This window comes from Malaclemys terrapin, chromosome 2, assembly GCF_027887155.1.
Source record: "Malaclemys terrapin pileata isolate rMalTer1 chromosome 2, rMalTer1.hap1, whole genome shotgun sequence".
NCBI lineage: Eukaryota > Metazoa > Chordata > Testudines > Emydidae > Malaclemys > Malaclemys terrapin.
This window is the reverse complement of record NC_071506.1, coordinates 242,234,357-242,522,714: the sequence shown is the minus strand read 5'-3', so window position 1 is coordinate 242,522,714 and position 288,358 is coordinate 242,234,357. Positions and strand designations below refer to the sequence as shown.

Here is a 288,358-nt window from a genome sequence, read left to right as displayed (position 1 = left end):
AATTCCCAGTAGGAGTAGACATGACAAAAACATTTTAGAAGAGATATAAATCCTCATGCTTTATGGCATAAACCAACCACTAACTGACTGAACACTAGAAAGAAATTTCCTCTACGGGAAAAGTAATCCATAATTGCCTATTATAAGATTTCTTACATGTAGTGCTGGCCTCTGTCAAAGAAGAATACTGAACTAGGTGGACCACTGGCCTGATCTGTTATAGCAAGTCCTGTGCTCCTATGTTTGATGGGAGACTAAGCTTTCATTGCACTTTTACATACCATGACCCAGAAGTCAGGGTTTGGCCAAACGGTGTTTAGCATACGTCTCTATGGATGGGGTGGGGAAGAGTGCATCTAAACCAAATTTGTTCATTCCCCCTCCTAGGGCTTGTGGAAGCAGAGAAAAGAACTGACAGAAGGGAACTGTAATGCATGACGTTTGTTAGCAAGAGTCAGGCTAACTGTAACCCTGATAACGCGAGATTTGTAGAAGCGAGGATTGTGTGAGGCGGGTGAGAAAGAGCTGTGTAAGAAGTTATGATGACCTCAGCATAGATAAAGTGTAGAAGACCTTGGGTAGATAAGGTATAGAAAATAATTGTATGTTGGCAAGAGTCAAAACAACTGAGGAAATGAGATATCAAGATGGCCTATGTATAAACAAAAATGCTGCTGTCCCTCATTATTTTTGTAATGAAAGGTATAAATGCTTGCTGTAATTAGTTATCAGGGAGAGACCTGTTTACCTCTCTCCCTCTGCACATGTGAGAGTTAATAAAACATCTGACTTGCTATACCTAAACAAATAGTGAGAACTCAGTTTTTCTCCGACAATTTGGGGGCTCGTCCGGGATGGCAACGCCCGCAGAGGCACCGGCAGCTGCTACGGATCGTTCCCCTTCGAACCCCATGGCGCCACAATAGAGGTAGGAGACCTTTTGAAATCTCTATTGGGGTGTCGGAGGAGGACTGTCCGTGGGGCCGTCTGCCCCTGTTGGGCTCACGCCATCCGAACTTATTGACTGTGCAGCAAGGTCAGATGCTGAGCGGCGTAATAGGGGAATTGTTTGCCGCCCCCTGTATGCATATGCTAGGTGCATAAGGTTTGCACCTGTGTTGAGGGGTTGTTACCGCCTCAAGAGGGGTTTTTACCGCCTCAAGTGATGCATCGAGGTACTTGGGAATAGTACCTGGAGGTACTCAGGAGTAGTACCTGGTATAAGGCCTTGGTGTGTGTGTGGTCTGTGTGTGTGTGTACACCAGTGTGAATTGAGTGTTACCGGAAGACACCCAGAGTACTCTGCGAAGTCTTTTGGCTCGTGACCAGAACTACTCTAATGCAAGCCCGGTAACTAGAGGATCTTTTAGGAGATCCGACCCACGGTGGGCTAACTCGTCCTGGCATCGTCCGGCGAGGAGGCTACCTGGGTCTAGGAGTGTGTGAACCCATCTTCCCTCCCCTTTTCCTCTCCGTGTGAGCCACTGACAGTCTGATCATCTCACTGGATGCAACAGAGTAAGCGGCGCCGTCTCTCTGAGACTAGCCGACGCTCTTTGCTGAAGGGAGGTGTAGGAGGGTCGTGGCCATCCTCGTTAGTCTCTCCTGTGTGAATACCCTGTAGGGAGAGATCCTTAGTTTATGTGCCGCTAGCGCGGACAGGGCATCCTCCTCCCTGTGTGTGTGATTGGAAAATGGGTGGGGGACAGTCTAAGGATTCCCTCTCACCCACTAAGGGTACCCCAGCTTATTTCATGTACGTACATTATGGTACTAAAACCTGCAGGTATTTAGAGAATTGGAATCATTACACGCGTGAAAATTCATCTAAACAATGCCCACTAGAAGGTACCTTCAATCTAGATAAGATCATACATCTCAGAGGAGCTTTTAATCACAAAAAAGCCTCTGACACAAATGGGAGCAATTTGTCTATTGAGGAAAGGAACGGGTTAATTTGAAATTCAGCTTGGTCCAGAGATAAAGAGAAAGTTAATCTGCGTTCAAGGTCAAGAATCAATGCAGACCAGACTAAGTATAAAGAAAAACTGCTTTCGGCCCCAGCTGACTGTGAAAAAATATAGACATAGTCAAACCAAAGGCAATACAAGTTAAAGTGCTGAGATTACATTTGCAAAGCTTAACTGTCCAGTGAGATCCAACAGTCTGCCTTTGCGACCCTGGAGCTGGCGTGGTTTGGGGAAGCTGAAGAAGCCACAGGCAGTCGGCCTGGACTGGAATCACTGAAAAGACGCCCCAGGAGACCTCAGGGTGTAAAAGAACTGCCCTCCCAAGAGAGGAAGCAAGTTGGAGATTGCACAGCACCTTCTCTGAACGTTATACACAGACGTGGCCAGTCTGGACGTACGTGTGTGAGTATGAAAGTGTGTCTACTCTCAGCCGCAGTAAGTCTGAGAACCGGAGAGGGATTTAGCATTCCTCTTTCCACCCCGGCTGACCGGGAAGGGTGTCAGGTGGATCTACCCCAGTCGTAGCAGGACTGGGCAACAGAGAAGTTGGAGAAAAGGGAAGAGTTGTGTACTTGATAACTAGAATTGAGCAATTAAGAGCATAGATCATGAACCAGGCAGCAACTCAAACCTACGCCCAGGGCAAGTTGCAAGCCTTGAGACAGGACTTCCAGGCAGAAAAGGAAGCACTGGCTAAGCAAGTACCGGTCCTTCAGGGACTTGTCAGAATTTAACCATTTGTGTTTGCATATGCTGTAAGAGCAGTGTGTTTGCCACAAGAGAAATTGAATAGTTAAATGCCAATGGGCAATGCGTTTTGCCCAAGTGGCAAGCCTCACGGGGGAGGACTTGGGTAGCCTTGTGAGTAAGAAGATAAAGAGAAGAGACCAGGAAGGGTGGGGGCTAGTTAAGAAGCCCACCCTCCTATCTAAATTGGTAGTGAAAAAGCTGGTGCCCATGGAAGGGACGGTTCAGCGAGAAAAGCAGGATCGGGCCCAAGCGGGCAGGCAATAGATAGAGAGATTGGAGAACAGGTTGGAAACTTTGAGGGCATAGTGGAAGGAAAGGAATAAGTAATTATAAGCATGGGGATTTCAAATCCCCAGGATAATAATTGAAATGGTAAAATGTGTGTAAGACAGAGTCTTTGTACCAAGGTGCAAGGCTCTCCTTTCTTCTGCAGAATAAAGCAACTCTTCCTTATCCCTGTCTGGCTGTTATTGGCTCTCAGCTAGGTGGACCCGATATTTTGGTGACAGTTAATGGCGACTCCGGTTAATGAATTTCTGTCTTATACATTTAGGTGTTAGGTGTGTGGATGGAACTGAGCCTCTCATTCGTAATTCCTCAGAGTGGAAGCCATCGCGTGCAATGAAGCTCTGAGGTTGAATTGGGATCCTTCTGTCCCGTCCCCTGTAGCGGTCAGTATTAGTAGAAATTCCTGTAATAGGATCCTATTAGGCCATAATTCCCTCTGTTCTCTGTGTAATTCTCTGTTAGAGTGTCAGCAGGCAGATGGGTGGGTCTCTGGTAAAACTGTCTAAGGATAGCCCTTTGGATTATATGTTAAGTAAATGGCCTTTACCCGGTGTTCAGGAAAGAATAAAGATTTGAATTTGTTTTTGGGTAACAAAATAGCAGATAAAAGATCTGGTAAAAAGAGAGAGAAGGACAGTGCCCCTGGCTCTGTGTGGTCGAACTGTCACTTTACTAGGGGTGCATGGAGATTTTGTAAGCACAAAAGAAACAGTTACACCTTGTGTAGAAATTGATGTGGCTAGTGTTGTGGAAATTGAATTGTGGATAGGATGTGCATTTTCCCCAGAACATGTGCAGTGTATATTGTAGCAGAGGTAAAAGAAATGCAAACCTACCAATATAGGTTGTGTCGTCTCTTTCAGATCACTGGGTGTTTGAAAGCAGGAGTTAGAAGTAAAAGGCAATCAAAAGTCTGGGAAAGTTAATTGTGACTTTTTACATAAGAATTTTTAAGCTGTGGATAGCTTTGGATCTGGAAGCAAGCCAGAAAGCATCTGTATTAATGCAATTTTCTAACTAATAAGGTAGAAGCCACTGAAACCTGGGCTGCCTATGAAACAAATACAAAGAAATATGGGGTAATTCCTCTGTTTTGTCTAAAATCAACAAGAGTATGTGTGTATATAAAGGAAATATTTTAAGCAATGACTGACTACCCAGAAGGGGTAGACCTCTGTTCTTTTGTCTTTCAGATCATCAGAGAAAACGGATGCCAGCTGAACAGCATTCAATGTACCATGCATTTACTGGTACAATAGGAATTATTTTTGTGTTCTTTGTCCTGTCTTGTGGTGTTTGTCTTGTGGCCAGAATTGTTGGGTTTAATATTTTCATAAGACAGTCTAGTTCAAAATTAAATAGAAGGGTTAAATCAAAAAAAAGCAGATACTTGTTTTATTCAACTTGGAATACAAAAAGTGTTTGGATAAATCAGGAAAATGTGATATACTAAAGTGTAATACAGTTGCTTAAGTAAGAGAAAAAAAACTTCATTGGCCAGATTTTTTTTTTTTTTTTTTTAATTGAAAAAAATTGTTGTTAAAATTTGCATATCAACAGTCTTTGGAAGCAAGGACATGGAAGGTTAACCCACTCCCCATATTGCCCATGGGATCCTTCTGGCTACCTCAGATTTCTAGCCAGAGGGCTGGGGAGGGAGGAAAGCTATTGGACACCTGAGGTTGTACTGAGTGGACTCCTCAAAAGTGGGTGTGCTTGTCCTGGTTTGTTGGTCCAAAGCTCTGTAATAAAGTTATTTTACTGGAAGGGTGTACATGGCATACATTGAATAATAAGACTAATGTACTGTATAATGGCAATGTGTATGTGTTCATTGTTGGGAAAAGGTGTATAAGTGAAGAGTGGAAGTTTCCTTTGTAGGTTAAAAGAAGCCAAGAAGGGGAGAAGGAAAAAGAACAGAATGAGTTAACTGAGAAAAAATAGCTAGCAAGCTCAGTCCAAAGATAAGATGCTGGCACCATCCAAGGACACTGCCCACAGCTAAGACTTGGCTGATAGCCAAGAAAAGGGGGGCCTGAATGTGCCCAAGCAACTATGAGATCTGAAAAACACTGCCAGGCATTAATGAAATGTGTTAGGTTTCTTTTCTCACAGATAAAAGAAGTGCTACCCAAAGACCCTAGCAGCCCTGCCATTCATTGAAACAAGGAGACTGAGTCTACGTAAAGTCTATCAACGAAAGACTGCTTTGGCTCCACACTGGAAAGGCCCTTTCCAAGTCCTGTTAACCACCACCACCACTGTGAAGTGCCAAGGACTACCTGCCTGGACCCATGCTTCTCACTGTAAAAAGACCCCTCCACCTCGGGAGGACTCTCCGACTGATGATAAGCCTATTTCTCCTTCTAGCTCTGCTGTGTCTTCTGGACAGCAGGAAAAAGAAAGAAAGAAAAAAAAAGACAAGGTGAAGTGCTAGTAACCTCTCCCTTGTCCACTGACAGACCTACTGTGCCTCTGGATTTTTCTAGAAGAAGCAAAACCATTACAGGGTGATGTGCTAGTAACCTCTCCCCTGTATGATGCTAAACCACACTGTTTCAGGAAAAGAGAAGAAGGAACACTTGCTTCATTGAAACCACAAAGTCCAGGGATTCCTGACTACAAGAGACATTAAGAACTGACCCTGGTGAAGAAACAAAGAATTATACACTGGCAGGAAGAAACTTGTGGGACCCATGCTTGGGAATGTGGTATAGTACTACACCAAAAAGAAATGTATTAGGATATCAATGAACTGTGATTAACACTACACTAGGGACTGTTAAATTTTCATTACCCTTATCCAGTTTCCAGATTACCTCTACATACCCAAATTGCTCACAGGGGGCTGCCATTAGATTAGCACAACAGAGGGCTTGGGTTATTTCTTCTAGAAAGAAGAGAGACTTGACCGGATCCCTGTGGGATGGGGCCAATAATGCAGTAGCAGTCTGGAATATTTTTAAGAACCAGGAACATGATGAGAAATTGGGCCAACTAGAGAAGGCCATAGGCCTTGTTTCTGGAGCACAACTAACCCAGGTACAGGCTGGAGTTGGTGAGTTACATGTTATTTCTGCCCTTAGTTCAATGACCCAGAAGTTGCTGACAGAGATGGTATTGAATATCACTGAGGCTGGGAAGGCATTGCAGTGGGATCTAGCATGCTCAGAGATTCAGGATTTCTTGAATGACCAGCTAATGGCCATTCGGAATGATCTAGAGCACCAGGCTTGGCCCACTGCCCTTACAGACACGTTAGGAGTACCATCTGATCTGTGGCCATGGAGACATACTTGGAAACTTTCTGGGTGGAAGTGTGGACGTTCTCAGTGCTCCTTCCAAGCATATGGACCGGTTCAGGGGGTGTGGGCTCCCACATACCGAATCCTGCCGGGTCCATGGGGAGGATGCATGTGGGATTGGGTAATTCACCGAGACATCTGGGAAATTAGACCTCCTGGTATGCCCAATCGATTTTTAGTCAGTGCTCCTGGGATTACATCTGACATTTGGGTGGGGTTAGGGAGACAATGGACATTTTGGCCGTTACAACCCCCACAGCTTCAGTGTATCCGTAAACTGAAGCCAGGAGAAGTTGTTACTCTTCATGACTACATTTGCTGGGAGGGTAGGGGACAAGGAACTACCCTGACAGGACACTTATTTTTTTAAGCTAATGATAGCTGTGTGTATGTTAAAGCCACTACATTGCAAGACATACATTTTAATCTCACTACCACTGCAGGCAATCATATCATTTATTGGCCTGCAGATAGAGTTTTTCAAGTAGCCCTTAGGTTCCAGATACCCTTTAATTGGACTAGCTTACTATCTGATAGATTTCAAAATTTGCTTTCATTGTTACCTGAGATTCAGAAAATCTCTGAGGTACAAGGGCAAATTCACATGCTTCAAAATGTATATCAAGTAGAAAAGTATGCCTTTCACACTGCTTATAGAGTAGCTACCTTATGTACTAAATATGATGTATTGTGCTTTATGACAAAGGCTGTACAACAACCCCATTATAGTATTGCTATGGGAATGTTATTGCTTGTATTGTTATTAGTTAGCTTAGGATTATGTTATTGTTGTTGTAAAAGACGTAATAATAGTAATACCTTTCATGTTCATGCTAATCATGCATTGTCATTGCATCCAATCAAAACCCCTAAGGTTGAAGCATCTGATTTAGAATCAGAAGTCCAGGACTTGATGCAAATAGAGATTTGAGAATGTTTGTTGTACTAGAAGTACAAAAGGGGGGGTTGTGGAAGCAGAGAAAAGAACTGACAGAAGGGAACTGTAATGCATGACGTTTGTTAGCAAGAGTCAGGCTAACTGTAACCCTGATAACGCGAGATTTGTAGAAGCGAGGATTGTGTGAGGCGGGTGAGAAAGAGCTGTGTAAGAAGTTATGATGACCTCAGCATAGATAAAGTGTAGAAGACCTTGGGTAGTTAAGGTATAGAAAATAATTGTATGTTGGCAAGAGTCAAAACAACTGAGGAAATGAGATATCAAGATGGCCTATGTATAAACAAAAATGCTGCTGTCCCTCATTATTTTTGTAATGAAAGGTATAAATGCTTGCTGTAATTAGTTATCAGGGAGAGACCTGTTTACCTCTCTCCCTCTGCACATGTGAGAGTTAATAAAACATCTGACTTGCTATACCTAAACAAATAGTGAGAACTCAGTTTTTCTCCGACAGGCTGATGGAGAGAGCAAAAATGGTTGCTTTATCTCAGTGAGAATGTTCTCCAAGGATACATGGATTCCCCCTTAAACTGAGGTGGCCTATGTCAGAAGACTTCCTAAATAATCTGCCCTAGTGCCTTTTAAAACAAGTATAATAATTCTGAATTACCCTTCCTGATGCTTGGTCCTCTGAGATACTTACCTGAGATGGTCCGCAACATGTAACAATGAATGTGTGATCAAGTTGTCATCCTAGGTATCTTTTAAAGTACTAACCCAAGATTTCAGATACTTGGTTACAGAAGGATTTTAGTCAAGAAACTTTAACCATCTAAGCTTTCAAATCACAATCTATGGAGTCATGATTAATAGTATTAGAAGTAGAATATATATATATATATATATATATATATATATATATATATATATATATATATATATATATATACATATACACACACACACACACACACTCACTCACTCTTCCCTTTGTAAAAGAATAAAGGGATGGTAATCTTGAGTGCAATGGGAAACCACAAGGAAATTAAGTTGTGGGGTTTTCTAATCTTTTCTATGTATATGAAAAAGGGATCTAAATTTAAGACTGACACAGGAACTGTCATTTCATCTTATTTTCGAGAAAACAACCTAGGAGCCAGGAGGAAAACTGAGTCTAGGGAATCTATTCAGAAACCAGGATGGCAGGGAAAGAACTTGCTGCCCCTGAGGAAAAGCAGAGCCAAACTGCAGAAACCACATCTCAAGGAACTTTCTCAAAAGTGATCTTGGGTGTAGTCTGGTGGTCTACACAAGTGAGGTAGTGCAGAGAATCAGGAAATGTATGAAACAGATTAAGACAATAAACTAGAGACCTACAAAGGAGAGCAGAGACCAGGGAGTCAATAAGGCATGCTCTGTTATTTTTAAGAGTCCCAGGAAAGATTTATATACAAGAGTAAATACTTTAGTATAATATTTTTTTAAAATTACACACAGTTGCTATGTAAAAATTTACAATTGTGCTTACTTATGCATACTGAGCCAAATTTAGCACACTTACATATTGTGCCACTAAGGTCAGTGAAGCTGCACCAACTTGCACCTGGGCTAGATTTGTACCACTGCTCTTTGATGGGTATCAATTCTTTGTTTAAAGTAATTTGTGGTTCAGTAAAGTATTAATATTAGAAACACATAAGCCAGTATTCTGATCTTTCCTGTAGTACAACCAAGCACCTACCTCCACTCTGGGTATTGAATATTATGCAAGCGCACTTTCATCAGCCTGCTACAGTTGTCTGATTAGGACATAGAGGCTCCTACCTCAATACTCCCATTTTTTCCCTCAATCTGCCAATCTCTCCTCATAACTCGTGCAATCCTCTCACTTCCTCCCGCTTTGCCCAGGCCTGTTCCACCATTGATGCTGGCCTCAACACTCCATTTGTCCATTTATCTCACAAGTGTTTAAAGTGTCTTTCTCCATCCTATATCGGGATGCCCTCACTACTCTGCTCCACTAAGGTGCTACTTTCTCATTCAAATCACTCCTGAGAACTCACTTCTTCCACAATGCCTACACTAAATGAGACAATAATATTCACTATTTTTCATCTTTACCTAACTTTTTATAGACATGAAAAAGAAAGCCTATGGGGCCGCCAAGATGTACAAATCCATTAAAATAAGTACATGCATTATCAAATTCTTACCCATATACCTCCTCATCCCCATTGTTTATCCTTTAATTCATGTTATGTCTACAATGTGGTTTGTAAGCTCTTTGGAATGTGGGTCATGTCTTTTGTAAAGCACTTTTGGGTGCTATAAAATATCAGCACTGTCACTCCTCCCACCTTCAGCACTACCCTATCCATACTGACCTCAGAGCCAGAGCTAAAGATTCCTTCTTTCCCTGGGAAGCTGCCCAGATTTCACAACTTTATTACATCTGTCAGCAGTGAACTTCAAGAAGATAAAATAATAGTGAGGGAATCTTTGTATAGCTATGAGCTAACTCCAGCTGGTGGCAATTCTCCTCCTGTCCTGTGTTTCTTCCAAGTGAAACAACATTTTTCAAACAAATAATTTTCAAGGCGTATATGGCATACACCAAAATAAATGTTTCAGGGCAGTAAAGCCTCAAGCAATTTTATGTCCTTTTAAAAAGTGCCAAATTTAGTTTTACCATCCTTTTGGGCTTTGCTGTGAAATAGCACACAACAGGACCATTGTTAGGCTCTCAGTTGGTCTCCTTCCATCATCTCAAAAAGGAGCATTAATCATTAACATCTTTAAAAGATACCATACACATAGGATTTCCATTATTGGGTCTCAGTTTTGCAGCATGAGACATTTGGAATTCCCCTACCTCTCAGATTTTCAGCCTTCTGAGGCATTGGCAGTGGAACATGAGCCCTTTCCCCATGTTCCATTCCAGCTGCCAATACCTCGCTTCCATCTAGAACCTTCTTAATCATTTTCTTTATGACAATGATCAATAGAGGGGTTCTCCATGGGAGCTGGGCACTGGCATTTTCTGTTGCTGCTACAGCTCTTTCTAGGCTGTTGTCCTACCTCAGGAAGCTCTTTCATAGACTTTATTGGGGGCTCTCCCTCTTCAGTAGTTCCAGTTAATGAGTTCACAAATGGTGCTGAGCTGTAGGTCTTAGGTTTCAGTTGTGGCTTCCTTCAACACTTTAGTTGTTTTCTGATTTAAGGCAGCTGCTCCCTAGTTTGTCTGCCTGTGAAAGTTGAGAATGGTTGTTCTTACAAGCATTCTGTCTGCAACTTCTTAAAAAACTGGCTTTGTCCTCACCCCATTAGTCTGTCTACAAGGGTGGAGAATGGTTGCTTTGTCTAATAGTCAGGCTAGGCTTGCATTGCTGTTTTTAATGGATTTGGGGCACCTATACATGATGCATGCATGTATGCGTGCACTTTCTCAGGGAATCATCTGTGCTGAAGGCTCTCTCTACCAGTGTCTCACTACACAATACTCATGGAGCCTTCTGGCTGGTTGAGTCCTATGTCCCAGGAAGGCATCATGCTAGCAGAGGGGAGTGGGAGTCCTTTGGGTAGTGCTTCCTCAAGTCCCCAAAAGGGATGCTCTGTTGAATGCTTGAGTTGGCCTAGGCACTGAACTGCTCTGCTCAAAGTCAGTACCTTGCTTATGATCCAACATCAAACTTTGCCTCGTGCAAAGTTTCCTGGAATAGTGCAAGCTCAGCACATTGGCAGCATCATATTCCTAGGTGCAGAGACAATCAAGAGTTTCTACGATCTTCAGGATCTCCACTAAACACACAGTCATCTGATGGCAGCCAGTATCTCTACAGCACGATGCACGAAGGGGAGTGGGCATGGTTCCTGAGCTCAGTCCACTCTAATGTCAAAAGCATAATGTAACCTAGAACCCTTGCTGGAAAGAGCAACATTTATAAAAGACACCTTCTTCATCATGGAGTATAGAGTGGTCCTGTATAACTCTTTCAAAATCTATACTACAAGTGGTCCAGAACAAACTGAGTAAACCTATAAACTGCTCAAGTATGGTTTCTATCTTGCAAGTGGTTGACAGGACCAATCTGGTCAAGTTGAGATTCTAGTTGCAAATGTTCACTTAGAAGATACCTTGGCTTGCCTTTCTGCAGCGTGAAAGATCTCTACCAACTGACAGGTTTCTAGAAGGTGCGGTTCCAGAGGAACAGTGTTTGATGTGGAAGGTTTCCAGCTCCCTGATTCTAAGACAAAGTTATGGCCATATCATATAAACAGGCTTACGTACATCCTTCCTAACTGTAATTCTGCTTCTTTCATAATATCAGCATGCAGGATTCCTATGCACTCACCTTCTTTTAGAGTTTGGGATTCTGTTCTAAGACAGTATGTTGAGGTCAAGCTTTTCTGTTATTTCAGTCCTCAGGATGGCTGGCATCTTCTGACTTTGGGAAAAATTACATTTGAGATTTGTGCTGGGGTTTTGTTTTATTTATTTTATTTTTTAAGGAAAGTTCTTGCTTCCTGCATATTCAGGAACTTCCTGAGAAGGTTCTAAATTGAGAGGAAGCAGTGACAGCTGGAAGGGAGCATAAAGAAGAGCTTTCATTCTGCTCTCAAGTGTTTCAGTGGGCCAAAAAACCTAAGAGTTTGTATAATTCCTATCGGTCTTGCACAAGGAAGTTGAGGCCCAAGAGTTGGAATCCTGCAAGTATAGTATCTTCAAAGAAGCAGAATTACAGGTTAACTTTCCCTTATTCCGCAAAAAGTTAATACAGTCACAGTACAACAAAGCTTTTCATTAATCATTTCACATACTATTGTTTTCAAAATTTTTACAGGGTTGAGAAGGTCAAGCTCATGACTGGTGCAATAACACTGATGGTCTCACCATGGATAAATGTGACACACATTCTTCTGCATCTCACAAATGAAGGTGCGCACTTCACAGATCCAGTAATTAGTAACAATATATTATAACACGAATTATTTCCCAAAGGCTTCCATCCAGTGATTCTCGGATAACTTTAAACAAAAGTGGCTTTTGGCCATTGTAGTTACTGAGTGCCAGTTATTTTTCCATTTAACAACTATTACCTCTTTGCTTTGCCTTCATAAAGTTTCTATTTTAATATACACATTAATAAAAAAAAACCAAGGCTTTATGTTTTACCCCCTTTATCACTAAAATGGAAAGAAAACACAATATTTAATGGAAGTTCTAGACCATAGATGAGCTATATGCGAACCTATCATTTTTGTAAATCTCTTTCATTGACGTATACCTACTTGTAACTAAGCCCCTTTCAAACTGTCTTCCTTTATTGTCCTAATGATTTATTATTTTAATTCACTCTTATTGGCAAAAAGGAAATAACTGCTGTTTTATTCTACCATGTTTCATTCAAATTTTTGTTCTCAGTAAATGTATTACAATTCTTCCATTGGCAGTCAAAGAAATTCCATACAAAAGCAGCATTTACTTTAACTTATATCTGAGCCAAGAAATACATACACAGTTTGACATTTTGGAGTATCTGTTTTCCAGCATTAATCTGAAGTTGTTATTAGAGCCATTAAAATTATTTTACACCATTTTAAAAGCATAGCCTATACTAACTTATCTTGATAAATGATACAACATGTTAACAGTAAAGAAAAACAAATGCATGGCATAAAAGCTACTGAAATTGCCCAGATATTTACACCCTGCCCTGTTGATCTTTAAGAACTCCATTTTCTAAATCCCATCACTGAAAATAACACCAGCAGGAATAAAGTTACATCATCTGGTGACTTTTCGCGTGTGCCCTCCTAAGGCAATATCAGATTGTACAGCAAAGAGAGATTACCTTTGATTTTAAAGACAGATCATTCTGTTTATTTCAGAGGAATGATGATGCATTTTGCTGCATATGGCTTATCACCTGTCCCTGTAAATAAGGAGCTAAGGGCTAAAAATTCCCTTATGCCATAGAGTTCTGACTTCCTGTGACAGGGTGCTGGGCTAGGACTCCTGAGCCAGCCCTTTGCCACACCAGCTCTAATTAAGGGAGTTAGATTGGAGCTTCCTAAAGAAACCTGCGCCTGATTGGCAAAGGGGAAACAGCTGCCAGCCTAATTAGCCTGGGGCTGCATAAAAGCCTCAGGGGAAGGAAGCTAAAAAGGGGAAGCCAAAGAGTAGTAACCCTTTGTTCTTGGTTACAGAGACTGAGAAGTCCCTAAGGCTGAAACCTCCAAGCTCTATGTGGTGGGAATTGCACCGTTGACTGCTGAGCCAGAAGGTCTCAGAGTGATTTTTAGAGCAGAGCAGAGGTAGGACCAACGGGGCCCTGCTAGGCTCCCCAATCTAAACTAGGGCTACCTTCCAATCATAACTGTTTTGATCCAAAAATGTCAAAACCAAAACAAGACTAAAGCATTCTGTCAAACCCAGCAGCAATCCAATCCTATATTTTTTTAATACTGAAATCCTCCTGTTGAGCTCAAAAGGATTAGGCCCAAAAGTTTTTCTGTTCCTATGATGGGGTATACAAACTCCACACTGGACCTGAAGGGATTAAAAGGCAATACTGGGTCCTGGCAGCTCCCACACTCTAGGCTTGCAGAGCAGGCTTCAATTGGAGGAGCATTAAATAAAGGGGAACTAAGAAATCCAGGTAAACAGTTGTGGACAGACTGCAAGAGAGAAGAAGCCAGACAGAAGATTGAGCCTGTGAGGGGACCATGGAGTGGGTAAGAGACCCCCCAGGTAATGCATTCTCTAGCCACCACCACTTTCCCATTCTGAGAACTTGTAGGTCCAGCAGGGCCCTGCTTCTTTGGATTCTTTCTTTGCTGAGTTACTAGCTGGTTGGACTATAGGGGCCATGCCCCAAACTGAAGGGACCTATTGGTAGGAAGTAGCCTAGCAAAGCAAACTGGGACTTGCTGCAGGGAGGACCATGCCAGTGCTGCTTTTCACCAGGACTCTGGACTGGGACCCAGTAGAGAGGAATGGCCCAGGTCTGGGGCCTGAGGCCCAGAAGCAGATGGAAAGTAAAAGATTCCCTGCTTAAGATCAGGAACAGGCACCTCTTCCACCCAGACAGAGGAGCAAGAGGCTGAAAGTTAGGTGTACTAACCACTAGTCCACTCAGTACTCCAAGTCCCCTATCCTAGGTGGTGGAGAATGTGGGTAGCAGAGTCCTAGTCCTGAAAGTAGGACAAAAAGAGAGACCGACCGACCGGGGGGGGGCAAAAATGGATTTTGAGACATTGCTGGCCTGGGTCTTGGAAAACCAACAATAGCAGGCAGCCGAACAACAGCACCAGCAAAACCAACTGCTCCAGCAGCTCGCCATTCAGCCTCCAAACAGCAGTAACAGCAGCCGATTAAAGAAATGATGGTACAGCAGCAGTGGCTCATCCAGCAGATGACGGTGCTCCTACAGCCGCCTATGGCAGCAGCAAGTCTCACCAATGGAAAGGGAAGTGCCACCCAATGCCATCAAAGCTGGTGAAACTGACAAAGATGGGGCCCATGAACAACCCAGAGGCATTCCTCGTCATGTTTGAGAAAGTCACCACTAGGGTTCAATGGTCAGTGGAAAGCTCTGCCACCCTACTAGCCCTCTACTTGAGGGCCCTGACCCAGGCCACGTACCAGGGCCTCGTGGTGCCTGCTTAGGATTACACCCAAGTCAAGGCAGCTGTCCTGGACACCCTGAACATATCTCCCATAACCCACCAGCAGTGGTTCTGCTTTTAGGAATTCCTGCTTGGGGCTCAGCCCAAGGCGGTCACCTAGAATTTGAAAGAACATTGCTGGAAGTGGCTGTAGGCAGAGGGCTGCAGTGGGGTTCAGGTGACGGAGAATGTTGTCATGGAGCACTTCATGCAGATCCTCCCCGTGGGTGTGAATGCGTGGTGAGGTACTGTCTCAAAATGCTTGCAGAAGCCGTTGGGCTAGCAAAGAACTAGCTGACGGCCCTTGGGTCCAAAGCAGAAACACTAAAGACCAGCCCAGCAAGCCCCAGGGACCACATACTACCAACCCCCAAATCCAGCTAATGGGGTCCCGGGGAACTGGGAGGGTACAATGACCACTCATCAGTGCCTAACCAGGGCAGTAAGGTCCACCACTGCCCTTCAATGGCGATGTACTGGCAGGTGAGACCGGACTTGGTACAAAAACAATGACCCAACCTTGGGTCAGATTTATGACCAGATTGCCCATGTGTACAGCATAGTACTAGACCCCCACTCTTGAAATGGTGGCCCCATTTTGAGCTGGTTGAGGAAAGACATACCAGGCCATGAAAGATTCCAAGGGGGGGGGGGGGGAAGAGTGGGAATCCATCTGGTAGTTCCAAAGGGGGTATTCCAAATGGCCCATCCAATACCATGCATAGGGCACTTGGGGAGAGAAAAGACACTCGACAGAGTGACTATATGGTTCTACTGGCCGGGCATCCACTTAAAGTTGCATTCATCCCCCAGTGCCAGTGGACAGGTCAGAAAAACATCCCAAAGGCCTTTCTAGTACCACTGCCCATTATAGGAGTGTCCTTTGAAAAGAATAGCCAGGGAGCTGGTGGGCACATTAGAAAAGTCTGCAGCCAGAAAAAAAATACATCCTGGTGATCCTAGATTATGCCACCTGATACCCCGAAGCATCCTTCTCTGACCAACTGCAGCTGTCATCATCAGTGAGCTCCACAAGGTTTTTTCCTGCCTGGGGATCCCCAAGGAGATGCTAAGGGATCAGGAAACCAACTTTACCTCACAATTAATTAAAGAGCTTTGTGGCCTGCTACAGGTCAAGTCTTTGAAAATGTCTGTATATCATCCTCAAACCAACAGATTGGTGGAATGCTTCAACAAGACATTAAAGAACATGTTGACAAAGTTTGTAGTCACTGATCACCCAACACTGGGACAGCCTGCTCCCACCTCTCCTCTTCACCATCCATAAGGTGCCCCAGGCATCCACAGGCTTCTCCTGTTCAAGCTATTGTATGGGAGACTGTCACTGTCTGTGTTCCCTCTAAGCTGCGGAGTAGGGCGGCCACCCAGGAGTGAGTCAAGGGCCATGCACTTGATTAGCAGAGCCATGCACATCCGCCAGCATGTGTTCAGGTGCCCCTCCCTTCCCCCCCACCCTGCTGCTTTGCAGCCATGTTGCTCCTGCAGCTGCTCCCGGGACCCTCCTGCTGGCTGTGCAGAGCAGAGGGGGTGCTGATGTCAGGGCGTCTCCTTCCCCCTGCCCCTGTATCCCATCTCCAGAGAACAGGGGAGAGGGGATAGGGCTCAGGACTTGAGCAGGAGAGAGCTGCTGTAGTCTGAATGAGCCTTCTGGGTGAGTGAGTGAGTTATTAAAGAGACTTCCCCAGCAGCCCACTCTCTCTCTCTCTCTCTCTCTCTCTCTCACACACACACACACACACACACACACACACAGAGTCAGTCTCCCCATCACCATGTATCCCATCTCCACAGAACGGGAGAGTTTTCGGTTAATGCTCTAAAGAAACAGCGCATGGTGTGTCTCAGAAAATTCCCCAGCAGCCAGCACACACACTGTCTCTGTGTCACACACACACCGCATTTCCCACTCACCTCCCAACACATACTTTTGTTGTTACTTCTTGGTACTTCCTGCAAAGCACATATATTCACTGTAATTTTATTCTTTAAAAGTATGTTATTTTTGCTTTGACTGGTCTGTGCATTTCATAATTTTTATTTCTCTCACACTTAAAATTTAATTCTTTGAGTAGTGAGTTTTAAAATGCCTAACCTGTCCTGGCTGGAGTATCTAGGTTTTTTGTTTCTACTGGTGGCACACATTCACACATTACCTTATAATGTATTCCACACACGGGGCAAGAGGCCAGAAGTCAGATGTGCCAACCACTAGGACACCTGGCCCTCCGAGCACCCTATCACAGTTCCTAAGAAGGGAGGAATAATTGTAGAAACATAGCAGAAAAATAAATAAGCTTTGTTAATTTAACCAGAAGTAATCTTAATGTTCAGAACTCTGGGTTGTCACCTTCTTACCATTCTGACATCCACTCCTATGCATGCCAGATTGGCATTCTAGTAAACATTCTCCTGACATGACTCTGCATCAGCACTTTATCTTCAGACAGAAATGCCTAGAAGACACAGATCTGAGTGCAATCTCTACTGAAAATCTAATTAGTAAGTAATGCTTCTCTTGTAAACATTTAAATTTATACTCAAATAAAATGTACATTTCCCAGGACCCTGAGAATTCAAGATCAAATTTAAGTGCCAAAACCTGCAAATACAAGCAGGTACCTACTGAATTTTTTCTTAGACTTCAGAATGAGGATCCAGGTTCTTTGACTTCACCCTCTTCCTGCAAAGGAGGGAGTGAAAAAAATAGACACTTACTTACACCTAGTTAAAGCAAGAGGACTAGATGCGTGATCAAAGGGTAAGAAACATATGTAAACATATATAAATCCTTAGATCATGTAATTAGGTGGGGAAAATGTGTCATTATAAACTTGAAATAAACAGAATTACCTGTTCTTAAGATCAAAATCAGTTTCTATTATGCTTCAAGGAATAATGTCACGTTAGTTTTCTGCATTTAGGAGCTACCTCCTTAAAGTATCTACGATTTGCAAATGCCAAGTACATTTGTCCTCATCTGAGAGACTTCTGTAGCATTTAATGACTCATCTGTCATCAAGTCATTAGGCTGTGGACAATACTTTGATGTCACATCCCTTTACTAACTGTTGTAAAGGAAGCTGCCCTTCTAAGTATGCCTGTTAGATTGAAGCCAACACTTCATATTATTAGATTTTATAGGCTTACAGAGACATGCTTCTATCATAAAGACTACATTTATACCAATCCTTATCAACAGACCTTTCAATGTATTTATCAAGGACACAGGCTCCTAGATCTTACTTATCTGTGATAAGATGAAGCAATGTAAAGAAATAATAGAATACCCCAGTCCAACAACTGGCTCCTGCAATGGGGCAATGGGGTTTCAAATGGATGCAATGGTTACCAGGGGTCGGCAACCTTTCAGAAGTGGTGTGCCGAGTCTTCATTTATTCACTCTAATTTAAGGTTTTGCGTGCTAGTAATACATTTTAACATTTTTAGAAGGTCTCTTTCTATAAGTCAATAGTTTAGTTATATATTATAGATGTAAAGTAAATAAGGTTTTTAAAATGTTTAAAAAGCTTTATTTAAAATTAAATTAAAATGCAGAACCTCCTGGACTGGTGGCCAGGACCCATACAGTGTGAGTGCCACTGAAAATCAGCTTGTGTGTCGCCTTCGGCACACGTGCCATAGGTTGCCTACCCCTGGGTTAGCCTGTGCTAAGCCAGTTCCAGAATCGAGGGTATGAATGATCCCTTGCTTTTGTATGGAAGAAAGGGCAAATAGTATACCTGACTTATCTTCTCTGTACCATTCATTATTCTGCATACCTCTATTATCTCCTCCAACTGGTGTACACTCTAAACCAGTCTCACTCTTTTCAATATCTGTGATCCACTACCATCACAACTGGTAAGCAACACACCAAACGGTTCTCCTGGTCACCCTATAGCACCCTGCTAGTGATAGCTGAGAATTTACTTATCCTAAATAAGCAGTGCTAAGTGACCATAAATGATTTTGAAATAAGTTTCAGAATAACAAAACAGGACCCTTTTTCAAGTTTTTTAATTTCAAAATCTGACCCTGTATTCTCACAGAATGGATTCTGTCCTCTTGATTAATCGCTGTGCACTATGTAATTTTTCCAATTTAGCTTCAAATCTCTTTTTACTTAAAGAAAGGATGCCAATTCCATTGGTTCTGAGGTCATAACTAGTTTTTTCCAGTTCCTTGACTTTGCTTCTTATAGTACTGATACTTATATCCAGAATGCGAGACATTTCAACTATTTGTTTAATGTGAACCTTTGCTTGCAAGAGGCAATCTATTTTATCACTGAGGTTCTTGGATGAAAGAAAGAGCACACTTGGATAGCTAATGAAAAATCTATCCACCTCTCTTTCAGTGCACCCAAGAGATAACAGCTTCCCTTTAGCATTTGTAAAGTTTTTTTTTATATATTCATTAGATAAGTCCAAAATGTCAGCTCCACCACCATGTAGCAGAGCTAGTAATTCCTCATTGCTCAGATGGAAAGATGATTGCAGGAACTCAAAGTTTGCGTTCACTTGCTTGCTGCTCCGCAGGAGGATGAAGACATTTTTAGAAATGATGTGCTTCACAAAATCATTTGGGTTTTCACCACCTAAAGATAAACAGATCTCATGCAGGAGGTCAGTCATCTGCTTATTCAGCTCCACTCTGTTAGAAAACACCCGAGGTGCTCTGGTCAACATATTGCAAAGGTGTTTAGAGGTTAGCCCAAGAGAACAGAAAAATGTAATATTTTTCTCCATATTGATGTTATTACTGGAACGAAAGAAGGACTCAGGAGAACGTCCCAGAATATTTACAATTTCCAAATCAGTCATCAAAATACTTCTCCAAAGTTCCCAACGTTTTTCGAGAGACTCATAGGAACGCGTGATGGCCCGTGGATAACGTGAGATGATGCTGGCAATGACTTCATTAGTAGCCCCTTTGCTTTGCAGAAACCTTTTGAGGTCCTCTTCATTTGTGATCTGCTTCTTCAGAATTCCAGGTTGTCGCCTTCTCACCATTTTGACATCCACTCCCATGCATGCCAGATTGTTTACTAGAATGCCATTCTCCTGGCATGAGTCTGCATTAGCACTCTCTGTCTTCAGATAGAAGTGCCTAGAAGACACAGGTCTGAGCACAATCTCTGTTGAAAATCTAATCAGCCAGAAACAATTCATATTGTAAAGACTTGAGTTTTTCGTGTGCAACAGTCCCCTGGCTGCCATAGGGATCAGCTTCTGCAAATATCTTTGTAGTACTGTATGTCCACTGTTTAGCATCTGAGGGGGGAGGCGAGGGGGAGAAAAAACAGTCATTATGCACAGCTACTGGACACTAAATGAAGAATATGGATGTTTATTTTTAAATAGTTAGAGCTTAAAAAAAATAAAAAATAACCTGCCCAAGTAGGAATATCTAATTATTTAGTTAAAAGATCTAGCTAAAAAAACCCTATAAATTAGCAAATTCAATAAATTGTTTAAAATTCATTTATTTAAAATTCTGGTGGCAGGTGAACAGAAGTGTACAGGATTACTACCATGAAACTAGAATAAAATGTTCAGTTACATTAAAGGAGTAAGTTTCAGGCTTCCATCTCTTAAGAGGCACGGTACAGACAGCCCAGGTGGGAAGCTAGGGTAGCTTTAAACCAGCTTTGCACGCTCCCGATTCTGGACTGCTCTGATGGCTGAAGTGTTCCTCAGGAAGCCCTGGAGGTCTGTCTACATTATGGTAGACTCCCCGAGCAGTAGTGCTGCCCAGAATTTCCCATATGCCTCACTCCAAACATTCCTCTTCCAGCCGCAGCCATTTCCCCAGCACAACCCCTACATATGGGCTTGAGAAGGGTCCTAGGAGGACAGCCTACAGCTCTCTTCCCCCAGCTCTTGTTCCAAAGGAGCTCTCCCCCAGCTGGACCTGGGGCTTTTAGGCCCCTTTATACTACTCTGGTCCCTTTATTCAGCATAGAGCAATTGGTGCAGGAGTAAGAATCTCACCCAAGGGGAGGACTCGGCAAGAAAAGTTTGCATAAGACGGACATCTCACCACATCCAACCCTGTCTCCTTTCATAGTTGCTAACATTTGAAACGGTTTCTCAAGGAATAGTTCTCCACAAAGAGTTGGGAAGTTGAAAATCACAAATCCCCCAAGAACTGAAGTTTGTGTGTGTATTCTGGTCAATTTCATGTTGAGTTCTGGGTAAGTTGGTTGTATTTTTTCCTTTTCATCCTTGCTTCTTCTATTTCCCTACCCTCTAAGCTGTTTCTTCCATATAACACACTACACCACTATCCTGAGCCACAAAGCCCCTCATCTGATTCAGCATATTACAGCCAAGAAGATATCAGGCATTGCAAGGCCCGACTTTGATGCTGACACTTGGGTTTATAAATATAACTCTCTTGTAACCAATCAATTGTCTGTACACAGTCTAAGTACAGTAACAAGTTTTAATGCCATCTGATCAAAAATGGAAGTTAAAAAAGATGAACAAGTTTTTTGTGTCCCCTTCACAAAAAGGGGACTTACAATATAGGTCATTTCTTGGAACCTTTGCAGAAGGCTGGTCATTTAAAATCCCCAGCTGTTAGGTCTTCCAATACAGTCAAACTAAGCCAAGCAAGTCAGAAAATTATGTCAGTCTCTTAGTGCCACAAATTCATGTCAGAAATCCTCAACAAGTGACACAAACACCCCACTGAAGTGAATAGAATCTTTCTCCTATTCATCAGAATTGGGAGTTTTAAATGTTGATATAAACACAATATGAAAAGGTAGTTTCAAAAGTTAAAAATCTCAGGTGCTGCAAAACATTTTTCAAAATAGCAGAATGGACTCCGGCCCCGTTAGGGATTAATTCCTGGCAAATTTCCAGAGTTTTAAAAATCAAAACCATTTTTACATAAAAAAAATAGTTAAACTGTTGGCATGTGCCAGACTCTTATTGTGTAATAAATAAGGATGAGCGGCACTTGTAGCTTCTATGGGTTTATTTACAATAAGGGAGGGGGAGAGTTAGGAGCTCCCAGACACTTCTGGCTGCCAAGAGGGAACCCTGATGGGCTCCCTCTCAAGTGTTATTACAAGGGTTAGGGCTCCTGAGACAGGAAGGAGCAAGTATTTCAAATGCTGAAAAGAAAAATTCTTCAGCAGCCGTGGTGCAATGGGGAACATCACCAGAGGCCCCGAGAGTACGGAAAGGATCAAGCACTCCTACCAACAACATCCTGCATCAACAATGGGAGAAGGGAAGGATAGACGCCATTGTGCCACCCAGAGATAGAAGGGGAGCAGACAGCTGTGTCCTCCAAAAATAATGGTGGGGAGGGACTGAATAAGGAGCATGCAACCTCTCTGTAATTCTGCATTAATGAACAGAGGGGTCAGGAGGGGCACAGATGGGCATGCCCCACACTGTAACTGTAATACTGTAGACATTATGCCTCACCCCTGACACAGAACAAGCAAAAAACCTCCCTTCAAAAAACAAAATAAGAAGTGCCAGCCACTGCAAAGGAATAGGAGAAAGTGAAGGTGGACATGGAGAGCCATGTCTGGTTTCACATGGGCTAGAAACCAGCCACGCAGACCTTCATCTCCCCACTTCCCTTGCTGAAGGCAGGTTGGATATGGAAGAAACAGCTTAGAGGGTGGGGAAATAGAAATTTCATCCATCAATTTCTTCCCTCTTAGAAGGCATCAAGATGGTTTTAATTCAAACTGCCATAAGAGGTGGTTTTTACATCTGAATCTAATACAGTTAAACATACAAAAATGAACGTAGACTGCCTGACTCACCTTTAATAGTAGTGGCCCAGCCTTAACACCTTGAGTGTGTGCAAACAACCTCTTGGTATTTTTCAGTACCTGGATCGCACATATATAAATCCTTTTCCATTCACTGCAGGAGGAAGAAAAAAATGTAAATCAAACTGCCAGACAATGTTATGCAGATTAACAATCCAAGCCAATTCTTAGAATAACAGTAAATATGAAAAAAGAACAGAAGTACTTGTGGCACCTTGGAGACTAACAAATTTATTAGAGCATAAGCTTTCGTGGACTACAGCCCACTTCTTCGGATGCATATAGAGTGGAATAAATATTGAGGAGAGATTTTATATATATATATATATATATATATATATATATATATACACACACACATATATATACACATATATACACACACACACACACACACACCCCCGCATGAACAGGTGGGAGTTGTCTTACCAACTCTGAGAGGCCAATTAAGTAAAAGAAAAAAAATTTTGAAGTGATAATCAAGATATATCAAACTGTCTGTACTGGGCTATCTTGATTATCACTTCAAAAGTTTTTCTCTCTTACTTAATTGGCCTCTCAGAGTTGGTAAGACAACTCCCACCTGTTCATGCTCTCTGTATGTGTGTGTATATATATCTCCTCAATATTTATTCCACTCTAGATGCATCCAAAGAAGTGGGCTGTAGTCCACGAAAGCTTATGCTCTAATAAATATGTTAGTCTCTAAGGTGCCACAAGTACTCCTGTTCTTTTTGCGGATACAGACTAACACGGCTGCTACTCTGAAACCTGTAAATATGAAGTCAGTAGCTCAAGCAGTAGCGGCTTGTGAGCCTCTGCTACATGGAGCAAGATCATCACATTATAGTCTGGACCCAACCAAGGGGCAATGAATTGTTTTGTTGCCTGTGGAGTAGCCCAGCAGCCAGATTCAGAGAAAATGATTAGAGGATTAGAAAACGTGCTTTATAGTGACAGATTCAAAAACTCAATCTATTTGTCTTAACAAAGAAAAGGTTAAGGGGTGACGATTACAGTTCAAAAGTATCTACATAGGGAACAAGTATTTAATAATGGGCTCTTCAGTCTAGCTGCAAAAGGTATATGATCCAATAGCTGGAAGTTGAAACTAGACACATTCAGACCTGGGCTGCCCAGAGGGGCGGGTAAGTGGGGCAATTTGCCCCGGGCCCCACAGGGGCCCCCACAAGAATATAGTATTCTATAATATTGCAGCTTTTTTTTAATGGAAGGGGCTCCCAAAATTGCTTTGCCCCAGGCCCCCTGAATCCTCTGGGTGGCCCTGATTCAGACTGGAAATAAGGTGTAAATTTTTAATGGTGAGAGTCATTAACCATTGGAACAATTTACCAAGGGTCAAGGTGCATTCTCCATCACTGACAATTTTTAAATCAAAGCTTGGATGTTTCTTTCTAAACGATCTGCTCTAGGAATTATTTTGAGGAAGTTCTATGGCCTATGTTATATAAAAGGTCAGACTAGATTATCACAATGGTCCCTTCTCATCATGTATATTACATGGGGATGTAATGGCTCTGTGGAGCATGCTACCTTCTAGTGTGCTGGAAGCTGTGGTACAAGATTGTTTTACTCCTTATTACTCCCTTGTGCTAACACACAGGACACACTACAATATGGCTCATAATAATCAATTTTTTAAGAAACCCACAGTAATACATAGTAAGTCTACACTAATAACAGAATACAGCTTTAAGAACCTGACCCAAAGTCTGTTGAACTCAAAAGGAGTTTTTCCATTGACTTTAATGGGCCTGAGATCAGGCCCTACATTTCTACCAACATGTGGAACACAAGTGCCACTTTGAATCTGGGTCCGCTATAAAATGGTTTCTTGGTCATTTGGACAATAGTATAATAGCCAAACCCCAGAGTTCCTTAGCTAAATACTGATAATAATCTTTCTGTTCTATCCAGAACTTTTCCATTAAAAATTCATTAGAGGCTCTGGCACTTCTATATTGCAATATTATTCTAGGCGCTGAATTCAGATCAGATTCAGGACCGTAACTACTGATTACATTTCTTGTTTGAAAAAGAAAAGTCATCTTGGAAGGAAAGTGATACGGATGCCCTCTTATGGAATAACTTTATTAGTCACACTCTCCACACCCCAGCAAGAAAGGGGTAATAATAAACATCAAGTAAAAGTTTCAGACTACTACATATAGTCCTAATTGTTTCAGCAATTATACTGTAAGGAAAAATAAATATCCTTTTCTAGCCTGTATTTTTCAACACAGCGACAATCCACCAACCCCAGAACATATAGCACATAGTGTTTCCCAAGCAGTGAACTATCAAAAGATGATTTTCAGAGAAAGATTTTGCAATTACAAATCAGACCACATGTGTATCAAAATCCAATATGCTGGCCCCAGAGAATATCTGACACTTAAGAGGAAGGCAACTCCAACCTATCCTCATCCACATCACCTGGCTAATTATGGGAGGGAATACCTTCCTCATCCATGCTCTGATCAGCTGATGCAATGTAACAAGATTTGACAATCCATATCTTGGTCTAAGTACAATCATTTTTACTGCTTATGAAGTTATCTTATCTCTTTTCAAAGTCCAATTATAATATTTGACTCAATGACATATTGCACTAAGGATTCCACTAGCCTCTAGACAAACTAACTTCCTGTTGAACAAAGTACATTCCTGTCTGGGCCATCAGCAGGGTTCAAACCCTGGATCTAAAGGGCTAAGAGAGTAAGCCTCTATAGCTTGAGAAAAACTCCAATAGCTGGAAACTGTAGTGGGCTCCTAATCTTCCTCTACCACCCATTAGCAGAAGACTAAAAGATTCACAATCCCTTAGTGCGGGTTACGAAAGCAAGTATCAGTCCCGATAAACTGAGTTCCAAAACCTCAATGCTTTTAGTTAAAATAAAAGCAGTCCTTAACCATTTTATCCCTATTGGGATTCAGGTCAGCTAGTCCCAAGAGTTCAATGGGACATACCAGCTAACCATTCTAATTACATAATTTCATTGCAGACTGCTTTTCTTCTGGTTACACTTCATAATCTGTTCACTACTAGCAATAATCTGATAAATGCTACAGTAACACTCGATGAAAGGGAATTGCATGAATAACTGATCTAACAGTCTCACACTCACCAGGGCATATTGGAGCCTTCTTCAACAGACCAGCATACACTAGAAAACCAATAGCAAGAAAAAACAGTCAAGAAGGATGAAAACTATCTTAAGAAGTGGAATATTCTCTCATTGGTACAGGTGTGTAACTTCTGTGTAGAGATGCATAGCTCCCGAATCGCCAGTCCACAGGCGCGGCAAACTGCTCCCATGGCTACGAGGCAGGAGTGACCTTCAATCCAGCGTTTGTGTTTGGGAAACTTATTTGGCTGATTTGATTGTACCCTCGCAGCTGGTGTTCACGCGCTCAAGAGATGGGTTCGTTATCTTATGTGCATGTATACTGCCTGGCTCTTCTATGCGCAAGAATGTAACCACTAAGAAGAGTTGTAAACAAAGTAAGGAGAGAAATAAAAACCCCAGGAAAAGTTTTCCTGGGAGGCTTTTTGCAAGAGGCTTGTAAAGCTCTCTAGCTACCACAGACCTGGCGTTCTGTTTCCTTTCCTGCGTCGTCACCACAGCTGGTGACCCCGACGTGATACCCCTCTACTCACCGGCTGGATACGCCGAGCGCGCCCGCGGCTGTTTGCCGCCCCTTATTCGTGAGTATGGGGGGGAAACTTTCCAGTGCCCAGAAGGAGCACGCAAGAGAGTTACAAGAGATTATACGACAGCGATCATGTGTCGCTGTCCCGGTCGCTCATATTGAGGACCTCCTAAGGGAAATAGATCGCCAGTGCCCCTGGTATCCAGACTGCGGGTCATTGCAGCTTTTTGATTGGATACAGATTGGGATCACCTTGTATAGTAAACCCCGTGCCCCAGTTCAGTGCCTGCTGCTCTGGCAGCGTTGTAAGGAGGCACTGGAGGGGATCGGCCCCAACAGCCCCAAGCCGGTCCCCCTTTTGCCCCCAGGTGATGGGCCACCCCCCTCCTGCCCACAGCTGACCCTCCCTGCGCCGCCGCCCGTGGCGGCGCCCCCCTGCCTACCGGTCGGGCAGGGGGGCGCTGTCGCCGCGGCGGTGCGGCAAGCGCGTGAGGCCGGTCTCTTGACCGATGAGGAATCCAAGTGTGGGTTCGAGGCGTTTCCCGTCTCTTGGCGGGATAATGGAAATGGGGGGCAGATAGTGGACTGGGAGGCTCTCCCCTACTCAGTTCTGCGCGAGCTCCGCAAGGCAGTTCGTGAGACCGGGGTGCGGTCCACTTTCACCCTGGGGATCTTGGAAGGTGTGTCAAACGGTTACTTCTTGCTCCCCCAAGATTGGAAAGACATGTGTCGCATGGTGCTGTCTCCCGCGCAATACGTTGTGTGGGATAGCGAGTACCAGCGAGAGGCGCTTGCAGCAGCAGCGCAAGGTGGGGGGGCTTATCTTGCTGAGCAGTTATATGGCACAGGGCAGTTTTCGAGCATCCCCGAGCAGGCGGCGGGCACGCCCCGGATAGCTTTTCCCATCATTGGCCAGTGTGTCCGTCGCGCGTTCCGCAGGGTCCCCGCTGCAGGCGAGTCCTCTAAGTCCTTTGCGGTTACTCGGCAGGGTGCCACCGAACCATTCCACCAGTTTATTGACCGCCTCCAAGAGGCAGTCCAGAGGCAGATTGATAACCCGCAAGCCCAGACTGAACTAATGATAAAATTGGCTTACGAAAATGCCAATGCAGACTGCCGCCGTGCCATGCAGGCAGTGGTCGGGCGCCCCGGGTATACCCTGGCAGAATTGCTGCAGGCGTGTGCTGACGTAGGCACTCAGACCCATCAGATGGCCCTGCTGGCAGCTGCCCTGCACAAGGGGCAGAAGCCTCAGGGGAACTGCTTTAACTGCCAGAAGCCCGGACATTTTTGGCGGGAGTGTCGGGCCCCTGCGGGGGGCATGTGTAAAAACAAACCCAAGCCCCGGACAGACCAGAGGCCCCGCACGCTGTGTCCGAAATGCAAAAAGGGCTACCATTGGGCTGCGCAGTGTCGCTTGGCCGGGGGTGACAGCCGGGTCTTGGCTGCTAACCGAGACAACCCCCCGGGAAACTAGTAGGCGGGCCTGCGACCAGCCCGAGACCCAAGGCCGCGCCCCTCTCCGTGCACGACGCCCCCGCCGCCACAAGGGGCAGTGCGGGGATTGACCTTGTTAATCAGGAAAATATGGATATCACTCTCCCCGGGGAGGTCCTCCTCATGCCGTCCCAGATTCAGGGCCCGCTGCCGGAGGGCATGGTGGGCCTTGTCCTACCCCGCTCATCCGCCAGCAAGCAGGGCCTGTTTGTGGTGCCTGGGGTGGTGGATTCGGACTATGGTGGAATTATCCATGTTCAACTGTGGAGTCATCTCCCGAAACGGCTGTTTCAGGGAGATGCCTGGGCGCAACTCATACTTGTGCCCTACTCCCTTCCGGCAGGGGGAAGAAACGTTCCCCGAACCGGAGGCTTCGGGTCCACTGACCAGCGCACTATTCACCCACAAGTGGCAGCAGTTGTTAAAGACATTGGAGCACCCCAACCCAAACGCATTTACTGCCTCAACGATCAGCCGTTCGAGGGTGTTATCGACTCTGGGGCAGACATTACCATCATTGCCGCTGCGCAGTGGCCCGCCCATTGGCCCACAGAGCAGGCTCCGGCAGTTTGGGGTGTGGGCGGGGCACAGGACTCACAACGAAGTGCCCGATGGTTGGAGGTTAGGGCGCCCCAAGGCATCCGCCGCGCCCGTATCCGGCCTATCATTCTCCCCGTCCACCTCAACCTGTGGGGCCGTGATTTATTGACACAGTTCACTGCCACCATCCATATCAATGATTAGGCATACGGCCCTCCCCCTCCGTTGGCTCACTGACGAACCCGTATGGGTTGCGCAGTGGCCGCTTCCTTTAGAAAAGCTGGAGGCCCTCCAGCACTTGGTTAATGACCAGCTGAAGGCAGGACGTTTGGAGGAGTCCACTAGCCCCTTTAATACCCCCGTGTTTGTGATTAAAAAGAAATCTGGCAAGTGGCGCCTCCTGCAGGACCTTCGCGCCATTAACAAAATTATACAGCCTATGGGTCCCCTGCAGTGTGGTACCCCTAATCCCAACCTTATTCCCTGTGATTACCGGTTATTTGTAATAGATTTAAAGGATTGTTTTTTTACCATCCCCTTGCACCCTGAGGACCGGGTGCACTTTGCCTTCACTGTTCCGGTTTTGAATCACTCCCAGCCCACTCCACGCTATCAGTGGAATGTGCTCCCTCAAGGCATGTTGAATAGCCCCACCTTGTGTCAGCATTTTGTTGCGCAGGCCCTACGGCCCTTCCGCGCAGCACACCCAGATGCCTTAATTTACCACTACATGGATGACATCCTGGTGGCTCACCCCGTCCTCCCTGATGACTGGCTGGACGAACTGCGCCACCAGCTTGCGGCGTGTGGCCTGGTTGTGGCACCGGACAAGATCCAGCGTCAGCCACCCTTTTTGTATTTTGGTCACCGCATGCTCCAGTCATATGCCCGTCCAGTTTGTCCCGAGTTGGTATTGCCCAACCCTCTTACGTTTGTACAGCTTCAACAGTTATTGGGGTCCCTTAATTGGATTCGTCCTTTTTGCCCTCTGACTACCTCCATGCTGTCCCCTCTTTTTTCTGGCCTTCGGCAGGGCCGTCTCCCCGGAGATATCATTCCCGTTTCCCAGGAACAGTGCCAAGCGGTCACCCTCATTAACCAGACCCTGGCCCAGGTGTGGGTCGACCGCCGAGAAAGGGAACAGCCCCTTTTTGCCATTTTGCTTCCCACACTCTCACAACCGACAGCTGTCCTCGCCCAGGAGGGGGCGGCAGCGCGTCTTCGTTTAATTGAATGGATTTATTTGACCCATTCCCCTCCGCATACTATTCAGACACTCCCTCAACAGGCCGCAGAGCTGATTTTTAAAGTGCGAGAACGGTCCCGTACCCTCTTGGGTTGGGACCCCGTTGCCATTATTGTCCCCATCCCGGCTAAAGACTGGGAACGCACTGTCTCTTGCAGTGCCACCCTCCAATTGTCTCTTGCTGACTATGTTGGGGAAGTTAAATATCACATTCCCCCTGACCCCCGTCTTTCATTCCTACAACAACGTTGCCTTCACCTCCGGCCGTCCTTGTCAACCGTCCCCATTAAGGATGCACTTACCCTTTTTACGGACGGCGGCCCAACACGAGGTGCGGTCAGCTGGCAGGTGCAAGGCACTTGGCAAGTCCGCTTTACCCTGCCTCAGCGCTCCCCACAGCGCGCAGAGTTGGCTGCTGTCATCCTGGCCTGCCGATGCTTCCAGGATGACCCTTTTAATTTGATTACTGACAGTCTTTATGTTACTAATGTTCTTAAGTCTCTTCCAGGTTCCTATGTGTCGCCCTCCTGTGATGACAATTTGTTGGCCCTTTTTCTTACCCTGCAACAGCTCCTTTCCTCCCGCTCTAGCCCACTGTTTGTGGCACACATTCGCAGTCACACCACACTACCGGGCCTATTAACAGAAGGCAACACGGTGGCCGACCAGGCGGTCAAATCGGTGGCCTCAATTTTTTCCTCCCCAATCAAAAGCCACGCCTTTTTTCATCAATCCGCCAAGGCCCTTGCCAAGCAGTTCACTCTCCCATTGTATCAGGCGCAGGCCATTGTTCGCCAGTGTGACCTTTGCGCTTCTCTCTCCAATAGCCCGGAGGTAGGGGTTAACCCTCGTGGAACCTCGGCCAACCAGCTCTGGCAAATGGATGTTACACATTTCCCTCCCTTTGCCCCCTGGCAGTATCTTCACGTGTGTGTAGATACCTTTTCCCATTATGTGTGGGTCACCCCTCAGAAGGGTGAGGCCTCTCGTCATGTTATTAATCACATGATTCGCGCTATGGCAATCATGGGTCACCCATCCCATCTTAAGACCGACAACGGCCCCGCCTACTGTAGCTCGGCCTTTGCCTCCTTCTGTACCACGTGGGACATTGTCCACACGTTTGGTATCCCGTATAACCCCACAGGCCAGGCCATTGTGGAACGAGCCAATCGTGCGCTCAAACAAGCCCTGGTCCGCCAAAAACAGAAAGGGGGGATTCCCGTAGGCCTTCCTCCCCGCCAGGAATGGCTGGCTGCAGTGCTTTTTACCCTGAATCATTTGAATTTGACTGACAACTACTCTGCAGCAGAATGTCATTTTCGCAGCTACCAGGCCTTGCCCCGCCCCTTTGTTAAATATCGCAAGGCCCCAGACCCTCAGTGGCATGGCCCAGTGCCCCTTATAACGTGGGGACGAGGGCATGCTGCCGTTTCTCTTCCTACAGGTCCGCCCGTGGCACGGCGATGGCCTGGCACCAGGGACTATCGAACCCCATTCCACAGTTCAACCTACATCTGCAGGATCCCGAGCGTCCTCGCCAGCGCCCCCCGCGGGGGCCCCCGCAGCGCATAACCTGGGGACAGGTTAAAGCCCTTTCATTGCAGGCCGAGCAGCTGCGAGTGCAGCAGCAGCTAGAACCTACCGCAGAAAATTACCTTGTGACATTGTTAGCTTGCCTTAATGCTAATTCACTCCTTATTTTGTGTGTATTGGGGAGTTTCCTGTTGGCCCCTAGCTGCCAAGGCGAACCCCAGATGGAGCAGCGGCTGCAGTTTAACACCTGGGTCCACCTGGCAGAAGTATTAAATCAATCTGATTTCTGCCTGGCCGTTGCCCCGGAAATGCAAGGTCTGTTAAGTACCTGCCTTGTTCCTGTCTGTAAACCACCCAGCAACATCTGGGGTGTGAGACAGTGAAAGAAATGTGCTGTTTTAAGCTTGCTGATAATAGTTTTGTATGCAATAGCAAATTGATATGCTGAAATGCTATGCTTAAGTCATCCGCCAAGACGTTTTTCTTCCTTGGTAGGATTATATTTAGTTATAGCCACCCTTAGAGTGGATGAAGACCCTTTTATAGTATGGGGTCCTAGTTTTGATGTTTGACGTTTTACTTTGCTGCTTTGTTTAATGTATACCCAATCTAGTGGCATTGTGTATGCTACCCTGCGAGAGTGTTTTGTTTAAACACCGCATTTATAAAATAAAACAGGGGGAGATGTAGAGATGCATAGCTCCCGAATCGCCAGTCCACAGGCGCGGCAAACTGCTCCCATGGCTACGAGGCAGGAGTGACCTTCAATCCAGCGTTTGTGTTTGGGAAACTTATTTGGCTGATTTGATTGTACCCTCGCAGCTGGTGTTCACGCGCTCAAGAGATGGGTTCGTTATCTTATGTGCATGTATACTGCCTGGCTCTTCTATGCGCAAGAATGTAACCACTAAGAAGAGTTGTAAACAAAGTAAGGAGAGAAATAAAAACCCCAGGAAAAGTTTTCCTGGGAGGCTTTTTGCAAGAGGCTTGTAAAGCTCTCTAGCTACCACAGACCTGGCGTTCTGTTTCCTTTCCTGCGTCGTCACCACACTTCTGTTCTCCCCACCCAGGAGTAACACATATGCCTGAAGAGCAGAATAAACACCCTAAAAATTCCACTGAACAAATCCCTATTACTTAAATTTGTGGTGCTTCTTCACTGGAGGTTTTCAAAAGGAAGTAGGATAACCATCTGTCTTGGATGGTTTAGACCAGTGATGGGCAACCTGCAGCCCACAGGCTGCACACAATCCGTCAGGGTAATCCGCTGGCAGGCTGCAAGACAGTTTGTTTACACTGACCATCCACAGGCATGACCACCCACAGCTCCCAGTAGCCGCAGTTCGCCGTTCCTGCATACAAACACATTTGCTCCAATCCCTCAGACAGAGACAAACACCTACAGGATCTCTATCAAGCGTTCTTAAAATGTCAATACCCACCTGAAGGGTACCCAGAAGTCACCTACTACAGGACAGCCCCAACAAAGAAAGTAACAGAACGCCACTAGCCATCAGCTACAACCCCCAACTAAAACCTCTCCAGCGCATCATCAAGGATCTACAACCTATTTTGAAGGATGATCCCTCACTCTCACAGACCTTGGGAGACAGGCCAGTCTTCACTTACAGACAGCCCCCCAACCTGAAGCAAATACTCACCAGCAACTACACACCACACAACAGAAACACTAACGCAGGAACCAATCCCTGCAACAAACCCCGTTGCCAACTCTGTCCACATATCTATTCAAGGGACACCATCATAGGACCTAACCACGTTAGCCACACCATCAGGGACTCGTTCACCTGCATGCCATCATGTGCCAGCAATGCCCCTCTGCCATGTACATTGGCCAAACTGGACAGTCTCTACGCAAAAGAATAAATGGACATAAATCAGACATCCAGAATGCAACATTCAAAAACCAGTAGGAGAGCACTTCAATTTCCCTGGACATTCAATAACAGACTTAAACGTGGCCATTCTTCAACAAAAAAAAAAATTCAAAAACAGACTTCAATGAGAAACTGCAGAACTGGAATTAATTTGCAAATTTGACACCATCAAATTAGGCCTGAATAAAGACTGGGAGTGGCTGGGTCACTACAAAAAGTAATTTCCCCTCTGTTGATATTCACCCCTTCTTGTCAGCTGTTGGGAATGGGCTACATCCACCCTGATTGAATTGGCCTCGTTAGCAGTGACCCCCAACTTGGTAAGGCAACTCCCATCTTTTCATGTGCTGTATATTTATACCTGCCTACTGTATTTTTCACTCCATACATCTGATGAAGTGGGTTTTAGCCCACGAAAGCTTATGCCCAAATAAATTTGTTAGTCTCTAAGGTGCCACAAGGATTCCTCGTTGTTTTTGCTGATACAGACTAACACAGCTACCCCTCTGAAACCTAAAATTTAATAGTAATTAAGACAAGGTTTATTTTACAAGGGATGCGCAATCACAATATCACTTTATAATTTAGTAAAATTTTATTAGTAATAACTTACTAGTCTTTAATAGTTACAGTGCAATCGCACTCAGATGTCCCGGTTTGCACCAGAGATCCATTGTGCTGTGTGACAAAGAGGCAGTCCCCATCCTGAAGAATTTGCAATCTAAGGTCCCGAACCTGCAAACAGCTGCTAACAAATGCTCTTTTTATAGATTATGCCTTTTTAAAATATTTTCTGTCCCTAAAAATATCCATTTGTCTGCACTGACTCATATGACAAGAGAAAAAGAACCTTCCTCCAAAATAGCAAAGGACATATGATTGCATAGCTCATTTCTATTTCTATTATTCTAAGCAATAATCTCTCCAGACCTCCCTGACCTAAGCATCCACTGGCGGTTGCCAAATTTGGTTGGACGAATTCCTGGAGATTTAATCACATGACATAATCTTTAATTAAAGATTACTCTTTAATTCCCGGAGACTCCAGAACAATCCTGGAGGGTTTGCAACCCTAATTTGGGGATTTTTATTTCACATTGCTCAGACATGAGACCTTTGCCAATACACAGAAACACTAGTCAAATTTCAAGCAAAAATTCAGACTAATGAATACAGTTTAATATCTTCAGAAACCCCACTATAAGACAAAATAAATATACTGCTCTAAACCCTCTTGGTTGCATTTTACACAGCAGAATCAGTCCTTATGTTGCACGCAGATAATCCTATCACTTTACTCGGATTCGAAGACCACTTTGACTTCCCTTTAGTCTTGCTAACTCTTCCTATTGGGCAAAGCAAATCTTTTTCCTGTTAAATCAAGCCCCAAAACCTTGCTGCTTTCATAAGAGTAATTTTCAAGCATTTAATCGGCACATTCTAGCTAACCCCTTTTAATTAAATCATTTCACTGCTCCGTTCTTCCTTAAATTTCTTGTTTCACTTTGCAATTTGCATTCTGCTAATAGTAAGGTGAAACGCGCTATAGCCGAGATGTGATTTATGTTTTCCATCCAGTAAGATTGAACGTAAAATGACTCTTACCTGAGTAACCCGTGCAATAAGACTGTAAAACGTGTAATTTACCATCACGTTGCCCTCTGGAGTCTTCCTCATCCTACGTTAAAGTTGAAAGCTAACAAGGAGAAAGCAGTCAAAACTAGTAAAGAAGAAAACTTGATATTAGAAAGCATTTGGTTTTCGTTTTAGTGCTGCCACCTAGCAGATTCCTGTTTTCACTCATTTTAGTTAAAGTGAACTGCTGCACCAGGAGATGGCAGTATAAAATAGCATAACCATGCAATTTGTGCAGCGGTATTTTGTGCTATATTTAAGATTTGGGGGAGGGGTGTCCACAATGTTTTTGTAGAGTATGTAGGAAAGAAGAGTTGGCTACTAACAACCTTCCCAAAGATGACAGGTGTCTGAAGCCTCTCCAGGAGGATATGGAATATGGAGCAGAGACATTGCCATTGGCCTTCATATAGCACCATCACATTTCTTCCCCCAAAAGTCTCATTAAATGGATGAGTGAGGATTCTAACATGTCTGTTATAGAAGGTTGTCACCTGTCCAGGTTTTCCCAGGATTGTCCTTTTTTGAGGTAGCTGCCCTAGGAAATCTGTAAGGGTGCTCAGTACACGCTGCCAGCTGTCCAGTCGTATGGGCTTGGGTGGGATCATCCCGGATGGCAACCCTATGCATTGTCGTCAACACATTCACATTGGGTGCCAAATGTATTTTTTTAAACAAATTCAACAAAGAGAAGGATTTTAATTTTTATATTATTTAATTTTATCATAAAGTTAGGTCCAATGTGTCAATTCTTTATCAGGGCAGTAAGGACCAGTAATGCATTAGGGCTAATCCTGACCTCAATGCCCAGCCAGATAACTAACCTGGGTATAAATGGGCAGGTGTCTGTAGCTGCTGTTTCAGCCTCAGGACTGCAGTAGCCTCAGTGGTCATATGGGGATAATGACTGATGAATACCAATGCTGCTTGGCCCTGACCCACCCACCTCTTTTAATAAATAACTAAATTAATGGAGATATCCTATCTCCTAGAACTGGAAGGGACCAAGGTCATCAAGTCCAGCCCACTGCCTTCACTAACAGGACCAAGTACTGATTTTGCCCCAGATCCCTAAGTGGGCCCCCTCAAGGATTGAACTCACAACCCTGGTTTAACAGGCCAATGCTCAAACCACTGAGCTATCCCTACCCATCACTGTATAGCTGTTGGACACTAGCAGTGGAGGGAGCGCCCATGAAGCTCCACAGCGTGCAGGGGATGTGCACCACATTTACAGGCTCTACACACACACACCCCTGCAGATGACCCTTTGGGAATGATTTGTACCTGAGGAGGTGTGGCATGATTTGCCCCTAAGTACCAAAGCTAAGCCATGTACACTTAACCATACCTACCAGTTCTTATGGGACTAATAGAGATGGCATGTCAAGCCTTATCCTTTAAACGTAATAATTTAATACCGGAAAAAAACAGAGTCTCCTCCCCCTCACCAGTGATGCACTGCTTTAGGACTAATTCTCATAATGAAAGCAACTCAATTCTCTGACATATTTGGGGACATTCTAACACATGAGAGTCTCCTCCATTTTAGCACCTACAGAATTTACTAAAGGAGTCACAGTTCTAAGAATTCTGGAGATCACTGCCATAGTATCAATTCTGGATCATGCCATTTCTCTCCTCACCGCTGCCATATTTCAGGGCAGGCAACCCAGGCGACCGCCTGGGGTGCTGGCCTTAGGAGGTGTCGAGCTCAGGGTGCTGTTTTTGTTGTTAGCAACAGAAAGGAAAGTAAAATGTTTGAAGCAAAATGTTTCAGCTATTCCAGATGTGGATTCATTTTTCATTAACCTCCTAGACCTTTGTAGAATCTCGTGGAATCTTTAAATGGTATTCAGAAGTTTAACAAATGAAGACACTCCTAGCCTGGGGTTCCATTTGGTTTAGGGCCAGCCCTGCTTCTCACATTCTGCTGTGGACATTTTAATCTGCCATGAAGCATGGCCTGCATACATTTGGAGGGAGGCAGAGGGCACTGGCGGGTATTTATTCTGGCAAACTGGTACATTCCCCCAAACTGTTAGGAAACGTAGATATTGTGATAAAGGTTTCATACTGTAACTGAGGTTTTATATTCCATTTAAAACAAATAATGATCATTGAGATAAAATACAAAAGGAGGCAAACTTACACCTACCCATACAATAAGTATAAAAGAATCTTATTCTGAATATTTAAAGGAAGTTGGGACAATGGTATACACTTCAGACATACAGTAAGATGTAAGTGTACTATAATATTTTATATATACCAACTGATCTGTGATACAAGTAGAATTTTTGTACATAACTGAATTAGGAAATGTCAGTCAGGTGCTCCAGGATCACTTAATTAATTATCTGCATAAGTTGCAGGCTTACTTAAATTACTTCCCTGATATATTATACTTCAGAATAAATTATTCATCGTACCAAACTTGCTACACTGCAGGGGGTCTTAATCTTCTTTTCAGCTACAGAATTCATATCAAAGAAGTGACCAGCTCAGCAAACCTAAAATATTTGTCTCTTTAATTAAAAGATGAGGAATAATAATCAAATATGTCCAAAAAGAGATGTGTAGAGTTTACAATCTGTCAAACTATAAGCTGTACAACTCCAGGATCCAGAAAACAACAACACTCTACTTCAGTGGGTATGTATTACTGCACTATTACAAGAAATCTGTGCATCATTCCATTTGTCTGAGTTAGTGATTAATATCTTTACAACAGGAGATAAATATGTTGAGTGTTCAGAATATAAGTAAAGTGCTTATGTATATGTTTTTGCAGATGTATATTTGATGCATGGAGCGAGCATGCTTGTATACCTATATGTATGATTTTGTGAACACGTGTATATATAGCATGTGAATGTGCAGATGCGGTTATCTTTGTATAGCTCTGCATGTGGTGTGTATATGTTCTGATGCAATTTGAACACTATAAAAAGGTCTCAGCAAAATGTATTTAGATGTACAGAGTATTAATATTTAATAATGAATAAAAGTAGACATACAATGGAGAGACCTATACAATGTTTTCATTGTGTATACATCACATGAACTTGGCTAATGTACAAGGCCTACAATTAACATATAAAAATCCACACTTTATTTTAGCTGACTTTCTAAAAGTTGTTTCTTTCCTCAGTGCCCATATTGCTTCTTATGTTGCTTTTTAAATTAATTATAAATAAGAAGTGGATAAACACAAAGCTATGATTACATCCACATCAGACCTTGAGCAACCTCTATAATAGTTACCTAGGCCCTGATCCTCAAAGATATTTAGGGTCCTAACTTCCATTGATTTCAAGTTAGGGGCCTAAATAGCTTTGTGGACCTGATCCTAACCCCAGTTTGTAACTTATTCCTTTCAACATGATTCTTAAGAAAAGGTTCTGCTCTATCATTTCTTTAAATCCCCAAACACTGCTCCATGTCCCATCCACTCAGCTTCCCCACCTGCACCTTTACCACCAACCATCCACTTATCTATTCTGCAATTGCATTTTGTTACTGCTTGCCTTTGAAGGGGACCCCAGAATACTGTGCAGCAATTTCGCATAACAGAAACTCTATTTCAGTAAAGATTGGGGGTGTCCAGAGAAGATGTTTACACTATTACCTAAAACACATCACTGCTGCAACCATGGTGACAGAGCAGCCTACAGCATACTGAGATACTCCAGTACAAAGCAAAACTCACCTCAGCTGCAGAGCAGATAGTAATGGATACCTAGGGACGCTGGAGCAGAACTGTTGTAGCAGACTGTGGCAGGAGCTGAGGTGAGGTATTCATCAAGTTAACCCTTCATTCTTTCTATCTCTTCTTATCAAAGTGGAGATGAGTAATTACTTTCTTATAGGCACTATGACAGCTAAATACTGGCAGCCCTATCATGCTCTCATTGAAATGTAATTATAAAATTCTCACTGGTGTCAGTGGAAGCAGAAGCAGGCATTGATCAAATAATGCCTTCTTGTAGCGCATTGGACTCACCCCTGTGGCGCCTCCTGATGGATGTCCTCTGGGAATTAGCTCAATATCCAGCCCAGAGCGCCCTCTGCAGGCCGGTGATCCACTACCGCTTGGCCCCCGTGTCCCTCCCGGACCCGGTGCCCTGTTATCTGGCAGTAACCCCTGGCAGTAACCCCTTTCTCTCAGGGCCTCCCCTCCCCGGGAAACCCCCACCCACTAACCCCACCTCACCTCAGTATAAGGCTACTGCCAGTCATCGTCTAGCCCCCACGCCCTGCAGACTGCAGTATCAGCCTAGTCATCACTGGCAAGGTTGGGTTTGGACCTGTTGCCTTTGCCTACTCCTGGGCTGCCCTCTGCAACCCCCAGTACCTATTTGCCTTTTGCTAGGCCACAGCCTGGGGCTTTCCAGGCTTGAGCTCTCCGGCTCCTCTGCCTTTCCCTAACCCTGCTCCACTCAGGTACCCTGTCTCAAGCTCCCTGCAGCCAGGCCTGTCTCCCTCTACAAACAGAGAGAGACTGTTTGGGCTTCTGGCTCACAGCCTCTTATAGGGACCAGCTGGGCCTGATTGGGGCGTGGCCCCAGCTGTTACTGCCTTCCCCAATCAGCCCAGGCTTTCCTTCCCAGCCTCAGCCCTCTCCCAGGGCTGGCTTTAACCCTTTTTGGGCCGGAGCGGGTGACCACCCTGCTACACATGGATACAGTAATTCTCAAATGTAGGTACCTCTTTTCTTTTCATATCATTTCACAGAGTTAATTCACAATTCTATTCACAATCTATTCTCCTGTCAGGTAGGTCTGTACAGCAGATCCCAGGGCCACAGCAGAAGGGTTGGACTGCAAGCATCAGCGGCAGTCTGTCCTCCATGTAATACTGAACAAATACAGCCATTTGCAAGTGAAATCTTACATTTTCAACTCTCTTTAATCCCAAATGGCAGGATCATTATACTGGGTGGCAGGAAAAAGTTCTGATCCCTACTTTGCAGAGAGGAGGTTGTCCTTATAAAGCAGAAAGAACAGGAGTACTTGTGGCACCTTAGAGACTAACAGATTTATTAGAGCATAAGCTTTCGTGGACTACAGCCCACTTCTTCGGATGCATCTTATAAAGCAGTGGGCTCTAAGACTCTAATGAGGTTCATCTAGCTTTCCACTTCAATATGAATTTACCTTTTGATACAGCCCAATTATAGTTGGATAGCCTCATTACTATTGAGTAGTACTGTATAGTATTAGGCTATCTATTTATCCAAAAACTTTATCCCCGGTCACAGTAGTATCTGAGCTCCTTGGCTTTAGGCTTAAGTGATGTATGCATCTGCTTAGGCCTCTAAAGTTCCAGAACTTCTGCACCCCATTCACGCATCTGATTTGCCAGCATGAGCCCCATCTGGTTCTAGTTACCCAGCTGACTCTGACTTCACCAGGTTGTGGCAGAGGCAAAATTCCCTAAAGAGCCTCTCCAGGTCCCTAGCTGGAAAGTGGTGCTTCATTTCTATCTTCTACCTTCCCCATTCCTTAAGGGGGCATTATCAGAGGAACCAGGCAAAGTCTCACAACTAAGGCCTAGTCTTCACTTACCGGCTGGTCCGGCGGCACGCCATCGATGTTCTGGGATCGATTTATCGCGTCTGGTTAAGACGCGATAAATCGATCCCGGATCGATCCCGGAAGTGCTCACAGTCGGCACCGGTACTCCAGCTCGCCGAGAGGAGTACGCGGCGTCGACGGGGGGAGACTTCCTGCCGCGTCTGGACCGCGGTAAGTTCGGACTAAGGTACTTCGAATTCAGCTACGTTATTAACGTAGCTGAATTTGCGTACCTTAGTCCAATTTGGGGACTTAGTGGGGACCAGGCCTTAGTGAATGGGAAAATAAGGGAGGCAAAAGGAGGCAGTTCAGAGAGAGGGTTTAATTGTTCTACAAACGTGGAATGATTTTGACATAAGTGGAGAAGAACCAGAATAGAACCTACGCTGTTGCTTTGGACAGAGCCTCTCAACACCTAGAGACATCCTTGCTATTCAAAGTTAATTCAGTGCAGACAGTAGTTATAAACATTAATTTCCAAATGTAAACAATTATATTGCATGCAGAGTTGAGCCCAAACAAAAACTCCATTCCGTCATATTTTGAGGAATTTCAGATCCAGATCTTAATGTTGGCCCATTTATAATTGTATTTATGCTAATGTTTGAAATGAAAACTTACTTGTTTATGGTATGTGAGCTTTATGGAGACTAGAAAATGAACCAAGATGTTTAAATATTTATGGTTTTTGGGCTGGCCCTTAATCAAGTAGCATCTTAGGTGAGCCAGTATTGGTCACCCTCTCAAAATAGATTATTGGAGATAAAATATCACCTATAGCTCAAACCCTCAAACCTTAAGTGGCTAACCAAGTTGCACCCCAAAGCCATCTGGCCATATATGAATTTGGTGAATGGGAATTTTATATAACTAAAAAGAGCTACAATCTCTGTAGATTCCTTGGAATTTAATAAAATGCTCTCCTACAACCCCATTTTAGCATTGGCTTCCAAGGTGTAGGGAAAAGGGGGAATTATAAGTGCTATTCCTTTAAAAAATATTTTGTCCAATTGTCATTGCGAGTGTGCACACAATTTGTGGGCCTAATTTTCATCTCACGCTCGTATCAATAGGAGTTACTCCACTGGAGTTACACAGGTGTATAATTGGTGTAAGCAGGAGGAAAATTAGACCCATTAGCTCTTATTAAGTGACTTCATGGGTGAATGATGATGGGACTTTGGGGGCCTCTATCTTCTAAATTGGATATTCTGATTGAGAAATTACTGTCACAGTCTAATATATGTGTGAAATCTTATTGACACCTAGCAGTGACACTTGAAACTGTCAGCCGAGGAGGAATGCTGTTTGGCATAGAGAAAATGACTTGCTTCTCCCCTAGGGTATGATTCAGAGCCCAGTGAAGTCCATGAAAAAATATTCAATTTTCCTACAGTCTTTGGATCAGAGAGGTTTTGTTTGTTTTTACTGATTTCAGATTATACCTTTACTTTGTATAAAGAAATCTTTTCTTGATTTAGTTTTTTATTCCATTGTCCCCTTGTGACAATCAGGGTCCAGTACCCCTCCCCAGGGGAGAACAGGGAGTTTGAACCCCAAAGAATAAGCAGATTAAATGCTCTAAATTTAATGATCATGATGAGATATGTATATAGACTGTGCCCATTTTTTACAGACTCAGACTGTATAAAAGAATATTTAACTGACTTTGAAAGAATATTCCAGGTCATTGGCATCCCTAGCTTATTTTCTTACATTTATTAGCTGCCATAACATATCTTTCCCACAGATTAAAGTTCAGAAAAATTCTATTGAAATTTATAGTCTTTCCATACATCAGCTGCTAGGAAAGGATATTGCAAAGATATTTGTAATTCCCTTCCTTATTGACTAAACTTCAGGACACAATTCAGTGTGTTTATAATGTGAATTTGAATATCTATATAAACATTAGCAGATCACTTTGAACTTTTCTAGAAAATTGAATTCCCCTAGTAATGACGAGAAAACCTTTTCAGGTTTAGTTTAGCAAGGATGTACAATTGGGCTGGAAGATTTGTGGCAAGAGTCCTGGTCAGTAATACCATGCAAATTGCCTTTTTCTTGCCATTTGAGTCGTGCTGGTTCTGGTCTTGAGTAGAAAATTAAAGTGAAAAGAAACACAAACTCCAAAACAAAAAATGTATCCCTTTGATTCAAATCCATATACTTTGCAGTTCAAATCCTCTGTTCTCCTCTGGGGGTGTCTGGACCCTAATTGTCACAGTAGAAATTCCTGAGTTCTAATCCTACTTCTTTTACTGACTCCGTATTTTTTTCCCGTACTGAACTATCCCTAAAAATACCCCACTCTTGCTATAGCTTCTCCAGTGGGTGGCAAAAGGCAAATGCTAATGTAGACTGTTTTCTACCAACATTTTTACCAGTACATCTCTACCTTGATATAATGCTGTCCTCGGGAGCCAAAAAATCTTACTGCGTTATAGGTGAAACTGTGTTATATTGAACTTGCTTTGATCCACTGGAGTGCGCAAGCTCCCCCCCCCCCCCCCGAGCACTGCTTTACCACTTTATATCCAAATTTGTGTTATATCAGGTGGCGTTATATCAAGGTAGCAGTGTATTTTGTTTACTCATGCTCAGAGCAGGTCTGGATGATATGGTGGTAAAGATGTTGGGCCCATATCCACAAAGAGATGTAGGTGCTACTGGTATCCACAAACCCCCTGTTCAGGTGGTGCCTAAATTCATTAAATGCCTACATTTTTCACTATAAATGTTCCCTCGGTGCCTATATTTCTGCTTCTGGGTATAAGCATTACTGCCTAAGGTAGGGTTCTAGACTATCTCATGCCCAGCACATGCCTCAAACCAGGTGAAGATAGGCAGGGCAACGCCTATCTTGCATGCTGGGTCTGATTTAGTAGGAATGGTCAGAGCACACTTAACTCCACACCAAATGGAGGCAACATTCCTTATAACCTTTAGATCAGTGGTTACTCCCCCAGGATGTGGGAGACCCTGATTCAATTCCCCATTCTGCCTGATGAGGAGATGGGATTTGAACAGGGGTTTCCCACCTCTCAGGTGAGAGCCCTATCTACTTAGGACACATCCCTCTCCTCAGCATCTGCAGTTGGCTAGTTTAAGCAGGTCCCATCCCCGCATGTTAGTTTTTGTGGATGCCATTCTCAAGCAGCTATCTCTCTCATGCAAAGTATAGAGAGCCTAGGAACTAACCCAAGGTTTGTGGCTTCTACTTAGGCATCATACGGTATGTCTACACTGCAATAAAACACCTCTGGCTGGCCCATGTCAGCTGACTTAGGCTTATGGGGTTCAGGCTGTGGGGCTATAACATTTCAGTGTAGCTGTTCAGGTATGGGATGGAGCCTGGGCTCTGGGACCCCATGAAGGAGGAAGGTATGAGAAGCCAGGGTGTGAATCCCTACACTGCAATGTTCTAGCCCTGCAGCCCAAGCATTGTGAGCCTGAGTCATCTGATTTGGGCCAGCCATGGGTGTTTTATTGCAGTGTAGATATACCCACGATGCTTAAAAGTTAGGCATTGTAATGCCTAAGATCCTTTGTGAATCTGGGCCCAGATGGCCAATCTACACTAGGACACCCATCACTGCTGGTGCCGGTGGTGCTGCTCCAGTGCTAGACTAATAATGGAAATGTTTTTTTTTAAATTGACAATGCAGGCAAGATTTCACTGACTTCCATGGGAACTGGATTGGGGTCAAAGAAGATGTATTGTTCATTGTACTCATCCTTATTGCACAGGTATCTGGAGTGATTGTTTACAGCTTAGTTAAAACATGCAGAACTTAAATATAACATTTAAAAAACACAAACATTTCTTGGCAATGAATGTTATTAAAAGGGATCAGGATTGAAAATGGAACGATTTGACAGAGGTTTTAGATATTACCTTTAATCAATATGAGTTTCATGAATGCTGTCTTTAAATGGTTCCCTTAGTAGTCAGTATAAACTATTTCATTGATATGCACATCAGTGCACTCTACAACCTCTCTTTGTACTCTTAAGCAATAGAATCTCATTAGATGCTAGTGCATACAATGATGAATTTCCTGAAGTGGTAATTGATAGTCAAAGTGGCAGAGACAATATACAGCTGTTTCTTTAGAAGATATAGTTGTGCAAATCAGTTGCATTATTGGATGTTATTAGCGATCTATTGAAGCTAAGAACATTCTTGTAAGGAATATAGAAATCAGACATAGTCTGGGAATATGATTAAATTAAAAATCCTTTCTGTAAGACATTTTCTATGGAAATAGTTTGACGTGTGTATGTGTATGAGAGAGAGAGAGATCTTGCCTGCTTTTTTTTTTTTTTTTTGGTACATGTGATTTTCAATTCTAAAATAAATTACGGAATGGCTTCTCCCTCAAAAATATTCCTTATAACACTGAAATATGATTCTTCAAGTATTTGATAACAAATTAAATTAAAATATAGAAAATAGTGTTCTTCCTGATGCAGTAAAATATCAGCAATTTTAACATTAAAATATTTGTAAACATCCTGTTTGGTGATAAACAATGTATCCTACTGCCAAATTTGGGAACTGAACATTCTTTTAAAATTATATCTTTTATTTCAAATTCAAAAATGTAAATAAGCTTTAATGAAAATGTGTATGAATACAAACTGATAGGAAATATATTTGTGTTCATATAGAACCGTTGCATGTTAATCTGACTAGGCTTGCATTATGTTTAAGAAAATGTATATTTTAAGACACACAAATGCATACGTTTTGTAAGAAATGTTTGTGTTAATGAATATCTAACCCATTTTCCTGCTTCAACAAAAGTAAAACTGAGAGACTGGACAACAGAAAGGAAAAGCATGCCATATGCATATTCAGAGCCCCAATGTAATACAAATGTATTATTAGCTATCACAGCATACTGCTTAATCTTGAATGACTAGGTACTGATGTGCCCCTGACATTTCACTAATACATGACAATTAAACATCATGATCCTTAACCAAACAAAAGCTATTAAAACTTCTGATGCATGAAATATACACGTTATGAAATGCAGACATGGGGCATAATCTTACAAAATACTGTGCATCACCCTCCCGTGGTACATAATGCACAAACATCTTGCAGACTTGATTTTTATGATTTCCAGGACAAAAACGCATAGGACATGCAGACAGTTTGCGATGTAATGTGCTCTGATCATTGGATCAACTTCAGGAATAGGTAATAAGGCAAGGAAACATTCCTCTTTTTAAAGAAAACATTTAGAAACACAATGTTGCACACATGAATATTGTAGCAGCATTCAGTTTGCAAGTGTTTAGCCTTAATAAAAAATTTACTTATTATTTCAAATTTTTAAAATTACAACTATAGACACCCTCCAGTGTCATCCTACTGGGGGAAGGACAGCGTGTCATAGGATGAGCGACTGGGGAGGGCTAGGTGTCTGTTAGGGGAGTAGGGGTGTATATCGCCCCCGGTAAATATGGGGGGGCAGGGATCTAGGGACTGGCGGGGGGGATTTCCAATAAGGCCAGTCTGTGACTGGGGAGGGGGCAGGGGTCTCGGGGGAAGTGGGTGGATCCGCCCGCAGATTGGGGGGGAATGGGCAGGTATCTCGGGGGTGGGTGGATCCCCCCAGATGGAGGGGGAGGGGCTCAAAAAGGGGGAGGCGGATCCCCCGATCAGTGCCGGGGGAGTGGGGAGCAGGGTCGTGGCTCCTATTGCCCGGCGGCCTGCGGGTGGGCGGGGCTCTCGGCCAGGTGCGGAGCAGCGGGGCTCGGCGAGGAGGCGGTGGCGGCGGCGGCGCGGACGTCACTTTTCCCGGCCGCGCGTGTTTACGTGGAGCTGAAGATGGCGGCGCCGGTGGATCAGCCACGGAAGCTCCTGTCGCTGTAGCGGGGCCGGCTGGCGGCGGTGGTAACGCTCTGCTCTCTGCGCGCAGGGGCCATGGAGGACGAGGAGAGACAGAAGAAACTGGAGGCCGGGAAAGCCAAGGTAGGAGGAGAGGCTGGCGGAGGGGAGAGGAGCACGGTGGGGAGGGGGAAGGACGGGGGAGGCCGAGGGGACGGGCCGGGGGAAGCTGGCGGGGAGGCCGAGGGGAGCTGTGGGGGAGAGGATGGGGGGAGCTGGGGGAGGGGTTAGGGGAGAGGATGGGGGAATGGGGGAAGCTATGGAGGGGAACCAAATCCTCTGTTGAGTAGCCTGGGATGAGCACACCCCAAGGTGTAGGAATAACTCTGCTTTTCACCAGTATCCAGTGTGTTGTGTCCCTGATAATGGGGTGTGCAATCATCATGGGGTATTTGTAGGAGCTGGGATAGTCTCCTTTATAGCAACAACAACAACAAGGAGTCTGGTGGCACCTTAAAGACTAACAGATTTATTTGGGCATAAGCTTTCGTGAGTAAAAACGTAGCCTCCAGAGCAGGTTTTCTTTCTCTCTATCTGTATGATTGGCTTGTGACAGCTGTTGGTGGACGGCCATGACGTGCAAGTGCCACAGGTGCCAGTAGTTACACATTGAAAGTTAATGGTATTTCTGTGAGTGAAACTCTTTGTGTGCTGGTGTCTTTTGTGAATGTGTATAGCTTTAATGGTCAGGGAAAAATACTTTAAAGTTGCTTCAGTTTAGCAAAAGGAGACTTGGTGGTGAGGAAAATGCAGTTTGCAACATACTGTTAACCTGATGCACAACTTGCTCTTTGCATTTTTAAAAAGTAATAACCATTTTTCATTTTGAAGGACATCTTGTCTTCAGTGAGCTAATAATACTATAAAGTAACCTTACAATGCAGTGTGTTTGCCTTAGTTCCCAAACTATTCCCATAATCAGCTGTTTATTGATAACTTAAATGTATTTAAACAAATCACCTTCAGAATATATCTGTAAAAGAGTACATTGGCTCAACTATAATGACCTTATTCCTAGAGTAAGGGAAGCTCACAAATGATCAGTGAGAGAAGACTCAAGTGTTATCCAACCCTTACAATAAAACATGATAAAGCAAAAATTAGGTTTAGTAAGCCATGGCAGTTGGTCTCAATTTGTCCATCTAATTGGGCAATTTACCACCAAATATTAGAATTCATAGAACATAAATTGTCAGTTCACATTGGAAAAGATAATTTAGCAAGATCACATTGTGTGTGCAGTGGAAGAACAAAGTAAATCTGTAACTACACAATAATGTCCATCTCTGGCTTGCTTGCAGAGTCTCTTCACTGAAATTGGGGTTGGAAATTCAATTGTGCAAAGCTGAATAGGCTAAGATATGTTATCCAGAAAAGTGTTCAGTGCCTCTATTTGGTTGTTGTGACTTGTATCTTGTAAATATCATTTCTATTGGAGTAGCGACCAAAAGCCTCCGGCAGGAACAGTGTTCCATTATGCTAGGTACTGCCCTGAAGAATTTACAGTCTAAAAGGAAATTAATGAAGGGATAGGGCAAGACGTCAGGATGATGGCAAGTTGATTTTTATATATATATACATATATATACACACATAAATATAAAATCCAGTTTTGTGGAGGGTTGGCAGAGAAGACCGCTTGAGATTGGGGAGAGGAAGGGGTTTTTGGAGCAAGAGTGGGGTTTGAGTGTAGGGACAGGTAACTGGGGGGTGGGGAGTGGAATGGATAGATGAGGGTGAGAAGCATAATGGGCAGGAGAGAGCCTGGGCAGCTGAGAGATTCACTGAATCTTCACCCAATTGCAATACACCTGGGGGGGGAGGGGGGATCTAGAATCCAAGTATCAAATTGAATGGATGATATTGTCAGGAGGCTCTGAAGCCCCTTAGGTCTACAAGTCCATTAGGATTCTACCCAGTTTTAATCCTGAAGATCTTTATCAAGTAGGAGAAATCCTGTACAACTAGATATTTCCCATAGATTTCTTTGCTATACGCTAGCTTAGCAATGTAATAGCATATTTTGCCAAATCTTAACATTGTGAAAATGGTTAACCTAAATGTGTAACTGGAAAAGTATCAGTGAGTAGTATTAAACTATAAGAATGCCATATCTTGGAATAAATGCTCCCCAATACAGAGTGTATGTAAATGTTATAGCCACCTTTCCATTGCTGAGGTATCAAAACAGTTTTATGGCTTTGTGCTAGTTCTGCAGTGGGCATTGTATGCCAGCATTACGTGATAAGCAAACAAAGATGTTTTGGTATGGCATGGCAGTGTACACTGTAAATTGATGTATTAAACTGTTCTTTTTGAAACATGGGGAAAAAACTTTCAATTTAAAAATGAATAAAATTTATAATTCTACTTAAACTTCTCAAGTAGTCATTTTAAACAACAGTAAGTAAAGAACAAGCACTGGCAAGTTATACTAATATTAGCTGCTAAACATGGATATCTTGTACAATTCCATACTATACGTATATCTAAAAATTGTATTTAAGAATCCCAGCTCACAATGTGGACATTAAGCACTTTTTTTATACTATCATATGTAGAAATGAAGTATATTACGGGGTGGGGAACAACTAAGGACACTGCCAAATGTGTACCTTTCTTTTTGTAGCTTCAATTTTTTTATTTAAAAATTGATGCTGTGCACACAGGAAAGAATTTGCTCTTGTGATAATAATTCAGTGAACATTTATTCTGTATTATTCATGCTGAACGCTTTTGTAAGTACGTTTTCAGAGGTGTTAAAATACCTTTCCACTTTAACCTCTTTGCTTGTATCTGACAAGTTTCCTGCTCCCCTTCCTTCTCTCCTTAGAAGAATTACCAGGAGTGCTGTGATACATAGCCTGCTGTATACCAGGAATTTAGAGGGAAGCATGTTATGCACTTCAAATGCTAGGCTTTACAGGCTCTTGTTCTTGGTTGGTTCCCAGTGGACACTTGCACGCATCTGGTAAATAAAGGCAGATTCTTTATTAGGATTGGCAGAAAAGAAGGGATGCAAAGACTCTACACTGAAACCTAAGTGGTTTGGTACAGAAGAAAGGTACAGAAAATTTCCAGGCTATTTCCCTAAGGGGCAATCATATAGGAAGTTGCAAGGCTAGTATCGGAGTCCTTATGTCTAGTTCCAAAGGTTCTTCAAAGTTACCTTCTTTGGGAGGGAAATCTTCTTAGCCTTTGGTTGCATGGGCTGCTGTTGGCTCGAACATTGATGCTTGTGGCATCTCCTAGTGCAGTGGTTCTCAAAGTCATTTAATCATGTCCCCTTCTTTGTGTCGATAGTAGTTTACACTCCCAGCTTTCCAGCCAGCAGCTCATGCTCTCCGGTCACCTGTTTCTGAAGGCAGAGCAGAGGATGCTGACCGGGTGCTGTCCTCTAAAGGCAGCACAGTTGCCAGCAGCAGCACAGAAGTACCGGTGGTATGGTATTGTATTGCCACCCTTACTTCTCTGCTGCTGGTGGCAGCGGTGCTGCCTTCAGAGATTGGTGGCTGGAGAGCAGCAGCTATGCCAGGCACCCAGCTCTGAATGTGTGCAGTAAATTCCTCCCCCTCCCCCAAAGCTTATCATGCCCCCCAGAATACATTCTGCACCCCTCATGAGGGCGCACCCTGTTTAAGAACCTCTATTCTGGTGTTTGCATTAGAGAAGCCCCTCATGTTGCCTCCTTGCTGAATTTGCGAGCTGTAGCTTCTGCTTCTCAAGGCAACAATCTACAAGGCCTTCTGGCATCTCTAGGTGGTTCTTCTCACATCATATTCTCTGCACTTCTGCAGTTGGCCCAGATCCCAGGAACACTGGACAAACTGCTCTTTCCCGTGTGCCAAGTCTGCCAGTTGCAATATTTACTCCTCAGTGGCTGCCTGCATCTGCTGCCTCTTTGAGTTCTCCCTTTTTCAAATGTGCACTTTCCCCAGCTCTAGATGAGATTCTGCTGCTGGGTTCCTCTCTCCAGGTTCTATCTTTGGCCAGTTTTAAAGCAGCTGCATATTTATCTGGCTGCTCTCATATGCTCCCTTACTCTCCCCACCCCTTTATTCTTTATCCGCATGTCCCAAGGATTCTACTTCGTTGTCTTGATCACTCTGGATCACACAGTATCATCTATTTAGCTAGCTGTCTATTAGTCCTTGCCCCTACTATGGTGAGTTGTTTCCAATCCTTTCCATCAAGGTGATGGGATGCTAATAATTAACTGGGTGGGGAGAAGTGTTTCAGACAGTTTTTGTTGTAACTTTCCAGTGTTTTGTTTTGAAATACATGTCAAGGACATCCAGAGTTTTGGATGGGTGCCTTTTGTGTAGTTTTTAACATCTAATTCAAAATAAATTCACCCTTTTATGCTATGAATTCATAACCATCAAGACCTACTATAATATTATTGTCAGAGTAACACTAATATTTTATTTAAAAAAAAAAAAAAAAAAACCAACAACCCCCTAATACTCTACAAAGAAATGTAATCTTTGCAATCACTCAACATCTGAACTAGTGGTTTACAATGTCAGGAAACCTCTCAATGGAATTATATCTTTCTACATGCAAGAGTAAGGACATGGAACATGAGTGTGGTAATGACTGAAGTGGGAACTAAAGACTGATGGACAGGGAAGCCCAGCAGCCCCCTTCTGATGTGGGGTGGACTGTGCTTTTTTCTTATGGCATTCCCCTTGATTCTCTTCTGTGACTATTATTTTAGATCTGTCCTTTCCTTGACTTCATTCCAGGAGTGTTAGTGTAACTTGCACCTTCTTCTAGTCCTCTCTGGATGAAAGTTAAAATGGTAGTCTTCCTGTAAGTGCTTACTTAAAGACTTGGTATCTTACACCCCTTAAAACATCACAGCTGAATTGTACATGCTGTTATGTATTTAAATTTTTGTAAATTAAGTGGTGAGGTGTGTGTAAGAGGATTTTTAGTTGCTTTTCTTGATACTTATGGCTCTCTTCAGACCTGAAGGGTGCAAAGTGAATGTAATTCTATAGCAACCTTCCTGCTATATATTTGCTCATCAGCCTTTATCATTGTAGGTGAATGAAATTGTTTAAATGCTCTAAAGACATAACTCCTTTAATTGAAAAATGTATAAAGTTTCACAGATACTTCTGTCAGTATGAAGTTTTATAACACTGTTCATCTTACAGTAATGAAACTTTGGACATAAACTACCTCCCAGTGTGTTTGATCATGCTCTTGTCTTCTGTTATATTTAGGAGGAGGGATGAAGGGCAGTGGCAGCATGCTGTCTAGCTTGTTAAGTCATATTTATACTGAATTTTGCTTAGAAAATCTTTATTCCAGCTTTGGCATTGTTAATTCTGGATTCTCGGGGCTTTTAGGTATTGTCTATATCTTCTTTTTGTATCAAGAATGCCCTCTGTGTTATTCATTGCCATGGTTGTCCGTGTCTTCTGTATGTTCACAGTGCATACTTGGTCCCTTGCTTGAAAGCATGTTGTCCACGGAGATATACTCCCTAAACTGCCTGAAGATATTGTGGAAAGAAGCTGCTTGGTTTATTTAGTAGATGTTTAAACACAGAACAAGGAACTTGCTCTGATTATTACCTGGTATAAATCAAAGACATGCAAGTGGCAAAGGTTACAATGTTAGGTCCATTGTTGTGGAGAGCTAATGATACTTAAAATGGCTAAGTAGTCTATAGGTCTATCTGATGCCTTCAGAAATTCAACTGTACCAGAAAATATCTTCAACAGTTTGGTTTGTGAATATTTGTTTGTGCCTATTTCTAGTGGCTGAGCATGAAGGTGGAATGTATCCAGACGGATGTTGCCTGGTATCCCGAGACTTATGTAGTTTTGTTTCCTTACAAATTACTGATGCACAAGATAAATTTTACTTCTGTCATCTGATCTTATTGTGTTGAGAAATTATGATTTCTTAGAATGACGTTACAGGTTGTTCCAGTTTTTTTTAAATCATTGACTTGACAGAAGCATGAAAGGATTTCATTCCACAATTCATCAGGTCAGTGTTTTAAATCTAACATAAAGAATTTAGTTTGAAATTGTTTAACTAGTAAATCCTTTAAATATTATTTTCTCTTTAGGGTAACTGCTGAAACTTCTTGCAATTTATTAAGGATGTGGTGAGTAGCATCCTCTCTCTTTCTTAAAACTAAATTTTGTGTGTCATTTAAAAGCTGACCTTACTGACGTATGTTGTTTTGCTTTCAGGTGCAGATTGCTCATTTTGTTTCCAACTGCTTTCAGTAACTTGAACAAAAACATTTATGAAGCAGAATTATAAAAACATTTTCTTGCCAGTGTGCATCTTGAGTCAGTTTTTTAACACAAATTTTATGTAACAAAAGGCATTGCTTGTGGTAAGCATTATGTTACTGCTCTCACACTTTATGGTTTTTAAAAAAAACCCTCCTAGCTAGGGTGAGAAGTTTACTGTGGGTTACCACTACATCTGGGGTGTGTGTGTGTGTGAGAGAGAGAGAGAGAGAAACTGGAGGGGAGATTTCTGATAATGCACTGGAGTATGGTGGAGAAGAGAGTGGATGAGCATAGGTTCAACAGGACTGAGAAAAGCAAACTGCTCAGTAGATTAGGTGACTGGGGCCCAGAGGGGAAGCTGTGAGGAAGCAATGGAGGAAGAGAATGGGGTTGGAGACAGTTCTCTTGAAGGGACTTGTTCCTGCTTCCTTTCTTTTCAATGTCCAGATAGCTCCTGGGCTCCCTTTTCTTGTGCTGCGAAATTGTTTCCTTTCCCTGGTCCATCAGAACTCCTGTTCTTTGTTCATCCTCTTCTTCCTCAAATGGCTCCTGCCGGTACTTTCTCTCTTGTTCATCCCCAATCTAAATAGGTGGGAAGGCATGTAGAATTGAGTTCTGGGTTGTGTATGTGTGTTTTTATGAATGTGTGGAGGTGGTAATTTACTTTGAATGGGGGTGTGTGAGAACAGACTTTGCCTAGGGAAGGAGATTGCAAATGTGTGAGTATCGACTGTTCCTTTGTGGGGATAACATCTTTTTTTTTTTTTTAATAGAAGAGGGGGGAGAGAGGGGATACAGCATAGCTGAGGGTGGAGAGGAACAAAGGAGGGAGAGGAACAACGAAATGAAACATGCAGCAAAACTTATTTTCTTCAGAAAAAGAACAAAATGAATGTCTGATTTTAGCATTAAAATTAACTATGTGTACATGTTTGAGACAAGACATGCAAACATGGTAATTGCTGCCAGAATGAAGTGCCAGCTTGACTGAGCGATCAGGAGGAGGAGAAGTGATCCATGAGATCTTTGCCTCAACATCCATGCTACTAAAAATTGAATAAATAAAAAACCCTGGAACTTCTATGCTAAGCCATTATACATTGTTATTTATTTTATTTTTTATTATTAAAGCTTCACTGTTTCCTCCTTGATACAGGATTGTTTCCACATAATGGTCTTCAAGTCTCTCCTTCCAAAATGAAAGTCTAACTTTCTTTATTTGATACTTCAGGATGTGCTCCTTCAAGTGGCTTTCAGACATGATTTGGTGTCCAAGAGAAATTGCAATTCTTTTGAAGTCCTGGATTGCCACACTTCTCACTGGAATCCTTCTTCCCTCTCATAGTTGAACTATTTTTTCTCTTACTGATTTGCTTTTTACTGCTGGGTTTCAGAAGTCTCAGTGTTGCTTCATTATTTGTGGCTTGGCTGTTTCTGGTGTTACTGTACCTGCTGCCTTCAGTTTTCTCTACGTTAACTTGTGACTCCTTACTTCCTTGGGTTTAGTGTTGCTGCAAGGCAGAAAGTTTCCTCTAATCTTGGAGGATGCAGCTATATACTATCTACCATGGCAGTCTGCTAGAAGTTGTTGTTGTTAAAGGGATATAGGCTGTTTTTGTAAGCCTCGTCAAAGACAGGCACTTCCAGATTTTGTGCAGGTCATTTGAATAACTGTTTATAGATGGTGCCAGTCATTTCAAATGTTAAATAACAATTTTTATCTTACAAGCTATAAGATAAAAACAATAGAGGTAAAATTGTATGTGAAACTTCCTTAGATGACTAAGCCCTGGCCTACACTACAAGTTTAGGTTGAATTTAGCAGCCTTAGATGGATTTAACCCTGCACCCATTCGCACCATTCACAAATTTTGTCAATTTAAAGGGCTCTTAAACAATTTCTGTACTCCTCCCCAGTGAGAGGATTAGTGCTGAAATCGACCCTGCTGGGTCAAATTTGGGGTAGTGTGGACGCAATTCGACGGTATTGGCCTCCAGGAGCTATCCCAGAGTGCTCCATTGTGACCGCTCTAAACAGCACTCTCAACTCAGATGCACTGGCCAGGAAAAGCACCGCGAACTTTTGAATTTCATTTCCTGTTTGGCCAGTGTGGCGAGCCGATAAGCATCGGCGAACATGCAGAGCTCATCAGCACAGGTGACCATGGAGTCCCAGAATTGGAAAAGAGCTCCAGCATGGACCGAACGGGAGGTACTGGAACTGATCGCTGTATGGGGAGATGAATCTGTGCTATCAGAACTCGTTCCAAAAGACGAATGCCAGAATATTTGAAAAAAATCTCCAAGGGCATGAAGGACAGAGGCTATAACAGGGACCCGCAGCAGTGCCATGTGAAACTTAAGGAGCTCAGGCAAGCCTACCAAAGAACCAGAGAGGCAAACAGCCCCTCCGGGTCAGAGCCCCAGACATGCCGTTTCTATGATGAGCTGCATGCCATTCTAGGGGGTGCCTCTACAACTACTCCACCCCTGTGCGTGGACTCCGTCAGTGGATTCTCACACAACAGGGATGCAGATTTTGGGGACGAGGAAGATAGTGCACAGCAAGCAAGCAGAGAAACCGTTTTCTCCGACAGCCAGGAACTGTTTTTCATCCTGGATCTAGTACCCTCGCAACCCACCCAAGGTGGGCTCCCAGACCTTGAAGGCGGAGAAGGGACCTCTGGTGAGTGTACCTTTTGTAAATATAATACATGGTTTATAAGCAAACGTGTTTAATGATTAATTTGCCTTGAAGACTTGGGATGCAGTTGTGGCCAATACAGCTACTGGAAAAATCTGTTAACATGTATGGAGATGGAGCAGAAATCCTCCAGGGACATCTCAGTGAAGCTCTCCTGGATGTACTCCCAGGGTCACCTGGTTGAAATAGGGGACATTCAGAGGTAGCTGTTCCTGCTGGGTTGTTTGCCTGTGGCTTAACAGAAATCATCCCCGCTGTTAGCCACGTGGTGGGGGGAGGGGTGAAGCAATCATCCCAGAGAATTGGGTATGGGTGGGGGGGTTTAGTTGGGTTTGTGCTGCATGTTAACCCGAAAACTGCAGCCCCTCCTTTTAAATGGCCAACCCAATGGGTGCTTGGTATGGGAAATGAGGGCGCTGCTGTTTGAAACCAGCCCCACATGTTATGAAGGTTAAAGAATCCAAAAGACTGTGGCTTACCATGTCTGCCTGCAAGCCGAATTCTGTTGCCTGCTGGTCCTGTGTGTGTGATCTCTCACACCAAACCGGCAGGCCCTCAATATAAGAGGCAAAATGTGACCTTGTAAAGAACATTACATAGCACATGTGCTTTAACAGCTTGGTTCACCATGAAAGAGTCTACCCATTGTTCTCTAAAATGTGTCTTTTTAAATACTATTCTCCCCCCCCCCCCCCCCAAAATGTTTCAATGGTCCCTATATCATCTCTGTCCCAGAGGCTAGCGAAGATTAGAAGGCGAAAAAAACACACTTGTGGCGAAATGTTCTCTGAGCTCATGCAGTCCTCCCACACTGAAAGAGCTGAGCAGAATGCCTGGAGGCAGACGCTGTCAGAGTGCAGGAAAGCACAAAATTTACGTGAGGACAGGTGGTGGGAGCAAGAGGAGAGATGGTGGGATCAAGATGATCGGTGGCATCAGCGTGATGAGAGAAGGCACGAAGCAATGCTTAGGCTACTGGAGAATCAAACTGATATTCTCCGGTGTACTGTTGAGGTGCAGGAAAGGCAGCAGGAGCACAGACCACCGCTGCAGCCCCTGTGTAACCAACTGCCCTCCTTCTCAAGTTCCATAGCCTCCTCACCCACACGCCCAAGAACGCGCTGGGGGAGCCTCCAGCCACCCAACCATTCCACCCCAGAGGACTGCCCAAGCAACAGAAAGCTGGCATTCAAGAAGTTTTGAAGTGCAGTGTGGCCTTGTCTTTCCCTCCTCTTCTCCTCCGCCACCCACACGGTGCTTTCCTCCTCCCCCACCCCTCCTGGGCTACCTTGGCAGTTATTGCCCCATTTGTGTGACAAATGAATAAAGAATGCATGAATTTGAAACAACAATGACTTTATTGTATCTGCAAGCGGAGATCAAAGGCGGGAGGGGAGGGCGGCTGGCTTACAGGGAAGTAGAGTGAACCTAGCGGCTGGGTTTTCATCAAGGAGAAACAAACAGAACTTTCACACCGTAGCCTGGCCAGTGATAAAACTGGTTTTCAAAGCTTCTCTGATGCGCAGCGTGCTCTGCTGTGCTCTTCTAACCACCCTGGTTTGTGGCTGCGCATAATCAGCAGCCAGGCAATCTGCCTCAACCTCCCACCCCACCATAAACGCCTCCTCCTTACTCTCACAGATATTGTGGAGCACACAGCAAGCAGTAATAACGATGGGAATATTGGTTTCGCTGAGGTCTAACCAAGTCAGTAAACTGTGCCAGCGCACTTTTAAATGTCCAAATGCACATTTTACCACCATTCTGCTCTTGCTCAGCCTATAGTTGAACAGCTCCTGACTACTGTCCAGGATGCCTGTGTACAGCTTCATGAGCCATGGCATTAAGGTGTAGGCTGCATCCCCAAGGATAACTATAGGCATTTCAAAATCCCCAACGGTTATTTTCTGGTCTGGAAAGTAAGTCCCTTGCTGCAGCTGTTCAGACAGACCAGAGTTCCTAAAGATGCGAGCATCATGTACCTTTCTCGGCCATCCCCCATAGATGTTGGTGAAATATCCCTTGTGATCTACCAGTGCTTGCAGCACATTGAAAAGTACCCCTTGCTGTTTATGTACTGGCTACCTTGGTGCTCCGGTCCCAAGATAGGGATATGCATTCCGTCTATCGCCCCATCACAGTTAGGGAATCCCATTGCTGAAAAGCCATCCACTATAGCCTGCACGTTTCCCAGAGTCACTACCCTTGATAGCAGCAGCTCAGTGATCGCATTGGCTACTTGGATCACAGCAGCTCCCACAGTAGATTTGCCCACTCCAAATTGATTCCCGACTGACCAGTAGCTGTCTGGTGTTGCAAGCTTCCAGAGGGCTATTGCCACTTGCTTGTGAACCATGAGGGCTGCTCTCATCTTGGTATTCTTGCGCTTCAGGGTGGGGGAAAGCAAGACACAAAGTTTCATGAAAGTGCCCTTATGCATGTGAAAGTTTCGCAGCCATGGGGAATCATCCCAGACCTGCAACACTATGCGGTCCCACCAGTCTGTGCTTGTTTCCCGGGCCCAGAATTGGCGTTCCACGGCATGAACTTGCCCCATTAGCACCATGATGTCCAAATTGCCGGGGCCCGTGCTGTGAGAGAACTGTGTCCATGTCCTCATCACTCTCATCACCGCGCTGCCATCACCTCCTCCCCTACTTTTGAAGTTTCTGGTGCTGCGTATGCTGCAGGATAATGCGTGTGGTGTTTACAGTGCTCGTAACTGCCACGGTGATCTGAGCAGGCTCCATGCTTGCTGTGGTATGTCGTCTGCGGGGGGAAAAAAGGCGCGAAACCATTGTCTGCCATTGCTCTCACGGAGGAAGGGGCGACTCACAACATGGCTTACAGGGAATTAAAATCAACAAAGGGGGTGGGTTTGCATCAAGGAGAAACACACACAACTGTCACACCGAAGCCTGGCCAGTCATGAAACTGGTTTTCAAAGCCTCTGTGATGGGCAGCGCGCCTTGTTGTGCTCTTCTAATCTAATCGCAAACAGTGTAGTTAGCAAACAGCGCCAGTGAGCTTTTAAATGTCCAAAGGCACATTCTACCACCATTCTGTACTTGTTCAGCCTATAGTTGAACTGCTCCTTACTACTGTCCAGGCTTCATGTGCCATGGGAGCAAGGGGTAGGCTGGGGTAGGTGCGACCCTGCGGTGCTGCTGGCTGGGAGAGCAGCCTGAGGCAGAAGCCTCCAGCTGGAATGATATTCCAGGCAGGACTGAATCTCCATTAGACTAAACTTAAAGAAGAGAATGACCTGGAGTCATACCCATTTTTGTCTAGGCACCCCTGACCGACCTAACCAAGGTCGGCCAGGAGCACCCATGTCTGCCCAGGTGCCCCCGACCGACCTCACCGAGGTCAGTCAGGAGCACCCACGAGATGACGATTGTTAACAGTCGTATTGTACTGTCTGCTACCAGCAAGACAAGGAGATGCTGCTGTGTAGCACTGCAGTACTGCGTCTGCCAGCAGCACCCAGGAGACGTACGGTGAAAGTGAGCTGAGCGGGCTCTATGTTTGCCATGGTATGTCGTCTGCACGGGTAACCCAGGAAAAAAGGCGAGAAACGGTTGTTTGCCGTTGCTTTCATGGGGGGCCTGACGACACGTACCCAGAACCACCCGGGACAATGTTTTTGCCCCATCAGGTATTGGGAGCTCAACCCAGAATTCCAATGGGCGGCGGAGACTGTGGGAACTGTGGGATAGCTACCCACAGTGCAACGCTCCTAAAGTCGATGCTAGCCTCGGTACTGTGGATGCACTCCGCTGACTTAATGCGCTTAGTGGGTACACACAATCGACTGTATCAAATCGATTTCTAAAAAATCAACTTCTATAAAATCGACCTCATTTCGTAGTGTAGACATACCCTAAGACTATCACCTAGGAGATGACATTAATTTTGTTACATTCTCATAAAAATTACAAACCGTGTACAGTAGTGTGCTCCTCCCAATTGGGAACATTTATTTTATGAATAAGGGGAAAAAATTAAAGGTGTTCTCCCAAGATTCCCAAAAAGGGCAGAAATAAGCCAACAAATTGTCCTAAGAAGCACTCCAAAAGTAATAGAAACAGACATTTAAAAATGCAACTTTTATCTCTTTGCTATTTCTTCAAACCATAAAGGAGAGATTTACAGGGAAGGCTATAGATGGAAAATTACTTTGGAGAAATCCAGGAGCCATGAGTTTTGACAAATCAAGTGAAGAGGCACTTGTTATAACTGCCTTTCCTTCTTTCTCCAGTCTGTTCTCAAACTACCTGTTTTTTTAGTGATCTCCTTGTGATGACGGGACTGTAGCGACCATCTATATTTAAGATAGCATAGCTTTCCATTGTAGATATTTTTATATTGCCACATAATTTCCAATTTACCTGTATAGGTAGAAATATTTTGAGCTTTCAAATTAGTGTGAATAAATATAAATTCTATACAAAAATTCTCACTTAATAAAGGAAGAATTGTACAGTGTTTTCAATAAAGTGCAACCAGTACTTTAGGGAAAGTAGTGCTTGACCTTTGACAGTTTGAGGATAGGTCACATGAGAAATACAAAATATAGTTTTTTTTTACAGGCAACATTAACTATCAAAACATTACTCTTAAATGCCCGTACAGAGATCTATTGCTGCAGAACAGTACCTGAGATCCTATAGTAATTAATATTTGGAAAAATTGGAATTTGAGAAATAATGTAAACCTGTAAGGAAAATAAGAGGACAGTGGAAAAGAGAAAATCAGAAAAAGGCTATTGAAATGGTTCCAACATTAGTTATCAGTATCCTTTCAACTCCAAATTGTTACTAATATATAATTGTTAGAAACCTTCAACTAATGAAGGGAGCAACTATCATAAATTCCTTTCCCATCTCCGTTTACTGCTTGATCATCTGCTGTTGTTTGATCGTTAATGGACATCCAGAGGTCACAGTCTACTTTCACTGATCCGTCTTAATATTCATCAAGGAATTCTCATAACTGGGATTGGCTAATGGGTCACTTTGTTATTGCAGAGATATGCTGAGAAAGGAACAACTTTAAAATAAATACTATCATTTGAGCACATTTGATGGTTTACTACATACAAAGCCAAAGCGCATAAGCGAGCAGCAGCTCTCAACTGTTGTCTTTGAGGTATTTGCTGGTGGTTTTTCAGAGAACTGCCCTGTCTCATGGTGCTGATTTCTAGCCTCTGGAAGAGGCTGGTAACCTGTACATTATAAAGATGTTGGCCATGTGTAAAAGCATGTAGAAACAAAGACTAATTGTCTCCATTAGGAACTACTGCTACAGGCAAAGGGAGAAAGAAAATAAGAGGGTATCCTCAAGGACTACAGCCAACAGCAAGACACGAGCTGCCAGTGGACTGAAGTGGTCATTTGAATAGGGAACAGGGAACGAGATAGCAAGCTCAAGAGAGCAGGGGGAGAGAAGAACCAGACTATCTGTAGGGGAAGGGGAGGATCAGCCACCAGGGAAGCATGTGCAGGGACAGAGGGAAGGAGCAGGTGCATGAGAAGAACAGAATAGATGTAAGGAGAGAATAAAAAGAGCAAAGAGTGATGTCACAAATAGCAAATGATATGAAGAAAACTTCTGTAAATAACTGAGTAATGAGTCATGGTGATTTGATCTATTTGAAGGGAGCAGGGTTAATACTCAATGTAATTTCACTAATCTGCAGTTTTGTGCATACAGCACTTCAAAATGCATCATTTACAGTATTGCTAGCTCATGATTTTATCATGACTTGTGATATTTGGTGTGTTTTCCTTAAAGCCCCAACTCCTAGAGTCAATTACATGAGAATCTCAGCTTTCATTTTGAAGAAAGAGTACACTTCTAGTCTTCATAGTTGCAAAGCAAATCTTGAAAACCTGAAGCAACTTCCTTAAAGGCTCAGCAACTAGAGCCAAAACATTCCCCAAAGATTTGTTGTTTTTAAAAATCTCGTGATTAAAAAAAAAAAGTTTCTGCCTCATGATTTTTGAATACTTGGCATTGGCAATACTGAGCATGTTAGTTTGAGATTTTAAAATATTTTCTGATCTTGTTTGGATTATGAGGGAAATGATCAGACAGAGAAGACCTTGCTGCTCATTAAACCAAACTAGTATTTTGTTTTTAATTTATTTTGCTAGGTTATAAACTAGCAAGAAAGACAAAAGTTCTTCACTCAGCCCTGGTCTATTTTTTCCATGAGCTGATTATCCTGCATTGTGTGTTCCTCCCTAATTGTGCCTCCTGAGTATGACTATATAGCAACAAAGGAAAAGCACATGATCATTCTCCCAAGACAATTTGTTTGTTACTCTCCAAAGTAAAGAATAGACATAGTCTTTTAGATTATGTGGAATTTCTCTGGAAGAGATGTACTGCTTAGATAACAGATTCCAAACCAAAGGGGAAAGCCTTTCTTTCTGAGGTCAACTTCAGTCGGATGCATTATGTAGCTAGGGTTTTAAGAATATTTTATATTGTGTACAGAGATCATTCATCTACTAAGACTTTGTGAGGAACTATTTTTTTTCCTAGATTTTCTTCAACAACTGCAATATATTCCAGGATCTAAATTTCCTATACTGGGGGGAAAAGACCTACTACACTGGAATTTCCTTAGCAACTTCCATTAACCCACTCTTCTAAGTCAGAGATTCACCAGGACAGCCAAACTTATCTGACTCCAGCACTTAATAATGTATCCCTTTTGACTGTTAAATTGAGTACTTCCAGCCTTGATACATCTTCTCCTTGGAAATTCCATTATAACTTTGTAACATTTTACCCATACAAGGTATTGGTCATTGGTAATTACACATCAGCAAAGAGATACAGGTGATGATATTGGTGGAAGCTAAATCCTGTCTCATTCATATTGAAGTTGTGCTAAACATTTTTCACATTATTCCCAAATTCATTTTGATTTTTCCATGTCCAAAACAAAAGTACAGAATCTCTTATCTAGGACTTAAATCTACAGACAAGAGCTATGCCATATATCAATTTTCCCAACATGCAAAACTTTTTCTTTTGGAAAGTTTTTTTTTTTTAAATAACATTTGTTTGTTTTATTTTTAAAAATTATTTTTACATTTCATGACACATCAGTACTATTAGTGCACAATGTCATTTCAGTTATGACATATAGCCTATTGTTTGTAGTGTTGGTCCCAGGATATTAGAGAGACCAGGGGACTGAAGTAATATCTTTTATTGGACCAACTGCATTTGGTGGAAGAGAGAACCTTTCAAGCTTCAGAAATCTTTAGCAGACCTCAAGAAGAGCTCCGTGTAGCTCAAAAGCATCTCTTTCACCAACCATAGTTGGTCCAATTAAAGATATGACTTCACCCACCTTGACATTGTAATAGTCAAAATATTTTTCTTTTACTTTTTAAAAAAAACACTAAGGAGAGCTGCTACATTGTGCTGCCCTTCATGTCTGTTTAAAATAATGGAACAAACTGATTTGAAATATTCTGTTCTAAGTCAAACTCATAGAGGTTGTCACAGCTTGGGTCAAGTGCCTCCTTGTAGTTACTCGCTAGCTTGCTGTGAGAAAATCCAGCCACTGATTTGCATATGTTTTTAAACCTCTGCGTATGAACAAAGTCAACTCATGGTCCTGATCATGGGGTCCCTAGGCCCCACTCTGCCTGTAGACCCTCTTTCTAGCCCCCATCCTGAGAGTTTAGACCACGTCATTGTCACCTGCCCACTCTCTGCAGCAGTGCTGACTCCTCTGACTCCCTGTAGCTTAAGCATATCTTTCTGCAGAATACCACTAATGGCATGAGCCTTCTGAGTAACAGTTTAACTCCCTCAGAGGGCATGCGTGGAAATAAATACTTAGGTTGTGAAGGATTCAAATAGATCATTGCTCTTTACTTAATCACATAAGATATACACAGATAGTACAGATGACATAATGAACATCCTGGACACAATGCTCCTCACTCCAACTCACCCTTCCCTTGGAAGTCCTTAGGGACCCTCTGTATTCAGGTAGGCAGAAGGAACCATTACGTGGTTGTGGCAACTTCTCTTATCTTGAGCTGGTAAAAATGACTGAAAACACCAAATAGATCAGGTCCTGCCCTTTTTATAACTGTCCAGTCCTGTCAGGTGACTCCTGGATCAGCCTCAACAGGTGATTGCAGACCCCCTGCCTGATGATTTCCTTGGCAGGCAACCCAAGACTATCCCAAGTTAACAACCCTCATTTGTCAGCTCAGCATCACTATGCCTTGACATTTCAGTCTAGCATGGAGGCAGTCAAACCACAGAGAAGCCACTTTCAAAATGCAGTTTGCAGATAGACACAGAGAGTTCATAATCTCCCACAGAATTAATAAATGATAGCAAATTCCCCAAATTCTTGCACATTTCATCATATTATGACAATGACATATCATCTACTACTACTGATGTCATGAAATCTAAAAAATATAAAATTTTAAAATTTCAAAGTTCTTTGAAATTTTCTGATTTGTTTTTCAGAATTTCCATTTTGTAGGAAATTTCACAATGTATTTTATTCCAATTTGAAACAAAAGTAAATGTCAAAATTTCTTGCAAAATGAAAATTCTGTGTTTCAACCAGTTTTAGATGTAAGTTGGACACTGACAAATTGAGGCCATTCAGTAACTTTATGAAAGATATGTGTCTAAATCCCCCAATCTATTTGACTATCTGAGCCATAGTCTTTGTGAAATGATTGTCCTTTAGTAACTGGGCAGAAATTAACAAATCACTTTTACTGACCATCACAGACTGATTATGTGATAACGACTTTCTTTCACTGCTTACCTGAACTGGAGTCAACTAGTGACTTAGGGCTTGCCTATACTGCGAGGTCGACAAAACTTTTGTCTTTCACGGGTACTTAAAAAAGCCTCTCTCACCCCACCCCCCCGCATGAAAGGCGAAAAGTTTGGCCGATGCAAGTGGCAGTGTGAACACAGCTTTGTCGGTAGGAGCGCTCTTCTGCTGACAAAGTGACTACCGCTCACGGGGCTGGAAGTATTTTGTCGGCAAAAGTATCAACAAAATACCTATAGAGAGCGTTCACACGCGCTGACTTTTAGCGACAAGGCTGTATTGACACAGCCTTGTCGCTAAAAGCTGCATAGGGTAGACAAGCCCCTTGAGCTGAAAAGCTCTATATACAATTGTCAATCACTTAAAATATCCAGATCTATAGTAATTTGTTTTTAAATTTATGTCACTTATTGAGTTGGGGAAACTGGCAATCCTGTATTGATTATTAGCAATGTCCATATTTAGGTATACTGCATATAACTCTTCTCTAGTTTGTTGGTTCTGTGATGGATGACTTTCTATTGCAGATTTCTCAGTTCATTTTCAAAATGTCAAAAATGAACAGTTATCCAGGACTTATTTGCATGTCTACCAGGGCCGGCTCCAGGCACCAGCTTGTCAAGCAGGTGCTTGGGGCGGCCGCTCCGGAGAGGGGTGGCACGTCCAGGTATTCGGCAGCAATTCGGCGGACGGTCCCTCACTCCGCCTTGGAGCAAAGGACCTCCCGCCGAATTGCTGCCGCAGATCGCAATCGCGGCTTTTTTTTTTTTTTTTGGCTGTTTGGGGCAGCCAAAATCCTGGAGCCAGTCCTGATGTCTGCCATATAATTTTCAAGTTATCTGTGGCTCTCAACATATTTTTAGTCTATCCAACTTCTGCTCTAGTAAATATCTATGAAGTAAGTAAGTTTTCTTAAAAGGACATTGTGCAGGCTGAAAAGCCCAGAATATATTCTACTGTAAATTGTTTTAATTGCTAATTTGCGATTAAAAATGTACTAGAAAAATAATCTGTTTTCTTACATTAGAAATAAAAATGTATCAAATGTACAAGATAAGTAAATACATCAGAGTCAAGTCACTATAAGTAGGTGGTAGATAAATAAATAGTTTAGTTAACCTAATAAAACATTTTATTTTTCATTTAAGTAACAGCCAGATATTGAAAATTTGTCCTCCAAAATATTTAGTAGCAGGATCCTTGAAATTGCTCTTAAAAACTTGCCCACTTAAGGGGATGCCAGGACCTGTACATCAATAAACTGAGATCAAAGGTGTAGTTCCAGTTCAGGCCTACCATTCTTGGGAGTGTCCCTTTAAATCATTCAGTCTGTGTGCAAAGTTTATGACATTGGAAGTTATTTATTACAGTAATTAAAGCAGTCTAACCTACTGGACTCAAATGTTTTCTTATATATGTATGAAGTTTTGGCTGTATGTGATCCCTTTCTCAGAATTGTCTAATGTATGACTTTTCAAAAATAACATTAGTTTTAGCATTTAAACTTAGTCTTTTTTAGAGTAAGTAGATGCATAATTTACTCAGCGTAGAACTGCATCCTTTAAGAAATGCCTAAAGTTAGCAAGTAATGTAGTGTTGCTGTATTATGAAATCATGGTTGTGTCATAATTTCTAGTTTTTCAATTTCACAGTTTTTCAACATGGGTTCTTCAAATCTTTATCCACATTGGTCCCATTTATGGTGCATATACATCTCATGCACCTGAAATTGGAATCTTTTGAACAGCAGTGTCTGCTGGGGCTGTGCCTGCACCTTGCATGTTCTCTCCCACTGAGGGCTTGGTAGGGTGGAGCAGCCCTGACTGCCTCTGTTCCCTCTGACCCCCTATACCAGTGAGACACATCTTGGTAGTGTTTGCTAGCTACCCTGTTGTATCTAATATATCCATTATCAATACTGGGTACTACTATCATTTGGCTTGTCCATAGCCTGGAAAGTCTTCACAAAATGCTAGACAGTAGTGGCAGCCCTTCTGAGATGGGAAGGAAAACATGTACACCTGCACTTGGAAATCCCGTTAGGAAGTGTTCAGTGCAATATCGCCAGTCCTCACCTAATTCCATTCCTTAGGACTGAGGATAAATTACTAATCATCATCTCTTACTCCTACTACATAGAATTGGTTCAGACTTCCTACTTATGTCCATACTACTGCTGATTTCTCTCTGTAATCTGACAGATGTGCTTTCACAGAACCAGGGACAAATTCTTCATTCAAACCCACTATCTTTACATCTGATGTCCTGGAAGTTGGCTGGCTAAGCTCTACAGACAGGGATTGCGCTATGGAGATTTGAGAAATCTTTATATAGAGCAGGAAACCCTCTACAAAATCAGATTACAAATCAAGGTGGAATCCCAACTCAAGCTGTCGGCCTCACCATTAGTTCTATCAGGATCCACATGCCACCCTCCAGTACAAGTTTATACAGTGTTGCATCCCAGTTTCAAAATTTCTAAAAGGACTGGATCACACCTGTTCCCTGGTTCATGAACTTCCTCCTTTCTTGGACTTTAATGCAGTTCTTATCTAAATATCTTCTTCACTGTCTGACTCTCAGGACTGCCTTCCTGTGGCTTTTATCTTAGCCAAGAGAGTTACTGAGATTCAAGCACTAATACCACATCTCCCTAAGACTGTCTTCCACGGGGATGTGGGGGGTGCTGAGACCCCAACCTCAGTTTCATACCAAAGTGGTGTCCAATTTTCATATAAACCAAACCATCAACTTCCCTGTTTTCTTCCCCAAACCCCACTTAGATGCAGTGGAAACTAAGCTCCATTCTTTATCTCCAGAGCCCTTCTTTATTATTTAGACAAGGCAAAGCCATTCAGAAAATCACCGTGTTTATATGTGACATTAAGGAAAACTGACTGGTCAGGCCATCTCTTCCCAGAGATTATCCAACTGCACTACAAAATGTTACCAACTAGCAGATGTACCCCTTCCCTCTATAGCAGGGCCCATTCAGCTAGAGTCCAGGCAATCTCTTCAACATGCCTAAAAATATTCCTGTTTCGGAGATCTGCAGGGCAGCCATTTAGAGCTCAGCCTGTACCTTTACCAAACATTGCATCCTGGACTTTGCAGCTAGATCAGATGCCAAATTTGGGAGACAGTTGCTTATTTAGTTAGCTGAACTTCTCAGACCCTCCTATTAATCTGGGAACTACTAGCTAGTCACCATAAACGGATTCACCCAGATAAAGACTTGAAGAAGAAAGAAAGGTTACTTACCTTCCAGTTATCATCATTTTGATCTTGTGGATTCCATGACCTGTTCCTTTGGAATCAGTCTCTGCTGGAATTCTGGATTAGTGATGGAACTGAGAAGTGGTTGGGGCTACTCTGCCCTATTTGCTGTGGAGTGGGAGTACACTACTGATGAAAAGATTCCATTTGTGTGTAGGATCCATACAGAAAAAACATCTAAAAACAAAAACACACACACACACACACACACAGAAAAATTACTATAAAGTAACTATTATTTTTTATAACCTCTTTTGAATACTATCTTAATTCTGTTTTAGTATAAATGAAGAGAACAATTTGTTCTTTCACATTGTGAGCCAAACGTTTTTTAAAAAATCACTTAAGATGTCATTCAGAGTGAGTAATTAATAGTCAACTCTTTCAGGCTTGCGTGTAACCAGCTATATAGTATCCTTTTTTCTACCTAGACCCTGATCCTGCACAGGCAGACAAACCCTTGTCCCCACATAGAACTCCATAGATTTCAGTGCATTGACAGGGACCAGGGCCTTATTCAGCACTCCCAACTTAGACAAAACTCCCACTGATTTTAATGGCTTCAGTTGGAATTTTGTCTAAATAAGGAATGTAGGATAGGCCCAATAGAGAAATGCTATTTCTAACTTTTTGCTAAGCTAGTAACTGCTGTCAGACTAAAGCAGAGCAGTCTATATTACAAATTATCAAGAAAATGGGATGTGTCTGTGTGCACTCATGTTAAGTGTTTTAAAAGAGGTTTTCTTAAAAAAGAAAACAAAACGGGGAAGGGAGAGGGGTTTTGCTCCTCTGTTAATGAGGACTTATTTGGTTCGCTCTGAGAGCATAATTTGGCAAACATGGCCAAGTTACTCTGTTCTCCTGCTTTCTCTTTTTTTCTGTTCATGCAACTGCATGTTTCTTGCTGCCTCTTCAGATTCAAAGTTCTGCTGCTGCTGTTACTGTTAAATACATTCTTTGCATTGTCAACAAAACAGTGAAATTAATTGTACATAAAGTGCTGCCAAATGTGCAGTGTAAACAAAGATGTAAGGAAAATAATTAGATGGTAAATAGTCTGTCACAGTAATCTTATGGGTTGCTTGTAACAGTTGGGAGTATCCCTTTATTTAGTTTTAGAGAAAGGGATCTATATTCCCCATTGATAGAGGGTATTTATACACATAGTTCTATTAAAAATAATTGTAATTACTTGGATAAATAACTCCTCTGTACTCCAGATGAGACACTAGTTCCATAAAGATGGTCTTGCATGTTAATAATTCTAAGGCAGATGGCCTCCCTTGTTAAACAGGCCACAAATGGTAAATTGTAAAGCAATAATAGGCCATTCAAACTACCATCATACAATATTTCATCACTTTATCATCAGCCATCAACATTATACAGACAAACACTGTTTAAACTCTTTAGAGTCTGTGGGCTCAATCCTGCAAACAGTTCTGCTAGTGAGTAATTTGATTCATGTAAGTAGATCCACTGAAGTTAAATTAGTCATGCATAACTTTTTGCAGGATCGGGACCTACGTGATATGCCTTATGAAGGTTTGCCATATATAACATTGTAGGTTAATGCATTTGGTACATAAATGTATTGAGAAGAGCTTGACACATAAGAGATTAAGTGTATTTAGTTCACTTTGCATATGGACCCAAGTAAAGACTAGAAAAATGATAGAATATGTATTTTCAGTAGAGGGTGAAATAAGTATTTTGCAGAGTCTTCCTCCCTCCCCCCAAATATCTTAGCAGCAACTACTGATTTTCATCAGCATTGCTTTTCTAAGGTTCCTTGTCTAATCCTATTTTAATTTTAGGCAAATACTGTGTATGGTCATTTTGGAAGGTAATACATGGCTATTCTTAAGCTTGGTGTTGAGTTTTTTCTTGGTCACTCAGAATACACTGCTATTTACATAACGATTTTTTTCACATGCACTGAATCTTAGGTTTGTTGTAACATCGTTATTGATTTAAAAACTGCAAATAGGAAATTAGTGGTGGTCATTTGTGCAGTTTTGCTACATTCTGAATTTAGAATGTTCTAATAAAGCAAAATGGAAATAAATATGTGACATGCTTCAGATTGTTAAACATCAGAGATGCATATTTTTACTGATATCATATGAAATTAAGCCAATCGGCTGTAATTACTCCTGCTAGAATAACATTTTCTAAATAATAGCTTTTAGAGTGAGAGTAATATTCTCAGCCATTACTTTATATTGCCATTCTAAAACACCGTCATTTAAAAACTATTTAATCTATGTGACAGGGGCTCTGAGTCAGGAGTTGACTCAGTACCCTGTCACTCAAATCCCCACCAGTGTAAGTTAATTGGGACCTAAATAGAGGATCAGTTAACAAGTGGGGCAATAACTGAAGGACTAATTAGAGAAAGAAGCAACCCTAGAGGCTGGCAGTAGATAAATGTGTGTGGTGGGAAAGAGTCTGAAGGAAGGCAGATCTGGTTGCTGCTGCTGGTACTGCTTCTTTCTCCCCCAGAAGTAGAAGGGGGAGCTGATTGGGACCTGTAAATATGTAAATAGTACTGCAAGCAATGGCCTGCTAGAATAGTATAATAAAGCACAGTGGTGGTGAAGGTGGCATGTAGTCAGGTATGCATCCGAAGAAGTGGGTTGTAGCCCACGAAAGCTTATGCTCTAATAAATTTGTTAGTCTCTAAGGTGCCACAAGTACTCCTGTTCTTTTTGAGGATACAGACTAACACGGCTGCTACCCTGAAACGTGTAGTCAGGGGTGGCTCTAGGCACCAGCAAAGCAAGCAGGTGCTTGGGGCAGCCCATTTGCAGGGGGGCAGCCCATTTGCAGGGGCGGCAACCGGCAGGGAGCCAGCATGGAAGCTGAGAACCAACAGGGACCCCTGGGAGCTGTAGTTCCTTGGATAGCTCCCTGCCTATAGAGCCAGCCCTGGAGCAGGGAAAGAACTACATTCCCCAGCATTCCCTTGGCTGCTACAACAGGAAAGGGAGGGGGAGGGAGTGAGGTAGCTGAGCCATGCTGCAGCTTGCTGTGAATGGAGAGCTCACTGCTAGAACGGGGTGGCACTGTGAACAGGGAATAAGTATGCCCAAGGAGTAGAAGGCTTTGCCCCAGATATCCCCTTCAGAAGACATCCCCAGCCTGGATTAGGGATACTGGTGTGACCTCACCTTGCAGCCCCCAAAGAAAGAATTGGGTGGACTAAATGGACAGTGCCCCTCTCTAGCTGAAGCCTAGCAAGGGAGGTACGTGGATCCCACTAGAATTTAAAATGAAAAGTAAGGGAGGGGAGGCTCTGGACCTGGGCAGCTTTAAATACAGTACCAGGCATGTAGGAGGATTTCCACTTCTGAGCCATGGAAGCAGAAATTGACTTTTCCTTTCCAGATATAGCTAATAATCAGAAAGGGAGTCTAGCACCTGCCTTCCAGATTTGAACACCTCAAAATTCAGGAGTGCTCAAGCTCAATTTGGGCAGCTGTTACTTCATTTCTCCCAAATCAAATATACTGATCCACTGTAACTTGCTGTAGAAAAAGTAGGATAAAATTGAGCAAGAAATGCTTCCCAGTGGTTATTATGACTGGAATTGCTATTTTCAACAGCCATTGCCATTTTTTTTTTTTTTTTTTTAGTTTTATTTGTTTAAAAGGAAGATAGTGATATTGCATTGGCAAATTCCCCATAGAAAGAAAAAGTGGAACAAAAGAATAATAAAGGCATCTCAACTTTTCCTTATTTAGAGAGGAGTCTTATAATATGCATCCAGATATCCTCCAATCACACAAGCTGAAAATTATTCCACTTTACTGCAGTTCTGTAACCATATGGGAACCAATCCTGTCTGTGTTCTGTGCGCATATAAAATTCCTGCTGAATGACCCGTCCTGGGAGCGAATTACCAGTGACCCAGGGCTGGGGCGGAAGGAGGGTGCAGTTGGCAGGGGAGAGTCCAGAGTTGGGGCGGCAGAGGGTGCGGGTGGGGAGGGGGGAGAGCCCAGGGCTGGGGTTGGGAGCAGCCAAACATTTTTTTGCTTTGGGTGGCAAAAAACCTAGAGCCAGCCCTGCGTGTAGTGAGTGTGGTCTATACCTAAGATGAGAGAGACTCGCAGGGTACCACCCCGTGACAATCTAAAAAACCCTACTTTTAAAAAAATAACAGGTTCCAAAGTCAAGCACATGAAAGTTAGGAAAGTTTGTGCATATGCATTGTGAAACAGTATTTAATTACATGATTTAATAATATTCATTGCACACAATAGATGGTGCTCAGGACATGAGACAGCTGTTCGTTATTTTTATCCTCATTTTTCAATTAGTTCCCTGCCTTATTTATTGTACACACTGTCCAAAGCCTCCAATAAATACAGAATTATTCATTTCCTCAGAGTCTTTTCTAGGGCACTCATCAACATAAAATGTGAGTGCCTCACAAACATTAATCAATTTATGTACACATTGAAATAAGAGTATTACCCCCATTATGCAGATGGGGGAAAAGAGATAAAGAATCTTGTCTGAAACCACAGGCAGAGTGATGATTAGAACTCAGAATATCCTGAGACTCAACTCTGCGTTCATTCCTCCAGGGGTACTGAGCATTCACAGCTCCCACTGATGTCTTTTGCTGTTGTGAGTGCTCAGTACTTTTGCATATCAGGCCTCTAGGTATCTCCTAGAAAATGAGGAACACAGAGTGAGGGGAATACCTGCCAAAATTGTGGTTTTAGAGGCTTTATCAGTGCACATAGGACAACTATGATAGAGATAGGGATAGAACTGAGTTCTCCTTTGTGGTATTCACCTGCCTTAAGCAGGAGACCATCATTTCTTTTCCTGCAACTCCCTGCCTCGTTCTCTGCACACCTTCCAACTTTTAGAGTAAGTGAGACAAGGATCCTACGAACAGCCTCATTCACTACTCAGCTCTACTTCATTCCTTGGGTTCTGTACGCCGAGTGCACTTAATGAGGCAGGGGTCTTTTGGAAAAAATGGTATGCGGTTATACAACTAAAGAATGTTTCATAATGCATATACACATGGGGCAGAATTAAATTTCCACAGGCAACCTTTATTCTGGTATTTGTTAATTTTGAGTGCTTGACTTTACATCTAAGATCATGCTACAGGGGTTTTGCTATGTAATATTGCAGGGCTTTTTAAAAGGAAAAAATAAAACAAATTATTTTATGTGTAAATTGAACTACAGGACATTAGGTGCTAACACGAGAGGGCTATAATCCTGCAGGAAAATGGGCTGTTGGGGCCATGTGCTGGCTCTCAGGATGGTTGCGGGGATCCCAGCCTGCCTATCTCTCTCCCCTCCTTCCCCAGGAGTGGGCGGGCATACGTCACCAGGACATGTGCTGGGTCCATGGAGAGGATTTTTTTGTGGGGAGCTCAGTCTGGCTGTCTCTTCCTTGACCTCTTCTCCCTCCATGTTTGTCTTCTCAGTGCAGTGTGTGCTGTTGTATTGATGGTGGTGTGGGCCCAGCTTTACGTTAAAATAGTCATGTTCAGTTCTTATTTTGGCAAGTTGCCAACATTTTGCTGAAAACACAAGGAATAGAATGGAAATGATTTTCAAAAAGTTTATATCTCAACCAAACCTTTGTGGAATTTCATGGGATAAAGAAAAGACACTTCTCTAATCCCAAGGTTTTCTCCATGTCCAATTTCAAGGGTCTGCTTTAAACTAGGCAACCTAGATCCTCCATTTATTTGTATGAATGATTTTATGTGGAAATTTGATTTCTTTCTTTTAACATTTTGTGTTCTTGAAATTAATAAACAGTCTCCAGTTTGTTTTTCTTCACCTAATACAAAAGAATTTACAGATGTCCAATATATCGTGGAAATTTTACTTTAACTGAGTAAAAATATTTGGATAATCTTTTAGAAAACAGGTGAAATAAAATAACGTTCCTTAACGCATTAAGAAATATTTCCCAATATCATTTTTTCACAGAAGCAAAATTATACACGAAGTAAAGTCAAATTAAAATAAGAATAATATGCCAGTGTATATCCTGGTTACTATGTGGAAATTCAGTACTGTGGTGATATATGGCATGTGTAAAAATGACTATACATTTGGGAAGCCTAGTGTGAAAGCAAACTAGAAAAGGGCAATTCCTTATATTAAAGGGAATTTACAATTGTATTCTTAGAAAACAGAAGCTTGTATAAATTGTATTTTGTATGTAATACTGAAAGAGACAGTGATCAAGGATTAGTTTAGATGGTGCCCCAGATTCTACACACCCCTCAATACAGGTCTGTAACTTTGGGTAGCACCAAAGAAAGAAGAATGATGATGTGGAAGCTGCAGTAATGTCTTGATTTGGCTTTTTATGGTAATGAACTGAGACCCGTGTGTCCTTACGGACAGTGGAGAAATTATGCATTAAGCACTTGTCCTAGAGCCCACTGACGTCAATGGACAGACTCCCGTTTACTTCTTTGGGCTCTGGATCAGATCCTTAACCTTCCTGACTCAAGAAGGTACATAAACACGTGCCTAACTTTAAAGACCGGAGTAGTGTTATTGAAATCAATGGGACTACTCGCATTCTTAGGTGTGTGCTTAAGTACCTTGTGAATCAGAGCCTAAGTACCTATTCCTAGGATTACCATATTTCAGCAAGCAAAAAAGAGGATGGGAGGAGCCCTGCCCCCGCCCCTGCCCCAGCCCCGTCCTGCCCTAGCCCCGCCCCTGCCCCTCCCACTTCCCCCCTCAGAACCCCCAACCCTCCCCCGCTCCTTGTCCCCTGACTGCCCCCTCCTGGGACCCCTGCTCCTAACTGCCCTCCAGAACCCCACCCCCTACCTAAGCCTCCCTGTTCCTTGTCCCCTAACTGCCCCCTCCTAAGACCCCCCCAAATGCTCCTCAGGACCCTACCCCCTACCTGTACCCTGACTGCTCAAAACCTTATCCACACCCCCACCCCCAGAAAGCCCCCCCAAACTCCCGACCCCCCCTGTTTCTTGACTGCCCCCTCCAGAACCTCCCTGCCCCTTCTCCGACCCCCTGACCCCTTGTTGTTGGAGCCGTTCGTCCCGGCACGCTGGGCAGCAGTGGGGGAGGAGCTCCAGACTGCTGGAGGCGATCTGCGAATGCAGAGAGGGAGGGAGTGATCTCTGCTGCAGGGGAGAGGAGGAAGGGCTCTCTCTGGCTGTCAGAGACCCATGTAAGTGGCACTATCCAGCTGGGTGACCTGTTAGCCGCGCGCGCTCTGCATGGGGGGGTGGGAAGTCCGGACATTTACAAATTCCCCCCGGACGCTATTTTTAGCTCAAAAAGCCGGACGTGTCCGGGGGAATCCGGACGAATGGTAACCCTACCTATTCCAGAGATGCAGTGAGCATCCTCCTTTCCCAGTGATGCCCATGGGATTTGCTGGTGCTGAGCATCTCCAGGATAGGACCTATAAAATGAGGTTAAACCTATTTTGGCCAGCTTCATAGCAGAAAAAATGAAAATGTTGGTGTTCAGGCACAGTTATTTTGTATATTAAACCAAACTTTCTTGTAGACGTTTTGCTTAATGGTAATACCTAAATCAAACTCCCATTTCTTTTGGTCTCTATATGCAGATTATTGATTGTTGGAAATGTTTGTATAGTTTGAGGCAATATGAGAAGCATGCCATTTTCTTTATTACAGCTTTAAATTTTCTGTAGTTGCTGTTTTAAGATTAGATTTAGAAAAACAATCTTGTAAAATTGTCAACTCTCAGACAATAATTTTTAAACGCTCCAGAGTCCAGACAATTTACAAGAAAAAAAAAGGGCAGTGTACAAGAAATGGGTCTCAGCATTTGTGTTTTGTTACCAGTAATTTGAGTGACAAGCATTCTGGGAAGATCCTTGCAACTGTTGCTGCACTTGCATACGTTCACATTTTTATAATTGGCTCCTAAGTGGCAAACACAGATGGCTGCAGACTGTGGCTTTTGTATGTTTCTGAATAAACTAAAACATGTTTACACAGTAATTTAAACTTCATTATCTAAACATCAAATGTTAACTATTCTGAAAGGCTTTCAATTATAGCTGCTAGGTCTGTAGTCTGATATATTATTTTGCAAAATAGAAATAAAGAGATTAGCACTAGTGTTAATCTGAAGGTTTCATGACCATTATATTTCAAAATAATAATTGTAGGAGTATACATGTTTAAGCAAAACCTTCAAGTACATCACTGTGCACTTATTTTTAGATAATTTAAAAAAATCTGTGCATGGGTTAATTTGCAATTTTATTACCATTAATTTAGTGTCACTTTCTGGAATTGTAACCTTTTAAACAGAGCCTGATTTCCTTCCACTAAAATTAATCAAACTGGAACAGATTGAGGCCTTTAATTTGCTGATAATGTTGTGGTGCTTCTTTAAATAGCTTTTGTAAACACTGGTTTCAACATGAATCCTCTCCTTATATATCCTATTGTTGTATATACAGTGTTGTGTGAATTTGTGTGTGCATGGTATTTGCAGATAAATAAGAGGATGGGTCCCTGCCTGTGCTGCTGGCCTTAGAGTCTAATTAGCCACTGAACTGGCCTGCTACAAAAGAAAATAAGCAGTGACTCCGGTGCCTATATTAACACAGCTTTCTGTCTGAGAAATACTTTCAATTAAATACAGTAATCAATTGTGTAATCTTTAAGTGTTAATACTTAAATAGTATTTTAATCTGGCATTATAGGTTTTTCAAGTACATAGTATATGATGGACTTTGTTTAGATGTGTAAAAATTAATAAATTTGTAGGCTGACTTGCATGTAACATTTTGTATGAAAGATGCATTTAAATTGTTAAGTAGAAAAAGAAGCTGTGAACTGGTGAATCAGCAGCTAACTATGGCGAGACCATCGGGGAGCAAGCAGTTAAATTCTTCTCTATTTGTTTTTAAGTGTGGTACAGATAAGTTTCCTGAGTAAATAATTAGAGTTGTGGGAAAATGTTTGCATATAAAGCAAAATGGACAAAATGTGCCGTGTTACTGTATTAGCTGAAGGCTGAAAATGGTGTGTGGACAGGTTTAATTTTAATGAACAGACATTAACTGTTTTGCAGTACCTTGTGCTCATTTGTGTGTTCTCTCTGCTGCATTTTGATCTTTCTCCATGCAGGTTCTGCTTTGGTAGGTGTTTGCTCTGTCAGATCTACTGCCCTATTTGTCCTCCATGATTGATTACTAGTGATCACAAAGTAGCCTCTTTGGCTATGTGGGACTTCTCTGACCTGACTTTAGAATCTCTTTAAAGAAGCCCTGCTAGTTCTTGGTTGAAGATTCAAGACAGAGGTGGCAAACTACAGCCGCGGGGGTGCCGGGGAGCCATCAGGGAACAGGAGGGTTGGATGGGGCAGAACTCGCAGGGGGGGGGGGTCGCGTTAGGGGTGAGAAGCAGGGGTCGGATAGGGGGCGGGTGCTGGGCCACGCCTGGCTGTTTGGGGAGGCCTCCCCTAATCAGCCCTCCACACAATTTCGGAAACCCAATGTGGCCCTCAGGCCAAAAAGTTTGCCTGCCCCTGTTCAACAGCATGGCTTAAATCCAGGAAATTCAAAGTAAAATAATTTAGTGGAAAATGTTTTCAGTGTTCCTAGCAAGAGTTAGCTCAGTTCTGTTTTCCACTATGTGAATCCTCATATCTTGAGCAATCTGCTAAAGACTTTAGCAATATGCTAAAGACAAGTGCTAGAAGAGTAGCAGGGTTTTTTTTTTCAAGATATACAGCAATATAAATCCATGTATCTGAAGATAAAACTGAGTCCTTAGGGACTTTCAGCTAGATAAGTACACTATCTAATGTACTGTGATTATAGTGTGAGGAAAAACGGTACTACTTTTCCCCTGAGTTGGCTATGAAGGGCTTACTCCATTCTTTGGGGCGTCCAGATAATTAATTTTTTTCACTCTTGCCCAATGCAAAAAAATAATATGGAAGAAATATAATTATATTTCTGTCCTTTGTGAAATGAGGATAGCACTTCACTACCTCACATGGGATTTGAGGGGGTGAATTACTATTATTAATGTTTGTAAAGAACTTTAGAAACATAAAATGTAATATAAGTGGTAAGCATTAGCTATGGAAAAATATTTGTTTATCTCATTGTACAAAGAAGTTTTATTTCCCTCCTTACCCAACCACTATTAGATTTCATTATATTTTTGATATAGAATCTTCATATGAGAGCAAGGCAGACTTAAAGAAATAGGCTCAACTTTTTTTGCTTTGTGTTCTCAGAACAATCTCCACTTGATTTTTAGGGAATGAAATAGTGCCTGAATAAAATACAGATATACAGTTCTTTTTGTGAGCACAGATGAAGCTCAATGATACCATTGTCATTAGTCTTCTTGAGACTTTTTGCATTTTACTGTTGCTGTCACTCATTTTACTTTACCCCTGGAGTGCCGTGTCTCTTTTGTGGCAGGAATAAACATGTTTAACCCTAGGACTACATTGGGACTGCTTTTGGAGGATAAATGCTGCCCATGCCAGGACTCTAAAGTGGTTAAATAAATCTCTAGCAGCTGCAAAATACACTAGTCATAGCAACTGGTCTTGCATCTGTTCCTTAAGGCAGATACGAAATGACTTAAATACCCAAGCAGTACTAGGATTGTTGGCAATTTTTCTAGTGTGACATTCTTTTGACATTCTGCCACTTTGATGAATGTGCTACTTGCCAAAATTTTAGATTTTCTTCTCTATTGCTTATATTTAATCGATCCTGAATTGCCACTCTGCAATGTAAACAGTTTTTCCTTTGAGGCCCAATAGCTCATTAAATGAGAATGACAATTAAAATGGGCCATGCATTTTGGATTTACTTTTTCTCTCACTTTACCAGAGTAAAGTGTGTGGTATATCTATATAGACTATTTTGAAATTATTGTTGTTGCTTGATAGAAGAGAATGGACAAAATTTTTTCCTGGTGTAATGACACTGACTACACTGGATTTATTGAAATCTGAGGGTAATAAATATAAAGGCAAGCAATATATATTTTTTCTAATTTTGACAACTAATTTTCCTTCTATACTGTGTATAGGGAATTTATTTGACAAAATGTGCTGCTAATGTAATTAATATATTGTATTTATCTCCCTCTGTTGCCTTCTTCACAAAGAGGCTACACCTGTCTTTCCCCTCCAACACAATAATTCAATTTACAAGGTTACAGTTATCAAGAGCTCAAAGGAAAAGCATTTTTAAGACTAAATTACCTACTTCACAACTTGACAAAAAGTGTCAATGTGTAAACTGGGCTTGACATAAATAATTGGACACGGGTGAGGCCTCATTTTTTGGGAGACAGGATTAGGGAGGTAAATCGATCAGCAGGCTAGAAACAGAATGTCTGTACTCTAGCTAAGATAAAGGGAACACCTAGGAACAATTTACAATGGACAAAATAACAATGGATAAAATAAGCCTGGAATATAAAATGAGGTAAAGGGTAAGTCATACATGGACAGTGCATGGACAGAACATGCTGTACAGCAGTGGTGACCATCTGGTAGATTGCAATCAACTGGTCGATCCTGGAGCCTCTGGCAGTTGATCGTGATCTCCGGCTGCTAAAAGTCCGGTGGCGCAGCGGGGCTAAGGCAGGCTCCCTGCTTGCCCTGGCCCTGCACTGCTCCCAGAAGTGGCCAGCTGGTCATAAAATCATAGAATATCAGGGTTGGAAGGGACCTCAAGAGGTCATCTAGTCCAACCCCCTGCTCAAAGCAGGACCAATTCCCAACTAAATCATCCCAGCGAGGGCTTTGTCAAGACAGGCCTTAAAAACCTCCAAGGAAGGAGACTTCACCACCTCCCTAGGTAACGCATTCTAGTGTTTCACCACCCTCCTAGTGAAATAGTTTTTCCTATTATCCAACCTGGACCTCCCCCACTGCAACTTGAGACCATTGCTCCTTGTTCTGTCATCTGCCACCACTGAGAACAGCCGAGCTCCATCCTCTTTGGAACCCCCCCCTCAGGTAGTTGAAAGCTGTTATCAAATCCCCCCTCATTCTTCTCTTCTGGAGACTAAGCAATCCCAGTTCCCTCAGCCTTTCCTCATAAGTCATGTGCTCCAGACCCCTAATCATTTTTGTTGCCCTCCGTTGGACTCCTTCCAATTTTTCCACATCCTTCTTGTAGTGTGGGGCCCAAAACTGGACACAGTATTCCAGATGAGGCCTCACCAATGTCGAATAAAGGGGAACGATCACGTTCCTCGATCTGCTGGCAATGCCCCTACTTACACAGCCCAAAATACCATTAGCCTTCTTGGCAACAAGAGCACACTGTTGACTCATATCCAGCTTCTCGTCCACTGTGACCCCTAGGTCCTTTTCTGCAGAACTGCTACCTAGCCATTCGGTCCCTAGTCTGTAGCAGTGCATGGGATTCTTCCGTCCTAAGTGCAGGACTCTGCACTTGTCCTTGTTGAACCTCATCAGGTTTTTTTTGGCTCAATCCTCTAATTTGTCTAGGTCCCTCTGTATCCGATCCCTACCCTCTAGTGTATCTACCACGCCTCCTAGTTTAGTGTCATCTGCAAACTTGCTGAGAGTGCAGTCCACACCATCCTCCAGATCATTAATAAAGATATTAAACAAAACCGGCCCCAGGACTGACCCTTGGGGCACTCCGCTTGAAACTGGCTGCCAACTAGACATGGAGCCATTGATCACTACCCGTTGAGCCCAACGATCTAGCCAGCTTTCTATCCACCTTACAGTCCATTCATCCAGCCCATACTACTTTAACTTGGCGGCAAGAATACTGTGGGAGACCGTATCAAAAGCTTTGCTAAAGTCAAGGAATAACACATCCACTGCTTTCCCCTCATCCACAGAGCCAGTTACCTCATCATAGAAGGCAATTAGGTTAGTCAGGCATGACTTCCCCTTCGTGAATCCATGCTGACTGTTCCTGATCACTTTCCTCTCCTCTAAATGTTTCATAATTGATTCCTTGAGGACCTGCTCCATGATTTTTCCAGGGACTGAGGTGAGGCTGACTGGCCTGTAGTTCCCCGGATCCTCCTTCTTCCCTTTTTTAAAGAGGGGCACTACATTAGCCTTTTTCCAGTCATCTGGGACCTCCCCCGATCGCCATGAGTTTCAGAAATAATGGCTAATTGCTCTGCAATCTCACCCGCCAACTCCTTCAACACCCTCGGATGCAGTGCATCCGGCCCCGTGGACTTGTGCACGTCCAGTTTTTCTAAATAGTCCCGAACCACTTCTTTCTCCACAGAGGGCTGGTCACCTTCTCCCCATACTGTACTGCCCAGTGCAGCAATCTGGGAGCTGACCTTGTTCGTGAAGACAGAGGCAAAAACATCATTGAGTACATTAGCTTTTTCCACATCCTCGGTCACTAGGTTGCCTCCCTCATTCAGTAAGGGGCCCACACTTTCCTTGATTTTCTTCTTGTTGCTAACATACCGGAAGAAATCCTTCTTGTTACTCTTAACATCTCTTGCTAACTGCAACTCCAAGTGTGATTTGGCCTTCCTGATTTCACTCCTGCATGCCTGAGCAATATTTTTATACTCCTACCTGGTCATTTGTCCAATCTTCCACTTCTTGTAAGCTTCTTTTTTGCGTTTAAGATCAGCAAGGATTTCGCTGTTTAGCCAAGCTGGTCGCCTGCCATATTTACTATTCTTTCTACGCATCGGGATGGTTTGTTCCTGCAACCGCAATAAGGATTCTTTAAAATACAGCCAGCTCTCCTGGACCCCTTTGCCCTTCATGTTATTCTCCCAGGGGATCCTGCCCATCTGTTCCCTGAGGGAGTCAAAGTCTGCTTTTCTGAAGTCCAGGGTCCGTATTCTGCTGCTCTCCTTTCTTCCTTGTGTCAGGATCCTGAACTCGACCATCTCATGGTCACTGCCTCCCAGGTTCCCATCCACTTTTGCTTCCCCTACTAATTCTTCCCTGTTTGTGAGCAGCAGGTCAAGAAAAGCTCTGCCCCTAGCTGGTTCCTCCAGCACTTGCACCAGGAAATTGTCCCCTAAAACTTTCCGAAAACTTCCTGGATTGTCTGTGCACCGTTGTATTGCTCTCCCAGCAGATATCAGGGTGATTAAAGTCTCCCATGAGAACCAGGGCCTGCGATCTAGCAACTTCTGCTAGTTGCCAGAAGAAAGCCTCGCCCACCTCATCCCCCTGGTCTGGTGGTCTATAGCAGACTACAATCACAACATCACCCTTGTTGCTCACACTTCTCAACTTTATCCAGAGACTCTCAGGTTTTTCTGCAGTTTCATACCAGAGCTCTGAGCAGTCATACTCCTCTCTTACATACAATGCAACTCCCCCACCTTTTCTGCCCTGCCTGTCCTTCCTGAACAGTTTATATCCATCCATGACAGTACTCCAGTCATGTGGGTTATCCCACCAAGTCTCTGTTATTCCAATCGCACCATAGTTCCCTGACTGTGCCAGGACTTCCAGTTCTCCCTGCTTGTTTCCCGGGCTTCTTGCATTTGTGTATAGGCACTTAAGATAACTCATCGATCGTCCCTCTTTCTCAGCATGAGACAGGAGTCCTCCCCTCTTGCACTTCGTCCCAGGATCCCATTTCCCCACTTACCTCAGGGCTTTGGTCTCCTTCCCCCGGTGAACCTAGTTTAAAGCCCTCCTCACTAGGTTAGCCAGCCTGCTGGCGAAGATGCTTTTCCCTCTCTTCGTTAGGTGGAGCCCGTCTCTGCCTAGCACTCCTCCTTCTTGGAACACCATCCCATGGTCGAAGAATCCAAAGCCTTCTCTCCGACACCACCTGCGTAGCCATTCCACGTTTCTTTGGACTTTGTTGACTTCCACGATTCGACGGTCTCTACCCCGGCCTTTTCCTTGCACAGGGAGGATGGACGAGAACACCACTTGCGCCTCAAACTCCTTTATCCTTCTTCCCAGAGCCACGTAGTCTGCAGTGATCCGCTCAAGGTCATTCTTGGCAGTATCATTGGTGCCCACGTGGAGAAGCAGGAAGGGGTAACGATCCGAGGGCTTGATAAGTCTCGGCAGTCTCTCCGTCACATCGTGTATCCTAGCTGCTAGCAAGCAGCAGACCTCTCGGTTTTCCCGGTCGGGACGGCAGATAGATGACTCAGTCCCCCTGAGGAGGGAGTCCCCGACCACCACCACCCTCCTCCTCCTCTTGGGAGTGGTGGTCGTGGAATCCCCATCCCTAGGACAGTGCATCTTTTGCCTTCCAATCGGTGGAGTCTCCTTCTGCTCCCTTTGGTCCCTGCGGCCCGTGAGGGGGATGGGTCTCCGTGCGCTGCTCCTGCTTGCCCCCGCGGCTCCCATTTTCCGGGAACGAAGGAGCGGTGCACAGAGACCCCCTGCAACCACCAGGGACCGCAGGGACATGTTGGCCACTTCCGGGAGTGGCATGGATCTGGGGCAGGCAGGGAGCCTGCATCCCAAACTCCCTCCTGCACCCCAACCTCCTGCCTAAGCCCCCTCTCAGAGCCAACACCATGTACCCCCTCCTGCACCTGAACCCCCTGCCCCAGGCTCAGCCCGGAGCCTCCTCCCACACTCCAAATCCCTCAGCTTCAGCCCAGAGCCCACACCTCCTCCAGCACCCCAAGCTCTGCGCCAGCCCTGTGAAAGTGAATGAGAGTGTGGGAGAGTGAGCGATGGAGGGGGGGATGGAGTGAGCAGGGCGGGGCTTTGGGGAAGGGGTAGGGTAGATCCTGGGTTGCCCTTAGATTCAAAAAGTGCGTAAAAAGGTTGGAGACCACTGCTGTGCAGGGATTGGTTCCTACAAAGCAATCCCAAAATGTGTGATGCAGTGTATAGCAAATGCACTGTAATGTGTGTGTGTGTGTGTGTGTGTATATATATATATATATATAAAGGGAGATGTTTGCTGTGTAACTTAGAATGTGTGGTGTCAAATGTTCCATTCTTTTCAAACCTAGCATATAGAAGTTTCATTCATCTGTTAATATTAATCACTGACTGTATTTTGTACTAACAAAGTAACTTCATTTTCTTAAACATTTATTGCCTAGTTTTCCATATAACAACATAAAATTGCTGTTGATGCAAATAGACAAAATATCAAGCTGTTGATTTAGATTTATCAGTATTTTTTTTTAAATTTTTCTGGGGACCCAGTTGAAGAAAATTGTTGATGCCCGCGACCCAACAGAGTTGGGGGATGAGGGGTTTGGGGTGTGGGAGGGGCTCAGGGCTGGGGCAGAGGATTGGGGTGTGGGGGTGAGGGCTGTGGGATGGGGCTGGGAATGAGGGGTTCAGAGTATGGGAGGGGGCTGTGGGCTGGGGCAGGGATTAGGGTGCGGGAGGTGGTCAGGGCTCTGGGCTGGGGCCGGGATGAGAGGCTTGGGATGCAGGAAGGGGTTCTGGGTTTGGGGGGGGCGGTCTCAGGGCTGGGGCAAGGGGTTGGGGTGTGGGAGGGGGTCAGGTCTCTGGGTGCAGACTCTGGGGTGGGGCCGGGGATGAGGGGTTTGGAGGTGCAGGAAGGGGTTCCAGGGCTGGGGGGGCAGAGGGTTGGGGTTGCGGGGTTGGGGCACGGACTTGCCTTCTGCGGCTCTGGTCAGCAGTGCGCAGAGGCAGGCTTCCCACCTGGCCTGGCACCGCGGACCACGCTGTGCCCCTGAAGTGGCCAACAGCAGATCCAGCTCCTTGGCGGAGGCGTGCAAGCAGCTTTGCGTGACTCTCGCCTGCAGGCAACACTACCCCCCAGTTCCCATTGGCCAGAGCGCTGTGGCTCCCCATGTGAGAGTATCCTAGAGTCCACTTGGTTAAAGGTTACTAGGGAGGCTATCAAATTATAAAAATGAAACTTCGCAATTCTTAATTTTTAAAATGTTTAATGAAGGTGTTTTTGTTTGGTTGTTTATTTTTGTCTGTTTGTTTTGAAATTTGACATAAAATGTAGGTTTCAGAGGAAACACACACACACACACACGGCAGCCTGGCTGCTGCCGGCTGTGGAGCTGTGAAGTGCATCCCCAGGTCTTGGGCTGCAGTGTGCTCCAGCACCCCCCTGGGGATCCCTTATCCCTGCCCCTGCCACTCCCCAAGAGGCTGTGAGAAAGTTTTGGAGCTGGCTCCAACCCACTGTCGGTGCACACACCTTGGGCGCCTGTACACACGCAGCCCCAGGGAGGGCAGGCGGACAGGGGGGACGGGACGGGACGCAGGAGCTAGAGACAGAGAGCGGCGCGAGACCAAGTGGCTGCCCTGCAGGAATGGGGAGCAGCAAAGCTCCCAGCTCAGCAAGGCCATGGGAGGGATGACCCCCAACCTCCTGGCAGTAGGGTGACCACCTTTTCAAAAGGCAAAAGTGGGACACATGCAGGAGCCCCAGCCCCTCCGCAGCCCCACTCCCTGCTCCTCCTCCTCTCCGACCTGAGGTCCTGCCCCCTGGCCAGAAGCTGGATCCAGGCCATGGTAAGAGCTGCCCAGGGAGCCTGGGCTGCTGTGGGGAGCCCCGGTGCCTCCACCTGTCCTGAGTTGGGGACTGGGGTGCCTGAGAGCAGCCCCCTGGCTTGTGTTCCTACATCCTGGGGCACGCCGCCCAAGTCATGTGCAGGGTATGGGGCTCCCCACAGCAGCCCAGGCTCTCTGAGCGGCTCTTACTACTGCCAGCTCTGGCTTCTGGCCTGGCTAGTGGCACAGCCTTGGCTGGGAGGAGGAGCAGGGGGTGAGGCCTTGTGGCAAGGAGGGGCTAAGGCCCAATGCTGCCCCTCCCACAGCAGGAAATCCAGAGCAAATGCTGACCCAGAGTCATTCAGCCTGGGACTGGAACTCTCCGTTTCAGGATTGTGCTCACCCTGCCTGGCAGCCAGGAGCAGTCTCCTGCCTCAACTTTGCTCCCTGCTTTGGGCAAGCTCTGCACAGCAGCAAGAATCAGGAATTGGAGCCGCAGGAGGTTGCGGGGAAGTTTTGGGGCTGACTCCAACTCACTGCACTGATAGTGCATGCTGCCCTGGCACCCCTGCACATGCAGCCCCAGGGAGGGCAGCAGGACCAGAAAGTGGAGAGGAGACTAACAGGGCCGTCCCTAGGCATACACAACTGCCTAGGGCACCATGCAATTTGGGGCATCAAATTGCCCCAAATTTCATGGTGCCCTAGACAGCTGTGTGCTGCATACATGGCAGCACCAGCTCTGGCAGCCAACCCTATCCCCCAGCTGGCCCCCACTGCGGGTTGTGCCCACTGCAAGGGGCCGGGCCGTCCTTAGGGGGGTGGAGGGCCCGGGACAACATCCTCTGCCCTGCTTTTTAGTCTTCTCCCTTGCTCCGCCCCGGCCCGCCCCCATTCCACCTCTTCCCCTCCCCAAGCCTCTTCCCCCAGCGATGAACGCAGCCCGGAGAATTAGCAGGGGTCCTGTGCCAGCAGCAGGGGTCGGGCCCGACCCCACACTCACTGGAAGCAGCGAGAAGCGGAAGAACTCGGCCCCAGGCCACTCCACTTCGCCGTTTCCCAGCCACGTTGCTCCGCTTCCCGCTGCTGGTGAGTGTGCGGTCCTTTCCCCAACCTTCTTTCCACCCCTCCCCCTCCCCCCCGAGCAACATGGCTGGGGTGGGGGAAATGGAGCGGGCTGGGGCCAGGTCACTTCACTTCCCGCTACCGGTGAGTGCGGGGCGCGGTTCTTTCCCCAACTCCCCCCACCCGAGCGACATGGCTGGGGCGGGAGGAGTCGAGCGGGCTGGGGCCAGATGGTTCCGCTTCCTGCTGCCAGCACCGGGCCCCCTGCTAATCCACTGGGGCCACTCTGGGCCACAGCTCCTGCCTCCCCGGCCCCGCAGGCCTTGAGTGCAGCCCAGACCCTCCGGGGGAGAGAGGGGGAGGAGGGAAGCAGGCTTGGGCTGCATAGGGCACCATAATTGGTAGGGAGGGCCCTGGGGACTAAGCAGCTGCCCTGCAGGGATGGGGTGCGGCTGGGATGTTGGGAATCATCCTCTCCCAGCTGTGCTGAGCCAGGAGCTCTGCAGCTCCCGCTCCCTGCAGGGCAGCAGCTTAGTACCCACTACGCTCTCTGGGCCTTGGCTCCCAAGCCCCCCTGCCCTCCCTGTGTCTGCGTGTGCAGGAGCCCCGAGGCTGCATGCATCAAAATCTGGCTGTGCTCTTCTGACCAGGAAGCAGCTCTCTCTGGAAAAAGCTTCTTCTGTCTCCATTGAAAACCCTGTAGGTCACCTCTCTGATAGTGTGCTTGCAGACCAGTGTTCAGCAGACAGTGGGTTAACACTGACCTGAACTGCTGCCCTTTGCAAAGGGAGGTGTGGTTTCTATTTGCAATAGAGTGCAATAGACTGCACCACAGATTGTTGGTATAGAGCAGACTAAGGAAGCTCCCCCAAGGAACTCTGGGATCCATCAGGAGGTCTTCCAGGACCAAAGTCAAGCCAAGGCCGCATGCACACAGGAAATGGGCCAGCCTTTATTCCACCTTGGTCCCATGGCCCACCAGGGACATCGGTTGGCGGCTCCTTCATGGAGCCGTGAGCATGGGCGTGTACCTGGTGCGGTTCACACCTATTCCCGAGGCCTGCCCCTTTTGCAGCGTGAGGGAGAACCTGGCGCATGCCTATCTTGAATGTGCCAGGTTGCAGCCCCTATTCTGGCTCCTCCAAAACCTCTTGTTGAGGTTCTGGCTGCACTTTTCCCCGCACCTGTTCCTTTTTGCACACCCATCCGTGGCCCCACAAAGTCGCAAGACCTCCTCCTGGCCCTGGCCAAACTCTCCATCTACACTACCAGAAGGAGGATGCTGAACGAGGGGGTGCTCTGCGACTGTGGGGCCTATTTCTGTTCCTCCCTAGTCTCGCGTATCTGGGCAGAGTTCCACTGGGCAGTGTCCGCTGGCTCCCTCGACACCTTTGGGGAACAGTGGGCGCTGTCCGGGGTTCTCTGCTCAGTGTCCTCATCCGGTACTCTTGTTTTAAACCTGTGACCTCCACCTCAATCCCTGATTTTCTCATTTGTTGTCCCCCGTGTTCATTTGGTCTCTGGGTCCAGTGGTCCCTCCCGCTAGGCTGGGGGAGGGGCCTTTAGAAACACAAGCCCGCTCATCCCCCAGGTTTCCAATAAGACAGGAAAGCAATAGAGTTCAGACCCTAGGTCCCAGTTTAACATGGGTTCAGACTAGGGTTGCCCACCTTTTACTCGCACAAAACTGAACACCCTTGCCCTGCCCTGCCTTCTGCCCCGCCCCTCCTCTGAAGCTCTGCCCCTACCCCGCCCCTACTCTGAGCTGCCCCCCGCTTGCTCCATTCCCACCAGGCTGGCTCAGGTGGTTGGGATTCAGGAGGGGGTACAGGCTCCCGGCTGGCGCTGCGGGCTCCGTGGTAGGGCCAGAAATGAGGACTTCAGGTGTTGGAGGGGGCTCTGGGCTGAGGCAGTGAGTTGGAATGCAGAACGGGCTGTGGGCTGGGGGTGCAGGCTCTGGTGTGGGGCCAGGGATGAGGGGCTTGGGGTGTAGGAGGAGGCTCCAGGCTGGGTGTAGAGCTGAGGGGTTTGGAGTACGGGAGGGGGATCAGGACTGGGGCAGGGGGTTGGAGCATGGGGGGGGTGAGAGCTCCAACTGGGGGTGCAGGCTCTGGCATGGGATTGGGAATGATGGGTTTGGGGTGTAGGAGGGTGCTCTGGGCTGGGTTCGGATGGCGGGAGTGGGATCAGGGCTGGGGCACAGGGATTTGGAGGGCTGGAAAGGGATCAGGGCTGGGGCAGCGGGTTGGGTCGCGGGGGGGCTGAGGGCTCCAGCTGGGGGTGTGGGCTCTGGAGGGGGGGCTGGGGATGAGGGGTTTGGGTGCAGGGGGGTGCTCTGGGTTGGGACCAAGGGGTTCAGAGGGTGGGAGGAGGATCAGGGCTGGGCCAATTGGAGGGCACGGGAGGGAGATCAGAGGTGGAGGCTCTAGCCGGCGCTTACCTCAAGCAGCTCCTGGAAGCAGCGGCATGTCCCCGCTCTGGCTGCTATGCGGAGGTGTGGCTAGGCAGCTTGGTGCACTGGCCCGTCTGCAGGCACCGCCCCCGCTGCTCCCATTGGCTGCGGATACCAGCCAATGAGAGCTGTGGAGCTGGCACTTGGGGCGGGGGCAGCGTGTGGAGCCCCCTGGCTGCTCCTTTGCCTAGGAGCTGGAGGGGGGACATGCCACTGCTTCTGGGAGTTGCGCAGAGCCACTGCAGGCAGGGAGCCTGTCTTAGCCCCGCTGCTCCACCAACAGGTTTTTTAATGGCCCGGTGTGCAGTGCCGACCGGAGCCACTAGGGTCTCTTTTTGACTGGGCGTTCCGGTTGAAAACTGGACACCTGGCAACCCTAGCTCAGACACTCTAGCCCATTGCTGTGTAGACATAGCTGTAGGTGCCTAGAGAACTATTATAGTGAAAATTTTGTGCTGGTGAGTTTAGATGCCTACAGGGTTAGGTGGCAGGGGTTTTGTGGATCGCAACAGGCCTAAATTTGGGCTTTAGGCACCTAAGTCGCATTGTGGCTCTGGGCTAGCGTTACCACCTGGCCAGTATTTGACCGGTCTGGCCATTGTTTTTATAGATTTGCCAGGTGCTAGAAATTGTTTTTAATTTGCTGGGTTTTTTTTAGTGGGTCTATAGAGTTGCATTATTATCAGAATACATTGGGATAGCTATGTTCCAAGTTTCGGTGTCCAGCTAAAGGTGCCCCAATGTTCTCATTTGTGCAGTTTAAGTGAGAACAGATCAAAACTGTTGAAAATACAGCAGCTGTCTGCCCACCAACATGCAAGCCCATCGTGTGTGTGTGTGTGAGAAAGGGTCTGAGTCATGCGAGAGAGAGAGAAGTGCGAGGCATATTAAATAATAGAAGATCAGGGTGATGGTGTGAGTGATCCTACTACACCCCCAGAAAAAAAAGCTTGCATCAGAAACTTCACATTAATGGCAACTGGCTAAACGAAACAGACTAAAAAGACTGGCTGGCAAAATGTGCTGATAAAACAAATTGTTATAAATTATGTTATCAATCGTATCTAAATGTGTTATCACTCTAGATACTGTAAGTGGTTGTTGGGGGGGGGGGGAAGGGGGAGAGAAGAGTTGCGCAGTTGCCTTGTGGTTGAGGGTTGGGATTGCATGCAGGCTTGCCTTGTGCGTGTGGGATTGCTGTTTTTTTTGTATTTCAAAGGTGGTAACCCTACCGTGGGCCTCACTGTCTGATCCTTAGCTTGTTTTAGAGACTATAGAGGGTGATGATTGGTGTCAAGTAATACATTTTGATACATAAAAAAAAGGTCTGAGCCAGAAAGCTCATGTAGTCCAATGAACAATTTTGCAACTGGTTGCAATGCTCAGACAAAAGTGCATCCAGAGTAGCAAACCCAATTGCCAAAGGACACCGTTTTTACAAAATACTTCTATGAAGTAGGAACACTTGATAAGGAGAACTGCCATGGCCTAAAAATGAAAGTTTAGAACTACAATTTTCCAGTGTTTTTCCAACTGGGAGAAGGTCGTAGGTCTGCAACAAGCAGATTCGAAACAATACGTTTAGCAGATAAAGTTAAACAATAATGCTATTATCTTTCTCTCATTTTTGTTCTTTTAAAATGTAGCTGAAACTTTTGTTGGCTCTTTTTTAGTTGTTTGTTTGAATACTTTTGCCCGACAACTCTAAAGCTCTTTACACTTTAGCATTGAGTTGGCATTTCCTGCATCTGACAGGCTAGTTAGTTTTCAGTAATATGACATAATGACAATATGCTAGAGAGACTTTTTAAAGCCTAAGGAAAGTTTCAGACTCCAGTTTAATGAAAATTCATGTTATGAGTCAACTTAGTAGAAGCAAAGCAAAGAATAAAGTGTGTGTATTTCTAGCAGTGTCTAATCCTCAACCCCAGTTGCCTGTGCCTCCTCATATCAATTATTGAGTCTTCCTCTCTGCTCTCCAGCCTCCAAACAAACAAAAGCGTACAAAATGAAAGGTAAAGAGAAAAGGTCACTTAGAATGGCAAGGACAAGCACATGACTGGTGACTTTTCTCCCTCAGTGCAGAGGAAAAGGTCTCCTCCTTAACCTCTCCATTGGTTCTACTAACCCCTTAGCCTTGACTGAGCAGACAGCTCCATACCCGTGGCAGGTTTCTAGCCACAAGTGATCCTGTCTCTCCTTCAAAGCAGATACATCTCACTGCCTCTTTTTCAGGTCTGAAGGTAGGACCTTTCTATCTCTCTGAAGAAATTGGTTCCTCCCACGGTGCCCCTTTTTTCCATCACCTCTGAGGCTCTGGTCAGTTTGTTTGCATGGCAGGTGGTTGGTGCACAGTGCTTCCTTCCCAGCTTCTCTACTTCCCACTGACAGCTTAGCTAAAATCCTCTTTACTTTGGGGGAATGAGGGTGGCATTTTGAACCAGAGGCTTTTCTCATCCTACATAGCTTCAGTGGTAGAAGTACCTTTTTTGCTGCCAAGAAAGAGCATAGGCTGCAGTAACAGCTACCTTGCCCTCAGAATGAGGAGCATCATCCTGGTGGAGCATGTTGTGTAGGCACATGCACTGTCTCATTCTGCTGTTAGTGAGTGTCACAAATACCAGCTGAGGAATGAAAAAAATGGCTATGAGCAACCCCCCCCCCAACTCATATCTATATGTATATGTAGAGAGAGACTGAGTTAAGGGAGAGAATATGACTATACCTTATTTAAAAATTGTAAAGTGGAGTTGACAATCTTCTCTTGAAAACCTAATGTTAAAGTGCTCATGCTATACTGGCTGTGTTGGGATTATTGGTTTACAGCATTTGTCCTGTGTCATATCGACATTGCACTGCCTATTTCTCTGTCATCATTGAAAGGTAGGGATGCATGGCATATGTCCACAACTGTTCTTTTGCTACATATGTATTGTAATGCTCTTGAGGAGGAGATTTTTCCTGGTGTCCTCAGTGTTTACAATTATATGCCTCTCTAAGAGAGAAAAAAGAGAATGGAACACACTGCACATTCTTTGAAGGCGACTGTCATGAGATAGGGGGAAAAAATGATACTGCAGTCCTCATTTCTTTTTGAGTATCCCCCTGACAGATTGCTGTAGATGTATAATAATCTGTTTGGGCAGGTATGGTGTTCCTAACCTCTGTTTGCCAGAAGCTGGGAATGGGCGACAGGGGATGGATCACTTGATGATTACCTGCTGTGTTCATTCCCTCTGTGGCATTGGCCACTGTTGGAAGACAGGAAACTGGGCTAGATGGATCTTTGGTCTGACCCAGTATGGCCGTTCTTAAGGTAGACAAGAATTTAGAAAAGGTCTGAGTTCTTGTTTCTTCCACGTTGCAGGTAAAACAGAGTGGTGTCCTTTGAACAGTATGATTAATCACATCTTTGATCATAGTTATAGATGTCTTGATGGAAAAGTTATAGTACTAAAGTATATACTTAGGAATAATAATAGTTTTATTTTTTAAGGGACAGTACATCATGTCTCTTTTCATAATAGCCACAACTGGGATGTTATTTTAGAGGTGTTGAAAACCTGCAGCTCCTACTTACCACTGCAGATCTGAAAAATGACATGTTTTTCAGAGTGTGAAGGGGTAATAGGCAAACATAATTGAGAATCTGATTGTTTTCACCTTAAATTGAGTCTTTTGTACTTATATGTGTATGATGATTCGTTTCTGTTACCCATACAGTTCTTATGTCATGAACTTGCCAGATGTTGTCTTGGGCTTGATATGTGGTAAAGAGATTACATAGTGCAAAGTAAATTTCATCATTGTTTTCATTTGGGTAGTCGAAAAATTTAGTTGGACCTTATAATTTTGAACTTTACGTGGGAAATCTTTTATGTAAGTATGCACTTCACACCGTACATTCAATCAGATCATCTTTTAAATTTGTGTGCACATTTATATACTGTGCCATGTCACTTCTATATTCCGACTCAAAGCCCATGTGGCATTTACCACCGAGGTTAAGAGTTGGATGGGGAAGAAAACAGGGGTACTCAAGTTATGTCCACAACCAAGAATAGCTGGATAGATATTTCTGCTAAAATGATCAGCAGTAAAATAGTTAACTAAATTGGTATGATTTGTACCAGTAATCCCAACCAGCCCCCAAGATAGCACATGTCCTAACAGGGTGCCTACCTAGGACCCAGCAGCCCCAGCACACACCAACCCTCTTTTGCACTTCTGATCATCTTGCAGCAAGGGTTTCATCCACTCTTTTTTTGTTTTTTTGCAAACCACACGAATCACCTGTGGTATTTTGCTGTAGCCCTTCCCACAGGGTTGTGGGATTGATACAGGTTGTGATAAAGAGGTGAATGATTTTGGGGTTCCAGGGGGAAAAAGGTTCAGAACCCTACAGAACCTACATAACCAAATAAATCTTTTAAATATTTATGCTGTTATATTCAAATGCAGTTCTACTCTGAAAAATGTCTTCCAAAACTATACATATTACTCATCATATCTACTCTCCATTTGCTGTTCAGTCATATTCTGCTGACTTTAGTGACAAAAATAAGTTTTTGCTGCTTTTTACTCCTGTTAGCTCTGCAGAGTCAACACAGCTAAGTGAGATGAAATAAGAAATGTGTTCCATCTTGGGCATCAACAGAATTGGATGCTAGGATCCAGTCTTTTATACCTTTGCAAACTCATTGAAGACAATGGGGACTATGCAGGTGTTGAAGTTGCTGAGGGCATAATTTGAGGACATGGGGGGTTATACAGATGTAAGTAAAGATCTAATTTGGCCAGGAGAATCATTAGTACTGATCATAATGTGTAAATTGGAAAGAAACCCAGTTTTACTCTGAGATCTCAGTCTGAAATTTCAAGGCTGGCAGTTTGCTTGTAAACTGTGCACATTTGACACAGAAGTCATTGACAATAAACATGGAATCCTCAATGCCTTGTTTAGAGTCACTGTTGAAAGCATTTTCCTGTTCCATAGGGAATTGATCTGTTGACCATAAGCAGTGCTTAAAAGATTTACCAGACACCAACTAACTAGAGGACTCAACATACTGTTGTTAATAATAATAATAATAATAATAATGATTAATAATAATTTGTGTTATTGTAGCACCTAGGAGCTCAGTCACAGACCAGGACCCCATTACTAGCCAGTTAAGTACAAAAACAGAGGGCCCTGGTTAGAATTGCCACCAGCTGTTATCTCCCAGTTTCTGGAAAGGCTGGAATTTCACTACTGCTTGGAAGTTACAGTAATGGTACTTGGACCAGATTTGTGGGGTAGAGAGCTGATGGGCAACCCTCCACCAGATAGAATGGATTACAAAGAAAGGATGACCTGCATTGGACAAGTTATTGCTAAATAGTTTCCAGCTATTAAGCTATAAGTTGTGGCTGCTTTTTTGATGTCTTGTCCTTTCTTCCTGTAGTGTCTGGGACCAGAGCCTCCTGCTACTGCAAGGAGTTGGCAGTAGTGGAATGTCTCTGCTATTCTGACTCTCTCTCTCTTTTTGGAGCCTCCTTCCTTTAAATAACACCAGTACTTGCATCTTTTGCTGCTTCTTACAGCTTTTCCAAGTATCAGCAGTGGCATGAAATTGACTTGATTCTTGAGTTGCTGGTCACAGATTTTGAATAGAAGCAATAAAAGTAATTACTGTGTTATTAATTTAACGCTGATAAAATCATGAGCAGCAGTAGAAGCTCTGGAGCTCTGTCTTTAGATTCAGGAAGACAGCACTACATCAGTTTACCTTTGGCTCACATTCCTTTCACATTTGGAAGGTTATTTTTTGCAAATATAAAACCTGGAAACTTATTAAGCTTTCATTTAAACAATATTTTGTTTAGAATTTGTTGGCCTTGCCTAAAATGATTGCTATGGAATTCTTCCCATTTGTCACTGAAGGTAAGGTATGTGTGTGGTATTTGGTTTTTTTTTGTTTTTTTCCAAGCCCTGACCATATATCTTAATTCTAGAGCCCTGTCTTTTGAAGGAAGTCTGTATTTTAGGTTCTTCTTTCTTCATGATCAGCAGAAGTATTTTTGGTCAGCTGTATTTTTGAGGATTGCATCTAGTGCATTTCACCTCTAATCCGAAGGGATAATTGGAATTTTAAAATAAAGAAACATAGTTTTCTATTTTCTTTTTTGAATTTTGATTAAATTTCTGAATTTGAAATCATATTATTTTATTATTTGACTGTAAAAATTTTAGGGTAAAAATTTCTAAGATTGGTGCATGCAGTTGGTGCATGCTAATACCAGATGTGTATGAAAATCGGTCACTTTCAGAACACACATGCCCAATTATGTACCTAATAGACGTTCTTGTGAAAATAAGGTGGAATCATTATTTGAATGCCCAGATTAGGTACCTACATTTACAAATGCCCATATTTAGTATTATTCAAAAGAAAGTTCAATTAATTGTATAATATCTTTAACCAAAATTGCTAGGGTTTTATCTAATAATTCCTCAGAGATAAAAAATGGTAGCTTAGTTTTGAAAAGAGAGGAATATAATGTAACTAGATGCATCACGCAGACAGTCCATACTCGAGGGGATTAGAATCCTTCAGTCATTCTTGTTGCAGCCATTTATCTAATTTCGTAGGCAAATAAAGAATATAAAGTTGCATTGGAAGAAGCTGCATTACCTTTTATCTATTACATGCGGTTTCAGCCATCATAGAGTTGATGGGATACTTTAGAACCAGTGTGTATATGTTCCAGAAAGCTCACAATTACATTTTCTTGCAGCAACTTTAGCTACAGAGACAATGTTAGGGTTGCTTTAGGTAATATAAAAATATGTGATCAAGTTTGGGACGAGAATGCTTGATCTCTGACACTGTCTAGCTCTCTTAAAAATTTCTCAAATACTTACTTCTGAAGACCACACCCACCAGCTTGTACCAGTGTCTCATTTAGAATACTCTGGGTTTTACTTATGACAAGAATGACTTAGCTAGCTGTTTTGTTGACGTAACATATAGTCTCAAAAAGGATTATGTTAATGCAAACTAGTTGCCTTTTAGAGCTCACCAGCAGGGTCTACATGGGCCAGGGTGGATAAAAATCAAAATACTTCCGTAACTACTTTGCAGCAGCTGCTCTGAAAAAAGTGGGAGGAACCAAGCTAACTCTCCCACAAGATGTGCGATGGAACTCAGTAGTGGACTGTTTGAGCACTATATCACGAACTGGCCTAATCTGATGACAGTTTGTGAACAAAACCATGAAAGAATAGATGGCACCGTCACAGCCAAAGTTCTCAACATTGGGCTTAAGAGAAATGTTGAATACATGCTGAGTACCCTGAAGCCTATTTCTGTAGCCTTGAACAAAATGAAGAGAAATTGCTGTTTTATTGCTGACACTGTTGAAATTTGGAAGGAACTGAGAGAGATCTTAAAAAGAGAAATATGCAATGACAGAGTTAAATTACAAGCATTAAAAAAACTCATTTTCTTGCAAATAGTCTCAATACTCGGTACCAGGGTCAAACCTTAACGGCTGAAGAAGAGGAGTTGGCTGTGACATGGACATCCAGCAATCATCCCTCCATAATGCCAACTATTATGTTTTAAAGAAAGTCACACCAGTGAACTGGTGGAAGTCACTTAAGCACTTGGATTCAGAGACTGTTGAAGTGATAATCTCACTTTTAACAACAATAGCTTCTTCTGACAGTGTAGAAAGAATATTTTCTTCCTTTGGACTAATTCATTCCAAATTGAGAAATGGTTTGGGACCTGAAAAAGCAGGAAAGCTTGGGGGTTTGTGTGTGTGTGTCCGCCCCCCGATTATGAACAAACAGGAAAATAAAGGTGAAGACGACTGAGTTAGCCGCAGAAGCCATATTTTAAGTTTCTCGTATTGACCTGGCTGACATGGTCGATTTTAATTTTTGTGGTTTTTTTTTAAATATTTCATTTAACTATTTTAGTTAAAACAATTTTAACAAAAACAAACCTGATTTTAAAAAAACTTGAATGTTTAACTAAATTCAAAAATACATATGCTTGTTTGGTTAAAATATTATATGTTTGCTGTTGAAGAAAAAAATCCAGAATATATAACGTTGTTGTTTTAGTTAAATAAAACAATTTAAATGTTTGTCTGGTGATGTTCTCCTCCTAATACAGCGTGGCAAGAAAATCCTCCAAATATTAATGGTTAACCTGTTGAATTGGAGATGGTTCATCCCCCAATGACTTCATAAATATCTGCTTCAATTACCTTTGGTAAATGAAATAACCAAACAATCATTCATTTTCTGATATAGCTGTAAAATTAATCTGAAAAGTTTTCAAATTAAATCACTTAAAATATATAGTGTGTACCTTCTAAAAATGAAACCTACATCTATCTCTGAGTTGTGAAGAATATGTATTAAGGTTATAACAACCAACAAGAATGCACTTTTATGTAGAAATCCATGATTAAATCTAATCTTCCTGACTAGTGATTTAAATCAAATCCACCCTGACAGGGGCCAGTTAGAACGCTTTACAAATCACAGCGCTTTGGTGCACTTTGCCGCACTGTATAGACAAGACCTCAGAACATGAATTGGTATTGTGAAGAGCTATAGAATTAGTATCCTCACTCTTCCCTCTATTAAGAAGATAAGTCTATGATGTATCCTATTCCTTACCTGAACATGGTGGTGGGGAATCTCTCCTCTCTTCCTGATGTAAAATACTTATTCTTTGACAAATGTTCTGAAATGTTAAAAAGTTTTATTTATTTAAATAATAGAAAAAGCCTTGTTAAATATTTAAACTAGTTAGGGATGAAATGAAGAGAAAGTGGAAATAAATGCTAAATACGTAGGTGAGCATTATTTGCTCAGCAAATCTCAAGGTCCTTCTGAGCAGAGCAGAAGCTATATTCCACATTGTCAGCTGTCCTGAGGCTGCAGGATCCTGCTGGGGAAATAAGAAAATCTTTTCTTGCAGCGAGACAAAAGTATTAGCTATGGAAGAAATCATAGTTGATTTGCAAGTAGCATCTATGTTTAATTTATGGCTTTCTCAGCTATCTTGAGGTTGAATGACAATTAGAAAACACAAAAGTGACAGCTTGCATTGTGACAGAACAGAGACTGGGAAGGGAGATCTTTGCCAAACTGGAAATCCTGATTGATCCACTTGAGCGTTGACAAAGAGTTTGAATGGAAGCCTGGCTCTCTGGATTGGTGAATATCATGAGCAAAAATTCCAATATTATTTTATTATATGATAGAAACTTTTTTTGAAAAAATTGACAGTGGGTTTACCAAAATGCATAATACTTTGGTATTAATTAACATAAAATAGATATGAAAGTGTAGGGCTTTATTTAAATGTTGTTGTTGTTTGTAAGTGTATGTGCTTAATAAAGTAATGTGGTTTGCAGCAGTCATTAATATTGGACTTTTGAGGTGGGAGAATAAAACCTGGTGATGGATAACACTTTGTTAATGTCCGTTTAATTTTGTCTTTACATTTGTAAAAAACGTAATTATTATTTTTCTTTCTGGAACTGAAATTCTGTTCCAGTTAAGAAAAATATATTCTAAATGGATTTTCACATGTAAACCGTTACATCTCATTAAAAGTGATAAGCTCTGTAAAAGGCAGTGTCTTAGAGTATTTGAATAGCTTACGTGCTAATTGGTTTTTCAACTGTGCTGTGTCTGGATCACCTGCGACTTTTTATTCATCATCATGTTTTGCTATAAGGTAGAGTATCTTGAAATTTGCTTGTTGTCTTTTGTTAGACGATTTCCTAAAGCTGTATTTTACTTTCTTCTATGTTTTGTTAGTAGCTTGGGCTGGTTTTCTTGATTCCTAAAAGTATTTTTTTCTGAAGAGTGCAGTGATACATATTTGGTATTAGAAAGGGTTGCTCTTCCGCTTTTATTTCAAAGCAGATAAAATTAGTTTCATAGTCTTGTTGGTGTGTAAGGTAATTATTATAAAACTAGAGAAATTTAAGTTTCCCTAAGAAAATGAGATCAAAGATTATTTTATAACCTTTGTGCTTTGTTTAACTTTGAATCTTTTGATTTCTAGATAGCTGTCCAATAAGTATTACTTATTGTTCTGAAACCTGCAAGACCTATATTAAATTATCATTATGCTGCTTATATATTGTACATTTTAAACATTATTTTAATGTTCATATTAAATTGTATTGTAGGGTATTTGGAATATGCAGCATTAACCTCAGCTTTGTTTTCTGCAGAGATTAGTCAGAAGATTTATGTAGAACAGTCCATAAGCTCTCATAATTGGTGTCATTAGTAATAAAGAAGAAAACTTTCACCTTAACAGGATTTTCTCTTATGTGCAGCTTGCCCAGTTTAGGCAACGGAAAGCACAGTCTGATGGGCAGAGTGCATCGAAGAAGCAGAAAAAAAAGAAAAAGGCATCAAACACCAAAGATGAAGAATCGATACAAGATGGTCCTGATATTGACCAGTCACAGGGTGGTGAGACATCCACACACCAAAGAGGAGCAGCAGCTACTGCGGACTTTGCTATAATGAGGACTTTACGCAGTAGAGAAATGATCAAACATGACCACACGTATACCATTGAAGTAAGTGTTTATCAGGTCCTAAGCAATTACATTATTTTCTATTTAAAGATGCGCTCTTTATATTTTATTAAACTGCAATGAATATGCAAAGGAAAATGAGTGGGCATTATGAGAATATTGACATTATTCCTTGCCTCAACCTCCATGCTGCTTTATGCCCAGAGTTGACACTTTCCATTTGCCTGTTGGTGACATATTTTCTATGGCATGATAACTGAGCTGTAGAATATGAAGCATTTGTTGGCACAGTTGTGTGCATTCCTTGATAGGATAAAAGCTGTATGTATTTTTTAAAAGCTTATAATAAAATAAGTATTACTCAGGAGTACCCCCAGAAAATTTTTACATGGTTTGCACAACTGAATGAACCCTCTAGTGTTCTTCCACCTTGGGGCTCTTCACTGCCCCTCTCCTGGCCAGCTACCCTATGCAGGTGCTCACTCCAGCTCCCTGTACTTGTAGTAGGTCTTGAGGCTGTTGATGAGCAAGTACCTGGGGCACAGCAGAGGGGACATGGACTACTGGAAGCAGGGTGAGGCTGGGCAGGCTTCTGGGGGGGATCCCTGGTGCGGGAGCTGGCCCCCAGGGCAGCAACATGGAGAAGCAGTGCTGACTGCCCAACCAGGTTTGCTCCCATGGCTCTTCCATGAAGGTGGTGCTGTGGGGCCAAAATTGAATGACTGGTGTTGTGACCTAGTGTGTGAGGGTAGTTTTGGCCCTGTACCTGAGTCTGAGTGGCTCTGTGACCCCCATGTGTCAGGTTTTAACACCACTCACTCAATTTTGGTCCCACCGTCCCCACGTTGCGAACAGGCTGCAGGGCCTACCCACAAAATGGTAGACTGTATCCTAAAGCACTGACTATGAAAAGGTTCTAGGAGTCTCAGTGGACAAGCAACTCAACATGAGCTTGATGCTGTGGCATAAAGGGCTAATGTGATCCTTGGATGTATAAATGGGGGAGTAGTAAGCAAGAATAGGGATGTGATTTTACTTCCATGTATGGCATTGATGAGACTGATACTAGTATACTGCATACAGTTCTGGTGTCCACTTTTTAAAAAGGATATTCAAAAATTGGAGAGGGTGCAGAAAAGAGACACAAAAAACGATTTGATGGTTGTAGAAAATACCTTAAAGTGGGAGACTTAAAGGGATCAATCTGTTTAGTTTATCAAAAATAAGATTGAGCAGTGACTTGAATATAGTGTATAAATACCTTCATGGGGAATAAATACTGGGTACCAAAGGGCTTTTTGATGTAGTGAAGAATGGTATTACAAGAAGCAATGGCTGGAAGTTGAAGCCAGACAAATTCATACTGGAAATAAGGCACACATTTTTAACAATGAGGGTGATTTACCATTAGAACCAACTACCAAGGGTGGTGGTGAATTCTCCAGTGCTTGATGTCTTCAGATCACGTCTGGATGCCTTTCTCCAAGAAAGGCTTTAGTCAAACACAATTTATTGATAGGGCTCAATACAGTGTCAACCGGATGAAATTTAAAGGCCTCTGGTATACAGATATATACCTAGATATTTAAGGGTCCCTTCTGAACTTACACTCTGTGAACGTTGGCGGTGAAGGAACTGAATGGTGACTGAGCTATCTTTTTAGAGGGGCATCTGAACAGCATAGTATTGTACTTGTTGTGTGGACAACTAGCAAGAACTTCAGTTTCTGGAGTTGTCTGTCAGCTAAGTACCAATTATAAACATTTAGTTCATATGAGAAAACAAAAACCAGTAATTATTTATGTCACATTCATTTTCAGTGAACCTTTGGTTCCAGCAATTTAGTTTTACTGGACTTTAACTAGTATAATAACAAAAATCTTTCAATTCATCTTTATTAAGTTTTTAAAAGTGATAGGTGAACCTAGTTCTTATGAAAATGAAACTCATAACACTGGCTAGAGAAAGGTAATGTATAGACAGCTGCTTGTCAAGTTGACCTATTACACTTCAGCTAACACTCCTTGATATTGACCTGCAAATACCTCCTGCTGTTCCAACCTTGGGCTTTTCTTGAGCAGACTGCTAATCGTGCCACTTGTATAGTCGTTTTGAGGTGTGGACAAACATACAGTAGAAAGTAGGGTAAGAATATTTCCTGGTGACTTAATATTTGAATCTACCTATCCTGAAGTGAAAAGCTATGTGTTATCCTATACTGTGCATTAATGTAAATGATAAAAGGCAGAATTATAGACTTGCTGCTTCATGACACTATAGATAAGTGAAACCCTTCCATTTTGTAAAAACTTCTCTCTTTCCCACAGAGTCATAAATCGGCTGTCTAAATTTTTGGAAAAGGAGGAATAAAAATTGGAATATAAGGTCTCAGCAAAGAGACATCTTTAGAAACCTTTTTTATAGAATTCCTTTTTAAAAAAAACTTGCACAAGATTTTTTAACATAAATATACATTTTGTAGGTTTGCTGGTTTAGTAATCTTTTGTGCTCTTAATTAAAAAACTGGCTTTCATTTAAACATCAAATGGAATTGTAAGCAATTGTCTAGTCTGATTGTTTTTGATATTTTAGGAAGAACAACCAGTTGAAACAAAGCTGTTTGAATGTGGTTATTGAATATGCACAGTAACTACATTTTTGTTAATAGATCCATAGATTCCAAGTCCAGAAGGGACCATTGTGATCATCTAGTTTGACCTCCTGTATAACAGACCATAGATCTTTCCCCAAATATTTCCTAGAGCATATTTTTTTGAAAAACACCCACTCTTGATTGAAAAATTATCATTAAGGGGGAGAATCCACCACAGACCTTGGTAAATTGTTCCAATGGTTATTTATGCCTCGTTTCCAGTCTGAATTTGTCCAGCAATTGGATCGTAGTATGCCTTTCTCTGCTAGATTGAAGAACCCATCATTAAATATTATTCCTCACATAGGTACTTGTAGACTGTAATCAAGTCACCCCTTAACCTTCTCTTTATTAAGCTAAATAGATTGAGCTCCTTTAGTCTGTTACCTTAACTCCTTTCATCATTCTTGTGGCTCTTCTCTGAACCTTCTCCAATTTTGCAATATCTTTCTTGAATTGTGGACAATAGAACTGGACACAGTATTCCAGCATCACTTGCACCAGTGTCCAATACAGAGATAAAATAACCTCTCTATCCCTACTCAAGATTCCCCTGTTTATGCCTCTAAGGATCACATTAGCCCTTTTGGCCACAGCATTGCACTGAGAGTTCACGTGCAGCAAATTATCCACCAGACCCCCAGATCTTGCTCACGTGCATATTTCATGCATGTGCTAAAAACATATTTACACTGATATGAACTATTAGTGTATATAGAGTAACTCATACATCTGTTTTTTATTCTGATTTACACTTCAGGGCTCTCCTCCCCTGCCAAATAATTTGTGATCTCTGCATTTTTTGAGAGACACATTGTGAAAGCAATGCCCACTAAACGAAAGGATTTGGAACTGTTTTCTCCTGATCAACTAAGCATGGCACCAAATAATGTGGCTTGAGAGTGGACAAAAATGCCAAATCTAACGGTCACCAGCTATAAGAGTTCCCAATAAAGTGAAGAGGTGCAAGGTGCAGATTTACTTAGTGTGCTTGTGAAAAGAGATTCAATGAAGAAAAGTGAATTAGAACGATATGATTTTGGCACAAACAAGAAAAACTATGCTTACAATATATGTAAAGCATAAACTGCAGGTACGTAAGCAGGATATTTTCAAGAGGGGTTTCACAGCTGTGCTCTTGGTTTTTGTCTTGCTAGCCCTACACTGGGAGAAGAAGCAGAATTTATAACTTCTTTGGCTCCTCTCCCTTCTCACCAACAGCCAAAAAGGTCTTTAATAAACTCCACCTCCCTCTCCTGCCCTCATTAAGAATGTTTGAGGTTAGCCTGTTAGTCAAAGAGACAAAACGACAAGTTTCCATTTAGAACCTTAGCACTGCCAAAATTGTCTTGTATATTTTGTCAACTACTGTGGGCTCCTTTTTAAATGCAGTTATGCCCCCGAACTAGATATTTCAGAGTAGCGATGCAAAAGGTTAGCAGGTTAACTGGTAAGCATTAATCTTACCGGTTAACCTGCCTTAACTGTTAACCGTGGTCTGGCTGGCCGGCCAGCTGGCCCGCCGACCCCCGTGGCCCCACGGATGGAGCGGGCCCAGCCGCTTAATCGGCAAACCCTTTAAACAACATTTTTATCGTTTAAACGGTTAACTTTTTAAATGGTATTTACATCCCTATTTCAGAGGTCCTTGCAAGTTGAACAGCAACATATGCTTTAATTAAATTTAAATTCTGATGATGTATTCCCAGTTTCCTTATTTACAGAGCCCACTTCTGGGTTTCAGAACCACTCCTAGTAGTAACACAATTGAACTGTTTGCTTCATTCAACAAAAGGGGTTTCCTTTAGAGGATCACAAGCTGCAGCCTCCTCCAGGAGGGGGTCCTGAAGGAAACTGTCATGGTGAGAGGAACTGGTTTTGAGAGTGAACTTAGGAGACTTCTTTTACTGTGACAGGGAGGAAAGAAAAAGAAGGAAAGAGGTACCATATTGGATCAGTCTGTCCCTCCTTTGATTGATTTTATATAGGAATGAGGAAGGAGGCAGGTAATTTGATAGAGCTGGGGGAGAGGAATAATGGGATAGGGGAGCTGTTATGCAGGGAGAAGAGGAAAGGTTTTAAACCAGGGGTAGGCAACCTATGGCACGTGTGCCAAAGCTGGCACGCAAGCTGATTTTCAGTGGCACTCACGCTGCCCGGGTCCTGGCCACCGCTCCAGGGGGCTCTGCATTTTAATTTAATTTTAAATGAAGCTTCTTAAACATTTTAAAAACCTTATTTACTTTACATACAACAATAGTTTAGTATCAGAGGGGTAGCCGTGTTAGTCTGAATCTGTAAAAAGCAACAGAGGGTCCTGTGGCACCTTTGAGACTAACAGAAGTATTGGGAGCATAAGCTTTCGTGGGTAAGAACCTCACTTCTTCAGATGCAAGTGTTCATAATAGTTTAGTTATCTATTATAGATTTATAGAAAGAGACCTTCTAAAAATGTTAAAATACATTACTAGCACGCGAAACCTTAAATTAGGGTAAATAAATGAAGACTTGGCACACCACTTCTGAAAGGTTGCTGACCCCTGTTTTAAACTGTTGGAATAATAAGAGCAGAGTGGCCTACACATATATAGTAGTACAGAGAAACCTTCCTAACCAAATTCTTGTGGAACAATGTTATGAGTACATGTTCTACAGTAGTGCTGTGGAGAGTTACTATCACTCTGAGTAAGCTGACGCAAGTACTCTTCTAAATCACATTTACCTGTCTTAAATGAGATAGAGTCTATAATTACTTAAAAAAAAAAAAAAGTTAACAACAAACAACTTCCATATAAAGTTTTTGAAAGTTTTTTGGTGGTTGTAACTCAAATTTATAGAATGTTGTCACCACTGTTCATTAATAATCTGAATCTTGCTCATTATTCATATGTAGTTCTTTCCAAAAAGACCACTGAGTTCCACCTTAATGAAGTTGCTGTTAAATGTAGAACTTTTTTTGCTGCATTCCATTTAGTCTCAATCAGGACCATGTTAGTCAAGCTAAATGAGAAGTGCTTTGGAAGTTCAGAAATCATCTTTCAACTTTAATCTTTTAATATAGTATCTGTAATGGAGTTAAAAAGCCAAAATAGATTTTTATGCATCTCGTATTTACTGTTTAGTGCTGTAAGAGTACTGATAGACAAACTAGATAATGATAATCAGACTAGAGTTTGCTCAGTTGGAGGTGCAGCCCAAGTAGTAGCCAGGTTCAGGGTAATCTCTCCAACTGAGATTTACAAGGCATTTTCTTAGAGCTGTCTGCTCTTTCACCCAACATTACTGTCTTGACACAACATCCTATAAAGATCTAAGGCAAGATTACTGGAAGTATTACAAGGGATTATTTTCTAGCTGAATTTCCAGTTCTTTCTTACCTCATCTTCGTAGTAGGATATGTCTTTGGTTTTTGCTTTTGTGCCACAAAATATATTCAGTAGTTGATGTATGTAGCATTTTTAAATGTCATGACTGGACTTCTTTGTTCTTCTAGTGTTTCTGTAGATAAAATAAATCCGTTTTCTGTGATTTTTCTGATTTGAGTTTTCCCTGTCAGCAAGTGGAACTAGAATCTCCAATTAAAAAAAATAAAAACAGGGTCCTGAAGAAACCCTCATTCTTGATGCAGACCACAGCAGATGGAATCAAAGTGTTTCTATTTCTTTACTTTATGGGTTCCTTTTCTTAGATAGAAGGGATCTATTCAAAGGACTGAAACTTTTCTCTTTCTTGGTTATATCATCAGAATTGTAACTAGGACCATTTTGTTTCCTTTATTGTTCAGCATTTGCAGTCTCATTGGCTACTTCAGTTTATAGGCTTTCTTGCTCTTTTCCTGGGAGGATTTCACAAGATATCTAATTCCCTTTCTTTTAGGATTAAAAGGGTGTTTAATCCCTCTGATTACCAAAATGTACTAGAAAAACTCACCAGAACCTTTCACCTGAAGACTATTTTTGAAAGGCACAGATAGTCATTAATATTCCTTAATAATCATGTTAGAGTGGTTCCCCTGAGAGAATTCTGTAGCAATCTGACAGGCGTAATTTCTCCTTGGAGTGTTGTATAGGAGCCAGTTTAAGAAAGGTGGGAGGAGGGGAGAGGAGTGTCTGTTTTTGTTAGAGTCCTGAAGATTACTACAGCTTTTATTATTGTAACTGATAAGAAATAACAATCCCTGTTTTCCTGTCCATTGCATCTCTCACCTGAACTTCATCTGTAATGTCCTTAAATCATAGTTCTTCTTCGAGTGGTTGTTCATGTTGATTCCAATCAGGTGTGTGCGCGCACATGCACGTTGGCCGGAAGATTTTTCCTTTAGCAGTATCCATCGGGTCGGCCTGGGCGCCCCCTGGAGTGGTGCCCTCATGACGCCTAATATAATAGACCTGCTGACCCGCCACCCCTTCAGTTCCTTCTTACCTCCAGTGATGGTGGCTGGAACTTCCCTTGGCTCTTGCTCAGCAAGTTCTCTTCACTTTTCCATGTATATAGTTCTCAGTTTGTAGTACCAGTTAAAAGGTTAGTATAGTATAGTTGTTGGGTTTTTTCCCCCCTCTCTCTGGCCCGGCGCAGTGGCATGCCGCGCTCCCCAGGTTTTAAGAACTGTGTGGCTTGGGCCAAGTGAATGCCTAAGAGCGACCCGCACTCGTTGTGTCTTAGGTGCCTGCGGGAGACCCATCAGAAAGATTGCTGTAAGATCTGCCGCGAGTTCCGCTCAGGAACACTTAAAGAATGGGAACAGCGCCTGAAGGTGATCATCATGGAGGCAGCCTTGTGCTCCCAATCTGACCCGGGCTCGAGAAACCCGACCCCATCGTGGTCGTCCTCCACGCAGAGCGCCCCGGCACCGAAGAAGGACACCAGAGATGCCTGGCACCGCCATGGCTCCTCTCAGTGCCCGTCAGACAGTAGACATCGCTCCCATTCGCCGGTGCCTCAAAAGAAGAGAAAGCCGGACGACTGCTCTCCTCCGGCTAAACCTCGAGAAGTGCGACCCCAGGTGGGCCACTCCTCGGTGTCTCCTTCCAGGGCCATGTCGACTCCTGCCCGGGTGAGGCAGTCGCGTCCGGCCCCACCTCAATCCCCAGAACCTACTTGGCAACTTCAGCTCCCGTCCACGCCGGAAGCCTATCAAGCTGCCAGAGATCTCCTCCACCTGACCGCACCGGTGCATTCCAAAGGGAAGCGGCTATGATGTCAAGGCACTCCCCTTCGCCTTGCCCATTGGCACCTACACGCTCTGATAGAGAGCCTTCCCGCTCCACGAGCTCTCTACGTTCGAGGCACTGAGAATCGGCTCCTCCGTGGTCTTCAGTGTCTGAGATCTCGGGGTCGGAGCCCGACTCCTACCGCTCAAGTAGAAGCAGGAGTCGTAGAGCGAGGTCGGGCAGAGATAGAAGGGAGCAGCAGGCATGGCCTCTGTAGTGACAGACCCTGCCTCAGTTGCCCTTCTGGATCCCCTGGGCTTACCACCAGGGTCAGGGAGGAACCCAGGGCTCTCACTCAGCGACATATTCTGTCGCATCCGCCACCTTTGTGCCGCCTTCAGCCGTACACCCGGCACCTATGGTTTCAACGCCTTTCCCGCTGGCACCGTCGTCGACTCTGCCACCGTGCCCAACTCCGACTTTGGCACCAGCTCGTACGACGTCGGCAAACCCGTCTCCCATGCCTGCACCGTTGTCGATGTCGACCTCAATGCAGTCGGCACCAGGCCCCTCAACACCGGCAGCTCCTCTGAGTTGCCGATGCAGCTCCCTCCTGTGAGGTTGATGCCAACGCCGATGTTGTCTACGACGTCTATTGCCATGGCGCCATCATCGGCACCACCTCCTCCACCGCTGCCCCAGGAGTCACATGACCCATCCAGGGCAGACAGTAGAGAGCTTCCACCACCGGCGCATGCTTTCTCCGCCTTGTCCCCCGACAAAGTGGTGGCAGGGTCATCCATAGCTCCTGTGTTAGAGTACAATAGAATTCTGCAACAGTTGCTCTGCAGAGCTGCCCAACGCTTGGGCATCAAGGTCAAGGAGGTGGTCGAGAAGGTGGATTCCATGGTTAATATCCTAGCATCCTCGGGGCCCTCACGAGTACTGTTACCCCTCATAAAAACAGTGGTGGACACCACCAAAACCCTGTGGCAGATACTGGTATCTCTGCCCCCCACTGCTAAATCCAATGAGCGCCATTACTTCGTCCCCTCCAGAGGCTTTGAACATCTCTACTCGCACATGCCTCCGGACTCCCTGGTTGTTGATGCGGCTAACCAGTGGGAGAGACAAAGCTTCCAAGGTCCTTCCCCCAAAAATAGGGACGCTAAATGCCTGGACCTAATGGGTAGGAAAATCTACTCCACTGGGGGGTTACAACTCCGTATTGCTAACCAGCAGGCCATCGTGAGCAGGTACTCCTATAATACCTGTGCTTCCATGGCCAAGTTTACGGAGCTCGTCCCTTCAGACTCTCGGTCTGAGTTCACCACCTTGGTGAAAGGGGAAACTAGTCTCCCGCGCCTCACTGCAGGCTGCCTTAGAAACTGCAGACGCTGCCACAAGACTCATGGCGACAGGGGTGGCTATGCGACGGGGGGCCAGGTTACAAGTCTCAGGGTTACCCTCTGAAGTCCAACAGACCATTCAGGACCTTCCGTTTGAGGGTGAGCCTCTATTTTCAGAGAAAACGGATAAACGGATCCACAGCCTAAAAGACTCCTGAGCCACCCTCAGATCCTTGGGCTTGCATACCCCTGCCACTCAGCGGAGACACTTCCACCCACAACTTCCTCAAAGGTTCCAGCAGTAAAACTGCCAGGACAACTCTAGGAGGAGGAACAGGAGCAGTAGGCGAAGACAACACCCCTCCGCTAATCAAGGCCAGCCTAAACCGCCATTTTGAAGGTGCGGTCGAGGACGGCACACCAGCCCAGAGACTGGATTCACCCCGCCTTACCTTTTTCTTCCGACTATCCCCCTTCTACTGTGCATGGTCCCGTATAACTTCGGACCGCTGGGTACTTCGCACGGTGGAGAGGGGATACTCCATCCAATTTTGTACCCTCCTGCCCTTCCACCCCCCTTCCCAATCCCTCTTCAGGGACCCTTCTCATGAGCAACTTCTTATTCAGGAGGTGCAATTGCTCCTAGAGCTGGGGGTTGTGGAGGAGGTTCCACTGGAACACAGGGATGAGGGTTTCTACTCCCGCTATTTCCTAGTACCGAAAGCCAAAGGTGGCCTAAGGCCTATCCTGGACCTGCGTGACCTCAACAAGTTTGTGAGGAAACTCAGGTTCCTCATGGTCTCCTTGACCTCCATTATCCTGGATCCAGCAGACTGGTATACCGCCCTCTACTTGAAGGACGCGTATTTTCATATAGCGGTAGCACAAAACCACAGAAAGTACCTCAGGTTTGTGGTCAATGGTTCCCATTACCAATTCACTGTTCTCCTGTTCGGCCTGTCAGCAGCACCTTGAGTTTTCACCAAGTGCATGGCAGTCGTCGCGCCCTTCCTGTGGAGACATCTGGTAGATGTTCCCATACCGCGACAATTGGCTGATCAAAGGCCGATCCAGGGCTCAGATAGAAGATCAGGTGACATTCATCACAGCCACCTTCAAGAAACTGGGCCTCTTACTGAAAGAGGCAAAATCAACTCTGTCCCCGGTCCAGAGGATAGAGTTCATAGGGGTGGTCCTGGACTCAACTCAGGCCAGAGCATTCCTTCCGGAGGCTAGATTTCAGGCCCTCAACTCTATGATCCAGGGACTCAGGAAGTTCCCCACCACCACCGCGAGAAATTGTCACAAGCTGCTCGGCCATATGGCGGCCTGTACGTACATGGTTTGACACGCCAGACTCAGGCTTCGACCGCTACAGTCGTGGCTGGCGTCGGTGTACAGACCTGCCAGGGACAGCTTGGACAGGATCATGACCCTGCCTTGCCCCGTTCTCGACTCACTCCTGTGGTGGATGGACGCTCAGCAGCTGTGCTCAGGAGTCCCCTTCCCCGCCCCACAGCCATCCCTGACGCTAGTGACGGACGCATCAGATTTGGGGTGGGGAGCTCATCTGGGGGTACACAGGACTCAAGGTCTCTGGTTGCAGATGGATCTCTATCTTCACATAAATGTAAGAGAGCTCAGGACGGTACACCTAGCGTGTCAGTCATTCCGCCCGTATCTAGCGGGTCGTTGTGTATCAGTCATGTTGGACAGTATGTCCACGATGTTCTATCTCAACAAACGGGGGGTGGGAGGGGGGTGCATGCTCCTCTCCCCTGTGCCAGGAAGCCCTCAGGTTATGGGACTTTTGGATAGAACACTCAGTCGATCTGCAGGCGTTGTACCTTCTGGGAATCCAGAACGAGCTGGTGGACTGCCTCAGCAGGTCTTTTCACAGCCATGAGTGGTCCCTTTGCCTGGACATCGCATCTTCGCTCTTCCAGAGGTGGGGCTGTCCCCGATTGAACTCTTCGCCACGCGATGCAACAGGAAGTTGCCAGCAGTTCTGCTCCTTCCAGGACCACAGTCCGGGCTCCACAGTGGACGCGTTCCTCCTCCACTGCGGGGGACCGCTTCTGTACGCCTTCCCACCCACACCGCTCGTTCACAAGGTCCTGCTGAAGATCTGCAGAGACTGGGCTTTGGTCATTCTCATAGCTCCAGCTTGGCCCCGCCAGCATTGGTACACATCTCTCCTGGACATGTCGGGGTGGGCCTGATTACCCTACCACTCTTCCTGGATCCTCTCACGCAGGATCATGGGCAGCTCCAGCACCCAAACCTGCAGTCTCTACATCTCACACCCTGGAGGCTTTATGGCTGAATCCATTCGAGCTCTCCTGTTCAGAACAAGTCAGACAGGTTCTCTTGGGCGGTAGTAAACCCTCCACTAGGGCCACTTACCTGGCAAAGTGGAAGAGATTTTCAATCTGGTCGGCTCAGTGCAACTTCTCCCCAGCACTAGCCTCAGTGCCCCAGGTTTTGGATTATCTTTTCCACCTGAAGCAGGAAGGTCTCTCCTTGTCCTCCATAAGAGTACATCTGGCTGCCATCTCGGCTTTCCATCCGGGGGTACAGGGCTGCTCGGTCTTCGCTAACCCCCTGGTTAGTCGCTTCCTGACGAGCCTGGACAGGTTGTACCCACATGTCCACCAACCGGTTCCTGCTTGGGATCTTAACCTGGTCCTTGGTAGGCTCATGGGACATCCCTTTGAGCCTCTAGCAGCATGCTCCCTACTCTACCTCTCCTACAAGGTCGTGTTCCTGGTGGCGATCACCTCAGCCTGGAGGGTGTCTGAGCTCAGGGCCCTAACGTCCGAGCCGCTCTACATTGTGTTTTTTAAGGACAAGGTTCAGCTCAGGCCTCACCCGGCCTTCCTCCCCAAGGTTGTGTTGCAGTTTCACCTCAACCAGGACATTTTCCTTCCAGTGTTCTGTTCTAAGCCTCATACGAGTGACAGGGAACAGAGACTCCACTGTCTCAACGTCTGCAGAGTGCTGGCCTTTTACATAGAAAGGACCAAGCCCTTCAGGAAGTCGGTACAGCTCTTTGTTGCAGTGGCGGACAGAATGAAGGGACAGCCTGTTTCAACTCAGCGCATTTCATCATGGATTGTGGTCTGCATTACTGAGTGTTACAATCTAGCAGTGCCCCTGATAATGGCACACTCTACAAGAGCACAAGCTTCTTCAACAGCTTTCCTGGCTCAGGTCCCCACCCAGGACATCTGCAGGGTGGCAACGCGGTCACCAATACACACTTTCCCCGCACACTATGCAATTAGTAGGCCTTTGGTAGGGCAGTGCTCCAGTCAGTGGTCAGCTCCGACCCCGCCTCCTAACTTTGCTTGGGACTCTCCTGATTGGAATCAACATGAATAACCATTCGAAGAAGAAAAAATGATTACTCACCTTCTCGTAACTGTTGTTCTTTGAGATGTGTTGTTCATGTCTATTCCAATACCCACCCTCCTACCCCTCTGTCAGAGTAACTGGCAAGAAGGAACTGAAGGGATGGCAGGTCGGCTGAGCTATATATTAGGCGCCATGAGGGTGTCACTCCAGGGGGCGCCCAGGCCGCCCTGACGGATATTGCTAAGGGAAAAATCTTCTGGCCAACGTGCACATGCGCGCACACACACCTGATTGGAATGGACATGAACAACACATCTCGAAGAACAACAGTTACGAGAAGGTGAGTAACCGTTTTTTGCTATTCCTTTAGCTGAGAAAAGTTGATCTCCCTGCTTGGAAAGTGAGAGATATGGAGAGGGACTCTAACCCTGATTTCTTTAATATAGTATAATTTAAGTAGTTGGGCCTGCCCTAGATTTGTTTTAAATTCCCTTCTGTCCAGTTTCCTTTTCACAAAGATAATGATATGCTCGATTGTTTAGTAATTTATTTGTGGTTGGTTACTTACAAACTCTGATAGCTTCCAAGATCAGCCCCACATGCCTGGCAGCATTTTAGACCTAAATTATACAGCAGGCCCCTTTGATTTAAACCAGGGGTGGGCAAACTACGGCCGGGGTTCGCATCCGGACCTTCAGATGTTTTAAGCTGTTCCCTGAGCTCCTATCGGGGAGCAGGGTTGGGGGCTTGCTCTGCATGGATCCTGGAAGCAGCAGCACGTCCCCCTCTGGCTCCTACATGTATGGGCAGCCAGGGGGTTCCGCACGCTGCCCCTGCCCCAAGCGCCACCCCTGCAGTTCCCATTGGCCAGCAAACGGGGCCAGTGGGAGCTGCAGGGGCAGCACCTGCAGATGGGACAGTGCGCAGAGCCACCTGTCTGTGACTTCATGTAGGAGCCAGACTGGGGACATGCCGTTGCTTCTGGGAGCTGTTTGAGCCTGCATCCCTGACTCCCTCCAATACCCAACCCTCTGCCCCAGCCCTGATCCCCCTCCTGCCCTCCAAACCCCTTGGTCCTACCCTCTCTCACCCCCAGCCAGAGCCCTCACCCCCAGTTTCGTCAGCATTCATGGCCCACCATACAATTTCCATACCCAGATGTGGCCCTCGGGCCAAAAAGTTTGCCCACCCCGATTTAGCAGCTATATTATACATTATACACTATCTGAATGATATTTAAATTGTATTTTTTTTTCATTAACACTGAAGAGTTATGTTGCCTCTAACTTGACATCAAGTATTTTGAAAAGTGAGTTAGCAAAGCTGAAATCTTTTCGTGTCAGAAGTAATTGAACTTAAAAATTAAAAACTTGAACTACCTAATAAGATGCTGCAGATCTCAGATACTAACCCTGCAGGAATTTAGAGAAAGTTATGGAAATAAAATATGGAAAATTGGGATAAATTTTGGCTTGGCCAGAAGCTAAAATTCTTTGGACTATTCTTAAGACAGTTTAAACACACATTTGTCTTGAGAAAAGCACAGTCAAGAGCTACTGCTCCAACTTCATTTTGTTTTGATTTGTTTAAATCAGGGGTGGGCATGAATGTAGGGCTGGGGCAAGTGGTTGGAGTGCAGTGTCCAGGAAGGGGCTCAGGGCAAGGGCCTGGGGTGCAGGAGGGGTGCGGGGTATACGAGGGGGCTCAGGGCAGGGGGTTGGGGTGCGGGAGGGGTCTCAGGGTAGGGGGTTGGGGCCTCAGGGCAAGGGGTTGGGTGCAGGAAGGGTGCGGTGGTGGGTTGGGTGCGACGCCGCTTACCTAGAGTGGCTCCAGGGTGGCAGTGGCAGGCATTGGGACCAGGGCAGGCTCCCTGCCTGCCCTGGTCCTGCGCCGCTCCCGAAGCAGTTGGCACCACGTCCCTGCGGCCCCTGGGGGGCAGAGAGCTCCGCGCACTGCCCTCACCTGCGGGTACCTCCCCCAAAGCTCCCATTGGCCACAGTTCCCCGTTCCCGGCCAATGGGAGCTGCGAGGGGCGGTGCCTGCAGGTGAGGGAAGCGCACAGAGCCCTCTGCCCCCCCACTCCCCTAGGGGCTGCAGGGACTTGGTCGGCGCGTGGCCTGCGGCGCCCCGGGGGTGGCAATCCTACGGACTGGATCCAAAGCCCTGAGTTTGCCCACCTCTGCCCTAGTCAAATGATTTTATTGTTATTAGCAAATGATTTTTTTAAGAGAAAAGCCATACTTCCTTTAAAACTGAATCCTGAGGGTTCAATCAGATGAGATATATAGAAATTAGTGATTCCTGTTGACTGATAAATATTGGCAGTATACAGCAATGGAGTAAAATGGAAAGAAAGGGGACAATACAGCCTTACAGAGAACTTCGTTTTCAAGTGAGTGAGTAGGCTTTGATCAGCCATAGGAAATGAAATACAACTGCTTAGACCCACAGAATATAAGATGAATATTTGCAAATTGTTGCCTGTTTTGAATTCAGCCTCCAGAGACTGAGGCAGCAAGAGAATAAAACAATAAACATATGTTATTAAGGTTTGATTCAAAGCCCACTGAAGTCAATGAGAATCTTTCCACTGATTTCAGAGGGCTTTGGATCATGCCCTTAAAGTAGAATATGTATCCAAAGAGATTTAATTTGGATTCTGGCCAGCATTCTGCAATTACCTTCAGACAAATCTCTTGGCAAAACAATTCAATCTTAACAGCCAAACAGGAGATTTATCCAAGCTACCAGAAGTACCACCTATCTGAAAAACAAAACTGTGTGGGCATCATCTTGGAACTTTGGAGCCATCCACAGTAGTCTACCCAGATGGAAGAGAGAACATGTACCTTCAATTAGCAACTCAGAAACAACAGTGCAGAGCTGTAGGTTATGTAAAGATGTGGGGTCCAGAAGGATATCACCATTATTGCCACATAATATGTGTATTTGTTTCAATCAGTGATGTACACACACTGAAAACGCACCAAGGATGTCATGTTATCAGTCTTTTCTGAGAGTGAACCTGCTAGAAATAAAAGTTGCGGGGAAATGGAGTGCATATTATACAGGTGAAAAGTAAAACTGAACCATAGAAACAGACAGTCCAATGTGATATTTTCTCCCTCTAGCTTAGATTCAGTTAATCTGAGGCGTCTTTTGTTGCTGTGTCAAGAGTAGGAGGTGATCTGTTTGTCTATCACTGCTGGTGCCGCATATCAGTTGGAAGCCTTCCTAAATCAATGTGAAAGGAGTAAAATGAAAAGGCTGCTTTCATGCTGTTTTACAAGTGCTGTATTACAAGTCATTAAGGTCTGGGTGGTCTCAGTCAACAGAGAACCTCTCAGATTGTATGTCACACTTCCCTTCAAATTCAGAGTCAATAGATGATTACATTCTGCCTAAAAAAAGGGTGAGACAGAGGCAAATGAATTAAGAAATTATTTGCAGGTACGCACACCTAAACTGGGAAGGAGAACCCATGTAGAATGTCTCTCAACCGTGGTTATTTAAGAATAAACACTCAATCTTCTGAATGCACTGGGGACACAGTAGTCAGAATTCTAATATCAGACCAAATTATCTAATAAAGTATTATTGGGCTACTAAAACTAATCCTGTTAAGTTGGAAACCACCACTTAAAAAAGATCCACGCAACGGTAGGGAGAGCATCACTTACATAACAGAATTTATACAGATTTACTGAATGCTGTAGTTTAGTCTGTCTGTCTTTCTTTCGTCCCAGGAGCCAATCAACCTTTAGAACATGTTGCTATCCTCTATATTTGAAATTTGTGGTTAACTCTTCCATTCAGTCACATTTTGTGATACAAAGGATTCACATATGATGTGTAAGAGGGTGTTAACTACTTTAAGGCTCAGACTTCCTCACACCTGCTGATAGCCACTTACAATGTGTAGTCTTCGCAGGATTCGATATAAACCGACAGAAGTCAGTAAATGTCGTTTCACCTAATACTGAAATCCAATATCCTAATCCTTCGCCCCTTCCCTCTCTCCCCCCCCCCCCATCCTGCAGGGATCAGGTGTCACCAGCCTGAGGCTGTGCAGGGAGTCCTCTGCAGTCCTGCTGTCATGGGAGTGAGGGAACAGGACCCTGACAGCTGGGTTGCAGAGGACTCCCTGTGCTGCTGCAGGGCTGGTGAGACACCCTTCCTGAAGAAGCAAGGTACAGGGAAGGCTGCAGTCTTCGCAGGGAAGAGTAGAGGCCCCCAGCGCTCCCAGCTGGTAAAAGAGCGGGACTGTAGAGGGCTTCCTGCACTGCCACAGGGCCAGTTGATACCCAATCTCTGCAGGTATAAGGTGCAACGAAGGCTGTGGTCTTGGTGAGCAGAGCACAAACCCCCAATCAGGGCTGCAAGAAGGATGAGGATGAGCCCTGGCCTTGGGCTAGGCCACCCTGAGGCTGAATGGCTCTCTCCCCGGGCAGGAGTGAGCTCCCTCCTTCCCATAATAGTGAGGCTGCAGAGGGCTCCCTGCATGGCCGCTGAGCAGGTGACACAGGTGGGAAAGGCTGTGGCCATTGCAGGCAGAGCAGGGACTGCTGGTCATGGCCTCAAGAAGTCCCTTGCCATGGGGGAGGTTACTCCACTGCTGAATGGTTATTAATAGGCAGAAGGTTTAAAACAAACAGGAAGTACTTCTTCACACAATGCACAGTTAACCTGTGGAACTCATTGCCAGAAGATATTTTGAAGGCCAAAACTGTAATTGGATTAAATAAATAATTAGATAAGATCATGGAGGAGAGGTCCTTCAATGGCTACTAGCCAAGATAGTCAGGGATGCAAGCCTGTGCTCTGGATATCTGTCCGCTTCTGACTGCCAGATGCTGGGACTGGACGACAGGGGATGGATCGCTTGCTAATTGCCTGGTTCTGTTCATTCTCTGTGAAGCATCTGGCATTGGCCACTGTCAGAAGACAGGATACTGGGCTAGATGGACCACTGGTCTGACCCAGTACGGCCATTCATATGTTTTTACGGGGTGACCTCCCCCATGGCTGGGAGCTTGTCCTCTTCCTCCATGCAGTTCTGGCCAAGGGGGTCTGCTCTGCCTCCCACTGTACCTTCCCTCACCTTGCACCGTCAGGGATTGGGTGTTGCTGGCCATGTGGCCATGCAGGGAGTCTTCTTCAGCTCCAGTGTTACAGTCCTGCTCCCTCCCTCTGTGGGAGCCTTCTCCAGGCAAGAACAACTCAGCAGTACAGGGGTTCCTCTTCCTCCTTGCAGTCCTGGCTGGGGGTCTCTGCTTCACAAGGCCTGGACTGCAGCTTCCCTCAGACCTGTTGACAGTGGGGCTGCAGGGGGCTCCCAGCACTGACAACACTGCCCTAATCCCAACCCCTACCCCTTTCCCCCACACACACTTAATTTCCAGCAAATGTAAAAATAAAAATAGTTAAAAATAAAAAAGGCAGATTAAGTTGTTACAATTTATATGCCAAAAAGCTGGGGGGAAAGTGCAAGTTAAAGGTGCTGGGATGGCCTACTTTAACTTACATAATCATGGCTGAGGCAACACCAATTCTTTGCCATATCTCCTCTCCCTTCCAGCAATTCCATGGAGTTTTACTACCAAAGTTAATGTTGACTGGGTTGGCATTTGTTTAGGAGGTTTCCCTTTGGCATTGTGGAATACCACCTGGGAGATGTCTGGTCCAATGGCTGTGTGGAAGCAGAGAAAGAACTGACAGGAAGGGGATGCAATGCATGACAGTTCTTTCTCTAAAAAAGAAGAACAGGAGTACTTGTGGCACCTTAGAGACTAACAAATTTATTAGAGCATCTAATTTATTAGATGCTCTAATAAATTTGTTAGTCTCTAAGGTGCCACAAGTACTCCTGTTCTTCTTTTTGCGGATACAGACTAACACGGCTGTTACTCTGAAAGTTCTTTCTCTGCTTCCACAGCTGTCTGTACATTCTCTGGTTGCACAACTACTATAGGAAGCTAGGAGGGCATATTACCCAGAATTCAGGCACACTCCCATCTTCAGGTAGTTTTGATGATCAGACCCTTTAGTCATTCCTCAGGAGTACAAACCCCACCTTCTAAAGTAGTTGTTCACTGAAAACTCCACCAGGGAAATCTTGCCAAAATTTCTGGTCCTAGGATGGTATTAACATAAATTGCATTTAATGGGAATGTATTTGACAGGTGCCAAGTGAGTGAGTGGTTCTGTCATGTGTTAAATAATTCTAAATCATGGCCTGTTAATACAAAATTTACCACATAAACATTAAATTGAGAAGAAATAAAAATGATAAAAGCAGTGAATTTCATTTTTATTATTCAGAATAGGATGAAATCGTCTTATCTTAAAGACTGTTATGTTCATATATTTATTAAAATATTTCTGTAAAACAAGTTTATATGGTAAAGAAAATATAAAAATTAACATTTGAGTTACATAAAGTTTTTGTAAATAGTGGGATGGAACTCAGATTCCTATTGATTGTTTTCAAGTTTATCACAGCCTTTTCTCTTAAATGGCATAATGGCCTAATTGTGATAATAGGCTGTCCTCTGGAATGTCCCAGTTAAGGGAATTCTACAATACTTATTTCAATTCTGAATGGCTAACTTTAATATTATTTTAGTCCGTGCAAGTGCTCAGAATTTAAAAACACCTTTTTGGTTTCTGTTATAAACTTCAGTTTATATTCACTATAATACTTTCTTATTCTTAAAGTGGATCTTTTTGGTCTATACAACCCTATCAGTTTTATGAGTTATAAATCCCCACAATAATATGATAATTTAGATTATCACAGGGGTCCCTTCTGGTCTTCGAATCTATGAATAAATGTTCATATTTAAACAAAAGTTTTGTTTACTCTTTAAATATAACAGTTTTGAATTTTGTGATTTCTTTGTGAAGTGTTATATTTTATTTACATTTTGAAATCTATAGAAAGTATGGCATTTGAATAGCAAAAAACTGAAGGGCTCCAATAGACCTCTCGAGGAGATTTTCAAAAGTACAAATGGCAATTCAGCATCATTCAAAGTCAATGGAAATTAGGCATCTAACTATTTGTGCTATTTGTGTCTTTGAAAATCTCCCTGAGAGTATTTAATTACATGGGACCTGATCCAACACCCATTTAAGTAAATGGAAAGGCTCTAACTGACTTAAGAATGTTGGACATGTCCCCTTCCACCATTTTTGCCTATAAAGAATTAAGTTTTAAAGTGTACCTGTGACGTTGTGTAGTCTATATGGTTTTATAAAAACTTGATAATAAGTCAATATAATGTAACTGAGCTGGTTTTAGAAAAAATACGGTAATAAGTGAATGTAACGTAACTGGGATATGCTTCATGCAAAAGGTCTCTTGTAAGGTATCATTACAAAGCTTATAATCTACTGAGTATGATCATCTGATTTGTATAAATGTACCACTCTTGTATCTAAAACTAGAAATATAAAATGTAACTCTGAGGGCCTATTGTAATTGTGTAAAGTGTGGACCATTAATGATGGTTTGGAATCTTGATGACTCCCATTGTCTGCAGATGGCTGTATTTACCTGTGAGTCTTCCTGTATATGTGTGTGCTGGCAAGTGAGTAATGAAGTCTTGCAGTGACATGTGATCATGTCACCTGAACTGGAATCCATCTTTAACCTGGTGCTTTTCCAGTGAGGGGGGGTGGAAACCCAGAGAGACAAAGAGTTCCCGCCTTATGCCAAAGATATATAAAGGGGGGAAGAGAAGAGAGAGGGAGAGGAGCCATCATGAAGAATCCCCTAGCTACCACCTGAGCTGCAACAAGAGCTGTACCAGGGGAAAGGATTGTGCCCAGGCCTGGAAGATGTCCAGTCTGAGAAAAACTTACTGAAGCCTCTCTGAGGGTGAGATTATCTGTATTTAGTTTGATTAGGCATAGAATTGCGCATTTTATTTTATTTTGCTTGGTGACTTACTTTGTTCTGTCTGTTACTACTTTGAACCACTTAAATCCTACTGTCTGTATTTAATAAAATCACTTTTTATTTAGTAATTTACTCAGAGTATGTATTAATACCTGGGGGAGCAAACAACTGTGCATATCTCTCTATCAGTGTTATAGAGGGCGAACAATTTATGAGTTTGCCCTGCATAAGCTTTATGCAGGGTAAAACGGATTTATCTGGGTTTAGACCCCATTGGGAGTTGGGCATCTGAGTGCTAAAGACAAGCACGCTACTGCGAGCTGTTTTCAGGTAAACTTGCAGCTTTGGGACAAGTGATTCGGACCCTGGGTCTGTGTCTGGAGCCAGACGGGAGTGTCTGGCTCAGCAAGACAGGGTGCTGGAGTCCTGAGCTGGCAGGGAAAACAGAAGCAGGGGTAGTCTTTGCACATTGGGTGGCAGCTCCCAAGGGGGTTTCTGTGATCCAACCCGTCACAGTACCCTTACATAATTTAGCTTTGGGAAAGATAAATAGTATTTTTAACGTGCCAAGTATGGATTTCATGTGACTACCTCTGAAGTTTTGTTGTAGAGAGAACCCTTTAGATATTGAAACATAAACTGATGCTTTGTATCACATAAAATAAATAAATAAATAAATTAATTAATTGATGGCGATATCCTATCTCCTAGAACTGGAAGGGACTTGAAAGGTCAAGTCCAGCCCCCTGCCTTCACTAGCAGGACTAAGTACTGATTTTGCCCCAGATCCCTAAGTGGCCCCCTCAAGGATTGAACTCACAACCCTGGGTTTAGCAGGCAAAATGCTCAAACCACTGAGCTATCCCTCGCCCCACATTGATAATCATGTTTGGTAATAAATCAGGCATTCATTGGGCATATTTGTTACTTTCAAAATTGAAGCTCTATTCCTGCAATTGCTTGAATGCATGTGGATCTGATTGCAGGATTTGAGCCTACGTACCTGAGCCTAAGCGCCTCCTGCAAGAAATCACCTTCAGCGCTCATTAACTGGAAATTGAAGGTGTTCGCTGCTTTGCATAATCACATCTGAGGCCGGAGCAACACTAGAAACTTTTGCATGTAGAGTAATGTCACTTCTGCCAGCACTGCTTATTTTTTGCAGAGACTGGTATTGGCTATATTGGCAAAAGCACTTTTTTGTCTATATAAACTGCATCTCCACTAGGAGGGTTTGCTGGTATAGCTATACGTATAGACAAGGCCTCAGAGAGCTGGAAATGGCTTTCATTTTGTAGATTCTAATGGATAACATGAGTATTTTAACTAGATATACTTCTTCAGGTGGCTTTAACTACTGTCCAAATACACAAAAATAGATAGAAATTATGTTTAATGTTTTGAAGTCTGTTAACATTGTAAATATTTTTATTTTTCTCCTATTTTAGCCAGACAGTGAAATTTCCACTACAGCAGATGATTATAGTTCTGAGGTAAGAATGAAGTAACATTTTACATTTTTTATGTGTCACATTTAAACATTGTGGAATAGTTTTAAATATTTTGTTTAAAAAAAAGAGAAAGGAAGTATTAGTTTGAAAATGTTATAAATAACATAAAAATATAACTTTTTTTAAAGCAGTCACAATTAAACAAGCAGCATGCCAGATAAATAACAGGATAAATACTATACCTAATAAAGTAGTAGGTTTGTAAACCAATGTAATGGTTTCTTCACTACAACTGCACTTTAATGGTACTGTTCAGAGTTCTGTTATGCAACCACTTCCCTATGTTAATTTTCTGTGGAGAATTAAACGCCAAGTTGAGTGATTATCTTTAACTTGTAAGTAAAATGAAAACTTGTTCAGAAAATTAGTTAATTTTAAAAAGAAATACCTTGAAATAGTTTGATCCTGTTTACACTGAAGTCATTGTCATCTTGCCATTGAGAGCAGGATTAGGCCCTTAGAGCATTATTAATAATTAACTTCATGTCAATATGCTATTAATTTTCTTATCTCTTGAGGATTCCTCAAAAACTATAATAGTTTCTTTGATCATTAGAGTTTATAATTAAATATGTTACTTTGTATTTATGGTGAGCCTTGTAACATATAGTATTATCCCTGCCAATTCCCAACAATTTCCAGCTCTAACTTTCTCAGTTAACACAAGTAGAAAAATTGTAATATTGTCAATTTGAGAACAATAAATTTGATTCGATATAACACATGCTGGCCAATTTATTACACATACAAAAGCTATGTTAAAATATGATTAAGGTTGCAAAGCCAGTCTCTGAAAAGTTAGAAAATGCCAGAATATAGGGTGCTTGAACAACCTTAATTTGGGCCCCTGGTGCATACGCATTAATTACATGCTCGCATACAGTCTTTTCCCAAGACCCCTGCCTCATTCAGTGCTCATTAAATCAGCAGCTATTCAATATTTTGTTTTATCTTAATTGTTCAATGCTTTATTGCCTTATTTATTGCACACAATTCAAACCCTGCTCTGAATACAGTTATTAATTTCCTCAGGGGCTGTTCCATGGCACTCATCACTATAGTATTTGAGTGCTTCACAAACATTAATTAACTTATCTTAACAACATTGCTGTTAGGTGAGAGGCTATTATTATTCCCATTTTACAGATGGGGAATTCAGGAACAGAGAGATTAAAGTAAAAAGTGTCCACAAATTTTAGGTGCTCAGTCTGAAATGCCTACAACCTATTTTTTCAGTGTACTTAGCTTCATATAGCACTCTATATGTTGATGGCCCTACTCCCACTGACTTCAGTTTGCTGATGTGAGTGTACAGCACTTCTGCAAATCAGAGTATGGGTCTCAAGTTGGGTACACAGAAAATGAGGAACATACAATTAGGGTATATCTTCACTGCAGAGTTAACTCTGCAGTGATCTTCACTTGAGTTACTCCTCTTGAGTTATCCCAGCTTGAGTGAAAGAGACCACACTGCGAAATAACACTCAAACTACTGTATCCACACCGATGCTGCACTCACTTGTGTGTGACACTCAGACTTTTGGGGATATATCCCATAGTTCTTTGCACTGCAGTAAGCTAAGCCACTCTATGAATTCTTTCCCAGTGATTTGTGAGAGAACTTCTCCATCCTTTCTGGGGATCCAGAGGGAATTGTGGGAAGGCATTGGAGGACCAGCAGTGCTCGAGAGGAGATAGCCTGCATCCATACTAGTGGTTCTGTTAGACTTCGTAAACTAAGTGTAAATTTTAGCTTATATCCCCTGCCAGGCCAGCCAACTCAAGTTAAAAGCACAACCACACTCAAGGGATTTTGCGTGTGGATGGGACTCAAGCTGGCGGCAGTACTTGAGTTATAACTCTGCAGTGAAGGCAAGCCCTTAGCGAAAAGTTTGGTATAATTGACTTGCCTAGCATCACATAGGAGCTCTTTAGCAACCTTAATGTTCTCTTAATGTGCATATAACTCTACAGGCCGCGTGTTTGAGACCCCTGGGCTAGAGCATTCTGAATGCGATGGAGTTTTGCAGATTTTATTTTAGCTGTGCAGTTCTAAAAAGCCTCCACTGAACATGTGCAAGTTGAGATTTTAAAAAGCTTATAACATTTGGCCAGATTTTCATGGGAATAGCAAAAGGCACATCCCTGCCACAAAAGCGACCCTCCTGCCAAATGTCAAGTCCCTGCTGCAAAGCATGGGGCGTTCAAGCTTCTCAATGGAACCATAGTAAGGATTTTTTAACATGACAAAACACTATATCTTTCCCTAAATTACTTCTCTGAGATGGCTGAACTGTTTTGACTGAAACGTTTCAAAAAAAATTCAGCCTGCAGCTGGCACCCTGGCAGGGCCGGATTAACTCTCCTGTGGGCCCAAGGCTATTAGATTTTGTGGGGCTCCTGTATACAATTCTTTTTCCTAATTTAAAACAAAATGATCACAATTATAACATCGAGGCTATTAGCTCTATACTAAACTTGCCTTTTAATTAACATAAAGCCGTTATGTGATTACATTTCAGTCTTAAAATATATTGAATATAGTTAAATTAATTCAAAATAGCCTAATTCTTACCTTAGAACAGTTGTTATATTAGTTTCTTTCTGGGAGGGAGTTTGGGTGCAGGAGGGGGCTCCAGGCTGGGGCAGAGTGTTGGGGTGCAAGAGAGGGTGAGGGGTGCGGGCTCTGAGAAGGAGTTTGGTGCAGGAGGAGATTCTGACCTGGGACAGGGTGTGGGGTGCAGGCTCCGGCCAGGAGGTGCTTAGCACAGGTGGCTCCTGGACAGTGGCGCAGCAGGGCTCAGGCAGGCTGCCTGCCTGCATGCCATGGCCCCATGCTGTTCCCGGAAGCGGACGGCTGCTGGACAACTCTGCACACCCCTGCAGCACCCATTGGCCGGGAACCAGACTTGTGGGGACAATGCTAGGAGCAGGGGCAGCGTGCGGGGCCGCAGAGAGTTGCCAGCAGCCCACTGCTTTTGGGAGCAGTGTGGGGCCATGTCATGCAGCCAGCCTGCCTGAGCGCTGCTGCGCTGGGGCACTTCTTAGCCTGGGGCCCTGGGCTGCAGCCCCTAAAGCCCCTGCGTTAATCCGGCCCTGCACCTGGAATGGAAGATTTGAGCCCAAATGGTTAAAGTTTTGCCATGTTAGGTAACTGAAAGCAGGATCTGATAGTGGGAAATGTCAGGCAACCTGGCATATGTGGAGCTGCCAGCTCTGCTTATATTACTTCTGCTGGGTAACCAGTGGCTCCTGTTCCTCTCTACCTGAAGGAAATCCAGGTTATATGCTCTGATTAGAGATTTCATATCTCAGATACCTGGGCACAGCACACTTCTTGTTATATGTTTTGGTGAAGGGTGAGAAGTAGGAGAAGATTAAAAGAATCATCAGGAGCTCTGTGTGTGTGTTGAGGAAAGGAGGCAACTCACACACACAGTTTACCATTAAAAAGGAAACAAATACAGTTCTGTGCACAGAACTGACTTTACTATGGTATTTTTATGTTTAGAATGTATACTACAGTGAGATATTTGTACCACACCCATTGAACATGAAGAGCCAGCCTTCAATGCCTCAGAAGCCGAGAGCAGTATGACATGCTCTGACATATCCCATCCCATCCCATCTCCTAGAACTGGAAGGGACCTTGAAAGGTCATCGAGTCCAGCCCCCTGCCTTCACTAGTAGGACCAAGTACTGATTTTGCCCCAGATCCCCCAAGTGGCCCCCTCAAGGATTGAACTCACAACCCTGGGTTTAGTAGGCCAATGCTCAAACCACTGAGCTATCCCTCCCCCCGGGATAACTGAGAGCCATACAAAAGTATAATCAAAACCTCTAGTCTGATGTAAGGAGCAGCTATTGCAGAAAGTGAGAGCAAAAATCCCAAGAAAACATGCAAGTCCTGGGAGATTGAGACATTGAAGGACATTGATGTAATGTCTCATAATTATGGATGAGCATGGGTTAGTTATTTAATATTTAGATTATGGTAGCATCCACCCTGTAGAAGGATAGGTGAAGACACAATCCCTGAGCTGAAGAGTTTAGCCCAGCACCTTGTGGGTCTGTACTCTTTTTTTGGTATTCAAAAGGTTCTCCTTAGTATCTACAGTTAATGTTAGAGATTTTAATAGCAGTATTTTAAATGCCAAAAGACCACAGAAGACTAATATTGTAGAATTGTAACCAGATCTAGTTCTGAACTCTACTTTAAAAAAAAATCCCATTTTTCAGCCTCTTTGAAAACGAAAATGCAAAAAAAAACCTATGTATGAACTCATTCTTTTCTAGGAACTCTTGTTCTCTTTCCTGTGAGAGAATCCCCCTCCCTTTTCTTATGAAGTAATAATTTTGTTCCAAAACATAAGTAGATAGTGAGAAACTTGTGCATGCAGTTCAAATGGTGGTTGGCTTGCAAAATCGAGCAATGATTGTTAAGATGCAAGGTGTGCAGCTTTTCCGTACATTCCTTTTAATTGTTAAAAGTCAGTGAAGTTTTTCACTGTCTGCAGTGAGATCTTGGAACCAGTGTACATGTGTCTTTGGAACTGCATTGAGTTGTCATCAAGCATATACACCTCTACCCCAATATAACGCTGTCCTCAGGAGCCAAAAAACCTTACTGTGTTATAGGTGAAACCGCGTTATATTGAACTTGCTTTGATCTGCCGGAGCGCGCAGCCCCGCCCCCTCGGAGCGCTGCTTTACCACGTTATATCCAAATTTGTGTTATATCGGGTCACGTTATATCGGGGTAGAGGTGTATTCAGGTCAGCCATAATAACACTTTTAGTAATAAATATGTTTCATTTACGTTAATGAACAACTGCAGCCATCTGTAACATTGAGAATTTTTAAAGGTGAGAGAAAATTAAATTCTGTATACCATAGCATAGACTGGACAAATTTTGTATGGAATTGGAGACTGAATCTTGAACTCAGTTTTGTTTCAGGCATGTAGCGCCTTATGTTTGGAAATGCTAAAAACCTACAATTTAATTTGAAGTTGGTGAGAGCCAGGTGTGCTTGGCAACTTGAACAGGCTGGTGATGAGTTTATTAGTGTTACCCATCTTATTCTTTGCTTCCCTTCTTTCTTCTGATTATTTAAAGAGGCTTCATTTTTAAAAAAAGTTACTTAAACCTTTTCAGTCAGAAATAATGCTAAAAAAATAGTAGTCATGCTTTCAAGTGGAATATTTTTAACTTGTATTATTTAAAAGTTGTTTGTTTTATTATAGCTGGCAAAGTGAGCAATATGTTTCTTGTTTGTTAGCTAATTCTCTTGGGGAACTGGATAAAGTCCAGTGACAAATAAATATATCCCTCTTTGAGGGACATTGCTCATAATGGCTCCGTCTAATGATAGAGTACAGTTTCCTAAGCAAAGTTGCGGGAAACAGTAACTGCAGATATCAGCATTCTTGTCTTACAGGAATTTTATTATTATAAATGAAATCTTCTCTTTCCTTCAGTCTCCTGTGCAAATCCACAGTTGTGGACATGGTAACCAAATCCAAAATATGAATATATACAGAATATGCTGTTTGTAACAAATTACTTATTTTAAACTAATATGAGACCTTATGTAGCCTTTAGAATTAAATAATGGTGATGATTAGTAATCTAGTCAGGGTTACAGTTCAAATTCAAGACTAAGGGGAAGTTGAGCTTTTCCCAGTAGCAAGCACTGTTTTTTACCTTTCTTGATGCTGCTTCTCCGTAGGTCCAAATATAAACTTGTATTCCATACTTCTACAAGACAAGTACTAAAAGACAGTAGCCAAAACTTCTTTTTCTTTTTTTCAAACCTAAGAAATATTTTTAGTCACTGTTGAGGAAGATGAAGAAAATAAGTTTGTTATTGGCAAAACTAATTACATTGTAAACAATAGTCTTTAACCTTAAAATGAAGAAATTTTTCTAATGCACTATATAATGGAAAAATAAATTAAGTAACACAGCCATCACATATTTTTAAAAATCACTGTTAAAGTCTCTGTGGATTTAAAAGGTTGTGAATCTGTTATTGTTAGGCTTAAGTCTTTATTCTAATTGTTTATATGACACGAACAGGAAATATCTTCTGCCTATCCACAGTTTAAAAATAAGAATGTATGGAAATAGGTTTTGCCAAGGTGATATTATAGTGCTAGAATCTTAGATAAATTCTTTGTAGTAATCAGACTAAAACTTATTGGAGTGCTCAATATGTTGTGATGTTGCTATAATATGTGACAACTAAAAAGCACTAAATTATAAGAGTACAAAAGCTGAGGATTCAGCACTTTGTGTATATTTTCAGAATCAGTGTTTTCTCATTTAGTTTAAAAGAGGGACCCATTAAAAGAGACCGTTAGCAGTTAGCAACATTGCAGGCTGCAAGCAATGTCATCTGCCAGTATTGATATTATAAACTTCTGTGTTCATGGAATAATAATTGGCAATAAAAGTGAAATAATTCCTGAATAAAATGTATATCTTAATCCTTGCATTGAAATAAAGAACTAAAACAAATAAATATGAGTTCTTTTAAAGATGTGGAATAAAAATACATTACCCATTCCAGATGCTTTTATAGAAACTCATATATAATGAAATTAAGGGCTTTGGGTTTTTTTTGTTTTCTGACCTGAAAGTTTCTGTCAGTCAATAATATGCTATTCTTTTATATATTAAAATTTGTCCTACACTGCCAATGCTTTGACATGTAAACTTGATAATTTATATTGGAAAGTAATTTTTTAATTTCTAAACAAATCTTTCTAATAGCATTGAAATAGCTCCATATAGCAGATTGATGCTGCAGTTTGGGTGGTAGCATGTCAGGGATTCCGAGGTCTATAGGATCTAAAATCATCTTTATGGAGCTTGACAGTGATAGCTATACTGTACATTAAAGTGCAATGGCTCAAAAAAATTGTGCTGACCCCTGGTGGCAGTAGTCATGAATCACTATATTCAGTGGTGCTGCTTGGTTAGTTTTGTGATATTTAAGTCTGCTTTTGCTTAAACAGTATAAAATAAAGTATAAATTAAAGCACGTTTGCCTTTACACGATAGATTATAAACATTTTAAAAGAGATTTTATGTTTGGGGAATATTTCTTGTGAAAATATTAAGATAATAATGAAAACAGGAAAATTCAGAACTAAGATTAAAAACTGTTTTCTTTAGTTACTCAATATTTCCAGGATCTCCAAAGATGGATGATTTCATGTATTATATGCTGCAGTACGTAGGCACACCAGTGTGATTTAAGAACATTTCAGCCTTAAAGGTGCATTGCAAAATTTTAAAAGTAGAAATTAAATTGTAAGATTTCAAATCAATGATCAATGATATATATGGACTTAGATGCCAGTGTTGTAGGGAGCTCTGTATAGGCAACCCAGTATGCCCATATGGAAACCCATTAAAATCAATGAGCTTTGCACAGAGGTCCACAAGCATTGAATCGTTTGCAGGATTGTGGACTTCAAAATTACAAATTAATTTATAATCTATTTTAAAACAAGATATTTCAAAATCAGTGTTTGCACATTCCTGTAATCGTCTGCCAGCTTTCCTACAGGCAATACTTTTCCATGTCTAAAATATACCTGTTTGGCACCCCCAGATCTCTCCATTGTGCTCAGTCTACACTTCGGAATACCAAATGAAATGTATTAAAAACGTTGTTAGGTTTCACCTTGCACCATGCCAAAAGAGAAAAAGTATAATAGATTCCACAGAGAATTAGATGGGAGAAGTACAGAGATTATACTCAACACCAGAGGACCACTGTGGGCATCCAACAGATGTGGCGTATAACTCTTCGGTAGTCAGTGTTTTTATTTATCAATTTAAGAGCCAATAGAAATTGGAGTACATAAAGGAAAAAGAAAAGTAGCATTTTGTTTGTTTACATTCATGTTTTGTTCCTACTAATCTGTTATTATTGTGATAGGACCAGAAGCCCAAATCTGTTCTAAGGCCTCATGTTAGTAGCTACAGTGCAAATGCTGGGTGAATGTAGTGGCAGTCAGTTGCCCTGCAGAGTTAAGAGTACCTGCTGTGCCCATATGGGGGCAGAGGAGTTTATTGGAGTTTATTGGGATCCCCTGATTTTTACAGTATTTTACAGTATTCATTCCCTCTCAAACTTAGACTATGTTTTGGTGACCTTACTTATTGTAGAGGAGGTCTGGACTTGACTCCCCCCAAAGTGAGTCAGCAACCCTCTGTGTCTCTACCAAAATGTCATTCAGGAGTGAGGCATTGTTCTTTTTGATACCCTACTGCTTTAATCAAACTTGGGGGTCAGACTTTGATCCCTTGCATGCCAGTGCATTTTGATGTTAGACTTTAGGGTTTGCACAGACATGATGCCTTCATATTGTAATTAAGCCCTGCCCTGCCTAGACAATTCCTAAGCAGATTTCCATACTGTTTTTTTACTTAAACGCTGATTTTATACTTTTTTTTACTTAAATGCTACAGTGATAATGTTGGGTGGAACTGAAATTCTATAAATATACAGTAGCTCCCCTTCTCCAAAATCCTCACTCCTACTTCAGATTCTTATGTGGAGAGGAGCTCTGAGAGGAATGTGGCAGTTTTTTGTTACACCATTTTACACATGGGTCAAAGGACCTGCTGAGTAAAAGCCCTGTGTATTTTTGTGTTTGTTTCTTACAATTTTCTTGTTGATCTGTAAGTATTGTTTTTGGGATGCACTTAAAATTTTGGAGTCTCTTTATTATTGGCTTATGTGGTCTCTAGAGTCAAAATTCTGATGGACGCTGCACCGTGTGACAGCAGCAGGTAAGTGAAAGGGAAGAAATAATTTTCAGATATTTTATTTTAAATCCAAAGTGTCTTGTACATTTTTCAGTGTAAGAAATTATTTCAGATTACAAGAATACGATATAATAACTCTGATTCCAGGGGAGAGTGATTAGTAATAGCAAATTATGAAGTGCACACCTTACAAAAAATGGATGAGGAGAGGAGTTTAGTAATTTAAGGTACTCTTTACTGAGCTTTTCTCGTCACCATTTTTAAATGTGTGTACTCAAAATATTTTGTGTTTAAAATGTATTATTTGTTCAGTCTGCTCATATTGTATGTTCTGTTACTGATTTTTAATATTATAACATTTAAAATGTGAAGCTTTAAATCTGAATTTCCTTGTTTTCTTTGTTTATAAGAATTCTAATGCAGTTTATATCCTAAAGACATCAGCCCAGGTTTACTTAATATGAGAGGCTCTAAATTACAAAACAATAACCCTTGCTACTTTTGATACAATTAGGTATATCTGAATTGTGCAAAACAATCAGATTCTGGAACAGTATATACTAACTGTGTGCATTTCAAATGAAGTGATTGTTCTCTACTCACAAGGTTTTGTCTACAAAAATAATCAGATACATCTCAAATGAAAGGAAGCTAGAATTTAAGCTGCATCTTAAATTATAATATGTCTAGAAATTGTCTTTATACAGGTAAATGGTTGCAGTTTTGTGACAAGAACAGCTATACCAGCAGACTTAATCAGGGTATAGTATTACAAATAAAATCCTTTTACTAATGTTGGGTACTAAAAACCTTATGCAATTTGTATAGTAATATTCTGGTTGAACAAAACTACCTGGCTTACTAACAAAAATTCTGTGGTATGCAATGTTATCTAGCTTTGTTGTTGTTTCATGACATCTTAATATGTATAATGTTGCCTCTTTTAAACTTTAGGGAAAACAAAAAATACTCCTTCTAGTATAAAGCTTAGCCTTTTAATACAGAATTCACAGAAGTACTGTATGTCAGTGCTCTTAAGGTGTAAATTATGCCAACAAGGCAGGTTACCATGGCAATAAGCTCCTAAATGCTATGTTATATTTTAATGTTCTAATGTGGTATTTGATAGAGAATTCAAAATTTGACTCTGCTCACCTTGAGAAAACATATAAGTGTTGGGTTGTTAAGGAACTTGGATTGATTTAGGAAGAAGAATTTGGAGTTGGAGAGACTTATTCTGAGCATGAAATGCAGCACTCTCAGACACGGCTACAGATGATGGAGAATGAATTGGCTGGGAAACAACAAGAGATTGAAGAGCTAAACAGAGAACTAGAAGAAATGAGGGCAGCATATGGTACAGAAGGATTGCAACAGGTATAATTACCTTATGTTGCTTTCTGTTTGCTACTTGGTTACACACAAAAATGCTGAGTGTCACCTGGAAGTGTTTTTGGTTAAAGAGAGCCAGTCAGAGAGTGTGGAATACAGAATTTTGTTTAGTTCCAAAGAGAATGAGGTTTCATCAGCACGTATCATCTTTACTTGAAAGGAAGTTCCAGTGTGTTTCACCTTTCTTTTTATTCTCTGGCCAACATTTTCACTCGGTGCTTAGCTGTTGCAGTGCTCGCCTTATGGTTGGAAGAGTGGATACATGGGCTTCCTCAAGACAAGCTCTAATTCTTCCTCATTAATTATCCAATGGCAGTACACAGTTCTTTTTCCCTTGCTCCTCAGAGACCAAGCAGAGTATCAAGTTCCACCTACCAAAGAAGTGAGATTCCTGAGGTAGCTACTTAACCAGGAGGTCATTTGTCTGTCAGCGTTTGCAGACAGGCATACAAGCCCTGATGTAAGCAGGTGGTACTCCTATTAAAGTTGTTAGGTATTTGTTAGCTTACATCACACTGAATTTGGACCATTGGTGAAATTTAAGGCATAGTTTTATTTTTCATGGTCTGTATTTCATTTCACATTTGTCTCTCTTTTCTTTGACCTTTTGTTGATTTGTATACTGAACGTGTGTTCATAGGTTTTGCTTTGTTTTATAAGTTTCTACTGTAGATAGAATTTTGTTGTTGGATCATGGTTTACAAAACATGTTTTAAACTAAGTAGTCTTAATTGTATTCATCCCTGTGGGATTTTTTGGTTTGTTTTTTGAAAGATTTCCTTTTATTTTAGCAAATCTATGAAAAGGGATTTATAATTTTCTGGATATCCTTCTAAGTAGCATTCCCTATAAATAAAAAAAGGGATAGGTTATCACTGTTTTCTCTTTCAGTGCATATGAATGATTTGAAAGACCACTTATCTTCCATGGTACTGATACATTTTAATTCATGCTTACTTCCTATTTACTGTATCTTGTACCATTTGTGCTTGATGAATTTTACAAGAGTTATTATTTCTTCTGTTTAGTTGCTGCCAACACTGTGCTTTTCAGTGAAAGAAAAGATAGTGAACATATATAATTTTAAATATAGGGGCCTACCAAATTCACGATTCATTTTGGTCAATTTCATGTCACAGGATTTTTAAAATTGTAAATTTCGTGTTTTCAGCTATTTAAATGTGAAATTTTAGAGTGTTGTAATTGTAAGGATCCTGACCCAAAAAGGAGTTGTGGAGGGATCGCAAAGTTATTATGGTGGGGTTGCAGTACGTCAACCCTTACTTCTGCACTGCTTCTGATGGCGGCGCTGCCTTCAGAGCTGGGCAGCTGGAAAGCGGCGACTGCTGGTCAGGAGCCCAGGAAGAGCGGCTGTAAGCAGTAGCGCAGAAGTAAGAATGGCATGGTATGGTATTGTCAGCATTACTTCTGTGCTGCTGCCTGCAGAGCTGGGCCCTCAGTCAGCAGCCGCCACTCTCCGGCCATCCAGCTCTGAAGGCACATCGCAGAAGTAAGGGTGGCATGGTATGGTATTGCCACCGTTACTTCTCTGCTGTTGCTGGCAGGCAGCTGTCTTCAGAGCTGGGCATGTGGCCAACAGCCTCCACTGTCTAGCCACCCAGCTCTGAAGACAATGCAGAAGTAAGGGTGGCAATACCACAACCCCTTTGCAACTGCCTTTTGGGTCAGGATCCCCAATTTGAGAAACACTGGTCTCCCCTGTGAAATCCCTATAGTATAGGGTAAAAGTACACAAAAGACCAGATTTCATGGGAAGAGACCAGATTTCACCGTCCGTGACATGTTTTTCATGGCCGTGAGTTTGGTAGGATCCTATGTATGTACAAGGGCTTGGCATATATAACTGTCCAATTTATGCCTGTTTATGTATTAAGATGATTGTCCAGCAATTGCATCATCTAGGAAAGTGAAGGTGTAAAAACAAACAACTGTTTTAGGACTTGATCTATCAAAATGGGATTTGAGGGCACTTAGCACTTTGCAAGATCAGGTCCTTAGTAGATTCAGCAGATTATTTTTTTCAAAGCAATCAAGGATGATATGAACAGAATTCAGTTCTCTCAAACTGCTCATAGAGAGTAGGTCTGTGTGTTTAAAAAAAACCACTTGCTTTCCTATCAGTACTGAATAATATGCCTTTTAAACTATGAATTAATCTCAGCTAAAACATTTGAGAACAATACAAAAGCATCATGTGGTAGTACTAAACTTTTCCTTCAGTGCACACAGGTGAATGTCTAGCATTATAAGAAAAGTGTTCCATGTAGACACTTCCATTGACTTTCTGATGTTAGTTTTCTAAGTTTAATGAAAAGCCAGAAACTAACACTTCATTTCGATTTTCTTTGTAAAAATAATTTTAAAATTCAGTCAACCTGGAAAACAAAATGGCTGCTACTGGTGCTCTGGTTTTCATACAACTGGTAGGTGCTGTGCCCACTTTACCATTGACTTAAGTGGCTGCAAAGCCATTGAAGTCAGTGAAGTGAACATCTCCCTGTATGAAATGTAGGTGCTTTTTATTCTTTAGAAGAGCATAGAAAATTAAATTAACAGTATAATATATGAGCAGGTTAATGATTTAAGAACATGTATATTGACTGATAGATTATGTACATTTTAACACTTCTGCTGGCTGTAGAAAGAAGAGTTTTTAAATAAATTAAGTAATTTTCAAGTAAACTGCAAGAAATTTATTTTTTTTAAAGAAAATTAATGGCAGTTAATAATAGTGTACAATTCCTGGTTTACAGAATTTAATAAAATATATGGCAAAGCTCTGGCTGGGATGATTTAGTTGGGGATTGGTCCTCCTTTGAGCAGGGGATTGGACTAGATGACCTCCTGAGGTCCCTTCCAACCCTGATATTCTATGATTCTATGCTGCTGAAAGGTACATATAACACTTCTGAAGGAATTTATTGCCATCAACAGTACTTTTGTCCTTTTTCCTTTCTTTATTACAAGTGTCCATCTAAGCCTCTCACTGCTATATACCATGTATCAGTCTAGAATGTTTAATCTGATTTCCTCATTAGCTCATGAAGTCCCAATTTATTGCACGTTCCATACTGATGTCAAAGAATGTTTTAGAGAACTTCTGGTTTAACGTAGTTTCAGAGTCTAACTCTGATAAATTTAATCAAGATGCATTACCTTATCAATATAAAGTCCAGATTACATTCTTCAGTTAAGTATCTTATGGCGGGGGGGTTGGGAAATTGTGTCAAAATTGCTTAAGGAAGAAAGCAATATCCAGTGTCTGAATAGTTTTAAATACTTATGGTATAAAAGTTATTGCTAACATATTAATGCTACCTTAGGTGTTTTAAGCACTTCTGAGTAGAGATGTCATGCATTCAATACATTTTACTTTTTTACTCCCATTTTATGAGAATAGTTTATTATGTTTTTGTGCATATTTTGACTTGCACTGATTGCACTAACTTAACCTTCCATAGCTTCAAGAATTTGAGGCTGCTATCAAACAAAGAGATGATATTATCACACAGCTTACTACTAATCTACAGCAAGCACGGAAAGAAAAGGATGAAACACTGAGGGAATTTTTAGAGCTTACTGAACAAAGCCAGAAACTGCAAATTCAGTTTCAGCATGTAAGTTTTATTGCTAACAATATTTCATCAGGTTTGATGAAAGAGGGTCAATTTGGATAACAAAATCCATGAAGTATTACTTCCTTTAGAAACAAAATCAGTGTTCTTTCATGTAAACTTTTGAAAATTTGGACCCAAGAGTGGAGATCTACAGTGATTAAAAGAGTATTTGCCAACAGTTACCACATTGTAGTATCTGGAATATTGCACTCATTTCCTATAATACAATAGGAAAAAATGTGGTTTCACTTCTATTGCACGATAGTAACTGTTGGTAAATACTGGCTTTCTAATGGCAACCACTGTAGAAAGGAAAACTTACCTGTACTAACTGTTCTCAAAAGATTAGGGGTAAAATCCTGGCATCTTTGAAATCAATGGCAAAACTCCCATTGACTTCATTGGATTCAGGTTTTCACCCTAGAGTCTTATTAGAGACTTAGTCACACCCCTACTTTCTCTGCTGGGGTTGAAGATTATTCCATTGTTCCTTTTTGTTACATATTTTTATATTTGTTTGTTCAAAAAGGAACTGATGATTGAGTATAATGGTAACCACGGAGGCTTCATCATTATTAATTTGTGCTGCAGTTAAATGTTTTAGTATTTTGAGCTGTTGAACACTCAAAGGTAACTTCCACAAGCTTCGAGCATGACATTGTGAATCTACAGTATTTCACATACTGATTTATGAGAATTAACAATTGCAGGTGCAAGGCATATTATCACTTCAAAGTGACTTCCTAATATACTGCTGCCCTGTGCTAGTTGGCCATAAAACATATTTTGAGATATGCCCGCAAATGAACAACGGATATATGGGATGGATTTAAGTAGCAGGCCACAATGGTATTAATTTTACACAGTGAAGAGGCATTTTATGCCTACCCACCACTCTCATATACCAGGAGTTTAATTGGTTGCAACGCAGAGTTACAGGATTCCCACCATATAACCCAGGAGTAGGCAACCTATGGCACGCGTGCCGAAGGCGGCACGTGAGCTGATTTTTAGTGGCACTCACACTGCCCGGGTCCTGGCCACCGGTCCGGGGGTTCTCTGCATTTTAATTTAATTTTAAATGAAGCTTCTTAAACATTTAAAAACTTGATTTACTTTACATACAACAATAGTTTAGTTATATATTATAGACTTATAGAAAGAGATCTTCTAAAAACGTTAAAATGTATTACTGGCACGCGAAACCTTAACTTAGAGTGAGTAAATGAATACTCCGCACACCACTTCTGAAAGATTGCCGACCCCTGATATAACCAGTAGTTCAGGCCTACCCTTAGGATTCAGTTTGCTTTTAAATCCTCTCTGCATCCCCCTGAGAGAAGAGGGCAGAGATTACCAAGAGGGAACCTCAATCTGAAAATCTTTCAGGTCTCCCCTTCTCCTATAGGCCCAAGGTCTACCAATGAAATCCTGAATTTCATTTACCTGTGGGAGCTGGCCCTTTTAACCTTTATTTGCACTAGCCACATGTTGTGACAAGCTAAACAGTCATTCCTTTCCTAATATTAAACTTTAGTCTATTGCATACAACCCAACTGTGCCTCCATGATGCTGCCGGGAAAGTGAAAAAAACCCACTAGACATAGGCTAATTTGATCCAATGGAAAAAATTCCTTCACGATCCCAAAACAGGTGATCAGTGACACATGCAGCATCCTAAAAACACAACTCCTAAACTACAACTAAGAGGAGGGGGAGGGCAGGGCAACTAACAGGAACAAGAGGCTGTTGAAAAGCCCAGGAGAGTATAAATATGGGTGAGAGGGCACACAAGAGCCAATCAGCTAGCCAGATCACTCATCCCCAGCCAATGGGAAGGCAGTCGACTTGAGATGGAGGGGCACCATCCCTTTTACCACACAAGTATACTGGCATTGCCCATCCTTTCTGGGCCTTGTGTTGCATCCCCAGCAGTTGTTCAAGATCTCTCCCCTGATGACTGGGGGGGGGGGGTAGGGGGGAGCAGCAGCAGTGTAATACTGAGCATGAAAAAATAATTTGCTGGCTATTCCAACATGATGAACACCATCCCATTGCTACTAAAAGAGAAGACAATGTGACAAACAAATTTCAAACAGTCTTTCCCTGCTTATAGATAAACTGAGCAAATGAGAGGATTGCTGGTTTAGAAAACTCTGACCTGCCTATGTTTTTTCTATGTGTAAGTTACAGGCAAGTGAAGCCTTAAGGAATACCAGCCATAGTAGTACAGCTGCGGATTTATTGCAAGCCAAACAACAGATCCTTACACATCAGCAACAGCTAGAAGAACAAGAATATCTACTGAAGAATTACCAAAAAAAGAATAAAGAATTTGAAGTACAAATTACACTTCTGCAAGACAGAATCAGTGTCTATGAAATGGTAGGTTTCTTACTAGTGTCGGAGAAAAACTGAGTTCTCACTGTTTTTGTTTAGGTGCAGCAAGTCAGAGGCTTTATTATTAACTCTCACATGTGCAGAGGAGAGAGCAAGTAGGTCTCTCTCTGGTAACTAATTACAGCAAGCATTTATACCTTTCATTACAGAAATAATGAGGGACAGCTGCATTTTGTTTATACATAGGCCATCTTGATATCTCATTTCCTTACTTGTTTTGACTCTTGCCTACATACAATTAGTTTCTATACCTTATCTACACAAGGTCTTCTACTAATTACAGCAAGCATTTATACCTTTCATTACAGAAATAATGAGGGACAGCTGCATTTTGTTTATACATAGGCCATCTTGATATCTCATTTCCTTACTTGTTTTGACTCTTGCCTACATACAATTAGTTTCTGTACCTTATCTACACAAGGTCTTCTACACCTTATCTATACTGAGGTCACAATGACTTCTTACACAGCTCTTTCTCACCCGTCTCACACAATCCTCACACAATCCTCGCTTCTACAAATCTTGCGTTATCAGGGTTATCAGGGTCACAGCTAGCTTGACTCTTGCTAACAAAGACTTGTCTCTTGCTAACGAAGCCTGACTCTTGCTAACAACCATCATGCATTGCAGTTCCCTTCTGTCAGTTCTTTTCTCTGCTTCCACACTAGACTCATACCTGTTACTATTGACTTGATGTTAAAAGAACAGGAGTACTTGTGGCAGCTTATAGACTAACAAATTTATTTGAGCATAAGCTTTCGTGAGCTAAAACCCACTTCATCAGCTGCATCTGCTATACTGTACTTTGCTGTACTGCATCTGCATCCGATGAAGTGGGTTTTAGCCCACGAAAGCTTATGTTCAAATAAATTTGTTAGTCTATAAGCTGCCACAAGTACTCCTCGTTCTTTTTGCTGATACAGACTAACACGGCTACCACTCTGAAACTTGACTTGATGTTGTTTTCCTAATTACAGTTCATTTGAAGTTAATTATAAAGATAACACCAAATATGTATGTGCAACTCCTCATTAGAGGCGGTGACAATATTGGCTTCCTATATTTATTTTATAAAGGTAACTTGTCTCTTTAAGACAAAGACTGTTACGTTTATTATATTAAATGTATATTGTATGCATAGTTTAGAAGTAAGTACTAGCTGAATTGCTTGGGTCTTGATTTTAGACTCTAGAAGAAAATGTCCAAATAAACTTATAATTACAGCAGCAATACTGATAACAAGTGAATGAGAAAAGTAGAACTGGAATTAGAATGCTTATGTTAAATGCCAGTAACTTTGAAAGAAAATATAAAAACAGTTGTTTGAATAACTCTCTTGTCTTAAACAAGATGTATTTTTATGCTTTATGGTATATCTTTTGTGTTTATTTAGTGTCCTTCATGGAAGACATCTCAAATCACTCCACAAAATTGAATGCCCTTTAAAGAAGCACCAGCCAAAACCTCTTGACTGCTCTACAGACATTTGAAATACATCCACTAAAAGAGTGTATATTTGGGCCTATTGATATATCTACTTGTATTCAGTGGTGTTTTCAAATGACATAGTGTATACAGTATGAAAATTAATGGACCCTTGGTGCATACTGATACGATGCCCACTAAAATCAATGAAAAAACCTTCCATTGACTTCAGTGGTTGGTGAATCAGCCCCTAATGGTGGTGCTCAAAGTCAAACGTTCCCCCACATTGTAAATTTTGTTCTTGTGTATATTTCTCTTTATAACTTCTAATTTCTGAAGAAAAGTAGTTTGTATAGGAAACTAATTCTATAAGAATTGCTTTCAACTAACTAAGCCAAACATTTTTGAAATGCAAGTGCAGCACTGGAAAAAATAAAGTGATCTTGAACCATAATTTATTCCCAATGCAGAGAAAATTATTGAAATTGAGTAGCAAATGGTTTAGATCTAATTTTAGAAATACTTACAGTGTAACATGATGTTTTAAAGAAGAAATTGTAAGTATAATATTCAAAGGTTAAAAACATTCAAATATTGAGATGTCAAAAGTTAAAATATGGCATATTTTTGCTTTTTAAAGGAGAAACACAAAAATGAAAGAGAAGATTCTAATAAAAAACTACAAGAAAAAGAAGCACTAATTGGAGAGCTGAAAGCAAAAATAATAGAAGAAGAAAAAAATGCATTTCAGTTGAAGGAAAAATTATCAGATGCCAATAAATCACTTGAGGAATTAAAAGAACAGATTGTACAAAAGAATCAAGAGGCAAATAATGTGAAACTACAACTGGCTAACTGCAAACAAAAAGAAAGACAATGTTCTGATGAAATAAAACAGTTAATGGGTACTGTGGAAGAATTACAGAAGCGATGCCATAAAGACAGCCAATTTGAAACTGACATTGTACAAAGAATGGAATTAGAAACTCAAAGGAGACTGGCAGAACTTCAGGCAGAATTAGATGAGATGTACGGGCAGCAGATTGTACAAATGAAGCAAGAGTTAATTAAGCAACATGCATTAGAAATTGAAGAACTTCTTGCCCAACAAAAAGTAGAGCTGGAGAAAACTTTAAATCCATGTTCAAGTGATAATATTAATGAAGATCAAGTACATTTAATGAATATTGCAATTAATGAATTGAATATGAAATTGCAAGATGCTAATTATCAGAAGGAAAAAATAAAGCAAGATTTGTCAAAACAACTGGAAGAAATTTCAGCAGAAAAGTCTCTTCAACAAACACAAATTGAAGATCTTTTTCAAGAACTGACCTTTTCAAGAGAGCAGATTCAGAGAGCCAAGCAAACCATAATGGACAAAGAATGCAGATTAAATGAAGCCGATAAATACCAGGTTATGATTGAAGATCTGAAAGCTCAGCTTGCTTCTGCATCTGAGCTCAGGAAAGAGTTAGAATTAAAACATGAGGCAGAAGTCACAAATTATAAAATAAAACTTGAAATGCTAGAAAGAGAGAAGGATGAAGTTTTGGACAGAATGGCTGAATCTCAAGAAGCTGAATTAGAGAGACTGAGGACACAGCTTCTGTTTAGTCATGAAGAAGAACTGTGCAAACTTAGAGAAGACTTACAACAAGAGCACAGAATAAGCATTGAAATTCTTAAAGATAACTTGGCCACACATTATAAACAGGAATTAGAAGAAGCACAAAATGAAATGAGTCAAAAGATAGAAACCATGCAGTTTGAAAAGGACAACTTAATAACAAAGCAAAGTCAGCTGTTATTGGAGATTTCAAAGCTGAAAGATTTGCAGCAGTCTGTTGTAAATTCTAAATCGGAAGAAATGACTCTTCAAATACAGGAACTCCAAAAGGAGATTGATATTCTTAGGCAAGAAGAAAAAGAAAAGGGTACACTTGAACAAGAAGTTCAAGAGTTGCAACTTAAAACTGAATTGTTGGAGAAACAAATGAAAGAGAAAGAAGTTAGCCTTCAAGAAAAATGTACAGAGCTTGAGACACAAAATAACCTTCTTAAAGATGAAAATAGAGCTTTAGAGGAGAAATTAAAACATATTTTGGTAAGTTCAGAAGAAAATTTGATTTTCACAGACAGTGTTAATTCTAAGTCAGAAGACCTTGACATGCAAAAAAGAATAGAAAAGCTAATGGCTGAAAATGAGCAGCTTATAAAACAAGACATTGAACTCAAAACAGAAATTGAGAGGCAAAAGAATACTTTTTCATTTGCTGAGAAAAATTTTGAAGCTAGTTATCAAGAGCTACAGGAAGAATATGCTTGTCTTCTAAAAATAAAAGCTGACTTAGAAGAGAGCAAAAACAAAGAGGAAGCTGAATATAAAACCAGGCTTAAGGTTCTGACTGAAGAGCTTCAGCATTTACAAAGCTATGAATTGGTTGTATTGAAAACGAAAAGTTCAGTCTTTGAAGGCTCTAAAGAAGACAAAATATGCAGAGCAGAAACTTTTGAAGTTGGAGAAGTTGTTGAGAAAGACACTACAGAACTTATGGAAAAGCTTGAGGTAGCCCAGCGTGAAAAAGTGGAACTGTCCTTGAGACTTTCCAATCTTTCTGAACAATTAAAGTTAAAACATAGTGAAATTTGTCAATTAAGTGAAGAAGTTAAATCTTTAAAACAAGAGAAAGAACAAGTTTTAGCAAGATGTAAAGAACTAGAAGTCATAATTAGCCACAATCAGACAGAAAATGTTAAAATTTTTGAACAGAAGATAAAATACTCTAAAGAAAAAGCTCAAGCAGATGCTATCCCAGTGTCTGAAACTAGAAATCTAATATTTGATCCCAGCAATGAACTTGGTGAGGAAATAAAAGGAAGAGAAGATAATCTGAGTTTATGTAAAGATTCAGATCATCATGTAACAGAGAAGGAAATTCAGCAAATGTTGAATCCAGAGCAGCAATCATTGTTGGATCATCTGCACCAGATGACTGACAGACTAGCAGGAGAAACATCACTACTGGTCATTACACAGCATGAAAATGATCAGCTTCAGCAGCAACTGGATATATTAAAATCTGAACAGGTATGTTTATAGAAAGCTGTATGGTAAAGAAAGTTACCAGGAGTACATCTGTGCAAAATAATGAAAGTTAATGTTTATCTTAAATATGCCTTTTGCTTCTGGGCTTTTGTTTGTTGTGGATATGTTGATTAGTGGTTAAAGGGGAGGGCCATAGGAGTGATCTGTTTCATAGCTGTATGTTTAAGAATTCTCAAGGAGTGTGTGAAGGGGTTCCTTTTTAATGGATGTATGAATAGATCAAAAGAAATAAAATATAAAATTTAGTGAAAGCAGCAAAAATATTAAACTAAAATTAAACTTTCAGTTTGGTAAATTCTTTGCCATCAGTTAAAATATTATGAAGCAAAACCTAATTATTGCATTTTGTCTTCAATACAGTTGTAACATCCTATCTTACTCAAAGAAAGTAAAAGTTTTAATGATTCTAGATTTTTGTTGGAGAGATCAGGAAAGAGTTGATTATTTTTTCCAAGACACTTCTACCTTTTTATGATTAGTTCTCCAGCTCTTCAGTATACCCACTCAGACACAAAATAGGGAGGAATGCAGACAATTCACTATACTTTCTCACTAATTATGTTTGATTAAACTTGCAAAACAAAATGTAGAACTTTTAGCAACCCACTGCCACTACATTCATGTTCTCTCAATTTAATTTTTCTGGATAGGAAGTGGAGAAATGGAAGGTGAATATATTTTTATATTTAATATCATATTTTAATATCAGAAGATCTTAAAAACCAGTTGGCCCTCCACCTAACCTCTGTTTTTGGAGGTGCAATTATGCCTGCATTTTTGTATCCATGCTGAATTGCAGGTACAAATACAAATAGTATTATCTCTACTTGCTTGTGGGTGCAAATAGTTAGATATTTTATTAATACACCACTATCTCGATATAACGCGACCCGATATAACATGAATTCGGATATAACGCAGTAAAGCAGTGCTCCAGGGGGACGGGGCTGCGCACTCTGGTGGATCAAAGCAAGTTCAATATAACGCGGTTTCACCTATAACACGGTAAGATTTTTTGGCTCCCGAGGACAGCGTTATATTGAGTTAGAGGTATATTTAAACAGAGACAGGCATCAAAAATCTGGCCTTAAATCTACACGCAGTGATTCAATAAATATTGTAGCAAAAGTTAGGTTTTTCATAGGCACCAATACCTTAGACTTTGTCCTTGACCAGGTTTTTTTAGGTGATCATATGTATTTCTTGACAGTTTTAAAACAGTTTACTGTTAAGAGTCCACATGACTAGCATTACCAAAGTGGATATCAGGCTAACTTTTCACTTGTCCTTCCTCAGTTATGATGTATGCTTCTTAGCCTTAGCCAAAGATCTGGGCCATAGAGTCCAATGCTAAATTCAGTGCACTGTGGGCTAATGTAGAAAAATAGAGAAGAAAAATAAAACGAAGTTTGAAATAAGAAAAATTACCAAAATACCAAAATTTACAAAATATAATTTGATATGTAAATGATAAACAGATCCCTGACTATCTCACTGGCTTGAGAATTGATGCTATTTCTTGCCTTTCCAGTCAAGCACACAGCATGATCTGGTATTCGCTTCCTTTGTGAAGGGTCAGCTGAGCTTTTAAACTAAGAACTCAGCCCTTTAATCCACTCCCTGAATAAATTTGGGACTGTGTTTCTACTCCAATTCAAGCTTCTCTCCCGACTACATAACTGCCTTGTCATTCCCCTGAAAATTTTCTTGAAAACTGTCATGCAGCCATCGTAGTTTCTGGCACGTGCCTATTGAACTTCATATCAGTTCACTAAGTAATAGTGATTTTCAAAGGAAAATATGGTTTGTAAGTATGTTTTACATTACTGAATCACTAGAGCAAGAATGTGCAGATATATTTTGAACTTAGGAAATTTCTTAATTGTACAGATTTGGTTTATGAATGCAAATAAAAACTAGATAATAGTTAACAAATGTTTAAATGTTAATATTATGTTTAGGTGTCAGGTGGACATGTTTAAAATTATTATTGCATGAAATTAGCAATTGTAATGAAATACAGAAAATTTGGACTTTCTTGCTTCCTTATTTTTAACCTTTGCAATATGTGTATTTCCATTCAAAGGCAGATTTACGGCTACAGATGGAGGCCCAGCGCATTTGTCTCTCTCTGGTTTATTCAGCTCATGTAGACCAGGTCCGTGAGTACTTGAAAGCTGAAAAAGAGAATGCACTCTGCAGCCTTAAAGAGGAGCTCATCTGCAGTCATACACAAGAGATGAATGAGCTTAAGAAAATGCATCAACTGGAGCTCCAGACCTTGAAAGGTCAACAAGCAGGTATTTTGTTGAAAATGATTGGAGAGAAATTCTCTGTAAAAAAATATTTCTTTAAAAGAGAGCATGTGACTAGAAAAGTTGGAGAAAATTTTCTTCGGTTGTCTAACAAAATAGTTTCTTCTATCCAATATTTCCTTTTTTATATTTAAATGTTTTAACTCAAATTATTGTAAAGTTACAAGAAGCCCATTATGTAGTACACAGTGTGTATTATTCAACATAATTTTGAAAAATCTTATGTAAGCTATCACTTTTATTATGTTTAGATTTTATTAATAGATGATTGTATTCAAATTTATTTTTTGCTATTTGTTTTAGAGCAATCATTTTAGAGGGTTACATTAAAAAAAATGTTTGTTTGTATTCCGTATTGAAATCATACTAGTTAAATGTAGTAACACAATTACTTCTTTGTCCTTTGTCTTGATTATGTCATGCCCCTCCTTGAATCCCTCCACTGGCTCCTTATCCACTATTCAAGCTTGTTTATCACCACCTTCAAAGCTCTGCATAACTCTGCCCCTCCCTTCTTATCTGAGTGTGTCTCACTTCATGTTGCTATCTCCCCCCAGGGCTCCTCCATTGACTGCTCATTTGTCAATCACTTCTATGCCGTCTGACATGTTTCCCCCTATATAGTATCAACTTCCTGAACTTATTGATATACCACGCCATATTTAAGTCCCTCTTAAGGACCCATTTTTGTCATGCTGACTAAATCTAGTTGACCTGTATCTTAAGAAAAAAGTATATGTTCTTCTTTGAGTAATGTCCCTATGGGTGATCCTCTTCAGGTGACCATGTGCCCCATGCACCTTTGGAGACTTTTGGTAGCAGTGCCTGTTCAGTTCACACATCCACACTTGCTATCCTCATGCCCTGTACCAAGGATATATAGGGCATTGTTGATGAACTGCCCTCAGTTCCTTCTCAACCGCATTGGCCTGAGACAAAGTGTCTAGTGAAGCTACTTCTATCTAACTTACCCTTTGGAATAGTTTAGTTTAGTTTAGTTTTAACATAGTATTTAGTTTTACTAGTTTAGTTCAGTGTTTTATTTTTGGTACCTTTCACTTACCTTTCCTCAAGGGTTTCTCTCCTCAAAGGTTCTCCTTCTTTGAGGGAATCTTAAATCCTCAGGTTATGCCTGGTTCCTTTGGATTTAAACATTGTGTCACTTGTTGGGACCCTTCCCAGAATGTTTAAGAAGCTTCATTTAAAATTAAATTAAAATGCAGAGCCCCCCAGCCAGTAGCCAGGACCCAGGCAGTGTGAGTGCCACTGAAAATCAGGCTCGCGTGCCGCCTTTGGCACGTGCCATAGGTTGCCTACCCTTGCTCTAGACACTCACATTCCTTCTACATATGAGATTTGCTCAGGGTTCAAAAGTAAATATAGAGAGAACAGGGAAATAAAGCTGAGGTTCCTCATGATGGAGCACTTCCTCTGACCTGCATCAGACCCAGGGCTGGATACCACCTGCCCTGGTACAGCAGTCTTCCAGTGACCATAGTTGACCTCTGCAGCTTGATGACCCATAAGACCTTCACAGGAGAGACTGGCAGGAGAAAGCACCAAGTCATCTACCAAATCATCTAGCAAGAGGAGCTCTAAATCTCAAAAATAAGTTGGTGCTAAGAGCCCTGTCGTGTCAGAGACCTTGTGGCCCAAGCAAGGGTACTGCCAAGGCTCCAAGCATTCCTGGTACCAAAGGTCCCTCCATGTGGAAGGTTTTGGGTATTTCTAAGCCCCTCAGTACCCATCGATCAGTGCTAAAGCCTGCCCCAGTACCATCCAAGCACAGTCAAGATGCTAGGTTCTCTAAAGATTCTACAGCTAGGAAGACAGTAATGCCTCCAATTCTTCCTCACTGTGTACCGTATCCATATCGACAGTACAATCTGGTCGACTGTTATCCTTGCACCTTGCAAGTTTGATTACTTTATTGAATATTTGCCTTAGGAACACTAAGAGCAATTCAGGCCACCATTGCTGAAGGTCAGCTCCTGGCAAGAACTTCTTTTCAGGCTTCACTTGTTGTGGCTGTTAACAGCAGCCCACTCCATCTCTACAGCAGTTATCATGTGACATGCATCTTGTCTATAATCATCAGGAACCTCTAGGCTATCCAGTGAATCCATGGATAAGTCCTTGCATTCCCTAAAGAATTTAAGAGCTACTCTCCACTCACTAAGGATTTATACACTTGCAAATAAAAGGAGATTCAGCAGGTAACAGACAGATCAAAGATCTCATTTTCCAGCTTACCATAGACCTTCAGAACCTTCCAGGAAAAACTTTGGTTCCAGAAGGGAAAAACATCAGCCATTATGACTGTCACAGCACAGTCATCTTTGTCAACCAAGGATTCATTCTTCGAGGGCCATGAACAATCCCATTATCTGGATTTACAGTTGCATCATCCTGCCTCCCAACCACCCCCCTCCTTTTGGAGATGATCACTCCTATTTTTGTACCTCATGGGAGCAGATTACTTGCGACAGATGGTATTGGTGGTAATAACATTGGGCTCATGTCTATGCATCTGCTCCTTCCCTGTCCTTTTTCAGAGAAATTTCACAAACATCTGCAGCGGCAAGAAGTCCTGTCTCTTCTTCTGCACAAGCCCCGGCCACCTGGGGCTGACAGCCAAACTATTTTTTTTTTAAAGGTACACATCTTGCATCCCACTCAAGGGAGGTGCGCCCAATAGTTTGAAAACTGCTACTTTAGAGTCTCCCCAAGACGATTTGTCTCTTATGTGGACAGAATTAAAGAGCCTCCCGTTTTGACCCAGAGACTATTCAAGTGGGTTTTCAGCTGGACACTTGCTTGTTAAGAGGCTGCTAAGGTTCAGCTCTCTCCTATGCCCATTCCACCAAATTGCAATCTACTTCCATTGCCTTACTCCTAACAATACGCATTGCAGAAATCTGCAAAGCTGCCACATGGTCTTTGGTGCTCACTTTCTCTAAACTGTACCCTAATACATGCCTCTAGGGCGGATACTGCCTTTGGTACTGCAGTTCTAAAACAGCCTCAGACTGGGTTCCTCAGTGCCCATCCCCTTTAAGGAATGCAGCTCAGGAGTCACTTGAAGTGGAGCACCCCATAGGGAAATTACTCAAAGAAGGAGAGGATACTTGTACAGTAATTAGAGTCCTTCGAGATTTTAGATTGGCGGTGCTACACTACCTGCCCCCCTTCCCTTCTTTTTTGGAGTCTTGTTTCCATTAGACTTGGTAATACAGAAGGAACTGAGGGTAGTTCATCTGACGCTGCCCTTAGTAAGGGGCTCGAGGTTAGCTAGGGCGCATGTGTGCACCAAACAGGAACCGCTACCAAAAGTCTTCCATCATGGGCTCATGGGGCCCATGCACACCTGAAGTGAACCACCTAAGCTCAAATATCTAGAAGAACTGCAGTTATTCTACAAGGTAAGCAACATCTCCTTTCCCATTCCCCCAATTTCTGTCTATTTGTCTGTCTGTCCACATTGTGAACCTTCTTGTCTGTTTGAAAAGTGTGTGACATCTAATGCATGCTACAATAAATAAGTTAATAATAATAATAATCTGTATTAATAGATGACGAAGGCAAATCTACAGTGATGCTTATAGAAAAGCTAAGCAAGGCAGTGTCTGAGGAATGCTTTAGGCTCACACAGGTAAGACTTTATCAAAGAAACACTTTTTTACATAGGAATTTTGAAAATCAAGAACTTATATATTAATATAAGTATTTCTTCTTAGTTCTTCTCACCACCCCTAACAAACTATCATCAGAGCTTTTTCCTCTCCCAGTAATTTTTCACTTTGAGACTGAGAAATCAGAACATTTTTTTTCCTTCATGTATTTCCTCAACTCCTGTATTTTTCCCCACAATGTTCTGTATATAGTGCTTCTGAAATCTTGCTGCCTTTCTGTAAACCTCTGCAAATGGCCAAAAATCATAGATTCATACATTTTAATGCCAGAAGGGACCATTATGATTAACTAGTCTGACTTCCTGCAAAACACAGGCCAGAGTACTTTACCCAGTAATTTCTGCATCAAGATCATAACTTCTGTTTGAGTTATAGCATATCTTTTAGTCTTGATTTGAAGACTTCGTGATGGAGCATCTACCTTGTCCCTTAGTATATTGTTCCAATGGTTAACTGTTTTGCTTTTTTTCTGCTAGATTAAAGAGTCTTCTATTATCAGAAATCTCTTCCCTATATAGTTGCTAAATCACCTCTTAACATTCTCTTACATAACCTAAATACATTGAGATTCTTAGGTCTTTCACTATAAGGCATGTTTTACATAATTCAGGTCATTCTTGTAACTCTTCTGAAATCTTTCCAATTTTTCAACACTCTTTTTGAAGTGTGGACACTAGAACTGGACACAGTATTCCAGTAATGGTCTTACTAATGCTATATGCCTAGGTAATACCACCTTCCTTCTCTTTCTTGGAAGTCCACTGCTTATATGTCCAAAAACTGTAGGCATAGTAGCTAGAGCATCACACTGGGAGTCCCTGTTCAGAGGATTATCAACCATGACTCCTGTCTCCTTTACAGAGTTACTGTTTTCCGGGATATAGTCCCCCATCTTAGAAATATGACCCACATTCTTTGTTCCTAAATGTATGACCTTGTATTTGGCTATGTTAAAACACATGTTGTTCAAATGAGCCGGCCTGCAAGAAATGCAAGTCAACCTCTGTAACTGACCTATTCCCAGCATTATTTACCATTTCACCAATTTTTATGTCATCTGCAAATTTTACCAGGAATGATGTGTATTTCCTTTCAAATCATATCTAAAGATGTTGACTAGCATTGTGCTGAGAACAGATTTCTGCAAGACCCCACTATAGACATACCCAAGATCATGATTTCCCCATTTACAGTTACTTTTCTGTTATTTGTCAGTTAAGCAGTTTTTAATCTATTTAATATAGGCTTCATCGATTTTTATCCGTGATAATTTTTTTATCAGAATGTCACGCAGACTAAGTCAAATGCCTTTCAGAAGTCTGTTATGTCAACACAGTTATCTTTATCACCAAACTTGTGATATTAAAAAAATTCAAAGATGTACGTACATTATCTTCTGCCATCCAAAACTGGGCAATTTACAAGCAACTGTCCAACCTAGATATTTACTTTGAATATAAGAAAACCCCCCAAAGTCCTTCTTTACTTTATGAGTCCGTATGCTAGCTCTAGCGGAGTAATCACATAATTGTATAGATACTACCGTTGTATTCCCCCTCTCTTTACTCTTACCTTCTGTCCTGTGACTACCGCCTTACATAATGTCTAATCTAGCTTATCTCCTCTGAACAGAGATCATGTCTTCTTTCTCTTTTGGGGGTACACCTCTACCTCGATATAACGCTGTCGGGAGCCAAAAAATCTTACCGCGTTATAGGTGAAACCGCATTATATTGAACTTGCTTTGTTTTCTCTGCCTGTTGTCTTTAATATAGTCATAAATAATCTGCTGTAGCCTGAACTATATTTATTTATTTTTGATATTTTTGTTTCTTTGTCATATAGCTTCTCTGCAGTGTTCAGAGTGAACAACACTCAACTCCTGTCAAAGTTAGTCCTGGAGAACAAGACATTTTCCATGTTCCTACTTTTGAGAGAAAGGAAGCTGACATAGAATTACCAACGCACAGAATTCAAGCTCAAGGTAACACATATAGTAACTTTTAGATATTGATGACAACACTATATTAATATACTGGTATTTATAATTAATAATCTAAGGCAGTGGTGCCCAAACTTTTCCTCTCGCACCCCCCGTTGCCAGTAATGGAATATGTCCATACCCCTCTGGGCTGGAAGTGGAGTCACAGCTGGGCCAGTGGCCAGGAACAGAACTGTGGCTGAGAAAGGGGGGCAGGGGCCAGTGGCTGAGCTGGAAGCAGAGCTGGGGCCGCAACTGCGGCCAGGGATGGGGCTGGAGCGGGAGCTGAGGGCAGAGAGGGGTAGGGTAGCGCTCCCTCCCCGCCCCACTGTGGGGGCTGGCCCAGGACCCACTGCGCCGCCGCAGACGTTCCTCCATGCTCCCCTAGGGGGTGTGCTCCACAGTTTGGAGATCACTGATCTGAAGTCAGTATTAATATGTCTGCTCAACAATTTTTATACACCCCTTTTATTTCTGCATATGATTCAGTTGCTTATTTACATCACCAATTAATCAGCATTCAAGATGCCTCAAAAAAGAGAGTGCTGTCCTATGCTGTGCTTATTGTAGTGGAAGTTTCAGATAGATAATGTGAGGAGATTGATTTTTCTGCTCATACAACAAGAGAAGCTAAGCAGTCCTACCATAAATTATAAACAAACACATGCATACTAAGGGCATAAAAATTTGTACAGCCCCTTTTCACTTACAATAATGGAGTAGTATAACGGTAATGATAATAATCCTCTTCAGTTAAGAATTTGTGAACAAGCTGATTAATTACAAATACAATGTGTAACGATGCAGTAACTGAATTTGATGAAAATGTCACCAGCTCTCTTTGTAATTTAGGCTTGCAAGAAAGTATGCAAATTCTTCTGAGCAAGATAATGGAAGAATACAACAGGCTGATGGCACTTCATACACAGTTTATGAGGGACTGTAAAAAGGTAGACTATTTACAATTCCATACGATTATAAGGTGGATATGCGAACCAGATGCTGGCTGTGGATTCCATCTATTCCTTGTTTATTAAGTCCCAGTCCTGCAAACACACTCATATTTAAATTTGTGCATGTAAACTTCACTTGGCCTATTTCTTTCATGCATAAAATGAAGCCTCTGTCTTCACGAACAAGGTCAGCTCCCAGACTGCTGCACTGGGCAGCACAGTATGGGGAGAAGGTGATCAGCCCTCTGTGGAGAAAGAAGTGGTTTGGGACTATTTAGAAAAACTGGATGTGCACAAGTCCATGGGGCCGGATGCGCTGCATCCGAGGGTGCTAAAGGAGTTGGCGGATGAGATTGCAAAGCCCTTAGCCATTATTTTTGAAAACTCATGGCGATTGGGGGAAGTCCCAGATGACTGGAAAAAGGCTAATGTAGTGCCCATCTTTAAAAAAGGGAAGAAGGAGGATCCGGGGAACTACAGGCCAGTCAGCCTCACCTCAGTCCCTGGAAAAATCATGGAGCAGGTCCTCAAGGAATCAATTATGAAACACTTGGAGGAGAGGAAAGTGTTCAGGAACAGTCAGCATGGATTCACCAAGGGGAAGTCGTGCCTGACTAACCTAATTGCCTTCTATGATGAGATAACTGGCTCTGTGGATGAGGGGAAAGCAGTGGATGTGTTATTCCTTGACTTTAGCAAAGCTTTTGATATGGTCTCTCACAGTATTCTTGCCGCCAAGTTAAAGAAGTATGGGCTGGATGAATGGACTATAAGGTGGATAGAAAGCTGGCTAGATCGTCGGGCTCAACGGGTAGTGATCAATGGCTCCATGTCTAGTTGGCAGCCGGTTTCGAGCGGAGTGCCCCACAGGTCGGTCCTGGGGCCGGTTTTGTTTAATGTCTTTATTAATGATCTGGAGGATGGTGTAGACTGCACTCTCAGCAAGTTTGCAGATGACACTAAACTGGGAGGCGTGGTAGATACACCAGAGGGTAGGGATCGGATATAGAGGGACCTAGACAAATTAGAGGATTGGGCCAAAAAAAACCTGATGAGGTTCAACAAGGATAAGTGCAGAGTCCTGCACTTAGGACGGAAGAATCCCATGCACAGCTACAGACTAGGGACCAAATGGCTAGGTAGCAGTTCTGCAGAAAAGGACCTAGGGGTCACAGTGGACGAGAAGCTGGATATGAGTCAACAGTGTGCTCTTGTTGCCAAGAAGGCTAACGGCATTTTGGGCTGTATAAGTAGGGGCATTGCCAGCAAATTGAGGAACGTGATCGTTCCCCTTTATTCAACATTGGTGAGGCCTCATCTGTAGTATTGTGTCCAGTTTTGGGCCCCACACTACAAGAAGGATGTGGAAAAATTGGAAAGAGTCCAGCAGAGGGCAACAAAAATGATTAGGGGTCTGGAGCACATGACTTATGAGGAGAGGCTGAGGGAACTGGGATTGTTTAGTCTGCAGAAGAGAAGAATGAGGTGGGATTTGATAGCTGCTTTCAACTACCTGAGGGGGGGTTCCAAAGAGGATGGAGCTTGGCTGTTCTCAGTGGTGACAGATGACCGAACAAGGAGCAATGGTCTCAATTTGCAGTGGGGGAGGTCTAGGTTGGATATTAGGAAACACTATTTCACTAGGAGGGTGGTGAAGCACTGGAATGCGTTACCTAGGGAAGTGGTGGAATCTCCTTCCTTAGAGGTTTTTAAGGCCTGGCTTGACAAAGCCCTGGCTGGGATGATTTAGTTGGGAATTGGTCCTGCTTTGAGCAGGGGGTTGGACTAGATGACCTCCTGAGGTCCCTTCCAACCCTGATATTCTATGATTCTAAGCACATGTGCTGGTTTTTGCAGAATTGAGGCCTTATATAAAGACCATTTAATGACTGTGTAATGTACCTGGGCCTAAGAAGGGGAAATGAACTTTTCAAAATTAAACGGAAATCCCTCTTAAATGTGATGTTTTATGTCATATAAAACTCAGTTGGTATTCTTGGTGAAAAAAGTTACACTAACATTCTTATAATATTTCAAGATGCTTTTACAAGATATTTTTATCATCATCTTGGCATATCCCAATGGGACATAGTCTCCTTGCAGATCGAGTGCCACCTGAATTATTCTTTGGCTTGGCCCTTAAGGTGGCCTTGCTGAATGTTCAGTTTATGTCCATCACTAGCAATTTTAATCTCACCATCAAAGCTTTTGCTGCCCCCGTAATCATCAGCCATGTACAGCCATTCCTTGGTAAACTTCTAATATGTCCATACCAAGAAAGCTACCAAAACCAAAGTAGTACTGATGGAGGTGGATGCTGGGTTCGGCTTCAAATATCCCTATTTCTAATCTTGTCCTACTGCTTAATATGGAGCCACAAAATGTCAGGTTTTGTGCTATTTTTTTACATTTTCTTGGAAATTATGTACTAACTGTCCTTCCTGAGGAAAGTAGTTTTGTTAAAATTTGTAATTAATTTGTAATTAATGTCATGCATATGGTTCCTAAAACAAGTATTTCGCGAAGTCTGGTTCTGAGAAATTTGAGGAAAATAAATATAGTTCAGTCATGATTTCTAGCTCAACCATTTTTAGTATATACAATAGATCCCGCTTACTAATAACCCCTCAGCAGATGGCCAAAATTGGGCAGTAACCTGCAGTTGCCAATAAGAGAGAGGCAGTTTTGCAAGACTGCAGCCAGAGAAGGAAGCTCAGAGGCTCGAGGTACCTCTCCTTGCATTTTCCAAGCTGCACATCCCAGTGCTACCTTCACTGGCTACAGCCCTGCAAACCTGCCTATGCCGGGGCTTTCCACAGGAGGTAGGGGCTCTGGAATGTGTTGAACCCAGTCCTCCAGGTTCCTGGAGAGCACAGGGGAGCACAGATACTTTGCAGCTTTTGTGCCACCAGCAGCCCGACTCCCTGCTGCAGCCTACCCTGGGGCCTGGGTTTTGCATGTCCCATTGCTTCTGTCCCTCGCTGCCCCACAAACGTACCTGTGGCCAAGGCTTTCCACAAAAAGATTGTCACTAGCCGGCATGCCTGTTGCCAATGTCCAGGCCAATTAACATTATAGTCATTGCATGGTATTGGTTCCATGTTTCCATGAACAGAAAGTTTTCATTAATAGGGTTGCTATTCAGTGGAATCTATACTATGAAGGTTGTCACTTTTTATGGGTGTTGCTGTTTGCTGTTTACAGTTTTGATCAGAGGCAGAGGTAGATGTATAAAATTGAGCAATTACATAATGTAAAATTACATGGATAATCTTATTTAAAGAATGACCCATCAAATATCCTGTGCATTGGCCTGATCTATTTAGAACACAGGTTGGAAAACATATTATGAAATAAGATTAACCAGCTAAATCTAAATAGAAATGAAAAAAAATCGAAATGTTTTGAAAATAAGTTTCCTACACTGTTGCCTGTGAACAGTAGCCTTAAATAATGATCTTTAAATTCTAGGAGAGAAAAACTTCAAATAACCACAAAGAGAGATGTCCTATATTTTTAAAAATAAGTGTAAAAAGAATAGTCTGTGGGTATTTCTTCTTCCTTAAACTAACTTGAATTCCTGTTATCTGCTCCTTATATATGCTAATATTTTATAGGTAAACAGAGCATGAGTTTTCAATATAAAGTAAAAATTCTCATTCTGAGCTCATTCTAAGGTTTTTTTTGCATGCACGACTTCGCTTTTATTGAAAAGCAGGGGGAGAGACATGAAGCATTTATAAAAGTCACTATGAATTCCACTTGGTGGATCTGTTAACAAAATGGGTTGAATAGATGTGTAACCAGCAATACTCCATCTATTACCATAAGACCAAATGAATCATCTTTGCAGTGTGCCTGCCCTCCGTATCTTGATATACTGGATACTGTAGAACTTAAGACAGTCTTTGGGTAAATAGCACAGTATTCTGTCATACAAATATAAGATGATTTTGATGAAATGATCATTTTTCTTAGTGATGTGCCATCAGTAGAAAATTTGATAATAGTACAGACAGTGTATCCTGCATTGCTACATATTAAAAGGTTAAATGTGATATATTCAGCGGTTATGTTTAGAAAAAGGTTGCAAAATATGCATAATGTGGGTATGTGTATGTATTTTATATAAATGGTAGATTAGGTGCAAGTAAAGTATTAGCACTTGTGTTATGCTTTCAGGACAGTTACAGTTTCTATTCTTGGTTTAAATATTATTTAAATTGTCATTTGTTTTTACTGTACTTTTCCTAGTCTGAAGAGCAACAAACATCATATGTTGAACTGGAGCATAGAAAAGAAGAGGAAAGCAGCTGTCTGCAAATGAAAATAGAAGGCTTTCAGACCCCTTCACAGGACCTTATTGGTAAAGAGATACATATGCAATTATTTGTAATGTCTATAAAAGTGCTTTAAATCTAAATTTGTTTCTAGTGGATAAGACAAGGTTAAACACCTTAAGTACTGAGGATTCTGTCATCTGATTTATGTGCTTTTTGTTCTTATAAAACTCTGGAATTTTGTTTAGAAATTCAGCTGATCTGCTCTAGAACTGTGTTCAGTAATATTTTTTGGTTTTCAGCAATTAAAGGGATTGTTAATATTACCTCTAATAAGAGAGAGAGAGAGTGCTTGTGTTGTTTTGCAAGATTGTTATTTATAGAAAATAGGTTTGCTCTGCTATCACAATAAAAATAATTACCTTCATTAACATTTTATGAGATCTTTGATGTTATTGCTAGTCATTGTTTTACTATTTCAAATAGACTTTTTATGTGTATTAACATAATTGTTAACTGATTTTCTCCCTTCAAATTACCCACTTACAGATCTTATGGTTAGAGCATCTCGTTGTGAGGAGATGGAGAACCTTAAAACACAACTTGAAGGAAAACATGCTCAAGAAATTGAGCATCTCCGATCCTATTTCCAGCAGCAGTTGAAAGAAACTGAAGAGAGATACACTACAGAGATCGTTCATTTACAGAATAGACTTCAGGATGTCAGTGAATCCCCTAAAGATTTCAGGTATCCCATGATCTTTATCCTCCTTTTCTATAGTTTTTACCATTTTGTACTGAACACCATATGTAAACATTAGTGTTTTTAAAAAGCTAATTGGTGCAAAGCTTTATAATTTATTAACAACATCAGAATATGAAAAAAATCATCAAATTATATGAACATTTTTTACTCATCACTTTTTTTTTAAATCAAGTATTTTACAAAGAAATGGTATAACCAGTATGAACTAAGTGAGAGAGCAATATCCGGTAACTCAGAAATTATTGGATACTGAATTTGCTATTTTACAAGTATTTCTCTAATATATCATTGCAAATTATTGTATGTTATACCATTGCGATAGATTTGATAGTTACCCTTGAACATTTGCAAATTTTACTCATTACTTCATGTTACTCAATATATAAATTATTAAATATTTGGTGTATTTAGTACAGTACTTGTTACCAAGTAGGATAGGAAAGGTGGGGGCAAACCTCCCAGGTAGCTGTGGGAAGTGAAAAGGCACAGCCACTCCCTTTCCCCACTGCTCTTCAGAACCCTGCCAGTCTGAACAAAAGCACATCCTATCTCAGTCGGGGGCCATTCAAGCTAGGCATGTCTGCTTTGGCAAAGTGGAGAAAGCATATTTTTTTCTTTTTGTTACACTTTTCTAGATTTTATATGTCTTTCCTTCCCTTTCTTAAAATACATTTCTACCCTGAGAAGTGATTATGTAAAAATGGACAGAGAGTCTTGTGGCACCTTATAGACCAACAGACATATTGGAGCATAAGCTTTCGTGGGTGAATACCCACTTTGTCAGCTGCAAGTAAAAATGGTATCTATGTACCCAGTTGATCTGCTCCTTGTGTGTACTCAGTCATATGCTTACTTTATTGGAAACACTAGGCCCTGAACATACATGGATTTACACACAGGCTTAATGTTTGCAGGACCAGTACCTTAGTTTTTACAGCTCCCTGCTACTGTCTGTTTTGTAGAACAAAACAATGCCTTCTGAATACTCATAAAGCTAGGCATGAACTTCCAGTGAGCATTTGAGATTGTTGAAGGCCTGCTAGCCTGGTCAATTTTCAGCATTGTAAAAATGGTACATTTGAAGTATTTTCAATGTGGATTTCATTAAAATCTATAGACTGCAATATCTGTACTGGCCCAGACAAGTTATCAGCCTTTATAATTAATTTCCTGACAGTTTTTAGTTTGTGTTACCACTTGATCGTTTTTTAGACTTCTTTTTGTATACATGTTAATCTGCTGGTTTCATTCAAGTTAACTCTTTGTGCAGTGAAAATATTTCGCAATAAGTAAATACTCATGAGCATCCATTCTTTTTAGAATAAACATTTTAGATGATGTACTGTCCTGTTCGTTCACCCCTGTATTCTTGAGCCTTATGCAAGTTAAAAGGAAACCAAAGGTTTTCACATAAACCTAGAATTTAATTGGAAAAATACCCTTGCTTGGGTATAACTTAAATCTTCTGGGAACCAAATGTGTAGTTCCACCTCCTTATAGGTCGCACCTATGATTACCAGATAGCTGCTTTATAGAGTTTTCTGGGGAGTCTTCAGTCCCCATCCTTACTTTGTTACTCCACTTGTAATCTGTGTAAGAGCTAAGCAAAGAATTAATTCCTTCCTTGCTGGGAAGGTAGGATCTTTTCACCAGGTTGCATATCCAGGTCACAGGTCACATCTTGGTAAATAATTAATGGAAAAGCTGTGTAACGCTATTTAAAAATTAGAGTAATTTCTTTAATAGTTATTTATTGATGAACTCAGTGAATCCTAAGATTGAGGAGCACCATACATTATAGTATAGGACTTGTTCATTACCTGACTTCTTTATAAAGAAACCAAAATAAAATTTTTAATTAGAGTCCTAGAAATAATCAGTAACTTTTTGTAGCTAAAATAATCAATTGTTGCTACTTTGAGAAAGTTATCAGGTATTTTGGATTCCTTGCTATTTCAAAGTTATCTTACTGAAGACATGGTTTTACATAAAATATGCTGTTGAGGAAAAGTAAGCTTGAAAATTTGTATACATTGAAAATGTGACACAAGATCATAAACCTAGCAATACAGAAGTTTAACATCTTATTTCATTCACCCTACACATTATGTCTTCTTTAGCAAGGCACTCATTTGTCTCGTGATAGCAGAAAGGGAATATTAAAGGAAGGATTTGTGAAAGCCACAAATCTTAATATTTTTATAGCCTGGTTCTAACTTTGGCCTTTTGTAACATCTCTCTTAAGAAGAGTATAGCCAGAGCTTTGAGCTTCCTTGTATCAACTTGCTGCCAACAATGGGAGATTTAACGTAACCCAGTTAGAATATGTAGAGCTCTCTAAGGTGCCTACCATTGTGGTATTTAAGTGTAGAAAGAAACAAGAGACTTCTTACCTGCCTTATTCATTCAGATGCTTGACTTGTCTGTTAACAAGCCACCCATATAATACAAGCAGGACATGCATCTGACTAGGGTGTAACAATTAAAAGGGCAGCAAAAAAATTTTGACCAGTCTTCCAGCTGGTGTCTAGCCCCATCTGGTTTCTCCAGCATCTCAGCACCTCCTCTTCTTTAGCCTGCACCCTTCTAGTCAAACCTTGACCATTGGCTTCCCCTTAATTATATGTTGGTAGTGAATAAACAATAGGAGCAACCGGAGCTTGGCAGAGGCTGCTAGTCTCAATGGGGCTTTAAAAGGCAACCTGACTGTAAGGGTGGGCGTCTGTATAACTGAAGGTAGGGAGTGTAGATGTTGAGAAAAAGGACATGTGGCTGGGTGATGGAAGAGTACTCTGTAGAGGAAGGGTTGTAAAGTGAGTGGGAGTGGGTAGTGGATGATATGGGGTAGGATGATGTACAGTGAATGAGGCAGGGGACTGGACACTGAACAAGGTGGATAACAAATAAATAGCTCCCTCATTCACTGTGCTCTGTCCATCTTGTTCCCTAAATTACTAAGAAGTCCCATGGAAAATATTGTATATCAGCAGTTCCATTGCACACAACCCCCTTCTGACAACAAAAATTACTACATGACCCCTGGAAGGGGGACAGAAACCTGAGCCTGCCTGAGTCCTGCCACCTTGGGTGGGGAGGGCCAAAGCGGAAGCCCTAGGGCTACTGCCCCGAGCAAGGGGTCTGTAACCTGAGTCCCTCCACCCAGAGCTGAAGATAAATCCTGAGCTCTGCTGCCTAGGGCTTTGTCTTTGACCCTGGGCTCTAGCAACTCTAATGCCAGCCCTGCCAACCCCATTAAAATGGGGTTGGGACCACTTAGAGGTCCCGATCCACAGTGTGAGAACTGCTGTTTTATATGATCATGTAATTAAAGACTATCATAATCCACAAACATGGGGGTCAGAGCTAAACCAGATTTTTTCAGACTTCATTTTGTAACCTTAACATTTTCTTAATATTGGATGGAATATTTCATTCTTTTGAATATATACACAGTAGTTACACTTTTAAAAATATCTTTTGTTTTGAAAGAGTCTTTCAGTTTGTGAAAGTGCCCTTATACTTGCAATGGTGAATACTGGTAGGACTGATAATATCTCTCAAACTTGTAGAAATTTTTTAAGTGTGATTACTGTATGTATTTGGTAAGTTTTGTGACTTGCTTCCCTGGTCACTAAGTAGCATGGATAGAAAAAATAGAATGGAGGTGGGAATGACATATTTAGGTTTGCCTAGAGTAGCAAAATGTTTGGAGATGCTTCGGTCCCATTTCACCAAACTTTATTGATTTTGAGTGGAATTTTAAAAAGTGCCTACATGACTTAAGACGATAGGTCCCATTGAGATCAAGAGGATTTGTGTTCTTAAGTCGCTTAGGGTCTTTCAAATATCCCAACTTCTATGTTTAAGCTTAAATTGTCAAATTGTGTAGTAATAATGTGCATAACTAAAAGTTTTTATTTTCATTACCTTTATGCTCCATCTCCCCGTTGCTCTTCTTGTTCGTCACATTCACTTATTTATTGTTTCAAATTAGACTGTAAAGTCTTTGGGCAGAGGCTCTGTTTAGCTTTGTGTTTACACAACATTTTTGTCAATGGGGCTGATACTGACTGGGGCATTTGGGCATTACTGCAATACAAATAATAAATAGTAATCATCATTTTGCATACTATTAAAAGAGTACCACAGAATTTGTGTCATGTAAAATGTGTGTCCTCTGTCACTAGTTTAATTTTTTCTTATATAATTGGCTAGAGGTATTGGGAAACTGAAATGAATATCTTGTAATATTAATCTTTTTCCCATCTTTCTTTTACATTTTAGTATATCTGCAGAGTCACAGGGAAACTCTAAAGATGTCATGCAGAAAATGCCACAAACTGAAAGTACAGATACGGCAGTAGAGGTACTATATAATTCAGTTTGTTTATCAACAATATTATGTGTTTTCAACATAATTTAAGTACCTTGGGATATAAATATTTACACTTCAACAAGACATCATTGAAATTTGGGAATAATGTTTTGGAGTAATAAACAAATGATGATAATCTCAGTAGTTATATCATATGTTTGGAAGTGAAACATGAACATCAGTTCAGCCCATGCTCAAGAAAAAATGAAAATCTCATTTAAGTTTTTACAAAACCTATAAAAGAAAATGTGTGTGTCATACAAATTATGATGAGCAATAATCTTAGTTTTCATTTAAAAAATTTCTAGCCCTGGTTGCAGAAGAAAGTTTTAAAATTTAATTCTTAAAGGCTCAAACAGACAGCAAATAATAAAATTCAAAACTTTTAAGCCACCCTTAATATTTGTTGAGACCAGACTCATGATTTTTGAACTTTTGGGATTGGCAGTACTGTATTTCAGACTTGTTTGTAAGGCTCTGTGACCTAGTCATGTCCCTTCTGCCCTTACCCTGGCTTCTGTGCTTCTGAGGGTGCAAACAGTGCTGGAGAACTGAACTACCACTTCAGCTATTGCAATTTTAGCTTATGTATCTGATTTTGGAGCCGCAGTAAAGAAAATTCCCTTTCCCAACTCTTTTTCTTCATGGACCAAGATTACTTAAACTAATTTACAGGTAACCTTTAAAAAAAAAAAAAAGTTTAGAAAATTCAGTATCCTAGCTGAAACTTGTAGAATTGAGAAAGTAAAAGCAAGAAACAATAAATTAATATTTCATATTTTTTCTTACAGTTTCCTAGTGAAATGGAATCAAAAGGTGATATGGACATTATTCAGCTGTTGGAAAAACAGTACCAAGAAAGATTAGAAGAAGAAACAGCTAAGGTATAACGTTATAGTAACAACTTTTTATGCATGTATAATATGGTTTTATTTACTGTTTGTTACTGTTCAGAAAATTACAGAACAAATATATTGTTATAGTTATATTTATTTATGGGAAACTATCTTGTTCTGATTCTGAACAAGGAAGAATCTTTCAAAGCCTGTAGGGAACACTGTGCTTTTGACACAAGCTTAATGTGATAAGTGGGCCCATACTAACCTGCTTTATTTTTCTTTTCTCACTCATTCCTTAGCATACATTAGTTAATCCTTTTATTTTCTTAACCAATACCCATCTTCCATGGGGTCCTGCCCCTAAAATCCTCTGTATAACCCTCTCAAAATCGTCTCTGTAGAAAGAAGAGCAACTTAATCAGTCTAATCCAATTTTTTTGAAAGAGGTATCTGATTAGAGTTGACTGGAAGCACTTAGCTAAGTTTAGAAGATTTGGGCTGCTTACCTGGTTTGTTCCATTTTTATTAATTTTTATTTTTATAAAAGGAGAAGAGAACTGATTAACTTTTCTGTATATATGTACAATGTGAATACATTTTCTCCTTGTGGACCAATTGACTGTATTTTCATTAGAGAGACAATGTGGGTGAGGTAATATCTTTTATTGGACCAACTTCTGTTGATAGAAGAGATACAAGCTTTTGAGCCACAAACAGCTCTTCTTTAGCTCTGGGAGAGAGACTCCGAGCATCACAGCTATATGTAAGGTGGAGCAGATTGTTTAGCGTAAGTAGAGCCCTACAAATCCACAGTTATCCACTTATATCCATGGATATCTGCATCCATGGATACAGATGTGGTTGTATTGTTTATCATCTTTGTGAATCAGATGCAGATCCAAATTTTTATATCGGCACAGGCAGTGCTTAATTTGTGCTGTGGCTTGCCAGGGCTGAGTCTCGGCACCTCTCGGTATAGCAGGTCATAGCTCCAGCACCGACTTACTCCTTTGAGTCTGTCAGCTCCCGCATGCAGGGAGGCTGCAGCTCCAGCTGTTACTTCCTGGCATGGGGAGGCTGCCGCTCCAGCTGCAGTGTTTAATTTGTGCTGGGGCTTGCTAAGGCTGAGCCCTGACACTTCTTTCATTACAAATTAAGCACTGTGGGCAGGGCTCTAACAGTGAGATAGGGTTCGGGTGCTGGTGTGGATGCAGATACTTATAAAAAGTGGAGTGCAGCTCACGGATCAGATACAAGTTAATTATCACAGAAGCACATTGGATACAGATCCAAATTTTTGTATCCACACAGGGTTCTAAGTATAAGTAGTTAGCACATATTCTAAGGTACTATTCAAGGTACAGTGGCCTGTTAACATCTCTGTAGTCTAAGGACAAAAGAGAGTGTTAGTAGGTTATAGATTGTTGTAATAAGCCATAAGTCCAGTGTCTCTGTTCAGTCCATGATTTTTGATGTCTAGCAGAGTTATGAACGTAAGCTCCCAGGCTTGTCTTTTGAAAATATTATGCAGGTTTCCTTTGAGGATGAGGACTCTATTGGAGATTGTATAAAGAACTTAAATGGGACATTTTACAGAAAGCCACTTTACCTAGTTGATGTCTAGGAAAACATCTGCAACTATAACAAAAGGTTTTGAAGAAAGTAGCAAGACTGATTTTTCAGTCCTCATATCCTTTAAGTGTCTGGATCTTCATTCAGCCAAACTGTCTTATCCTCACCATTAGAAATTATTTATGAATATCAGGAAGGGTAAGGGATTGAATGTCTTGCTACTTTCTTCAAAACCTGTTGTTATAGTTGCAGATATTTTCTTAGACATCAACTAGGTTAAGTAGCTTTCTGTAAAATGTGAAATGTCCCCATTTAAGTTCTTTATACAATCTCCACTATGTCAGCTTTGTCATACTTCTGATGAAAAGAAATCTCTCTCATCATTGCAGAATTTATTTTCTGTTCTTGTACTCTCCATAATTACATGAAGGTTATAGTGAAAAAATGATCCATCTCCTTTCATTATGAGACAGCATAAATAGAAAAAAAAAAAAAAAAAAACCAAGGAGGTGGGGAATCACTCAGTGAGATTAATAGGAGATAAATATGGAACTAATAAAGTAATAACTTCTCATATGGTTTGTAGTCATCCAGTGGAATTCAGGCAATGGGAGGTTAAAGAGTCAAATACTATAGATTGACTTTCTTTTAAAGTACTAGATAGTTGTATTCCCAATAATATATCTTACTTTAGAATAGCTTTAAAAATACAAATATTATTTGCTAACTGTGTTGCTTTTTTACCTTTTAAATGTATTTATTTCCATGTAAAATGGATTTATTCATTTATTCATATTATTGATGGGTAGCAACTAGTTTTCTTCTGCAGTAGTAGATGCTGCTATGTATGAACGTCTAAAGGTTATTTTTATTTTTTCAGGTTATTGTGTCAATGAGTGTAGCATTTGCCCAACAGACTGAACTGGCAAGAATGGCTAGACAAGAGGAAGAATCAGCACAAACACAAATTGTTCATAAAAAGGAAAAATGTTTTGAAAGTGGGAAGAAGTGCACCGAAGATGAGTTAGACAGCCATCTTAGTAAGGAGAAGAAAGCAGTCATTAAACATGCAGAAGAATTTAAACCACTTAGCAAGGAGCTGAGTGAAGAGTCCAGTGAGATTTCTTCTCTTGAAGAACAACTTGAATCAAGTGTTAATCCTGGTTACATACTAGAACTGAGCAAGAATGAAATAAGTTTTCCAGTATTACCTTTCTCCCATGACAAAGAGCTTGCAGTGAAGGAAATATCAGTAAGTAAATAAACATCCACCTGAGAAAATCTTTTGCTTTTCCCCCCCCAGTACTAACTAGGTAATTTAGGCCTAAACTGGTGGGGTTTTAAAAAATTGTAAATGGAAAAGAGTTAATTTTACCAGAAATGTTATGATTTATTTTAGTATTTTGAAAATTCATATTTTATTTAGCAACTTGTGTGCTGTATTTTAACCCAAATATTGTAGTATTACACTAATGCATGAGAATTGGAACATAAAACTGAATATACTGAAAATGACTAATCCATTTTCATGATCAAAGTTTGTGAAAAGCAAAAAAGAAAGAATGGCATAAACAGTGAAAAATAAGCTTGATTTTTAAAAATTATTTTAATAGAAATAAATAAGTCTTACTAGTGATGCATGAAACCTATATAAAGGGCATAAAATTGTATAAATGTATTATTTTAACCCACCCATGTCCTTCTTGATATATAGGGGACAGCATCTGAAAGGATAAAAGCGATAGCTAAAATATATTATTTTTAATCTCTGGGGGAGGAGAGGTATGTACAGAATGTACACCATTCAATCCTAATAGCCAGGCATTTGACAATTTATAAAGTGAGATGGGGAAGTTTTTACCCTGTTGTGTTTACAGGGCTACTGCAGCTCAGTGACAGATAGGTTACTCAATTCGTTCCCTTCTGAAAGAGATAAGATGGTAAGATCCACAAAGCTGAAGGGCCTCTGGCCCATGTTATGCTCACTCATTATGTGCTGCCACATATGGATCCTCTGTAGAGTGGAGCTACACACAGTGTAGGAGGGTGCATATCTTTTAATGCCCCCTCAGACTGTGTCCCTTCTCCTGCTTAAATAGCAAAACCATCCTGGTCTACTTCTTTTTGGTATCATGGAGGCAGAGGCAGTATATGTCTGGGCAGGGGCGGCTCTATGTATTTTGCCGCCCCAAGCACAGCAGTGAGGCAGCCTTCGGCAGCATGCCTGCGGGAGGTCCGCCGGTCCCACGCCTTTGGCGTACCCGCCGCCGAATTGCTGCCGAAGCCGCAGGACCCGGCGGACCTCCTGCAGGCATGCTGCCGAAGGCAGCCGACTGCCGCCCTCATGGCGACTGGCAGGCTGCCTCCCACGGCTTGCCACCCTGGGCATGTGCTTGGTGCGCTGGTGCCTGGAACTGCCTCTGTGTCCGGGGCAAACTGAAATAAATATATGGAAAAACTGATACCTGGAAAATGTTCATAACAAAAGGTTAAGTTATGTCTGTAACAGAAATCTCCACCAGACTCCCTGTACACAATCCACTTTTAAGTAACTAAACATGGACTATGATGTTAAAAGTTTCATTTTTCCCATTTTTTATAATATTTTCATGAGTCTAGATTTAATTAAAATTATATGTTCTCTTTCCTTTGTACAGTGGGGAGCTCATTAGGTTCAGTTTTAGAGGACGGTTAGCACCACTGACTAGTGAGAAATCTTGACAATTAAAAATTGGCTGGAGTTATTTCCACCTCTTTTTTTTACAACAGAGATTACAATGTCATGATAGTGAGTCCTCTGAATACTATATATCAGGGAATAAGAGACGGGGGAAAAAATAAATGTATCTAACAATGATTCTCTAGTTGCAAAGCATTATATAGGTGGAATTATAATTAATCTAAATTTTGCATTTCTAATAAGTAACCCTTCCATCTACCCTCTTCAGAAAGGAACCAGTGAAACTTAGCTAGCCTAGTCTTCATTAAAATCTTATGGCAATGTATATATATTTTGAGTGGAAGGATTCTCATATATTTATCCATAACTGGATTCAGATCTAATAATTTTTTATAGAGTAGTGAGTTTTGTTTCTTTGGAAACTGTGTTTTGAGATTATTTGAAATGCTTAAAGTTCTAAACACATTTGCGTTATATATTCTACTTGTAAAGGTATGTATTTGCAGAAAAGAGCTTCTGAAATTCATATTTTTACAAAGATCATGACCTAAAGAGAATAAAATTGGAATTGTAAAATTCACTCTTCCATATATAATTTTTAAATAACATGAAATGTGCATGATCGACTCTTGTTATGAGTGCACAGTGCAAGCATTATCTATATTCTAATATCTGTTGTCACTTGAACGTAGAATGTGCATTTTCAAATACTAATTTATCACTATAAACAACACTGTACAATAGGAGAACTCAGCCAAACAAATACTTTAGACACTGTTCCATGCAAATAACTGATGTTTTGGTTTGCTGGCAGTTCCAAAAAATTGGGGAAAATATTGTTTCAGGTCAACCCAAAACCTAAATTTATTAGAATTATCAATGAATAGAAAAATGAGAAAAAAAATGTTTTGGGTCAAACAAAACATTTTGTTCAAAATGAAGGATTTGGTTTTAATAGATCTGGTATCTATAACTGTATTTTTTTAATAAAAGTAAAGAAAATGAAGGGCTATATTTACAAGGGGACTTAGGCACCACTCACAAAATGGAGAAGGAGGCTCCCAATAACCCAGAGGGAAGGGCACTCATGTAGGAGACCCAAGTTCAAATTACTGCTGTTGAGCAGGGACTTCAAACCCAGGTTTCTCTTATTCGTGGTGAGTAACCACTAGGCTATTCGCTATTCTGTAATGGTTCTCTCTTAGTCTCTTCTGTTGAAGCTGTTGCACTTTGTGTAAAATACTTAAACATTCATTGGACCAGAGAGTGGTAATGACTCTATAGCCTCGTCGCTCGGGCACTCACCTGGGAGTGGGGACTTCTGGGTTCCAGTCCCTGCTCCAATGAAATTAATTGTTTATATAAAGTGGAACAGCTTCAACAGGAGAGACTGAGAGAGACCCACCTCAGAGTAGCCAATACCATTGTTGTTAAGGAACTCACCTGGGATACGTGAGACCTGGGTTCAAGTCCCTAATCATGGGGCTCTTGGATATAAGGAGGGAGGACACCTTCTCCTAATTTTTTTTGGACTGATGCAATTAACTGAAATGGACATGAATTTGCAAAATGTTTTGGTTGAATCAAAAATGCATTTTTCATTGGAAGAAATTTAATTGGAAAAGTCAACAAATTTCACCCATCTATTAAAGGTATAAGACCACAGGCAGTTTTGTTGCTTGTCAAAACAGAAGACTACAGTACAAAAACAGAGAGATGGGTAGTTGCAATGGGCACATTTCAGAGATAAACAAAAACTGTAACTCGAGTACTTCATGCAAGTAGTAGGCCATATGGATATTTTTCAAGGTTGAATTTTGAAAATATGAATTGGGGTCTATCCCAGGTATGGAAAAGTGTGTGAGAAAGCACTCTGTCAGAAGTGAGTCACACACACAAAGGGAATAGCTAGGAGGGATGATTTTGGAGAACAAAAGAAGCAGTAGTGGTTATGAGAGGAGAGAGATAGGTAGGAGTTGAGTTGTGAAGTGCTTTGAAACTGAAAAAGAGAATCATTAATTTTATTCAGAAGAAAAAGGGAAGAGAAGAGAAAATAGAGAAAAATATATGAGATGTGGTCCAAGGAAGGTGATAGATTTGAGAAGAGGAAGATAAAAGTGCAAAGCAGGAGGTTGCAATGAGGAAGGTTGGAAATAAGGGCATGGATATTAATATTACTTGGATAGAGCTTCATATATGAAGTCCCTGCACTCTCTCACCAACCCCAAAATATTAAGCAAAGCTTAATATTTTTCTTTGTTTTGGGACATTACATCACTACATATGTTTACTGTTTCTTAGCTGGGGAGTATGTGATTCTTTAACATTTGGCCTTCCAAGAAGCAGGCAACAAGTTGATTTCTTGGATGATAGCTGTTTTGATTTGTGCAAATATTTTTGAAAAATTGTTTAACCATTTCATACATGTACCTGCATATAAAATGGTAATAACAATTCAAATATTACAGCCCTATCATGAGATGGCAACATCCAGTACAGAAACCTCAGGTCAGCTGTTGCTATATGAAGAGCGTTTGGAAGACATGCGACAGGAACTTGTACGACAATATCAGGAACATCAGCAGGCAACAGAACTATTGAGACAGGGGCATATGCAGCAAATGGAACGGCAAAAAGAAAATCAAGAGCATCTCCTAGCAGAGCTTGATAGACTTAAAGTTCAATTAGACGAGGTAATGGAGGGTGTGGGGCAATGGCAGGGGCAGAAAAGTGTATTGACAACTGATACTGGCTTTTTTTTTAAAAAAGAGTTCTCACCATAATCAGCCCTAAACTGTCATGGACTAGTCTTGGTTGGAGCCTCCAGCAGTTCAACCACCTTATTGTTGCTGGGAAGACGTTTAGCAGCCTGATCTCCTGCCACTAGCTGTACATGAAGTCTATCAAGTCAAGGGCATGAGGGTTCTGGGGCCAGCTTCCATTAACCAATTTCCCTCAGAGTAAGTGTGGTCTCAGAGGGTTATCATTAATTGACCCACCCAGTGATTGTTGTCAGTGGAGTAGTGATCCATTGCTTCTTTTAGTGCCCTGTCCTCACTGCTATCGTTGGCACAGTGTTCCCAGGAATAACTGTTCACTGTCCAAACTTGGATCATCTGTGGAGTGGGGCATTCCAGGAGTGGCCTGCACTGATCCAACCCCCAGTTAATGTCTCTCATGCCATATTTCTTCCCTCATGCTCCCTTTTATCTCAAGCCAGATGCCCTATCTTGTGGTGTAGAAAGGCAGTCCACACTGGTCTTCCACTGCATAATATGCTGCTTCCACCTGGGTCTCAGGTAAAATGAGAGAGTACCAATTACAGGAGACTCAGTGGTCTGCCTGATTGGACCTGGTGTTGTGGGAGCTGCAAGGAGCTTCCATGCACTGGTCCACAGAAGGGTTAATATTCCCTAGGGAAGAAATAAACCATTATGAGCAAGAGTGAACTTCCCAGCTGCCAAAAGATGTCCTCCTTGATTCCATTGGGCTGTAAGGAACTTGACTTTGTAAAGTACAAATTAGTTTAGTGGGAAAGGCAAGGGTGTATGTTTACTATAGTTTTTTGCAATTCTAAAATATAGCCACCCTAGAATCCAGTGTCCCAAACCCATACAATCTCCATAAAAGGAATGTTAAAGGAACTCCCCTTAATTATCGGCATCTCAGAAATAAGATTTTATCTCTTACCAGACTAAGAGGACAAAACTCAAAAGAATCCATCCAGTCATAGATTCACTGACTCACATATTACATTGACAGTGCATGGATATGTATTTGATGTGTCATCTGAACAATGCAACATTACAAAAATATATGAGAAAATGATGACAGGAGAACTCTAAAGTTCTTCAGTTCTACTCCACTATACTTACAAGCTTGCACCTGACACCTTATGCTCCTCCCATACTAGGTTTTTCTCTATCTACCTTCTGTCTGCTTCATGGGAGGAAAGTGTCATAGTGACCTGCTGTTCCCAAACATTGTGATTGTAGGTAGCTGGTAAGCCTGCTTCTCCTTTCTGCAACTTTAGGGGTGTGGTTGTCAGGCCTGCTTATCCTTTAGCCTATTTCTGGACCTCTTCTTACTCATTGTCCTGGAATTGTTTCTTTGGGGTACCTATATCTTCCCCTCCTCTGCACTGCCTCTTCTATCTCCTTACACTCACATCTATACATTGCAGGAGCTGAAACTTCTAACACTGAGGGGAGAGAGTACTTGTGTGATTTAGGTCATTAGCTCCTCTGTTTTAATGTAAAGGATGTTTTTGCCATGAGATTTATGTTAGAATTAATATATAATTATTAAATCAGGAATACTTCTAGCTCCTCTAAATTTGGACCATAGCACTGGAAGGGACCTCCCTGGTCATAAAGTCCAGTCTCCAGTAGGCAAGCCAGTCACTTAATCCAGTTCATAAACTTATCAAGCTCCCTAAAACTAGTTAGGTCACCGGTTCTCAAACTTTAGCAACTCGAGGACCCCCATTTTGATTTAAAATTTTTCACGGATCCCCAAGCCCCCCACTTAGCCCCAGACCCCACCCCCACTCCACCCCTTCCCTCAAGGCCCCACCTCTTCCCACCCCTGCTACACCCAAGCCCCTCCTCTTCCCTGCCTATTTCCGCCCAGTGTGCAGGAGGCACTGGGAGGGAGTGGGAGGAGTTGAGGGAGGGAGAGGGATGAGTTGATCAACAGGGCCCGCAGACCCCCAGGGGGTCCGTAGACCCCAGTTTGCGAAAGGCTGAGTTAGGTTGTTTGCCCCCCTAATCCTATTGGCATGCTGCGCCAGAGTCTTGCTCCCCTGATTATTAGGAATCTCCTTCCCTGTTTTTACCCTCAGCTGTAATTAGTTTGTTATACTATATTCTTTCACCTTTATGAAGATCTTTTATAAAAAGGACATATTATCTAGGTAGTCTATCTGCCATCCTAAAAATTATACTACAGTGTTTATATATATTATGATGTTAAACTTGTAACTTCCAGTGTAAATATAGTGCTTTAAAAGAAGTACTTACAGATTTGTATGAAAATCCTAGATATACTTAAGCTACCAAAACCACCAATTAGCTCTCAGTTTCAGAAAGCTTTAAATTTGCTTTTAACCACTTAATAAAAGAAGCTGCATTTTCCTGGTGCAAAATATGTTGAGTATTGGAAGTGCCAGGAATCACTAATACCAGAAGATTAAAAACCTGCCTAATGTTAAGGTTTTCCTTCTACTATTCATAGTATGCCCTTATGAAATTTCATTTTTAGAGTGTCTCAGTGGAGAATGACAACTTGGTTACAGAGAGAGAGAGAATGCTTTTAGAGGAACTAGAATTGTTAAAGCAACATTCTGTACCCGGAAGAGAGAAGCTGCATTCTGAGCTATGCAACAACAGTACGCAAACACAGGTAAATATGGACTTTGGCTACCTTAGGAGCCATGATATGTAAATACAGTAGGATTTCTTTTGTCTGCTGCCTTATGGGTTGGTTAAATAATGAGGAGGTGGAGTTTAGCTGCCTATCTTTTTTTACTTTAGGTAAACTCAGATTTTAATGTTGCTATAGTAACATCCAACAGAGAACCCAGAAACTGTTTATTTAGCATAACAAACTTCATTTTAACAGGCTCTGGTTTGGATCTGTCATGTTTTTTCCATCTACACATTAATGTGTTTTGTACTTTCCTGGATACTAGCAATTTCATGGAAAGGGATAGTTGTTTTATTTCAAACAATATGTAATTTTTGCATAAAAGTTTTAATTTCGTAATGTAACCATGTATCAGAATACAATGTTGATTACATCATGACAGGATTTTTGTCTTTTTTGTCCTCTCTGCCTTTGCAAATACTTAATCAGAATGAAAATGAAAGCCAAACTGAATCAAAAGAGTACACCTTTGAGGGTGAAGACGGAGGAGGAAAGCCTGAAGAAATATCTTTGGATATTCTTTCAAAAGAAAGGTATTCAGAGCTTGAACTTGTTAAATCCAGACTTTCTTTAATTCAAAGTTTCTGTATTTATACTATAATTGCAATCAAAAAATTATATTTAACTTTGTGAATCATATAAGTATCTGATGTATCAGTCATATGCAATAAAAATTTATAAGAAGTCAATATAGAATCCAAACCTGGATGCTTTTTGAGTGAAGCTAAATAATTTGTCACTTTTTTACTATATTATTTGAACGGCTATATTATAAAATTGGATTTTTAAAAAATGGTCTTGAAAATGATGTTCTCAGGCTATTTACTCCAAGTAGTTGAATCAGGCATTTAAAATCATAATCCATTCATTGGAATTTATAAGGCTACTTCTTGGCTTATGCCACGCATTCCTTACATACTGCTTGGGTTGTGTACTCTACCTGAAACTCAGCCTTTTCTGTCTAGCTATATAATGGCAAATAGGATGTTTTTGATGTTTGCACATTTTCCTATCCATTTCATACACTATATAGGGCAATATATATTTTTACATTGATTTTTGTCAAAGTATCCCAGTGTATCTTTGAATATTCCTTATCTTGAACTTTTTATGTAAACTTTTACAATAAATAAATACAAAGATGCTCACCAGAAACACAGTAGCCTATTTTTCAATGTCATTATGTAATTTTAAATATTTCTTATACTACATGGCATAACTTAGGAATTTTCAAAAAATATCATCTGCGTAATGTAACTATTTTTTTTTGTGCACAATTTTTGCTGTTCATTTTATATTAAGCTACCAATATAATAGTCTTACAAAACCTCCACAAATTATTGTCATAAAGTCAAAGGTTGCATTTTAAACATAAATTCATCTTGAGTTATGTCATTTTCCTCATCTAATTTCTGACTTCCAACCCTGCCACATTCTCCCAATCTCCTTCATCAGCCTGCATGTGGAATCTTGGCCTCTTAAGGTGTTGGCTTCCCATCATTATGAAGCACTGTAATTCTTTGAAAAAATGAAGTGTATGAAATATAGTTAGTATACTGTACTGATATAAATAAACTAATGTTTATTTTATAATTATGTAGCCATCATATATAGATGAACAGACTGATGTGGTCTATATTTAAAAAGTACATGTTTCCAGTGCAAAATAAAATCAATAATTGTGCTGCTTTATTATTATCACATATTATCATAGATGGACAATAATATTTATTTTCATGTTGTCCAAGTTCTTCCACTAGCAATTTTATTTTTTCTCATGTGAAGAACCTCTAAGACAGTGGCTTTCAATCTGTGGCCCATGGACCCCTGAGGGCTCTGCAAACTATGTCTAAGATTTCCAAAAGGGTCCGCACCTCCATTCAAAAATTTTTGCGGGTCCACAAATGAAAAAAGTTTGAAAACCACTGCTCTAAGAGACTCAAACTATAAGCATGACCTTTAATAACTTTTATAGTTCTGCTTTTTAAAGTGATTATACAAATACTCTATTTACTTTACTCTGTAAGTCTACTCCTGGGGTAAAATACTGGCCCCAATTAAGTCAATGGCAAAGTGAGGCCCCATTGATTTCAACGAGGTTAGGATTTAATTCACCCCTTCTGTGTGTTCTGAGTCATAGTTGGTTAATTTAATGACAAAAATAAATGTTGATTGTTTTTAACTCCTAATAGCACTGCTGAGCTAACACAGACGTGGATGAGTACAAAGGGAAAGGACCCAGCTTGACTGGTTTTGGAAGGGTTGGTTTTGAAGGAATGGTAGAAAAAATGTAGTTTTACTTGTAAACTAAGAAATTTGTTAAGGAAACCTGTGGTTCTTGACACACATGGTGTCTCAAAATGTCATTTTTAATAGTCATTTTTCAGAACAGGACTGTACTTTAAAGAAGTCCCTTTCTGGTTGACCTTGTGCTCATGGAACTGCTCAGTGTTTAAAATGTTGCTGCTGGGTCCCATACTATTCATCCAAAAGGACTGTAACCTGCCTGTGAAAGAGTGGAGTAGTGGATATGAAAAGTAGCTTCCATTAATCCTTACTTCATTGTCAATGAACCATTGTGGTATATCAGCCTTCTGGCGTACAACTCCACATGGAATAGGATTTTTTTTTTAAAAATTGTTTGCATTTGGCCTGTCAAAGCCTATTTCAATGGGTGGGGAAGAAAGACTGTTGGGGAGAAGACAAACTTCACTTTTATTAAACGATAACAAATTTTTTTTTTTTAAGAGACCGAAGTTTTGTGATTTTTACAGAATTGGTATGAAGTTACATTTCACTTTGTCCTATGGACATCGTCAATAACTTTGCACAGAACTTAATACAAATTCTACTTTAATGTTACCCTGCTTTGCAAAGGACAAAATTTATGGTTTATCTTTTTTGGTAATATTAGCCAAAAGTACTTTGTCTGAAGTCCATATCATTGTTGAGCCAATGTGACATGTGTAGGCTAGTAAGAAGCAGTAGTTTCAGACACTAGATGCATCCTAAAGGGTCCACGTACCTAGACACAAATATTCAAGTTGGATAATTCTGCATTGTTTTCACTAGGCGCACTATCCATGTAGTCTTTACTTGTGTTCTACAGAGCAATAGTGCATCACTGGCCAATACATATGAAACCCGATAAGGAGGAAGGGCTGATAGTGGAAATGCTGACAAACATGACACCGCTATCTGTATTTAAAAAAGGAATTACTAGGAAATTTTCCCTCAAAATTGTAACTTTCTGTAGTTATTTAATATAACAATATGTAATATTTTTAATTGATTGACTATGGACTAATATAGATGTGCTAATGTGGCATTTATGTGACTTATGTACTTCGCTATCTTAAAACCAAATCCTAGTACCACTGAATCAATAGCAAAACTTTCATAGTCTTCAGTGGGACCTGGATTTGGCCCCACAAAATAGAAAGTGAGGGGAAAATTTTTTTGATTAGTTTCTATTTCATCTGTACGTACAGGCATACTCTACAGAAGGCTAATAACAGACTCCTGAAGATTCTGTTAGAGGTTGTGAAGACAACTGTAGCTGTAGAAGAAACAATTGGTCTTCATGTCCTTGGATTACTGGATAGACCTGGGAAAGACCCTCTTTCTTCTAAAACTGTTCTATGGGAGGTGGAGGCAGAGCAGTCAGTAAAGCCCTGTGTCCATGTGGGATTTGAAAAAGGTACTGGTTGCATGTTTACTTCTAATTTCATATCATGTAGAAGCCATGTAATGTGCCAGGACTTTTTACTTGAAAAGTAAGATTTTTTAACTCATGGTAATTTAAAGGGCAGGTATATTTAAAAAAAAAAGAAAAGAAAGAAGTGTGTGAATATACATGGCAGCTCCATTTGATATCCATCATTAACAACCAGCACCTGATTAACTATTGCAAATTCCTAGGCACTTGCTGAGGGGTAAATTGTACCTTTGCTACAAGCTCTGTGTATGTGGCAGCATATAGCTGCCTTGCCCCAGGAGCAGACCAGGAAACAGATATATCTTGTGCTAGCTCTATACCTGGTGCTGTGAACATCTGCTGGCACATTGGTGGGGTTGGGGGTGCAAGATGGATTAAGGCACAGCCCGCTTCCCACATACCTGTAGAAAAGGGAGAGTAATGGCTCTGCAGAGGCTTCTTTCCCCAAGCTGCTACCCATGGTGGAGGTAGCCAGTGCTAGAGGGAAAAGGAGTGCCCTGGATGGGCACAAAGGATAGGTAGCAATCTAGCCAGAAAATAACATTTTATTATATGTGCCTATACTTAAGTGGAGTCTTAGTTTCTTCAGTGGATGTCACCGGAAAAAAGTAGTAACCATTAAAAATCACAAAATTTCCATTTTAGGAAAATGTATACTATAGAGTGGTTACTCAAATGGTAAATAAAGATGTATAGTATTTACTGTTTCTATTCTGTGTTTATACTTTTTAATAGTTTCTATTTTCCACCCCCCTGTAGCCTTAAATCGATGTCAAGTTACATCTTGGAACAATTTATAACAAGTTTATAAAGTCTGAGGTAATTTGAGACTGGCACCTTCTCACAACTGAAACACAGTGAAATCTTTCTTAAGTGACCACTCAAAGTGCTGCTTAAGAGAAGTAGTCATCTAGTGCAGGTGAAGGAGAATTGTACTGGTACATAATGTCTTTGGGGATTCTTTGAGATGAACTCTTAAGAGTACATGAGCATAAACGTTCTAACTTGTTACAAATAATACTCTAATAAGGGTGGTCTGTCTCCTGCCCTCATTCCTTCTCCGTGAGCGATGAGCACCAACGGTGCCCCTACTGCCTGGGCAAGATGCATATCTTGGCAAGCTACACTAACTGTAAGTCCTTTCCACCCAGAATCAAACAGGCCTGTGAGCTCTGCCCCTGCAAACACCTTATGGAGGAGGCAATGAGGCCCCAAGCACACTCAGATCCTGGCCTGGGAGAGCCCCCTGTACAGTGGCCACCACCAACCACAAGTGCCCCTCCGAGCACCACTCATGGTGCAGAACCGCCAGCACTGAAGCACAAAGACAAGCCCCATCATGAAAGCAAGAAGCACAAGAGACACAAGAGTAGGTCCCATACCGGACTGCTCATAAACTCAGCATTCTCTCCATGAGCCACACCCAGTCAGATGAGACGTTGCATGCAGATCCCACAGGAGTGCCACCAAAGGCCCCCTCGGCTGGAGGGTAAAGCCAAGCGAAAGCGGGATCCATCATTACCATCAGTCACCCTTATACTGAAGCATTCAGACTACCTGGCTGCTAGCATGACACCAACGGTTCCATCTCACTTACAGGATAGACCAACTCTGCCAACTTCACTGGGTCCCTTTGGAGTGTCAATGGGTGTCCCATGGACCCCTGGCCACACTGAGACATTCCTCACAGTGGAGGAGATGATTCTACCATATCTACAGTCTCCACTTCTCTTGGGCCCTGCTCTTATCCGGGACACTACCACATTTGAATGTGAACCTTTGCTCCTCTTGCAAGAGAAGCCATCTCTCATGCGCTGCACTGTAGCCCTCCAACACCAATGGTCTTGCCACTGATGGAACCATCCTCTGACTCCAAGGAGTTCTGGGACACGGCACCACCACCATCCCCATTGCCACACAGAGCCCAGACATACATCTCAGACCTCCTTATCCTCCTGCTTACGACCTACCAGGGATGCCTGGTACTGCTTCCCAGGGGGCTCGCCCAGACCAATGGACCCCTCATTCTGGCCCTATAGGGGGCCCTACGACTCGTACAAAAGGCGTCTGGAGTCATCCCAAGGGTCCTGCCAGGCTACCCCTGTACACCCTCTTGCACTGTTGGTGTACAAAAAGGAGGACGTCAAGTCAGTACTGCCGGTCCCAACCGGAGCTCCTTGTCACTGAAGGAGGCAATCATCCCCCTTCTGCTCTCTCTGCCAGATCATCACCAGCAGTATCAAGACCTGCTGCAGAGGGTGGCCACAGACCTGCAGATTCCATTGGAGGAAGTCCAGGATCCACAACACTGACTCCTGGACATTCTCCAACCACAAGGACCTTCAAGAATGGTGCTCCCAATAAACAAGGCCATCCTAGAACCAGCTCAATCAGTGTGGCACACACCAGCCTTGTGCGCCCCCACACCAAAGAGAGCAGAGAGAGGATATTTTATGCCAGCTAAAGGGACTTTTTTTTATTTACGCACCCGATTCCCAAATCCCTGATCATCCAGGCGGCTGCTTATCCCTCCCACCAACCAATTCTTCAACAGGAAGCAAACTCTGTAATCCTTAAGGGTGCAATAGAGTGCATCCCTCCCCAGTACTAGGGGAGAAGCTTTTATTCACCACACTTCCTCATCCTGAAAAATGATGCTGGACAGCATCCCTTGCTCGATCTCTGACTACTAGATAAGTTTATCAGGAAGTCCTAGTTTTGGATGATAACACTGGCATTGATCATCTCCTCCCTCCATCAGGGAGCATGGTTCGTGGCTCTCGACACAGAAGATGCTTACTTCCGTGTGGACATCCACCTGTCGCATTTCAGGATAGGGCACCAACACTTGCAATCTCAGGTCCTCTCGTTCGGCATTGCAACAGCACCACAAGTATTCATGAAGGTCTTTGCGGTGGTAGTGGCCCAGAGGAGGCACCTAGGATACTCAGTATTCCCCTACCTGGATGACTGGCTCCTCATGATGCACTTGCAGCAGAAAGCTCTGTCTGCAATCCATTGTCTTCAAAACCTCCTAGTGTCCCTGGGTATGTGCGTTACCAAAGACAAATCTATTTTGACAGCCACCCAGACAAATACACTTCATAGGGGCAAGACTGGATTCAGTTGCTGCACAAGTCTTCCTCCCAGTGGATCATTTCTCTGCAATGAATGCCCTCATTGCTCATCTTTGCCATACGCCCCGCACCATGGTCCGCCAATGCCTCTCTCTAGGGGCATATGGCAGCCTGTACTTATATGTTTATGTACAAACTGGGTTGTACATAAACATACTAGAAGTCAGGGCAGTCCATCTTGTCTGCAAAGCCTTCCTTCTGCTGATATGGTCCCTTCTCATTCAGCTTCTCTCTGACAACATCACTGCTGTTCTAAGTCTGTTCGGCTATGGAACTGGTGCATCAGGAGCCAGGTGACAATACATGCTACTTACCTGCCAGGCGCCCAGAATTCTCTAGCCGACAGTCAGCAGAAAACTACACCTAGACCGTGAATGGCAACTGCACAATACAGTCCTCAACGATCTCTTCGCCCAGTGGGGAGCCTCTCATTGGGACCTCTTTGCCCGTCAAGCGAATCAAAAACTTCCCCGCTATTGCTCCAGGACAGCTCTAGACAGGGCTCTGGGGCGATGCTCTCCTCATCTCCTGGATGGGCGATCTCTGCTATGCCTTCCCCCCCATTTCTCTGCTGTTGCAGGTTCTTCACAAGATTTGCTGGGACAGGGACATCATCTTCATGGTGCCCTACTGGGCCTCGCAGTTCTGGTTCACTGACCTCATGAAATTCTTTGCCTGACCAGTCAGGCTCTGGGCATTCCCGGATCTCCTTATGCATCAGGGCAGACTCCGGCATCCCAGCCTGTTGGATTGGTGAGGCATGAGTTCTCTTTACAAAAACCATGTTGACTCTTCCCCAACATCTCGTGTTCATCTATGTGTCTGATAATTCTGTTCTTTATTATAGTTTCAACTAATTTGCCTGATACTGACGTTAGGCTTACTGGCCTGTAATTGCAAGGATCACCTCTGGAGTCTTTTTAAAAAATTGGTGCTACATTAGCTGTCCTTCAGTCATCTGGTACAGATGCTGACTTAAGCACTAGGTTTCATACCATGGTTAGTAGTTCTGCAGTTTCCTATTTGAGTTCCTTCAGAACTCTTGGTTGAATACCATCTGGTCGTGGTGACTTATTACTGTTAAATTTATCAGTTTGTTCCAAAACCTTTATTGACTCCTCAGTCTGGGACAGTTCCTCAGATTTGTCACCTAAAAAGAATGGCACAGATGTGGGAATGCTCTGCTATTTTCAGAAGAATAAATCTGGAGACTTCCACTTTCCAGGCAAATAGTGATTTTAAAGTGCATTTCTACGCTGAAAAGTGATTTTGTAAAAATGCCATCAATCATTTCTATATTTACCATCCCACAGTGACTTCCATATTCCAGTGTTCACTCTGCAAACGTAATCAAAACTTTGAGAGTCACGTTGGGGGTTTTCCTCTTCAAGTATCCTTACTATTTGTAAAGTTTCTGCAGGCCAAATCATGGGTGACACCTGGGTAATTGCACTGCACTATTGGGGCTTGCACTGGTGTAAGTAATTAGAATTTAGTAAATTATTCTGTTGGTGATACATTAGGAGAAATAGAATCCCACTCACATGCTCTTAGCTCTGTTGGCTCTGCAGGGCCAACAGGAATAAAAAACAGTAAAACCTGATTTTTGGCCTCAGTCTTGCCCACGCAGAGCTCAATGCAGAATCATAGCCTTAATTGCTAAAATAAACAAATATGACTCTGAATAAACACAAGAAACATATATGTTAAGTATAAATTAATAAATATAAAAATAGTTGTATTTCAAAATAAAATAGCACTTTACAGTCATTACCACTGCTGAACTCAAGAGATGGGAGATGGCACTTCCCTTTGTTTGACAGCTATCCTTCAGTCAAATTATGCTTCAGAATAGTTCTTTTCTTTAGAAAATGCTTTCTTGCATTTGGTTTTTATTTTATATATAGCCAAAGATAAACTGCAAAACAGTAGCTACAGAATTGGAGATGGGAGAAAAACTAACGTAACCAAGGTTTGGTTTTAAAATCTGAAGTCTGAAATCTTTGTCTTTACCTCATGAATTCCACACCATAATCTTTTGGTCATTGGCCTGGATAAAGAAGAACTTACTTAACACTAGTAGCATTGGTAAAGAGAGAATGATATTATTAGCATCAGCTGCTGAAATGATGAGACCATGTCAGTACTGATTATGAGCAAGCTTTGAGCTTTGAAATTTTTCCATTCATATTTCTGATCAGCCAGACGTTGCAGAAAAGTGCTCCATATCTATGCAGTTGCTTTGCAGAAAGAATACTTTGTGTTCTAAAGTAACTCACTATGGCCCAGTGCAACAGTACTTCTCAGACAAAACTTCTATTAAAATTCAGGGATTAGAGGCTATAACCATTAGGCTGCACTGCAGTTATTTAATTTGAGTTTCAAGTTTCATTCCAAGTTTATTAACATTAACAAACCTTTAATAAATGTCTTTCAAGCCAGTGTTCGAAAAAGTATGAAAAATTTAGTTGTAATATATTCAAATTAATAGGGATGTTTTTATTCTACTTTGAGAAAATTGAAAACTGAAAAGCAAAATGGGAAATACAATTATACAGTCAATTCTGGATGCTTGTAGACATAGATTAGAATAAACTGTAACTAATATTTTTGTCTGTAGCTGTGCTACTATACTTTGGGTACTTATTTTGTCAGATCTCAGAAGCTAAGCAGGGTCTTTCCTGGTCAGTACTTAAGATGAGTGACCTCCAAAGAGCATCAGGTGCTGCAGTAAATGGTGCTGTTGTTTTAGTAGGATGTATGTTTCCCTCAACTCAGTCTTTAGCTAATGTTTTGGTACAGCATTGGGAAACTCTACACTGCTGGATGTCCATCTTAGATAAAGGTCCTTTCTACTCTGAGGATATTAAAGCTCATGTGTCCCTATTTCAAGATCCTCAGAGGCCTTTCGGCTTGGGTGCTGAGAGATCCAAATGACATATATTATTATAAAAGTATAGAATAGTTAGTTCCACTGAAGGCCTTACATTACAGGGGTTTGGAATCTTAAGGTGCTAAGAAAAATCTTTATTACCCCAAATCTACACTAAAATTTGTGTAGAGGATTGACAGAAAATGGCTGCCAGTCACCCCTGAGGTGACTGCACTTTACTGGTTGTGAATAGAATTCTAATGTTCAGTGTCTGTAAAGTACTTTGAAATCCTGTGTAGATGAAAGGTGCCATGTGAATGTAAATTCCATTCATCCAATTATTCATTTCCTTCATATTTCAAATTATGCTTCCTCCTTTATGTTCTTTTTTTCATGGAGTTTTAAGAGATTTTGTAAAATTACGTTAGACCCCTAAACTAAAAGGAGCTATGACACATTACTGATATAACGTCAAGAAAAAAATATTAACAAATGTAATATAAAATTCAAACAATCAAAACTAAAACCTGTTTTAAAATTTTATGTAGATGTAGTTTCTTGTATATGGGTAATAAGCTTGATTATTGAAATAAATGCAAATGACATGAAATAAAAAGTCTGATTGTTTCTCTGAATGCTATAGTTTAGGCATAAAAATGTATAATATATCAACTACATTGTTAAACACGTTGCAGCTCATTTAAAAAAAAATTAAAACTAGAATCTTGCACTTCTTTCTGTATTCCCACCAAAACAGCTGTTGTGGGAGTTGGTTTTTTCAGAGGGACCAACCATTCTTATGACAATTTGAAGGAGGAAGAGCAATAAAGAAGAGGGAAGAATCGGTATAAAGAGATTTGATCAAACCAATATACAAAATACAATTTTTGTTTAAAAACAAGCAAATTCTGAATAGGCTGCTGTAGTTCCATTTTGAAGTTCTGTTGACTACACAGACTGTTTCAGCTTTGCTGACATGATTCTTGATATCATCAGAACCCTTAAATGGAATAACAACTCAATACTGTAATTTACAGATCCCTATTACTTGTTTTATATTTAATTGCGGAACAAGCGTAGATTGATTGATACCATTACTTGTCCCCCCAAAAAGCCTTTTCCATCTCTCTTTAAAGTAGTTTCATGGAATCATTATTTGACTTTCTGTAAGTTAAAAGCAGGAATGACATTTGGTGTGTCAAACACAGAATTACGAATTGCTAATGCCATGCAACGTATTGGGTAATTACTGTTGACTATCGATATTATGAATTGGAGAACAAACCTGTTCAATCTATGAAATTTAAACCTTGAATAAAAAATATTTGTCCGTTTGAAAAAAAAAAATTGCAGACAGATATTTTAAATATTATATTATTTTAATAAAACAAACTTTTCCATCAGAAGGAAACATTTTTGCCAATTCAAAATCTAATAATCAGATACTACCAAATTTTGAAAATGAAAAATACTAACATAATGAAATAACCTACTGCTACGAGACATTAATGGATTGTTACGCACTCACGCTATGTTATTGAAAATTTCACCTGTTGCCTAAAAGGTTTGAAAACAGCCAATGTGTGCACATTTGTCTCTTGCTTTACTGAATCCCTACATTCTAAATATTCAAAATCCAGTGCTTTCTGTTTACTTGTATCAGGCTAAAAAAGCCTTGGGCAAAACTGTGTCTGCTGCTGCTTTTCAGACAGAAAGGATATTGCATATGAAACTGAAATCAGACATCAGGAATATTAAGGACTAGAAAAAGGCCATATTGTCTATCAATACAGACCCTACCATTTCATCTGCAACGTTTGTCATTGGTTCATATACCCCTTTAACCAATTTACAGTTCATTAATAATATTGCTGACTATCAGTGTGTTCAGTATTCCAGTCATTTTCAGTCCAAGAAATTTTGTGTGAATTGTTTACATTATTGCGCTCAACTAATTTAAGTCTTTGTATTTTAATTAGTAATTTTCTTGTACAATTGGTCTAATTCACAATGCCACACTTAGCTACTGATGACAGAGAGATTCTCTGTTTCTTAACCTGGTACTCCATATTAAGGGCCAGTCCCGCAAATCATTATTATGGTCTACTTGCAGTAATAAAAATTACCGTCAGTAATAAGGGTTTGAAAGAGCAGGCTCTTAGAGCCCAAAGCAGTACTACCAGGCTGTTCGAAATACTATTCTCTGTTCAGAACTACTACTTCTCTCTCTCTCTCTCTTTTCTGCTCGAATTAACTTACACTGTACTTTGTGTATTTTGTAGTGTACAACATTTTCTCTGTGTCTTTGTGGTGTCTTGCTTTGAAGGTATAAATATTTTATAATTAGTTTATGACCTGTCTCTGTAATTATAATTCATATGTGTAATTTTTTCATTTTAAATACTATATAAAGTCCATATATAAAGATTATTGTTGTTATTGCAGAAGAGCCCTCTTCCTTATATCACGGTACTGATTTGGGAGATGATGCTACTATCAGGTGGTCAGGAGTAACAGATGAAGGACTTCAACTGACTCAGCATCTCACAGAGAGTGGCTTTGCTGGAGCAGAGATAGACCCTGACAATGAAGAATTAGTTCTAAATATTAGTTCTCGACTGCAAGCAGCTGTTGAAAAACTTCTGGAAGCCATCAATGAAACCAGCGATCAGGTAGGGTTACCTAACCGTAATATGCTTTGAATTTGCAGTGGTAGGCCTTTTTTTCTTTTGTTTTTCATTAATGTATTATTTGTATAGATGCAGACTCTATATTCATAAGGAAAGGAGAATATTTCTGTATTTTTCTTAGAGCTCTGATCCCGCAAGCAGTTGTGTATGGGATAACTTTATGTATGAGAATAGTCCCTTTGAGTTGAATAAGACTACTCACATGGGTAAAGTTACTCATGTGTATACATGTTTACAGCATTAGGGCCTTGGTTTGCATTATGTTTTTGTGGAAGGGCTCCAGGCATCGAAAGCTTTCCCTTTGCATAGCTTTTAAGTTTACACTAGCCGAGGCTCTGGCCCCAAGCCTTTAACAGTGTTGTGTTTCAGTGGACTCCCAGCATAAACCGAGATTTACAATACTCCGTCAATGGGGGTGGAGACTTTTTTGCTCTGTGTGTTATCTTTGTATATGTACTTTTGTAATCCAATAGGAAAACTAGGCAAATGGAATTCTGAAAATATGCTCTGTTGTGTTAAATATCTAATTTAATGAATCCTTTACATCCATGTATAGAAATGCATTATATTAGCCCAGGTGCATTAGTAGGTATGGGTGGGGGGAGCAGGAGGGGGATTTTTTCTTCACTTTCAAAAGGGATAAGCCACAAGAAACCATATTTGAGGTATAGTTGGTCCAGTCTGACATGACACATGCTATTGTCATATTTTTTCAGCAGTCATTTTAGTTGTGAACTGGACTTGATATGCACATAGGACTGTTGCTTTGATGCAGTGGACCATGATGGGTGTGAAGTAACTGGGTACATGCAGTCTGTATGGTCAGTGATCCACAGAGTAGGAAGGATTTGAGTGATAGGTTAATGAATTTGAAAAACATTTGTCAATGTGTTGGGCTAAAAATTAATCTTTTAAAAGATGTTGAATATTGATTGAAACAGTAGAACTTTAGAGCCACTATAATTTAACAAGTAAATGATATTTTTCCCATATTAATATACATATCTGAATACATAAATGTGTATTTATCTGAGAGACTAGAGCAATTCTTATTTCTTATTTTAGGTAAATATACATAATCTTTTAAAGACTTTTCTTTTTTAAAAAAAGATACAAAAATAGTACATTTAAACTATATTAAAGTTCAGGTGCAAACAGGATACAGTAGAACCTCAGAGTTACGGACACCTTGGGAATGGAAATTGTCCATAACTCGGAAATGATCCATAACTCTGAACAAGAGGTTACGGACTTCAGCCATGGTGGTAGTGGTGGGGGTTTGGGGCTGCACCCGTGAGGATGGGGGTTCAGAGGGGAGGGGGGAGTCAGGGCTTCTGACCCTTGGGGCACCAGGGCTCCGGATAGGGAGCTCAGGACTTCTGACCCATGGGAGCACCGGGGCTCAGGGATTTAGACCTGGGGTGAGCACTGGACCTTGCGGCTTCAGCCCTGAAGGGGGTGCCAGGGCTCCTCACGTCTCCATTCCTGACTTCGGGGGCAGGGCTCAGGGCTTTAGCTATGGGGGGGAATGCCGGGGCTGAAGCCGGCGCACCCATTGTAGCTAAAGCCCGGTGCCCCTCGCGGGGCTGAAGCCAACAATGGAACCGCAGGGCTGAAGTGCTGAATCCCGGCACCCCCAGCAGGAGTGGGAGACCCCTCCTCCCCCCCTACAGCTGAAGCCCCAACCCCCCATGGCTGAAGCCCCGTGCCTTGGCGCGGGGCTGAAGCTGGGAGCGGAGCCACGGAGCCCCAGAGCTCCCCCCCAGTCTAAAGCGCTGAGCCCCTCTGCTCCTGAGAGTCAGAAGCCTGGAGCCCTGAAACACATACACCCCACCTTGTAGCTGTAGTCCCAACCCCCTGTGGCTGAAGCCCCGAGGCAGTACAGTATTTGCTGGTTTGGTTTTTGGTTTTTGTGTTTTTGTCTGCACTGCTGCCTGATTGATTACTTCCAGTTCCACAGGGTGTCTGGTTCACTGGTAAGTCCATAACTCTGGTGTTTGTATCTTTTGAGGTTCTACTGTAAGGACACCAAGAAATTCTAATATCGGCAAAAGCTGAAGTCAGGGTTGATGATCTGGTTCATCTCATCATGTTGTGCCTTTTTTTCTTCACTAAGGCGTTCAGCCAGAACCTTGGATTTTCTAGCTTATGCTATTTTTTGTCTGAATGTAGTTATTTGAACTTTGATACTTTATAGTAGATATAATTCTGGACAGATTACATTGCATAATGGTTTTGTGAATGTGATGTTCCACATGCATGAGGAATAAGTAATTTCTCCATCTGGAGGGTGAAGCAGGAAAAAAAAAGTGAAAGCAAATGTTGAGCTGTTACGTGTTATAAACTTTGCCACAGAGAGGTTTTCAGTAGCACTGCAGTTTACAGTAGATGCTATCAGTTCATTTTACAGCATAAAGAAAACAAAAAATGGTGCAGCGTGTTTATTTGTACTTTGTGGTCATTTCATAAAACCAGTCAGAAGGTACATTTTTTCCATCCTTCTCTTTATGGTAATCTAATGTTTATATGTTCTGACATATTATACAAGTGCCCAACAGCCTTGGCAGCCATGATAATTTGTTATTCTAATTATAAATATACTTGTGCGGTTATTGCACATTTGATATAACTAATTTGTATAACTTTTTATTTCTATGTTCTTCAGCGCTATAATGCATATTATTCTCACACAAAATATGAAATGTAGTGGGTAATACTAAATTGTAAACATTTCTCTTACAGCATTAAATTATTGTTACTGTTTATTATTTGTACTGTCCTCAGGGACCAGGACCCTACTGTACTAGGCACTATACCAACAGAACAAAAAGACCTCACCATAATTTATCATTTAGAATAGGAAAATGTTTCATCTCTTTGGTATCCTGTCAATACTTCAACATTTACAGAGCTGGTGCAGGTGCCTCTGTGCCATTTCCTTTCAGTCCTCCTCCCTGCAATAAGGATATGCTAATACTGTGTCAGAGGAAGGGTTATTGACTGAGTATCTACTGTATCTTGTGCTCCAGTAATCCTCAAATGTATAATAGCACCTAGGAGACTATTACCAGCTATTGTAAATTAGCACAACTCTGAGGTTGTTCCAGATTCCACAGCAGATTAAATCAGTTGCCAGAAACCCCTGACATTGGGGGAAGCATAATGCTACTTTTGTTCCCTCTGTGTCCCTCGCTCCCTAAGCTCCTCAGATAGGACCAGTGGGCAGGTCTACATTTAAAATGCTGCAGCGGCACAGCTGCACCAGTGTAGCGCTTCAGTGAAGATGCTACAACGTCAACAGGAGAGCTTTTCCCGTTGGCATAGTTAATCCACCTCCCCAAGAGGCGGTAGCTATGTTGACGGGAGAAGCCCTCCCATTGACATAGCACTGTCTACACCAGGGGTTAGGTCAGTATAACTGCATCACTCAGGGGTGTGGATTTATCCCTGTTAATGAGACCTCTGATAAAAAATAAATGAATATATGCATTGTTTACACATTTTTCTGTAGTATCTAATATAAATTGTGGCCCCATTTCCCAACCACTCACCAGATAATGTTTCTCTACTTGGGAATAACAAGCATATCGGGTGATGTGACTCCGATGTCTGCTAATTCAGTTACATGTAATTGGTAACAGAAACAGAGGAGTTGTAGGGAGTTTCTTAATGTTGCAAGAAGTTTCTTAATAATTTATTAAATATTCTGTGTCTGAACATTAAAAAAGTAAACTCAGCTGTTTTACCTTTAATGGCAGCCCAAAAGAAAAGAGTTTGAAGAGATGAATAATAAAAATAACATGACATGTTCAAAATAATCAATGAGAAAATAACATCTAAATAAAATAATTACAAGCAGAGCAGATACTTAAGTCATTTTCCTCAATTAATTGTACTATACATACAAATTGGCATACTTTTTAAAAGGAGTGGTAGAAACCTGACATAATCTTTAAAGTGCTATTTTAAACCTGTTTGAACACTCTCTCTTAGAGCCCTGTTGTGGAATTTGAATCCTGTTGAGCAAGCTTCACAAGTGGGCGTATTAATTCAAATTCCACCTGCCAGTGTACCTAATTAAGCCACTCCCTCTGTCCTGAACTCTTTCTCAGGGAAGATATTGACAGGAAACTTTTACTCAGTGAGACACGGCATTTTTTGATTAACTGAGTTCAAAACAGCTCTTCCTGTTGAATTAACTCAAGGAACAAGAATAAAGGCAAATATCTTCATATGTAAATTTCTTGTTGATGTTCCAGTGGAGATTAAAAGTATTGACAGTTGCTGGCAGGTTCTGCTGATTGCTTGCTTGCTGCAGCATACCTGCTTTGATACCGAAAGTATACTTTCTTGCTTTGGTAATTACCTCCCTCCGGTTACCATTTTTCTGTTTCTGAAAAATTCAGATTGTACTTTAATGTGAAATATATTATAGAGGAGGGTTTTTTACTGGAAAAATGGCAAAGCTCAGTTATCCAGCTGGTTTCTGCAAATGTTGATTCCTTTTATTGCTTGATGTTTACCTGGGACCTTCCTGCACTTCTTGATTACTCATGTGAATGTGAAATGATTGTTCCCACTACTGTGCCATTTCCTCAGAGTGTCAAAAATGTAAGATGTTTTATTGCTAATTTCTACAACTAAAATAGCCAGTGCAAAATAGCCACGTGACGGAGGAGAAGAGAGCAACAGCAACATCTTTTGGAATGGATTCTTACCGCACATACTGGGCATCTAACTTATTTAATGGCTTGCGATCAGAAGGCCAAGAAGAAGAAAACTATGAGGTTGAATCTCGTGTGCCTTTACCAAATCCTTTTCCTTTCACTGAACACTTGGATGAAAATAACTCTGTAGTTGTAAATACTTCAATTTTTCACTACAGGCACAAAAAAAATGGGCATATATTAAAAGTTGTCTCTAAAATCTCCTTGCCCACACCTCCATATTCAGTAAGTATGATATTATTTAAGGAAGTTCAACTTTTTAATCTTTACAACTAAAAGAAAGTGTGTTTGGAAATAAATTAAACATATATCTCTTGAACATAGAAGCTATTGTTTTTAATCATGTATGCTGTCCATTTTTTATTTTAATGATTTAACAGGCAGTGATAAGTCTTAATTATAAAATTATTAGGGCTACAAACTGTAACTGTATTGGGTGTTAAGTTTTTTTTATGAAAAGATACAAAGGTAGAGTATTTCATGTGTTCTTATGCATGTATTTTAGCAGTGCTTATTGCTTAGACCAGTAACAAAGAGATTTTCTCTGAGTTTTGGTTCTTTTATGTGTGTGAAAATGTAGTGTAATGTAATAAAACCACTCCTGTAGGTTTCATTTTCTAAGCCGTAATATACATATCTTAAATTTAATAGCACTAGTACATTTTAAATGGCATAATTCTAATGGTTTTATGAAAAGGATATTGTCAACTTAAAAAACACATTTCTGTCTGATTTTTTTCCCTATGCTTATTACAAGTAACACCTAACTTCTTTACAATTTAAAGGGATTAGAGAGAAAAAATCTTTTATTTTTCAGTTTTAATGTGTGCATTTGATAGCACTTTGTTTAAGAGCTTGTCTAAACTAGGAAAGTTAATCCAAATTAACTAAAGGTGTGAATTAAAAATTGATTGGTTAAACTGCATTAAATCCCTGTTTAGACTCTCTCATTCAAAATTAAACTGGCTTTATTTCAGTTTAGTTTAATTCAGTTTGGAAATTAGTTAATTCGGATTTCCTGAATATCTCCTTGTAGACAAGCCCTAAGTCAGTTTCACTGTTTACTCTGTATAGCAAGTTTTGTTATTTAGTTTCCCCTTTTGTTTGCATGGGTGTTTCGTACAGCATCCTAGGATATAAAAACTTAAAATAGTATAATGTGCTTGTAAAACCACAACAAATTAGTAGAGAGATTCGTGGGCACCTCTAGTACCTGTCCCTTCTTTTAAATTTATTTTTGAATAAACTTTGTTTCAAGTAGATGATGTCCCTTTAAAAGTCAGTACAATCTGTAGAAGCCATGCACACTTTTAAAGTATTGCACTGCTTTCAAAGGATTGTTTAAATTCATTAATATTAAAAGAGGAAATATTAGTGATTAGATGTTTTCTAGTTAGAAGTTTAATTTTGAACAGCCATTTTTATGGATAAGTAGACAAATTGGTGTGAAATTATAAAATTTTCCCAACTCATTTTTCAAAAATAGTAAAGTCTTCAGTTTGCATTTTAGTAAGACAGTTTAGTTTGAGCGATTCAGTATCCTTAATTTTACTAATTAGCCTAGCTGGAGTTAGTGAAAAATAAACAGCTCTTATTTTTGAAGAATTTGGTGAAGTAGCCTCCATTTCACAGAACAGACTTGCAAAACACAGAAGTGACCATACTTATAGAAATCTGCCAAGACTTATAATATAAAATCAAGGGTGTGAGTTCTTTACTTTTCTGAAGTTAAGCAAACATGTGTTGTGTCATTCTGTAACTTGAGGACCATGAAAAGACATAGATTAAAAAGCCATTACAATGTCAATAAGGAACTGTTGAAACAAACATTGCTTTACTGCCTCATTAATTGAAAATTTTAATATTCTCAAAGTTCACATTTTCCTTGTGTGTCTACTTACACATATGCATGGAAGAAGAAAGGAAAGCTGCTCACCTAAAAATCTGTTCAGAAATGCCATAGATTTTGTATGGTGCTTCTTAAGCATACTAAGGATGTGGTTAGTGACAGTATACTCCTACACATATTAAATGCAAAACCCATTTTGTTTAAATAAAGGTGAGTCTGGTATAAACTGACATAAACCAGGAAGTTTCACGTTTTGGCACATAGATATGGATTGTCATGTGACTCCTACAATACACTGTACTGAACATTTGTCTGCATTTGCTTAGATCTTCTTGTTGTGTGGGACTTCATATTGTAGTATGTCAGTGCATATGCATTGAATATCTGATCCAATATCCGTTGAAGTTAGTGTGTCTTTTTATCAGGCTAATAATCAGCCAAAACAGTTAATAATTTTACATGAAAGACAGAGGGCATGTCTACACAGCCAAGAAAAAACTGCATCTGGCCCATGCCAGCCAAATTGGGCTCGCTGGGCTTGAGCTGTGGGGCTGTTTCATTGCTATGTAACCTCCTGACTTGGGCTGGAACCTGAGCCCTGGGACCCTCCAACCTTGCAGGGTCATAGAGTCCGGGCTCCAGTCCAAACCCAGAAGTCTGCACAGCAGTGAAACAGTCTCAGAGCATGAGCCCAAATCGACGGCATGGGCCAGCTACAGGTTTTTCTTTGCTATGTAGACATACCCTTAGAGTAGGTGTTTTTATTTAAAATTCTCATGAATGTCTAATATTTGTTACTTTCTCCTGCTGTAGCTGGAACATGCTAAAATTTCACAGACAGAACTTATGCGAGAATCCTTCAAAAAGCAGCAGGAGGCCACTGAATTTTTCAAATGCCAGGAAGAATTGCAAGAGCGACTCAATGAAGAGGTCAAAGCCAGAGAGCAGCTGGCATTGGAGCTCAGCAAAGCAGAGGGTGAGCATTTCCCATTGATATATTGCTGAATTTGAAAACGTAGACATATCCGTTCACTTTTGATAGTACATGGCCAAATTTTGTAGCTACAATAATTTTATTTCTTCTCTATTTAGAAATCTACTTTTATAAAATAGCTAAACACATTGCAAATTAGATCAATTTATTTGGCAATGAACATTTTAGATCACCATCAAATTTTGGATAGTTTTGGCTAAATTATCCTTTTTTCCCCAACAGTAGAGGTAGGAAGTACAACTAGAGAGAAAAAGAAAACGATTGAAAGTAAGAAGACTGGAAATAAAATGAAGCAAAAACACAGCCATAGTGTGATACATAAGGAGAGATAGAGAAAGAAGGGAAGAAAAGGCATATAAACTAACTTCATGCATTGTCAGGAAGGTTAAGGAGACAATACTAACTTTTCATTTTGGAGGGATCCTCATAGTTCACTCCCACCCCAATTTCTCGTCTATCCCTTCCCCAACCCATGTTTTTTCCTTGCCAAGGATGAATACACTGTTTCCTCAGTACTCCTAGCCCGTAGTGACCTGAGAAACCAAGAGACTGAGTATTAGAACTCTGATTCCAACATCTGGTTGTGCAATTAGTCCGCCGAGGCCAGCCCAGTTTTTTAATTTTACATTAATGTAACCTAAACTAGATGATCATGATAGTCCCCTCTCATCTTAAAATCTGTTAACCAAAAATCTCTTAATCTAGAAGGGAAACCTGAAAATTGAGCCACACACACAAATATGTAGTGAATGCCTTTCACTAAACTATGGTGCTAAAAAATTCTTTGTAGCACCCATGACGTTTGGTGACTTGTTTTAGGTATGCTGCAGGTGTTGTTCTCTACAAAGGAAATGGAGAAAAATGCCGTGCCTGGGTTGTGGGGGAAGCAACTTACCTGATCTAAACCAGTTTTATATAAACCAGTTTTATGCAACTGCAAAGGTTTGCATTTTCTGTGATGTCCTGGAATCATTCATTCTGGGACATTGATAGTGAACTCAGAACTGATTAGCAGATTTCACAGGTCCTGTAAAAGGTTCTTTTATCTAAATTAGCTTTAATAAATTGTATGTTTTCCAATTTTTGTATAATAATTGGAATAAATATCATTAACCTACATCAAATGATCAACTGATCCGCTTATGTGATCCTGCAAGGTTGGAGTTGGGGGTTCACAGCATTAATAAAGTCATTGTCTATATTTACACTATGTCATGAGAGGTTATTCTTCTGAAACCTGCTGTGGCAATTGATGCTAAATGGAAACTACTGCTATGGATGCAAAGCCACATGTTTTTTCAATACAATATACTGAAAACAGCATGTGTCAAATATGTTTCAATAGTAGAGTTAATTTAAAAAGGAAATACGGAGTACAAGTTGCTTTAAAATCTTAATTTCCTGATAGTCATACAAGGGCGAAAAGATGCAGACAGGCAGTTCCTACCGTTAGAAATAGGCAGTTCCTACCATTAGTAAAATGTTCACAGTTGTGAAGCTCTTAAAAGTAGCCTCAGTTAAGAAAAACAAATTCTGTAAATATAGCTTTAAAATAGCCCAGTTGTAGCCATTGACAATAATGAGTCTTACACATTCTAGGTTTTACTTCTGTATTTTGAATAATTTAAAGTATAGGTTATGTATCAGGTTAAAGACCACTGCAAACTAAATTACAATAACTTTGAATAAAATAAAGTATACCATTCTTCAATACTGTCCCAGGTTTTATAACAGTTAGGGTATGTATTATTGTCCTAAGAAAAAAGTGTCTTGTTCCATTTTGTATAGGCAAGACTTAACAAGCATCAGTTTAGTTTCACATGAATGTAATAAAACGTAGAACTTCCTCTCATTATTTTTGTTCGTACTTAGAGTGGCTTACTTTAATGAGAAGAATGTGCTTTTACTGCTTTTATTCCTGATCGCACTGGAGTGCCACCACAGCTAAAAGAGGGAGAGCTGGATTCTGTTCTTGAGTAATAACACATTTCTATGATTAAGGTCCAATCAGTTCCACCTATTTAGATTTACAAATGGCAGTTACACAGTTGTCACTGAGAGGTTAATCTGAAGATAATGAGTTTTCAAAGGTATAACTGAAAGCAGAATTTGTCCTGGAAAACCTTTATTACTAGTGATGACATGTGAGATGCAGAGAAACCAGCTTAACTTTCTGTGCCGCACTTGTCAGGGTATGTATAGTACTGCAGTTAGGAGCATGCTTCACGGTGCTGGTAGACACCGGGTATTTTATAACTCTCATTAATTAATCAAACCTGTTTGCATTTTTCATCTTTTGGTATGAAACACTAGAATTAGCAAATTTCCAAATTATACACTTTTTTTTTTTTTGCTGTATTTTCTTTAAATAAAACAATACACAAAAGTGCAGCAAGAATTTGATGTAAAATCTACCTTTCTGCTCATTGGAGTGAGTGGTATAATGCTCTCTGATAAGCTAAAGTATATTATGTTATCTGACTATGATTTCTTGGGTAGGTCCCAGGAGAGTGTAATCTACACTCATTACAGAAGTCATAGGTATTCGGTCATTTCTGAGATGAAAGATGTTTGTCAATCCACTGAGTTTTGCCAATGCTGGTTTTAGAGAGAACTTCCTTCTTATTTAGACAGTATCAATTCTGCAGCAGAAGAGAATTTGAAGGTAGAAAAGAAATGCTAGATTTCAAAACTAAAATAATAAAGTAAAATAAAGAATAAATAATAAATAATAACTAAAACACACACACAAAATTAAATTAAAAGAACAAATCTGTTCTTCTCAACTCTGTATATTTTGCCCAGATCCACTAATGACTTTTTGCTTAATGGCTTTGCTAAATTGGTATCTGACTTACTAGTATTATAGGGAAAAGGTGAGTGAGGTAATACCTTTTATTGGACCAACTTTTACTGGTGAGGGAGACAAGCTTTTGAGCTTACACAGAGCTCTTTACTAGTATTATTGTAGTTTGTATCATAAATCTTTATACAAGGTCCTCAGCTTTCACTAAGAGGTAGTAACTCGTATATATACATCCTGGTCTAATTTTGTGGCTCCTATATCAATTCACAGACTGAGTTAATTTAAAAAAAATATTAGTGGAACACTCTGGTTTAAAAATTGGCAATTACAAGCCAGTAAGCCTAACTTCAGTACCAGTCAAATCAGTGGAACGATAGTAAAGAACAGAATTATCAGACACATAGATGTACACGATATGTTGGGGAAGAGTCAACATAGCTTTTGTAAAGGGAAGGCATGCCTCACCAATCTACTAAAATTCTTTGAGGGCAGCAACAAGCATGTGGACAAGGGTGATGGGTATAGTGTACTTGGACTTACAGAAAGCCTTTGACAAGGTCCCTCACCAAAGACTCTTAAGCAAAGTAAGTGGTCATGGGATAAGAGGGAAGGTCTTCTCATAGATCAGTAACTGGCTGAAAGATAAGAAACAAACAGTAGGAATAAATGGTCACTTTTCACAGTGAAAGAGGTAAATAACAGGTTCCCCCAAGGATCTGTACTGGGATCAGTGCTGCTCCACATATTCATAAATAATCTGGAAAAGGGGATAAACAGCTAGGTCTCAACATTTGCATATGATACAAAATTAGTCAAGATAGTTAAGTGCAAAGCAGAGTTATAAAAGAATCTCACAAAACTGGATGTGATTGGGCAACAAAATGGCAGATGAAATTCAGTGTTGATAAGTGTCTTGAATACTGCATCTGAAGTATGCATCTGAAGAAGTGGGTTTTTTACCCACGAACGCTTATGCCCAAATAAATCTGTTAGTCTTTAAGGTGCCACCGGACTCCTTGTTGTTTTTGTGGATACAAACTAACACGGCTACCCCCTGATACTTGAATACTGCATGCAGTTCTGGTTGCCTCATCTCAAAAAAGATACATTAGAATTGGAAAAGGTACAGAAAAGGGCAACAAAAATATTTAGCGGTATGGAACAGCTTCCATACAAAGAAAGATTAAAGACTGGGAGTGTTAATCTTAGAAAAGAGATGTCTAAGAGGGGGACATGGCAAAGGTCTATAAAATCATGAATGATGTGGAAAAAATGAATAGGGAAGTGTTATTTACTCCTTCACATAACACAAGAAGCAAGGGTCACCCAATGAAATTAATAGGCAGCATGTTTAAAACAAACATAAGGAAGTACTTCTTCACACAATGCACAGTCAACCTATGGACCTCGTTGCCAAGTGATGTTGTAAAGGCCTAAAGTATAACTGGGTTCAAAAAAGAATTAGGTAAGTTCATGGAGGATAGTTCCATCAATGAATATTAGCCAAGATGGTCAGGGATGAACCCCTCTAGCCCCCCATGGTTTTGGCATCCCTAAACCTCTGACTGCGAGAAGCTGGGACTGGATGACAGGGGATGGTGACTCAATAGTTGCCCTGTTCTTTTCATCCCTTTGAAACATCTGGCATTGGCCATTGTTGGAAGACAGTATACTGGGCTAGATGAACTATTGGCCATTCTTATGTAAAAGTATTTCCTTGAACATTAACAAATTTGAAGTGAATGATCCTGTTTCAACTATGCCACCTTGCACTTAAACATCTTGCACTGGCAGGAGCTCAACGTCAGTTGTTACATGAAAGCTACTAAAGTTTTAATTGTATAAGAATCACAGCAGAATATTTATTACTACAGTATAAAGTTGTATCCCCTCTTCTGACCTATGGTGCATCCAGAGGGAGATCACAGACCAGCAGTGTTAAAACATATCTGCATTAGTTGGGGATCTGGACTCACCAATTTTGTGTTTCTGTTGCACTATTAGTATGCCTGATGCTTTATAGGCAAATAAAATGACAAGGTAACTGCCCCTAGGTATTTATATCTCAATCATATTAAGATAATGAAAAAAACACCAGGGCAGTGGTAAGAAGTAGAGAGCAAGAAAGACAATAATAAACAATGGAAAGATAATACTTCTCTTGGGACATTGGTGGTTGTTTTTATTTCTGCAGCAAACAGATATTATTATTTATTATTATTTTTATTACTGTAGCGCCTAGGAGACCTACTCACAGTGCTCCCTCTAATTTTTTATGCCCGTGTCCAGAATTAATTTTGTTATGTGAACCAATATGGAGGTGATATGTGGTGAGGGTGGGGCCGAAGGGTTCGGAATGTGGGAGGGGGCTCAGGGCTGGGGCAGGGGGTTGGGGTACAGACTCTGGCTGTGGGTGCAGGCTCTGGAGTGGGACCAGGGATGAAGGGTTTGGGATGCTGGAGGGGGTCAGAGCTGGGGCAGAGGATTCGGGTGTGGGGGGGATGAGGGCTCTGGGATGGGGCTGGGGATGAGGGGTTTGGGGTTCAGGCTGCCCCAGGGAGAGAGGACTCCCCCCAGCCCTTTCTCGCCACATCAGCTCTGGGCCGGGGGAAGGGTACCTCTCCCCAGCTGCGGCAGCTCCGGCTGGGCCGGGCCTGGGGAGGGGCGCCTCTCCCTGCCTGCATGACACTTGATAGCCTGCTGTGCAGCCACGCAGCTTAGAGGGAACTTAGCTCATAGCCCAGGACCCCATTGTGCTAGGTGCTGTACAAACAGAACAAAATGATCGTTCCTGTCCCAAACACTTTATTTTGCATATCCTATATGCCCTTAACTGCCTAATTTGTCAAATATCCTTATTCAGAACACTCTAAAGGAGTGGTTATGGTTAAATTTATAACTTGCAATTATGGTAAAGTACATATATATCTATATGTAAAGTGAACTTACTGAAACTTGTATAGTAATTTGTTGCATAGGTGCATCATGTGCTAATCTTGGAATTCATAAATCAATAACTTGTACATTTGGAACAATTTTCAGTTTTATACAAATCTGAACCAGTGTGATTTGTGGGAGCTATTCTTTAAACTGGGAATTAATCTTGAAAAATGAACTATCTTTTGGCAATCTAATCAATTAATAAACCATGCATCTAAACCTTTGAAAAAGTTGAGTAAAAGCATCTGTTGACAGAATGAGAACATTATTTTTATAATACCTACTTTAAAAAGGTAACTGTAAGAACTCTGCTTAATGCACATTAAAAATAAAACTCTTCTGGCCTGGGATTGTATGTATGTATGTGCTTGATACAGCACTCTGGTACTGTTGGGCCCTGGTCCTGATTGGGACTTCTGGGAGTTAGTCCTATAAATATCTAATAATAATGATAAACAGAGGGATTATGTCATCCCTGACTAAAAGGCAGCCATGTCAGAGCTTAAATACACCAACTCTGTTGGTCCACTGTGTATCATTACATATCAGTTTAGCACAAGAAGTGAAGCTGTAGAGGAAATATAGCAATAATAGAATGGAATCGCTGAACTTGGAATTTAGGTAGGAGACTTGTCTCATGAAAAGTGCCAAGTGCCAATCTTGCTACTGAAGGGCCTGATCCTGTTCTCATTTTAGTATGGATGGGATCTCAGTTTTAAGTGTCTTCTGAAAAATGGCACCTATGGTAGCACATCACTCCCAAATACCATGTTTCAGAGTAGCAGCCGTGTTAGTCTGTATCCGCAAAAAAAACAGGAGTACTTGTGGCACCTTAGAGACTAACAAATTTATTAGAGCATAAGCTTTCGTGGGCTACAGCCCACTTCTTCGGATGCATATAAAATGGAACATATATTGAGGAGATATATATACACACATATAGAGCGCATGAATAGGTGGGAGTTGTCTTACCAACTCTGAGAGGCCAATTAAGTAAGAGAAAAAAAATGTAATGAGCCATTACAAACATTGAATCTATCTCCCCTTGTAAGTATTCTCACACTTCTTATCAAACTGTCTGTACTGGGCTATCTTGATTATCACTTCAAAAGTTTTTTTTCTCTTAATTAATTGGCCTCTCAGAGTTGGTAGGACAACTCCCACCTGTTCATGCTCTCTGTATGTGTGTATATATATCTCCTCAATATATGTTCCATTCTATATGCATCCGAAGAAGTGGGCTGTAGCCCACGAAAGCTTATGCTCTAATAAATTTGTTAGTCTGTAAGGTGCCACAAATACTCCTGTTCTTTTTGCAAATACCATGTTGTGGCACTGGTTCTATATTGGTTCAGAGTGCAGCAGTGCTCAGTTCTGTTCCACAGAGCCCTTTCCAGCAGTGTGTAGAATGAAAATATTAGCCATCCAAACATTTTAGATGCCACATGGAAAGTGAGGGATTGTGAATTTAGGAAGGGAAGTGATTCATCCAGGTTATCTCATTAGCAAAGGGGTCTACTGAATGAACCAGTGTGAGAGGCTGCTGTTGTAGACACTTAAAATAAAGGCATACATGATTTTTGTCAGAAGCGTCAAGATTAATTTCCATTGAACTCTGAGCCCAAAGCTAGCTACAGTGAATAAGCAAGAAATGATTCATCTAAACATCTTCTTCTATTATGAGACATATGCAAACAGTGTTTTAGAGTCCTCTGGTTTATACCTGATATAAAGATGGTGATGAAAGAATTAATAAAGAATTGTTCATTGAATGCTCTCTGTTCTCCTTAAATCACAACAAGGGGCAAGGACTCTTCCCATGAGAATACAAAAAACCTTGATACTTCCTTATCCTTGCTTCATAGCTTTCTATTCCACGTACCCTTGTCTCTTTCCCCTCTCATCCTTATATAGTCTATGCTGTTCCCATCCCCTGGGAGTGCCCTACCAACCAATTTTGTGACAGGCATCCACCCTCTCTTCTTCCAAATCCCTCCTCAATGTGAATTTCTTAGGCCTTGTCTACACTACGAGAGTAGTTCGAATTTACTTGCATCGAATTTTTGGAATCGATATTGCAAAGTCGAACGTCTGTGTCCACACTAAGGACAGTAATTCGACTTTGTGAGTCCACACTAACGGTGAAAGCGTCGACATTTGAAGCGGTGCACTGTGGTCAGCTATCCCACAGTTCCCGCAGTCCCCTCTGCCCATTGGAATTCTGGGTGTAGCCGGCAATGCCTTCTGGGTAACAAAATGTGTCGAGGGTGCTTTTGGGTAACTGTCGTCATCCGTCCATCACTCCCGCCCTCCCTCCCTGAAAGCGCCGGCGGGAAATCAGTTCGCGCACTTTTCCAGTCATTGACAGCGCGGATGCCACAGCACTGCGAGCATGGAGCACGCTGCGACCATCGCTGCAGTTGTGGCCGCTCTCAACGCCTCGCAGCTTATCATACAGGTTTCCCTGAGGCAGATGCAGAAAAGTCAGGCGAGGAGGCTACGGCACCGCGGTGATGTCCTGAAGTCTGAGAGTAGCACAGACCTCTCAGAAAGCAGGGGACCCAGCGCCGAGGACATCACGATGGCAATGGGTCATGTTGATGCCGTGGAACGGCGATTCTGGGCACGGGAAACAAGCACTGAGTGGTGGGACCGCATAGTGCTGCAGGTCTGGGATGAATCCCAGTGGCTGCGAAACTTTCGCATGCGGAAGGGAACTTTCCTGGAACTTTGTGAGTTGCTGTCCCCTGCCCTGAAGCGCAATGACACCCGGTTGCGAGCTGCACTGAGTGTACAGAAGCGAGTGGCCATAGCCCTCTGGAAGCTTGCAACGCCAGACAGCTACCGGTCTGTCGCGAACCAGTTTGGGGTGGGCAAATCTACCGTGGGGGTTGTTGTGATGCAAGTAGCCAAGGCAATCGTTGATGTACTGCTGCCAAAGGTAGTGACCCTGGGAAACGTGGAGGCGATCATAGATGGCTTCGCAGCGATGGGATTCCCAAACTGCGGTGGGGCCATAGATGGAACTCACATCCCTATCCTGGCACCGGACCACCAGGCCACCCAGTACATTAACCGAAAGGGCTATTTTTCCATGGTGCTGCAAGCACTGGTGGACCACAGGGGACGTTTTACCAACATCTACGTGGGATGGCCGGGCAAGGTTCATGACGCTCGTGTTTTCAGGAACTCTGGTCTGTTTAGACGGCTGCAACAAGGTATTTACTTCCCGGACCACAAAATAACTGTTGGGGATGTGGAGATGCCTATAGTCATCCTCGGGGACCCAGCCTACCCGCTAATGCCCTGGCTCATGAAGCCCTATACTGGCGCCCTGGACACTGAAAAAGAACTCTTCAACTACCGGCTGAGCAAGCGCAGAATGGTGGTGGAGTGTGCTTTTGGCCGTCTCAAGGGGAGATGGAGAAGCTTACTGACTCGCTGTGATCTCAGCGAAACCAATATCCCCATTGTTATAGCAGCTTGCTGTGTGCTCCACAATCTCTGTGAGAGCAAGGGGGAGACCTTTATGGCGGGGTGGGAGGTTGAGGAAAATAGCCTGGCTGCTGATTACGCACAGCCAGACAGCCGGGCGATTAGAAGAGAACAGCGGGAAGCGCTGTGCATCCGGGAGGCTTTGAAAGCAAAGTTCCTGAGTGAGCAGGGTAACCTGTGACTTTTAAGTTTGTGTACAGAGAAGCTGTACCTGCCCCCGTTTCTTTACCCAGTTAATGTTGACTATCCTACCCAGTTACATACCCCCTTCACCCCCTTCCAACACACGTTTCGAAATAAAAATAGTTCTACTTTGTTAATGCACACCGTTTTCTTTAATACTGTTTTCGCGGGAATTTTTTAAAACTGGGACGCAGACTGTGGTGCGGAGCGGGTGTAGTGTAGTGACGCGAATGAAGCTTCTAAACTCAAGGATTGACGGGCTCCGCTGCGGTGGGATGGTTGTTTCAACGGAGCCTGTCACCCCTCCTGATCAGGACTGTGTGTATGGGGGGGCTATGTGACTTTGTGGCAGGGGGAGGACGGTTACAGATCCCCTGCTGCGTGGCTCTGTGATCCTGCATAAGGACCGCCGCTTAAGATCTGTAACTGCCCTCCCCCGCCACAAAGTCACAGAGCAACCCACCCCCCACCACATAACATGAAAACAACCTCCCAGACTAACCAGGGTAACTAGTCACTGCATCACTGCACTGTGTATGTGCCCTGCTGCTGTGCCTGCCCCCGCCTATGTACCCTGCCAAAGGTGACTGTCCTGTCCAATTACCAACCCCCTTTCCCCTCCTCCTCCAAAAGAACATCATTGAAACAGTACTTAACATGAACGTATTTTTTATTATCAACTACACATGGAACTGGGAGGTGAAACTTGGACGGGGGCTTGTGTCAGGCGGCAAGGAAAGAACTTTTCAAGTTTTGGGGAATGAGAGCCTTCTGCTACTAGAGCTCTCTGCAGGGGTGGAGTGAGAGTTAGCAGGGACTCTGCCGCCTCTCCTTCTTTGCACTTTGGGTGAGGTGGGTATGGGACTTGGTGGCGGGGGAGGGCGGTTAGAGATGGACTGCAGCGGGGCTCTGTCCTCCTGCCTCCGTTCCTGCAGAACATCCACAAGGCGCCGGAGCGTGTCTGTTTGCTCCCTCAGTAGTCCAAGCAGCGTTTGAGTCGCCTGCTGGTCTTCCTGCCGCCACCTCTCCTCCCGATCCATGTTTGCTTGCTGCATTTGGGTCAATTTCTCCCGCCACTGGGTCTGCTGTGCTGCCTGGGCTTGGGAACAGGCCATAAGTTCAGAGAACATGTCCTCCCGTGTCCTCTTCTTCCTATGCCTAATCTTCGCTAGCCTCTGGGAGTGTGATGCCAGGCTAGGTTGTGAGACAGTCGCAGATGTGGCTGTGGGAATGGGAAAAAGGGAGTGAATTCCTCAGAAAGATAAATGTAGTTGTGAACAAAGAACATAGTCTTTCTCTGTGAACAAGACCATGCACAGCACCTATCACATGCGCACTCAGCACAAGGTCGAATTCTCGGCCTTCGCATTCAGTGCCTGGGGTCTTCCACAGCACATTTGAGAAGCGGGGCAGCACAACGGAATTTCTGTTGCAGGCAGACATGGTAAGCCGTAGACTCGTGGCAGTTTAAAACTTTTATATTACCACTGGCCTCATTTCACATTTAAAGCAATGTCAGTCCCTGCTGCCAGCAATCCGGCAAGCGGGAACTCTGCCCCTGTCCCACCCCCTCGCGGCTGTCCCCAGGAACGATCCCTTTCGGCAGCCCCTCTCCCGCCTCCACCGCGTGGCTGCAAACCAGCGGTTACAGTTCTGTAAAGGAACGAGCAAGCAGTCCCAACACTAACATTCCCCTACCTAATTCAAAGCAGGTCACCATGGGCGACATCACCCTGATGAGGATCTCTGACAGCGAGAGAGAGAGAATGCTCCGGGAAAGCCTCCAAAGACCAGGGCCGTATGCCGCCCTGCTGTGCAGAGCAATGATTCCCGAGTACTTGATAGTCTCGTGGCGCGGCAACGTGTCGTACTACGGAGGACCCAATAAGGCCGCTCTCCCCAGGAACCTCATGCAACGGCTTTCCAATTACCTCCAGGAGAGCTTCATCGAGATGTCCCGGGAGGATTACTGCTCTATCCCTGCACATATAGACCGCATTTTACTCTAGCTGCAGTAGCAGGGACTAAACAGTAGAGCGGCTTGGGCAGGACAATCACGAAAACCGGACATTGCTAGATTTTTTTTCAAAACTTGCACTGCCCATGACTGAACCGTTAAGTGCCTAGGGCAAAGTAATCATGAACAACCCATTCTTTTAATTGTTAATATTCCTGTTCTGTTAAAAATAAATGTTTAGATGTTTACAACACTTACTGGCTGATCCTTCCCCAGATTCTGTGTCCGGGGTAACGGCTGGGGACGCTTCGTAGGGGATCTCTGTAAGGGTGATGAAGAGATCCTGGCTGTCGGGGAAATCAGTGTTGTGAGCGCTGCCGACTGCCTCGCCCTCCTCATCTCCTTCCTCATCTTCCCCGTCCGCTAACAGGAACCGGCCGTGGACAATATCCCATCCTCAGAGTCCACGGTCAGTGGTGGGGTAGTGGTGGCGGCCGCACCGAGGATGGAATGCAGTGTCTCGTAGAAACGGGATGTCTGGGGATGGGATCCGGAGCGTCCGTTTGCCTCTTTGGTCTTCTGGTAGCCTTGTCTCAGCTCCTTGATTTTCACGCGGCACTGCGTTGCATCCCGGCTGTATCCTCTCTCTGACATGTCTTTTGAGATCTTCTCATAGATCTTTTCATTCCGTTTCTTGGAGCGCAGCTCAGAAAGCACGGACTCATCGCCCCACACAGCGATGAGATCCAAGACTTCCCGATCAGTCCATGCTGGGGCCCTCTTTCTATTCACAGACTGCACGGCCATCACTGCTGGAGAGCTCTGCATCGTTGCCAGTGCTGCTGTGATCGCCACGATGTCCAGACAGGAAATGAGATTCAACTGGCCAGACAGGAAAAGGAATTCAAATTCAAATTTTCCCGGGGCTTTTCCTGTGTGGCTGGTCAGAGCATCCGAGCTCGTACTGCTGTCCAGAGCGTCAACAGAGTGGTGCACTGTGGGATAGCTCCCGGAGCTATTAGCGTCGATTTCCATCCACACCTAGCCTAATTCGACATGGCCATGTCGAATTTAGCGCTACTCCCCTCGTCGGGGAGGAGTACAGAAGTCGAATTAAAGAGACCTCTATGTCGAACTAAATAGCATCGCAGTGTGGACGGGTGCAGGGTTAATTCGATGTAATGGCGCTAACTTCGACATAAACGCCTAGTGTAGACCAGGCCTTAGATTACTCACATGAATAAGGATTTGAAAGGTAAAGCCTAAAGAAGGAAAATCAGACACATAGTGTATTTATCTAGTGGTATTCTACCAGCAGTAAGATTCCTCAATCAGTAGTGCCCACACATACAATTGTATAAGACCATTACAGGGTTCAAAAAAGAACTAGATAAATCTATTGAGGATAGGTCCATCAATGGCTATTAGCCAGGATGGGCAGGAATGGTGTCCCTAGCCTCTGTTTGCCAGAAGCTGGGAATGAGCAACAGGGGATGGATCACTTGATGATTACCTGTTCTGTTCATTCCCTCTGGGGCACCTTGGCTGGCCACTGTCAGGAGACAGGATACTGGGCTAGATGGACCTTTGGTCTGACCCAGTAGGGCCATTCTTATGTTCTTATGAATGTTGCCTCAAAAGGTGGTTCAGAACTGATAGGCAGGACAAAAGTGTGTTTTGATGAAGAATTTGAAATAGGAGCAGGTGAATGTTTTCCATACCAAGGAAAATGTGTTCCAGTCTCACTCACTTCATTGGGAGTCTCTCATGAGTATGAATTTACTCACATGAACAAGGCTTTTCAGGACTAGATTTTAGGATTGTAAACCTAGTTGGGAGAACTTGTCTACACGGTGTTCCTTAGAGCACGGGACACGTTGTCGACACCCAACAATTGTCATGGTAACATTGTGGTAATACTAATCTGACCTTTAGGTTTCTAGAAGTTTTATGTTGCCCCAAATTCTGGAAATTCTGCCATAGCACTGAAATTGCAGTTCAAAAGTTGCCATATTAAATTAACCTAATATTTTTGCTCAACAGGTCTCATTGATGGTTATGCAGATGAAAGAGCATTTCTGGAAAAACAAATCCAGGATAAAACAGATATAATAGACCATCTTGAGCAAGAGCTACTATGTACAGGTAACAAATTGCAGGAACTAGAGGCTGAACGACAGCAGATTCAGGAAGAAAAGGAGCTACTCTCCAGACAGAAGGATGCCATGAAAGCAGATGCAGGACCAGTAGAGCAACGTATGTATTTTACACAATCTTTCTGTGAGGTTCTCTCATATTTTCTTACTCCATCTTTAGTAAATTTCAGAAGTCTTAACTAACTTTTTTTCTTTTTTAGTATCATTCATAGAACAATGCAATAAGTCCAACAGTTTCATACGTGGGTGTCTAATTTGACCACAAAAATTCATATTTAGGCAACTAAACAAGTACCCTGATTTTCAGAAGTGTGAGCGACCACAGCTGCCAATAAAGTCAGTGAGAAATGTCGTTGCTCAGCATCTCTAAAAATTAGGACACTTTTAGGTGACCAAATTTGGACTTAGCTGCTGACTTTAGACACCCAACTTTAAAAATATTGGCTTAACTCTGTTCCTTCCTAGTACAGTTAGATCAGTTACCACTGTTTGCACAAGACACTCTACTTAAGCACACATGATTGAAGTAGTCACACAAGTTCACACATGATTAGACACTGAGAAAGGTGTGTTCTTCCCTCCCCAAACTCCACTTTCAGGGACTCACTATTAGGAAAAATGTAACAGATGATGTCACAGATCCTGTTGAGCTCCCTCTGCAGGGTGGCATAGCAGACTCTATTAAGGGGAAATCCAGAAACTGGATTCCCAGGTATTTTAAGCCTCCAGAGTCTGAACAGAGGCCAGGCACTGTCCCAATCTTGGGGTCCCTAGTTACACTCTCGGAATGCAGACCCTTGCCTAACACTTCCTTCAGAGAGCTATGACCACATGGCCCAGCTGCCTAGCACCTGGAACCAATGCTGACTCCTCAGACTCCCCTTGTAGCTTAAACACGTCCTTGCCAAAATCCCCTCAAAAGTGTGAGCCTTCTGGGTTGCAGTTTGACTTTCTCAGAGGAAATGTTGTAGCATACAAAACACACACCTACTTTGCACAGATTTTAACACATTATTGTTCTAGATTTAATCACACAAGAAATATACAGATCCATACAAAGTAAGTAACCCTACACAGTAGAACCTCAGAGTTATGAACACCTCTGAGGTTGTTCATAACTCTAAAATGTTTGTAACTGAACAACTCGTTATGGTTGTTCTTTCAAATGTTTACAACTGAATATTTACTTCATTCCGCTTAGAAACTTTATGATGCAGAAAAAAAATGCTGCTTTTAACCATCTTAATTTAAATTAAACAAGCACAGAAACAATTTCCTTACCTTGTCAAAAACATTTTTAAAAAACTTTCCCTTTATTTTTATAGTAGTTTAATACAGTACTGTAGTGTATTTGCGTTGGTTTTTTTTTTTTTTTGGTCTCTGCTGCTGCCTGATTGCGTACTTCCAGTTCCATATGAGGTGTATGGTTGACCGGTCAGTTCATAACTTGGTGTTCGTAACTCTGAGGTTCTACTATATGTGTTTTCCCTCACTTTTGCTCACCCTTCCTTTGGGGGTCTTCGGGGAAACCCTCTGAGCTGAGGTAGACAGGGTCTTCCTCCCCCTGTTGCCTCATCTCTCTCTTGCAACAGCTCCCCTCATCTTAAGCTGGTGAAAAGGGCTAAAGAGAGAGGACATAGAACAGCTCCTGCTCTTTATAACCCTCCAGTCCTCTGTCAGGTGACTCCTAGTCAACCTCAAGAGATGACCACGGAGTCCTATCAGGTGATTTAATTGCTAAACAGTCTTGTTAACTGTTTACTCAACAAATGTTTAACTTCATAAAGTAAATGCATTTTTAAATCTTTCCTTCAACAAGGAACTAAAGGTCTGTGAATTAATATTTGTTGAGGAGAAAAAGTTAGGGCAATGGTATTTAAACAGTGCTATCTTGATCATTCCTATGCTATAAATGGCCTGTGAAATGTTAGCATTTTATATAATGTCTGGGAGGTTTTATAATTGGAATAGTAAATTATCTTCAAGATTTTTTGTACATTTATTCAAAACATTGTTAAAGCTTTATTGTTAAATTATAGATTTTAATCCCATTGTATATTTGCAATCTCAAGTATCCACGTTTACATAATGAACAATTTTTTAATAGTAGTCTGTTCATTCTTGTGCTACAGTAGAGGAATCCTTGTGTACAATTTTTGGTTGTTTTGTGTACCTTACAAAATAACTTGAAAATATAAGTTTTTTCATGTTCACTTTAATCTTGTGGACAAAAAATACACATCTACCTCATACTTCCCAGAATAAACAAGCACATTCCTTAAGTTATCACAATAACTATGTCTTTAAATATAGCATTCTGTCTTCAGCTTCATTTTCTCTTACATAATTGAATAATGAGAAAACTGTAGCTGGCATGTGAATTACTTTGCTTCTTGTTTTTTGTTGTTTTTTTTCCGGTTCTCCTAGGCATAGTAGATGCTGCAGTCGATGCAGCTTCCCAAGCAGGTGTGTTTGTATATTGCATGGCTGATCTTTAACTGGGTGGCAGACTTACACTTACTGACATTTATTAATCAAGAACTTTAGAGCTTTCAGCTTTCTGACATTATTGTAACTCTTACTGGCTGCCAGCTTTGATGTTATATTTCACACTCACAGTTTTTCTTTTTAATAACATTTCTTATAATTTCTAAGCACAATGTATTAACAGATTTAATAAGCAGATTCATTAATAACCATCATCTTATTCACATATGAATTTTAAGATTTTGTGCTGTCTTGGAAGGGGTTTTTAATAGCCTTTTGATTACTGTTAACTTGTAAATATAATTAACATAATGATTTTGCTGGATATTGTTTTATATTGACATGTAATGTTTACCTAACAAAACAAGAATTGTTTGTAAAAATTTATGTAAGATGATGGTATCCAAAGGATCTCTATCGTGTAGTAAAAGGAAATTGTATATATCTGGTGCTTCTCTTTTCATATACCTAAGTATCAATCATGTTTGTGAAGATTCTCCAAAGATAATTGCACTTTATAGATCCCTAGTCTTCGGTCTTATCTCAAGGGATGGATAAGGCTAGGTGATATGACCCTTTGAAGTACATGCTTCTAATGTCTCATCAGAGTGGTCCTAAGATTTATCATATATGCTTCCCAGTCCTCTCCTGAGGACACAAAACCAAAAACTGGGGATCTATACAGGCCTTCTGAAAACTCCAATTACAAGTAAGTAATTTCCCTCTCTATCTCACCTCACCAGGTCAAGTTCTGCAGTATTTCCCTTCACATGTTGTATATGCATCATGTGAAAAAAAATAAATTTGGAATGGATAAAACTGCTACAGGATGAGAAGATGATTGGGTTTTCCGTGCCTTGTTATAAAGCTGTGCACCTTCCTCCAATTGTAAACAGAACTGATGCATTTCCTATATTGTACCATTTGTACAGACATCTTTAGATTAATATGAACAATAAAGTGACATGATAAAGCTGTGCTATTAATAATCTTGTAAAGCATCTTGTAAAGCAAGATGATAGCATTTTAGCCATTTCGTCTGGGATTTGTATGGGTTTTGTGGTATCATGATAATTTTTTATAGAAAAATAGAAAATACCACATTTAAAAAAAAAATTAATAAAACCCAAACCTGTTCACATCCTTTATTTGGGTATAGCATGGATATGCAGTCTTGGGGAGTGGTTTTGCAGTGATAAAGTAATTAACTATGCATATCTAAAAGCAATATGGTTCCTTTATTTAAAAACAGAATTACTGGAGGAGACAGAAAAGCTAATGAAGGAAAAAATAGAAGTACAGCGTCAAGCTGAAAAAGAGTACGATGACCTCCAGAAACAAGTGAAGGCCCTGGAAACAGACGTGGAGGAGCAGGTCAACCGGTTTATAGAGTTAGAGCAAGAAAAAAATGCAGAACTGACAGATCTAAGACAGCAAAACCAGGCTTTGGAGAAGCAGCTTGAGAAAACAAGAAAATTTCTGGATGTAAGTATTGAAAAAGCAACAGACAGAACATGTTTGTTTATGCTGTCAGGTGGGCCAAACAGGTGGAGAGTCTTCTCTCAACTGCAAGAAATGCTATTTCTTTAAGACTTTGAACTAAAATGAAAAAATAGATATGACTGGACTTGCAGAGTGGTGTCAAGTTTAGAGATGCCATTAACACTGTGCTTTAAAAGTTGTGATCACTACATTTAGAATATTCCCAATGTATTTTGAAATATAATTTGGTTGCAAAATTTAATTTAAAAAAATATTAATATTTCTACACTTACAAATCTAAAAATCTCTAAAATGAGTAAGAAAAAATGAATGTTTAAAATTGGCTTTGTATATGGCAAGGTATACCGTGTTTTCCAGTTTATAAAAGTTCAGGATGGGATTTTCAAAGGAGCCTAAGGGATTTAAATATCACACTCACATTGAACTTCAGGAGAGTGGGTGGTAAGCTCTCTTAGGTTCCTTTGAAAATTCCATCCTTTTAATGGTTTGGACTACACGTAAGTTTCCCTGACAGCCTCTCCAACCACACCCAGTCCATCTGTCTCATCCTCTTACAGCAGTTGCAGGTGAACCCTTCCCTTCTACCAGGTTGCACGTCCTACCTGACCACTCAGTATGCACACTATCTGATCTTTCCCTGTTTGCAGCTGCAGCTACCCTTCCTTCCACTCACCATGCCTGACCTTCCCTGGCTACGAGGCTGCCACTGGAGTGCCCTTCTGCAAGCTTCTGTTCAAACTCCACCCCAGCTTGTATTACATCTGCTCCATCTACTCTCTCTTTCTGCAATCATTCATGCAGTTTTTGCACCAGCAGAGTAGGTGTGGTAGCAATCTGCAGATTCAGACTTGGCAGGAAGTCTCCTGCAGAGGATCATGTACCAAAAACTACTTTACAAATTAACTGTAGGGTTAGACCACTGGTAATGATGTTCATTCAAACTAGGTGAAATTCACTGGGATGCAGTGGATGAACACAGTGCCCTCCAGATCACTTCAGTTCTGGAGTAAAGCTGTGCCAGGAAGTCTACATGCCACTGGATCTGCAACAGTATGGCTCCAGTGTCAAAATCACAGTGTATCGGGGAGACAGAGTAGCAAGGGCTGCCATTGTAGACTGTGGGTAGAAAAGTAGCCTGGAGGAGCTGCACTGAAGTCCTACCTCCTGCTTTTGAGTTGGAGGTGATGAATTCCACCCTGCTACAATTAATTTGCTGCTCAAGCCCAGTTATTCCAGTTATGTGTAGGGAGGGATGAATTTGTAATTAATATAACAGCTAGAATATTTTGTGATGCCACCTCTGCTTTATTTACTACTAAGCAGTGTGACTGGAAGACCTGTCTAGAAATAATTTATCACTTAGATGCATTTGCATTATTTCATTTTGTGCTGTTCTGATGTTGTTGTTACAATTAAAATTAGTGTTTTTTCTATAGCTAGGTTCAAAATTAACAAGTGACAAATCCATCACTATGAATTTAACACAACTTTTGTTAATCAACAATGTGAGTTTAAGAGCGACAGCACTCGGCTAGAATACAAATAAACTCTTTATAAATGCATTAGAATTCTGGCCTTTCTCCTGCAGTAGAATCCACCTGGGTTCATTAAATCAGCAATTCATGGAGGTTAATGTTATGTCTCACTATATTTGACTTTTGTGAAAATTAAAGACACATATTATTGTGCTAATGTGGCATTAAAAATAAGAGAGAATCAGTGTTCTTTGCTGCTGTATCTTTGACATTTGATTGTTTTCATTTAGCAGACAAACTTAATCTTACTTTTACAAACTGACAGTTGGGGAGGAGGTACAGCCCCCGTTGTTACAAATGTTGCAGCATTTTATATATGAATATTTAGAAATTATTTCACAAATGCCACAAAACGTATCTCAAACAATTTGATTTTATCAAGACAAAATTGAAATACAAAATTCAGATAATGTATTAATTCTTTTAATCTGGTTTTTGTAGTTGGTGCCAAACTAATATTAGTATGAGTATTCAGACTTCAACACTTGAATTTACATTTGTACTAAATATATTAAAGAAAAAGGAAAGTTAAAAACATTAAAATAATAGGCTTCTGACTGGCTGTTGCAGAAGAAAAAATACACTCTGATGCAGTATCACAAGGTAGTATTGGATACATAGGGAAATACAATATCTTTTTGTTTTTTTGACTTATCAAACAGAAAAATATGAAGTACGGTGGCCGTTCAATAAGTAGAGGGTTTAATAAAATAAAAAGAGATCATGCTACCTAACAAAAACTGGTTTATATAAAACAAACTCACAGTTTGCAGAAATGAGATATTATATGCATAATTTGAATATGGGTCTTTCTAATAATGTTTGTCCTAATAACATTGTCATAATTAAATTTCAGGAGCAGGCAATTGATAGAGAACATGAAAGAGATGTGTTCCAACAAGAGATACAGAAACTAGAGCAACAACTTAAGACTCCACAAAGGTTTCAACCTATCAGTGAACACCAAACCAGAGAGGTAACATTTTGAAGTATTATCAGCTGTGCTTAATGAATGTACGTGATAAAAGCAAATGATGGACACACTGTAAAAATATTTTTACATAACTTTATTTTATAATGTACATAATCTGCATCTTTTGCAAAGCAAGAAAATAAATCAATATGGATGAAGATTGACAATGTTATTTGAAACAGTAAAGTAATTCAGAATTTAGCTATCTCAATAACAGACACATTTGGAACAACTAATGAAGATAGATAAAACTTCTTAAGAATGTATGGAAATATTCAATCTATTTGCCAATTTATCCAGGTTCTTATACTGGAACATGTCTCAAGTATTGAAACTATTGATCGTGAAGAAAACATTGTAAGTGCACATACATTCATACAGAAGAGAGTCACTAATAGCGGACAGTTAACTAGCATCCCACACATAGAGAGATTAATAGAGAAGTCATCATTTTTAAGTTAGAGACACATGGAAGAGCAAATAGCCTGCTATTGTATTGTCAACAAATGACATGATTTGTAAGGTCCTGGTTATAGGCGAAAATCCTATTATTGAATGTGAAAGACTAAGAGATAAAAAAACTGAGGGTATTACTACATAACATAATGTAAATGAATTATTAAACTTGCTTTTTTAGTCACATGGAGGGATATGTAAGAATGTTGTGTGAACTTTTAAATACACTGCATATAGACAATGAACAGAAGTGCCTCTGTTACATGATCTTCCTATTCATTAAAGGTTAAACCATCTTCTGACTCTTGCTATAGCTGACATGTCTATATTCTTTACACTAGCACAGTTATGAAATATTATTCTATTCTGTATAAGTGCCTTGAGCAAGAAGCAGTATTCTTCTCTTTGCTTGCATTTTACATTACTAACTACTCTGTTTTTACTTTTACTGTTTAATGTTGTCAGTTCTTCCACAATGGACTATCTTTAGACTTGGTCTCAGACCCTCTTTTCTTTTCCATTTATCTTCTCCCTCTGGGATGTCTAACTGGTTGCTTCAAACTTGGATAACACTTTTAGGCGGATGGCATCCTTCCATCTGATCTTTCTATCTTCTATCTGTTAAATTGCATTGACTCCGTTAGCACCAGGCTAAATCATAACTTCTAAATACTTCAGATACTGAAATCCACTTCATGAATGAAAAGCTGTTTGTCCCATCTCTCCCTATCACTCAGTTTAACTCAGACCTTATCTTTGTCCCTCAGGCCAGATGTTTTGAACTCGTTACTCACACATTTTCCTTATCTGCAGTTCTGTCCACGTTACATCTAGAACAGTGCCACAATTGTGTTTACCTTAACCGTACCTTTGCTGAAATCTTTACTGGTGTCTTAATTACTTACCATCTTGATTACTTTCATTACTCCCTTAATATGGTTCTCCTAAGCCTCGATGTCTCAACTTCAGGAGATTCAGAATGCTTTATCTAGATTATGTTTTCTGCTGCAGAAAGTGGGACCATATAATCTACATTCCCTGTTACTTGTGCTGACTACCTAGCCATCTCCAAATCCTATTTAAAAACTTAGGCAGAAAACACAGTTTCTTGTTAATCTAGAGTTAAGGTAGAACTATATTAACTGACTTGAATGTTAAAGATCTAGATGAAGATAGAGCAGTTATAAAAAACACTCAAAAGCTAAAATGTTTTGAAGTACAGAAATGCATAATTAAGGTTTCCCAGACAACTTTAACTCTGCCCCCATAGCAACATGAGCATTTTATCATTCCTTCTTTCACAAATTATTTTTGGTTCAAGGACTTTTGGCACAAATATTTTTATAGGACTTGAAGAATAGCAGAACTGCCAGAATTGAATTTGTTCTCCAGAGTCAAGACACTTCTTCCTTGGATTTTTCAGGGATCCCACTGATGGGCTGCACAGGGATACCACAGTATATGTCTTAGCCCGGTAGGGAGTCTGAGAACCATCAGAAGAACAAAATAAGTTATAGCCATCACGCAAAACATAAAACTCATCAGAGGCATAATTTGTATTTATTGGATTTGGAGCTATAAGACTCTAATTTTGTACTGTTTTCTGCCAGGGAGGTTGAGATTCATTAACAGAGGAGTTTTTTCCCCTCAAAAATCAATATTATACTAATGTTAGAAACACATTCCAATATGCTACAGAGTATTCACCATGCTTACCATGTTGTCCACCAGGTTGAACAGTTAACAAACCAGCTACAAGAAAAAACAGACAAATGCAGTGAGCTTTTGCTCTCTAAAGAGCAACTTCAGAGAGATATACAAGAACGGAATGAAGAAATTGAGAAACTAGAGTGCAGAATAAGAGAACTGGAACAAGCCTTAATTATCAGCACAGACAATTTGCAAAAGGTATTGTGTATAAAAGTTCCATGTATTTCCTATTGTTCTTCATTTACTTAAGAATAAGGCAATGTTTACTCAATTTATAATAAATAAATGAAAGCTAAAGTAGCTAATATTATAATACTTGTTTAAAGGTGGAGGAAAGAAAGCAGTGTGGAGCTGCCGCTGTGAAGGGAGATTTGCCCCTTGAAGTACAATTGCAGGCTGAACAAGAAGCTGTAGATAGAAAGGAAAAAGAGGTAGAGTATCTCTAAATGTTCAGGTTTGCTTTTAATATGAATTACTTATTGGTGATTTTTGCTTTGCACCTGACTCAATGCAGCAATCTGTAGTTCACTGTTTATACACTCTGCAGCAAGGCCATATTGGACAGTGATCTCAACAACTCCCACAAGCTGAGCAGGCTTTTGCCTGGTAATTATTGAAATAGGTTCTCCCAAGGACCTCCTAAAGTGCTGTAGGCAGTGGTGTGTTTATTCAGTCAGTGGCACTTTTTAGTTGAATTGTTTTCCTATCTAAGTTCTACTGAAGCTATTGTGTACACATGTGGAGAAAATCTTGTTAGGATTATATATTTGGTTAGCAGACTGGCAGTGTTGGAGAATACCAGATTTATATGAGGGAAGACCAGGTATGCACTTGGTTTTTAGATTCCCATTGCTTTTTCCTTGCAATGGGGAAAAATGTGCTATGCTTACCTTTACGAGGTGTTGGAGATCGTAAGGCACCCCACCACCAGCACTAGCCTGCACACATTAAAGGTGCTTTGGGGAAAGACCTACATTATACCTTCCCAGCCAAAAAGCAAGTATCCTGATGGTAAACAGAATGGAGTTCAGGAAACTTAAAATGAAGGCGTGAACATCATCCACAGTCTGATGCCTGAAATCCTCTTTTATAAAAATGAGAATCAGTACAAATGTAGTTCAGTTGTGATTACAGAAGTATGTATCCTGAGAGAAATGATAAAGGGCCACATTCTGATAACACTGATACTGAGTCAGTGGAGTTACTCTACATTCACATAGTGTAAATGAGATCCAGATATGGCCCATTTAGTCTAAATTAAGAAATAAAAAGGACCCGGTCACATGAGCTAAGTGTAAAAATAATGGGTGAGAATTTCAAAGGAACCTGAGGGTGGTAGGTACCCAGTTCTCATTGAAATTCATTGGAATTTGGTCACCTAACTCTATTAGGCTCCTTTGAATCAACATGTCCAGTATATTGGTGAACACAATATCTCATTTGAGTAAAATTCTGTAATTTGCAGAAACAAAACTGATCCCAGATATATGTTGTTGTTTTTTTAAATGTGGCTCTGCTGTGTGTCTATTAACCCCTTCAATCCACATTTTGGATGTGCAGATCACAAACCTTGAAGAACAACTGGAGCAGTTTCGAGAGGAACTAGAAAATAAAAATGAAGAAGTTCAACAATTGCATATGCAATTAGAAATCCAGAGAAAGGAATCCACTACACGATTTCAAGAACTGGAACAAGAGAATAAATTATTTAAGGTAATTATCCAACAGACAAGATTGTACTTTCATTCCTGTTTACCCTGAATAAATTCATTCTGGGGTAAAACCAAGATCCGTAACTCTATTTGATGTCCCAAGTGTTGTACTGTTCAACATACAAAATATTAAAAATTTCATATAACCATTTTTTATTTCATGTGATCTTCTATCATTTAAATAATCTATTAACTGAAGAATATTCAGAAAAGGATACATGTAATTACATCACATATTATGGATTTTTTTCGGTAGGATGAAATGGAAAGATTGGGACTAGTGATCCAGAAATCTGAAGATGCATCTATAAAGGATCATTGTCTAGTACCTGGGAAACTTGCTCAGATCATGCAGGAAAAGGAGCAGGAAATAGATCATCTTAATGAACAAATAACAACACTGCAACAGCAACTTGACATCACAACAGACAACAAAGTATATTCTTTTGAAATCTTTTGTTTATATTTAAAGAACATGTTTACTTAGTCATTAATAGAATACAGTGCTGTAACCTTCAAAACTAATTACTATTTCTCAGTTCTTTTATAGATCCTACGTTCTGTTAAGAAAATGCATTAGAATTATTTTTTCCTGTATTTGCTTATATAATCATGTATACTTTGCTGTCTTTAAGTACTCCTGATCCTCTTGCAGCCTATCAGGATGCAGACATCTTGAGTTGCATCTCAGCATACTTCCTGAATTTATTCTACTGTCTTGTATATATGAGATATATTTAGTAGGTTGCGTTTTGGTGCCACCTGATGGATAATGCTTCATTTCTGAAATTTATTCTTTTCAAACTAATGAAGCTATGAGTTCACTGGATATGTGTAAATGCAGCCTTTCTGATCATACCATGAGCCATAACCCTTTCCTAATACAGTATAATGCTTGCGGGATCTGCAAGGATTTCAGGCAAGAGACTTGCAGCACTATACTGATAAGACAAAGTGGAATAAGAGCCATTTCCAATATTTTCTATACTTTAACAGTTCTAGCTTTTTGCTGCTTTCTAAACTACTATCAACACTTCTTTTTCTCCTGTAATAGACAATGGACCTGATTCTCCACTGGCTTGCATCCATTTTACATTGGTATAATTCTGGGCTTGTCTGCTGTCTGCATTAACAGTTTGATTTAGTCCTCTTTGTTAATGTGCATCAGCAGAGTGCAAAGAGACAGTGTGAGCACAGCAGGTTAGTGCAGGATAGATTCACCATCCCAACAGAGGTACTTCTGATTTAAACTAGGATAAGCATGAGGAGAAACTGGCCAAAGTTTCATATCTCCTGTAGAAAGCAAATTGGGTGATTTATTGTGGTGGGATTTTATCTTCTATTCAAATAGTTGTACACATGACTCTCTCCATATAAATGTTAATAATAAACATAGTCTCCAAAGACAAATATCCTTCATTTCATATAGCCCTTTGGTAAGTCATAAAGAACAGCTGTGTGTACACTTCAGAGCTGGCTGAGTATTTTGGATTTCATCCCACAAGGTGATAGTGGAATCTGCTTACATTGAACTCCAATGAATTGGATAGTTTTAATACATTTCAGTGTGCTAATTCTAGCTGTACTGAACCTGAACTTTTAATGAAAGAATCATAGAAATTAGAGGTGGAGAAGAACATCTCCTAACAGTGCAGGATTGTTCCCGTACTCTGTCCAGTATAGTTTTAAATGTCCCCAATATAGTTTTAAATGTCCCTCAGCACTTTCACTGTGAACCTATCCCAGAATCTAATATAACTTACTGTCAAGAAGCTTTCTGTGTATTTAGAGCTTCTGATTTTTTTATTTTAACCAATAAATACTGATAAAACTTTCCTGATTGGGGAAAAAAATTAAATCACTGTTTCTTCTTCAAGTTGTTGTCCCTCTCGGTGCTCCACTTCAAGTGTGTGTGCATCCATGTGCTTTCGATCAGAGATTTTTGTCAGCACTGTCCACCAGTCTGCGCCTGCACCCTAGACATCCTTGTGCTCTAGTCCAAAGGCATATAGAGAGGGGGCGGACCTGCCACTGCTCCAGTTCCTTCTCAGTTCTGTGCAGCTGGAAACACAGTGTGTGGTGTCTGGTAGTTTAGCTTTCATAGCTTGCTTGGTTTTTTTTTTTTCTTGTTTTATTGATATTATTCCTTTATTTTAGTTTGTCATTTTTATTTTTCCCTTTGCACAGGCTTTCAGGCCCCCTCCTTTGTTTCACAGTCAGGGTCTCTGCTGCCCTCGACCCCAGTTTGTCTGCAGCCTTCTCTCCTTGGGTTATGTTCCAAAGCCCAGTCTTCAAACCCTGCCAGACCTGCCACAGGTCCTTTCCCCTCAGTGACGGGTATTCCAGCTGCCTCCACTGCTTTAGAAAGTCTCAGATTCCATCAAAATGCAAAATCTGAGGTATTTTCAAGAGCAGATCTATGAAACTGAGGGAGTACAGACTAAAGTTGCACCTTATGAAGTATTCTTTGAGCCCTGTCTCCTCTTTGGGGTGTGAATTCCCCCCTTCTTCTCATACATTGGCCTCAGCCTCTTTGCACTTCAGTGACTTCTCTGAATCCAGTAAGCAAAGACCATGGGGCACATTCAGAGACTTCAAAGCCTTTCAAGAAGAAAAGACACTGATCCTGTGATAGGGAGCCTAAAAGAAAAGGAGTAGCCCCAAAGGCCAGGGAGTAAGGAGACCTAAGGTCCCAGTACAAGTACTGCTGAGGCTGCTATCTCCTTGGGCACCAAAATGCCAGTATTGCCAAAAAGGACTTCCAACATGCTGCCTACTGGAAAATCTTTCAACAAATAACCCCATGTGGCACCATTGTATCAGAATCCTCCAAGCACAGGGACTCCTCAAAGAAACTGTCCTCGACCCCAACAACCTTTTTTCTCAGACCACAGAAATAAAGAGTGTACAGACCATCCATCTGTAGTGTCTCCACTGCTCAGTACATTTCAATCTGAGGAACAGTGCCCAGGATTACCATTACCGAGCCGATTCTACTCTCAAGACCTGTGAATGTCAGAAGAGCCCGAATGCCATCTACTGAGAGGTGGCAAGAGGAATTTCCTGCCAATAGCAACATATCTTCTGGTGCTACCACACCCTGACACAAGAACTTGGCCACCAATACCAGCGCAGCTACTTGTACCAGTTTGACCACCAGTACTGACATGGTCCCAGTACCAACGCCTCTGGCTCCTCTGCTGGATGCTGGTATTTCCATCCAGGATACAATTACTTTTCCATTCCAGTCTCCCTCTCCTGCAGTATATCCAGAGGATGAGATTCCAGGGACCAGTCAATGATTGTTCTGTGGGCCTTTTAAAGAACAACCATGGAGTCCCTTTCCTTTAACTTATGCCCTGCCACACTGGGTTTTCTGGATCAGCTTATCAGGACCAGCTCTATAGAATGCCCTCACACAAGAGGACCTGCCAAGAGCAGCCGCCACCAGTACCCTGGGACTCTCTTCCCCACAAAGACCCTCCAGAAGAACAAGAGATGAGGGCAGAGGAGAAGACATTGCCATCTAATAAATCTTCTTCCTCACCAGATGAGAGAGTTATGCCCCCTCCACCATCCTATGTGGATGACTGCAATATCTTCCAAGAGCTCATGAAGAGAATAGCTAAGACTTTATAGATCCCCTTGGAGAAAACAGAAGAACCACAACACTCACTGGTGGAAATTTTGTATACCTCTCCTCAAGGCAAGTAGCCTTATCTGTTAATGATGCCATGCTGTCACCAGCCTGTATAATATGGCAAACACCTGCTATCATTTCAGCTACAGGCAAGGGGGCTGATATAAGTACTGTTATCAACCAAGGGTTGAAAGTATCTTTTCACCCATTCCAGACCAAAATCTCTGGTAGATCAACCGCTCACAACAAAGAATTTAAACAGCTGGATCTTCTTGGCCACAAAAGCTACTTTTTGGCTACACTACAGTTCAGGGTTGCCAACTATCATGGCTTGATGGCACAGTAAGACTATGAATTATAGCAAATCTCTCACTGCATTTATTATTTGGCTCAAGACCAGAAGGACCTGTTTCAAGCCCTCATCACGGAAAGCCAGATGATCGCCAGAACTCTGTAAGCTTCCTGTAGTGCAGCTGACACAGCATCTTTCTTTGACTGCCACCATAGTCATTCATCGAGCTTCATGGCAGCAATCCTCCAGGCTCCCCAAGGAGATACAAAATACAGTGGAGGATTTTCCTTTAGAAGGGCCCAAGCTCTTCAGTGAGGCCACAGATGAATCCCTACACTCTCTCAAAGACTCTGCAGTCTCTGGGCATCTACATCCCTGCATCAAAAAGAAAATATAGCAAGTCACAGTGGTCTCACCAGTTCAGTATCCAACCTCCTCAAGACTGCCAGAACCATCTAATAAGAGGTCCATATTCCACAAAAAGGGCCCATCATCTGCTGTTTCCTCGCAGTCAGCGACTTCTTCCAAGCAGCCATTTTGATGCTTTACTGAGGCCACGAATCACTGCACTGTATGGATCTATGCTGCATTGTCCTACCCTCCACCCACCCTAGGGGATTGCCTCTCCCATTTCAGACCTTCCTGGGAGCATATAATGTCAGACAGATGGATACTAGAAATAGTTTTTATCTGGTTACACTATCCAGTTCAACTCCCTCCTACCCCCGCCTCCACATCCCTTTTCAGTGACCCTTCTCAGAAGGGTCTCCTAATCTCTCTTGCTTCTGGGGGGCAATCAAACCTGTTCCTTCCAACTTGATTAGAAAGGTTCTACTCCAAATACTACTTGTGCTTAAGAAAAAAGGGGATGGAGACTGATTCTGGATCTCAGGACTCTGAACACAGTCATCCAGACACAGCAATTCGGGATGCTAGTGCTAGCAGCAATAATTCCATCATTAGCTCCAGAGTACTGGTTTGAGGCGCTCAACCTCCAGAATGCATATTTCCATATAGCTGTGCATTCAGCTCACAGACCTTCCTACAGTTTGTCATTGGTAATCACTGCCACCAGTACTAAGTTCTTCTGTTTGGTCTTTTGACTGCATCGAGAGTCTTCAGAAAATACCATAGCAGACACCCTGAGCAGACATTTCAACCAGGACCATGAATGGGAGCTGAACAATCTGGTCTTTGAGGAGATTTGTCTTGCCTGGGGGCTTCCCAGAGATAAACCTCTTCACGACACTGTCTACCTTGAAATGCTGGTGTTTCCGTGTGGCTCAACTACTATATCAATCAGAACATTCAGTTACCAGTTGTTTTTATCCCAAACCTCATACTTCAAGGGAAGAAGCCTGTTTTCATACTCTGGATGTGAGAACAGCCCTTGCTTTCTAGCTCGATAGGACTAAGCCATTCAGAGCTTCTCCTAGACTCCTAGTTTACGTCACAGAGAGAATGAAGGGATCATCAATTTCCACCCAAAAATGAATAGTTTGTAGCATGTTACAAAGCTTCCAGAGTGCATCCTCCACCTACAGTGACTGCCCATTCCACCAGGGTGCAATTCACCTCTATAGCCCTACTTAAGAACACACCTATCACAGATATTTGCAAAGCTGCCACATGGGCATCTGTGCACACGTTTTCCCAGCACTATGTTCTCAGGCTTGCTTCTAGGGCAGATGCAGCCTTTGGCTAGGCTGTTCTCTGATGTGTACTAAGTCCATCTGCTCAGCATCCGCCATAGCTGGGGCACTGCCCAGGAGCCACCTGAAGTTCAGCACCCATTGAGACAACATGTTAAAAAAGGGGAGTTTACTTACCTATATAGTAACTGGAGTTCTTCAAGATGTTTTGTCCCTGTGGGTGCTCCACTGCCTGCCCTCCTTCCTCTCTGCTTTGGAGGTCTTACCCGTGGACTTTGTGGTAGAGAAAGAACTGGAGTGGCTAGAGCAGGTCCTCCTTTCCCTACGTGCCCTTGGACCCAGAGCATGAGGATGTATAGGGTGCAGGCATGGGCCCGCAGACACTGCTGACAGAACTCTCTGATTGAAACTGCATGGGCATACACACACTTGAAGTGGAGCATGCTGAGGGACAAATATCTTAAAGCACTCCAGTTACTGTACAGGTGCTCGCTTTATCAAATGAACACCAGAAAACCCCCAGAAATGGTTACTTGTGTCTAGGGGCTTATCTGCATAGAACAGGAATGCAGACTATAGGGCTATGATTTCTAAAGCGCTCTAATGTGTGTTGTTCATTAACTGGTCCATATAGAACCTATTAGGTTCCCTACTTTAACTAGTGCTGTTAGAAAGAGTACTAAGTTAAAGTGCTCTAGGGAACATTACGAAGAGATTAGTCATTATAGTACAGGAGTAATGAGTAGTGTACATTACTCATTACAGTATTTACAAACAAAAAGCCCCGAAAAAGACTGATTTTTTTGAGCTATGTAAAATTCAAAAATTGCTCAAAAATAACCCCCAAAATGAAGTTGTTAAATCTCGAAAAACAGAAGCCTTGCTCAGATTCAACCTATATTATCCCTTTCTTAATTTCATCCCATCACTCTTAGTTATATTCTCTAGCATGTTCAATAATTCCCTTCTCTCCTTGGTGCAAGATATAGATATAAATAAGACTAGACCTTAGATCAGTATTTCCCAAACAATGGCTTCTGACCTGCCAGTGGATCACATAAAGGTTCTAGGAGGGTTGTGGGCCCAATGCAGAGGGGAGGCCCCCCACCCTGCACTTACTCTGCAGCGGTGGCTCCTGTTCCATAGGGCGGCTGGGTTAAACCAGATTGCAATGCCACTCACTCAAATTTTGCCCAGTTGTCCTTCTGTCATGATGGAAGGGTGGCTGGGCCAAACCTGAGTGGCGCGGCAACCCTGTGCACCAGGTTGCAATGCCCGGAGTAGGAAGCCAGGCCCAAACCTGTAGGACAGGAACTGCTGTTGCAGAGTGAGTGTGAGACAGGCTCGCCCTTCAAACCCCCGCTCCCCGCTGGGGCCTCCCCACCTAAACGAGCCGGTATTAGGGTTGCGGGGCCAGGGCGGAGGGTGTTGCTGCAGGTGGCCAGTGCCCTCTCAGCGGGGCAAGGATGAGGAGGAGGTGGCAGTGGAGAAGGAGGACACTAGCCTATGATTTTGTATGCACCTCCCTTTCCAAAGATGGACCTTGTGCTGGTCACAAAATCAGGCAAAATGCAGTTGTTGGGTCGGCTTGCTAAAAAGTTCAGGAACCACTACTTTAGATCAATCCCTTCATTACTCTTCTAGACCTCTTCCTCCCTTCAGTGTTTGTTCTGTTTTTACAATCACTTTCTTTGTGGTCTTTCACCAACTTTCAGTCTATTTGACTAATTGCATATTATACTCGTGCCTAATTAAATGAATTTTGTGTGCAGGATTTCTTGATACTGTGTGAATGCTTTACTAAAATTCAAATGTAATTCTGTGGTAAACCAATCAAATGTCTACAGCATGATTTCTTCTTTATAAACCCAAACTGCTTGTTACTCATGGTTGCATTATCCACTAAAAGAGAAATGATTTTTTTTTGCTCAACAGTTTTACTGGGGTCAGAAATGAAACATACTAGGTAGAAATTGGCAGGATCACTCTTCTTTTGTTTTTTTGGAAATCAGTACCTCAGTTGCTTTTCTTCAGTCTTCTAGGATTTCTGCAATTCTCTGAGACTTTCCAAAAATATGTTAATTGGAAAATGTATTTAACATATTAGTTAGGATGCAAAATTGGCCCTACTGATTTATATATGCTCACATTTTCCAAGTAACCTTGCTTTTTGCCATTTTTATAAGATCATTTTACAACTTTACAATTTTCCTAATTGTCTAAATGTATTGAAGGGTAGAGAGCAAAGGGAAATTCAGCAGTTTAATATTTTGTAGTCATTAATTTTATCCCCAACTTTCTTTATGAGCTGACCTATTTTCTCTTTAGTGGGCTTTTTGCTCCTGATATTCTTCTGAAAGCCCTTTTTACTCTGTGAAGTACTTTGGCTATCATTAACTCATTGTTTGTTGCTATCCTTATCTTTTCTATACAAGTATTGACTGACTGAATATTCTTGTTTGCCTGCCTGCTACTTTTCCATTTCCAGTACAGACTTTTTTTTAACCTAAGATATTTGATCAATTCCATTGATGAAGCCATATTGACCACTTCTTGTTTCTCTCATCCTTATTCCTCTTACTCTGGTGCACCTGTATTATGTGTGTTTGAGGGTCCTCCAGCATTCTTCTACACTTGTGGAATGAGAAGTTTCTCCCACTGTACATTGCATATTATATTCTTAATTCTCCAAAACTTATCCTCTTGAAATCTTATACTCTTTTATTACTGCTGCTGTTGGTGAACTCTTTCCTTATTCTGGTAAATTTTTATGTTCACTGATCCCAAATTTCCCTTTTCTTCTCTTATTCAAGCTCAGAAAGAAGTCAGTCTCTCTTTTGATCATATTCTCTATTATCTGCATCATAAAGTCATCCTCTTCAGTGAGGACATATTGGGCTGTTTCCGTTACTCAACTAATTTCTAGGTAGTTAAGAATATGAATCTGGTAACTTCAGATATCATGAGTTAGTCCAGAACTGTATTGTTTTGCTCTCCTTGTATCATCACAAATCTCTTTGTTGCTGAATTGTTTTGACAGCCTTATAGATTCTTTTGACAAATAGTGCCACATCTCCATCTCTCTCTTCTTTCAATTACATTTTTGTACAAAATAAATTACTTCATTACAAGTGGCTTGCACAGAATATATATACCGGTACATATATAAAGAAAAGAAAATCTATATCATATTTGTGCTTAATAATATCAATATAGTTAAGGGCCTGTTTGCATTTCCATTATAAATCCATTATATTTCACATTCCATATAAAAATCCAATGAATATTTTAAGTGGTAGAGCCAATATAGCTTTATCTGAATATCACTAGATGAATGTATATTTGGAAAGGGGAGCTGCTTCTTTTTAATGGTGAAGAAATACAGTATCTGACTAATCTAGTTGAATATAGTATCTAACTTGTGTATGCTAGGACCCTCAGTCTTGAAACTGTTATTTTCAAGACTGAGGGTCCACACTTTTTTAGAGAGAGGGAGATTATTTGTGGAATATACTGCAAGATGATTTCTCTGAAGGTAATATGATTCCAAGAACCTTAGGGCTTGGTTACACTTGCGAGTTAGAGCGCATTAAAGCAACCCAGGGTGCCCTAGCTCATTACCCGTCCACACTGGCAAGGCATGTAGAGTTCTCTGAGTCCAGGGCTAGAGCGCTCCTGGTAGTCCACCTCGGCGAGAAGATTAACACTTGGTGCACATTGGCTGAAATGCCTGGGTGTCAGTGTGAACGAGGTGTTGCATTACTGCGCTCTGATCAGCCTCCGGAAAGATCCCATAATCCCCTTAAGTCAAGTGGCCATTCTTGTCATTGTTTTGGAATCACTGCAGGCATGCCGATATGCCTTTTGAAATCTCCGTTTCTGACAGCCGGCATGCTTATCTGCTCCGAGACAAAGCATTACTGTGGAATGCTGTGTGTGAGAGAGAGAGAGAGGTGGAGGGGAGGGGAGTCTGTTGCTGTCCGAACTTATAAGACAGTATGCTGACATGCTCTCAGACCCCCCCCAAAACCCACTCTCCCTCCCCACACATACACACAACACACTCCTGGTCACGCTCCACCCCGCCCCCCTCATTTGAAAAGCACGTTGCAGCCACTTGCATGCTGGGATAGCGACCACAATGCACTGCTCTCTGTGGTCGTTGTAAGAGCTGCTAATATGGCCACGCCAGTGCGCTTGCAGCTGTCAGTGTGGACAGATTGCACCACTTTCCCTACTGCGCTCTACAAAGGCTGGTTTAACTCAAAGCGCTCTACATCTGCAAGTGTAGCCATGCCCTTAGTTTCTTGGGTGCTGGAACTCAAACTATGTCTAAGGCCCTGATTGTGCAAAGAGATTTATCTGCACAGACCTTACCACAGCTGGTAGTCCCTTTAATCTCAGTAATAATTTGCACAGGGGATGGATGTTGTCAGAGCTTTAGACAAGAAAGCTGAAAAAATATTATGAAAGCTTCAGCTTTCACATGTAGTTTTGTAGAAAGTGGATAGTTCAATAAGCTCACACCTCTTTTCCAAGTCCGACATGCATGTACTTTGATTCATGTAAAGATCTATGAGCGATAAATCATCAAGGCAATTTCATTTATTGCTATGACATTCTTTCACAAGATGTCAGTATGAATGATTAAACAAACTGCTGCCAGCAAATCCAGGAGAAAGCATAATCTGGTTGTTATATTAACTATTATAGTAACTATTAATTTCTGTCATTGACTTTGTAGGTTATTGAAGAAAAAAATGAGCATATAAGAGAACTTGAAGCCCAGATAGAATGCCTAAAAAGTGATCAAGAACGTGTGAAGAAAAACAGTGAAGAGGAAATAGAACAGCTGAATGAAGTGATTGAAAAACTTCAGCAGGAGTTGGCAAACATTGAACAAAAAGAACCTGTAGATGTTGCTTCCATTCAGGAGGATGCTGACAGTCTGATACAGGAGCTTGATACAGTGTTGGCAGAAAAAGAAGCTTTGAAGAAGCAAGTGGAAGATAATAATGTAGAATCATCCATGACAAAGAATGAGCTTGAAGAAACTAAATTAAAAATGAACCATATAAAGAAAGAACTAGATATCTTAAAGAGGGAACATGAGAGAATAACAGAGAAATATAAGCATTTACTGATGAAAAGTGACAAGGCAGAAGTAGGGGACAGGAGCAAAGACAAAAGTGAGAAACTGGAAGAAGCCCTGAATGAGAAGTCACCAGAGCTGCTAGAAAATAAAATCCAGCTTAAGTCTGTGGAAGAAAATACAAAGATCACCATCAGCAACATGGAGATAAAGCTGCAGCAACTTCAGGCAACTATTAAAGAGAGGGAATCAGAGTTGTGCCAGTGTTACAACCAAATAAAGGACTTGAAAGAGCAAGCCAAGGTTGAAACAGAAGAACTTAAAAAGAAAATACTGGAACTTGAAGAGATACTTCAGGAAAAGGTTGCTGCTGCTCTTGTGAGCCAAGTTCAGTTGAATGCAATTCAGGAGCAAAATAAATTGAGGCAGAGAATGCCGGCATTTTCCAAAGGCGCTGAAGAAGCAAACAAACACACACAAACAGAAAATGTAAATCACATAGCTAAAGAAGAGACAGAATCAAAATTATCAGTATTAACAGAGAAACTTTCAGAGATGGAGAACCAGCTGGCAAAGATGTACAATAACCTGGAGCTAGAAAAAGAAAATGCAGAAATTGCACAGAAGGAGGCTATAAAAAAAGAAAACAGACTGTTAGAACTTCAGCAGTTACTAGAAGACATTCAGGAAAAACACAAAGAGGATATTAAAAAGACCCCTAAACAGGGAGAGGAGCAAACATCTGAGGTAAAAAATTGTATGCCTCATGATCTTTTGCTCACTTTGCCTAAGAACCAATTATTTTTATGGGAACTGTGGTGGGTGCACACATTTTTTAATAAGACTAAAGACATTAATATTCTGTTACTGCATGAACAGATTCATTCAGAGCTGTGTTAGATATACATACTCCTCTGAGTTACAAATAGAATAAAAATTGCACTTTTGGTAAATTCCACATTGATTTCCTGTGGATATTTGAATAAAACAGATCCAGCCTTTTCATGGGAAACAGGTGTTTTAAAAAACTAAGCATACTTTTCTCAATTTTTGTGAATATTTTCTGAAGATAATAAGATTGATATGCTTGTCATGAATCTGCAGATTGATTTTTGAGGCACTGGAAGTCTTAAATGTATTTTTATTAAAGGTTTAATTTGGGGCATGCATATTGATTTAGTCCTTGAATCACAATGGGTCTTAGGCATTGTGACACTCAGCATTGCACTGCCCAACTTTTAGGCACCTAAAAAATCACTGGAAATCATAAAGCTTGAGTTAGGTATTAGGCTTTCTATATAATGAAAGGGGAGAGAGAGGCACCTGAGAAAGCTGGCATGCTAGACAGGGAGCTGCCTAATCTAGTCAAAAGGAGATGCTTATTGAAGGGATGTGCCCTATGTCTTGCCCTCTCAGGTAGTTAAGCTAGCTGCAGGGAGGGAAGGGAAACGCCTTTGGTGCCCGAACCATTTCTTGCAAGAACAGCAGCGGTGTATGCCTAACTCCATCCAAAATGGCTGGACGTAGTGCCTCTATTATAACCTTTAGCCCTGTGTTAAAGTACTCACCCAGGATGTGTAAAGCCCAGTTTCAATTCCCCATGCTACCTGATGGGGAGAAAAGATTTGAATAGAAGTCTTCCTCCTCTCAGGAAACTCTCTTAACCACCACTGTATTAAGCCTAAGTCACTTTGTGGTATTGGGCCCTAGTTATTTGTATATATTGCAGTGAAATACAAGCAGGTATAATCCACTCAAAGGGATTCTTCTAACAAAGTTCTCTGTACATATATAACCAAGGGCATATCACTATCTGATCTATCCATTCATACAATCCCCATTATCATAGTATCAGAGCAACTCACAATCCTTAATATATTTATCCTCACAGCACCCCTCTGAGGGGAGGAAGTACTATTATCCCATTATATGGATGGGGCAAAGAGGCTAAGTTCCTGTGTGATCTTGAGCAAATCAATCTGTGACAGAACAGGGAACTGAACCTGGATCTCCCCAGGTCTCAAAATGAATGAATACATAAATAAATAAATAAATATATCCACTATACAGACCATCTCTCCTTTCTTCAAGAGGAGTCGTCCCCCTACTTCCTCTCCAGGCAGTCCGAAAAGCTAGTCTTTCTACCCAAATCCCATTCCAACTCCTGTCTAAGATAGTCACTTCTTACAACTATTAAAATGGTATGAATTCAACAATTACACATTTTTAACATTGCAACAACGGTTCAATGCTATTTGCTTTTAGGAAACAATGTTCTATTTGAATATTAAATTAGCAGTGTTACTCCATCTGTATTTGGAATGAACGGGCATGAAAACCCATGTAGCTGAAGTAAGCTGATCTCACAAAAGTATAATGTAAATTCCAATTTAGGATGCTCTTATAACGTAAATAACAAAGGCACTAGAGCTTGGTCCTGCTTTGGATGATTTAGTTTCCTTGCTCTTATCTAATGCCAGGAAAGCATCTTCATTGCACAGATACCTGCTTTCCAGTTTTGACTTGTTAACATGATCAATTTTAACTTCATTGTCAATGCCATTTATTAAAATTATGGAAGCCAAATTCAAAGAAACTTAGTGTTTTATCCTTGTCTCCTCATCTAATAATAGTGAGGTTGTGACAGATCCTATGGCTTGCCACATTCTAGGCCTGCTGCTTAATGTCTGAAATTTCCCATTCCATGGATCAGATTTAGAGGTGAAGTATATGGGGGTTAAATTACACATCTATGTAATTCATATGCCTAGGACGCAAAAAGACAGTCATAGTAACAAACACAGCCAACAAGAGGATTAAGAAGGGGTAAAAAAGTGCATGTGGTTTGAAAGAGATTCCTTTTTCTCTTACACCTTTTTACACCCTCCTTTGGTAGCTTTCTGCAATAACCCTGGCCTTATACCTCTTCAATGTTTAACTTATGCCAATTTATGTTCACACATCTATCACCAGTTATGTCACTTGTTAATTTGACCCTCTGAGTCAAAGTTGAGTTGAGTGTTATCTTCCATTTTCCAAGGCAGAGATTGTATGTTCTGTAGCTAGCAATTTAATGAAAACCTCAGCTTTGCTGCTGAAAGTCTGAAGTTCACAGATATGGAATGCAGGGTCTGGACCACAGATGCTAAAACCTTTTGTACAAATGCTATTGAAATAAGGTCAGAACTTTAAAACTTTATGGTGTCTAGCAGACTTCATTTTCCAGAGGCTTACTGTTTGTTCCCATCCCTGTTGCTGCCTTTTAGTATATTAGTGTTTTTTCCATCCTTGGCCAGAGAGCTTCCCAGAAGATTATCCTTTTCACAGCACTTCCACTTCTTTTTTCAGTTTGAGGATCCCAGTTAATCTAGAAAAGTGGCCTTTTGAAACGTAAGTCTGGGAGGTTAGGTTGGTCAGAACGCCACCTATTCAAGGCAATTGACATTTCTTCACCTGGCTTGGCTCATCTCTAGCTTTTGTGGAGTCGCATGCAGGGGTCAGCATCATCAGTATTTTGATGCCATTGTAATAGATGTTTTATCTGCTACTGCTTATATTTTGTACTGACATGTAGGTAGTCACAGAACTAACTCAAAGTCAAGAAGGAAGTGTATTCATTGCTGAAAGTGAACTAGAGAAAATCAAAGCTGAATCAGCTGCTGCCAAGGAAGAACTGAGTAGTTACAGAGAAAAGTCAGAAAAACTTCAAGAGGAATTAATGGTAAGAACTGGATCGTTCCATAATTGTTTTATCTCTTCCAGTGAAAAAAAAATTCATAAAAATGACTGTACAGTACACATTGTTCATACATTTATGAAAATTACATGGTGCTGTGGACCAGATCTTTAGTTGCTGCAAATAAGTGCAATTCCAGTGACTTCAAGGGAGTTATACCAATTTACAGGATCTAGTCTGTTTCTTGAGATAACTTTGTGTTATCATCTAACAGACATAATCCATCTAAACAAGATTAATCTAAAAAGAATAGCTGTGACTCCTCATTGTATAGAGCAGGGGTCAGCAACCTGCGGCACGCGAGCCAATTTTTACTGGCACGCTGCTGCCAGCTGGGGTCCGGGCCGCTGGCCCCACTCAGCCCGCTGCTGGCCTGAGTGAACGGAACCCCCAGCCAGCAGCAGCTGAGCGGGGCCAGCGGCCAGGAACCCAGCTGGCAGGAGCCGGCGGACAGAACCCCAGACCAGCAGCAGGCTGAGCCGCTCAGCCCGCTGCCGGTCTGGGGTCCTGGCTGCCAGCCCCTTGCCAGCTGGAGTCCCGGCCATCAGCCCCGCTCACCTTGCTGCTGGTCTGGGATACCAGCCGCTGGCCCCACTCACCTTGCTGCTGGTCTGGGATTCCAGCTGCCCGGCCCCCTGCCAGCCGGGGTCTGGGCCTCGGCCCTGCTCAGCCCTCCTGCCAGCCTGGGGTACCGGCAGCCAGCCCAGCGCTCTGCTTCTGGCCTGGTCCCAGGGCTCTGCAGCCCTTATAAAAAATTACACTACAATTAACTTAAAAACTTGAAAACTTTGCTTGTATATTACAGTAATCATTAAAACATGCATAATGTTAATAAATACATAGGTTTGATGAAACAAAGTAGTTGTATGTATGTGCCTATGCTTAATTTGTGTTTTCAATGATTTACCTTCTTAAAAAATCTCACATCTCGCACCCCTATGGGGTGCGTGCACCCCAGGTTAAGAAACACTGCACTAAACTGATAAGATCTGCATTTTAATTTAATTTTAGATGAAGCTTCTTAAACATTTTAAAAACCTTGTTTACTTTACATACAACAATAGTTTAGTTATATAATACAGACTTATAGAGTGAGCCCTTCTAAAAACGTTAAAATGTATTACCGGCACGGGAAACCATTTATTCACTCTAATTTAAGAAGACTGGGCACACCACTTTTGAAAGGTTGCCGACCCCTGGAATAGAGCATTTAAAAATACTAAACTTGGTTCTTTAAAGGTATTTGGATATCTGCGATTCAAATTTGTGATATCTCTAGGTGAGAGAAACAAGTATGACACATCTTCAAGAAGAGCTACACCGAGTCAAGGACAAACTAGTTGAAGCAGAAAAGAAGCTTGCAGATTATATGAGAAAGGAAGAGGAAATAGCAGAACTTGAAAGCAGAAAGGATGTTAACAAACCAGATAATGTTTCTACCAAAGAAGACCCAACTTTCACCAGAAAAAGTTCATCATCTCAGACTGACAAGACTATGCAAATCAATAGCTCCAACCAAACTTTACAGGTCTTTGTTAAAAATGCAGAAATCCAAAATGATTTACAAAATGAATATTCATCAGAGGAGGTTGCAGAGGTCATAAGAGAGTTTACTGAGAAAATTGACCAAATGCAAGAACTCCATGCTGCTGAAATCATGGACATGGAAACCAGGCATATTTCTGAATCTGAAGCATTGAAGAGAGAGCAGTTTGTTGCAGTCCAGGTATTAACAGAAGAATGTAATGCTTTGAAGGAGGTCATAGAAACTTTGAAAGCTAAAGAGGTATATATTGTAAAAAAAAATTTATTCTGTCATTCTGTATTTTATAAAGAATTTTTTAGTTCATGCTACTCCTAAGTAAGGGTTCCTATTTTGAGTCCTCTTAATCATGGAAGACTGTGCCATTAAGGCACTGTACTGTGTTTGGAATTGTGTAGAGTTGCTCCACCCCATGGAGAGTTCCTAAATCCCTCCCCAGCTTTACTATCCCTTAGGCTGGAGCAACCTGCTGCCCTCTTGTGCCCAGTCAGCTCAATAGACTTGTGAAGCAGAAGTGTTGGCCCATGAACCATCCCATTTCTGCCCCCTTTTGAGAGGATCTATACTGCCGGGTGACTAGGAGGGAGTAGCCCATGTGGTCCTCTGTTCAGCTGCTCTCTTCTGATTAATCTGGGCCCTTATGTGTCCGGTTGGTTTTTTTGCAAAGTTTTAAATGTTTTCTTTTCCAAATATAGGCAGTCCCAATTTCTGGGTTTCCACACACTGCATCTTATATGGCCAGAGATGGATGTTCTAGTGGTGAGAGACAATTGTTTTATAGTCTTCATATTTCCCATAACAGTATTATAAATTAAATTATGTTTGTATGATAGAAAACAAAAGTAGCTGTGCATTACTTTAATCCTAGCACAATGGAAACTGAAGTCACCTGACAAGGTAAAATATCAGTCTTGCAGGCTTCCTTCTTATTAATTATGACTTTCCTACTGTGACTTTGGACCAAAGTCAGGATTTTATTAAAGACACAACCGGTCCTTACTTGATGCTTTTCTTCTCCACTTTCAGCATGCAGCAGCAGCACAGCAAAAAACTTAAAGTTCAGAAAAAACACAGAATAAGCAACACGTAATACTATCAGCAAGTGTTCCTTCCTAAAATTACTTAGTTTTGCCTCCTATAAAGGCGGGATCTTCCCCTTATTCTTCTTTACCCACGATCTTCCCATAGGAACATCAAGTGTCTGTAATGAAAACTTGATCCAATTCAAACCCAACTTGTAAGCAGGACCTTGATCTTCACCCCCTGTTTGCCTGATAGGCTTCTGTGTTAAAGGAACTCCTTGCATTGAGACCTGTTGCCCAAGAAACAAAACAAAAAGCAACCTGCAATAACAAAAGGAATTACAACAGGAGCAGCAGTGAAAATCAAAACAAAATCCCATAGTAATCTCACGCTGGCACATCTGGGAAAGGCAAAGAGCATTATATCTCTATGTGAACCTTAATTACTCTAGGACAGAAATGTATGTGTGACAGAGGGGGTATGGAGCTGCCTTGAGGAAAGAAATCGGAAGCTGGTTCCTTCTCTCTGGGTAGAGTCCCTCCATCGTTTCTTCATGCTGATTTCAGCGTTAATCCAGGGCAATCTCCTCAGCCCTGAATGGAATTTAAAACTGCGGGCTGCTGGCAAAATCTCTCAAGGTGGCAGTATTACTGTCTCCTTCCCCTGGGGAATGCTTCCTCACATGCACCTCTTTCCATGGCTGCAGACAGGTGTGATCTGAATGTGTGCACCAACAGGAGTGAGTCAGACCCATCAAATTTTTACCATAAAAATTAAAACACTCTATCCTACAGTAGCAAATAGGAAGTAGATTCAACTGGAGGCAGAGACTACAGATACTCAGAAGGGTCAGTTGGCAAAAGGTTTATGTAGTGTTCAGATAAATGTCTTGATTCTGTCTCCCAGAATTTTGAATGATTTTCTTTGCTGCTGTGTTTTGAAAGCAAAGAAGAAAAGCATAAGCCAGTCTTAGAAGACAAAACAAAAAAAACTTAGATGTTATGCAATCACTTGTCCTAACAACCAAGAAACAGAAGTCCTTTTTTGTGATCTGTTAATTAAAGTTTCCCCAGCAATTCAACTTTATTGTTTTTCCCTTTTATTTTAGACTCTAGTTCAGACTGGAGTCAAGGAATTTATCTCACCCAGAGCCAGGGATCTGACATAGTATCAGAAGGAATAGGAGAAGAAGATGAAACTTCAACAGATCTGCTTCCAAAGAAAATAAAGGTAAATTAGAGCTGATGTAATTTTTATTTCAAAACAAGATAATTTTAAAGCTCCTTAATACAGTCTGAAATGTAGATCTTCTCTTTTTGTGAAGAAGTGCCCTATATATAGTAGATATTTTAAAAATTCTTTAATTGCATTTTTCAAATATCACCACTATATAATATGTTGGCTACCAGCAAAGGCGAGAACTATATAAATAATTTTAACAAAGAAGAATGCTATTTTCATTTCTAACCATTATAAAGAAGAATGTGTCTCCTGCCACCAATCTTGTGTGCTAGCCCTAGCCCATATGCGAGTTTCAAAATTTGAATGGAAACTTTCCAGGGCTTAACTTTTAAAATATAAGTTTCTGTAGAGAACTCAGCTTAAGTTTGTAGTATTGATGTAACAGATTTTTTTGTAATGAACTTCAGGGACTACAGCAATATTTGTTTTGGGTTTTTTTTTTATATATTTCTAAAACCCTACTAAAATAATCAGGCACTTTCAGTATTTCTAGTCTCAACATTAATCATATTCATCAAGCTACTTATAAATAGATAGTGCTTCCCCTTGCATAACCAGCCTCCTTTTTCTGATTCGTTCTGATGCCAAATTCTAGTGCTCATGAGCCAAGATCACTATTATGACTGTCAGTATTATAATTTTTTTCTTATATTATTGTTATAGGGTTTGCTACGAGCAGTGCATCATGAAGGCGTACAGGTGCTGTCTCTCACTGAATTTCCTGACAGTGAAAGGGATATACTGTCTCTTAAACAAGGGACAGAATCATGGCTTGAGGAAAGGAAAACTTTTCTGAGCACTGTTTCATCTTTGAAGGATTTAATTACACAAATGCAACTGCATAGGGAAACTGAGGTACAAACAATATTATAAAACTCTACTTACAACAAAATAATTTATACAGCAGCATTTGAAACTAGAGGTGTGTGAATAACTGATTTTTTTGGTTCACTGGCAGTCCCGAAAAATAGGGGGGTGGAATTTGGTTTGGGTCAAACCAAAACTGAATTTTTCAGAATCTTCAGCAAATTTCCAGAAATTTATACTTTAACACAGTGGTCTCTACCTTCCAGCCTCCTGTACTCCTTTCTGGAGTCTGATTTGTCTTGTGTACCCCCAAGTTTCACCTCACTTAAAAACTACTTGTTTCCAAATCAGACATAAAAATACAAATGTGTCACAGCACACTATTACTGAAAAATTGCTTACTTTCTCATTTTTGCCATAACATTATAAAATAAATTGATTGGAATATAAATATTGTACTTATATTTCAGTGTATAGTATATAGAGCAGTCATTGTCTATATGAAATTTTAGTTTGTACTGACTTTGCTAGTGCTTTTTATGTAGCCTGTTGTAAAACTAGGCAAATATCTAGATGAATTGATGTACCCATGGAAGACCTCTGCGTAACCTCAGAGAACCACTGCTTTAGCATGTGCTAAACTGATTGAGTTAAAGCCTAGAGAGGAGCCTAGGTTTTAATTCAACCAGTTCAGGATATGCTGCAGTACAATTTACTTTATTTTGACTAGAGTTTTAGAAGGTCTTATTTGGATAGATCTAATAACACAATCTAATAACATAGCTTTAAATCCAATTCGAGACAAGGCCATTCAGATCAATGGGAGGTGAGGGTACTCAACACCTAACAGAATTGGGCCAGATATAATCAATAGTTTCTTTCTACTAAGAGAACTTGGGAATTTGGTAATTTTTAATATAATGCACTTGAACCTTACAGCTGTTCTTCCAATCAGATGTTCATGTTGCCTCTGCATTACAATTTTGCCCAATGTTGTCTCTCATTGTGCCGGTTATTGGAGATGTTCGTTTTAAATGTTGGAGTGTTCCAATATTTAGTTACAGTGACAGGAAAAAATATTTATCTTTATAAGATGGACTTTATTTTGTTATTTCATTCATTTTATTTCATGTTTTAGTGATTTATGATGCTTGTTTGTGCCACAATCTAGATGCCTATATTTGGAAAATTGGCCTTAAGAGGAAGGGTATAAACCTTTTACAAATATTTCAGAGTACCCTTCTCCATCTGTGCCTGACTTACATGTTGTAACAACGATATTGTGTTGTTTATCAGAGTCTAAATATACATCATACATATGTACTGCAAAATTAAAAAAATATAGTCCTGTGAGATTTTTTTAAAAAAGAACTTAAAAAAATCATTAGTGAAATTCACCTTTTAACAATACAAAATCCCTGGGAACTCAGGTACAGAATAGTAAGCCAATCTTTACAAACATTTCTAGACGTAAGATTGCTATGAAAGATGTTATGTGAGACAGATCATTGAGTCCTATTTGTACATGCTCTCAGAGCAATGGATGGATGCATTTTTTTATAATTTGAAATCAAATTAAAAAAAAAACGCATGAATTCTGACACCCTTACTTACCACGACTAGTGCCTTGCTCAGTGATTTCAATGGGACTAGATATGGCGTGAGATACTACCAATGTGAGTAAGGGTGGCAGAATCAGGCCCACAGTAAGTAACAGTGTAGTCTATCTGCTGCAGCCAAGGATTTGCGGTTACAATTCCTTGATTCTCTGCTGTTCTCCGCCCCAGGTGTCAGTCGTCTGCAAGGGATTGTTTACCAGCTCTGGGGCTAGCTGGAGTGCACCCCCAACACATCTTCTATGTTTAGGGCTGCAGGGGATTGGCTAAGGAGCAAGATACACTGGCTCTATGCCCTCTGAGGAGCCTTACACAAATGTACTCCCTGCTTCAGATATGTGGGTAGTTTCCTTTCCTGTTGCACTGCCTGTAGGGCACAAAAGGAAAGGAATAAGTCAAAGAATCTGGCAGTGTCACTATAAAATGATTAACTCTGATCCATAAAAGCCATTAGTACAGTATACACTCAGTGGTGTGGTACAGTACCACTAAGTGCTGTAATAGTCAGTGCATAGAGTTCCAACTTAAAAGCTATACCACTAAAAGGAGAATCTGATGCAATATAAAACAGAATATTGCTACATGGGGTCAAATTTTCAAATGTAGGGATCTAAGTTGTCCCTGTGAAAAATGCAAATGTCAGTTTGCATGCACTAGGTAGTATTTATGCATACAGAGAGAATAATTGCATGTATACAGTAAGTACATATATACACACAAATCTGTATGTGCACAGACACAAATTGTATCTGTATATCTGTTGAATGAAAGAAGTTTAGTGTCCCACTGACGCTGCACACATAAAATTATAATTTAACATAATCAGTATACTTACAATTCTGTTAAATACTTAGTCACTTTTATCCCACTGTAGATTTTTGCAAACTGTGAATCTCCTGAAAGTGTCCCAGACTGGCGAGGTGAACTTCTGCATGCTGTTCAGCAAGTCTTTCTGAGAGAACAGGATGTTCTTCTAGCAGCATTTCAAACAGAACTTGCAGAACTGGGTACCAAGGATGCAATTGTATTGATGAACCAGTTAGAGCACAGACTTCAAGAACAGGTAATATAAAACACTACTTCTATTTAAAGCATGTTAAATTTTGATCGCTGATGTACAAATGCAGTGGGACAGCATTACAAAGCAACTGTTTCCTTTATTAAGTGTTGCATTAATTACTTTCTGGAGTTTTACTTTTAAATTTGTAACACTAACAGGTTATTAGCCAGAGAACGGCAATGGACTTCATTCAGAATGCAGATAGAAGAAGTTTGCTAATGGAAATTCAAGTACTGCGCACTCAGATGAACAATAGAAAAATTAATCCAAAGAGAGAACAAGAGATTGATCCAAAAAGTCAAGGTTCTTTATGTGGTAATACTATATGTGTATACCTGTGCATGTGTGTTCATACACACTTTTAAAAATATGCTTACAGATAGAGTGTAGGTATATTTCCTCAGATTGTGCCCTTCATCCTGTGTCTGTCATTTTGAGGATTCAAAACTTTTACTCTTATCTGACCAATCTACCTTTTGAAAATTAAAATAATCTCTCTGCTTATAAACTCTTACCTCTGTTACCTAATTTAAAGAGATGCTGAGTGATTTTGAAAGTGAACCCATATTGAAATTTGCATCTTCAGGATTTTTTCTGAGCCTGTACTTCAATTTTTAGGTCTAACAGCTTTGAGAGTATCTCTTTAAAATGGGTAGTCATTGATAGTGATTAAGATTAAGTTATGTATAGACTTGACAGAGAAAAATGTTCAAAGACTAGATGTGTACTTACTATAACCTTTCTGTGCTTTGTGCCAAATATGTTTTCTACATACGAGTATATTTTGCAATATCAAAATGTATGAGTCTTTTTATATATTTCCAAATAATCTATAGAATGTATATATTTATCTAATTATAATTCTTAAAATGTTAATGGACTACAGTCATTTTAGCATGCCCCTTTTCAAAGACAGTATTTGGATCCTGCTCAGATCCTGCAAGCTTAAAGGCATGTGGGAGCCAAAGGTTGGGTACAAGAAATTGAAATAATTGTGCATTCAAGTCCTGCTAAACAAATATTTATGTTTTAACTGATCCTCACAAAGGGTAAAATTCACTCCTGTACACAGATCTGGCACAGGGCCTAGGCACCATTTTGAAAGCTTATGTGGAGCAAGAGTAATTGTGATGGTCGTATGCACAGGGGCAAATTTCACCCCAAATGAGTAACATTGTTTGTAGAATGCTACCTGGGTAAGTTCCATATTAATGATGTTATCTCTAGAAATGCTGGAGTACAACATGCAGCAGAAGCAGTCTCAGATACTGGAGATGCAAGTGGAGCTCCATAGTGTGAAGGACAGAGCGGCTGAACTTCAAGAACAGCTGAATTCTGAGAGAATGATGGTTTCAGAACTGAAGAATGAACTTGCCCAAGCTAAACTAGAACTTGAAACAACCCTTAAGGCCCAGCACAAGCACTTCAAAGACTTGGAAACCATCAGGTGTGGCTTTCAGTGGCTAACCCTTCCTGCATTGGCATTTTAGATGTTCATTCTTGTATTGCCTTTTATTACCATATTCATTTTATTGAGAAAATTTTTACCATCTGAGTTTAAGATTTCTATAATACATTGCTGAGGAAAAGTAGCCCATTATCCCAATTGAAATGTAATCCTATGGAAACAAGGAAAGCTTCGTTTTTCTTAGTTTTACTTATCGCTTCCTCTGAAATACTTTCACAACCTATGGACAGATATGTTGAGATTTCTGTACTTACTTTAGACAATTATATATAAAATTTTAAATATTTTATTAACACAATAGCAAGATAAAAACAGTTTATGCTGAGACTGACATGGTGTGAGAAAGTTACAGGTAGTTTGTGATAAGTTTTATGTGCAGTTCCATGTAGCTTATGTGACTTAATTACTCTTGCTTTGGGGTTAACAGCAGAGGTGACCAGGGCAGGAAAATCATGCTAAGGAAATAATTTTCACAGATTCTCCTTACTGACTTTGCAAATATACCTCCTACACACTGACTTAAAAAGCAGTTTTGTATGTGTGTTAATGTTAAATGCTTTTTTTCCCCCATGTAGTTTGTGGCTTTTTGACAAAAACAATAACCCTAAAGGCAGCCTGTGTATCTTTCTTAGGACTGAAGTTAAAGAAAAAGCAGCTGAGCTAGATATGTTAAAAGATACAATGGCAAATGAACAGAAAAAATCAAGAGAGCGTCAATGGGCTTTAGAAAAGGAAAAGGCTAAAATGGAACGCAATGAAGAAAGAGGAAGAGAAGAGCTAGAGGTACCCTATCTTTGCTCTCAAATTATCCTCAGCATTAAAAAATATACAAATACTTCCAGATTTTCTCTAACATTTCATCCCATCTTACCTTTTGTTTAATGTACTGTGCAAACTATGGGCTAGAATTTCCCCTCTGCTGCTGCAGTATATTCACTGGAGTTGGAAGAGGGTGTACAGAATCACTCCCATACAAGCAGCGGGGCAGAAAGGACCTGATGCAAAGCCCGTTGAAATCAATGGGAGTCTTCATATGAATTTCAGCTGGCTTTGTATCGCAACAATGGTGTTTCAGATACAAGTAGGAAAGGGGTCAGCCCGCATATACCACATCTTCAAAGAGATGTATTGGCTGACAAGGCAGCAGACACAGCCCCCACATCTAGCTAGAATGTACACAGCACTATACAGAGGTGCACATTGCTGGTCCTGTTTTAAGCATTGTGTACCAGGGCCCAACATATGGAATCCTATCCTGGCTGGCAGGACTCCTGTGGCAGAGGATGCATTTCCCAGCATCCATGCTACCTCTCAAAGCACAGGGTATGGAAGAATTTGGCTCTCTATAGTATTTAATGTTTGTTTTTTAATCAAGATTCATGGCATTAAAGGCAATGGTCTAGATTTAAATACTTTACATTTTCAGCAAAAGGGCGTATTTTAAATGAATATAACCAGTCACTTTCTTTTATTTTCTTATTGAAGGATTTGAAAATTTCTCTTGAGGATCAAAAACAAAAGAATTTACAATTAAATAAACTTTTGGAACAAGAGAAACAGCTGTCCAGTGATCTGCAACAGAAAATTGAATCCCAGGAAGTTCTGAATGCAGCCCAGCTGTCACATGAACGAGGCCGTAACTCTGAGCTTCAGGTGCTACTTGAATCAGAGAAAGCCCGAGCTCTTGAAATGAGCAGTGCCCTAGAAAGGGAGAAAGAACTGTGTGCTCAGCTTCAGAAGGTTGAAGATAAGGGGCAGGATGGAACACCCAAACCAACTGAAGAGTTACTTAAAGATTTACAAAAACAAATGGATGAAAAACATGACCGTATCGTAGAGTTAGTCAGTGAGATGGAGAGGTATAAACTTGACTCTGTGCAAATGAGGCAACAGATGGAAAAGGAGAGGCAGAGTCAGAGGAAGACACTACAAACAGAACAGGATGCTAACATATTAGCACAGAAGAAAGTACATGAACTGGAGTCCACAGTGGAAGATCTTCACTGGCAGCTTGGAGAGAAGAGACAACATGTTCATAAACTAGAGTATGAGGCAAAGAAGTTGCAGGAAATAATACAGGAGCTACAGAAAAAAGAACAGGCAAGGGAGGAAAAAAAGGAAGCTGAAAGAGCAATGTGCCAGAATCTCAATGAGGTACAGTAGAGCTTAGAAAAATGTGTAACACTGAGCTGAATTCTGAAGATGTCACTTTGCTCTTAAATCTCTAGTTTGATTAGATGGCCAGTAAAGTTGAGGAGCAATTTTCATCAAATTCATTTGTTACTCTTTTAATTCAGTCTTTTGGGGATTCTCCTTGCTTTGGGCTAAATCCTGGCTGGTGAGGCATAGCATGGCTGCCAAAATCATGGGCAGGAGCATTAGACCACTCCAATTCTGCCTACTCCAGGAAGATCTAGTGACACCACTCCATGTGTCCTGTGCAATTGAAATCACAGAGGGGGGTAACTGAGAGTGGCAAATGGAGAAGTAAGCAAAGCCTGACTGTACGTCCACATACATATATCCATTGCCAAGCAGACCAAGCTGTAGTCCCAGCACCTAGCCCATTGAACAAATTATTCCTATTCAGGAATGCTCCAGGTGATTGTGCATAGGATTGGCCTACCTAGGAACACCATTTTTTTCAGGGCATATCTGAGCCCATTTGGAAGGGGTGTATAACCCCACATAAACCAAAATGTGGCCGCGTGTGTTGGAAATATCACCTACTTGCTAAAGGTGAGGAATAATGGACAAAACTCTGTGCTGACTCAGACCACATACAACCTCATTCAAGTAAATAGGGTTACACAGGACATAATTCAGTGTAGAATTTGACTCAATGTGCACTTTATTTTCTGTAATTTGACCTAGAACTGGGTACATTTTAAGTGTTTTCCAATTGAAATACATGTAACATTTGCATTTTTACACATACGTATGCAGATTACTTGGGATACATCCAATGAGAGAACAAGAAATTGGGTTCTACAGCAGAAAATGGAAGGAGTTGAAACGAATGAATCAACCTACCCCACGCTGACTGAAGTGAAAGGAGAAGGTGATCTAAGTGAAGGAAGTAAAGTTCTGGAGAACATCAGACAAAAGCTACAAAATGTATCTTCAAAGCTGAAACAATTGGCACACAAAGCCGCCAGCAGGTTAGATGCATCTTCAGCTACATGTTTTTGTTAGTAGCGGCCAACAAACTGTAGCATCTTGGCACTTGAATCAGAATTTCCATTCCTGCGTTACTCTAGTTCAGTGGTCTCCAACTGGTCGATCGTGATCGACTGGTCGATCCTAGAGGATCTCCCAGTTGATTGCGATCTCCAGCAGCGCTGCCAACCAGGAGCCGCCGGAGGTAAGTGCTGCCCGGCGGGAGGCCACACCCCAACCTCCAGCCCTGAGTCCTCTCCCGGAGCCAGCACCCCAACCCTCTCCTGCACCCTGAGCCCCCTCGTGCATACCAAGCCCTGAGTCCCCTCCCGGAGCCAGCAATCCCTCCAGTACCCGGAACCCCTTCCTGAGCCCCTCCCAGAGCCAGCACCCCATACCGCCTCCTGAACCCCAACACTCTGCCCCAGTCTGGAGCCCCCTCCTGCAACCAAACTCCCTCCCAGAGCTTGCACCCCTCACCCCCTTCTGAACCCCAACCCTCTGCCCCAGGCTCAGCCCAGAGCCCTCTCCCACACTCCAAACCCCTCAGCCCCAGCCCAGAGCCTGTACCCCCTCCTGAACCCCAACGCTCTACCCCAGCCCAGTGAAAGTGAGTGAGAGTGGGGGAGAGCGAGTGAGAGAGGAGGGAGGTGGAGTGAGTGGGGTGGGGCTTTGGGGAAGGGGCAGGGCCTCAGGGAAAGGGCGGGGTAGATCCTGGGTTGCCCTGAAATTCAAAAAATGATTTTGGGCGTAAAAAGGTTGGAGACCACTGCTCTAGTTTTATGTGGCGTCACTTTAGTCAAGTTACACCAGCATAAAACTGGATCACAAAGTAGCGAATCCAGTTCTAAATATTAACACTTAGTGTAATCCTTCATCAGTTCAGACAAAAAAAGGAGGCTTCTTATGCAAGGTGGGAGGGGGTTACTTGAGCTTGATGTAGATGGAAAACCCCTAAAAAGAACTGAGTAATTATTGTATTCAGTAATGCTTTGAACATTCATAGTGAAACAAAAAGGATTATCAGGGACTCTATAAATTGTGAATTTTATTTGCAAAATTCTCATTCAGATTGACATTCCTGAACCTTCTTTTACTGGCTACCACCTTGCTAAGAGGGGACTTTATTTGTGACACCAGCAGCATGGAAGCCCAGTGTGAATCCGTTTTTGACTCTGCTATTACATTGATTTAATATCAGAAAAACTTAGTGTGAAGTGCAATACACCTCTACTCCGATATAACACGAATTCGGATATAACGCGATAAAGCAGTGCTCCGGGGGGTGGGGCTGCGCACTCCAGTGGATCAAAGCAAGTTCGATATAATGCGGTTTCACCTATAACGCGGTAAGATTCTTTGGCTCCCGAGGACAGCGTTATATCGGGGTAGAGGTGTACTTTGAACATATTCTGCACTTCTGAAAATGTCTTAGATACAATTGGTCACAACGGTTTAAGAATTTTGGGGAGACTGGGGGTCCAAAAGTCCAAAGGTTCTCAGCACTGTAAAGCTCCCCTTCCAAACAACAGTAGCTGTTAGTGCTGAGTGCTGTTTAAACTCTGGCCAGCTTAATTTAGGTGCCTAAATGGGAAACTGAGCACTTTGGAATGTTATTAAACTCTTTTGGACTGTGAGTGTCTTTACCTGAGAAATGGCCAGCTTTTCAAAATGTCTGTATTTATGAAGTATCAGAGGGGTAGCCGTGTTAGTCTGAATCTGTAAAAAGCAACAGAGGGTCCTGTGGCACCTTTAAGACTAACAGAAGTATTGGAGCATGAGCTTTCGTGGGTGAATGCATTCACCCACAAAAGCTTATGCTCCAATACTTCTGTTAGTCTTAAAGGTGCCACAGGACCCTCTGTTGTATTTATGAACAGTGTCTACAGAAAACTGAAAGCGGTGCTTGCTAAAAAAAAAAAAAAAAATTCAATAACCAGAAAAAGACAGTTCTACTTTTTGAGAATTGGGTTTATCATAACATTGTTTACTTTTGAAATTTCAATCACTTTCCCTATGCCTTCCTTCAGAAATGCAGAAATCTCGTACCGTATACTTCACTGTAGTTACATTGTATTACTCTGCATACACTATAAATATTTGCTATTTTCATTCCAGGTTACAGTTTGAAACAGCAGATGATGACAACTTTATTGAGGTACAAAGTAATATTGAAGATGTTCTTTTACTGTTGGGAACATTACCTGGATTGTCCCAACTAGAAGAGGTGAGAACATAATCACTTTTGGTAAACTTATACAGTAAACTTATACAGTGAAGAGTCAACTATAGTCTGTGCTCATTTAACATTGGCAAAGAGTGCTGTAAATCCTTTTCTTTTTACCTGTCAACTTTGAGACGAAATCACAAATTGACGTATATTTCACATTTCCTAGCATTTTCTTTAGGAGAAGTACTAAAAGTAACTCATATAGCTGAAACCTACTGTGGGAAAAACTTTACTCACTATTTCCCGGATGTGAAAAATCAGTGTTTAATATTTACTATATCCGTTTTTACAGGATATTTAATTAACCTATGTTGTCTTTACTAAGAGAATGCAACAAGAAAATCTGCATGTAATTGTGAATGTTCAGAACATGAAATGACGCAGTCTGGCACAAAGAATAACACTTGTGCAATGTTTGGTTCTTGACTGAGCTCAACCTTAAAGCCAACATCAGTGCAAAGCATGTTTTCAAAGTAGTTCAGAATTAGCTTTCCGTGTTTTGTTCTAAGATAGCACTAACTTGAAAACTGCTCTTTCGGTTTTTAGAAACAAATATGAACATCATAAAAATAAATATTGCATATTATTATTATAATAGACTAGTTTGTGATGAAATGTTCTGCTATAACATACCATAAAAAGTCACCTGTGTAAAAACAATGAAGAGTCCGGTGGCACCTTAAAGACTAACAGATTTATTTGAGCATAAGCTTTTGTGGGTAAAAAACCCTCTTCTTCAGATGCATGGAGTGAAAATTACAGATACAGGCATAAATATATATTGGCACATGAAGAGAAGGGAGTTACCTTGAAAGCTTATGCCCAAATAAATCTGTTAGTCTTAGAGACATGGAACAGCGAACATGGCTATCCCTCTGATACTTTATAACTGTGTATTAACTCACCTGTTGTTTAAATTAAAATTACGCTTTTCAGATTTCTCTGATACAGTAACAAAGCACTGTTATCATCCACAAAACTTGTCATCTAGGGTAGGAGTCGTATCAATCTGATCTCATGCAAGTTTTTTTCCTTTCTAGCTGAAGTTAGTGTTGCCCCCGGGGGCCAGCGCTACCTCACTAACTGAAAAACTTCTGAGACAAAATGCAGAGCTGACAGGGCTTGTCAGCAGTCTGAGTGAGGAAAAGAACAATTTGAGGAATGCTGCCATGAAACTGGAGGAGGAACTCAGACGATACCAACAGAGAAGACCTTGTGGAGACTATGTATGTATCTTCTCTATGCACTGCCATAAACAAATATGTATAGACTAAAAAGCATCACCCTTTTTTCACGTGAAATATATCTACACAAGTTCTTTTCAGTACTCAGTGGGCTGGCAGTCTAAGAGGAGGGGAAGAAGGGTGATTAACTTTTCTCCCTTTCTTCCCATCCTTTCCTACTCCCTTCCCCCCAGCAAGCAGATGTCAGTTGTTCCTTGTCCTGCCCTCTAGCTGTCTGTAATCAGGGTGCCTTGGCAAGCTCTCTTTTCCCACAGACAGGCACTTTGTGTTTTCATCCACCTTTGCATAGTTGGCTGCCATTTTCCCTGTAAGTCCCTTGTGCCTCCTCAGGCGGGTTACATCCCATCATCCACTTTAGAAGCTAACAGACTCAAGATGTTTTCAAGACTATAAAGCTACTATAAGCCAGCTGTTAGTTTGGGTTCTTGAGACAGAAGCAATGAGTATACTTTTCCTTGGAAGTTAATAGCATCATCTCACAGTGCTCTCAACCGTTATCCTGAAGTGTGAGGGCCCAAGGTTCACCTCAGACCTAGATTTCCTACTCAGAAATGTGATGAGCACAGTACTGAATCAATGAATAAATGACAAGAAGATGTGTTGCTAAAAATAGGGTTTGGTCTCTCTGCAGTCTTCTAGACACTCACTGGACAATGGAGCTAATATCGATACACTCATTGCCTCTGAGAGAGAGATTTGGAACAGAGAAAAGCTGTCACTACAGAAATCTTTGAAACAAGCTGATGCAGAGCTGTCCAAACTGAGAGCAGAACTAAGGAGTGAAGCTTTTCTGAGAGAATTGGGATCGAATTCTGAAAACGCTGTTTTAAAGGTAGGAAGCTTGTCCCCAACTGCACTCTCTCAGCACAGTGGGCTGTCTTGTTTAGAACTGGGCCTGTTTTCCATTGCATTCACCATCATTCTCACTTAGACTAACTGGGGAAATCAGTATGATTCAGTTTTCAGAGAATTGGTCTTGGAGACATGGAACTCCATTATAACATTCCCTGGGGTAAGACATAAACACTCTTCTGTAAGTTACATATTTTTTTGCAGCTCAAAACATCCCTATATTATGGAACTGGTATTCAAATAATGTTATCATTAGTGCAGGCAGGGACAGGAAGTGAATAATCACAGATGAACTTCAACAATAATGATGTCAAAAATCTTGGAATTGTAACAGTCCTCTGAATGCTTTACTTACAGTGCTTTCTTTGTTTCTTGTCATCTAGATAATTTATGGAAAATACCTGAGAGCAGAGAGCTTTCGGAAAGCTCTCATATATCAGAAAAAATACTTACTGCTCTTAGTAGGTGGATTCCAAGAGTGTGAAGAAGCCACCCTGGCCCTCATTGCAAGAATGGGTGGGCAGCCTTCATACACTGACCTAGAAATTATTACACATCGTTCAAAGGGTTTTACCAAATTTCGCTCTGTGGTCAGAGTGTCCATTGCAATTTCAAGGTAAATCACAGGAAGTTACAGGTTGACCAAATGTGATAATTGAATTTAACATATATTTTATTAAGGCCCTACTTAATTTGCGATATTGCAAAATTGCAAATCCCACAATATTAGGCTTCCACTGCAATTTTGATACTAAATTCAGGTGTATATACAGTAACTCATCGCTTAACGTTGTAGTTATGTTCCTGAAAAATGCGACTTTAAGCGAAACAATGTTAAGCGAATCCAATTTCCCCATAAGAATTAATGTAAATTGGGGGGGAGGGGAGGGTTAGGTTCCAGGGAATTTTTTTTTTGCCAGACAAAAGACATTATATAAATATACACTATACGTTTTAAATAATTTTAAACAAACAATTTAATACTGTACTCACCAATGATGATTGTGAAGCTTAGTTGAGGCAGGGTCGGGACGTAGGGGCTTGCCCTGCTCCGCCCGGCCCTCCTGCCAGAGTTGGGGCATGGGGGCTTGCCCCGCTCCGCCCGCCTGGCACTCCTGCTGGGGAGTGGGGTCAAGACGTGGGGGCTGAAGCAATGGGACAAGCCCCCTCACTCTGACCCCGCTTCCCCGCAGGAGCGCCAGGCGGGCGGAGCGGGGAGAGCCAAACAACCTTATAATGGAACATTGCACGACTTCAAACGAGTATGTTCTCTAATAGATCAGCAACCTAATAACGAAACAGTGTTAACCAGGATGACTTTAAGTGAGGAGTTACTGTATATTGTATTTTAACGATCAGCCCCACTGTCAGTCCTGGGCAGCCAGGGCTCCAGCTGTCAGTCCTGGGCCACAGGGGATCCTGCTGTCAGTCACGGGCAGCCAGCTTTTCCAAATTACCGCAAGTAATACAGGTCCATTATTACTTTTCCACGATTTTCCATGTCTTGTCCATAACTCAGCCACAATTATTTGACAATCATCCCACAATTCACGTAGAGCCTTATATTTTATCAAATGAAGTATCTTGTGTAATCCAGCATTTTTTGTGATACACTCTAAATTGTAAGTCTTGGTAACCATGAAAACAGTGCATCTTAAAAAGAATGCAGAGTTACACAGAACAGTGGTAATGTAGAAGACTGGAGCAAGTTGTTTAAGACATTCTGCAGCACAACTGTAAATCAAAGCAGCCTGGCTCTGTGTTGTAATCCACTGATGTCAGAATTTATGGGCTATGATAACAAGCTTTAAAAATTACTAATGAATTACTGGTGACGTCTCCAGAGTGCCTGTGTATTTTAGAAATGTATCATTGTTTCTTTTCTGTAACCTACTTTTTCTTTAAAAAGTAAAAACAATCCCTTAAAACACAGGCATTGTAATCCATAAAATGGAATTATATCTAAGAAATCAAGTTGTTATAATTAAACTTTTTGGAGATGATAGAGAGCGGTATTGTGTATAAGCAGGAAATACTCTGACTACATCTGTTTTTTTAATTCCTTTGTGAGGCCTCAATGCTGAAAATACATACATGCTTAACTTTAGGCACATGAACAGTTCCCTGAATTCAGATTACTCACATGCCTCAAGTTAAGTATGAGTGAAAGTGTTTGCAAGATGGGGGACTAGTGACTAAGGGTTTTACTTTAGAATATACCACTGCTATCATGGACCTTTTTTCTGCATTGGGGCTGAAATTTTTTGCAGTTATTTGTTGTGACTTATATTTTAAGATATTAATGCTAAGTAATGTAGACATCTAGGACAAATGTTGCCCTTAGTCAGGCCTGTTCAATACCCAGACATCACTGGAATTGTATAGGTATAACTGAAGGTAGAATATGGCCCATATCTTTTTCTTAGGTAAATTCTATTTCTGTTTAATCCAGGTTCTTTAGATTTTAAAAGTCTATCTCCTTACTCAGTTTCCTGCTGTGTGGATTATTATATTCCTTGGAACATTATAGGCTTGTTATTTAAATAAAGAAATACTTGGCTTACTCTAAAGTATCTTTTTATTTTAAATGCAGAATGAAGTTCCTGGTTCGTCGGTGGTACCGAGTTACAGGTTCTAATTTAATAAGTGTCAACAGGGATGGCTTTAGCCTGAACACAGGTAACTCACTGACTGGCAATGTCTGAAGAAGCATCATCCATGAATTATACTAGTGCTGAGTGAACATTTTAGGTTGACCTCCCGTGATCTGGAACCAATGGGTTGCTCCTTCCCCTTCATTTCAGTTGTTAGACCTATCTGTTTCTCAGGTTTCACTCCACTCCACTCAGCACAGACGCTACTCTGAACTCTCTTGTACCTTGCTTCTCATCAGATGCAAATCTGTGTGCAGTTGTTGTTTTTTTAAAATGTAGCAGCTTCATCTTCAGCAAAGAGCAGTATGTGAACTGTGAGATTTTTCCGTGTCTGCTGAAGTGTTCTCCGGTATCAGAGACCCTTCCCCCAGCTCTAAGAAGGGTGGCTCACTGAGTAAATCCTTCTCAGGGCATGGACAGGCAGGAACCTTGACTACCACAGGGCCCACCACACCAGCCTGAGGCAAGGGCAGACGAGGCAACTTTGCTGACCATTGTGTTGAGCAACACTTCCTCCCTTTTTGTCTTAACTCCAACCCAGACAAAAAAGTTGTCTGATGTCTCCTGGATCAGAGGCAGTGCTAGCCCATTCGGGGCTCTAGCAGGAAAATTTTGCCCCCCCAACACATAGTGACTGGGGGCCCCCTGGAGCTGATCAGGGCCATAAGTAAATTGCTTAATCTGCTTATGCCTAGCACCAGCTCTACCCAAAATCCAGGAAATCTGATTCTGTTTGCCTGAGGAGGGTCAAAAAGCCTTTTACTCACTCTTGGCTATGTAAATATGGGGTGAAATCCTGAATCTGTTGAAGTCAATGGGAGTTTTGCCATTGCCTGTAGTGAGCCAGGATTTCACCCATGGTCTCCTATCAAGAAATCTTAAAAGAATGAAGTAGTCTCTATTTCTTGAGGTTCAAGAAAACTTCCTGGGCTGAATGAGAGTCTCCTTTAGCAATGGAACTCTGCTGGGAAACGACTGGGAGTACAGACTACACGTGCACTAAGTATTATAGTGTTAATATAGGGCTACATCAGAGTTATAGTTCTAAATTAACCAGTGCAACTCCGTGCAGTGCCAGCCTTATGCAAATTAGGGTACTGGTAGGCAGAATCCCATAGCTCCAGCCTATGGAGTAGAAAAGGAAATCTAACTTTTCTACCTGAAAACTGTTATTCTGCAGAGCTCCCAATCCTGGTTGTGAAACTCCACCCAATATTCATAGTTACTCAATACTGTTAAAATAGCTATTTTTGAGAGTGCCTCAAGGAAGTTTTGACTGGATCGTGGTAGCAGGAAGAGCCAAGATCCTGAGAAGTGAAAAGTTGTAACTACTGTACCTGAATATGAGGGGGGGAAGCAACCCATAGTTATATGCTGGGAAAGCTCATGGTAGAACATAAAATTTCCATTTTACAAAAATTACTCTTACTAAACAAAAGAGCTGATACAGCTGTTTGAGACTTCCTTTGTCTTAGAAGTTTAAGACATGCAGTTTGTGAGTATACGTGAATTTATTTCTTAACTATTCTGTGGCTTTCCTAATTTCAGATTAGGTGTCAAAACAGGTGATCAAACAGTGGCAATTACTTTTATTATTTATTATCTATTTTGCTGTAGTGGCTAAGATCCCCAGTCAGAGATGAAGCCCCATTGTACCAGTGCTGTACAAACACAGAACTAAAAGACAGTCCCTGCCCCAAAAGAGCTTACAGTCTAAGTGTAACACAAGAGACGGCTGTAGACAGAGGAAGGAGTACAAGTAAACAGTATTGGTCAGCTTAGTAGGCAAGAATAGCTGCACTTTCTTAATTAGCTGTAGTTTTTAACTCTCACTTTACCACGTGTAAAACAGAGTGCACCTGGGATATCTGTCAATGTGCAAAATGTCTGATTTTCACAGGTTGATATTTTTTGTATAGACAATACTTCTTTGTTGTTTTAGGTAATGAGCTACGGCCTGATTCATTAGCTGGTGGGCTGGAGCTCTATGGAGAACACAGACATTCTTCTGATAGATCCAGATCAGACCTAGAGCCTCTTAGATCTCCTATAAATTCTCAACACAGGTAAGTTTTTGTTACATAATTATTCTTTGTTTGAAAAGTTTTTTTTCTACAATTAATACTAATGCACTTTAAGAGTGTGGGAATTTCACATTTTGATATGTAATATACTATATATTTTCTGTTCAAGGCCTAACCTTGTAGTGTCCAGCCTTCTGATGAACATAATGTTCTTCAGAAACCATCAACACTATTCATAAATCAACTAATGGGGTTGCTTCAAAATTATGTAAATGCTTCTAGCGCCTCATGCCAAGCCCTCATCTATGGACATTCAGAGCATCACCACTAGGACACCACAGTGAAATCCTAGCACTGTTGAAGTCATTGGAGCCAGTATTTCACCCCAGAGGCAAGATTTTTCACAGTACCTGCAGTCTTTCTCGACTTCCGATAGAGTTGTGGGTCTTCAGCACTTCTGAAAATCAGGCCCCAATAGTTCTCAAGCTGTGAGATGTATTTTCACGTAGTGCCATGGACACTTCCTCTCCCACTACTGTACAAATAGTCTCCCCTCTCGTTTGCAATCTCATAACCTATGGCAACTACACCAGTTGGTTACATGGAAAAATATTTAATATAGTTGTAGTTGTCTTTAATGTGATTTAGCAGCTGGAAACTACAGAGGAGAACTAAAACCATACAGAGCTTCTTCAAACATTCTGCTTTTTCTTAGAAGAAATTTTTAAAACAAATGTACTTGAAACTACTGCTACTTCTGCATGTTTTATGCAGTCTCAATAGGAGACTGACTTGTGACTTTTGCCTCAAAGGAATGCAACAGAAATCTTGGGAATAGCAGGGAAGTCAGGCAGCTGAGGTTACATCTACACTGAAATAAAAAAACCGCTGCCCCTCAGCGCCACAGACTCCAGCTCACAGGACTTGTGCTACAGCACTAAAAATAGCAGTGTAGACATTCATGCTTGGCCTCTGGACACCCCCGCCAGGTTTCAGAGCCCCTACACCAGCCTCTGAGACTCACTGTCATGGGTCTTTTTTGTAGTGTAGATGTATCATAGGTGGGGTGGGGAGAATCATAGAATATCAGGGTTGGAAGGGACCTCAGGAGATCATCTAGTCCAACCCCCTGCTCAAAGCAGGACCAATCCCCAGACAGATTTTTACTCCAGTTCCCTAAATGGCCCACTCAAGGATTGAACTCACAACCCTGGGTTTAGCAAGCCAATGCTCAAACCACTGAGCTATCCCTCCCCCCAGTGTGTCTAAGAAACTGGGGAGCCAGGATGGGGGTCAGTTAAATACCCTCAGTAAATCATTGTGATTTTCTAAAAGTCAGCCTATATGTATACTTAACATTCATAAGATGGCTGCTACATTCTCCTTTGGAAACAGGATTCCAGTACAGTAACTTCAGTTTTTGAAACCTACAGCTCATTGTTTTTCTTCTGCTAGGTACCAGGGCATCCAAGTTGATTTAAGCCCAGCTTCCCTTGCATGTTCTCAACTGCAGAATTATGATCCTGACAGAGCTTTAACAGATTATATCAATCGACTGGAGGCACTACAGAGGCGACTTGGAAGCGTACAGTCAGGTAAATACTCAGACTTTCCTCTTCCTGGTACAAAGACACAGAATACCTGTTCTGAGTTAGAAAGTATATGCTGGTTTCTCAGGTTCAGTCTTAAACAAAGAGGAAAACTCACAGCTGAACTCAAGGAGCAAAAAGCCCACTACATATGAGAGTGGTCAGAAACTATATTGGAATGAAACTGTTCAGTTATGTACTGAATAAATGTGTGGTGTAACTTTTGCTGGGGGCTGTCTGATAAATTTCCAGCAAGGTTTTAATCAACATCTAAGAAAGACAGGGGATTGGTTTTGTAAACTCTTTTGTATCAAGATTCCTCCTGTTTAATCAGCTTTTGTGCTGTTTGGCTCAGTTACCTATTCCCATGCTGACAAGTACTGGATGACACATTGCAGCATTTTTATCACGCTTTCTGAAAAGGCTCTTCCAGTAAGAAATACCTCTGTTAACTTATCAGCTAACAGGATCCAAAACTTCTAGCAGTAACTGTTCAAAGTTTGATAAGGAGTCAAACCACTTTAACAAAACAGAACTTAGAAACAAGTAGTTTTGTTCTTGAAGTATATCTTTTACTTTATAGTACAATCTGCAAAGGTCACCTGAAGAGTCTTGCAGAAATGTCAGATAACTAATGCTGACTACAAGTCATCATCCAATTTCTCCAAGCACTTCAAGATTTTTTTTACTCTTACAGGTTCTACTTCCTACACTCATTTGCACTCTGGTGTGAGAAGATAATACCCTTTCAACATCTCCATCACTGGTAATGATGATGAATGAACTACCTTTTTGTAAATCTGTACTCCTTCTGTGCTTTTGTATAATGTGTATATTGTGGGACCAACATGAACATAGCTATATGATTACACAGTCCCCTTGCTGGCACATCCACTGGAATTTATGTATATAGGCACTGTGTGTTCATTCAAAAATCATTAAATTACATGTATATTTGTGGAATGCTAATTTAAATGATTAAGTTATAAAAAAAAAAAGTGTGTATTTATCAAATGGGATGCCAGGAGATGAAGCTTGTGTATTTGATTGCTGAATGTGTAGCTCAAAGTGTACTGCACTTTTTCTGACACAGCTACTGAAGTTACACAATTCTGTCCTAATATATTTGCTACTGGCAGTGCAGACAGAATATATCACTCGTAGAGACCTATTTTTGTAAGGTAGAAGTTTTGAATTTTATGGGTATTTTGTCAAAGTACTGAAATAAAGATGACTTCATCCTTTTAATTGTTGTTTCAGGTTATTTTAAGTACAGGAGTGTTTCTCATGCACACTATTAAAGGGTAACTAAACCCTGACTCTTGCCAGAAAACAACAACAAAAATGTACTCTCAACACCTTTCTTGCTGGTTTCAGCTTCAGGGGTAGGCAAGAGGATTCATGGTAAGCACTGGAGCGCTGCCAACAGCTGCCTAGAGAAGAAGTCCAGACTCAGCATGATGTTCTACTACAGTAAATAATTAGGAATTAATTTTACTCAGCCTCTATGCAAGGGGAGTTTCCTAAGGCAACAGCTCGCCAGATAAGAGCTTTATTTTATATTAGCTAGCACATCCCTATTTTTAAACACTGAGATTTTCACTTTGTTGTGGCCACAAAGTTTTGTAACTAACTACACCTCTACCTCGATATAACGCTGTCCTCGGGAGCCAAAAAATATCTTACTGCGTTATAGGTGAAACCGCATTATATTGAACTTGCTTTGATCCATCGGAGTGTGCAGCCCCGGCCCCCCAGAGCACTGCTTTACCACGTTATATCCAAATTCGTGTTATATCAAGGTAGCGGTGTACTGTCAGCATCAGACTGGCTTAAGTTCACATTTATCCATTCCTTTATTAAAATTCCACAAGAAGGAAGTTTTAAAGCAGTAAGTAAAAAGAGCCTACTTTCTATATTTTTCTGAAAGTATGGACAGTATTTTGAGTACAGGAAACTATTTCACAAAGAGTTTATAAATTTTAATGAAAAATTTCTGTAAGTCACATCAGAGCTATTTTCCACCACACACGTACAACATATAACAGTCCTGAAATAAATGTTACTCATTCCCATGTGAATAGAATTCGGACAGGCCATGTGGAATTATGGGAGAAGAATCTTATTAATTCACTGTCTCTTCGTGGACAGCTTCAGTCTTTGCCCACATTGCCGAGATTTAATAATAAAGGGCAGCAGAAGGTTTAATATTGATGAGACTATTTTTGTCCCCCAAACAGCAGGCACTTCTAAAAAAAAAAAAATTATATATTACTGCTATACAGTACCCATTGTCCCCTCTACATCATTCTAAACACTACTCTAGTTAATACAGTAGTACACACTAGTTATTTCATTTAAGTAAACAATGAACACAGTTAAAGATATATCTAAGAAGTGTCATTTATATGCTTACTCTTAACTATTAATTCTGGATTTGTAAGGTTCTACTGCTAATCTTTGCACTGAAACCAAGACTTTCAAGTGTGACTAATTATTTTGGATGCCTAATTTTACATAATTTAAAACAGAACTAATTTTCAGAGGGTGGACAGTTCAGCACTTTTTGAAAATCCAGACCCTTCAAACACTGTTTCAAGATGAGCACCTAAATCACCTGTCACCTTTGAAAAATATTGAAAATGTTAAGGTTTTCAAAATTAAAACCCATGGCAATTTTTGGCTCATTCCTGAAAGTGCTGATTAGTTCCTTATATAAAAGTGTTTACTTCTGCAAATATAGACAGTGCTGAAAGTCTGCAAAGTGAGCATTTTCCAACTTGTTCACATTAAATACGCACCAGCATCAGAGAACAGATTCTGTTCCCATTGATGTCCATGAGTTTAGTCTTGCCCATTAAAGTAGCTGAATCAAGGAAAGGAGATTTTTTAAAGCACCAATTAAAATTTAACCTTGTAAAAAGAGATTAGATGTTCACCTTTGTCCCAAGATTTGACTAAACAGTTGAATTCACCTATACTAATATGCAGCATCCACCTTAAAATTGTTACACAAGCAGAAAAGACAGTATTTTTATAATAAAATGTACAGTACTGTGCAGTATACAACAATTACACATTTTATGGTTAGATTAACCTCACTTTTATAACACTACACATCCAATGGACCAGCTTTTCCATTAACCATTTAATTGTGTCATAACTTATTCAAAAACCGTAATTTTCACCATTTAAATGCAGAAATAATTTTGTCTCCAAAACTTAGTGTGATCGCTTCTTGTATCTGATAACTGGGTTATCTGGTGTGTGAATCATGGTTGTATAGTTTACAGTAGGAAAATATCCATCAATGAGATCAAATTCATATAAACGAAGCAGAGTAGACCAAATAGTCTTAATCTGAACATAAGCAAAGTTTTCTCCAATGCAACGATGACGGCCTAGAGGAAAACCCACAGAGGAGAATAGTTATTGCACTTCATAATGCATCTTGAGCTAAAATAAGAGTTAAACAATTTGTTTTAAAATGTACACTACTCTTTCTTTCGCTGTGTTTAAACAACTGTTATGGCACCACTTCAGCAAAGTACTTAAGCGCATACTTAACACTGATTGACATCAGTAGGACTTAAGCATGTACGTATGTGTTTAACTGCACTGCTGGTTAATGTGATTAGTACATTGTTTTGATTTCAAATCCAACCCTACCTTCACAGCAGCAAATATCTCATACTATCTACAGAACAGAATCTGCTCTATTTCTTGGCAAAAATCTTCATGCTGCTATTTTATCAATGACCTAACGCAGTGGTTCTCAAACTCTGGGTCAGGACCCCAAAGTGGGTCACGACTCGATTTTAATGGGGTCGCCAGAGCCAGCATTAGATTTGCTGAGACCCAGGACTGTAGCCCTAGCTCCAGCCCCACCTGGGGCAGCAGCACTCAGGCTGTGACTCCCGCTCCACCCCATGACCTTCTGGGGTCATGTAGTAACTGTTGTCAGAAGGGGGTCATGGTGCAATGAAGTTTGAGAACCCCTCAGTCCTAATGCAATTTCTTACTGTATCATTTGACTTACCAGCACCAAATGGCACATATGCAAACTTCTCTCCAGCTGTAGGGTTATCTTGGAGGTAACGGTCAGGTTTGAATTCTAAACTTTCTATCCAAGAATCCTTAAGTCTGTGATTAACAGTGGGAGAGACACAAACCTGATGACCAGGAGGAACAGTATAGCCAGCAACAGTCTACGAGGGGAGGAGGGGGGAGAAATTAAAAAAAAAAAAAAAAAAGGTTCTGTTACAAAAAGCAGTTCTCCCTTTTCTCTTCTACAAAAGTTCTCCAAAGTGTCATCCACAACTTGGCTTATAAAGAGTTGCGGTTTTTTTAGCTGAACAATTAGAACAGTCTAACTGGTTAGACCTCATCTGGAATACTATGTTTAAGTCTCACACCGATGGTCAAGAAAGATGAATTCAGTCAAAACAGGTGCAGAGAAGAGCTATTAGGAAGATATGGGGAATGGAAAACCTATTATGAGACTATTTTGCCAGGGTAAACAAACCAAGCTCTTAAAGGCTGAGAGGAGACAGCTTTAAATAGCTCTTCTCCCTCTTTGGTGTATACCCTTGGTGTATTTATAAAGGACAATGTTGGCATAAGAACAAATGGATATAAACTGGCCATGAATAAATTTCATCTGGAAATTAGAAGATTTCTAACCATCAGAGAAATGAGGTTCAGGAACAGCTTTCCAATATGAGTAGTAGGAGCAAACAACTTAAAACTAGTTAAGATGCAGCTTGATAAATTTATCAACAGTAGTGTGTGGGGGGGGTCATCTGCGGTAGTAGGGGACTAGACTCAATGACCAAAGAGATCCTATGTTCCTAACTAGGTACTGTATTCGGATGAACTGTATGCAAGGTATTGTATTCAGATAATTGCTTATGAACACTGAGTGAGCTCATTTACCCCGCACAACAAATTCTTCTTTTAAAAAAATAAAAAAGGTACAGGCTGCACAATAATGATTTTCCAGTTTTGGTGAAAATGTTTCATATTAATCACTATGCCACAGTAAATATACTTTCAAGAATACTTTGCTCCCATCTTATGTACAGCAGGTTTATTTGGGACACAGTATGTAAGTGTAGATGTTAAGTAAATATAAAGACAAAACAAGTACTGCCAGCGGAATGCAGTAGAACAGACTTTACAGCAAGACAATGAAGTTATGTGACTGCAGGCTAGGAAATAGAGCCAACTGTGCTTGGGGAGACTGATCAAGACTGACAGAAGTAAAAAAAGATTAAAAAGAAAAAAGTAAAGTAGGAAAGGAAAGGAAATGCCACTGCCATCCTTTTTCTTTTAAGTGTTGCACACCATTTTGCAAATCTTCAGAGCTTTTGGTAATTATGCCCCAGGCTTTTTTTTTAATTACTACTACAGTCTACTCATTAATCTTTAGATTCTGTTTCACCCAGCCCTCACTGCCTGAAGACTAATCTGGAAAGATGCATGTTAGGGTAAAAGATGCTGACATTACTACTGTGCTGGCTCCCTTCCAAAGATGAGACTGTGTCCCCGGGACCCTAGCCATGACCATGCATGTCACGTGAGAAAATGTTGAGCTTATTTTCACACACAAAAAGGGAGCTGAAAAAGCCTCCTATTGAAGGGGTCTCTTACCCACAAATGTTCTGTAGTATCTTTGTGTGATTTTTTTTTTTTTTTTTGGTTCATTTAAAGAAAATTTAAATAGGGAAAGACAAGATTAAGAAAATGTGTCAGTTGCATTAGAAGCAATATTGGTCATCCAATCAAGGATAGTAGCCTGAACCTTGAGAAATATCTGTAAAGGGCCATCAAGAGAAAAGTTTAAAGACAAAAAGGGTGTTTGGAGAGTAAAAGCTTTCTGGTTTCTCATGCATGCATACAAAAAGAAACGGAACAGTGTGTGTTACACAAGAGAAAAAGCTTCCTTTCCTTGGAGTTAAACAAGGTATTTTCAGAGTGAATGAGCCTGTGTTATAGCACCATCTATTGTTGAACTAGACTGAACTGAAAATAGTATGAGGCAGTAAGGAAAGTATCCCTTTTTTTCCCCCTTAAAATGTTATACATAGTAATATACCTGTGATCACCAGCTTGACTTGTTCATCCCTGATAGAGAGCTTCCAACAGAACTAGACTTCTTAATACCCGCATATGCAAAAAACTTAGCTGCACTAGGTCCTTCAAGTGAGCATCCAAACACCACAAACATTAAAAAATAAAAAAAACGTTTAAAAATACACACACACACACCCTGTAGAGAGAGGTTTTTTTAAATTGTTTGTGCTTAAATGGACAGACAGAGGTAATCAGACTACTTAATATCAGACACAGATAGGGCCTCATTTTCAGATAGGCTGAGCACTGACTTCAGCTCATATGCATTGCAGAAGGATATGTGAGGTATATTGGGTAGGAAAGGCAGGGTACTAACAGGTTAGAAAAACTGCAAATCAAACTAAGACCAAGAGGCGAGAGATGAAAAGTTCACAGTAGATAGAAATGTGTTTTCTCCAAAGTACAAAAGAACAAGCGTCAACATAGGAGACAGAAGGAAGCAAGATTAGTTTACCAACAGAAATACCACAGTACAATAAATAAAGTTAAATATACTAATTTCATGTTCACAAGTGCCAAAAGTAGACAAGTTCCAAGGCAGGGGAAATCCTGATCTTTATGTCCTTACCTGAAAAGTGTATAACAGACCCACAGCACCAGTGATTTAGCGAGGTACACAATGCCACAACAAGTAGTTCTCTGATAAACAGATGATGGCCGCTGACTCCCAAACTCTTCTTCATTTTCCCTGGTCTGACAGGAATAAGCTCAAACCATCACATTCCAGTCCTCCTATGCCCCTGTGCTAATTAGTGTGCCGCTCACTGCACTAATCTCATTGTTGGTGACACATTTGCTAAGTTAAAAACCTAGTTTGGACTTGCATCCTTTCTGACTGTGTCATTCCCTATCTGCTACAGGGTTACAATTAATTTACATTACAGCCACACCACTGATCTGGATAGAATCAACAAATATGCTCACCTGGGGAGTTCTGGCCATTCTCATCATGGTCATTATAGGAGGTCTAAGCCTTAAAGTTTCTTTTAGGCAGCGGTCCAGCATGTTCAGCTCCTTCAGCTGCAAATATAGTAAACTTTATCAGTTGCCTTCTGATTTAGGAATATTTAACATTCATAAATCAGTATTTTTCTATTTGAAAAATACATGTGATGAGCTGCTCATATTTTAAATACATAATTCCAAATACCGTATATACTCATTCATAAGTCAAATTTTTTTAGTAAAGAAGGGAAGCACCAGAGAAGAGGGTTGGCTTATGAACGGATATAAAGAGGGAGAGGCTCCAACAGAGGGAGCAAGGAGAGGCAGCACAGCCAGCAGAGACAGAAGGGAAGAGGCGGGGCCAGAGTCTCTCCGCTTTTGGCCACGCCGCTCTCCCCCCAGCCTCCGAAGCAGCTGCAGCTCCAGGGCTGGCAGACTGCAGCCGTGCCACTCAGCCCCACCCCCCAGAGCAGGCTGTGGTCGCGCCGCCCGGGCGCTGGAGCACGCTGCGGCCATGCCGCCCGGCCCAGCCCACTGGAACATGCTGCAGCCATGCCGCCCGGTCTGGCCTGCCAGAGCAGGCTGCGGCCGCACTGCCCAGCCTGCTGGAGCAGCTCCAACCAGGCCAGAGACATCCCAGATAAGGTGGGAAGGGATGGGGTGTGGAGAGTGTGGGGGTCCCGGGCTAGGGGTGGGGTCACGTGTGGGGGGGGTCACAGGGGTTACTCCCCCGACTCCCAGCTTCTGCCCCCCCAAAAAAATTTCCCCACCAGTTGCTGTCCCAGCCCATCAGGGTAAGCCGCTGGCACGCCGGAACACTTTGTTTACTTAGTTTTACCTCCGTGCCTGCGGACGCTCGAGGTAAACAAACCATCTCGGCCCACCAGCGGCTTATCCCGATGGCCTGGGAGCCAAAAAGTTTGATGACCCCTGAATTATAGGGTCAGCTCATGAATGGGTCATAAAAATTTTCCACATTTTTACTTATCCCTATTGGTGGGGTCAGCTTATAAATGAACTAGCTTATGATCGAGTATATACGGTATATACTTCACTAGCTACCCTGTTTGTTTGTGCTTCTTCATTTGATTTAATTAAAAAAAGATTCCACTATCCAGGAGGTGATGTTAGAATACAAGTTACCACCAAAACCTGCTTTCATTCACCAAGTTCAAGGATATGAGCATCTAGCATGTGTGTGACATAGATGCTGTAATTGTAACAAAGTATTTGATTAAGAGTTTAAACACTTTCATAAATTAACTTTCAGGCTATCTTTAAATTTTTGAAAATGATATAACAAACAAACCTGGTCATAATTTAGGGGCCTCAAGTCTTCTCCACAAACTGCTTTCTGTTCTGCATAGCATTGTTCTTGTATTGATTTGTCTCTAGCTAAAAAGAAGCCAAGCCAAGCACTGGTGGTAGAAGACGTATGCTGGCCTGCTAACAACAACCCAATAAGCATTCCAGCAATCTCATCGTCTGTCAGCGAACGGCCATCCCTAGATTAAGGAAATAAAATACATTCTAGCTTTACTTGATTAGGTATCCAGATATAGTGCCATACATCATGTTAAATGTTTGACTGTAGTTACTTTTAGCTTCAGTTTTTTTCCTTCTTCCAGTTGGGGAACTGCAGAAGCATTGGAAAGAAGAGAGATTACAATGCAAGGAGCTAGAGAGAAAGTCATCACATGGCTGCCATGAGGGTGAAAAGCAACAGCTATCTGACAGCTGCCTCCAACATTTGGCTAAGCATCTACAATAAATTACCTCCTAACCTTTTGATCTACACTTAAACACAGCTAGTAATGAACCTGGCAAGACCACACCTGAAGTCCGCCATTTGTACGTGGAATTTTACTGAATCAACAATGCACAGACAGTTCTTTTTCTTTCTACTGAGAACAGAGGTGTGAGAAAGGGTCTGTCAATATATATTTCATGGTAAGAGAAACTGCTGAAAGATTTCAAAAGAGGCTTGAGGGCAACAGAGAAACTGGAGGCATCCAGCAGGGGTACAGTTGAGAAATGAGGCATGCAACAGAGGTACAGTCTAACTCCTGTAGTACATAATGGAAATTAAATTTAAAAACCAACCACCTTGGTTAGTCTACAGAAATTGAGCTCAAGAGGGCTTTTGAAATATGGGACTTGAAGATAAGAAGCCTGGGAAGCTTTCCAGAGATGACTAGAAGACAACTTTACTGGTTTGGGGGGAGACACCAATAGTGGCATATCCTCTCTGGAAGAGACTCCTGATAAAATCTGCATTATGGAAACATTGAGATGACCTCATCTAGTGAGGTTAGAATTCCTTGCCCTAAGGATTGATAAATAGGTTGGGTAAGTGAGATGGAAAACGAGGCTGTTAGGCTGACTAAGGGGGAAGGGAAGGGTTTTGCTTCCTACCTGTGTAACATCTTTCTTCTTTATAATTAAGATAAAGAAGCCTAGCTCCCTGAACTTTGCACAGTATTCAGGTGGGGTATGTTATGCAAACCATTGATTTTATTTTAGTCTGATTTTTCTTTCCAATTTTAAAATCAATCTTGTTTTTAAGAAATCTACTGTTTGGGTGCTTCACACAGTCTGCACCCTAAACAAAGTGAAATCCTTCAGCCTCTAGAGGGAGGTGACAAAAAGGCCTAAATTTCACCCATTATCCTCATCAACATGGCATGGAAAGAAGTGTTCTCTCCAAAAGCCTATACAAAGCTGCATACAAGGGGAGAAAGCCAAATAACCCAAGGAAGAGATGTGAGGAGGGTGACAAGAGTCATGCGGCAATGACTTGGGAAATTTTGGTAAATGAAGCATACCCTGTTAAAGTACTAAGCACTTCCCCCTTACACTTCTAAATGGCAAACCTTCAACACTTTCACTTACTTATACGTAACATCCAGCAATGTTTGGACCATGTCATCTTCCCTTTCCCCAGATTGACGGCGTTTCCGGATTACTTTATAGAAAATGTTCTTTATTTCTCTGTGTGCTCTGTCTCTACGTCTGTAATTCAAAGCATTTTTATTAGGGTCTGTATATAAAATAAACACACAAAATGCTGTAAATTCTTATCAAATGTGCAGAATTTTTCTTTGCAAATAATCAGTGAAAATCCAAAAGATTGTTTAGATAAAATGCCTAAAATACTTATTCACAAAGTTTTCACTAGTCTTTACAAGGAATATTTCAGTGACATGTCAGTCATTTACTACCCAAATATTATTAACTAGGTCATAGTCATTTCAGATACCATTTTGAGGAGCAGAACAGGCACAGAGCAGATTAGGTATTTGATCTGATAGGTGTAATTGCATCAAAGATTTTGGGGAATATGGAGTGGATAATGTGCATCACAGTACAATGCGCGCACCAGAAACACAAAGGAACATAAGACTGGGAAAACTGGTTCAGGTTCCATTGAGCTGATGAGATGGGCCAGAGAGATAGCTGCTTTGTGTTATAACATGCCTCAACCCACCCTGCAATTAAGTACAAATCATAACAGTGTTGTTGCCTAAACTGGCCATAACTCTGTTCATTTATACTAAGTATCCTGTAACACTCTGCATTTGCTGAAGCAAGCATTTGGCATAAGCAGATAGGAAATGTGTCAAAATCGAGATACATTCATGTTACGACTTAATGCAAGGTAGAGAAGTACCTTCATGGACCAGTACGTGGAATGCTAGTATCCAAAACAAGGATGAGGAAGGAACAGAACAAGAAGTTTGGGAACTGGGACAAACTAATGGGTTGGATTTTAGTGACATGTAAAGAGATATGTAACTTGTAAAATCATCATATAAATACTACCCAGCTGAAATGTGTAACTCTGTGAGCAAATCTTCTGCATAAGGTGAATGTAACATCACTGCACGAGACAGCTTCCCAGAGACTGGTATCATGGAGAACCTTTTCCCTGTACGACATTATTGTTGGCTTAGAGCAATAAACCTGACTGACATTAGTTATTTGGTCTCTTGAACATATGTCATATCTAACCAAAGTGTGGTCAAGGAGCTGACTATACAATTTCAACAAAAGCATGCACTAAGTCCAGGTTGCTGCCTTCCAAATCTCCTGAATGGAGAGGTTTGCCAGCAAGGCCACAGAGATAGACTGTGCCCTGGTGGAATGTGCTTTCACATTGTTGTGTGGCTACAGATCAGCTAACTGATAACATGTCCAGATACACTATGCGATCCAGTTTGATATTCTCTGTGAAGATATGGCCTGCCCTTTAAGACCCTCTGCACAGGCCAGGAGCAGTCTGGGCAATTTTGGAAGGATTTAGTGCTATCCAGGTAGAACAAAATGGCTCTGCGCACTCAAAGGGGATGTAGTTCCTGTCGATCTGCTGGCATGAAATTTGAGAAAGAATACAGGTAGGTTGATAGTTTCATTAGCGTTGAATTCAATCAACATCTTGGGCAGGAATCTAGGATGCGGACTCATGGATATTTTGTCCAATTGAATAATGTATACAGTAGTCCTACCATCAGGGGCTGGAGCTCTGACTCTCCAGGCAGAAATAATAGCCAAGAGGAAGGTTACGTTCATTGACAAATAAGGTAAGAAGCATGTGGTCAGAGGCTCAAGGGCGGTGTCACAACCCAGTGGCCCCCTCCCTCAGGGGGTCCCCTGGGGAGGCAGATCAGCATTGTATGTTGCTAACCTGTTGCAAGCATTGCAAGGCATTTTGGGTCAGGTTAAAGGTATGACTGTGGAGTGGAAGATTCCTTTGCAGGTTGCGAGAGGCCGAAGGGGGAGAGGAGAACGGGTTAACGCAACGCCTCAGCTCAAATCAGAAGATAGGACGCCGATAGGAAGTCCAAGGTCACTGTGCTTGAATAGACTCTACGCAGCCAAGAAGCCTGTTATCTGGATCTCACCCACCCCAGCCAACCGTGAGAAAGGAGAACTAAGCTGAGCAGGACTGCAGAGAGTGCAAAAACAAGTGGGATGGTGAAGGCCAGCGAGGGGGAAAAACAAAGTCTCACGTCCCTGAAGCTGGTGTGTTTTGGGAATGCTGAGGAAGCCACAGAAAGCCGGTTTGGACTGGTACAAAGAGCACGAGGAACAGAGGTCCCTGAACGAAATGCCCCCGAAAGAACCCAGGACTTAAAACCCTCCTGAGAGCTGAAGCAAGTTAGAGATCAACAGTGGACCCTGGACGGCTTGTGCACAAGACAGAACTCTCGTCCACCCTTCCCCCCCTCTTCTTCTGACATTACCCCAGGCTTGGCCAGCCTCGGATCGTGCGTGTGAGAGTGCCCCAGCCATAACCCACTTTCATACTAACGCTTTCTTTCTTTCCCTGAGTGACGTGGGAGCGTTCCCCGCACTCACCGCTGTTATTTTATTAATAAAGCTTTAAAACTTAGACCCTTGGTGTGCTCCTTCATCTACTCCCCTAACGATCCTGCGGCCTCAGGCCTGATCACCTGATGCCTCAGGCAGATTGGTAACAGAAATCTGTCACAGCGGGGGGAGGGGTTCCATGAGTTATGTGATGTTCAGGTTGAGATCCCACATTGGAGCCAGATCCCTGATCAGTGGGTAGAGCCTTGCAATGCGCTTCAAAACCTCTTCAGTGGGGTAAAACCAAAAATTGGTCAATGAGCAGGTGGATCACAGAGATGACCAGAAAGTGCACCAATATCAAGTTTGGTGAGACACTGGAATGCTTGAGATGCAGCAGGTAGTCCAGAATATACTGGATGCTAGCAAGGACATGGGACATCTGATTTTACATCACCCAATGTGAGAATCTTATCCACTTGGAGAGAAGTGGATATAGTGGAGGTCTTTCTGCTATTAATATGAATACTCTGAACATCCTGAGAACTGGCTAGCTCTATTGACATCAGCCAGCAAGCATCCACGCTGTCAGGTGAAGGGATGCTCATGTTTTGGTGCAAGGTTGAGCCACTGTTATGAGCAAGGTTGGGGATCATAGGCAGAGAGACAGAAGGCACTACAAAGAGGTTGTAAAGCTCCCTGAACCACATCTGCCTTAGCCAATATAATCCTCATAGCCCCAGTATGGCCTTCTCCCACTTGATCTTCTGCAGAACTGTAGGTAGCAGAGGGATGCAGGTGGTGGGGGGGAAATGCATAGAAGAGATTCTCTGTCCAAGGAAGGAGAATCATATCTGACAGGACTACATCCTTCCCAAGAGCAAAAATGTCATTGTTCTGTGCTCGTGCAAAAAAAGGTCTATGTGGAGGACCCCAGAGCCTAAAGAGGTCCCAAACGACCCCTTGTAGAAAGACTGTCTGCCTTCACATTATCTAATCTGGGGAGATGGTCTGCAATACACCATGGTATTGCTTTATCAGCAAAGTCCCAAAAGGTGAATGGCTTCCTGGCATAGAGCAAGGGACCTGGCCTCAGCACTTACCACCACCTATTTAAGTAGAACACAACTGCTATATTGTTCCTCATTACCAGGACTAATTGTCCATGAATCACAGGAAGGAAGGCAGGGCAGGCACTGTGCATGGCCCTGAGCTCTAGGCCGTTGATATGTGAGGCCCTACACAGTTAGATTGTCCATAAGGGTTCCCCATCCAGATGTGAAGGCATCAGTGACCATAGTTCTCAAGGGTGAACCGGGAGTACATGGGACTCCCCTGTGCATGTTGCAAGGGTCTGTCCACCAATCCAGAGACTGAAGAACTGTCAGGAAAAGATGCACCACCTTGTCTAGACAGTGACATCTTGGGCAGTAGACTGAGAAGAGCCGAGCCCGAAGATGCCTGAACTGGAGTTTTGCAAATGAGGTTACAAAAGGTACACACTGCCATAAGACCTTGCAGCAGGAAGCAAGACCTCACCCACTCTAAAGGCTGGGACTGTAGGTGGAAGCAAAGAGTGAATACGGCATGAAATCTGTTGAGTGGTAGGGAGGCTGTTGCTGTGAACGCATCAAGAATGGCCGCAATGAACTCTATCTGCCCGTGGGTATTAACATGGACTTGCTCATTCACCAGCAGGCCCAAACATTGGAACATCTGCAGGATACACAAGACATGGGTCTGGACTTCTGACAGCGAGTGTCCCCTCACCAGCTAGTTATCCAACTATGAGAACATCTGAATGCCAGATCTTCTCAGGTGAGCGGTTACCACTGCAGTGTGCCTGGTAAATACATGGAGTGCTGCAGACAGTCAACAGGCAAGGACCAGTATTGGCAGTATTTCCTGTTGAACATAAACCTTAGGAAATGCCTATGTGCCAGGGGTATTACAATATGGAAACAGACATCTTTGGGATTGACAGCAGCATACCAGTCCTTCTGCTCCGGCATGGGAATGATGGAGGAGAGGAAAACCATCTTGAATCTGAGCTTCTTTATATAGGTATTGAGAGCCCTGAGGTCTAGTATCAGGCAAAGCCCCCCAGTCTCCTTGATGACTAAATACCTTGAATAGAACTTCCTTGCTCATGATGAAGAGGAACCTCCTCTACAGCACTCAAGGTGAGAAAGCATTATAAATCCTGGTGAAGCAAACTCTTGTTGGAGGGATCCCTGAAGAGGGACAAGAAAGACAAACAAATAGAATGATCTAGCCTGCCCAGAATACCTCCAGAATCCAACAATCTGACATGATATTGGATCACGTGCTGAAAGTGGGCCAAATGGTCACCAAAAAGGTGGGAAGGCAAAGACCACAAGAAGAATGGTATGTGGTCCTCAGGCACCAAATCAAATGTACTGCCTGCTTGGTGTCAATATAAGGGGAGTGACTGGGAGGAAAAACCACTAGCAGGTTTTCATCTCAAGGACCTCTGCCTGTGGGCTGGAGGCTCAGGTGGTCTGTATGAGACAAATGGCTGGTATTGGAAAGGTTGAGGCTTAAAATGCCTATTCTTGCAGGCCCAGTGTATGTAACAAGAGAACTGATGGTTGTTCCGCAATCTTTGAGAGATCTCATTGCCTTATCAGTTTTCTCATGGAAGAGGGATTGGCCCTCAAAAAGCAAGTTCTAAATTGTTGTTTGCAACTGTCTAGGTATGCCCCCAAAAGCCAGCCATGAAGAACTACCATTGCTCTGGAGAAAGAATCAGCGGCAGCCAAAACTGTCTGCAGTGCTGTTCTGCCCACTAAACAGTCCTCCACCAGGAGGACTAAACAGTCCTCCACCAAAAGTTCTGCCTGTAATCTTGTGGAACCTTTCCAATAAATGGTTGTAATGCACACTAGATACATGATCATATTTCTCTAAGACCACTATCCGCATCTGGAATCTTGATGAGAAGTGAGCTTTATGACCCAGGAGATAGAGGTGTTTAGCCTCTTTATCCTTAGGGGTCACCTTCTGACAACTCCGATGAGTCCTCTCGATGGCTGTGATTATATGACCAGGATCATGGAACTGCATGGGATTAGAACAATTTGCAGCTGGGACTTGATACCATCTATCAGCTCGCTTGGATGTCAGTACCAGCCACAGGTCTTTCGTGAGCTCCAGGCGGCCTTTGTTGATTGGGCTCACTATGCGCCCTACTGACAAGGAGTAATGGATGTCGAGGACCTTGTGCAGCGTGTCCTAAATCTCCTTGGTGGTTATCTCCAGGGTTGCTGCTACTCTCCCAAAAAAGGTCCTAAACAGTTTGTAATCCTCAGGGGTAGAGGCTGACTGATCCTGTCTGGCAACAACACTGTGGCCAGTATCACCCATTCCTCTCAGATGGCCTGCTATACCAGGGAGGGAGGCTGAGACTGTTTGCACCAAGAAGATCAGTCCTTAATAGTACTGAGGACCCAAAAGGGGACATATGCCATGCTCATATGGTACCAGAGCCCAAAGAGGTTGTTATCAATCATCTCAGTACTAAGCTAGATCAGTGCTGTGCTCGGCCGAAGGCCACAAGTAAGTAGACCTGAATCCTCTAGACAAAGCTGATGCTGCCAAGCCTTGAGCTCTGGCTTGGGATGGCTGCTAGCTTTCCTGCAAGTCAGAGGATAAGAGTGAACAGCAGACTTCTGGAAGAGCAGGAGCTCACCCCATACGTGTAAGGGTGACACAACCCAAAGGATGAATCATCAAAGCTGCCAGGGCCTATACAATTATACTATGCAAAAAAACAAAATATGTTAATTATTTGTGGTAGCCATTTTAATTCTGAAGTTTTAATACAAATGAATTTAAGACAAGATGCAAACAAACCCATGTGCTTGTGCAGAACTTGAAGGATCAGACCCAATATAATAAATATCTTACATAAAAGTTATTTGCTTTGTAGAAAATGAACAAAGCTTCAAAAAGTGCTTTGAACTAGATCAGTATATACTTAATTACATACACTAAATTTAGGCAGCTCAATTATACTGAATTAACATGTTTAGAAACTCCCAAACCCTCATTCTTAATGCTTTGACTCAGATTTAGGTACTCAATAGTTGTGGGGATAACATTTAGTTATGCTGTAATTGTTACGCTTTTAGGCATGCTATAGGTCTTATGCTTTTAGATGTCAGTTAAAAGCAACTGCCTTCCTAATTTCTAGTTGAGGTTACACCATGAAAATAGTATTTTGATAAACTCCCCTACAGGAAATATCCTTGCATTCCATTTTTATTTAAAATTCATATTTACTTAAAACATACTCTAAGAAAGAGCTGAAACAGGCACAGAAGTTTCTTAAGTATATACTGTTTAACATGTTATTTTTGGTACCTGAAGCTAGGTAAAGGAAGCCAACCTGGCAGAAGCCAAGCTGCATGAGTAAATCCCCCATCCAGATCAGCATACAGTTGTGCCACCTTCTCATTGAGTAAGTTTCTGATCTCCTTCCCATGTAAACAATGACTTGCTGTCAAAATAATGAGCTCTGAAAGAGCTTCAAACAAATCTGAATAAAGGGAGGAAAAGGAAAGTCAGTCAGCATGCATTCTGGGGAGATGGTGTCAAGATTTACAGGCCACTACTTTCACTTCTGCCAAAAAAAAGGTATTAACTGAATACACACGGAGAGTTTTAAATAATTTTTCTAGGTGTTTCTGAAAGTGTTCTTCCACAAATGGATCCCTGTTTTGGGTCAGTGGGGAGGGGATACTTCCAGAAAGGATTACTTGGAAAGGCTGGTTGGGAGAGAAGATAGAAAGCATTGTAGAGAACTAAAGAGGATTCACTACCTGAGGCAGCTGGAAGCCCCGTTTGTGCAAGCAAGCTGTGCCCAAACTGGCACTTGATGTTATTTACCCCTACAAAATCCAGAAGTAATTGCCATGATGGTTGAACTCGTACCCCAGCATCTCACAGCTGATTTGAAGCACTTCTGTGGGAACACAAGGTGCATTTCAACCAATTGAAAGGAAATATTTTTAAGTATTTCCAAGATCAATTTTTCCAGTGGAAATGAGGGCTATGTTGTGCTAGGATCCCTGCTCACAGCTCTGAAAGAAGGGTGCATCACTTGTAGAAGAAGACTGATGAGATCTGGTTTCAGAGAGAAAACAATACCAAGAAGCTAGTCCTGGAACAATAATCCTCAGACCTCAAGGTTGGACTCAAAGCCTACTCTGCACAGTGTCCTATCTACAGGAGTCAGGAAGGAGTAAACTATTTGAGGATGTCCGAGCTGTTCTATTACAATGGGAGAAAATTGTATGCTGTCATGTTATGTCACAAAACATGCTGGGAAAAGAGGAAGGAGTCTGGGGTCTTTAAAATACAGACTCCTCACTTACTAGTGAGCTGTAGGGAAGACAGCACTGAGGAAGGGAGTGGCAGCTGGTTCACAGAGAATGACCTCAAGAGACCGAATTTATGGGCAGTTCAAGTTAAGGAGCTAGAGAGGCTCTTATTACTTTGCATTTTAGGGGATTGGTCTGCATGTTAGTCATTGTTGTGTCTAGCTTGATTAAAAACCTGTTCCCTAATCCACCACTTTTGTGGTAGATTGGACCATACTGACAATCCATCATGGCCTGTAGTACAGAGGAAGAGAGATTTCCTGGGGTCTTAGATAACAATAACAAATTCAACAAAGAATACAAAAACAAGGCATTGTTAACTTCATCAGTGATGTGAGTGTTTTTGCTGAGCTACTCCAATATACAAGCAAGGAAAAATGGAAAAATTTGGCTATGTTTGAGGAAAGCTCTTTTATTTGGAAAGGATCCAAAAAAAGTGTCAACAGTTATCAGGAAAAGAAGTTGCTTCTGTACAATCCTACATCTTTCATAGATAAACTTAGGGCGTATGCAAACAGACATTCCCTGAAAAGAGTAACGTCACATTTAGGGGGGTTGGACAAAGACTGCTCATGCTGTCAGAAAAGAAGTGAGCAGCAATAAAAAAATATTCTGCTGATAAATCTGACAGTTTTACAGACTGCTCTAGAAATATAAATAATTCAATCATAACCATCTTCTATTCTGTGGGTCCAACTGTGCAATTCTTACTCATGCACATGCTACTCCTGGGGGAATTCTGCACCAAAAAAATAAAAATTATGCATATATTAGTTGTCAAAATAACATAATCACACCAGTTTCAATTATTTTGGTAATTTATTTAGAAATACCTATCAGCAAGTATGTCTGTAACAATACAGACAACAAAAGAAATTCCTCCAGGAGTGGAGAGTTAAAGAAACCCTTACGACAATCCAGTTCCTGTTTCTCTGTTATGCTTTTGTTGGGCACCTCAGTCTGGATGTGTCACATGTGCCAGCTGGGTATATTTTGGGGAAAACTCTGCCCTTCTGGTCTTTTAGTAGATTCTTGTTTGTTCTCCCTGCCCCCATAGGGTTACCATATAGAAGTTCCCAAAGAGAGGACACTGCTGTGGAAGGGGAGCTGGGGGAGGTATCTAGGGGTGCTGGAGGGAGTCGCAGGACCTGACACATGCACTCCCTCCCCACCCCACCCCCAAAAGCCCAGCTATGGAGTGGCTTCCCTCCCCCCGGCCCATACCACCTCCACCCCCAGAGCCCAGGGATCCAGGAAGAGAAACAGCCAGATGCTGGGTCCTGAGCTTGTATGGAGTTTCCTGTACGCTGCCTCCTTCCTTCAGGGCATGCTGGGAATTGTAACTGCTGGGAAGCCTCCAGCTCCCCTGCCCCCGGTGGTGTCCTATATTTGTGAGCTGGGGAGTCAGACTCTGTGGGTTCCAATGGCCCCTAGCGGCAGCCAGAAGCTCTGCAGCACCAATTCTGCAGGAACAAATGAAATTCTGCACAGAACATTAATTCTGCACAAATTCTGCATTGCACAGTGGCACAGAAGTAACATGCTCATAATGAAGCAGCCCTATTCAAATCAATAAAGTTTGGGAATAAATGCTCACTAATAAAATGGACAGGTGGGGGTCTATTTTTTCTTATTAATTTTTAATCTAATTTGGCTTAAGTCAGACTGTTTTAGTTACGGAAGTACAAATAGTCTATTTCTTTAAAGAGGATGTGTGTTATTGATCATGATTCTGGAACAAGGGAATAACAACATTTTAAAATGTTGAGTTGCTGGTTTAACAGTGAAGATATTAGGCACAAGTGGCCTAACCCTTGCAAAACTATCCTAATGCAGCCTGAACTGTTAGTTTGGGGACAAATAGGCAGAGACTACGAAGCCAAGAGCAAATTAGCTCTTTACAACCTACTACTAACTTTGAGAGTGGCTTCATCCTCCCTTGAGCTTTAAGTAGGCAAAGAACATGCTTTGTACCTGGTTCTTTTGAGCATGGGACGTCTGATACAGTTGGACCTGTCTTTCCTTTCTATTAAAAATGTTCAAGTAGATCAAAATACTGTCATATGAAGCTAGTTTTGTCTACTTCTCGTGCACTCCCGTCAGTGTAACTTTTCAAAACACAAAGCATCTGATCTTGCTTACTTCTTTCTCCACTGTCTCCCCAGGATTTGAAGTACTCCTTTGTTTCTTTTTCAATTACAGGTACGTGTTGTTTAAACTGAGCTATATTCAGCCCAGTTTTTAGCATTTTCTTTTGTTCCAAAAATACCTGCAAGGGTTAAGATATTAGAGGTATAGAACATGAGGTACATAATTACAGTTTAGTCATTAACAGCGTACTGCAAGTGGTACTAAAACAGAAAAGACAGAAATAGAAAAATAGAAGTCACAGGGAGAACCTTCTAGAAACGAAAGTAAAATGAAGTCAAGATTAGGACTAAAATCTACTACACACTTTTTACAAATTCCAAAACCAAATTTAAAAAAAAACAAAAACACCACACTCTCCCTCCAGAACCTCCCTGCCCCTTCTCCGACCCCCTGGCCCCCTTACTCTGCCGCTCAGACCAGCATGCCGGGAAGGAGGAGCAGGGGGAGGAGCTCCAGACTGCCGGTGCGAATGGCCGGCTGGTGATCTGCGAATGCAGGGAGGGAGGGAGTGCTCTCAGCTGCAGGGGAGTGGAGGGGGAAGTGGAGGAGGGGCTCTCTCTGGCTGTCGGAGCCCCATGTAAGTGGCACCATCCGGCCGGCTGCCCTGTCAGCAGCGCGTGCTCTGCGTGGGGGGGGGGAGAGAGTCCAGACATTTACAAATTCCCCCCGGACGCTATTTTTAACTCTAAAAGCCGGACATGTCCGGGGGAATCCGGACGAATGGTAACCCTAGGTTTGCTTTACCAAGTGTTAGGTCAGTCTAACGAGATAAATCAATTAACAGCAGGATACCAAGGGAGGAAAATAACTTTTGAAGTGGTAAGAGAGTGGCCCATTACAGACAGTTGACAAGAAGGTGCGAGTAACAGTAGGGAGAAATTAGTATTGGGGAAATTAAGTTTAGGTTTTGTAATGATCCAACCACTCCCAGTCTTTATTCAGGCCTAATCTTTTTGGCCTGAGGGACCCATCAGGTTTCTGAAATTGTATGGAGGGCTGTTTAGGGGAGGCTGTGCCTCCCCAAACAGCCAGGCGTGGCCTGCTCCCCACCCCCTATCCGCCCCCCCGTTTCTCGCTCCGACGACCCCCCCAGGACTCCTGCCTCATCCAACCCCCCACCCGTTCCCTGATGGCCCCCCAGGACTCCTAACCCATCCACTACCACCCCCCTGCTCCTTGTCCCCTGACCACCCCCGGAACCCCCACCCTGATTGCCTCCTGCTGCCCCATCCAACCCCCTCCTCTCCTTCCTGACTGCCCCCCGGGACCCATGCCCGATTTAACCCCCGTTTCCCGCTCTCTGACCGCCCCGACCGCTATCCACACCCTGACCACCACCCCGAATTTCCCTGCTCTCTATCCAACCCCTCCCTGCTCCCTTACCACACTGCCTGGAGCACCAGTGGCTGGCGGTGCTACAGCCGTTCCGCCCAGAGCACTAGGACAGGCAGCTGTGCTGCCTGGCTGGAGCCAGCCACGCCACCGCACAGCACAGAGCACTGGGTCATGCCGTGGCTCTGCAGCTGCGCTGCCCCAGGAGCTCAAAGCCCCGCTACCCAGAGCGTTGCACCGGCAGAGCAGTGAGCTGAGGCTGCGGGGGAGGGGGAACAGCAGGCGAGGGGCCGGGGGCTAGTCTCCCAGGCCAGGAGCTTGGGGGCCGGGCAGGAGGGTCCTGCGTGCCGGATGTAGCCCGCAGGCCATAGTTTGCCCACCTCTGCTTTAAGGGAACTGTGTTTTTGGCTTCTGGGCAACCAGTGAGGTATTGTAGAAGCTGTTTTGTTGCTGGCTTGGTGAATTAGGGTTACCATACGTCCGGATTTTCCCGGACACGTCCGGCTTTTTAGTCCTCAAATCCCCATCTGGGAGGAAATTCCAAAAAGTTGGACATGTCTGGGAAAATAGGGAGGGAGGAGTCGTGGGGCTTGGGTCCGGGCTGGAGCCGCTGGGGCTGGCGGGTGCTCGGCTGCCAGCCGGTGCCGCTCGCTCTGCTAGGGCTGGGGCCGGGCCGCTTGGCCGGAACTAGGGCCTGAGCTGAGCTGGGCCGGAGCCAAGCCGGGCCGGCATGGCCGCCGGCCAGCGCCACTCGCCCAGGGCCAGGGCCGGGCCAGAGCAGCTTGGCCGGAACCGGGGCCCAAGCCGGCAGAAGCGACTGGGACCAGGGCTGCTTGGCCGCCACCGCTCACCCAGGGCCAGGCCGGTGCTGCTCGGCCGGAACCGGGGCCAAGCCGAGCTGGCCGGAGCCACTGGGACCGGGGCTGCTCGGCCGCTTGGCCGGGGGGGCCGGACTGGGCTGCGCCTCCTCGCCCCCCCCCCCGCCCCAGCTTACCGGCTGCCTGCCTGCTTCAGGCTTTCCGCAAATCAAATGTTCGCGGGAAGCAGGGGAGGGGGAGGAGCAGGGAGCGAAGCGTTCAGGGGAGGGGGCGGAGTTGGGGCAGGGACTTTGGGGAAGGGGCGGAGTTGGGCGGGGCTGGAGCCAGGAAGGGGAAGGGGCAGGGCTGGGGGCGGAGTTGGGGCGGGGCCAGGGCCCCGTGGAGTGTCTTCTTTTTGGACACTAAAATATGGTAACCCTAGGTGAATCCAAGTATTAGAATAACCACCATCTTTGGGGATCGTCTGCCCTGTTCTTTGGGGTTTGCCCTGACTGAGCAATCTCAGTGTGCCCACCCACCCCGAGAAAATAACAGTCACTAGCATACTCTTCATGTATTCAGTTATAGTTAAATTACCATTATTCTAGCATCATGTAGTTTTCAAAGCAAAAATATAACTAGCCCAATAACTATAGTAATTACAAATATTAACTAGTCCATTAGTGAATGGAATCTCTCATTGATAGGGCATACCAAGAAAGTTACTATATAGCAGTTAATTCACACACTGGAGTAAAATTCCGTGGTTTGACTGCAGAAAGGGACAGAAGATCCACTTGGTATTGTATTAAGCTTACATATTCAGCCTAGTTACCCATTAACTGGGTACATAAAAAGCAGTCTTGCTGGCGAACAGTACAGCATGCTAAGACTATCAATTTCCAAGAACTGCAGCAGTGCTTCAGGTAGTGCATAGGTGGTGCATTTCCTTTAAAAGCAAGAAACAGATATATCTTGAGGCCACTAGAGAAAGGTAGGGAGCTGTATGCCAGCAATTACTATGCAATAGTATTTCTTGAAGCTTATATGTTTCTTACTGCAGCTCCGCAATTGCTTACCAACGTGTAAGGGGTTTGGACCATGGCCTCACAGACAGACCTCCTCTAAGGGCTGGTCTACACTGGGGGGGGGGAGAAAATCGATCTAAGATACGCAACTTCAGCTATGAGAATAGCGTAGCTGAAGTCGACGCATCTTAGATCAACTTACCTCCCATCCTCATGGTGCGGGATCGATGACCGCGGCTCCCCTGTCAACTCCGCTTCCGCCTCTCGCCCTGGTGGAGTTCCGGAGTCGACGGGGAGCACGTTCGGGGATCAATTTATCGCATCTAGACGAGACGCAATAAATCGATCCCCGATAGATCAATTGCTACCCGCCAATCCGGCGGGTAGTGAAGACGTATCCTAAGGCACCAAGAAACGCTGGGTGTACTAGCAGCTCACACCACAAGCATAAGTAGCCACACTACTGCTGCCCTCTCTACAGGGCTGTTGAAAGACAGGACAGGGCTCTGTGGCCTTGCCCCATAGCACAGGGAGGCTGTATTTTATTAATCTGGCTGGAATACCCACTTAAAAATGACACTTCATTGTCACCAGTAAACTATTTTAATCAGTGATCATTTTAATGGATGGAATGAGGAAGCAGGTGGGAATTTTACAGAGAAAAGACTAGAGACTCAAAAGACCAGGAAGAGGGAGAGAAAAAGAAAAAAAGAGAAATAATGAGCAGAAACAGCAATGGGCTTAAAGGAGAACATTTTCTTCCTAATGAATGTGACAATAAGGCAAATGAACAAAAACTTCAGATGCTACATAAAGACCATATTCTCCCTTTAATCTGTGGGCAAACGTCTTACTCACGTTGGTGGACAGTCCACTCTGCACTGTGGGAAGTATGAAGTCTTGAATTTATATCCTAGCCACAACCATAATCAATCAGAATTATGTCCTCTCTTTCAAAAAAGTTTGATATCCATAGCGTAGCACATGACATACTCAATAAGGCAACTTTAACTTATTATGCAACATGCATCCCAGTTTTTTCCTGCCAAGCTAATACTGACCACAGTAACTGACAGTCTTACACGTAATGGGAAGTGTTTTTATAGCCATGTTGGTCCCAGGATATTAGTGAAATAAGGCTAGTGAGGTAGTTATATTGTTGGTGAAAAAGATACACTTTCAAGGTTACACAGGATCTGAAAAAGGGCTCTGTGTAATCTCGAAAGCTTGTCCCGTACATCAACATAAGTTAGTCCAATAAAACATATTACCTCACCCACCTTGTCTATATAATTTTAAATAACTGTCATATTATAAAGAACATGGTTAACAGACAGACATGCTGTTTGTCATAAAAACAAAAACCCAGAAGCAGAAGTCCAAGCATATCCACTAATTTCCACCATCAAGCCACAGCCCTGTTCCAAGTGGCCTGCTATGGGTGAAAGTTAGGACTACAGAAAAAGAAACTATTTTTCCTAAATTATCTGTAACAACCTGGCCTAATCTCCTTCTCTGGATGGACACCAGTCTGTTGGGACTGAACCTAATCACTGGACCCCCATGTGCTTTTAAGCCCCATGTGACTGGTCACTGTTCCTACAGTTAGTCTCTAATTCACATTCACAGGTGCAGACCTCATATCTGTACCCTTTCCTTTGGATGTGGGGCTCTGTAGCCCAGCCACTTTAAATCCCAGAAACAGTTCCTCACCCCTCTTGAGCCTCCCAGTTCCTTAGATACATACTCTCAGGGTCCACCTGGAAGGTTGTTGCTCAGCTAACCCTGTCAGCAGGAAAACAAGAAACAGGGGCTTACCAAAGGAATTTCTTAGCCACACACACACACTTCACTCTTAACACACACTAGTTACAGATCTTTAGAAAATAATGAAGTCCCTCCCCCGTCCCAAGTCTGATTTCATCCTTCCTGAAAGTCCTGGGATTGGTTCACATCCTTAGGCTAGGCAGCCCCTCCTGTCCTCTCTCACCTCCAGCCTTTTTCTTTTGTTATGTGACAGTGAACTGCCTCTTTAGAGAAGCATCCCTGATTTAAAATAGTATAACCCTTTTCTCTGGCTGTCCACCACCTGACCAAACTGCAGGTCTCCCAGCCATATGCTTCCTGGGGGCTTCCAGGTTCTCCTCCTTACCACATTCACCAACACATCATGTCGGTGTATGTAGACTAGAGTCATTCAAAGTCAGTGGCCCTAACAGTACAAAACCCTTTATTCCAGCATGGAATTCATTCAAGGTTGATGGAACTATATTGCTCAGTGCCAGCTTCTCAGACAGTCATTCAACAAGGCATCAAGCCTCCGCGAAAGAAGAGATGCTGTAACCCACAAAGGAGGTTGCAATATATAATGAAGGTCCTCCAAAATAGAGTACCGAAAAGAAATGGAGTTCACAAAACAAAATGGAAGACAAAAGCTCACAATATGACACAAACATATCCTCAATTTGTCAGTGTGTCCACTAGTCTGGACACGATTTATGGATTAAACTGCTCATTCCACCAGAACAGAGAGAATTTATGCCTTTGTCTCCCAAAGCTCCTCCTACCCCATTCTCTAGAGAACTGAGGTAACCCAACAGATAGAAGGTTGCCCGACATGTTTTTAAAACATGAATTTAGGCTAAAATGTATGCACTAGGTGAAGTCCTGCTCAGATTGTGGAAGCTGTTTATCTATGTCAGTGGCGTCCAGTTTGTGGTCAAGGACCGTTTAGTTAAACTGGATTTGATTAGGAAAGTGTTCCCTGAGCTGTACCCTGCAGTTTTATCTGAAGTGTTTGTATAATTCCTGTTGCTACAGGAAGAAGGTAGGGAGCACCGCCTTACCATCTGCCTCAGAAAGTTCTCCTTGTAGCCCCATGAGCAGCTCTGTAACCCAGGAGTGCACCAGACAGTTTCTATCCCTCCTGTGCTAGAGCTATTCAGCAGCTCCCCCACTGCCTGGGAGCCCCAGGGAGAGCAGGAAGGAAGCTCAAATGGGTGTGTAAGCCTAGCAGAGTGCCTAGCAAAGGATGACCCCCATACAATCCAGGGCAGAGCAGAAGGGACCTCCCCAATTCTCTGCACCAACCCAGGTTAGAGCAGCATGGGCACAAGTTGCCTGAGGACACTCCAATCTGACAGAGGACCCCAAGAGATTATATGCCACCTGGGAATAGCTAGAGCACAACATACTTCACTCATTCTTCCTTCTCGCCCTGGAGACATAGGAGCTGGTGGAACAGGGAAGATTTTCTTCCCAAAAATATTGGGCCCCTTGACCTTGTTCAGAGTGAAGAGGTTGGACACCACTGATCTAGATACTTACATGGTTTTCAGTGTAGTATATGTACCTCACACACACAAAAAACCCACCTCCCTCCCTTCTTCACCTGCAGTGGCATAAAAAGTAGCAAGCTCCTTCCTCTCCTAATTTTCATGTAGCATATGAGGCAGCTGACTCAAAGAAATGGGTTTGGCATTTAGTTCTGAAAAGCACAATCAATGGTCATTCTTATATTTTGTGAGTTTAAGTTCCAAAGTCTGAGTCTAGCTCTTGTGACAGTTCTATCCATGTTAACAAGTGTCCCACTGACCAAGTTTCATAGCACTGGTGTAAGGTAGCTGTAGCTGAAAATTACGGTCTGAGTGAGAAGCAACCCCTCAAGAAGAAGGGCCTATCTTGAAAAGCAGAGTACTGGGATTATTTCCAAGCAGATGGGTTGCTGTACTCTATACCAGCTGAAGCTTTCTTATCCTGTCCTGCTTCAGGCTTTTACTGCTACTCCATATTTTGGGAATGAAGCCAGATAGAGCAAGTAATATAAAAAAACCTAAATCAATACTATGACCTAATCTGGAAATTCATGTTATTGAACTTTTAGCTAAATTATAAATGCTGGGAGGTTTTCAACTCAGGTCACTGTCACTAGTAGTGGGAAATTTTATTTTTAATTTTACAAAATTACTGTACATAAAGAACAAAATACTAAAAACTGAAATCCTGGTTGGTAGTTGAACTACTGATGGAAGTGAGTTCCTGACAACATAAGCTTCTACTATATTTTCAAGAGCAAGTCTAGATTCTTCTATCATGAATGGAAACTGGCAAATGTGTGGAATTGCATTCTAGGATACACTTAAATCCTGTTCTTATTGCTTTCAGAACATGAACATTGTGCCATTAAATTATAATTAAAGCTTTTAAATCTTTTTCCACACTCAAAAGCTTCAGCAATTGAGCGTTATTATCTAGAAATAAATTCAAGTGCCATTGCAGTTTACTTTCATATTTGGAGCAACTCCTCGGCAAACCTCTTCAGGTCAACATTTGTTAGTCATTAAGTCAATATTCTGTCTATACTTCTTTCAGATTTTAACTAACTTCTATCTATCCATTCAACTCATTGCCTCTTCCCAGGGAGCCTCATAGGTTCCAAAAAACAAAGAAAAAAACCCACACAAACACTCACTTATCCTTCTCAGCCACCAAGACAACAGCTTATGGGTTTTTAAAAGTGCATCTTAGAATGGGGATACTATTGGACAGCTTGGTTGAAGAGGGGAGTTTAGCATTTAGCTCTGAATAGTGAGGTTAGCAAACACTTATTTCATCTGGCAGCAAGTTCCATGTTCTTGGTCCATTCTGAAATGAACTTGTGGGCAATCTGCAGAAGTATTCTACCTTGTTACTTTCAACATGGCAAATATACAGCCACCTACTGGTTTGATTAAAATTATAGGAGCCAGTCAGCCTTACTTTATCTGGCTCTTCAAGAATGAAAGTTTTCTGAAGGCCTCATGGTTCTAACTTTCTCTTTTCCTCCATAGCAGTTTATGTATGCCACCACTATCCCTCTCTAGAATGGGAATATGCTTCTGAAGCATGCAGCCATCCCTAGCACATTAGATAACTATCATCCTCAAACTCTCAGCTTCCACCTTGTGCAGTCCTCCATCCTCCCATAGTCAGGGAGGAAGGTCTGCTGCCTTCCTCTCCAGTCTCAGCCTCTGCAAGAATACAAGGCAAAGAGGGTAGAGGTAACAGAGAGGTGTTATGCTGCTGGCTGTCTGCTGCACTGAGGAGACTCAATACCGCCTGCTGGTGAGGGCAGAAGTGCAAGGTTTTGTAAAGAAAACCCACTAAGCACTTAGTCCCTCTCTCTAGTACCAAATCTATCAGAGTGGCTTGGGGAGGTGGTACCGCCTCACATTTATATGTACAAATAGGCCTGGAGAAAAAAAAATCTCACTCTGAGGCTGGGTCTACACTACCCGCCTGAATCGGCGGGTAGAAATCAACCTCTCGGGGATCGATTGTCGCGTCCCGTTGGGACGCGACAATCGATCCCCGAATCGACACGCTTACTCCACCAGCGGAGGTGGGAGTAAGCGCCGTCGACGGGAAGCCGCGGAGGTCGATTTTGCTGCTGTCCTCACAGCGGGGTAAGTCGGCTGCGATATGTCGAATTCAGCTACGCTATTCACATAGCTGAATTTGCGTATCTTAAATCGACTCCCCCCTGTAGTGTAGATGTAGCCTCAAGCTCCCATGGCAAGGAATGAGCCTAAAGGTGCTCTTAGGTTAAAAGCACTCAGAAAGTATAAGCTCAAAGGAGGAAGGAAAACTGCTAGTTTTCCACTGTGGTGGAAGGAGAAGGTCTAACCCATGAGTATTGTCCAAACCAGTAGATGGCCATATAAAAAACAATACCAGAGCCTACATGTGTTCAGTCTTTGGTTACTCTATGCCTAACAATCAAAATCAGCAACTGTGTTGGCAAACCAGGCTACCAGAATTTCACTGATATTGTCAATCCCCATCATATAGGGCAAACAGTTCATGGCAACCTTGTCAGGATTTGATCTGCACCCTAGATGTTTAATTGACTTTGTACTCTAAATACATACCGGGTTAGGTACATCATAAGCAACTCCCTTGCCAAAGACTGGTGTGGTCAGTCGAGAGTATACATCCTCTGCATTCAGGTCTTCATTTTTACTGTTGAATATTAGAGCAGCAGCATCGCTACCCAGTAGGTAGGTAAACGTCTTGCCCACCATAGTGAAGCTAAACACAGGCCCATACTGAGGGGGGAAAGGACAAGTTAGTTTAAAATAATGAGAATCTGGAAACTTAACATTTTTTTATCCTTATGTAGAACCTTTCAGATTTTAATTGCTTCAAATCTATATGCTCACAATACTACTGGAGTGCAGCCACCTCTCGGGTGGGAAAGGAGGACAGCAGCCAACTAGACAACTGATGCATAGCTTGCACTACACATCGGGGAAGAAGAGGAGAGGTCAGAGGGGAGAAGTTTGACCAAAGGAAATAAGCACACGCCCCTACTCTTACAAGAAGTGACTAAAAAAAAAATCACTTAATGGGACATGAATACCTTAAATCAAACTTAAATCGGATTTTCCCAAATATATTTATGAGGTAATATCCAAGATTATAAATAAAGGATTTGTGTTTTTCCTGTTTACTTGGTTGCATTTTGTGTCTAATGAGTCAGTTTCCATTTTCATTTGTGCGGGGGTTTTTACACAACAGGGAAAAGACCTTCTTTAAAACAGGAATGTGTGAAACCACAGAAATAGTAAGGGGACTTGGACATAGAGAGGTAGAGACTTCCACGGCAGAGAGCCTGGAACCTTTGAGAACCCCCAGGATTTCCAGGCTCCTTGCTTCAGAAATCAGAAGCTAAGCCCCCACTAGAATCTGGGCTTCCAGCTCCCTGCCATGGAGACTAAGTCCTGAGAGCTCCAGTTGGATCTGCCAGGGCTTTCAGGCTCCTGGACATATAGCCTGGAAATCATGGTATAGCAAGCTGGATGTTGAAATTTTAAACTCAAATCACTTTCATGAGAATTTTTGGGTTTAACAAACCAGTACTTTCCAATAAAATACAACCAACTCTACTTTAAGGTTTTCTTTGACCAAATCCCTATGAAGTGAAGTGCATATTAAGTTTGTCCATTTCACAAGCATGAAATCAATAGTACCATGAGTCAAGCCTGTGGTTCCAGAAAGTCTAACCGTTAAGCCTTCTTCTGACATAAGTCAGATACTACGAGTACAAGATAAGTATCATTTCATATTTTCCCTGGGCTAGTAAAAATCTTGGTGCAGTTGAACACCCAATTATTCATAGTTTACAACAGACACTCAAATTCTTCAAGTAGTCAGGGTAGTGGCCTAGTCATATGCTGACCTCTTAACATGACCCAACATTATCAGCAAGGAAGAGACTGAGAAAGAGAGCCTGAGTAGTACCAACAAATGTTAAGGTAAGTAATTCAAATAGCTCATTGGATAACGAGTGAATCCACTGGTAGGCTTCCCTCAACTATATGTACGCTTCTTTGAAATCGGGTCAAATCCACAATTGAAATCCAGGGATGCGACTCTGTTTCAGTCATAGCCTGGGAGCATGTGGAATTCCATTGGCAAATTAATGACAGAAAGGCAAGGGACATGTCATTTGATTTGTATAAATCTACAGTATCACAATTTCAATGGTGTCATCCTCTACGGCTTGGGAGGTGGGGACTCACTGCCCCTTGCCTCTGCAGCTCCCAGTCCTCCGGTTGGTGGAAAAGTTGATAATACAGTGTCATTGGAAAAGGGAGAAATGATACCCAGCTCAACCCATGAACACAATGGTACCAAACATGACAAACCTAGAACAACTATGTAGATACATATTCGACAAAATGTTTAAAAAAATCAACATTACGACACATGGCAGACCTACACTGGTGGATGTTTTCCAAAAAGCAGACAGATAAAAATTGCCACTGATAATGGGTGCATTTATACCTGTGTAACAGAACGTACTTCTGCGTCTGCTATTGTAATTATCTTTGCACAAAGTATGGCTTGTGAGGTGTCATTTGAAAATACATAATTTGCTGGTCATTATTATCCTGGTAAAATATGTATGGCAACATTGTATGTAAAGTTATAAGATTCCATTCTATGGTGTTATTAATACATGATCCAAATCTAGGGAGTGACCAAAAAGTTCCTCGCAGACAAATAGCAAGCTGATGCCTTGGACCGGTGTAAACAAGGCCAATCAGCCATTACCTGTTAAGTGGCTATTCTTTGGCAGGAAAGAGGGTTTGGGTGAAAAATCTACATCTTAGCAAAGAAACAGAGTTCCCACCCACACAAACTGCCTGTCACCATGCTCCTAGCTGAAAATGCTTCTTGAAGCAGGGAGAGGACTATAAAAAGTAAGGGGAGACACCCCAAGACACCTTCTCTCTCTCTGCCCATCATAGTCACGGCATCTGAAGGACAAAGGAAGCAGCATAGGTGTTTGGTCAGTAATCTGCTGAAGAATGTAGTGAGAAAACTTGCTTTGAATCTAATGTAGCTTGTTAAGTTAAGTATTAGTAAACATTTTATCTTTATTTTTCTTGTAATCATTGCTGACTTATGTCTCATTACTTGTACTCACTTAAAATCTCTTTGTAGTTAATAAACTTCTGCATATTTGTCAAAATAAAAATATAGTCATGCCAGTTTCAATTATTTTGGTAATTTATTTCAAAATGCCTGTCAGCAAGTATGTCTGTAACAATACAGACAACAAAAAATATTCCGCCAGGAGTAGAGAGTTAAAGAAACACCTATGACAACCCAGTTCCTGTTTCTCTGTTATGCTTTTATTGAGCGCCTCAGTCTGGGTGCATCATGCATGCCAGCTGAGCACATCTTGAGGGGAACTCGTTTTTTTGCCCTGCTCCCCTAAGGCTACCAAATAGAGGACACTGCCAGGGGAAGTGGGAGCTGGAGGGGGGCATACAGTTGGGGGGTGCTGGAGGAGTGGATGTCTGGCTCCTCTTAAGAGCCCAGCTGCAGGGCCAGACACCCACATCCCCTCCCGCCCAGAGTCCAGCCGTGGGGCCAGACACCCACACTCCTCCCTTCCCAGAACCCAGTTGCAGGGTGCCCCCAAGCTCAGACACCTACACCCCCTCCGTCCCCAGAGCCCAGGAATACAGAGGGAGAAACAACATGATGCTGGCTTCCAGGCTTGTACAGAGTTTCCCGCACGCCTCCGGGGCATGCTGGAAACTGCAGCTGTACCCTTCACCTCCACCTGGCAGTGTCCTCTATTTGCAAGCTGGGGAGTGAGGCTCTCGGGGCTTCAGAGGTCCCTAGTGGCAGCCAGCAGCTCTGCAGCGCCAATTCCGCAGGAAAAAATGAAATTCTGCACAGAACATTAATTCTGCGCAATTCTGCATTGCACAGTGATGCAGAATTCCCCCAGAAGTACTGATTCTGAGCAACCCAGGCAGGGAAGCTACAGCAGCAGAACATTGTAAAGATCACCCCAACTAGAGGGAAGGGTGATGCAACTACCCATTAGTCTGGACTGTACCCTGGTTTGTCACAACCTGTTATTAAGAAGGCAAATTATAAAGTACTGGGATGGGATGATTGAGCTAATCCAAAACTACACTTCCCTATCGGGCATGTATGGTCTTGGTGGATGAACTGATCACACCAGTTTTGTGCAATATACCATGCGCTCCTGAATCCATCATTCAGCTAATCAAATGTTCGTGTGAAAAGACCAGATGCCTACCACTTTGCAAATGTTTGACCAGTAGCCTGTCTTGTACATAGATGTGCAAGTGCGGTGTGGATGAGGATCAATGTGACAATATGTCTAGCAATGATGCCCTACCTGGTGACAACACTGATGATGACTTTGATGAATAAATGTTTTCAGTTCTACATATCAAGGCCAACTTACCTAGAATTACCAAACATCAATGTCTTTTTTATGTAAGCAATGCATCCCTATGTCAAAGTATAATTCAAAATGTTAATTTTTAAATATTTTTTCTCAACTACATATCTATATAATTGTTCTAGGTTTATTATGTTTGGTATCATTGTGTTTTTGGAAGAAAAGGCTTTCAAATTATATCCAGCTTGACCCAATTCCAAAGACACTGCATTAACAAACTTTCCACCAACCAGAGGACTTGAAGCTGGGAGCCACGGGGACAGGGGGCACCATGTGCAACCTGCCACGCCACAAAAGATGACACCATTGAAATTATGATTCTGTAGATTTTTATTAATCAAATGACATCTCCCTTACCTTTCTATCATTAACTTGCCCACAGAATGAGGTATTAATACATTATGTGCCCACACTATCAAGGTTGTATAGTATATTGAACTCTAGCAGACAACGTGTAAACATTTCATTCCAAGGAGATTCAAAATTATCCAAATAGGTTCTGGGAACACAGAAGGTAGCAGAACAAATAAAAATATCCTAGGTACATTCAACCACTCATTAGGCAAGACTCACCTTTTCATAGGCATTTTCTAAAAAGTCAATAGGACTTTTTCCAAATGCTACTGCATGTCCAAGAAAAGGGATATTAGACGAAATATAAGGTGGGTATTTCTGCAAGAGAATATTCATTTAACATTTAGATTGCTTCAAAAAAGAATTAAATACTGCATTAGGACTGCTGACTTATTTCATGATTCATTATGTGAATAATTGGATTAAACAACTCACATTGGCCGAGAACGTATATGGATAAATAATCATAACATTACTCATGTTATGGTACCCACAGCTTTGGATAAGAGATTATTATTAACCAAAGATAGGAAAGATTCAAATAAATACTTCTGGAGACTGGTTAATGAGACTAGAATAGAAAGATACGGTAAATGGAAAGATATGAAGCATGTTGGATAATAGATAAGGCTGCAATGAGGCTCTATTTTAGGGAGAATGAAAGGCCATTTGGGAGTGGTGACAGGCAAGGGCCTGGATGAGGGCTGGACTCAGCCATTGGTATCAGCTATTTCTTTTTTATCATTCAAAAGGATTTGGGGTCATGGCTGACATCCCAGCCATCATGTAAAACGCTTCCCTGTGGCTTTTTGACATGCACACAGAGTTATCTCACTGCCAAGTCCCTATCCTAGGAGGGGAGGGAAGGCTGCAGCATCATCTTCCACCTACACGCAGCCAGTGGCCTATGCTTGCTACTGCCATGCTGGAGCCTTGACATTTATTTATTGACAAAATTTGCAGAATTTTAAAATATTGTGCACAGAATTTAATTTTTTGGTGCTGAAATCCCTAAGGAATATGGGGTGCTGGGCAGTGGGGGGGGGACTGTGAGAGGGGCACTGGGCAGGGGTCTGTGGGTGGGAGATTGCTGGGCATAGGGATCTATGGTGGAGATCTCTGGGTGAGGGGCCACGGGGCATGGGGGTTGCTGGACATAAGGGGGTACTGGGCAGGGGATTGGTGTGGCAGATCACACTGGCAGGGCTGGGGTTGGGGGCACAGGTAGGCGAGAAGTGCAGGAGCTAGGGTGAAGGCAGCACTGTGCAGAGGTTGGGGGTGAAGGTGGCACAATTAAGATGTTCTTAATAAAGTGCACGTGGCAAGTTTTCCAGTACTGTAAGCTTATGTTTGTGTTGCTAAGAGAAAGTCAGGCATGGGGGCGCTAGTTTAATAATACTGCGTAGAGCCCCATAAATCCTAAGGACGGCCATGCACTTAAGTGCATTTTAAAAAGCTTGTTCCAAAAAGTCAATCCTACTTGGAGGCAAAGAAACCTTTCTTCTGTGCAATAGGTAGGGCAGTGCCTCCATCCAATGGAACTGTTCCAGAGGGTGTGCAGCTTGTCACTCTCTGGAAACAAAGCCCAATACAATACTCCTTCACAAATCCTCACCCATACACAGGAGCGGCGCCAGGGGTTTTGGTGCCCTAGGCGGGGGTCCTTCCGCGCTCCCGGTCTTCAGGGCACTTCGGCGGCAGGTCCCAGAGTGAGTGAAGGACCCGCCGCAGAACTGCCGCCAAAGACTTGGAGCGCGGAAGGACCCCCCGCTGCAGAATTGCCGCTGAGGGCAGCAAAATGCCCCCCCCCCCCCCAAATCCTGGTGCCCTAGGCAACTGCCTAGGTCGCCTAAATGGAAGCGCCGGCCCTGCCCATACAGTCAGGCTCTGTCAGCTCTTCCCTGGGGGCAGCTCTCTGCCCAGAAGGGGCACACATAGGTTTCTCCAGCCAGAAGGAGTTAAGTGCATCCTTGCGACCCGAGGCTTTGGGCTCCAAGGTGGACCCAGGCACCCCAGGGTTAGGTGGGGCGGAGGACGCTGAGGGCAGCAGGTTCTTCTCAGATACCCCCTTAACGCTGCGCATCCCCCTCCGAGCAACGTAACGGGCGTCCTCTTCCTTTGCCCCCCCAGTGCTCAGCCTGCTGCTGGGTGCCCCCCTCCCGTCCCTACCCCGGCTCTGGGGCAGCGGCCCCTCCCACAGCCGAGGGGTCCCCACGACCACATAAAGCCTCTGCACACCACACCACACCTCCTCCCGGCCCCGCCATCTCAGCCCCCACCCTACCGGCCCCTCTCCTCCCCCGCGGGACCTACCCCCTCGCCGGGCCGGGGCTGGCGCCGGAAACCCAGCTGCAGCAGGTAGCCCAGGCTCAGCACGAAGGCGGAGGCAACCAGCACCATGGAGAGGGGGCTGCCCGTGGCCACCCGCTCCAGCACGAACCCGCCGACATCCAGCAGGCGCAGCATCTCGCCTCAGTTGCAGGGTGAGCGATTACCCGTAACCGGAGCACCAACCGCTCTACTGCGCCTACAAGAGCTGCCCCGGCGCCTCGCCTCCCAGCCCGGAGGGGACGGCTAGTCCCGCCTCCACGCGCTGGGCTGATCTCTGCCCATGGTGTTCCGAACCAATCGGCGTCCGAGCGCCACAGGGCGACCGCGCGGGCGGGGCGGGGAAGTGCTCGTGACAGCGGGCGGGGACGGTGCTTAGCGTGTGGGGCGGGTGGTGGGGTCGCCAGGGAGCAGCAGCAGCCAATCGGCAGCCGCCGGCTGCTTCGCCAGGTAGTGTGGGATCCCCAGCGTCCCTCTGAACGCTCCGGGCCAGCTCCGGGTCTGGTGTAAACGATATCAATGGAGTTATACCCGATTACACCGGCTGACCCATAATCTCCATTTCCTGACTAAAGTGCCTCTTCTGGGCATTGGCAGCCCCCTGTGGCATGTTGGCCTCCTGCTGGTCTCTGGGACGAGGCGTCTCCTCCTGCACTCACCCCATTCGGAGGGAGAGACAGCCCCACCTGCAGAGACAGCTGTCACTAGCGAGCGTTGCATCCTGGTCGGATGAGTGTCACAGTGTCTGGGATGAATGTCACAGTGCTGTTGCTCTCTGACCAGGGCCAGATTAATGCAGGGGCTTTAGGAGCTGCAGCCAGGGCCTCGGGCTAAGGGGGCCCTGCAAAAATAAATCCATAATTATATACAATTCAGTGGTCACCAACCCGTCGATCGCACTCAACTGGTTGATCCTGGAGCCTTTGCCAGACTATCGTGATCTCCGGGACACTAAAAGTCCAGCGGCACAGAAGGGCTCAGGCAGGTTGCCTGCATTCCATGGCCTCACGCCACTCCCAGAAGAGGCCGCTGCTGGCACGTCTCTGCGGCCCCTGGGGGTGACGGGAGGCAGCTCCATGTGCTGCCCCTGTCCCCAGCACTGTCCCTGCAGCTCTCATGGGCCGGGAACCAATGCAGCTGCGGGGGCGGCTCTTGCAGGCTCAAGCAGCGCACAGGGACGCTGTCCCCCTCCCCCCAGGGGTATAGGCGTCGACTCCATCGGTGCTCCAGGGCTGGAGCACCCACGGGGAAAAATTAGTGGGTGCTCTGCACCCACCGGCAGCCAACCTCCCCTCACCCCCTGCCCCACCTCCTCCTCCTCTCCTGAGTGCGCCACGTCCCCGCTCCTCCACCTATCTCCCAGCATTTCCCACCCAGCCACCACCAAACACTTGTTTGGCAGTGTTAGCACACTCTGGAGGAGCGGGAGCGTGGCACACTCAGGGGAGGAGGTGGGGTCGGGGTGAGGATTTGGGGAAGGAGTTGGAATATTGGCAGAGAGGGGGCCGAGTTGGGGCGGGAACTTTGGGAAAGGGGTTGGAATGGGGGCAGGGAAGGGGTGGAAAGAGGCAGGCCAGGGGCGGGGCCTCATAGAAGGG

General features: G+C 41.9%; 3 protein-coding genes across 10 annotated transcripts; 1 reads left to right on the top strand and 2 right to left on the bottom strand.

Annotated features, from left to right (window-relative positions):
* Nucleotides 1-17,683: 17,683 nt before the first annotated feature.
* Nucleotides 17,684-34,790, bottom strand: MTERF1 (mitochondrial transcription termination factor 1). Of its 2 annotated transcripts, none has more exons than XM_054020487.1 (3): nucleotides 34,702-34,790; nucleotides 22,696-22,798; nucleotides 17,684-20,173 (listed from the first exon to the last, which is right to left on the bottom strand). In XM_054020487.1, exon 3 carries the CDS (start codon nucleotides 20,171-20,173, stop codon nucleotides 18,944-18,946), a length of 1,230 nt encoding a protein of 409 aa, XP_053876462.1. In that variant the 5' UTR covers nucleotides 22,696-22,798; nucleotides 34,702-34,790; the 3' UTR covers nucleotides 17,684-18,943. The 2 variants fall into 2 exon arrangements, with proteins under 2 accessions (XP_053876462.1, XP_053876463.1); XM_054020488.1 differs by lacking the exon at nucleotides 34,702-34,790 and adding an exon at nucleotides 33,710-34,145.
* Nucleotides 34,791-46,142: 11,352 nt separating this feature from the next.
* AKAP9 (A-kinase anchoring protein 9) lies at nucleotides 46,143-252,448 on the top strand. 6 transcript variants are annotated; one of them, XM_054020479.1, is made up of 51 exons: nucleotides 46,143-46,299; nucleotides 98,615-98,863; nucleotides 120,682-120,726; nucleotides 130,238-130,291; nucleotides 130,737-130,907; nucleotides 134,405-134,560; nucleotides 136,748-136,945; nucleotides 139,029-141,479; nucleotides 143,584-143,797; nucleotides 147,385-147,464; nucleotides 149,350-149,488; nucleotides 150,338-150,435; nucleotides 154,693-154,804; nucleotides 155,268-155,466; nucleotides 159,769-159,850; nucleotides 160,651-160,743; nucleotides 163,151-163,522; nucleotides 167,419-167,643; nucleotides 170,213-170,353; nucleotides 170,807-170,910; nucleotides 173,869-174,077; nucleotides 182,550-182,776; nucleotides 190,184-190,346; nucleotides 203,789-204,001; nucleotides 206,329-206,367; nucleotides 207,641-207,873; nucleotides 210,283-210,402; nucleotides 212,587-212,763; nucleotides 212,892-212,996; nucleotides 214,126-214,278; nucleotides 214,534-214,713; nucleotides 224,606-225,700; nucleotides 228,528-228,674; nucleotides 229,969-230,475; nucleotides 230,928-230,991; nucleotides 232,364-232,485; nucleotides 233,161-233,352; nucleotides 235,795-235,983; nucleotides 236,139-236,283; nucleotides 237,208-237,427; nucleotides 238,081-238,231; nucleotides 238,934-239,602; nucleotides 240,395-240,609; nucleotides 242,726-242,834; nucleotides 243,878-244,063; nucleotides 244,713-244,913; nucleotides 245,317-245,549; nucleotides 247,527-247,612; nucleotides 249,530-249,653; nucleotides 251,067-251,206; nucleotides 251,898-252,448. In XM_054020479.1, the coding sequence occupies exons 1-51, from the start codon at nucleotides 46,252-46,254 to the stop codon at nucleotides 251,939-251,941; spliced, it is 11,889 nt and encodes a 3,962-aa protein (XP_053876454.1). In that variant the 5' UTR covers nucleotides 46,143-46,251; the 3' UTR covers nucleotides 251,942-252,448. The 6 variants fall into 6 exon arrangements, with proteins under 6 accessions (XP_053876454.1, XP_053876453.1, XP_053876458.1 ...); XM_054020478.1 differs by having other exon boundaries at nucleotides 236,139-236,295; XM_054020483.1 differs by lacking the exon at nucleotides 130,238-130,291 and having other exon boundaries at nucleotides 236,139-236,295.
* A 712-nt stretch (nucleotides 252,449-253,160) lies between these two features.
* Nucleotides 253,161-287,022, bottom strand: LOC128832840 (lanosterol 14-alpha demethylase). Of its 2 annotated transcripts, XM_054020486.1 has the most exons (11): nucleotides 286,746-287,022; nucleotides 284,652-284,750; nucleotides 280,213-280,389; nucleotides 271,138-271,264; nucleotides 267,977-268,151; nucleotides 261,173-261,292; nucleotides 259,590-259,785; nucleotides 258,260-258,355; nucleotides 255,240-255,408; nucleotides 254,389-254,601; nucleotides 253,161-253,449 (listed from the first exon to the last, which is right to left on the bottom strand). In XM_054020486.1, exons 1-10 carry the CDS (start codon nucleotides 286,896-286,898, stop codon nucleotides 254,423-254,425), a joined length of 1,491 nt encoding a protein of 496 aa, XP_053876461.1. In that variant the 5' UTR covers nucleotides 286,899-287,022; the 3' UTR covers nucleotides 253,161-253,449; nucleotides 254,389-254,422. The 2 variants fall into 2 exon arrangements, with proteins under 2 accessions (XP_053876461.1, XP_053876460.1); XM_054020485.1 differs by having other exon boundaries at nucleotides 253,161-254,601; nucleotides 286,746-287,021.
* Nucleotides 287,023-288,358: the final 1,336 nt, after the last annotated feature.

Bases quoted from the DNA above. Each gene is read 5' to 3' on its own strand.
- LOC128832840 (XM_054020486.1), bottom strand. From the start codon at position 286,898: ATGCTGCGCCTGCTGGATGTCGGCGGGTTCGTGCTGGAGCGGGTGGCC. The intron at 284,751-286,745 runs GTAGGTCCCGCG...ATTCTCTTGCAG, and splicing joins AGCCCCGGCCCGGCGAGGGG to AAATACCCACCTTATATTTC. The intron at 280,390-284,651 runs GTGAGTCTTGCC...TTCCCCCCTCAG, and splicing joins TAGAAAATGCCTATGAAAAG to TATGGGCCTGTGTTTAGCTT.
- MTERF1 (XM_054020487.1), bottom strand. From the start codon at position 20,173: ATGCTAAACAGTGGACATACAGTACTACAAAGATATTTGCAGAAGCTG.
- AKAP9 (XM_054020478.1), top strand. From the start codon at position 46,252: ATGGAGGACGAGGAGAGACAGAAGAAACTGGAGGCCGGGAAAGCCAAG. The intron at 225,701-228,527 runs GTAAAAAATTGT...ACTGACATGTAG, and splicing joins GAGAGGAGCAAACATCTGAG to GTAGTCACAGAACTAACTCA. The intron at 228,675-229,968 runs GTAAGAACTGGA...TGATATCTCTAG, and splicing joins AACTTCAAGAGGAATTAATG to GTGAGAGAAACAAGTATGAC.